Source organism: Schistocerca gregaria, chromosome 1, assembly GCF_023897955.1.
Source record: "Schistocerca gregaria isolate iqSchGreg1 chromosome 1, iqSchGreg1.2, whole genome shotgun sequence".
Classification (NCBI taxonomy): Eukaryota; Metazoa; Arthropoda; class Insecta; order Orthoptera; family Acrididae; genus Schistocerca; species Schistocerca gregaria.
In genome coordinates this window covers 140,748,773-140,979,423 of record NC_064920.1, presented here as the reverse complement: position 1 = coordinate 140,979,423, position 230,651 = coordinate 140,748,773, and the positions used below count along the sequence as shown (strand labels likewise).

Here is a 230,651-nt window from a genome sequence, read left to right as displayed (position 1 = left end):
GAACCTGCAAATTTAACAAAATATGATGTATTCAAAGAAAATAATGTGGGAGAAGAATCAAACTTAGAAATAAAATAATTCAAATAAGAACCTAAAATAACTACAGTAATTGTTAAAAGCACTGAATAACAAGGAAAAGCAATCACATAAAGAATACCGAAAATTAATTGAGATATAAGATTACCCCCAAAAAACACCAAAAATAATAAATTAATTACACCTAAAGAAATATATTGACCCTTATCACACACAAAAATTAATGAACTCCAAAAAAATATATATATAAACAAAAAACGTCCAGTTTGTATGTGCAGTATGAAAAAGAAATGGAGTACTTGACTGAAGGATTACCTTAAAAGGGTAAATAAAACAATCAAAATTACCATCTTATTTAGTATTGAAAACTAACAAGCATCATACACCTTGATCTAATATTACACAAAGGTAAACAAATGAAAGTAAAGGTTCATACCCCATTTGTTGTAGTATCAGTCCTCTCCTTTTAATGACTAACTACCATCCAAACTTGTCTTTTGCATTATACACTTTATCATATTATTAAATGGAAAGCTAATTAAGATAATGGGCCCATAACCCATTAGTGGAGTATCAGTCCTCTAATTCTTAATCAGCAAAAACTGTACAAAACATCTCATGTATCAACATTAATTATAGGAATGATCCTGTTCATTTCATCAAATTTCTAAGGAGTTTCCATAGGGCTTGAGATCATTTTACTCTCATCTACCTCATTATTAGCAAATAATGGAAACATAAAAACAAATGAACCATCTATTATACTTTTTGTCATTCAAGCAATAGCAGCAAAAATTTCATTATTTTCAATGTTTTTGATTCAGGTAAAACTTCCAACAGGATGAGAAAGAGAACTTATTCCACCATAATAATAAGATCTACATTATTGTAAAAATTGAAGTGGTTCCATTTCACTTTTGATTTCCAAAAGTTATAGAACTATCAAGGTGAACTAATCGCTTAATGTTGATAACATGAGATTACTCACTATATGACTGATGACATAAGCATTGAATACTTACATATGTGAGATAGAATTTATGTATAATAACTTAAAAAAACTGATAAAAGGTATATGAAAGTGAAGCACCATGTCTCCTACACATATCGACATTTGTAATCAGATGGGCAGTGATGACCCTTTGTTGGTATATCTATGAACACCTGTTTCCTGCAAACTGCACAGTGTTGAATCAAGCTAGGTAGGGCAACGTTCTGGTAAGTATAGCATGAGTATTTACTTTTATGTATACATGCCACTATAGCAGTAATATTATTTGAAAGCACTGATGAATATGGAATGTCGTTTGGACTTATGTTTACAATGACAGTGGTTATATATTAAAATGACAAATGTGATGGTTTGAGTTAAAAGTGTAGGAGTACATACTTGAAAATGACACAAGGCTGAAATCAGATGAATGTGTATAAATGCCACTTATTGTGTAAGAGCAAGAGTGGAAACTATAATTTTATTTCAATAAATTTGTAGATATTGGACCAAAAATTAAAAAAAACTTGTGGCAACTAATGTTGCAGAATTTTGTGCACTTAATTGGTGGGAGATAAGGTGGATAAGGTGAATAAGTTGCTCGTCAATGAAATATTTGAAAGAATCACACATTGGGTGTTGGGATCAGTTAGGTGACTTATAAAGTGGTGATGGATTACTTGAGAAACTATAGTTTCAAGGATTTTGCTGAAAATCAACGAAAGAGGCTTGCCATGGCCATTGAGACCTCTCATCAGCGGTGTTGGTTGTCCAACATGAAGAGTAGCCAGATATCTAACCAGGTTAATGGCTCCAATAGTTGCCCTGTGTGAACACTGTATTGAAAACTCTCAGACATTTAATGAACAAATCAAACTAATTAGATTTTGCCCAAATGATAATTTAGTCATGCTGCATGTAGTCACACTATTTATAGAAGTTTCTATGGAAGTATATTGAAACTGGTGACAGAAAATATAAAATTATATAGTTGTTCAGACATGCTGTTACGACCACCCACTCCTTGTAGAGTAGCAAATTTTATGAAATGAGCTACAGAATGACTATGGCTTCTACAATGTCTCCAGTAGCGACCAAATTATTTATGGAACATTTTGAAGAATGTACCTTAAATTTGGTTCCATTTACCCATATCCATATTATAACTGTGTTCACATCACGTTGATGGTCTGACCACATGGCGCTGAAACTCCTGAGCAGTTCCAGCACATGAGCAACATGCACCCAAACATCCAGTTTATCGTTGAGACAGGGAGGGAGATAAAGTTGCCATTTTAAAAAGTATTTTTTTTTTTACAGTGAAAGTCACAGGGGTGGTTCGAACAGTCTGGATACTGTAAGCCAACATACACTGATTTATATCTCATGATGGAGAGTTTTCACCATCCAGTCTAGAAAATGTGTTGTGTGGAAACGAGCTGTCGACGCTGAGAACTAACAGAGGAATTTACAGAATTGTTTACACTCTTAACCAAGCAGTGGTGCCATCATTGTTGATGTTTACACCACCTGTGACAGAATGACGACGTATGACGACCAGTCAGAAGCGGTCCATGAGCTACATAAGTCAACTGCAGAAGTCAACTACACCACCATGCTACTTACGTCACAATTAACCAAGCCCACTCCCCTGTATTTCACCTCGATGTTGGTGTGCCTCAAGACTGTGTTCAGTCCCCTTCCGTTGTATTCTGTACATTGCAGACATTCGCCTACCACCACTCCCTTAACTACTTCTTGGAAATGCTGATGACAGCACATACCTAAACCCAGCTCTCCGATGACTCTCTCCAAGCCACTTTTATCTCCTAGAGAAGTGGTGTAATACATGGAAACTCAACAGAAAAGCCAGTACTTGGTGTTTCTGTTGTCCAGACTTTCATCTATCCTTGTGCAAGCAACCCATCCTTTTGACTAATACGCTAATGTATTTAGGAGTAATTCTTGATGGAAGATTGAACTGGAATGTATACCTCTTTACTGTTCAATACATAGCCCAAAGCCGACAAACACTACTAATATGCCGCTCCTAGAGACTAAATTCTTCTACCATTATCCTAATCTATAAGTCCCTCACTTGCTCCATTCTAACTTAGGCCAAATGCCATATGTCCGTCGGAGGCTTCGAAAGGCATGCAATCTGCCTCGCCTTCCACAGACGCCTACCTTCCGCAACTCAAATCCTATATCGTCTTATCCACTTTCCAGGTCTTCTTCTCTGCTCAGAGCAACTTTGGATCTAAGATATTAATCGCAAAACCCAGTGCCAGCACCCAGTATCCTACTCACTAATCACCAGTCCAACTACTGTACTGGGCCACTATATATATATATTCCACTTTCCAGGCACCTTCATGCTTTATCTATCCTTTTTCGTCATAACATCAATCAGCTCCCACTATCAAACACCGAAATACTTCCGAAAATATACCTCAGCTCTAGTGACAATGATCAGCCACACACCATACCTGCACTTGCCTCCCTCTGCCTCTTCCTCCACTTCACTGACGTTTAGTCCTTACTTGCGGTTCCTCCGGGCACATTAGGCATACTCATCATTCCAGTCCATCAGACCATGATCATTTTCATGCGCCGGCAGCATCACCCATCTAACATAGCATCATTTACATTATTATCACTGACTATATAATAACTGAAATTTAAAACCGTCTAAGGGATTTTAAAAATTGTTGATCACAGTATTTTTTTAAAAAGAAACATCTTTTGTTGTCATTTCTCTTTCATTATACCGAAACTTGTTTTAAATATGTACAACCTTTGGCTGAAGAGCGCTTTTCCTCCATTCCCAGGCTGGTCTTTCACGAGTAGCTGAAAAAACAACAAAGAAAAAAATAGCTGCAACAGTCAGTGGCGCCTGAGAAAGCCGAAGGCGATAATCGTCAAAGGCTTGAAATTTAACCAGAACTGATGCACAAGAAGTCCGAGAATGTTTTATTCAAGAGTGTCATCGTGAGAAACTTCGTTCTCATAACTATTACTTTTTTACAAGCAAATCTCCATGTCTATCTTACAATGATAGGACTGAAATCTTTCAATTACTTTCTTCCTCTTAGAATCAGAAATGCCTGGTGGTATGCAGCAGAGTTTGTTCCGCCTGCGTCATGGCTGATCCTGGTGGTGTGTGTCTGTCGTGTTCCCGTATCAGGCTCCATTATAGACATTCTGCAGAATTCAGTAACTTTTTCAGTGAATCTTATTACCTGTTTTAATCTTTCGTTGGTCTAAAAATGAAGTCCTTAAATTTTCTTCGATAATTTGCTGTTTCTCCTGTCTCTTCCCTTGGCAATGAGAAATGCCGCCTGGGATGTGTACTTCTTCTTCTAATAATTTTCGGGTATGCAGCCGGATCCCGTCGACATTCTGCCACGATATTTCGGCCCAGAGACGTCCGGCCATCATCAGGTGAGTACACAACTACTGAAGAGCCCAGGTGCAGTCGCGGTATTTATACCGATTCTCGCGCACGTGTTGACATGCGCGGCATAGCCGAGTTGTACGTGCTGCCCTCGGTGGTGAAAGTAAAAGATCATCTAGTCATTGAGTATCGAATGACGCTGTCTATTCCGCTGTGAATGTATAATTTTAATAACAGGATTCCAAGTTTTATCCAGTTGAAAGCCGTTGTCACGATTTATAAGATTATCGGCAAGACGTATTTCTACTGATTCCTTGATTACGAAGTCACATCAAATACCTTAACGGGGAGGAGATGGTTCAGGATATCCACGTACTGGATAAATTACGTGAGAAAAGAGCCAGGTTGCTGTGTTCACTAAATTTTTTACTGATATGTAGAAACAATAACTTGATTCCAACTTTCGCCAGAGTTGTTCATTTTATTAATAGTGTGGCCGCCAACAATATAAAACGCAAGGCGAGTCTGGCTTTATTAAGAGAACGAATCCGTTATACGCGTCGTGAGTTAGACACTGTTGCCAGGAATTTATATTATTTACATCTGAAGATTGCAGCAAGATGTTATTCCCTTAGCTGGGACTGGTTTGACGGTGTATGTTGGGCCAAGGCAGACTGGGCTCACAGGAACAGTACGAACAGGCAAAGTGCGAAGTTTAGCCAACTCGTAACACGAAAGCCGCAAGAAGCTATCTCTGGACGATCCGTAGTGAACCTTACGGAGAAATCGTTTGACGATGCGACGATGTCAGTGCTTGCGAAAGGTTTAAACTTCGCCCCTACTCCTGTTTCACTGCCTTTAACGGATTTCATCAGTTCCATTGAGGAAGCTATTAGACGTCTCCCTGCGGATAATGCAGACGAAATTCGACGTGAATCTTGCCGAACGTTGTTGAAATGTGCGCCACAACGGAGTAACATCTCGCCAGCTGAAAGAGCTGCTCTCCGCAGCCTCAGAGAAGATACTAGCACAGTGGTACTGCCTGCGGATAAGGGTAACGCCACAGTTCTTCTGACAAGGAAAGCCTACACAATGCAGTATCACCAAGACTCTACGGTCTTCCCAAGATACACAAGGATGGTGCCCCGCTGCGATTAATAGTGAGTAATATTGGTGCTGCCACCTATTCTACAGTAAAATATCTGGCCTCAATACTAAAGCCGTATGTGGGTAAGTGTTGCCACCATATACGTAATTCCGAGGATTTTGTCAGTCGCTTGAAGGAAGTTAAGCTTAGCAGCTCGGATTTATTAGTCAACTTTGATGTGGTCTCACTATTTACCAAAGTGCCTTTAATGGAATCGTTACATCTTATTGGTAACTTATTCAGTGCAGAAATGACGGCCTTGTTTGAACATATACTCTCCTCAACGTACTTTCTATTCAATGACGAATTCTTTGAACAAACAGACGGCGTCGCCATGGGGAGCCCTTTGTCCCCTGTGGTAGCTAATCTCTTTATGGAGGACTTTGAGGAGAAAGCACTTGAGTCTGCTGTCTTGAAGCCTACGGTCTTCTGGCTGTACGTAGATGATACTTTTGTTGTATGGCCTCATGGCAGACAGGAACTGGAGAAATTCCTTCATCATTTAAACTCTTTACATGAGAACATCAAATTCACTATGGAGATTGAAAAAGATGGCACTTTACCATTTCTAGACGTGCTAGTATGCCGTAAAAATGATGGGTCATTAGGACATTCTGTGTACAGGAAACCGACTCACACAGATCTGTATCTCCAGGCGTCAAGCTGCCACCACGCAGCACAAACAGCTGGTGTTCTCAGTACCTTAATACATCGAGCGCATGTAATATCGGACGATGAAAACCTCCACGCAGAATTAGAACACTTAGAGAAGGTTTTTAGAGAGAATGGCTACACTTCACGCCAAATAAGAAAGGCCATGCGCAACTGTCATAACAAGAAGCAGCGCACTGAGGACGCTGATGACGACTTTAAATCAACTGCGTTTCTTCCATACGCCGGGAATGTGTCGTCGAAAATAGGCCGATTACTGAAGAAGAATAAAATCAAGGTTATCTTCCGTCCACCAGCAAAGAACCGGGCCCTGGTTGGATCCGTTAAAGACGATTTACAACTGAAGAAAGCAGGCGTCTACAAAATTCCCTGTGAATGTGGCTCTGCATATATTGGCCAGACGACAAAAATTGTCCATGAACGATGTACAGAACATGAAAGATACACCCGTCTGCGGCAACCGTCAAAATAGGCAGTAGCAGAGCACTGTATTTCATTGGGACATTCAATGGAATACAATGGAACAAAAATTTTAGCTTCGGTTTCCGGATTTTGGGATTCCGTAATCAAGGAATCAGTAGAAATACGTCTTGCCGATAATCTTATAAATCGTGACAACGGCTTTCAACTGGATAAAACTTGGAATCCTGTTATTAAAATTATACATTCACAGCGGAATAGACAGCGTCATTCGATACTCAATGACTAGACGATCTTTTACTTTCACCACCGAGGGCAGCACGTACAACTCGGCTATGCCGCGCATGTCAACACGTGCGCGAGAATCGGTATAAATACCGCGACTGCACCTGGGCTCTTCAGTAGTTGTGTACTCACCTGATGATGGCCGGACGTCTCTGGGCCGAAATATCGTGGCAGAATGTCGACGGGATCCGGCTGCATACCCGGAAATTATTAGAAGAACAAATACGCCGGGAAAATTTCAAATGTGTACTTCTTGTTTTCCAGTGTCTATGGTACCCAAGCTGTGGAGGATGTCTGCCACCAAAAGCTACTAGCAGCTTATCCTCTACCTGCTGCCACACCCTCACAGAGAATGTGTTCCACCGGACGCACTTAACGGTATTATTGTTTCATGACTCTGCGTCATACTGAATTCCAATTCTTCAATTACTGTCCTTTGCTGTTGCCAAAAATACACATACGTAGAGCTCTTATACAACTGTAAATCACTAAGAATCTTGTATTTACTTGGAGATTAGATGAAATTACCCACACTTTTCTTTCCATATACACGTGGTGAGGAGATTCTCAATGAAGCGAAAGATGTCAGAAATGTGAAGAAAACATGACACAAACTTACAAGGGAACCGGTATGCTAGTGTCCCTTTGGCAGCTCTTAAGTAAAGCCGTCGTCAAGGATGTGGAATACGTCAAAAGTTTTAAACATGTTCTTATTAAAAATTTATACAAACATGTAAATGTATGGGTAGTAGAGCGAGCCAGATAATTCTGAGGCTCTTGTAGCCAAGCATTAAAAAATAGAAACATAGTATGTTATTAACAGACGTTTCGTAAAGGGGTCACTGTGACTGTAGCTTATAGCTTAGGCTCTTGAAGTGAATGCCTGTAATGTTGATCATTGCACCTTTTGCATGGTAAATATTTTAGAGAGTATTAATATAATTCCCTGTATTTCTGATTTCGAGACCTTCATGCAATGTACAGCTTTCACACTAGAAAATATTGCTAACGTGAAAAAATACTGATGAACACATGCAGGAGTCATACACTACATAATATGTTATCGTATTGGCAGTAATATACTGTTTATTAACAGTGTAGGAAAAGATAGATTGATACTTACTGTAAAGGAGACATATGGAGTTGCAGACAGGCACGTTTAAAAGACACTAGCATGTAGCTTTCGGCCACAGCCTTCATCAGTAAAGTGAGGGACTTACGCAACATTTACACACAACATTCACACACTCAGACAAGACAGCACACCTCAAGCACACCGACCGCCAATTCCAGTACCTCGGGTCGGAATGCAGTATCACGTGGGATGCAAGAAGCAGTCTGGAAGGGACAGGGAAGGGGAAGGGATAGTGTACAGGCAGGGAGAGAGACGAACGCTGTCTGTCAGAGTGTGCAGGGACTAGACTCCAACATGTGCGGCATCAGAAGGTTGTGGGGCAGGGAGGTGGAGAAAAAGGGGAACAAAAAGAAAGGAGTAGGAAAGACTGGCGGATGCGTTGCCAGAGGGCTGCAAGTAAACAGGGTGGGAGGTGGGAATGGCGAAATGGTAGGAGAGAGGGGGTGGAAACTGTACGATGGAGGGTGTGGGGACAGTATGTTACTGTAGACTGAGGCAGGGATGATTATGGGAGCAGAGAATGTGTTGTAAGAATAACTCCAATCTGCACATTTCAGAAAAAGCTGGTGGGAGAGGGAAGGATACAGGTGGCTCAGGTAATGAAGCAGCCATTGAAATCAAGTGTGTTATGTCCAGCTGCATGTTGTGCCACAGAGTGGTGTACTTTGCTCTTGGCCACAGTCTGGTGATGGTCGTTCATCCTGGTGGACAGCTGTTTGGTAGTCACACCAATATAAAATGCTGTGTAATGATTTCAGCAGAGCTGGTAAATGACATAGCTGCTTTCACAATGGCCCAGCCCCCGGTGGGTTAGGATAAAACTGTGACAGGACTGGAATAGTAAGTGCTGGATGGATTTGGCAGGTTTTGCACCTGGGTATGCCACAGGGATATGATCCTCGTGGCAAGTGGTTGGGACTGGGAGTGGCATAGGGATGGACTAGTATGTTGTGGAGGTTCGGTGGGCGATGTAATACCATTTTAGAACGGGTGGGAAGTATCTCAGGTAGGATGTCCCTCATTTCAGGGCACAATGACAGGTAATCAAGGCCCTGACAAAGGACGTGGTTCAGTTGTTCCAGTCCAGGGTGGTACTGGGCAACGAAGGGGACACCCCTTTGTGGCTGGTTTTTGAGGATGGTGGCAGGATTGGAATTGTGAGGGGAAATGGCACAGGAGATCTGTTTGAAGGCTAGGTCTGTGGAAGAGTGCCTGTCTGTGAAGGCCTTGATGAGACCCGCAGCATATTGAGCAAAGGAGTTTCTGTCGCTGCAGACACGCCATCCATGGGTATCCAGGCTATATAGGAGGTATTTTGTGGTGAAAGGGATGACAGCTGTTAAAATGCAGGCACTGTTGGTGGTTGGTGAGTTTAATGTGGAGAGAGGTGCAGGTGGAGCCATTGGGGAGGATGATGGCATGCTGTGTCGAGGAGGACCACATGAAGCAGATGGGAGAGAAGGTGTTGAGGTTGTGATGGAATGAAGATAAGGTGTCTTGGCTCTGGGTCCACATCATGAAGATATCATCAATTGATCTTAAGTAGTCTAGGGGTATGACTTTTGGGTAATCAGCTGAAGAGCTGTTTCTGTCTGATGCTGGACCAGCCCTTCGTGGGGAACGGAAACAACAGCAAAGAAATAAAAACGCCCACGGTGGTCCGTTGGCCGTGACGAAGATGATGGTGGCAATCGTTGAAAATTAGAGGTCTTATACAGGGCTGATGCGCCAAGAAATTCGAGAATGTTTTGTTTAATTATAGTTATATTTGCTTAGTAATATTGCTTATACTAACATGTAAAAACCACCCTGGTTCTATCATTTTATATCTAACATTTGTATTCTCCAAGAATTAGCATTCATCATATACGATACACGACAGGAAAAATTTAAAAGTGGAATAAACAGAAGTTCTGGTCGTCTCCAAGAGTTATGTAATGTGAAGTGTGAACAAAACAAGCGTGAATAAAAATCAACTCGAGTTAGAGTAGTTGGGCAGTGGATGTGTGTCAGTACTCAGCTCATGTCTAAGAACCTAGATAAGAATTGTTGTGTTGACAGTAAACCGCTCTGCCAGTTTCATTTGTACATTGTATATTGCTGAGATGTGATAACTTATTTACAAATGAGCATTATGTGTTCGTATTTGGATCAGCGACTACAACGATTAATCACCTTAAACAACAAGAAGTATGGGAACGGTACCAGTGGACAATGAAAGCATGAGCGTTCAAATAATGCTCAGTACAGCTATCGACAGTGTTGACGTATATTGTGCGTCTTGTACCTGGTGGAGCAGTAGAGAAGACACAATGGACATCTGAACACAGCTCCTCCGATGTGTAAGCCCAGTGCCTTATCCACTGCATAGTTTGGCTCTCAGGGTTGATAAACACTTGGACCTGGACAGAACTTGAACCGTGCTCCTGATTCCAAGGTGCCGCCCCTCAGCCCACTACAGACATAGACAATAGGTGGTAGCAGAACGCTTACTCATTCCATATACAAAAGCAGGCCACAAAGAATTAAGACTATACTATTACAAATTAAGAACTTGAGGTGGAAACCCTTCAGGACTGTATGATGACACCAACACTACTTTAATGTAAATCAATAAATTCCTGCAGCATTAAACAGTGAACACCAAAATTCAGATTCAGAATGACAACAGAGTCATATCTCAAATAAAACTTAATTACTCTTATAGAATGTTAACGAAATACTAAAGGATATTTACAAACCAAAATATGTAGTTAACTAGGGAATAACTTGAAGGAAGATAATAGCACAAATGTAAATGTAAGAAACAAAATTAGCTCAATTGAATTAGATTCAAATAACAACTCCTCAACAGTGTGGAATGTGTACTGACTTTAAAATTAAAATATATAACCAACAAATACCCCATCAGCATCTAATATTGTTAAAATCCTAGTGTTAGATCTTAACATCTCATGTAACGTAGCTTGAAACTGCTATATAGACCCAAAAATTTGTTACAGAATCATATTTCCGCCATAAAAATAAAAAGTTAGGAAGCTATTTTGAAGCCACAAAAATAATAATAAGTAAAGTTATTTTATATACTAAGTGGAAATGCAGTATGTATTAAAAATATACTCAATATTTTACATCATTCCATTAATTAACAAGTGACAAACTATGCAGAAATTGCACAGGACTCAATTTCGTTTTTAGGAAAATTAAAAACAAACATTGAAGATAGGTTAAATGGATAAAAGAAACAAGCGTCGTCCTTTCAGTGTACCGCTTGACTAATAATCGTTAAACAGCTGAATTCTTTCTTAGTGAATCAGTAAAGAATGTATAAATACGAAGAGCTTAAAAGAGGATGAGTTCTGATCCAATTTCAAATGGCGTATTTAGCAGTTTCTATGGTCCCTGTGAGAACTGAATCCCTACACATTAGAAAATGTTTCTCTACCACTGCAATTACTAGTCGAAAGAAAACATGACGCCGTTAACATTGAATGATTTGATTTTCTTTTTTGTCACTATAGTCTTTCATCACTTAAGGAAATTTTGTTGTTATCTAGCGTCAAGTAACTCCCCTCTGCAGCCCAGGTCACTAACGCACACCCATGCTGTGGCTGTGCTCCGGCAACGAATTATACCCTGTCCCTGTACTTCATCAACAACCGCACAAACACAGCACTTTACTGTGTGAGCACTAACCAGAGCCATCCACAATATACATAGGCACACTTCAGACGTCATGACAGACCGGGGAAAGGCAATGAGTAAACCACCTCCATTAGGATCTTGTCCAAAACGGCAATGCAGGATTCCCATTTCTGTTCGCAATGCTCATTTCCTGACTTCCACTCTGACTTTGGCTTCTGAGGGCCAAGCCAGTAACTAGTGTGGGGTACCCAAGTACTTGGACGGCCGCTTCCCAAGTGGCAGCATCTGCCATATCTGAGTTAGTGATAGTAACAAAACGTCTTCCACGTCTCGCTGATTTCACAGTATCGCGGATTTGGCACAGTACCATCCTATGATTTATGAGAAACTTGGTCTGCCGAAAGTAAGACAATTTACTTCATATGTGAACCACGCTTGTATTTTTGGATCATTTTTTTAAGTCAGTTAGGAGGGCAGGTGAAAACTTCCCATGCGAACTGAACGCACTCTTGTCATCTCCCTGTAAAAATGTGTCCATTCTAGGACAGTCAGTTACACTATTCACGAGAAAGCACAAGTTGGGGCAAGTGGGGAAATACGATCTTTGTGATATTCTCAAAAAATTTTAGTAGTAATATCATCAGGAGTCACAGCTTTGGCACGATGGGAGACCACTCGAAGTAAGATGGGTTGGCGGAATGAACCTTGCAACGCTGTGAACATTAATAAGTTTCACAATAAAATGATAACTGAGTTAAAATGGTTAGGCTTTAGTAGTTGAGTTGTTTATTGTACTTTATTTGTGATTCGGTTTCAACTAAAACACAGTACTTCTATGACTAAGTTATTAAGCCGAACGTGGGAACACTTGAGTGGTAGTAGGCTCCTAACTATAAAGAAGGAATGTGAAAATCTCGGCTATACTTCATAGACATGTGATCTTCTACCTAAAGTAAAAATAATACCACGACAATACAAATGGTTCACATGCCTCTGAGCACTATGGGACTTAACATCTGTGGTCAAAAATGGCTCTGAGCATTATGGGACTTAACAACTGAGGTCATCAGTCCCCTAGAACTTAGAACTACTTAAACCTAACTAACCTAAGGATATCACACACATCCATGCCCGAGGCAGGATTCGCACCTGCGACCGTAGCGGCCACGCGGTTCCAGACTGAAGTGCCTAGAACCGCACGGCCACACCGCCCGGCGACAGTACAAATAATTGAGAAGAAACGATATTAGTGTCGAATCAATAGTTTTCGGAATCACAGGCTGTTTAGTGACAGTACTCAAAACGTTTAAGTCCACGTTTAGTAGGATAAAGGTTATAGAATTACGAAGAAGTTTCCGGAAATATTTGGAAAATAATAGAACTCTGTAGAACTTTCAGGGAGAAATTCATTTTATATTACAGATTGATTTGATGTCTTTTCGTGAATAGGAGATTAGGATGCATAAGGAACCGAACAATAAATTACTAACTAATAAAGAGTAAACCAGATTCAGTTATAAAAAGTTTGTTTACCGAGATTCTGAGATTGGCTAGAGGCTGGTCTCGCTGGATGATTCACGGACGCAGCACGATAGCTTACTGAGAGACTTTCTGTCACGTCGTTTGCGGTAACGTTCTCCGCAATGCAGGCCGGTTCCTGTAAGTTTAATGAATTTCTGTAACTTGTTTTGAAATATTGCGTTGTTGACAGGCGTTACCTGCCTGGGCTAGCGGAACTTTTTCGTTGTTTCATTTGTGAGACTGGCGAGGAGTCCAAACATGTTGCGAAATGTTCACTTATCGTGCCACGAACCCATATTCGGCCCTCCTGCATTGTTAAACGTACAACGTGTTGTGTTTACTTTAGAACTTGCTGTTTCGGAACTATTGACGAAATACTCGTACGTAAACACTCCATGAAACTGTATGTATGGTGGTACAGTTTACTCATTCGAGGAATGAGGGGAACACGGACTTGCGTGGTGCACACACTGTGGCATGGCTAAACTGCTGCAAAGTTGCAGGTTGCATACCTAACGCCTTCCAGGAGGGAAAAAAAAAATTGATTGCCTGCATTTCACTTAATTATTGCCCGAATTTAGAAATTTCAAATGGTGTCTTAATCTACTTGTTAAAATGGATAACTTCAGGTTAAAGGCTAAACTCAGTAAAACAAGTGTTACAGTTCGAACATCTGTGTATGTCTTGAGGTAGCGTAACTAATTACGAGGAAATTACCAGATTTTATTTATCCAGTATTTGAGTATGAGAGCACTTACCCACTTTCAACAAACAAAACGCCTAATGTGAAATCCTTACGAAGCTTTTTCTCGCTGACATCCCTCACAAAATGATGAAAGAATACTAAACTTTCGCTGTTCATGCAGTACAACTTCAGCAGCAGGCATGACGTTTTAGTTTGTTACTTCATTATTACTGACTTTATTTGAAGCACATTTTACGTACAGTATCCCAATATATTGCCGAACGTACCTCCGAAATTATATTATAATATGGTACTTAAGTCAGAAGATATGACGTCACATCAAGTGTGAGAGACTAGCTGTTTATTAAAACGGAGCGCAAATACTCAGACTATACTCATCCAGCGTTTGAAAATGAGACGACGTAGTGTCTTTCAACAAATGTTATACGTAATTTCTCACATGCAAGTATTTAACACGTTCACTCATTTATAAGATGATCAAACGTTTCTAGGTATTTTATACAAGAGAGTTCGAATCTTTTAAGACTTTCGGGATTGTTTGTTACTTCTTGTACTTCGGTAACATTGCCGGAAAGAAATTAGACTCCTGGGACATTGCAGTACACATTTATTTGAGTAGTACAAAAGTTGTAAGTACAATGTTATTGCTTTGGTATAAAAAGTTTGCTCGTAATCTAAAGCTTTCTGTCTTTCTGCCGATACAGAAAAGAATAATCCGAAATGAGACTTCGGTCACATAAGCAGTGTAAAAGCATTTACACTTACAGTCTCTGAAAGTAAGTAGTTCAAAATTTTCTTATACTCTTCTGTGTATATACATTTATGTGTGTGACAAGTTGGGTATTAACTTTTAAATTTATTTGTTTATCAGGTTCTGTGGGGCCATACACTTGGTCATAGAACGAATCAGTTCATAGTGTAGAGAATGGTAATTAGAAAAAATAGCAATAGATTAAATTAAAGAAGTAATAAAACATAAGAAAGTTATACGTATAGCAGCCGAAACGCTGCTATGTTCAAAGACGTTCTATTAAGATGTGAAACTTCTTTATTTAAATGAGTGTGGCTGTACTTAATTTGCTGTATGACTGAGACCCAAAATATTCTAGCTCAACGAAATCTGACTGCTTAAAAAATATAATCTGACGTCAAATTATTAATTCGAAAGAATGGCCCTGACTAAAAAGAAATCCTAGGAATAACCTATACATTTCATTAAGCACTTACCTCACAAAAATCTTCATTACGTGAACTACTGCAATACAGCGAGCGTCAATACTGCCAGCTAAATAAAAGCTACTAAAGCCATTAACTACTAATAGGCATGTGGTTAGCAAAGGAAAGATTTTGTTGCAGACTAAATAATGTATTTTTTACCTTAATAATGTGACATCCAATTCAAACACGAATATAAATCGTCATTGACATCTAGTACAAGGGCATATAATACGAATAATATTCAATTTCCAAGTCAAACATATACAGATCGTTAGCCTACGCTAACGCTTCAGACTTCAATATTCAATTTCCAAGTGAAACATTTACAGATCGTTAGCCTACGCTAACACTTCAGACCTCTACCCTCCATCAATGCTAAATTCTCACATCTAACATCCATCACTGCTCGCTGTTCACCTCCAACTGCCCAACAGTACTTCCATCACTGATAGCGACTAACTTCCAACTGCCCAACACTACTGGCGATTAACTTCCAACAACGAGTCCGACCAGCCACAGAGTCTTTTACAAGAAAGTGCAGTCAGAGATCCAATACAAAGCGCTACGCAGTGCTGACAACACAGAAGCAGCCCACTTACACAACCCCCCTGCTCACCACAAAAATTTTACTATTTTTTAGGCAGTGGCCAGGACCAATTTGTGTTTTTTTATATTTATTTGTGTTGTTTATATTAACAATATCAAGTAGATCAAATGCACACGATTATTAATAGGTCTGTACTGTTGGTCAAAAGCAAAAATTGTCCTCACAGTCCCTAAAGGTGTCCTAATCATTTATCAGAGCGGTAATCTATGTCAGTTTTATCCACAAAGTCAGAGCAGTAAAAGAAAATGGACATGCAAGTAGTGGATGTCCATTCAGTCTTGAAGAAGTGTTGTCCTCCCAACAGAAAGACAGTGTTGACTCTTGACATGAAATTTGCTAATGGGCCACAACAGAGCAAACCCACAGTAGAGTCAGTCGAAGTCTTGAAGAATATTGGTAGAATTAGACCCACAGTATTTCTTGTAGAGATTATGGTAGTAATGGTCCACCAAGGGTGCAGACCCACTGTAGTCCTTGAAGAGATGTCCAGCAGCCATCAATTGCAAATTTGCAGGTGCATAATCACAATTGAACAGTTTTGCAGATAATAAAGCAATTCCATAAACCGCCACTTGTGCACTCACAAATTCTTTTTTGCAATGTACATAGAACTACGAACTGTGTTAACCATCCCTTGCTGAATTATCACCACAGGTACAAACGCTAAAACAGTCATTTACCTCTGAAATTTTACACATACATTGCGACAAACAGAAATGTGTGCAGTAAAATGAAACCCTACTATTTACTAACTGTCTATACAATTGGTGTCTATACAATTTACAATTTTATGGCATAAGAATACAATTACAAAGGTACAGAAAACATCATTAAAGAACATAATAATACACATAACATTTGTAGTAATGCAGGCTTTACAAAGGAATAGAAATAAACATATACATGAGCATTGCAGGAATTGTAGCATAAGTAAATAAATGAAAAATGAGAATATCCATTGAAATATTAACTTGACACATGAGCATTAAAAGAAATCAGAACAGAATATAAAACAAAAATATATAATATATATAATATAAAACAAAGGTAAACATCTTTCCAAAGTAAAGAATATACTAGATTTGAGGATAACAGTATTCCTCAACATAGTGGATGCAGCTTAGTACTAGAAGAGAAAAATTCAATTAATCTCATCAGGTAACTACAAAAAGACAGGAAAAACACAGATATGCAAAGTACATATAAACATATATCGGAATAACACAAAAACAGAGGACAGGGTTTGTTTTCAGTGTAACATTTGGTACTACAATACTTGTGGTACTTCATTTCCAATCAAAACTTCCTTTTCCCACAGATCTTTTCTTCTTATTTCAACATTTGTTCCCACAAAGAAAAATCCTATCTAAGCATGCTTTCTGTATTTACTTTCACATATTTCTTACCTCATCATTTATTTTAGATGATCTTACCTCCTCATTTGTTTCCAATAAAATCCTACCTAAACCTGTTGTTCCTAAGCTTTACTTACCAGTTCATTTCCTTTTTCAAAAGAACTATTCCTCAATATACAATACTCTTTTGGCCAATTTTTTTTGTAGCTACTCAATACATTTTTTCGCAACTCATCACAATTCATTTTCTTATATAGCACAACCCCTCTTAAACTAACTTGAATCAGATACAGCTCAGATACATAAACTAGAGAATGAGGCAATGCAGCAGCACAAAGCAATTAACACAAACACCAATGACAAAAAATGCAAATTGGCAAAGCAAGTAGCAGTGTATCTAAATTAGCAAAGCAAATGCAACATTACAACTAATATAAGGCAGTATACAGCAAACAAGATAATAAATCAGTGGTAAAACTGACTTATAAGAGTAGTACCAAGTAAAATCATACTCCGTTAAGGAGACAAATGAAGTGGCAACTAAAATTAAGGACAAATATTCCTGCAGGTGCCAGGTTTGCCTCTTTTGATGTAACCAACCTATTTACAAATGAAACCACAGACATAATCTTTGAAACCTTAATAAAATATAAAAAAATTGTTAATTGCAGAAATATCTGAAGTCAAGGTCATGTTACAGCTAATATTTTCTCACAATTACTTTATATTTAATGGGAAAGTTTACCAACATAATAAGGGTCTTGCCATGGGCAGTAGCATTTCAAGTTTTCTGGCAGACATATTTCTCAATCATCTGGTAAGTAAGTTCCTTAATGAAGACAATAGACTCAAAAGCAAAATAGTATATTACTGGAGATATGTTGCTGACGCCTTGCTGCTATTTGATGGAACAAAAGATGAGTTCGAAGACCTACCAGCAGTATTCAACTGTTTCCGCAAAAACATAAAATTCAGAATAGAACATGAGAACAACAGATCTTAAAATCACCACCCACCAACCAAAACACAAGTTGAGCATACACAGAAAATGCACAGATATAACACTGGACAACTCATCATGCCATCCCACCATACAGAAACATGATGCATTTAGGTCCATGTTCAAAGTACATTCCCTTGATTTAGAAGAAAGCACTGTGAAGAATGAGATAGATACAATAAAGAGCATTGCCATAAGCAGTGGCTACAGATGCAAAACGATTGACAATTTAAGCTGACAAATACACAGAAGCAAGAGAACGAATGGACACATTGTGGAAGAAGAGAAAATATTCGCCAGTATCCCATACCTGGGCTTCATATCACAAACAATCGCCAACTCTTTCAGAGAAACAAATGTAACAGTTGCATTCTCAACCACTAATAAGTTTGGAAACCTACTCATCCTTAACGTAAAATCAAATACACAAACATACAACAATAGCACAGTGTACAGAGTATCATGCCCCAGTTGTATCGCCTACTGTGTAGGGAAAACAGGCAGAAACTTCATGACCCGTTTTTTTCAAGAACATGTAAATGCTTTTAGGATCAAGAATTTCGAAAAATCAGTTACTGCAAAACATATGTTGGAAACGAAGTATGACATCAACAGTCTAGAAAACAATTTGGTAATACTACATAATGAAGCCAATGGCAAGGCTCGAAGTCTGTTAGAACAACTGGAGATATACCTCCACAAAATAAAAAAATCAGAATCTATGTTAAATGAACAAACAGATTCCTTTTTACTCTGGTGACTAAACATATATCCAAAGAACTCTCATAAGCTGGTTCAGGTACTGTAGTATTGGTAGACAGCTAATCCTAGCTAACACCAATACTCCCTAAACTGATACGAAAGACAAGGCTTGAGATGTGGATACGTATATGGAGAGATATATTCGTGTCATGCTCGTAAAATAATATTACCCCCTACCAGCACAAGTTCGAAGTTTTCTTCTTTTCAGTTCATACAACCAGTTGTGTAATGATGGCACCCGAGCTGCCTGTTCATAAATTAATACCAGGTCTCTTTACTTAGTTTGTTAGCATATTGTAAAGGTTATAAATAAGTTATAGAAAACAGTCGTCATAGTTTCAAGAAATTAAAATTTAATACTATCCTCGTATGTTTGTAACCCCCTTGTGATAAATGCTGTACTAAAAGAGGAACTACTACTTCATTTGCTCAATAAAGCAATACGTATCTGTACCGCTTATATTTACCGATATACAGAATGATGTATCTGCTACGTATCAGTAAGTAGCGTTGTTCTCTCCAGACTTATTCGTCCATAACATTTACGCTTATTTCACGAAATGCAGCCGTAGCTAATTTATTTGGAATAATAATCTGTTAACAATTAATTTAATATTGATTTCAGAACCAAACTGTAAGTACATAGCGCTTCTTGATACGCAGTCCAAGCACAGTTACGTTGATGACTACTGCACGACGCAAATTACGTAGCAACTAACCTCCCTAAATAAAGACAGAATCCAGCGAGCACCTCTCAAACAAGATTAATTAATTTGGGGAAAACCTAACACTTAAGGAATTTATTTTACTTACAGTATTTTACAATACATTATTCTTAAATTACGAATTAATGTCAACCATTTAAATCAAGGGCTAAGTTAACACTGACTCTGCGATACAGTTTTAGTCGATTTATCTCTGTTTTGCTTTAGGATAAGGTAAACGTCTTTTTCCTCTCCCTTACTTTCTTTTCCAAATTATTTACTATGAAGGAATTTTGTAAATATTAACCAGATAGAATGATAATGTATTCTCTTCTTATTTACCTTGATGCAGAAACTTTTTACTCAAATAATATTATCAAGTTTGATGTATTACTAAATAATTACTTATCTGAACTTAGTTTCTTTCGTTCAAGTAACTGACAGTTGTCGGCCGCTTGTGGTCTCGCGGTAGCGTTCTCGCTTCCTGAGTACCGGCTCCTGCGTTCGATTCCCGGTGGGGTGAGGGATTTTCAACTGCAAGGAGATGACTGTGCCGTCTTCATCGCCATAATGCATCCCCCATTACGGTCGGAGGAAGGCAATGGCAAACCACCTGCATTAGGACCTTGATCAATACGGTGGCTCGGGTCTCCCGCATCGTTCCCCTACACTGTGTCAAGAAGCATGGGACTTCATCATCAACTGACAGTTAACTAAACGTATCTTGTCTTGTATATATTTCCTTTTACGGACATACCAAAGTTACTTGGGGGATATTCCATTAATGTTTTCTAAATAATATTCGGGAACTTCTTTATTACATGTTCATACACCGAACCTTTACTTGTCCTTTTACAGTACATCAGAAATGGATGGCAGTGAACGAGTGCAGAAACTATGTATCCCACTGCACAACGATTTAAAATTCATAGAAAAATGCAGGCATAAAAACCCAAGTGCCACCACCACTCTGCGGCCTGATGTTAAACATTCCAAACAAAAATTGTACGTCCGCAGGCGTTGGTCAATCGCGACCAACTATCTTTAGCTAACTGAATGGTCACTAGTCACTTCAAAGCTTAAGTGATTATTATACTATGATGTGTCTGCATAAGTGGTTCCATTGGGGTACTATTTATTGTTACGGAGATGATCTAGACAGTTTACGGGCATTCAACACAGTACGACCAATATATAGTTTCTTTCCGAAACTGTCTAGTGCCTTTTCTGTTGTGTCGGGTACTGTGGGACTCAGTACCGACACAAACAAGGAATGGCAGAAGCTGTTATGTCCGGTGGCAGGAATCCAAAATAATTCGTACAAATCACTTTCCAAATAATGCAAAAACTTTATTTCTAAAAAGGAAATAAACATCAAGTAACTTCTCATTATGAAGTAACCTGTGCTTCCTGTGCTTCTTGCGTCTCCTAATTGCAATTACTTTTCACAATATTACTACTCGCATAACGCAGGGTAAGTATCACCTTTCTATTACCCACAAGTAACACTAGCCGGGCACCAATCGCCGATTCCGCTACACTTTCTATACGTTGTAATCTGGGTCAAAACGCGAAGAGCTGTAAGCACTTGTGTACATAAAAAAACGAGACGTAAAGTGTTTTGTAATATACAAATAACATATATCAAAACAATACCGTATTAAGCCTGATCGCACCGAAGATGCGTTAAAGTGAAAAGGGCGAAACGCGTCGGGGAGAAATAAAATACAGTACAGCGGGAAAAGGCGGTTTATACTTAAAAAAGGATATTTTTGTGTTTACTGCGTTCGCTGCGGAGGAGTGTGACCACACAGACAAACTTGTTAATAGTTGTCCGACCTACCGATATCATCTCCAGCAGTGTTCAGTGGTACCGGACTTCAAAAGTTCCCGTTTTCTTTTTTTCTGAATGGTGTAGAGTCCACGTTTCATATTCGTAAGAAGTTTCATCCTTCCTAACATGAATTAAAACGCTGGCTTCAGAGCTCATCTTTATGTGATAATTATTCGTAAATTGAATCATTTGCCTTTTAACATACTGCTAGCATGAATCTGTTCAAATATCGCGTATTGTGATGCGCAATACATCTAAGCCAAAGAAATTAAGTACGACACGCTGAGAACCTGTTTAGACAGTGTAACCTTAATTCGTTTTGTATTCAGAAACGAACTGGTGTCAGAGTGGACTCTAAAAGTGGTTCCATTTTACGCTGGGTGTTTGTTTCTAAGTCCCCCCTATAAACTTCCCGGGGACGTTAAATGTCACCAGCAGATAGAGACTCACCTCCAGCGTTGTACCGTTAAGAATGACAAGAAAAAAAGAAAGAAGTACGGAAAGTAGTGCGTTCCATTCCACTACGCCTGTTGTCTGAAAAAGTTTGACTCGTAACTTTTACGCCTGTCCCCAGCTAACTCTTGTGATAACAAGGCCCAACGTTGACCGCTGTAGTGGCAGAGGGACGGGACGGAGACCATTTGAGTAAAAACGGGCACCACGTGTGTAACGCTACGCCGCAACGTTGCACGCTCCATTTGTTCTTCAGAACAGAGAGTTGTTGCATTGCTTAACTGGTTACATCTGTACTCATTAGTAGCGTCACGATACGATACTACCGATACTTCGCAGAGCAGACACTTGTGGGAGAAACGACCAATTCATTGTTTGTTTCTGTTGCATGCAAATTGTTCGTTCCCAGTCATGACTTCCTGTTCATCTTCGTCCGGTATCAACTACATCTCGCAGTAGTTTAACAGAGACGTTCAGGAACGTACCATACACCATTATGGATTGCGCAGTGCAGCACTTACTTTGTCTTCGATACACATTCTCGTGCAGTGACTATATGAAATCAGACTATATCTGCAATATTTTTCAAGTAACGGAGTTACTAAATTATTTGTATTGTGGTGAAACAAACTAATCCAATTTTGCAGCCGATGCAATCCGTGTCCCACAATGAGACTGGGTCAAGGTCTTTCCCTATTGTTAGCAGCACCTTTACACCCAACTGTCGAAGTACAGCTAAAGGGTGGATTGATAGTTTCCATAAGCCACAGTTACGTTTCTAAAATTCTAAACTGTACGGAAGAACTGCGAATGCCTCAGGGCTGCTTCTTCTGAGTGTAATGGTAGACGGGGATAGTCAAGTCCATGCAGCTCTCCCACGTGCTGTAGCAGAGAATGCACTGAAATAAACTTCTGAGAAAGAGCGCATTGATTAAAAATGTGTACCAATCATTCTATAAAGCGGATTTCTGGTTTTGATGTGCAGCGTTTCAAGAATCGATTAAGCTATAGTGTGAAAGACGTCAGTCATCTACAGTTACTCTCCTAAAGCCAGTAAACGTTCATCGTAACGTACGCTCCGGTCTGAAGTGGACGCATCATTCTGGAACCAAGCTCTTGGCTGTCAGTCTCTCACTGTTGCCATTTTAAGGAATATGAGGCTTGTAAGGTCGTTGTAATGCCTCTGCAAAATTTCAAATTGTAAGAGAGAGAGAGAGAGACAGACAGAGACAGCGAAACACCGGCAGATTGAAGCTTTCACTATATTTCTGACAATTTATCGGATTGCGGAACTGATATAACTGTATTGATAAGAAACTGAAGCACAATTTAAAGCCCTCGCACGACAGTGCTCAAAAATAAGACTGAAATCGATATCTTCCCCTTTCAAATGGCGTGCCTTAGTAATGATATGCAGCGTCATGTTTGGCGTATGGTTTCTTCAAAATGACAATAAATAGCAATAAGAATAACTAGTACTAGCATTGATATTAATCACATAAATATCGAATATTTTTGTAAGAAAGGGGGAAAAAGAAGATGCAATAACTATAGAGGAATACCTGCCACACATGTTGTCTAGTATTTTCAAAAATTATACTAAACGGAAGTGAATAACTCCCGACCAACGGCTAAACAAAGATCAAGGGCCCTTTAGAGGAGGGAGATCATGCTCAGAACAGACATTAAATTTGAAGTATATAATCCCCTACAGACTATTGAACACTAAAAGACAGTTATAATATTTGTCGATTTTAAGAAAGAATTTGACATCGTTGATGGGGAAACCCTAAATAAAGAATTCCGAGAATTTTCTCGTAAACGTAAATTGGAAAAACTAACATGTGAAGCACTGAGAGACGCACTCTCAAAAGTAAAGTTCATGGCTGAAATTTATAAGCTCTGTGAAATAAATGCATTTGTAAAACAAGGTGATGGCATTACTCCAGTTCTCTGGAACTGTGTTTTAGAAAAATTAGTATGAATATGAAATGAAAAATTAAAATAAAAGTCAATTATCATCAATAAAACTTGGATAAAAAAGGCGTGTTATGAAGTAAACTGCCTAAATTTTAAAAAAGGCATTTCTCTAAAAACAGGGAATCAGGCAAGTGAAGAAAACAAGTCAGTCTCTTAAAAAATAGCCAGTAGAGCAAGTTGAAGAATCTATGCAGATAGAATGAACTTTAGAACAAATATAAAAAGGCACCAACATTTTACATGAATAGAAAAGAACAAAAATTTAAAATACCTACAACATACAACTGAAGAAAATGGGCCAGAAAAATTTACCGTAATGGAGGTATTGATAAAATGGAATAGGCATAATGAATAACAAAAAATATTTGAAATTAGAAGTACATATCAAGCAATGGAAAAATAATGCTGACAACAGAGTGCAGAAATCAGAATGGCTCTATACAAGTAAATGCAGAGCGCTGAATTGTAAATTAGACAATCTATAAATATTGCAGAGTCGAAACGTGAGGAAAGTTTAGCGTCCAGTAAGAAGCACATAAGTCTGGAAATTAAGAAGCAATGGTGAAATGTATCAAAATACAGAAAAAATAAGGAATGAACGGCAGATGTTTTTTGCACATTTACGTAAAAGGAATCAAAAATGGCTGACGAAACCAATCTGCAGGTATCTCAGGAGAACGAAGTCAATAACGAGATGGATCAGAGAGGTTAAAAAAATAGAAGTGCATAACATTAAAGCTAGAAAAAGATTTCCGGAAGGAAAGCGGAAAATTTAGAAGGATCTTAGAGCAATACGAGCAAGAGAATATATGTATAGTGGTCTGAACAAATAAAAAGAACAGATATGACGAGAAAAGAAAAAAATGGAGGAAAGGGTGGGAGCAAATGAGCAGGAACATAAACTGTAGCAACGTCTGTCCGTGGCAAGCTAATTCGGAAGGCAAAAAAATACACTCCTGGAAATTGAAATAAGACCACCGTGAATTAATTGTCCCAGGAAGGGGAAACTTTATTGACACATTCCTGGGGTCAGATACATCACATGATCACACTGACAGAACCACAGGCACATAGACACAGGCAACAGAGCATGCACAATGTCGGCTCCAGTACAGTGTATATCCACCTTTCGCAGCAATGCAGGCTGCTATTCTCCCATGGAGACGATCGTAGAGATGCTGGATGTAGTCCTGTGGAACGGCTTGCCATTCCATTTCCACCTGGCGCCTCAGTTGGACCAGCGTTCGTGCTGGACGTGAAGACCGCGAGAGACGACGCTTCATCCAGTCCCAAACATGCTCAATGGCGGACAGATCCGGAGATCTTGCTGGCCAGGGTAGTTGACTTACACCTTCTAGAGCACGTTGGGTGGCAGTGGGTACATGCGGACGTGCATTGTCCTGTTGGAACAGCAAGTTCCCTTGCCGGTCTAGGAATGGTAGAACGATGGGTTCGATGACGGTTTGGATGTACCGTGCACTATTCAGTGTCCCCTCGACGATCACCAGAGGTGTACGGCCAGTGTAGGAGATCGCTCCCCACACCACGATGCCGGGTGTTGGCCCTGTGTGCCTCGGTCGTATGCAGTCCTGATTGTGGCGCTCACCTGCACGGCGCCAAACACGCATACGACCATCATTGGCACCAAGGCAGAAGCGACTCTCATCGCTGAAGACGACACGTCTCCATTCACGCCTGTCGCGACACCACTGGAGGCGGGCTGCACGATGTTGGGGCGTGAGCGGAAGACGGCCTAACGGTGTGCGGGACCGTAGCCCAGCTTCATGGAGACGGTTGCGAATGGTCCTCGCCGATACCCCAGGAGCAACAGTGTCCCTAATTTGCTGGGAAGTGGCGATGCGGTCCCCTACGGCACTGCGTAGGATCCTACGGTCCTGGCGTGCATCCGTGCGTCGCTGCGGTTCGGTCCCAGGTCGACGGGCACGTGCACCTTCCGCCGACCACTGGCGACAACATCGATGTACTGTGGAGACCTCACGCCCCACGTGTTGAGCAATTCGGCGGTACGTCCACCCGGCCTCCCGCATGCCCACTATACGCCTTCGCTCAAAGTCTCTCAACTGCACATACGGTTCACGTCCACGCTGTCGCGGCATGCTACCAGTGTTAAAGACTGCGATGGAGCTCCGTATGCCACGGCAAACTGGCTGACACTGACGGCGGCGGTGCACAAATGCTGCGCAGCTAGCGCCATTCGACGGCCAACACCGCGGTTCCTGGTGTGTCCGCTGTGCCGTGCGTGTGATCATTGCTTGTACAGCCCTCTCGCAGTGTCCGGAGCAAGTATGATGGGTCTGACACACCGGTGTCAATGTGTTCTTTTTTCCATTTCCAGGAGTGTATTAACGTAAACAGGCATTCCAGGTTTGACATGTTTGTGTACCTAGCGGCTGCCGGCATTTGGAATCTTATGTACTTTAAATGACGCTAGTCGAAAGATCCATATGGCAAAGGACCACAAAAGAAGTGTTCAAATGCCGATGTAGCGTTATCTACGTTACAGTCTTTGCGGTTCTACCACATGCCTGCAAACTGAGAATATTATTCTCTAACATAAATACGTTAAAAGTATATTGACTGCAGCCCATATAATTTCGATTTTGAATTACTTTTACGAAGTTTATAGTCTTCTGGTAACCATTTGAGATTTCATTAAGATATTTGATAATACACTAAAATTTGCATCACAGCGTTATTCCGTTGATTCAAAATATACTACCAGCAAATGCACAGACTTTTTGCAGTACAATTAAGAAAAAAATGTAGTGTAATCATGAATCCAGATAAATAAACTCTACTTTTATTTTACTAAGACGAAGACTGCTTAATTTTTTTCTGTTTCTGGCGTTACTTAACTGGTAGAAAGATACAATTACACTGATACACAACTCGCCAAAGTACAAAGATGTGTCACTAAGTGTATTACACAGACATTGTTTATAGAGTACGTATATCTATGGAGTGAATATAGTCTACTGCGCATGTTCTCAAAATCAAACCGGGCTAGTCACGCGATTTTGGGACGACGCTCCAAGTCTACAATTGCCGTAATACTGAACATGAATATTACACGTATTTGCCTTGTTTTATATACCTTTCTGCACATTTCAGTTGTAGTATCAACTATGGAGCGGTATTGTCGTTGGTATGGAAGTCAAGAGAAGTATGTGAAAGGAGGACCAGGTACTTTTTACATGTATGTGCAAAAAACACATAATTGTAAATGTCATGTTGACACGAGATACTTTATGTGTTGAAAAATATTAAGGCACATTATTATAAAGTATTGTACTGTACATATAATTTTTGTAGGCATAATAATAGCCATGTGTTTACGAGGCAAGTGCTAGATAAAATTGCAAGTGTGTTTGAGTAAACTGCCAGTCAGTGTATACTTATTATGCTATGTTCCTTTGCGGATAAAAATTATACACGAGAGTGTGATTAATTTCCTCCAATTTATGTAGGTTCTCAAACCTTTGGGTATTAAGTATTTCTGCACGGGGCAATTTCTTATACAGTTTCACTGTAACATAATTAATTAGAACAGATTCAACGTTATGAATCAGTGAAATTGAAAACCTAAAAAAATTTTGGCTGCCACTTATTTATTACTCCAAAATTCGAGCACTAATGTATTTTTTATATTTTGTGTGTAGTGTATATTTTTACTTTTATGATGAGAGGACGAAAAATGCTATAGATATTTTATTTACCTATAAAAAGCAGAAGGGCGAATACAGAAAAACTGAAAATAGTAATGGACAAGCAGGTGGTGCAAATAGCTTGTAGCATTTATGTAACAACATGGAACAATAATTCCAAATACGTTGTCTACACGTAACACTTCGGCGCCATTCACAGTGTCATTGTAAGACAGTTAATTAGAACAGATATTAGACAATGTGGGTAAGCACAGAAGAAAACGTAAAAAATACTGATGGCTGTCAGTTTTTACCCCGTTACCGAAAAAATCTAAATAAAGTGAAATCTAAGCTATGGCGCTGTGGAGAAAATGCACAACGCCATTGCTCTTCACTTCAGTGAGCCAACTTCAGTTTTTGCTGTCAGATTGTTAAGATGTCTGTAAAACGCGTACGTCAGGTTTACGGGACTTCCGATGGTGATCTATCTGTATCAGCGAAGTAATAACACTCAAAATACGCTAAGCCCCACACAGGCTTACATGCGCCGTACCAGAACACGTGACAGCTGCAGGAAATGTTGCAGACAGAATTCTCGATGTGTGCATCCGAATGTTACCTCCATAACTAACGAGGATGTATTGAATAGAACTGGAGAGAAGAGGAGTTTGTGGCACACCTTGACTAGAAGAAGGGATCGGTTGGTAGGGCATATTCTGAGGCATCAAGGGATCACCAATTTAGTACTGGAGGGCAGCGTGGAGAGTAAAAATCGCAGAGGGAGACCAAGAGGTGAATACACTAAACAGATTCAGAAGGATGTGGGTTGCAGTAGGTTCTGGGAGATGAAGAACCTCGAACGGGATAGAGTAGCATGGAGAGCTGCATCAAACCAGTCTCTGGGCTGAAGACCACAACAACAAGAGATATTTATACTCTATGACGCTGTCCCACGCGTCCACAGATATATAGTACTAAACTGATAATACTGTATCAGTATCACTGACGTCACTGAAGCCAACACTTTAGATTCTGAAGTTCAGAATCGCAGTACGGCGGCGAGCGCAAAGGATTTGTAAACAGCTGTTTATTAACTGATAAATAGTCCTAAGAAATGGGGAGATTCTGATATAAGTACGTTACCTTTAGAGTTGCGACATAATGGCCAATACGTCGATTGTATTTGGGTGTTACTTTTCGAACAGCAGACGGGACATAAAAGCAAAAGAACATGTCTCAATGCGAGCACAACTAGTAACAATTTACGTATTTTTGCTTTTGTTATGTACGCAAGCCTAAATAATTACACTACAGTTAGTCTTATTTGAAACACCAGCAGTGTTTAAATAGTTTATATATATATATATATATATATATATATATATATATATATATATATATATATATATATATTAAGCAGTTTAATAAATCTAGTATTAACAGACGTAGCTCATGAAATTGCTGCTATAAGTAGAACATGCTACTTGTCGTTGAGAACAAGTGTCATTATTCATTTGAATGTTCTTACAAAAACTACAGTTTGCTTTAAAGGTGTGCACATGTAACTTGATCTCCTCATAACAATGTATGTGTTCAACTCAACTAATACGCAAATATTTGCTCAACCGGAGGATTTGTTTCGATCACTTCTTAAAGCTTACAATATCATTTCGTTTCATAAAATCGTTCTAGTACCATACACAAACTTCCTGACGCCGCCTTCTTACCTCACCAAACATTAGGGTTAAGTGAAAGATGCACCTTTGCCAATAGAGTGATGTAGGTTGTAACCTCCCAACAGAAAAATAACTACAATATTCACATTTAGTGTAACCTCCCAACAGAAAAAACTCGTTTAAGTTCCCAATAGAAAAATTTCTTTCCAAAAATAAAATTTCAAGTTTTAATGTGAACTTCCATTAAAGACTGGTTTCATATCGAGATTAATAAATTATGACGTCAGCAGCGCTGCGTCATGGCCCTGTGAAATCATCCTAAATAAACTGAAAAATTCTTACCTCACAATGATGTCGCCGGATAACGCTATCTATATATCTGCTTCTACAAGAAATTTTTAGCTCAGCCCAGTGCAATGCTATCCACTAGATTTTCATTGTAGGATAGCAACTGATTTTCTTTTGCTTAATCAAAATGAGTATGCACCGGGAAAAATTCGTAAAATCTTTAAACTCAGATAAATGTCTGGCAAAAGTTTTCTTTAGAACAAAAGTTATTATTGAAACATTTCTGCAAGGAATTACATGGGACTTTAACATTACAATTGTGGTTAAATCAGTTGTGGCAATTAACATATGAGCGCAGCAACAAAGAACAATAACATTCTTTTCCCTTATACCACATCGCTCAGGCACCGCCATCGTTCTGCACGACCGGCCCAACACAAGTCAATTACTGAACTGCCCTGCCCGAACTCCATAAATCAAGTGCTCTGTGCGAGATACAAAACACGACAACTCTATGCGAGCTACTAAATTCGACTTACTGCCAACACTGCTCTGACCTGCGATTCTATTGTAGGATAGATATTCCATATCGCAGGCAGCACATGAGCAATCCATCGAAATTATATCTGCTCAAATGAGCTAGCGAATAGTAATGAACCCCTAATTAACCCCTTACAAGGTCTGTGCATGTAACATACAATCCCCGCATTCTTCACTTTATTGTTTTCAGGACGTATTATGTGATAGATGTGATTCCCGCAGTTACTTCAGTTAGTGCTCAAACTCTGGTATTTAACTCGTTCATTCAAATTCATATTTTTACAAACTGTTCACTATTACATATTCTTATCTTTGAATTACTCAATGGCACAGTCCAAAAACAGTTGTCGACTACATAAGTTCAATAATTATTTGCAACTTGATGTGAAAACTGTATTTACGTAAATAATTCATACAATCTTTTGTTGATCCCACAGCTTTAAAGGGAATTTCATACACAAAAAAAGTGGTCTTAATACCCAAGACGGCGGATTGATGGTTGTATCGGTGCATTTCAGTAAAGATAGTGTCGTATGGTATTCTGTTTCTTTATCTTTCCCACTATTAATGTACATATACATGTACATGGATACTCTGCAAATAACACTTCAGTGTTCATCAAACCATCTTCACAATAATTCTGTCATTCCACTCTCGAACAGCGAGCGGAAGAAGCAAACACCTACATCTTTCCGTGCGACCTCTGATTTCCCTTATTCTATTATGATGATCGTTTCTCCCTATGTAGGTCGATATTTTTGCATTCGGAGGAGAACGTTGGTGATTGAGATTTCGTGAGAAGAGTCTGCCACAACGAAAATCGCCTTTGATTTAATGGTGTCCATCCCAAATCCTGTAACATGCCCGTGACACTCTCTGCCGTATTTCGCGATAATACACTCCTGGAAATTGAAATAAGAACACCGTGAATTCATTATCCCAGGAAGGGGAAACTTTATTGACACATTCTTGGGGTCAGATACATCACATGATCACACTGACAGAACCACAGGCACATAGACACAGGCAACAGAGCATGCACAATGTCGGCACTAGTACAGTGTATATCCACCTTTCGCAGCAATGCAGGCTGCTATTCTCCCATGGAGACGATCGTAGAGATGCTGGATGTAGTCCTGTGGAATGGCTTGACATGCCATTTCCACTTGGCACCTCAGTTGGACCAGCGTTCGTGCTGGACGTGCAGACCGCGTGAGACGACGATTCATCCAGCCCAAACATGTTCAATGGGGGACAGATTCGGAGATCTTGCTGGCCAGGGTAGTTGACTTACACCTTCTAGAGCACGTTGGGTGGCACGGGATACATGCGGAGGTGCAATGTCCTGTTGGAACAGCAAGTTCCCTTGCCGGTCTAGGAATGGTAGAACGATGGGTTCGATGACGGTTTGGATGTACCGTGCACTATTCAGTGTCTCCTCGACGATCACCAGAGGTGTACGGCCAATGTAGGAGATCGCTCCCCACACCATGATGCCGGGTGTTGGCCCTGTGTGCCTCGGTCGTATGGAGTCCTGACTGTGGCGCTCACCTGCACGGCGCCAAACACGCATACGACCATCATTGGCACCAAGGCAGAAGCGACTCTCATCGCTGAAGACGACACGTCTCCATTCACGCCTGTCGCGACACCACTGGAGGCGGGCTGCACGATGTTGGGGCGTGAGCGGAAGACGGCCTAACGGTGTGCGGGACCGTAGCCCAGCTTCATGGAGACGGTTGCGAATGGTCCTCGCCGATACCCCAGGAGCAACAGTGTCCCTAATTTGCTGGGAAGTGGCGATGCGGTCCCCTACGGCACTGCGTAGGATCCTACGGTCTTGGCGTGCATCCGTGCGTCGCTGCGGTTCGGTCCCAGGTCGACGGGCACGTGCACCTTCCGCCGACCACTGGCGACAACATCGATGTACTGTGGAGACCTCACGCCCCACGTGTTGAGCAATTCGGCGGTACGTCCACCCGGCCTCCCGCATGCCCACTATACGCCTTCGCTCAAAGTCTCTCAACTGCACATACGGTTCACGTCCACGCTGTCGCGGCATGCTACCAGTGTTAAAGACTGCGATGGAGCTCCGTATGCCACGGCAAACTGGCTGACACTGACGGCGGCGGTGCACAAATGCTGCGCAGCTAGCGCCATTCGACGGCCAACACCGCGGTTCCTGGTGTGTCCGCTGTGCCGTGCGTGTGATCATTGCTTGTACAGCCCTCTCGCAGTGTCCGGAGCAAGTATGATGGGTCTGACACACCGGTGTCAATGTGTTCTTTTTTTCCATTTCCAGGAGTGTACAAAACGTGCTGCTCTTCTTTGAACTTCTTCTATGTACTCCGTTAATCCCATATAGTAAGGATCCGAGACCGCGGAGCAGTTCTCAAAAGAGGACGGACAAGTGTAGTGTAGGCAGTCTCTTTAGTAGATCTGTCACATTTCCTAAGTGTTCTGCCAATAAAACGCAGTCTCTGGTTTGCCTTCCCCACAACATTTTCTGTGTGTTCTTTCCAATTTTAAGTGTTCGTATTTGTAATTCCCAGGTATTCATCTGAATTTACACCCATTAGATTAGACAGATTTATCGCGTTGTCGAAGTTTAATGGATTCCTTTTAGAACCCGCGTGGATGATCTCACAATTTTCATTGTTTTGGGTCAACTGACAATTTTCGTATCATTCTGATATATTTCAAAATCGTTTTGGAATTTGTTTCGATCTTCTGATGAGTTTGTTATACGGTAAACGAGAGCATCATCTGCAAACAACCTGAAATGGCTGCTCATATTGTCTCCTAAATTGCTTATACAGGTAAGAAACAGCAGGGGGCCTATAACGGGGAACGCCTGAAATTTACTATGAAGAGTTCTATAAAATTGGTTCCGACAGACAAAGAAAGCATTTCCGGATCAATATCCGGATAATAAATTTCCTTTTTTACTCACGAGGAATGTGTCCATCGACTTTAGCCGCAATTTTTTGCTGTACCCTTTACATATTGTACGTCACATATGACACTTGCAAACACGTTAGACGCGCGGAAATTGTATGCTTCTGATAACAAAGTCGGATGGAAAAAAGATAAATGTGAACCATTCCAGCTAGGACGTTATTACGGGATCATATACGAGGGAATGTTCCAGGTCATTGGAAGTCCTGTGGCTTGAGAACTTCGTCAGGTGTTGGACAGATGACGCAACGTACACCGAAGCTGCCGGCTTGTACTGTGTTTTTTGGAAAGTGTTACGATTTGAAAAATTCACGTCCGCAGCACACCTCCTGTTGCGACACTGGCTGCAACAAAGGACAGGGGGAGAATGATCGTTAGCGAGGCACGGAGCTCGGTGTCGTCGGGTCCGGCCCACTGTAATCTCTCTTCGCAGACGGCCATTATGCAAGGCCAAGGATTTTTGCGTGAGGGAGTAGCTCTCGTGATAAAAAAAAGAATATGAGCCGAGGTTAAGATTCATGAATATTAAATGCGTCTCCCTTTTCAGAGACAATTTTCTATCCTCAACTACATACGTAACACTGGGGAGATAAAGATGCATTTGACGTCGTATCATTTAAAGAAATTAAGTGGTACAAAAAGAAATATATTTCGGCGTATCGGTTCTCAGGTGAAGGTCTGTCTGCTACCGCTGCAACGCCTGTTCCGCTAACCGAGCTTCCGAGTTTCCAAGTCAGCAGGACTAAACTCTACTGAGGTGGGAGTACAGCTTGCTTGTGTATGTTACTCACTTTACTGCTGAATCTGTTCAGTGTTCCAGTGAACGCTGTTAGCGTAAATGTCTCCAGACAGCCCACTGATGGTTCTCAAATGTGACGACAGCCAGTCTGTCCTACACGAGGTGCCAGCATGATAGACACATTTTATGTCAGACTCGTGGGACAGAACTGTATGGGTTTTAACAGGACATGTTGTAGGGGAATTTTAGTCTTGAAATTCACACAACCAGGAACCACACTGCTCGTAAAAACCTATCAGTAGGAGCCTGGCCAGCATTTTACTTCTTCCGCTCTACTTCTAACACAAATTCGTCTGAGAAAGAATAATATCCCCACACGAGTATTTTTACTGTGCTCCTTCTTCCGAAATACTTTTACTGAAATCAAAACTCACCGTGATTCTTCATTAACCACAGAAGTTAAAAGGAAGAAAAATGCAGAAGCATATGTTCCTTGCCTATACTGTGTATCCTACGGCGCGTAAGAACCTCCGCAATGTATTAAAAAATAAAAATAAAATCGACTTCCTTATGTCGTGGTAGATGAAACTGCATAAAAAGTTTCTTAAACCTACTGTAGTCGTCATCAAACAAAAAACATACAGACAAAACTTCATTGTCAATGCATAAAACATGTTACGCTTGAGTGAAATGCACTGTAACAAGTAGTTCCATGTCCAACGCGTTTCTCACTTTCACCTTAAAACTGTTAAAAATGGTGAAACGGAATCTCGTGGTGCAAAGAGAAATCCCCATTCTCTTGGCTTACCACGCCGATTTCCAATCGTCATAGTAACGTTATGTTAATTTTGCGTTAGATTGAACCTGCCTACAGCAGTCAATATTTGAGAAAGTCTTGGGTGCAATTGGCAAAGAAAAAAAACTGAATAAATAGGAATAAGGGCCTCAGTTTCTTCACATGTGTAATCATTACGTCCCTTTCGTCGGATATAACTACTTCGTTTAAACTCGGAAGGCTTAGTGAATAGTTCATTCATTAGTATGAAGTGCTGAGAACATCTTAATTTTCGTAAAATCAGGAAAGTCAGATCCACAAAAATCTCACCTTCTATGTTAGAACTCACAAAATGAAGCAAATGAATCTGATTCTTGTACCCACTTTCCCCCCAATAACATGTTTAAAGAAATAACCGAACTTCTGTCTTGCTAACCTAACATAAATGTTCGAGTTAGAATACTTGAAAATGCCCAGTTTTGAAAACGGCAGCTGTTTGTTCCAACAGAAATGAAGTAATAAAATCGGTCTGAAATCATAAAAAGAATTTTGTGAAAGAATGAGAAACACATTAAAAATTGAGTATACAATCAATAGCTCTTAACATTTATTAACTCTTTTCACAAACAGGACTAAGTGTCTCAAGGTCTGTCCGTCTAGTTTAAGTAAGCCAAAACAACGCATTTATATTTACAGTCACAAGAGAGCGCACAAAACTACTAATAAAATCTCTTCCATTCCATCATTGCGGCGGATACAGCGACCAGTGTAAGATTTGAGGTAAAAGTATAGTCTTGTATACGGAGTTTTTTATTTTAAAATTTCATTTAAATTTTAAATTAAAACCTCCGCAACCGTGACTGTATTTTTTATCACTAATCAAGTTGTTCTTCGCCTTATGCAAATGCTTGAGAACCCGGCAATGCTTCGCAATTGCTAATACCGTATGAGGACTGATCTATGTCCTAATCTGGGGTATTCCTGGGAATTGTACCAGGACGCAAATTTCGGCACCTCGTTGCGACTTCACCCACTTTGAAGGTATGAGGCTGGAATTTATAACAAATCGTGTAGAATATGACTCCCTGTTTTTGTCTTTCATTTTATTTTAACTTCGAATCAACCATCTTTGAGGTACGTCAGATCGATTACTTCTTAGATGCTTGTGCTCTCTTTTTCTCCCAATAGTTCTTCATTCTATCAATCTTTTATTGTTTATAAGTTACTTTAAAATTTTTTGCTACACAGTACAATTACAAAGCGTGAGAATGCACAACAGTTTCGTTTTAGGCACAGTGTGCGGTAAGAATTTGAAGTACTTTTACTGATCTACCCGTTCATGAAAGGGGAACATACTGCTGACGACGGCAAAAAACACTCTGATCGTAAGTCAGTTTCAACGTCTTTGAATGTCGTTTATTTTAATCACCTCGTTTATTGTTATCGCAAACCAAAGCTTGTTAGGAACCGAAGTCGCTTGAAATGAATGGGTAAATCGGCTGGGATCTTTGGTAAAGGGCAGGACTGCGCAACAATTTTAGCTCGTGGGTCACTTTGTGGGAGCGGAGCGCCGCACGTTTTAAAATAATCGCGTGCATTAGTTTACTTTGCAATTCTGAGAAGTTATAAGACGTAACATAAAAATTCTGTCCATCTTCGCGGATCGCACAAGGACCACTAGCGGGGAGCATGCGACCCGCTATTTGCCTAAGCCTGTTGTAGGGGTATGGAGAGACCTCTCCGACTGCTGAACACGTCAGGATAGTAGCTTCGACGAAATTACTTCTCATAGGTTTATTCTGCATGCGGGTGCCATTACAGACACTCGGAGGATTGAGACTGCATAATGGTATTACTCTACTAATGCATAGAATAGAAAATTTCAGACGATACATATCGCTTGGTGGTATTCTAATCGCAAGCCCATAGATTATGTCTACAACTTTAGTAATATGTAGGTTTTCTGTTTTAACCGACTGCGAGGAAGAAAACAAAACAGCACGGAGAAACATTACACAGGAGAACAAACTCGTCTCATGGTTTAAGCACTGCTATCGTAGTTTAAACCGTCTACGAGAAAGAAAAAGAAATACCGCATTTTCACAGCACAGCACAGCATTTTCTTTCTCGAAGACGGTTGTAACAGAAAACCAGTGCATTGTTGCTTAAAAAATATATACAGGCAATGTCCGTCCGTATGTCTATTAACGTATCGTGTAAACATTTAAAGTAAATTGGTCAAGAAATTTTCGAAACTTTTGTTAACAACTTTCTATCTCTCTTGGCTCCTAACAACTTTTGCTCTAAGTTCACTCGAACAACGAATGCATGAAATGGAGTTTGTAAGGGAACGAAGCAAGTACCTTTCATGAGCCACACAAGAGAAGAATTAGAATTTAGGACTTTTTATTTACACGTAATGTGGTATCTTTCTGTTAACAATACTGGTTGCTGTCATCTTTCTAAACAATGTCGTCAGTTTAGTAACTTATCCTTTCTTTATTCTTCGTAAGGACATATTTCAATTATTCTAATCTTCGTAATGCCACATTTACATTATGTGCTTACGATATAAAAATACCAACTTTCAGGCGACCCTCCCCTCCCTTAGGTACATAGCAGCACAGAACTCGTAACTAAAAGGATCACAGTATGTACCGAGAAAAAGAGAAAACAAAGTGATAGTATGGTCTTATCAGCGCTTGCACAGATGATAAACGTCATGATATTGCTTAAAATAATCCAAGAAAAATGTTCTGTGTCAATTCAAGTACACTCGCCAGCACTCGAAAAAAAGTGATATATAGATAACCATTAGAAAAAAATAAACACACAAAGCAATGATATGTATAAGAACATTACAAAACGTTACCAAAAGAGTTGACACCATCAGTTTGCAATACCGACTCGAATGCGTATGAATAAAATCAGTAACTGCAGCTGATGATGTTATGCTTACCATGTACAACATACAGTAACAGTTATTTCTCCAAAACCCGCCAGAAGATGGTTGTACAGAGAACCTCAGAAGTGGTTGCACTGAGGTGTGTAAGAAGCTCGAAAGTGTACTTCATTCAGTTTAAAAAAAAAAAAAAAAACGAAAAATTTAGAAGATTCTGCTTTACTTATCAACTTTTACCCATACAATAAAGTCATCACATGTATTGTACCCTTTGATCCACATAATTATATGTGCAGCATTTTCTTTGAATTTAGATAGAGAATATTTCCAGGAAACCAATCAATAATTCTTCAGACAAGATGTTTACCATACCTTTCACTGCTGTAGATTCTTACACACTATGATAATTGTAAGTACCTTGAGCCAGAAATCGGTAACAGACATTTCATGGTCCTCAATTAGGTTCAGCTACATTCAGTCTTCAAAGCTATTTAAGTAAATATTATATTGGTTAAGACTTTTGGAGGAGATGGTTTCAAATTCTCTAACCGCCTTTCTCTATTATCCACCAAACGCATATGTTAAACACATATAACAGCATTTTTAACTATCTTTGCGCAAAGGGAAGCTAACAGCAATTATATTAGAAACTATTTATCCTAAAGAGAATGTACTATTCTTGTAGTTGATGTCAAAAATATTTTGTTTAGACGCCTTGGTTCAATATATCTCTATGGAACGTTAATATTATGGGAGGAAGTTTTTGTCATTCATATGAAAATGCTGATTTCAGTTGCTTCCATTTATTCTGTTTTCATATTTGCTATATTCAGTTATTCATTTAAAACTTTTTGCTCACAAGTCCACAAGCTTAATCAAGACATTCAGTTATTCATTTCAAAGTTTTTGCTCACAAATCCACTAGCTTAATCAAGACTATGCAGTACATTAAACTGCCTCTAGATTGCTCTACTGATCGTATTTAAAAAAAACGCAGCATAACTTCATATTTAGTAATCACGCAAAGTACAGCACAAGAACAGTTTGCAATTTTTCTGTAATCGCAAATTTCAGCTAAAAGCAATCCATACATTTTTAAAATAGCAAATATACGAGGGTGGAAATTTTTGAAGCGAATTTTTTTGCACTCACTGTACTGGCAATCAGTGATAATTTTGGAGGCCCAAATCTTATAACTGAATTTTTCGTTAAACAATATATTTTTAAATGACGTTAGTCACTTCTACTGTCAGTAAAATCAGGGCTAGAAATATTCGAACTGGAGTTTTGATAGGTTATGAGCTAAGATCCGAATATTCTATATATTTTATGATAACAATTTGGGATTAAGTTGTTTCTTAAAACATAATTTTTATAAAGAGGGAAATGAAGACTTTGTGAAAAGAAATTAAATAGTAAAAGCAACTGATTATTAGTGGTCCCAAAAAATTAAAGTAATTTGATTTTTGTAACTCATAACTTTTGAGTATTTCTTTGAATACAATAGTTCTACACAAATTACTTATGTCATAAGTGTTACTGAAAACTTAGTTACATTCAGAATAATAAATAATGAAACTGTAATTTATAACACTATTTGTTAGTGCCACATAGAGTTGTACCTACTTTACATAAGAAATATTTGTTCATTTTACGGTTAGAATAGGAAAATTATTGTTTAATAAAGGTGACTTCGATCGTAGGTCTTATTTACGAGTCCTTTACTAGAATCATTAGAACATTATCACGTTTCAGTAACAAACACGATCTGGAGCATATCACCATCGCCATCTGGTCATTAGCAGTTAAGTTCCCTTGGATTCTCTAAATCACTTACGATGAATGCCAGGATGGCTCATTTAAAAAGACCATGGTCAAATCATTTTTCTGTCGTTACCCTGTACGAGCTCCTGCTTCTTCTATAATGCCCTCATTGTTGACCAGACGTCAAATGCAACTCTTCGTGCATCCTTCCTTTCTTTCTTTGCGAAAGTTTCATTTTGTACATCATTACTTTATGGCACAGTACACAAGTTTAGTATGTCAGGAAGTTTCACGGCAGCATACATTCCGATGGATTTACTGAGTGTTTAGTCTCCTATGAAATATACTTTGAGATTTAATTACGTTTATTTTCTGGTGTTTAATAGAGCCCGCACCAGTAGATACCCAAATTCACAACTCTGATGGATGTCCCTACCTTAGCTGGTGTCGTTTCGTTCAGGTTCCCACATCCACTGCTTCATTTAAGTTCCAAGTGAATCTCAGGTTCGAATAACAAACAAAAACTTCATGGAACATTTATTTATTGTTAATTTCCAGCATAAACAATAACATATCCATTTCGCTCCGGTATCACCGTCATTATCAACGTATCATTATCCAAAACGAAAATGTAGTGTCATCAAAAATTACTGATGGCATGTGTTAACCTTCAGCTACCTGTCACTGTCGATATTTTCGCGATACTCTACCACTTTAAGCTGAGATAACTTCTTTTGCAATGGCAACCATACAAAATTACGCATCTCATCCAAAACATGTCCTTTAATTCAAATAATCTGTTATAGGATTTCACAATTCGCTGAAAGCCAGTTTTAAGCGAACATTCGTGCATCAAAATAAAGAGTGGAGATACCTTACAGAATTATGGCTTTCTTCGCATGCATGTTTACAATACATTGATTGAACCGGTTTGGCATGGGTATTGAAAGGCTAAATGCATACAAAAACAAAAATCAGTACAAAAATACCAAAGTAGAAACTAACCAGAACTGTGTAGACCAAGTAATTGCACTAGATCAGTGAAAAGTATAAATTTGAAAACGAATTTTGTCAAGCCAAAGTGTTTTGAAAATTATCGATGTTTTTCTACCAATGTTTTAATTAATTCTGAGTGGTTTGATGTGGCTCACTGCGAAATCCTCTCATGTGCCAATCTCTTCTTCTGGACATAGCACTCGCACATGATGTCTTCAGTTATTTGTTTGGTTTATTGCAATATCTGTGTTCCCCTACAAATTTTCCTCTACAGCTTCTTCCAGTACCATGGAGAAACCTCTTCACTCTTATCTCATCGGTCAATGTAATTTTCAGCGTCCTTCTATAGCACCATATCTTATATTTCCCAACTAAATTGGACATGGCTCGATAATAACGATCGAACCTGAGCTAAAGGCTGAGCGTTCTGTTGCATTATCATCTATGCTATAAGAAGGACTGACACTGTACGTGACGGGCCTCTTGAATTTGAGGGCTCAGCCGTCTGGTTGGGTAACTTAAGTGTTAATTAACTCGAAAAGCCGAAACAAGTTTTTTTCATAACCATTATTTCTCAGCACAACCCACCCGGAAACACCCTTACAATCTTTTCAGGCTGCATCTGATCACATTATATACAACTTACTCCAATTTTTTTCGGAATTTCTACATACTGCACTATTTTATAATGTCTAAGGCGTTTTATTCGTCAACAAATCCTATGAACAAGTCTTGAATTTTCTTCAGTCTTGCTTCAATTATCGATTGCAATCAGAACTGTCTCCCTACGGCCTCTACATGTCGTAAAGCCAAACTCCTTGCCATCTTAAATTCCCATTTTTTTATTCCATACTTCTGTATATCATTCTTCTCAAAACTTCGCTGGATGACATGTGAAGTTGGTACTGCGATGGTTCTTCCATCGTGCTGTGTCGAATGGATTGGTTGTTTTCCTACCTCTAGAGGTTCACTTTAGCACACTGTCACGATGAAGAAGGTGGATGGCGTGGGCATGTGACTGCCACGAGCACCACTGAGGCCGAGTTGTAGAAATATTTTTTTTAAATTCTTTATTCGTCAAAAACAATTATTACACATGATCACCCACCAACTGAAACATTAGTGGGTCCTAATTACATACAATGAGTTTGTTAACAAGCAGCATTTACTTTTCTTTTATCTACTTAATCCTAACTACAGAATGGAAAGCTATCTACTCTATGGGCAAGCCTGCTATTCACCCTAATGTACTATCTACTCTACCAAGGTACATCCTGCAGCGTCACAGGCGTGCCAGCAAAATACAAACCTACCAACTCTTGGCCATGCCCCCGAGCTAATCCCAGTGGGCGTGCCCCTGGCACTGGGCTGGCCTTATAGTGGAAATCGCTGGAGGTCTTTCGAAGTTATCCAAAACTACATTCTACTAATAAATTCTAACTACTAGGTCATCATCAGCGTGCGTTGTCTAGTTTGGGTACCTACACGCCCTCCCCCTAATCCAGGACGTGGCGGATTCCAATAGTCACGGCGGTCGGCCAATCCAAGCCCCGGCGGAATGGGATAGACCAATCACTCAATCTCCCTTCGGTATTCACGCAGGACCTTGGCGGATACCTCGCTGGCAAGATTGTCAATGATGTTGAAGGTGACCGGAGTTGATAGAAAGCACGGACAGTGGTGTTGTGAATCAGCTGCAGCCAAGTGGCACCAGTAGCATCTATTGGAGGCCAGCGCCGTGGCCGTGATGGAGGCGGTGGAGAAGCCTTCCAAGCGCTGCCGGGGCCACGTTGAAGTGGTAGCCTAGGTGCCCACAATGGCGGGCTGTACCTGAAGGTGTTGGAGGAGTAGACAGTCGCTGCATGGGGGTGAACTAGCGAGTTCTGTACAGAGCCGTAAGCGAGGGCCTCAATAAACTAGTTTGCTGTGGTACTCTCAGTTCGACGTCACTACTATCTGCACGGAGCGTGGGCAGGGTTTCTGCTCAAACTGTCTGGTAGAGCAGTTGATGCCTTTTTTTTTTGCACCTGGGTGAACAGCAGTTACAGTGGCGGCGGAGAAAGAGAGCTCTGCATCTCAAGAGCAGCACTCGCTGAGTGCGTTTGCTGCTGACTGTTTCACGCTGGTAGCTTTATCGTTGGTATGGTGCGCTGTGTAGCACACGAGCAGAGCATTGGGTGTATCTGCTAGCGATAGTATTCTGCAGGGATGTCTGTGATTGTTGAGTGACAAGTTGTAGTTGTTCACTGATGGCACACGGGAGGGTGAGTGTGTGCAGTGTGAGCGAGAGGTGCTATAACTATTAACTACGGCCTTTGAGCATGATTGATTTATTAATACCGAAGTTTTCTGTTAGTGCCCTAAGGATGCATTATTCCTTGCCTGCTCGACCTGCACACGTAGTTCTGTAAGAGTTGTGGTTAACGAGTCGTACGAGTCATTTCGTCCCATCATATCCCAATTTTGCTCGAGCTCGAGCGTTATACGTGTAGAGGAACACATCACCTCTCTGCTGTAAGAACGGCACCGAGCGAGGTGGCGCAGTGGTTAGCACACTGGACTCGCATTCGGGAGGACGACGGTCCAATCCCGTCTCCAGCCATCCTGATTTAGGTTTTCCGTGATTTCCCTAAATCGTTTCAGGCAAATGCCCGGATGGTCCCTTTGAAAGGGCACTGCCGATTTCCTTCCCCATCCTTCCCTAACCCGAGCTTGCACTCCGTCTCTAATGACCTCGTTGTCGACGGGACGTTAAACACTAACCTCCTCCTCCTCCTGTAAGAACGACAATGGGTACCACAACATTCTGCACGTACGAAGCGCTGGTTAGTGTCCCTTCCAGAAACACTAAAGATTAACGAGAGCTTATCGAACCGCAGACCATAAGGCATGGGGTGGGGCCAGTTTGCCTTGGACAAATGCAACGCTCACCATCTACATCTACACAGATACTCCGCAAGACACAGTACGGTGCGTGGCGGAGGGTACCCTATACGACTACTTGTCATTTCCTTTCCTGTTCCACTCGCAAACTGAACGAAGGAAAACGACTGCCTTTATGTCTCCACATGAGCCCATAATTTCTCGTATCTTATCTTCGTGGACCTTGCGCGTAGTGTATGTTGGCGGCAGTAGAATACTTCGGCAGTCAGCTTCAAATGTCGGTTGTCTAAATATTCTCAATAGTGTCTCTCGAAAAAAACAACACTTACGTGTTGTTCAAATTTACCGGTAACAAATCTAGCAATCACCCTGTGAATTGCTTCGAAGTATTTCTTCAATCCGACGTGGTACAGTTCCCAAGCACTCAAGAAGTGCTCAAGAATAAGTCCCATCAGCGTCCTATATGCAGTTCACTTTACAGTTGAACCACTCTTTCCTAAAATTCTTCGAATAAACCAAAGTCGACCGTTCACCTTTTCTACCACAGTTGTCACATGCTCTTTCCATCTCAAATCGCTTTTCAGCGTTATGCCCAGATAAATGACTTGACAGTGTCAAGCAGGACACTAGTAAAACTGTATCCGAACATTACAGGTTTGATCTTCCTACTCATCCACATCTTTTTCCACATGTAGGGTTAGCTGCCATTGATCACATCAACTGTAAATTTTGTCTAAGTCGCCTGGCATCATCCTACACTCACTCAACTTGGACACCTTACCATACACCACTGCATCATCACAAAAAAACCGTAGATGGCTGATCACCCTGTCAGCCAAATAATTTACGTATACAGAGAACAAAAGTGGTCCTATCGCACTTCTCTGGGGCACTCCTGACAGTATCCTTGTCTCTGATCAACACTCCTCGTCGAGGACAATATACTGGGTTCTATCATTTACGAAACCTTCGAGCCACTGACGTATCCGTCAACTTATTCCATACGCTCGTACCTTCGTTAACAGCCTGCATTGGGGCACAGCATCAAATGCCTTCCGGAAATCTATAAATATGGGCCCTGCCTGTCTGCTTTCATTCATAGCTCTCAGTACATCATGTGAGAAAAGGGCAAGCTAAGCTTCGCACGAGCGATGATTTCTAAAACCATGCTGATTCGTGCACGTAAGCTTCTTACTCTCAAGAAAATTTATTACATTCGAACTGAGAATATGATGAAGGATTCTGTAGCAAACAGAAGTTAGGGATATTGGTCTGTAATTTTGCGGGTCCATTCTTTTACCTTTCTTACATATTGGACTCACGATGTCTGCATTCTAAGCGCAAACGACCGTCAGCTGCATGCAGGCAGAATCTCCTTTCATCGCTGAAGACCACAGCCACCATTCCATCTTCCAAGAGATCCTCTGAAGGCACTTGTCGAGCTGTGCACTCGATACTGTGGCGTGACTGGAAAACGGTTGTGACAGATCGTGCTAATGCAGTGGCGACTAAACCTAACGAAATTGTTTTTACTGTTTTCGATAAACTCAAAATAATAGACCAGCAGAAGGAAGGTGCTAGTGAACCACGCTGAGCTCAGGAATAAGGAGTTTAAAACGGAGTACAGTCGGGCATTAAAAAGAACAGTGATGCCACTACAATTTTTTAGAGTGTTGAGGCACTCTGTTTATCGTGAAGATGCTGCATCTTAATACTAGAATCATTTTGTTGTTGGTTGATAAAATAATTCATGTTTTATCTCCTGATTATTGTTTCACTGTCCAGTCTTCACACAGTCATAATGTCCTTCTGCTGCAGTGCAGTATCAATAGGGACTTTTCCGTGCCACCATTTCACGAGTGTGCCATGAATATCAGGAATCGGGTAAAACATCAGTCTCCGACATCGCTGGGGCCGGAAAAAGAGCCTGTAAGAAAGGGACCAACGGCGACTGAAGAGAATTCATCACCGTGATTGAAGTCCAGTCCTTCCACAAATTGCTGCAGATTTCAATGCTGTGCCATCAACAAGTGTCAGCGTACGAACCATTCAACAAAACATCGTCGATAAGGGCTTTCGGAGCCGAAGGCCCACTCGTGTACCCTTGATGACTGCACGACACAAAGCTTTAAGCCTCGCCTTGGCCCGTCAACATCGAAATTGGACTGTTGATGACTGGAAACATGTTGCCTGGGCGAACGAGTCTCGTTTCAAATTATATCGAGCGGATGGACGTGTACGGGTTAGGAGACAACCTCAAGAGTCCATGGACCCTGCTTGTCATCACGGGACTGTTCCAGCTGGTCAAGGCAATGTGGTGGTCCGGGGGGTGTGCAGTTGGAGTGATATGGGAGCGATTATACGTCTAGATACGACTCAGAGAGGTGACTTGTACATAAGCATCCTGTCTTATCACTTGTATCCATTCATGTGCAGTGTGCCTTCCGACGGATTTGGGCAATTCCAGCAGGACAATGCGACACCCCACACGTCCAGACTTGCTACCGAGTGGCTCCAGGAACACTCTTCTGAGTTTAAACACTCCCCAGACATTACATTATTGAGCATACCTGGGATGCCTTGCAATGTGCTGTCCACCCCCTCGTACTCTCGGATTTATGGGCAGCCCTGCTGCATTCATGGTATCAGTTCCCTCCAGCATTACTTCAGACATTAATTGAGTTCATGCCACTTCGTACTGTGGCTCTCCTGCGTGCTCTTGGGGACCCTACACGACACTAGGCAGGTGTACCCGTTTCTTTGGCTCTTCAGTGTATATGAGTCATAATCAGTACTAATTGCTTTTGTTACTAAGCATCCCTGGCACAGGATAGGAAGAATGGGTTGCAAAATTTGTTATAAGTTTAAAAATTTTGTGTAGTATGAAGCAAAGTTTCTAAATTCAATACAGTCCATTAAAAGCGATTTACAGCTTTTTGTTTGATAAGTTATCACTTTTTATTTTGGAAACAGCAGTTCCCCACCACTTTTAAAACATTCTATAGGTTTTTATATTGGTCTCATGTTATCAAACAAGATGTAAAAATGTTGCCTCTCGAAGAAAATCTACGGGTCTCATCAGTAGATTATCCGTTATGGAATGTGTATTTTTTCATTTCCTGGAAAATGTGACTAAGTGGAGAATTGTTGTTTCAAAGGTAAATGGTTCTGTTTATAAACAATAGTATTTAATATATCTTAATATCTTCCTCTTGCCATCGAGTTACCAATAGTTGAACTAATGGTAACAGGATGGGGAAAAAGAGTTATCAAGATATAGTAAATACTACTATTAACGACATACTAAGTACAGAATATGTAAGAACTTTGTGGTAGTACTGAAAGAATAATAGTTCGATGATTGTTTGACTCAAACTGCTAGTTTCAAATTTAAAAGTATATACTCGTGGCCAACTTGGATTTGCAAACGGAAATGGCAAAGTTATGCATCTGTAAAATTGTTTTTGACAAACCCTAGAGATCTTTTAATCTTCATGTTACGTGGGACTAGATGTCACATGTATGTTTAAATTATCAATCTGTAGATATCCGTTGATAATTATGAGGTTTGTATTAAAAAGTTGGAAATATTGATACTAACATCAATAGTGCTACTAACATTCTAATGTTACAGTTAATGTTTTTCAGAAAGTAAATGACTTCAAGAGCTTCATGTTTTCGTTAGCTTCGCATATTCACTTGAGCACCACTGCTGTAAGCTCTATATAGGGAAGTACGACCATCCTTTTCCCCACTTCTCTTGCCGTAGTCTGCAGTTTGCGATTGTGTGCAGCTGCATCATATGACACTTCTGGCTGTACTGGGCTCTATTATTGCGTGTGGAGTATAGAATGTTACGTATTTCCGGAAGTTTCCACTAAAATAATGCCATGATGTGTTTTCGGTTGCACTTTTCGAGATCAGTAGGAAGGTAAATGGTATAGGGTTTGTGCTGAAGGGAGAGATGCAGCAGGAAGAATGTTTATGTATTAACGTAAATCACCACATTAAATGTTATGTTTCACCGACGAGTATATCGCAAAGCAAAGTGCTGCAGTGTTTTTATGTGGATAATGATGTATGAGTAACTTCTTGCTCTATCGACTATTTTTATTTCTCTGAAGATGAATGAAACACACAAATATAACGTATAACTGAGACAACACATCTGTTTATTGTTTAATCTCGTTTCGTAGTTAACTCTAAATTGTTTAAGACTGTTGCATACTTTACCAGTTTGTTTAATAGCCTTTAGTGTAGGGTTACAGCAAACGAAAAATAAAAGAAGGAAAGCAAAAAAGAGATGTAATCGGAACAGTAAATTCGATTTTTTTGTTCTCATTATTTTAGAGATGTCTCCTTTTTAAACTGACGTAAGCAATTTCAAACTCAGGTACTATGTACTATATGTGTATAAACAATGTTTGTTGTGTAATTTTGCAGAAAATTGAGAATCTAAATATAGTGATATGTGCACGACGAATGTATCAGATATACTCGTCGAGATACTGGCTGTTAGCTATTAAGGAAGGAGATTGTGAACGCTCTGTGCTTGGGTAATACATCTGTACGGAGATATTGTCCGTTGGATACCCATTTTACATAAAGCATTTATATTTTTCATAGTGCTTTGCTTCTGTAAAAATTCCATGAGAAAAATAGAATATTCAACATCTACATCTACATATATACTCTGCAAACTACTGTGAACTACATGGCAGAGGGTACTTCCCATTGTACCAATAATTAGTCTTCTTCCACTCAGTTCATGTATGGACCTCGGGAAGAATCTATACATACAGAGTGATCCAAAAATCGGAAGCAGCTCTAATTAGATGACCGATTTCAGCCAGACTAGGCGCAAATATCCCTTGCTGTGTGGAAATCATCGCTGAGCGGATATGTATCATCTACCCTATCGTAGGAGTGGGGGTGAAAAGGTATTGCAGGCTATACCACGATGCTCCAACAGCCGTATTTTAGTCGTCCAGTAATTGAGAATGAGCACATTTCGTGACTTAGAACAGCTTCACACATAATTTCAAACCTCTGTGGAGACTTTTTCTCGCTGACAACCCACACAAAAGAATGAAAGTAAAGAAGGTATCCCTTGCGACATTTTCGCTGTTAATGCAGTAAAAGAACCGCATGGAGCATGAAGTTTTGATTTGTTACTTCTTTACTACAGACTCTATTCTCAAAAGATTTCGCAGACAGTATGCACATATACCGCTGAATGTACCTGGAACAGTATACCGCTGTACAAAGCATGGGTCAGCAGATACGACGTCATACACACTGAGAAGTGCGAAAAACTGCCGAGTCATGGATGACGTTTTAATTTATTACTTCGTTACTACAAATTCTATTCACAACACATTTCGCTGACAGTAGCTACATATACCAACGGATGTACTTGAAAAATTATGTCATTGTACAGAAAAAAAGATCAGGAGATACGACGTCATAAACGTTAAGTTACGTGAAATAAAGCAGCAGGGGGAACTTCGCTGGAGATACTGATGTAATATATGCACAATTACTTGTGGAATGTGTTAAATAAATATAAAATATATTTGACATGGGCGTACGTGGGCAAACGCGGGAGGAGGAAATGGACTGCGAAAGCAGGAGGGGGAAATGTACAAAGTGAGGGGCGGGTGGGAGATGGACAGAGAAAGAAAAGACTACCAGATGAACGGGAAGACGGGGCGAGGGGGGGAGGGCGGGAGGAGGAGGAGATAAACGTAGAGGGGTTGTAGGATGAGATGAACAGAGAGAGCCAGAAGACAGTCTAAAAGAACACTGGAGTAAATATTGGGCTGGTGCGTAAGTTCGTAGCGTAGTTCCATAAGTTTAAGTAAACAGAACAGATATTCATAACAGAGTGTGTAGGCATCAGTAATAATTATATTCTTCTTCATGATTTACAACAGTCTGCCCACGCTGGGTAACTTTTCGATTTCGCGACCGTAGAATTCAGCTGGTTGTGAGGCGAAGAACTCATCGAACCATGTTCGAAGAATATTTTATACGGAAATGAAGTTCTTTGAAGTTTGTTCGACAGAGAGCGGGAAAGGTGAGAACCTAAGGGCGCAAGATCAGGTGAATAAGGATGGTACGAAATTACTACCCAACCCATCTCCTGAACAGTAGTGTTTGTCAGTCTAGCAGAACACCGGCTGGCGTTTCTGTGGAATAGCATGACCTCACGTTGCCGTCCTGATTGCATCAGCAAGTTGTTCACAATGAGAGTCAGGCCAGGATCTAGGAGGGGGGGAGGGGGGGGGGGTTGATTTCGGGGAGCGCCAAATTCACATTCTTGAAGAAAATAACCTTGTTTCAGAAAGCGCCTAGCATTCAGCACACGTGCCTCTATCGATTATTCATATGACTTTGAAACGCATCCCGGTTGGTTTTAGAGTATTTTTGAGCACATTTTGAGTTTTGGATGAGTCATAAGTTGTTTTCGAATGAGTTCATCGTGTACATGATGTCTCCGCCAGAAGAAATAAAAAAGCTTCCCGCAGACAAAAGGGGACGGAACTATACGAGCTGAGCCGAATAAACCCAAACAGGTGAATACCAATCGCTGTTTGTTTATGTCATTGATTGGGTGTGCGAATGATAAGCGTTGTTATAATTATTAGCGAAATGCATGTATTCAGATTATCAGAGTGCAAATAAACGACTTACAGGAATAAATGTGAGAAAGACTGCACTTTATCTCCTCATGGTATCCAAGTAAATGAAATTCTGGTTGAGAATTTTTATCAGATCGCTGAACTGCAAAGGAGCAGTTGTACAGTCCCCGGCAGGGAGCCACTGAAGTTCTGTTTTCGGAATAGCGAGGAAAACGCGTTGTAAGAACACGTAATATAAAATGCGGAATAACTAAACTGGTGATTCTGGTAGGGTTAGTGAAGTTACAGAATTAGTAATGACAAGACTGTTTTTTAGAACGAGGAAGGAGAAGAAACGAGGACAGCACACAAATTATAAGGAAGACTATAATTCCAAATTTATATAAAAATTTCGTACTACTACTACTTTTGGATCTGACACTTGAAAAACTGGAGCATAAGAATTAAATGTGAACCTGTATCCCAACATAAAACTTTTTGTTTATAATAGGCTTAATAGGAATTTGACATTGGAACTTCGCGAATTATATTCTGACGTTTAGTTATGTAAATGAGGTAGATAAAAATGTGCATCTGTGCCGAAACAGTCTTTCTTATTTGGTGTGTGTTACAAGTACTGCAATATTAGAAAGGCCCCTTTCGTTTTATCTAGGAGACAGTGACAAAATATATGTAATGAGATCAAGAAACCACACCAGTCTCTGATACTATTAGTATTAACAGATGTAGCAAAACGTTTGACGAACTTTGATGAGATAACAGATTCTTTCGCAGAAAGGAAAGCACGCCGTGTAAAGCTATAGCAAGATTAGAGAGAAAAACATTCTGGGACTTGAGCATTGAAGAAATGTGTCCTGCCCTGCTTGTCTTTCGTCTTTACTGGTTTTATGTTTCTTATATTTAATTTTACTTTTTTTACAAAAGAGAAAGTTATTAGTTAACAGGCAATAATGACTGAAAATTTCCCGAAGAGTTCTTATTCTGCAGGTCACAAATAATCTCACCCAGTTCCATTTTTTTTTTTTTTTTTTTTTTACAGAAAAGTGGAGTAGGATGTCAAACCGGTCGACTGGGTGAAGGAGAGGCACCACATACCGTTTTAATTTTCACTGTCCTGAATATACACCTTGTGATCAAAAGTATCCGGATACCCGGCTGAAAATGACTTACAGGTTCGTGGCGCCCTCCATCGATAATGCTGGAATTCAATATGGTGTTGTCCCACCCTTAGCCTTGATGACAGCTTTCACTCTCTCAGGCATACGTTCAGTCAGGTGCTGGAAGGTTTCTCGGGGAATGGCAGTTCATTCTTCACGGAGTGCTGCAATGAGAGGTATCGATGGCGGTGGTGAGGACTGGCACGGAGTCGGCGTTCCAAAACATCCCAAAGGTGTTCTATAGGATTCAGGTCAGGAATCTGTGCAGGCCCGTCCATTACAGGGATGTTATTGTCGTGTAACCACTCCGCCACAGGCCGTGCATTATGAACAGGTGCTCGATCGTGTTGAAAGATGCAATCGCCATCCCCCAATTGCTCTTCAACTGTGGGAAGCACGAAGGTGCTTAAAACATCAATTAAGACCTGTGCTGTGATAGAGCCACGCAAAACAACAAGCGGTTCAAGCCCCCTCCATGAAAAACACGACCACACCATAACACCACTGCCTCAGGATTTTACTGTTGGAACTACACACGCTGGCAAATGACGTTCACCAGGCATTCGGCATACCGACACCCTGCCAAATTGTGTCCCCCGATTCGACACTCCACACTATGTTTTTCCACTGATGAATCGTCCAATGTTTACTCTCCTTACACCAAGCGAGGCATTGTTTGGCATTTACCGGCGTGATGTGTTGCTTATGAGCAGCCGCTCGACCATGAAATCCAAGTTTTCTCACCTTGCGCCTAACTGTCGTAGAAATTGCAGAGGATCCTGATGCAGTTTGGAATTGCTGTGTGATGGTCTGGACATACGAGTATGTCTACCTATTACACATTACGACCCTCTTCAACCGTTAGCGGAGCTGTCAGTCAACAGACGAGGTCGGCCTGTACACTTTTATGCTGTATGTGGCCCTTCGGAAGCAGTGGACCTAGGGATGTTTAGGAGTGTCGAAATTTCTCTCACAGACGTATGACAAAAGTGACATCCAATCACCTGACCACGTTCGAAGTCCTTGTTTTCCGCGGACCGCCCCATTCTGCTCTCTCACGATGTGACTGAGGTCGCTGATATGGTGCAGCTGGCTGTTGGTGGCAGTACAATGCACCTAATATGAAAAACGGATATTTTTGGGGGTGTCCAGATACTTTTGATCACATAGTGTATCTAGTGCTGTGAGGACTATATACGATCCATGTGCTTATCCTATAGTTTAGGTTTGATGGTTTTCAATCAAAATATAAGCGCTTGATTTCGACAGAGCGAAATACTGTACCGTTCGATAGAAGAATGCTGTGTGAAGAGACATGGCACTGTACTTTGGCACATGTAAGACCAAATACCATCAGAAAGAAAGATGTGTGCTACTAAATGAACATATGTTTTTAAATTTTTGACGTCCTGTCTCAGACGCTAGAGTGGGTCGGCCGGGCGGGAGGGGGGGGGGGGGGGTGTTTGTGACCGGGCCCAATATCTCACGAAATAAGCATCAAACGAAAAAACTACAAAGAACGAAATTCGCCTAGCTTGTAGGGGGAAACCAGGTGGCGCTAGATAGTGTTGTTATAAGTCAAACGGATATCAACTGTGTTTTTTGAAATAGGAAACCCCATTTCTATTGCATATTCAAGTTGTATGTAAAGAAATATGAGTGTTTTAGTTAGACCACTCTTTTCGCTATGTGATAGATGGCGCTGTAACATTCCGCCAGTGCGGGCGGTATTTGCTTCGTGATACATTACCCGCGTTAAAATGGACCGTTAACCAATTGCGGAAAAGGTCGATATCGTGTTGATGTATGGCTATTGTGATCGAAATGCCCAACCGGAGTGTGATATGTATGCTGCTCGGTATCCTGGACGACATCTTCCACATGTCCGGACCGTTCGCCGGATAGTTACGTTATTTAAGGAAACAGGAAGTGTTCAGCCACGTGTGAAACGTCAACCACGACCTGCAACAAATGATGATGCCCAAGTAGGCGTTTTAGCTGCTGTCGCGGCTAATCCGCACATCAGTAGCAGACAAATTGCGCGAGATTCGGGAATCTCAAAAATTTCGGTGTTGAGAATGCTATATTAACATCGATTGCACCCGTACCATGTTTCTATGCACCAGGAATTGCGTGGCGACGACTTTGAACGTCGTGTACAGTTCTGCCACTGGGCACAAGAGAAATTACGGGACGATGACAGATTTTTTGCACTCGTTCTATTTAGCGACGAAGCGTCATTCACCAACAGCGGTAATGTAAACCGGCATAATATGCACTACTGGGCAACGAAAAATCCACGATGGCTGCCACAAATAGAACATCAGCGACCTTCGCGTGTTAATGTATGGGAGGAAGGATAATTGGCCTCCATTTTATTGATGGAAATCTAAATGGTGAAATGAATGCTGATTTCCTACATAATGTTCCACCGATGTTACTACAAGATGTTCCACTGCATGACAGAATGGCGATGTACTTACAACATGATGGATGTCTGGCACATAGCTCGCGTGCAGTTGAAGCGGTACTGAATAGCATATTTCATGACAGGTGGATTGGTCGTCGAAGTAACATATCATAGCCCGCACGTTCACCGGATCTGACGTCCCCGGATTTCTTTCTGTGGGGAAAGTTGAAGAATATTTGCTATCGTGATCCACCGACAACGCCTGACAACATGCGTCAGCGCATTGTCAAAGCATGTGCGAACATTACGGAAGGCGAACTACTCGCTGTTGAGAGGAATGTCTTTACACGTATTGCCAAATGCATTGATGTTGACGGACATCATTTTGAGCATTTATTGCATTAATATGGAATTTACAGGTAATCACGCTGTAACAACATGCGTTCTCAGAAATGATAAGTTCACAGAGGTACATGTATCACATTGGAGCAACCGAAATAAAATGTTCAAACGTACCTACGTTCTGTATTTTGGTTTAAAAAACCCAGCCTGTTACCAACTGTTCGTCTAAAATTGTGAGCCATATGTTTGTGACTATTACAGCGGCACCTATCACAAAGCGAAAAATGTGGTACAACTAAAACATTCATATTTCTTTACGTACTACACGAATATGTAATAAAAATGGGGGTTTCTGTTTTAAAAAACGCAGTTGATATCCGTTTGACGCCATACGAAAAAACTACAAAGAACGAAATTTGTCTTGCTTGACGGGGCAAATCAGATGGCGCTATCGTTGGCCCGCCAGATGGCGCTGCCATAGGTCAAACGGATATATATATATATATATATATATATATATATATATATATATATATATACCTTCAGTGAAAATGTGTTATATCAGTTTAGGTTAGGTTCAAAGAGTCTGTTGCTAAATATAATCGAATTTGCTGCAATAGTAAATAACTGATTCTGAAATTATATAGTGAGATGTTAAAAATCACGGAAGAGCGATATGCATAAGTACAGATGGCCGCAGTATCGCGTACACAAGGTATAAATGCATTGGCTGAGCTATCAGTTGTACACAGATGCTTCATGGGAAAAGGCTTCCGACTTAGAACACGGAATGGTTGTTGAAGCTAGACACATCGGAGATTCCATTTCGAAATCATTAGAGAATATAATACTCTGAGATCCACAGTGTCAAGAGTGTCCCGAGAATACCAAATATCAGGCATTACATCCTACCATGGAGAACGCAAAAGCCGACGGCGTTTACTTAACGACTAAGAACAGCGACGCTTGAGTAGAGTTGTCAGTGCTAACAGACAGTACTACTCGAAATAACCGTAGAAACCAATGTGGGATGTATGATGAACCTTTTCGTTAGGACAGTGCGGCGAAATTTGGTATTAATTGGCGACTGCAACAGACGACCAACGCAAGTCCCTTTGCTAACAGCACGGCATCGCCTGTATCACCATTCTGAGCTCACGAGCACATCAGTTGGACTCCTTTTTTTTGGTCATCAGTCTACTGACTGGTTTGATGCGGCCCGCCACGAATTCCTTTCCTGTGCTAACCTCTTCATCTCAGAGTAGCACTTGCAACCTACGTCCTCAATTATTTGCTTGACGTATTCCAATCTCTGTCTTCCTCTACAGTTTTTGCCCTCTACAGCTCCCTCTAGTACCATGGAAGTCATTCCCTCATGTCTTAGCAGATGTCCTATCATCCTGTCCCTTCTCCTTATCAGTGTTTTCCACATATTCCTTTCCTCTCCGATTCTGCGTAGAACATCCACATTCCTTACCTTATCAGTCCACCTAATTTTCAACATTCGTCTATAGCACCACATCGCAAATGCTTCGATTCTCTTCTGTTCCGGTTTTCCCACAGTCCATGTTTCACTACCATACAATGCTGTACTCCAGACGTACATCCTCAGAAATTTCTTCCTCAAATTAAGGCCGGTATTTGATATTAGTAGGCTTCTCTTGGCCAGAAATGCCTTTTTTGCCATAGCGAGTCTGCTTTTGATGTCCTCCTTGCTCCGTCCGTCATTGGTTATTTTACTGCCTAGGTAGCAGAATTCCTTAACTTCATTGACTTCGTGACCATCAATCCTGATGTTAAGTTTCTCGCTGTTCTCATTTCTACTACTTCTCATTACCTTCGTCTTTCTCCGATTTATCAAATGGTTCAAATGGCTCTGAGCACTATGGGACTCAACTGCTGAGGTCATAAGTCCCCTAGAACTTAGAACTACTTAAACCTAACTAACCTAAGGACATCACACACATCCATGCCAGAAGCAGGATTCGAACCTGCGACCGTAGCAGTCGCGCGGCTCCGGACTGAGCGCCTAGAACCGCTAGACCACCGCGGCCGGCTCCGATTTATCCTCAAACCATACTGTGTACTCATTAGACTGTTCATTCCGTTCAGCAGATCATTTAATTCTTCTTCACTTTCACTCAGGATAGCAATGTCATCAGCGAATCGTATCATTGATATCCTTTCACCTTGTATTTTAATTCCACTCCTGAACCTTTCTTTTATTTCCATCATTGCTTTCTCGATGTACAGATTGAAGAGTAGGGGCGAAAGGCTACAGCCTTGTCTTACTCCCTTCTTAATACGAGCACTTCGTTCATGATTGTCCACTCTTAGTATTCCCTCTTGGTTGTTGTACATATTGTATATGACCCGTCTCTCCCTATAGCTTACTCCTACTTTTTTCAGAATCTTGAACAGCTTGCACCATTTTATATTGTCGGACGCTTTTTCCAGGGCGACAAATCCTATGAACGTGTCTTGATTTTTCTTTAGCCTTGCTTCCATTATTAGCCGTAACGTCAGAATTTCCTCTCTCGTGCCTTTACTTTTCGTAAAGCCAAACTGATCGTCACCTAGCGCATTCTCAATTTTCTTTTCCATTCTTCTGTATATTATTCTTGCAAGAAGCTTCGATGCATGAGCTGTTAAGCTGATTGTGCGATAATTCTTGCACTTGTCAGCTCTTGCCGTCTTCGGGATTGTGTGGATGATGCTTTTCCGAAAGTCACACGGTATGTCGCCAGACTCATACATTCTACACACCAACGTGAATAGTCGTTTTGTTGCCACTTCCCCTAATGATTTTAGAAATTCTGATGGAATGTTGTCTACCCTTCTGCCTTATTTGACCGTAAGTCCTCTAAAGCTCTTTTAAATTCCGATTCTAATACTGGATCCCCTATCTCTTCTAAATCGACTCCTGTTTCTTCTTCTATCACATCAGACAAATCTTCACCCTCATAGAGGCTTTCAATGTATTCTTTCCACCTATCTGCTCTCTCCTCTGCATTAAACAGTGGAACTCCCGTTGCACTCTTAATGTTACCATCGTTGCTTTTAATATCACCAAAGGTTGTTTTGACTTTCCTGTATGCTGAGTCTGTCCTTCCGACAATCATATCTTTTTCGATGTCTTCACATTTTTCCTGCAGCCATTTCGTCTTGGCTTCCCTGCACTTCCTATTTATTTCATTCCTCAGCGACTTGTATTCTGTATTCCTGATTTTCCCGTAACATGTTTGTACTTCCTCCTTTCATCAATCAACTGAAGTATTTCTTCTGTTACCCATGGTTTCTTCGCAGTTACCTTCTTTGTACCTATGTTTTCCTTCCCAACTTCTGTGATAGCCCTTTTTAGAGACGTCCATTCCTCTTCAACTGTGTTGCCTACTGCGCTATTCCTTATTGCTGTGTCTGTAGCGTTAGAGAACTTCAAACGTATCTCGTCATTCTTTAGAACTTCCGTATCCCACTTCTTAGCATATTGATTCTTCCTGACTAATGTCTTGAACTTCAGCCTACTCTTCATCACTACTATATTGTGATCTGAGTCTATATCTGCTCCTGCGTAGGGCTTACTCAAGACGACTGGAAAACCGTGTCCTGGTCAGATGAATCCCGATTTTAGTTGCTAAGAGCTGATGGTAGGGTTTGAATGTGGCGCACATCCCGAGAGACAAAAGCTGGTGGTGGCTCCATAATGGTGAGGGCTGTGTTTACGTGGAGTGGACCGGGTCGTCTGGACCGACTGCACCGATAATTGACTGTAAATTGATGTGTTCGGCTACCGGGAGACCATTTCATCCATTCATGGACTTCATGCTCCCAAACAACAAGGATTAACAGTGCGCCATGTCACCGGGCCAAAGTTGTCCACAGTTGGTTTGAAGAACATTCTGGATAGTTCATGCGAATGATTTGATTATCCATATCGCCCGATGCGAACTGGATCAAATATTTATGGAAAATAATCGAGAATGTCAGTTTTTGCCCAAAATCCGCACTGGCAAAACTTCCGCAATTATGGACGGTTGTAGAGGCAGCATAGCTGAATGGAAAGAGTTAAAGGCACTCGTAAAATGCGTTTTAGACAGGTACGTGCCGAGTGAAACTGCGAGGGACGGGAAAAACCCACCATGGGTCAACAACAAAGTTAGGAAACTGCTGCGAAAGCAAAGAGGGCTTCACTGCAAGTTTTAGCGCGGCCAAAACCTCTCAGACAAACAGAAGCTAAACGACGTCAAAGATAGCGTAAGGAGGGCTATGCGTGAAGCGTTCAGTGAATTCGAAAGGAAAATTCAATGTACCGACTTGACAGAAAATCCTAGGAAGTTCTGGTCTTACGTTAAATCAGTAAGTGGCTCGAAACAGCATATCCAGACACTCCGGGGTGATGATGGCATTGAGACAGAGGATGGAAACGCGTAAAGCTGAAATACTAACACCTTGTCCAAAGCTGTTTCACAGAGGAGGACCGCACTGCAGTTCCATTTCTAAATCCTCGTACAAACAAAAAAAAAAAAATGGCTAACATCGAAATAAGTGTCCAAGGAATAGAAAAGCAACTAGAATCACTCAACAGAGGAAAGTCCACTGGATCTGACGGGATACCAATTCGATTCTACACAGAGTGCGCGAAAGAACGTGTCCCCCTTCTAACAGCCGTGTACGGCAAGTCTCTAGAGGAACGGAAGGTTCCAAATGATTGGAAAAGAGCACAGGTAGTCCCAGTCTTCAAGAAGGGTCGTCGAGCTGATGCGCAAAACTATAGATCTATATCTCTGACGTCGATCTGTTGCAGAATTTTTGAACATGTTTTTTTACTGGCGTATCTTGTCATTTCTGGAAACCCAGAATCTACTGTGTAGGAATCAACATGGATCCGGAAACAGCGATCGTGTGAGACCCAACTCGCTTTATTTGTTCATGAGACCCAGAAAATATTGGATACAGGCTCCCAGGTAGATGCTATTTTCCTTGACTTCCGGAAGACGTTCTATACAGTTCCCCACTGTCGCCTGATAAACAAAGTAAGAGCTTACCGAATATCACACCAGCTCTGTGGCTGGATTGAAGACTTCTTAGCAAACAGAACACAGCATGTTGTTATCAATGGAGAGACGTCTACAGACGTTAACGTAACCTCTGGCTTGCGACAGGGGAGTGTTATGGGACCATTGCTTTTCACAATATATATAAATGACCTAGTAGATAGTGTCGGAAGTTCCATGCAGCTTTTCGCGGATGATGCTGTAATATACAGAGAAGTTGCAGCATTAGAAAATTGTATCGAAATGCTGGAAGATCTGCAGCAGATACGCACTTGGTGCAGGGAATGGAAACTGACCTTTAGTACAGACAAATGTAAGGTATTGCGAATACATAGACATTTGGATCCTTTATTGTATGATAATATGATAGCGGAACAACCACTGGTAGCAGTTACTTCTGTAAAATATCTGGGAGTATGCGTGCGGAACGATTAGAAGTGGAATGATCATATAAAATTAACTGTTGATAAGGTGGGTACAAGGTTGAGATTCATTGGGAGAGTCCTTAGAAAATGTAGACCATCTGGAAAGGAGGTGGCTTGCAGAACGCTTGTACGACCTATACTTGAATATTGCTCATCAGTGTGGGATCCGTACCAGGTCGGGTTGACGGAGGAGATAGAGAAGATCCAAAGAAGAGAGGCGCGTTTCGTCACAGTGTTATTTGGTTAGCATGATAGCGTTATGGAGATGTTTAGCAAACTCAAGTGGCAGACTCTGCAAGAGAGGCGCTTTGCATTGCGGTATAGCTTGCTGTCCAGGTTTCGAGAGGGTGCGTTTCTGGATGAGGTATCGAATATATTGCTTCCCCCTACTTATTCCTCCCGAGGAGATCACGAATGTAAAATTAGAGAGATTCGAGCGCGCACGGAGGCTTTCCGGCAGTCGTTCTTCCCGCGAACCATACGCGACTGGAACAGGGAAGGGAGTTAATGACAGTGGGACGTAAAGTGCCCTCCCCCACACACCGTTGGGTGCCCTCCGGGGTATAAATGTAGACGTAGATGTAGATTTTTCCAGGGTCTTCCAACTACTCGTTGAGTGGCTGCGCTATGCTGGGCAAAAGGAGGTTCGAGACGATATTACGAGGTATCCCACGTCTTTTGTCACCTCAGTGTATGTACTGTAGCCGTCAGTGTATGAGGAGCAGCACAGTGGGCCCAAAATGGTGGTCACTGGGAAGCTGGCTGTGCATTAGCACTTCTGTGCACAGTATAGGCTGTGTGCCGATGCAGCCCATCACTACACAAGTGTGCGTCGGCATTTGGGCCGCAGATGCAGAGCAAGGCGCTGGCGGTGGGCGCTGGCCTGTGCCCCAGCTTCGCGGGCCTCCACAGGCTGGGGCTGTGGACCTCTGAGCCGGCCGGCCCTCCAGCTGGTGGTGACGTGTGGCGCGGGGCGGCGGCGTGGCTGCACGCCGGGCTGCTCACCGTGGCGCACCTCGTGCTGCCCGTCACTCTCGCCGGCAACTTTCTCAACTGCCACTTCGACAGTCTCGATCTGTTCGCCACCAATGTCTTTCTCTTCTCTGGCATGGGAGGTGTGTCGTTAAAGGTACGTCATCTATATTGTCGTCGTAGCGGCACTGTTTTTTTCCGTTATTGATTTCGATTCCCCCTGAAGGGGGTGAGCTGGCAGCAGCTTAGTACGCCGCTCTTCAGCCTACAGAATTTTTAAACCATAAGAAGAAGATGATAAAGAATAAAAGCAGGCGATAAAAGGGTGACCTAAATTGTGAAATGGTGAAAAATTGTGGAAAGTTTAAACATAAAACAAAAGGTTGGCAATGGTAATGAAATACACAGGAAGCAGACAGGTAAAATAGTAGAAAGACAATTAAAAAAACACTGCGACAGTCTGGTTTCTGTTCACAAGAGGCATAAAAATCACACCCAGCGACAGTGTGACTTCCATTCGCAACACTTCGGAAAAGACGCACAACACTTAACACTCACTGGAAACACTGCACTTTTTAGTGCACGAAGATGACACACCACAGCCAAGTGGCAGACTGCGGGAGGGGGGACCTGGACAGATGAGGGGAATAAAAGGGGGAAGGGTGCGGGAAAAGAAGTGACAGCGAATAATACCTTTTTAGGTTTCCTATTGCACTTATTCATGTGATCGAATCCCCGTTCTAATTAATGACAACACAATGACACTGTATGGGCGCCGATGCATCACATGAAAGGGGGGGGGGGGGACGCATTTTATCTGCAGATGACCATAGCACGAGTACGTAAACACTGACTGGCAGCTTAAATGCACTTGCAAATTTATGTTGCATTTCTCTCGTAAACACATGGGAAAAAACCCGCAGAAATTGGCTTTACAATACAAGACATTATAACACCGCGCCTCGATATTGTTAGACATATAAAGCGCTTCACATCAATATGATATTATCTATTAGAGATTTGTTGTACGTACCTATGAAAAGTAACTGGTCCTCCTTTCACGTACTTCTTTACATCCGAAGTAACAAGAACACTGCACCATGACTGTTATTACTAGTTAAACGTGTAAAAACGTATGTAAAAACAAAAAAATGGTTCAAATGGCTCTGAGCACTATGGTACTTAACATCTATGGACATCAGTCCCCTAGAACTTAGAACTACTTAAACCTAACTAACCTAAGGACATCACACACATCCATGCCCGAGGCAGGACTCGAACCTGCGACCGTAGCGGCCACGCGGTTCCACACTGAAGCGCCTAGAACCGCACGGTCACTCCGGCGGGCATGTAAAAACAGGTGAATACGTATAATATTAAAGTTTCGCTTTTACCACAAATTGCAGACAAGCAGCGACGTCCAGTTAGCACATGACTATCCCGGTTTGATGTTGAGAACATGCTCAGTAGACTATGTTCACTCCATAGATATTTTCACCCTATGGCCAGAATACGCACTACACGTCCGGCATGGTAATGGTTTAATGTTTTCTGTAGGCCTGATCCCTTTTGGTTTGCATTGGACTGCGCAACATGCCGTAATAATACAATACGCAACCTCCTTCGTATTTCTGTTGGCGGTCGTCGGTTTGGTGACAAAGTGGGTTACATACTTTTTTAAAATACCTTTCTGTCATCTACTGTTTTATTATATTTTATAGAACACCGTGCAGTAGCTTTAAAGCTTTGACAAGACACATTTACATGCTGGGATATTTTATACGCGGTATCCCATGTACTCATCGCTACCAAATATCAGTAAGTTCTTTTATATTTTCTTGGTAATTCAATCTCACTGAATGGAGTCACGCCACTATTATGAAATTTTCTATTCCTGCCGTAGGTCAGTGCGAAAGTGCGTAAATAAAGGTGAAATGCGTCATTGGGAAATGACAAAATATTGACATCCCCGTCATTTGCTGCCTCTGGATCACAGGATCCCAGGCTCGATGCCTGGTCGGGTTGGGGATTTTCTCTGCTCAGGACTGGGTGTCTGTGTTGTCCTCATCATTTTATCACTATCATCATTCGTGACGGGGCCTAGATCGGACTGTGTAAAAGTTGGACTGTGTCAAAATTGGGACTTTGTACGGACGCTGACGAACGCGCAGTTGAGCGCCCCACAAACCAAACATCATCGTCAACCCCGCCATGAACTGAAAAATGTTTTAGAATTAATGTAATCTACTTGAAAGACCAGTAAATTTTCAGTCACTCATCCAAGAAGTCTGTTTTACCTATTTCTCATTTTTTTTTAAAAAATTACGTGCTATGTGACTGTTTTCAAATATAAGGCAGCTAATTCAGAAAAAATAATTGACTTTCTTTATAGTTGCAATGTAAAAGAATTTCTTCTTCACTATTACATTCTATACAACAGAGCTGATGACCATCACATCACTTTTTTCAAACATTTCACATGAAAACGAAACCGAACAACACAGTTAACAAAAGATATTGTTACGAAACACAGAACAGCAGGTGCGTGGCGCCCTATAGTTCGTCTTCTTAGGACCTTTGGTCAGCACAGCAGACATAATAGTGGCCAGATCACGAGCTGTAGCGGAAGAACTCTCTCAGCCACAGCACTCTCTCGCTCCACTTGAAAATAAGGAACACAACGCTCCGCATTCAACCCAAATGAAAATAGAAATTACATATATTAATAGTGTAGTGCATTAAAATACGAAATATTCTAATCTCATAGTCACATACTGAATTGCAAAAAGTAACAACCTTTGGCATTACCTGTGAGAGTGTAAGCAGTAGGAGTATTAGTGCCAGCGTTAACAGTCTGTGACATTCACATATGAAGTAATGAAGTCTGTTTAACATCAACATATTTAGTGTCTGATGACATATTTACGTAATATTTTGATATATTACTGGAGAGACGTCTCATCTGAACTTGCAACACATTTTTACGGTGTAGTTAAATATCTGCCTACTAACATTTTCTGTCTTTTTCCGGCAAACGACGTTTCAGAAGAGCTACATACTGATTTATCATTATTAATTACATTAGTAACAACATTGTATTATATTAATATCTACATTAGATTAATATCTATACGTCGGACCCGCGTGTCACCATTATCAGTGATTGCAGACCGAGCGCCGCCACACGGCAGGTCTAGAGAGACTTCCTAGCACTCGCCCCAGTTGGGCAGCCGATTTTGCTAGCGATGATTCACTGCTTACTTACGTTCTCATTTGCCGAGAAGATAGTTTAGCAGAGCCTTCAGCTACGTCATTTGCTACAACCTAGCAAGGCACCATTATCAGTTACTATTGATATTGTGAACTATGTACCGTCAAGAGCGACGATCGTCATTAATGGATTAAAGTTAATTATTCCACCACCTACGCCCGTTGTTTCTAAATTCTGATTTCCTTTTCCTGTTCCAGACCTCACGCCAGCCTGGGTGTGCTAAATCGCGTGCTTTTCGGCCTCCTCTAGTAACACGGTGTTGGCTCTCCTGCCAACCACAAAATTGGCGACGAGGCACAACCGCGTTCTTATCGATATTGCACTGATTTATTTGTGTAATGGCTTCGCCACAATCTCCAGGTGTACTGTCCGAATTTTATCGCTTACAGAATCAGCAGACGCAGGCCTTACTGGATGCCCTTGGACAGCTCGTCCAGGGTCAACGTGCGATGCAAAACGATGCGGCAGCAGCCGCTTCACCGCTGACGCAGCCACAACACGCTGTTGCACCAACTTTTCGACCTTTTGATGCTGCACTGGAAAGCTGGACGGAGTGGTCACGCCAATTTGGATTCCATCTCGCCGTCTACAGAATTCAGGGTAACGAGCGGCAGCCTTTTTTGTTATCGTCGGTAGGGGTGAACACGTACCGTGTGATAGTCAAATTATTTCCCCGACGCGACGAAGCAACTTTGTCCTACGAAGAAATTTTGTCTGCATTAGATGCATATTTCAAATAATCAGTCAATGTAGTTACGAAACGGTATACCTTCTTTCGTACAAAACGTACGGCAGGTCAGACTAATCGGGAGTGGGTTGCAACCTTGCAAGGCCTTACTAGGGATTGTGCTTTTGAGTGTCAATGTGGACTCCCTTATTCAGATACTATGGTACGTGATCCAACTGCACAGAACGTTTTTGATGTTCGTATAAGGGAACAGATTTTGAAACTGGTAAATCCCTCCCTTCAACAAGTGATGGACATATTGGATCGGCAGGACACACTTGACTTTGCTCAGGAATCATTTGAAACTTCGCCAGCAGTGTGTCAGGTAAACCGGCCCGCCGAGCGAGCTGCACGGAGCAGTAAACAGCCCTCGCGCCCGGCCGCGCCGCTGCCGCCAGGCTCTCAGCCACGTGTGCCGCGCCGGCAAGCAAATGCAGTGATCAAATCATGACCGCGGTGTGCTACTAAACATTCGCGTCAGAATTGCCCGTCACGCCAAGCTATTTGCTTTTATTGTAATAAAAAAGGACATGTTCAGAGTGTTTTCAGAAAAAGCTCAGATCGGAAGCTCAAACCTGTTCCAGGCCCTTTGCTTCACGCCAGAATCGGAATCGAACCAAAGGATACTCAGGCTTGCGAAACTTCGCCCATTGAGTTTCATGTAGTTCATTCCACTCCGCACAGTGCCACTCTCTCTAACAGTGACTGTGTTCGTCCCAAAAATAGTGTGCGTCTACATCGCCAGAACTCCCGTCAAGTCGCAAGTGATTATGTACCAGTGTCAGTTCACGTTGCACGAGACAGTCGCTCTTGTCGTCAGCAGGACAATAAACTTTTTGTAGACTTGGCCATTAACGGCAAAATGGTACCTTCCCAGCTCGATACCGGAGCTGCAGTTTCACTGATCAATCAAGACACTTACAAACTGCAGGGCACACCTCCGTTGCGTGCCGCAAATGTTAAGTTAACCAGCTATTCAGGTCAAGAGATCCCTGTGTTAGGACAGTGCAGCCTTCTTGCAACATACAAAGGACAAACAAAACTTGTGTCATTTTACGTCCTTCGTTCTTCTTCTGCAGTGAACTTGTTTGGTTTCGATTTATTTCAGTTGTTAAACTTGTCTATATTAAATAAGGTCCTATCAGTGAACCAGACTGTGCCTTCAGACAGTGTTTCTCGTCTATGTGAAATATTTGCACACATTTTTGCACCGGGCCTCGGTTGCGCTAAGAACTATAAAGCACATTTGGAACTGAAAGTAAACGCGCAACCGAAATTTTACAGAGCGCGCAATGTTCCCCACGCATTGCGTGATGAGGTCGCAAAAACATTACACTATTTGTAATCACAAGGTGTAATTGAACGTGTGCAGGCTTTTCTCTGGGCATCACCCTTCGTAAAAGGGCAAAGGCAATAGGGCGATCGTGCGATCCATCTTTGTGCGCAAGCACAGCACCAATCCCGAAATCCGATGCATCCACCATCAACAAAATGGTCTTCTGGGGATCGAACGGCGTAAGGCAAGTATTGGAAAGCAACACCGATTTCAACTGGCGAAAGGCGCGTTCGCATTCCGTCGTCCAGACGAACGGAACACCCTTACGGCGTAAGCGATGAAGCGGAGCTGAAATTGAACCTTCCGGAAATTTGAGACTTTGTGTGGACTTCAAGGCAACAGTGAATCCACAACTAGTGATGGCAACTTTTCCTTTACCCCGCCCGGAAGATCTTTTTGACAAACTGTGCCCGGGTAAATATTTTTCGAAGTTGGACCTCGCAGATGCGTACTTGCAAATACCGGTGGACGAAGAATCCCAGCGCGTTTTGGTGGTTAACACGCATGTTGGTTATTATCGATTCAAATGACTGCCATTCGGGTGTGCATTCGCCCCTGCGTTGTTTCAGCAATATTTACAAACAGTTTGTGCGTCGGTCCCTACTGTAGCAAATTATCTGGACGATATTGTGATCTCTGGAAAGACGGAAGAAGAACATTTGGCCAATCTCAGAACATTATTTCAGGTCTTGCGACAAAATGGTCTTCGCTTGCGGAAGGACAAATGTGTGTTTTTTGCTCGTGACTTGCCATACTTAGGACATGTACTCAATGCCCAAGGCATACATCCCAGTTCAACGGACCTCTGTGCCGTACAAGACTTGCCGTCGTCGCAGAATTTGAAGCAGCTACAGAGCGTGCTGGGAAAAATTACATATTATAACCGTTATATACCACACGCCTCTTCAATTTCAGCTCCGCTTCATCGCTTACGCCGTAAGGGTGTTCCGTTCGTCTGGACGACGGAATGCGAACGCGCCTTTCGCCAGTTGAAATCGGTGTTGCTTTCCAATACTTGCCTTACGCCGTTCGATCCCCAGAAGACCATTTTGTTGATGGTGGATGCATCGGATTTCGGGATTGGTGCTGTGCTTGCGCACAAAGATGGATCGCACGATCGCCCTATTGCCTTTGCGTCCAAATTGCTCTCGTCTGCTCAAAGAAATTATTCACAGATCGAGAACGAAGCATTGGCTCTCGTATTTGGTTTCACGATTTCTTGTATGGTCGTCACTTTACCATAATCACAGACCACAAACCTTTGACATCGCTTTTTCATCCGACCAAGCCTGTACCTCCACGTACAGCGCAGAAATTCAGTCGCTGGTCTATTTTCCTCTCGCAGTACTGCTACGATATCTTGTATCGGTCCACTGCTAAGCACGAAACGCCGATGCGTTGTCCCGCTTGCCTGTTGCTGAGGATAGGGCATTCGATTCCTCCGAACTTGCTTGCATGTTCATTGATGCGGAAACCGATGACGTGGTCGAATCGTTTCCGATTGATTTACGTCGTGTAGCTACAGCCACAGCTGCCGACGCTGTCCTTGCTCCCGTTCTGAGTTCTGTTACTACGCAATGGCCCTTGTCAAAGTCACGGATCGGGGACCCGTTAGTTCGCCAAATTTTGCTCACAAGGAGAGACTATTTGCACGACGTGGTGTTTTGCTGTTGCGTTCTGATAATGATCAGTCCAGGGTCGTGGTACCACGTTCGTTACAGTCCTCTGTCTTGCAGCTTCTCCACCAAGGACATTGGGGTATAGTGAGAACGAAACAACTTGCTCGTCAGCACTGTACTTGGTTCGGAATCGATGCCGCGATTACGAATATGTGCTCTTCTTGCATGCTGTGTGCCGAACACCAATGGGCACCACCGCGGAAATTCTTTGCATGGCCAAAAGCCACTTCCCCTTGGCAACGCTTACACATCGATTTTGCTGGTCCATTCTGGAATGCTCGATGGTTGGTTGTGGTAGATTCATTCAGTAATTTTCCTTTTGTTGTCCAGATGTCTTCCACGACGTCATCTACAACCATCCAAGCGTTATTCGCTATCTTTTGCATTGAAGGTCTTCTACAGACTATTGTTTCCGTCAATGGCCCACAATTCATGTCTGCAGAATTTCAGTCATTCTGCAAGGCCAATGGTATTCACCATCTGACGCCGCGCCGTTTTCGCCACAGCCCAGCGGTGCCGCTGAACGATTGGTTAGGACTTTCAATTCACAGATGTTGAAGTTGAAGGAGTCGCATTTTCGGGAGGACGCGTTATTGCTCTTTATGTCCTCGTATCGCTCTCAGCCCCGAGATGGTCGCTCACCGGCTGAGTTGCTCCACGGTCGTCATCATCGAACCTTGATGTCTTTGCTACTTCCGCCGCATCAGGTTTCTGTGCAGCGGCGGACACCTGCTTTTGCTCCAGGCGACGTTGTCTACTATCGCCACTATCGAGGTTCACGGCGTTGGCTCGAAGGGCGCATTCTTCGCTGTCTCGGCAGCGCTATGTATATGGTTTTGGAGGCCTCTGGTGAGGTGCGTCGGCATCTCAATCAGCTGCGCCTCTGTCGTCGCACGGGATCTGCCGCTCGCCGTCTGCTTTCGTCCGGTCAGCGCCCCGGGGACCCATCTACTGGCTCGCCTCAGCCCCAGGTGTTACCGACGCTGCCTTCCATTTTGCCCCATGGCGACGCGCCGCCGCCACCGCCGCCGCCGCCTGTTCTCCCGCCGGCGACACCCGCAGTGGACGCGTCGCTGCAACCGCCGGGCGCCTCCCTGGGTCACGCGCCGCCGATCGCTTCCAGTGACCAGTTGTCCTCCGACATGGAATTCTTGCCCGCTCCGGACCATATGTCGTCTTCGCTCGTCGGGTGCCCCGGCCCGATGGAGGTCGACCCTTCGCCCCCCCCCCCCCCCCTGTCTCTCTACGGGCGCATACACCGCATGTTGGCGTGCATCCTGGAGCAGGTTTTGAGGCGTTTCCTAGCTCCCCGCGGTCCGAATGGCAGGGTGCGGGTGGCACAGCCTCGCCTGTTATTAGGCTCCCCATCTCGTCGCATATGTCAACATGGGGTTCTCCCGACGGCGGGCGGAAGCCTTATGCCACAACCGTACGCCGATTTGCGGGGTAGGAATGTGGTGTCACCGCCAGACACCACACTTGCTAGGTGGTAGCCTTTAAATCGGCCGCAGTCGCGTGTCGCCACTATCAGTGATTGCAGACCGAGCGCCGCCACACGGTAGGTCTAGAGAGACTTCCTAGCACTAGCCCCAGTAGGACAGCCGACTTTGCTAGCGATGGTTCACTGCCTACTTACGCTCTCATTTGGCGAGAAGATAGTTTAGCATAGCGGTCAGCTACGTCATTTGCTACGAGCAAGCAAGGCGCCATTATCAGTTACTATTGATATTGTGAACTATGTACCGTCAAGAGCGACGTTCATCATTAATGGATTAAAGTTAAGTATTCCACCAGCTAAGCCCGTTGTTTCTAAATTCTAATTTCCTTGTCCTGTTCCAGACCTCACTCCAGCTTGCGTGAGCTAAATCGCGTGCCTTTCGGTCTCCTCTAGTAACACGGTGTTGGCTCTCCTGCCAACCTCAAAAGTACGTGCTCATATTTTTTCTGAGATACAGAGATCGGAAAAAGCGTTCGCTTATCAAATAAAAGTGCATGTGTAATAGAGAAACATGACGTAATGTTCCTTTGTTAACCTCTTCGGCCATACGAGTGCGAATCATGACCACACCTTAACTGAGGAGGAGGAGGAGATTAGAGTTTAACTTACCGTCGATAACGAGGTCATTAGAGACGGAACATAAGCTTGGATTAGGGAAGAATGGAGAGGAAAATCGGCAGTTCCTTTCAATGGAACCATCCCGACTTTCGCTTGGGGCGATTTAGGGAAGACGCGAGACCTGAACTTCCATATGCACGTGCGTGTATGTCCGCAGGAACACTTGACCACACTTGTTATTAATGCATCCACTGCTATTTCGTATTTATTCTCCAATACCGAGCTCTCAACTCTCACTGGATATGTCCTTCCTTGACAGAGTATACATAACGTACGAGTGCAGGTTGTGACATATAGGCGACGACATATGGAAGTTTTGGTGTGGCCGTGATTCATGCGCGGGTAGTCGAAGCAGTTAAGGCGACCGTTCACATAAAGCGCGAAATCCCGTTTCGAGTCCCTGTCCAACACAAATTTTTATTGTTGTTATTCCAATAGGTAGCCGATGGTGATTCACACTCGCAATTTCGAATACGTTTACCGGAGTTCACTTAGCGAGTCTAGTTTGAATATGGGAGCAGTGCCATAATTAGGATTCATCTACTGGTAACACGGCTGAAGCGATTGCCGGAGTGCTGATAACACGTCCCACGCTCATAGATGGCTCCTCGTACCGCCTTAGAGGTGGCAGGTAACCAATCGGAACAGGACTAAGGCCTAATCCCTCCATGGTCTAATAAATAAATACCTACATTTATACGTTATCTTACCAGGTACAGACATGTCATATACTAATACAGATGTATTCATATTTAACAGAGCTTTTTACTCAATTTTATGATTATATTCAATACGAAACTTTGTAAACATTGAGTGTTTGCTTCCTGCTCACAGTACACATGTCTGGGTTTGTATCCCTCCAAAGGATCGTTAGGTTGTGGGGTGGCGGGTAAAATCGGTAGTTTGATCTAGTTGAAATGTTTAGAAGCGTTGTACGATTTTTAGACACAATAGCCTTTTACGAAGTTCCGAAAACTATTTCTAGGGAAAGGCAGAAAGCGACTGGGAACGTATCGTTCATAGCCTTCATTCTACAGGTCCACTTCTCTGCTCGCCTACAGTGAAATAAAATGTTCTAGATCCCTGAGAATAATGCAAAGGAGTCAGGAACCACGACAATAAATAAAAGTATACTATCATTTAGCGAAACAGTATACTACGATCAATGATCACACCCGCAAGAATAAGTCTGAAAATCATTTAACCTTGTCCTGTTGTTCTCAGCACCCGAAACAGTTCAAAGATTTTTTCTTTGTTTCCGTTTAGGAAAAATCAATTGCTCGCCTTAAAAGTGGAGAAAGATCTCGGAAACTTATCACATAGTTTTCTGTAACATAATGTGCGGCGCACAAAACGCACCACGGACAGCGAAATATGCGTTTCGAGATAAATTCGTAACCCAAGTATGTTAACTTTTACGCAATTTCAACAGTTGTACACGGTGTATCATTCGACCGAAAGACAATAACGTCAGTCATTATGAACTCCACCTGAGACTCAAGCGGACGCCAACAGAATGAGAGTGGAGCGTAGCATATTCCTGTATGACTGAGAACAATCGAATAACGTCCCAGCTGCAGACACCTTCTGACTTACACCGATGGGCCAAAACATTATGAATACCCATTTAATACTGAGTTGTTGCACTTTTCAAACACAGTACAAAAATGATTCTCCTTGGCGCTGATTCTACAAGTTCTTGACAGAAGTATGTGGGTCTAGATGTCTTTGCACAGGTCAACTCTCTCCCCTCCCGAACAGACCATGAAGGCCCAACGGTTCCGACCGTCCTCCATGTCATCCTCAGCCCATAGGCGTCACTGGACGCGGATATGGAGGGGCGTGTGGTCAGCACATCTCTCTCTCTCTCAGCCGTGTGTCAGTTTTCGAGAACCTGCGACCATAGCAGCCGCGCGGTTCCGGACTGAAGCGGCTAGAACCGCTCGGCCACCACGGCCAGCTCTCCGATACTAACGATCACTTTATACAGGACTGATTTGACAATAGTATAATTTCTGAACCGTGACTGGATGTGAACAGTCTACGCTAAAATCTCTGGAAAGCTACATTGTGCACGTATCACACAGAATCGATATTTTAAGGAAGTAGTTTTTTCATTTTTACAGTTTGTTACCATTGTTTATCGTAGAAACGCCTGTAGGAAGGATGTATGTCATGCGCTGGAAATATGTTTCTCACATTGGAATGTTAACATCGCTGCATTCCACATGACTGGTACGTCGGAAACTGAAGCGATATAACACTATTGCCTGTTTCAAATGCAGAACTGTGTAGCCTTAGGAGTGCGTGTGTTTATGTTCCCTCTTACCAGTACCCTCTTGGTACTGATCCCAGACTCTAGAACAATACTTTAAAATTGATGGCGAGGTTGATTTACGTAAAATACCTTGAACTCCATCTAGTTTTATTTAAAAAAGCGGATAAAGTGCCACTAGAAGCCTTCCTAAAAGACAACTTCCATTCCTTCCGAACTGACTATGCGAATGTAGACGAGATGTGGCTCAAATTCAAAGATATAGTAGCAACAGCAATTGAGATATTCACACCTCATAAACTGGTAAGAGATGGAACGGATCCCCCGTGGTACACAAAAAAGGTCCGAACGCTGTTGCAGAGGCAACGGAAAAAGCATGCGAAGTTCAGAAGAACGCGAAATCCCGAAGATGGGCTAAAATTTACAGACGCGAGAAATTTGGCACGTACCTCGATGCGAGATGCCTTTAATAGGTTGCACAACGAAACATTGTCTCGAAATTTGGTAGAAAATCCGAAGAAATTCTGGTCGTATGTAAAGTACACAAGCGGCAAGACGCAGTCAATACCTTCGCTGCGCAGTGCCGATGGTACTGTTATCGACGACTGTGCCGCTAAAGCGGAGTTATTGAACGCAGTTTTCCGAAATTCCTTCACCAGGGAAGACGAATGGAATATTCCAGAATTTGAAACACGAACATCTGCTAGCATGAGTTTCTTAGAAGAAGATACGTTAGGGGTTGCGAAGCAACTCAAATCGCTTGATACGGGCAAGTCTTCAGGTCCAGATTGTATACCGATTAGGTTCCTTTCAGATTACGCTGATACTATAGCTCCCTACTTAGCAATCATATACAACCGCTCGCTCACCGATAGATCTGTACCTACAGATTGGAAAATTGCGCAGGTCGCACCAGTGTTCAAGAAGGGTAGTAGGAGTAATCCATTTAACTACAGACCTATATCATTGACGTCGGTTTGCAGTAGGGGTTTGGAGCATATAATGTATTCAAACATTATGAATCACCTTGAAGGGAACGATCTATTGACACGTAATCAGCATGGCTTCAGAAAACATCGCTCTTGTGCAACGCACGAAGTAATGGCCGCTATCGACAGGGGATCTCAAGTTGATTCCGTATTTCTAGATTTCCGAAAAGCTTTTGACACCGTTCCTCATAAGCGACTTCTAATCAAGCTGCGGAGCTATGGGGTATCGTCTCAGTTGTGCGACTGGATACGTGATTTCCTGTCATTAAGGTCGCAGTTCGTAGTATTAGACGGCAAATCATCGAGTAAAACTGAAGTGATATCAGGTGTTCCCCAGGGAAGCGTCCTAGGACCTCTACTGTTCCTGATCTATATAAATGACCTGGGTGACAATCTGAGCAGTTCTCTTAGACTGTTCGCAAATGATGCTGTAATTTACCGTCTAGTAAGGTCATCCGAAGACCAGTATCAGTTGCAAAGCGATTTAGAAAAGATTGCTGTATGGTGTGTCAGGTGGCAGTTGACGCTAAATAACGAAAAGTGTGAGATGATGCACATGAGTTCCAAAATAAATCCGTTGGAATTCGATTACTTCGTAAATAGTACAATTCTCAAGGCTGTCAATTCAACTAAGTACCTGGGTGTTAAAATTACGAACAACTTCAGTTGGAAGGACCACATAGATAATATTGTCGGGAAGGCGAGCCAAAGGTTGCGTTTCATTGGCAGGACACTTAGAAGATGCAACAAGTCCACTAAAGAGACAGCTTACACTACACTCGTTCGTCCTCTGTTAGAATATTGCTGCGCGGTGTGGGATCCTTACCAGGTGGGATTGACGGAGGGCATCGAAAGGGTGCAAAAAAGGCAGCTCGTTTTGTATTATCACGTTATAGGGGAGAGAGTGTGGCAGATATGATACATGAGTTGGGATGGAAGTCATTACAGCATAGACGTTTTTCGTCGCGGCGAGACCTTTTTACGAAATTTCAGACATTAACTTTCTCTTCCGAATGCGAAAATATTTTGTTGAGCCCAACCTACATAGGTAGGAATGATCATCAAAATAAAATAAGAGAAATCAGAGCTCGAACAGAAAGGTTTAGGTGTTCGTTTTTCCCGCTCGCTGTTCGGGAGTGGAATAGTAGAGAGATAGTATGATTGTGGTTCGATGAACCCTCTGCCAAGCACTTAAATGTGATTTGCAGAGTAGTCGTGTAGATGTAGATGTAGATGTAGATGTCTGGAGCTCCATCATACATAAAAACCACCTGTTTCTTGTTCTTCTTAACCGTTTTCTATTACATCAGAGCACTTTCAAATCTATTACTACACACCGATAAGGCGTGCTAACCTCCTCGACATGGGCAGGTCTGGAGAAATCTTGTGCACATGGATGGGCAAGGACTCGTCAAGCTTCATTCATTCATAAGGCACGGCATGTAGCGGTCTACTTCTGGTCAGCTGAAGATTGAATTGGTAATGGTGCTGCAGAGCGGGTTGGTCAAAGACAGTGCGAGGGCGTCTTTCAATTTCTAATTTTATCCTAAGATTGTGAGAATGCTCTATGACTCTCATCCGCATACATATAGACTGTAAATTATGCACTATGCTCGAGGTGCTAAAAATATGTAGAGCACTGTCTGGTGTACTTGCCGATGTATATGTTCGTGAATTACCAAGAATGGACATACTGCACAGTCATCTGTCCACATTCGCAAGATTTAGTGCTCATACGGAAATTGGGTAACATCTGTTGCATCATTGGGCGGTGTTGAAATTACTGAAAAATGATAAAATTGCTTACGCTATCAACTGCGATGCTTATCATTACAGTACTTCGGTGGTGTCTTTTCCACCCAATCTGCCCACTGGTACGCTGTAGGTTACCACATAATGATTGACTGACATCGCTTGTTTGAGATGGAGAAGAGTTTTGGTGGAGGGGCAACACCTTCTGGGGATGGCTAGCGCCGAAACAGTGATCACGTACATGATTGCAATATGAGGAATCAGTCGAAATGAAATGCAGAGCCATAGGCTATTCTGTGACTGTGACAGGTGAGTTTAAATGTAGAGGACGTCAATCACCTTAGGACAGCAGTTTGGAAACGCTCCACAATGTGGCCAAACTCTTCCAGTTTCCTTATGTTGTAACTGTCTTTTATTTAAAATCATCCAGGGTGTGTGATGTGTTGTGGTAGCAGCAGTAACAACATGATCTACACTGTGCTACGTCTTTCTGTGAGAAGCAATGGGTCAGAACGTGTTAATGTCAGTTTAGAACCTGACACGAACCTCGAAGTCGTGGTGGAAAACCACAATGTATGGCAGTGTACAAAGCGTGTTACAGCAGAAAAAAATCAATGTTTCAAACAAAGACACAGGGTCACAGGAAGCGTCTCCTGCGACTTATTGCGTAGTTTGTGGGATAAGGTCATCCTCCTACAGCACAGGAGATGTAACTTTACACTGGTCTGTGCAGTGGAATGATGCCTTATATTTAATTGGATCGTCACATGTGCTCTATGCCGGCACGCAGACGATATTTGTTTTCGATATATGGGAGGAGAGAGATGCAGTAAAATCCTTGCGGAGTTCTCTATCTGATGAAGTTAGTGTAGTTTTTATAGTTCGTAATTTTTCTCTGTTGGGTGGTACAGAATAACGATGATAGCATGTTGTGGTGATAGATGTGAATGGGACTTGAGGGACATGAATCTGCTTTGGACTGCAGTATCTGTATGAAGTTTGGGTACGCATCACAACGCAGTAGCAAAATCTTCGTCCTTCTCCCAGTTCCCATACTGTCTTTTAAACTACCTCGTGTAGCAGTAGCAGGCTACATTTGTCACTGACCTTACACATCGTACACTGTTGGTGGTGCTACTGCAGCTTGTTCCCATTTCCACTAAATGGTCATGACACGGTATAGCTTCTAACATGGATACTTGTACGCACCTTTAGAACCAAGACCGCTTGTGACAGTAATATAAAGTAGTTGTTGCGATCGTGTTTTTTAATATCTGGCGGTTTGTAAGACGATTACACCTCTCTTTCTAAGACACAGTGGTACCACTGTCAAGAAAAACTTATGAGACATATCCACCCATCGCTGATTTCTGGTCAGCGTTACTCTGTATCGCAGGCAATCAGTTAATGGCCAAGTATTATATTTAGTAGTAGAGGATGCCTGATAGGTTTGCCTTAAGCATCAGTCTTATAAAGTATATGTTTGTAGCCCAATGTGACCTATTTCCCGCCAAAATTTGAACTTCTCACCATGACATCATTGCGATGTTGCCGTATCTATCGCCGCCATCTTGGCTCCACCATCTTGAATACATTTTGTCAACAATAGCGAGTGGGCCATATGAACTTTTTTCTACTACTTACATATGAACAAATGATGTAGTTATTAAATATAAACTGATATTAATATGTGGATTGCCACCTATATATCATTCAAAAGGGACACCTCAGATACAGTCCGCACGTTTGTGCTTAAATTCCATTTATCTTATTTGAGTGAGTGAGATGGATGTACACTCCTGGAAATGGAAAAAAGAACACATTGACACCGGTGTGTCAGACCCACCATACACCGTTAGGCCGTCTTCCGCTCACGCCCCAACATCGTGCAGCCCGCCTCCAGTGGTGTCGCGACAGGCGTGAATGGAGGGACGAATGGAGACGTGTAGTCTTCAGCGATGAGAGTCGCTTCTGCCTTGGTGCCAATGATGGTCGTATGCGTGTTTGGCGCCGTGCAGGTGAGCGCCACAATCAGGACTGCATACGACCGAGGCACACAGGGCCAACACCCGGCATCATGGTGTGGGGAGCGATCTCCTACACTGGCCGTACACCTCTGGTGATCGTCGAGGGGACACTGAATAGTGCACGGTACATCCAAACCGTCATCGAACCCATCGTTCTACCATTCCTAGACCGGCAAGGGAACTTGCTGTTCCAACAGGACAATGCACGTCCGCATGTATCCCGTGCCACCCAACGTGCTCTAGAAGGTGTAAGTCAACTACCCTGGCCAGCAAGATCTCCGGATCTGTCCCCCATTGAGCATGTTTGGGACTGGATGAAGTGTCGTCTCACGCGGTCTGCACGTCCAGCACGAACGCTGGTCCAACTGAGGCACCAGGTGGAAATGGCATGGCAAGCCGTTCCACAGGACTACATCCAGCATATCTACGATCGTCTCCATGGGAGAATAGCAGCCTGCATTGCTGCGAAAGGTGGATATACACTGTACTAGTGCCGACATTGTGCATGCTCTGTTGCCTGTGTCTATGTGCCTGTGGTTCTGTCAGTGTGATCATGTGATGTATCTGACCCCAGGAATGTGTCAATAAAGTTTCCCCTTCCTGGGACAATGAATTCACGGTGTTCTTATTTCAATTTCCAGGAGTGTATAAAGTTCGTAGCGTAGATCAGAGCATGGTTATGCATGTAGCTTCTAACGAATTGTTTCAATATTCTGCTGATCTGACAATTACCTCCTTCGGCTACTGTTACAGTCCATGACATAAGGCGTATATTCTGAAACAGTAAATAATCCTTATTCACGTACAAAGCAATTGAAACTTTTTAGCGTTGTGGTCGATGCAAAGCACAGTATGCAGATGTTCTATGCTCAGAGACCAGAGTTCTGCATCCAGGAGATATAGGTGTCACCAGCGCTGCTGCAGTATCCTAATTCTGTTGCGTACGAGTGTAAGGTAATAAATGAAATCAACGATTTAGTAAAGGAACTCAATAGTCGATCTACATGGGCGCTGTGCCATCAAGATAAGTAGGACGAATTGAGACTACTTTTGTGGACAGGCGCTGCTGTTCGCGCTGGACAAGAGGCGCTTCGACCGCCTGCTGGTGCGGCTGCAGCAGACCCAGATGCTGTTCGTGGACAACGCGGGCGCGAGGGAGCGCTGCCGCAAGATCGCCACCAGGCTGTACAACACGCACCATGTGAGTCCACCTTCCGGCCTCCCTCCTCCGGCTGTGCCACAGTGTCTCAACAGGGCGCTGCCATTACTGCTTTCCGTGGTCGGTCTTTTGACTGGTTTCACGCTGTCTTCCATTTTTACTATCTTGTGCAAATATTTTTATCCCTATAATCAGTTTTATACATCTACATCTACATCCATACTCAGTAAGCCACCTGACGGTGTGTGGCGGAGGGTACCTTGAGTACCTCTATCGGGTCTCCCTTCTATTCCAGTCTCGTATTGTTCGTGGAAAGAAGGATTGTCGGTGTGCCTCTGTGTGGGCTCCAATGTCTCTGATTTTATCCTTATGGTCTCTTCGTGAGATATATGTAGAAGGGAGCAATATACTGCTTGACTCTGCGGTGAAGGTATGTTCTCGAAACTTTAAACAAAAGCCCGTACCGAGCTACTGAGCGTCTCTCCTGCAGAGTCTTCCACTGGAGTTTATCTATCATCTCCGTAACGCTTTCACGATTACTAAATGATCCTTTAACGAAGCGCCCTGCTCTCCGTTGGATCTTCTCTATCTCTTCTATAAACCCTATCTGGTACGGATCCCACACTGTTGAGCAGTATTCAAGCAGTGGGCGAACAAGTGTACTGTAACCTACTTCCTTTTTTTTCGGATTGCATTTCCTTAGGATTCTTCCAATGAATCTCAGTCTGGCATCTCCTTTACCGACGATCAACTTCATTTGATCATTCCATTTTAAATAACTCCTAATGCGTACTCCCTGATAGTTTATGGAATTAACTGCTTCCAGTTGCTGACCTGCTATTTTGTAGCTAAATGATAAGGGATCTATCTTTCTGTGTATTCGCAGCACATTACACTTGTCTACATTGAGATTCAATTGCCATTCCCTGCACCATGCGTCAATTCGCTGCAGATCCTCCTGCATTTCAGTACAATTTTCCATTGTTAAAACCTCTCGATACACCACAGCATCATCCACTAAAAGCCTCCGATGTTATCCACAAGGTCATTTATGTATATTGTGAATAGCAACGGTCCTATGACACTCCCCTGCGGCACACCTGAAATCACTCTTACTTCGGAAGACTTCTCTCCATTGAGAATGACATGCTGCGTTCTGTTGTCTAGGAACTCTTCAATCCAATCACACAATTGGTCTGATAGTCCATATGCTCTTACTTTGTTCATTAAACGACTGTGGGGAACTGTATCGAGCGCCTTGCGGAAGTCAAGAAACACGGCATCTACCTGTGAACCCGCGTCTATGGCCCTCTGAGTCTCGTTGACGAATAGCGCGCTCATTTGCGTGGCCACTAAGGTTCCTTTCTAGCGTTTCGTCCCTCGCCAGTTTAGTTATTCCCGGATTCCATAGCAAATGCCCCAGTATTAAGCTCCTCTTTCAAGTGAGAAATCCTGCATTGACTTTTCTCCTCACCTACTACTTTTAAAGCTTCCTCGTTGTTTTTCTCTATCTTTTCACTTGATTTTCAACACTATGCGATAACATTAGATTTCAAATACTTCCAGTTTTTTCTTCTCTGGAATTCCTATGGTCCACATTCCGCTTCCATACAGTTCTGGGTACACTTTCAAGAACTTCATCTTTGGCCCTATATCAATATCTCATACCGTAAGAGATCTTTCATTGAAGGAAGGTTTCTTAACTTGTGCAAAACCCCTTTCTGATCTACATTTACGTCTACATGGATACTCTGAAAATCACATTTAAGAGCCTGGCGAGGGTTCATCGAACCACCTTCACAATTCTCTATTATTCCAATCTCGAGTAGCGGACGGAAAGAATGAACACCTATATCTTCCTGTACGAGCTCTGATTTCCCTTATATTATCGTGGTGATCGTTTCTCCCTATGTAGGTCGGTGTCAACAAAATATTTTCCCATTCGGAGGACGAAGTTGGTGATCGGAATTTCGTGAGAAGATTCCGTCGCAACGAAAAACGCCTTTCTTTTAATGATGTCCAGCCCAAATCATTTCCGTGACACTCTCTCCTATATTTCGCGATAATACAAAACGTGCTGCCTTTCTTTGAACTTTTTCGATGACCTATCTGGTAAGGTTCCCACACCGCGCTGCAGTATTCTAAAAGATGACGGACAAGCGTAGTGTAGGCAGTCTCCTTAGTAGGTCTGTTACGTTTTCTAAGTGTCATGCCAATAACACTTGCCTTTGGTTACACTTCCCCACAACATTTTCTATGTGTTCTTTCCAATTTAAGTTGTTCATAATTGGAATACCTAGGTATTTAATTGAATTTACGGCTTTTAGATTAGACTGATTTATCGTGTAACCGAAGATTAACGAATTCCTTTTAGCACTCACCTGGATGACCTCGTACTTTTCTTTATTTAGGGCCAACTGTCACTTTTCGCACTATTAAGATATTTTTTCTAAATTGTTTTGCAATTTGTTTTGATCTTCTGATGACTTTATTAGTCGATAAACGACGGCGCCATCTGCAAACAACCTAAAACGGCTGGTCAGATTGTCTCCCAAATCGTTTATATAGGAACAAAAGGACCTATAACACGACCGTGAGGAACGCCAGAAATCGCTTCTCTTTTACTTGATTACTTTCCACCAATTACTACGAATTGTGACCTCTCTGACTGGAAATCACAAATTCAGTCACACAACTGAGACGATATCCCATAAGCACGCAATTTCATTGCGAGCCGCTTGTGTGGTACAGCGTCAAAAGCCTTTCGGAAATCCAGAAATACGGAATCGATCTAAAATCCCTTGTCAGTAGCGCTCAACACTTGAAGTGAATAAAGAGATAGTTGTGTTTCACAGGAACGACGTTTCCTAAACCCATGTTGACTGTGTCTCAATAGACAGTTTCCTTCGAGGTAATTCATAATGTTTGAACACAATATATGTTCCAAAATCCTGCTGAATATCGACGTTAACGATATGGGCCTGTAATTTAGTCGTTTACACCTAATACCTTTCTTGAATATTGGTGTGACCTTGTAACTTGTCAGTCTTTGGGTACGGATCTTTCGTCGAGCGGACTGTTGTATATGAGTGTTAAGTATGGAGCTAATGCATCAGCGTACTCCGAAAGGAACCTTGTTGGTATACTGTCTGCACCAGAAGATTTTCTATTAGTAAGTGATTTAAGTTGTTTCATTACGCAAGGATATTTATTTTTACGTTACTCATGTTGGGAGCAGTTCTCGATTCTAATTCTGGAATATTTACTTCGTCTTCTTTTGTGAAGGCATTTCGGAAGGCTGTGTTTAGTAACTCTGCTTTGGCAGCACTGTCTTCGATAGTATATCCATCGTTATCGCGCAGAGAAGGCATTGATTGTTTATTGCCGCTAACATACTTCACATACGACCAGAATCTCTTTGGATTTTCTGCCAGGTTTCGAAACAAAGTTTCGTCGTGGAAACTGTTATAAACATCTCGCATTTAAGTCCGCGCTAAATTTCGAGCTTCTGTAAAAGATCGCCAAACTTGGGGATTTGCGTGTGTTTAAATTTGGCATGTTTGTTTCGTTTTTCTGCAACATTGTTCTAACCCGTTTTGGGTACCTTGGAGGATTAGCTCTGTCGTTGGTTAATTTATTTGGTATAAATCTCTCAATTGCTGCTGATACTATTTATTTGAAATCAAGCCACATATGTTCTACATTTATATTATTAGTTTGGAATGAGTGGAGATTGTCTCTCAGGAAGGTGTCAAGCGAACTTTTATCTGCTTTTTTGTATAGGTGTATTTTTCGCTTATTTTTGGAGGATTTGGGGATTACAATATTAAGCTTCGCTACTACAACCCTGTGTTCACTATTCCCTGAATAGATTTTGATGCTCGTTATCAACTCAGGATTATTTGTTGCTAAGAGGTCAAGTGTGTTTTTACAACCGTTTACTATTCGCCTGGGCTCATGAACTAACTGCTCGAAATAATTTTCAGAGAATGAGTTTAGCACAATTTCGCTCATTCTACATCACCTGGTCAAAATACCTTGACACTTCTTTGTAATCCGGAATGATTATTAGATGTCACACCAGTATAAAAGAAGGCAGGATGTTTGACCAGTAGAGAACATCTACATCTACATTTATACACCGCAAGCCACCCAACGGTGTGTGCCGGAGGGCACTTTACGTGCCACTGCATTACCTCCCTATCCTGTTCCTGTAGCGTATGGTTGGCGGGAAGAACGACTGCCGGAAAGCCTCCGTGCACGCTCGAATCTCTCTAATTTTACATTCGTGATCTCCCCGGGAGGTATAAGTAGGGGGAAGCAATATATTCGATACCTCATCCAGAAACGCACCCTTCGAAACCTGGACAGCAAGCTCCACCGCGCTGCAGAGCGCCTCTCTTGCAGAGTCTGCCACTTGAGTTTGCTCAACATCTCCGTAACGCTATCACGCTTACCAAAAAACCCTGTGTTAGACTAGCCACAGCATATTCTTTGCGTAACAGAGTCCTGAGGACGGCTCTGCGTTGATACGGTGGGTGGCAATTCTTTTGCATACAGCTATAGATTGGCGTGTATCGGTTTTCGGTTAACACTGTGTCACAGAGTACCATAACGTTTTTTGTAAGCCATTACATAAAACAATGGAAGTTTCCCACCACTTTCAACCTCCATGGTAAATTTCATGTTAGGATAAAGAAAACTGAAGTCGCCCAAAAATCAGTTAATAGTACATGTTTATGGTGCCAGACAAAAGAGCCATCGACGACGTGTCGCCATAAGCAAGTTGGTTGAAAAACTGAAGTCCTCAGTGCCTTGTCTCCCTTGTCGTGAAAGTTCTCCATGAATAAATGGGCAGCTATGGGCACAAAAGGGCTGCCTAACGTGACTTCACAAATCAGTTCTAAAATATTGCTATTAAATGGAAAATACGTGGTCAATGTATGACGAAAAAGATTTATTAAATCCTGATTCAGTTTTTCACTAATCAAACTCAAGGAATCCCTCAGAGGCTCCTGTCTGAATAGTGATATCATATCAGAACCCTCAAGTACACTCCTGGAAATGGAAAAAAGAACACATTGACACCGGTGTGTCAGACCCACCATACTTGCTCCGGACACTGCGAGAGGGCTGTACAAGCAATGATCACACGCGCGGCACAGCGGACACACCAGGAACCGCGGTGTTGGCCGTCGAATGGCGCTAGCTGCGCAGCATTTGTGCACCGCCGCCGTCATTGTAAGCCAGTTTGCCGTGGCATACGGAGCTCCATCGCAGTCTTTAACACTGGTAGCATGCCGCGACAGCGTGGACGTGAACCGTATGTGCAGTTGACGGACTTTGAGCGAGGGCGTATAGTGGGTATGCGGGAGGCCGGGTGGACGTACCGCCGAATTGCTCAACACGTGGGGCGTGAGGTCTCCACAGTACATCGATGTTGTCGCCAGTGGTCGGCGGAAGGTGCACGTGCCCGTCGACCTGGGACCGGACCGCAGCGACGCACGGATGCACGCCAAGAGCGTAGGATCGTACGCAGTGCCGTAGGGGACCGCACCGCCACTTCCCAGCAAATTAGGGACACTGTTGCTCCTGGGGTATCGGCGAGGACCATTCGCAACCGTCTCCATGAAGTTGGGCTACTGTCCCGCATACCGTTAGGCCATCTTCCGCTCACGCCCCAACATCGTGCAGCCCGCCTCCAGTGGTGTCGCGACAGGCGTGAATGGAGGGACGAATGGAGACGTGCCGTCTTCAGCGATGAGAGTCGCTTCTGCCTTGGTGCCAATGATGGTCGTATGCGTGTTTGGCGCCGTGCAGGTGAGCGCCACAATCAGGACTGCATACGACCGAGGCACACAGGGCCAACACCCGACATCATGGTGTATGGAGCGATCTCCTACACTGGCCGTACACCTCTGGTGATCGTCGAGGGGACACTGAATAGCGCACGGTACATCCAAACCGTCATCGAACCCATCGTTCTACCATTCCTAGACCGGCAAGGGAACTTGCTGTTTCAACAGGTCAATGCATGTCCGCATGTATCCCGTGCCACCCAACGTGCTCTAGAAGGTGTAAGTCAACTACCCTGGCCAGCAAGATCTCCGGATCTGTCCCCCATTGAGCATGTTTGGGACTGGATGAAGCGTCGTCTCACGCGGTCTGCACGTCCAGCACGAACGCTGGTCCAACTGAGGCACCAGGTGGAAATGGCATGGCAAGCCGTTCCACAGGACTACATCCAGCATCTCTACGATCGTCTCCATGGGAGAATAGCAGCCTGCATTGCTGCGAAAGGTGGATATACACTGTACTAGTGCCGACATTGTGCATGCTCTGTTGCCTGTGTCTATGTGCCTGTGGTTCTGTCAGTGTGATCATGTGATGTATCTGACCCCAGGAATGTGTTAATAAAGTTTCCCCTTCCTGGGACAATGAATTTACGGTGTTCTTATTTCAATTTCCAGGAGTGTATATTCAAAGGATCCAGCCACAGAGATTTCAATCGTCGAATGACATCGACCGAACCGAACGAGGCGGCGCAATGGTTAATACTCTGGACTCACTTTCGGGAAGACGACGGCTCAAACCCGCGTCCGGCCACTCTCATTTAAGTTTCCGTGCTTTCCCTAAATCGCTTTGGTTAAATGCAGGGATGGTTCCTTTGAAAGCACACGGTCGATTTCTTTCCCCAACGTTACCTAATACGATGGGATCGATGACCTCACTGTTTGGTCCCCTTCCCCAAATCTATCAACCAACCAAATCGACCGACTTGGAGATATGATGTTCACATTTGACAAGAAATGAGAGAAGAACAGGTTGTAAGTAGACACACCTAAATTACTAATTATATGGGGACCATACAATCTTGGCTGAACGGTAGGTGACGCTTTTAACAGATTTTTGGACCACTTCAGCTTTCTTCATGCAAGCATTAAACTCTACTATGTAGGCTGAAAGTGATAAGAAGCTTCCATTGTAGAAGATAATGGTTTGTAAAAATCATGATGGCTCTCTGAGCCATTTTGTCCATTGAAAGCCAACACGTACCTATCGATACCTGCATGCAAAGTGTTGCCAACGACGTGCCACCGCAGTGTCGCCCTTGAGACTCTTACGCGGAGCATACGCTATTTACAAACGCGGGTTGTCTAACACAGGAACTTGCACACATGGAGCCTGAGTTTAAGACAATGGGTACTCGGAGAAGCAGGCTCGTCGGGCTATGGAGTTTGGATCATCCCTGGGGGTGCGTAAAGAGAAGCATAGCTCTGTGGCCTTTATACCTTATGCTAGGGGCATACCGTTTGAGACTGGAAGAATGTTAAGGAGATTTGACAGAGTGTGTAGCGTCCACTTGTTAACATTAGGATTCTATTCGACTCTATCAAACATAATTTGTGACTTAGGAAGCCTGACATTTATCTGTGTCAATATGGGAAGGCTTATACCTGCCGATCGATTCACACAGTTCGCCGTCGCACGAAGCTATAAAAGCATGAAAAATTGACCATAGCAGTACATTGTTTAAACGAAAAAACAAGGGATGGAAGATTAGAATTTAACGTCCTGTCGACAGCGCAATCATTAGAGAGGGAGTAGAAGCGCGGATTATGAAAGGGTGGGGAAAAAGTCGACTATGCCATTTCAAAGACAGGAAGGATTAAGAGAAACCTAAATCTGGAAGGGCCCAGTGTACTAACTACTACACCACCTCACTCGCTTTGTTTAAAGAAGAGGAATTTGATGAGACCCTGATAGTCGTCGATACATTCGGTATTTGTAAGTTTTGATAAGGAGGCAATTGGAATTATGTTTGTTGAGAATTCTTTTTTTGTTTATTTATTTTAGTCCCGTGCTGCTTTTAGTCTACTGGGGCCCGCCATGTATTAAGTTCATTAATAGAGACAAGGGTTTTCTTCTTAGCAGGACGTGGTATCGAGTATTAGCTAGCGCTGAAACACTATGTTCTTTAGTGTAGCAGGCCCGAGTGTTTGGGGATAGTCTTCGAGTGCGATGTATCTTTGCTGCCGATTTCTACTAGGGGGGGGGGGGGGGGGCGTCACAGGCCTGTCTAGGGGGGGGGGGATGGGGCGGGGAGGGGGGGGGGGGGGGTGACTCGTGTGTCGTGAACGGTACGGGGAAACGATGCCAAAACCCGACCACTTCAAACCAACACCGGTGTTTTAGTTCTGAATAGTCGGTAGTTTCTGGTATTTCTTTGGTTATAACACTTTTTTCCATTTTTTAATAACAACTGGACAAAAACCAGCAATAGATTTGCCTTACAGCAGTTCTAACATTTTTGGTTGTAATTAAAACATTTTTAATTTCAGTTGTGTTTATTCGTAAAATTTTCATTGCTTTGAAATAATGGATTATTACAGAAATGTAGGTAAAGCGATTAGCACTGTTTTAATAACAACACATACAACTAAATCCAGCAATAAATACCTGACAAAGAATCGATATATCATTGCAGACACAGTAATGTATCTGTTGCCGTGTCACGTGATCTATTAGAAAGTACGAGTGTAATAGAGTTTGCAGGACTTGACCACACCTGGTCTATACGGCAGTTTCTCGCTGTCGTCTTCGGACATCAGTTCTTTTGTAAAATGGTCACCAATTTGTGACTTTTCACTCTCGCTGTCGGGGCACTCGTCTTCTTTACCTTCGCAATGTCAGCTGTAGACAACGAGGCCGATTGCTGTCGCAGACACAACTCTATATCGATTGTGCGTCCTAGTCCTTCACCTTCGTTAGAAATTTTCAGTGTTTGTTGGAAGTGAACGTTTATTACTGGAAGTAATAGCAATAAGAAAACATAAAATCGATTATTTCAGAAACCAGTTATTTTGAGGGGTTTTAACAGTCAGGTTAGACTGGAGACGAAAAGGATCGGTGTGACCGATACAGGGGTCCCATATAGGGCGACGACTTCTTCCTTAACATCGGCTTTCACAGGACTCAACAGCAGCAGCAGCGGCATCTTTCCTAAGGATTGTGGAGATGTGGATCGTCGAAATGTCGAGTCAAGTTGGTTTTATAATTCAACAATGTAGGAAAAGACAGAGTGCTACTTACTGCACAGATGACACGTTAAGTTGCACACAGGCACAACTAAAAGACACTAATATAAAGCTTTCGGGCACAGCCTTCACCAGCAAAAGAGAAACACACTCCATTCACTAACACAAGCAAGTACACGGAATTGCCAACATGAGATGCTGGAGTTGGCGGTTATGTGTGGGCATGAGGTGTGCTTGTTTGTGTGTACGAATGGTGTGTTTTTCTCTTTTGCTGGTGAAAGCTGTGGCAGAAACCTTTATGTAAGAGTCCTAATTGTGCCTGACTGCAAGTTAACGTGTCGCCTTTGCGGTAACTAGCAATATGCCTTTTCCTACATCGTTCAAACACTATGTGACCAAAAGTATGCGGACACCCCTAAAAACATACGTTTCTCATATTAGGCCTATTATGCTGTCACCTACTGCCAGGTACTCCATATCGGAGGCCTGAGTAGCCATTAGACATCATTAGAGAGCAGAATGGAGCGTTCTACGGAACTCACGGATTTCGAACGTGGTCAGGTGATTGGATGTGACTGTACGCGAGATTTCCGCACTCCTAAACATCCATAGGTGCATTGTTTCCGATGTTGTAGTGAAGTGGAAACGTACAGCACAAAAGCGTACAGGCCGACCTTCTCTGTTGACTGACAGAGACCGCCAACAGTTGAACAGGGTCGTAATGTGTAATAGGTAGACATATGCAGACCACCACACAGGAATTCCAAACTGAATCAGGATCCACCGCAAGTACTATGACAGTCAGGCAGGAGGTGAGAAAACTTGGGTTTCATGCTCGAGCGGCTGCGCATAAGCCACACATCATTCCGATGAATGCCAAACGGCACCTCGCTTGGTGTAAGGAGCGCAAACATTGGATGATTGAACAGCGGAGAAACGTTGTGTGGAGTGACGAATCACGCTGCACAATGTGGCTATCCGGTGGCAGGGTGTGGTTATGGCGAATGCCCGGTGAACGTTATTTGCCAGCGCGTGTAGTGCCAACAGTAAAATTGGAAGGCGGTAGTGTTATGGTGTCGTCGTCGTGTTTTTCATGGAGGAGGCTTGCACCCCTTGCTGTTTTGCGTGGCACAATCACAACACAGGCCTATATTGATGTTTTATGCACCTTCTTGCTTCCCACTGTTGAAGAGTAATTCGGGGATGGCGACTGCATCATTCAACACGTTCGAGCACCTGTTCATAATGCACGCCCTGTGGCGGAGTGGTTACACGACAGTAACATTCTTGTAATGGACTGGCCGGCACAGAGTCCTGACCTGAATCTATAGACCTATGCGATGTTTTGGAACACCGACCTCGTGCCAGGCCTCACCGACCGACATCGATACCTCTCAGTGCAGCATTCCTTGAAGAATGGGCTGCCATTCACGGAGGAAACCTTCTAGCAGCTGACTGAACGTACAGTAGAACCCCTCTAATTCGTCACCTTCGGGACCGGGACCATGGTCGGAGAAAGGTCGGATTATCCGAAAAATCTAATATTTATTGCAAAAAATATAAAAAGACAAGTAGTACAAAAAATTAAACGATTTAAAAACTAAAAGGTGTCTACAGTAATATAAAAAAGATGTTTTTTATACAGTGTTAAACAGTATTAGTTAACACGTCTACACACACTATAATATGTATTGGTTTTAAAAGGAAAAACGACAAACAAATTACAGTACTGTACTGTAGATAATAACGTATCAACGATATATACTGTAAACTAAAAACTGTATATAAAAAAGAAATTTTTACAAAGAAATAAACTACTGTATATATAAACTAAGAAATGATTATACTGTATGCATTGTTTTTACGGTACAAACGAAAACAAATTACTTGGAAAAAAAGTCAGGGATACATTTTTGACGAGTTTTCCAAGGATCAATCTAGCCTTCACTGGCAGCAAATGTACTTTCGGCTTCCAGTTTTTTGTGTAAAACTATCCTTTTTTCTTTGAGAATTGGCTCGGATATTGGAGTTCCTTTCCTTCTTTCTCGACAAAACCACATCCACAATGCGTTATCAAGCAGTTCAAGTTTAGGCTTTTTTAATATTTTGCGATTCTTCAGAGTGTTTTCACCACCAATCGTAACTGTATAGGAGGCAATGTCTTTCCGATTCTTCCTCCAATCCTTAATTGTTGTAACGCCTACATTCAGTTTCTTTGCAATTTTTTGGAGCGAATCTCCTTGGTCCAGTCTTTGTAGCACTGCTAATTTTTCATTTAGTGAAAGAGTTACGTGTTTACGTTCGAATCCAGACTTGTTGAAAAACCGACAACAGTACACACAGTGAATCTACAGTAAAAAGTACGGTTGAGAACACGGAATAAAGCAAACAACGAAGTTTTTTAATCCCAACAAAGGATAAAACTGCACAATAACGTACAGTATAACAATATGCACAGCGACAGACACCGCAACAATGACCCGACAGGCGTCCAGTCAGTGACAAGTCGGCAGAGGCTCGCGAGCCTCAGCATGGTCGGACTAACCGGAGTGACAAACCATCCAAGGTTGGATTAGGGAGGTTCTACAGTATGCCTACGAGAGTGGGGGCTGTCGTCAAGGCTGAGGGTGGGACAACACCATATTGAATTCCAGCATTACCGAACTTGTAAGTCATTTTCAGCTAGGTGTCCGCATTCCTTTGATCACATAGTGTATTCCTACCTGGAGTTTGCATAGTTTGATTTTGTGATTCGATAGCAAACCCGAGAAGACTACCAAGAATTAGTACGCCGGATTGTATACCGATTAGGTTCGTTTATGATTACGCTGATACAATAGCTCCATACTTAGCAATCATATACAACCGCTCGCTCACCGATAGATCTGTACCTACAGATTGGAAAATTGCGCAGGTCGCACCAGTGTTTAAGAAGGGTATTAGGAGTAATCCATTTAACTACAGAACTATATCATTGTCGTCGGTTTGCAGTAGGGTTTTGGAGCATATATTTTATTCAAATATTACGAATCACCTCGAAGAGAACGATCTATTGATACGTAATCAGCATGGTTTCAGAAAACATCGTTCTTGTGCAAAGCACCTAGCTCTTTATTCGCACGAAGTAATGGCCGCTATAGACAGGGGATCTCAAGTTCATTCCGTATTTCTAGATTTCCGGAAAGCTTTTGACACCGTTCCTACCAAGCGACTTGTAATCAAGCTGTGGGCCTATGCGGTATCGTCTCAGTTGTGCGACTGGATTCGTGATTTCCTGCCAGGAAGGTAGCAGTTCGTAGTAATACACCGCAAATCATCGAGTAAAACTGAAGTGATATCAGGTGTTCCCCAGGGAAGCGTCCTGGGACCTCTGCTGTTTCAGATCTACATAAATGACCTGGGTGACAATCTGAGTAGTTCTCTTAGGTTGTTCGCAGATGATGCTGTAATTTACCGTCTAGTAAGGTCATCCGAAGACCAGCATCAGTTGCAAAGCGATTTAGAAAAGATTGCTGTATGGTGTGGCAGGTGGCAGTTGATGCTAAATAACGAAAAGTGTGAGGTGATCCACATGAGTTCCAAAAGAAATCCGTCGGAATTCGATTACTCGATAAACAGTACATTGCTCAAGGCTGTCAATTCAACTAAGTACCTGGGTGTTAAAATTACGAACAACTTCAGTTGGAAAGACCACATAGATAATATTGTGGGGAAGGCGAGCCAAATGTTGCGTTTCATTGGCAGGACACTTAGAAGATGCAACAAGTCCACGAAAGAGACAACTTACACTACACTCGTTCGTCCTCTGTTAGAATATTGCTGCGCGGTGTGGGATCCTTACCAGGTGGGATTGACGGAGGGCATCGAAAGGGTGCAAAAAAGGCAGCTCGTTTTGTATTATCACGTAATAGGGAAGAGAGTGTGGCAGATATGATACGCGAGTTGGGATGGAAGTCATTAAAGCAAAGACGTTTTTTGTGGCGGCGAGGTCTATTTAATTTCAGTCACCAACTTTCTCTTCCGAATGCGAAAATATTTTGTTGAGCCCAACCTACATAGGTAGGAATGATGATGAAAATAAAATAAGAGAAATCAGAGCTCGAACAGAAAGGTTTAGGTGTTCGTTTTCACGCTGTTCGGGAGTGGAATGGTAGGGAGATAGCATGATTGTGGTTCGATGAACCCTCTGCCAAGCACTTAAATGTGAATCGCAGAGTAATCATGTAGATGTAGAACGCACACGGCCAGCACCGTACACCTGGAGCCGGTGCTACCTGAGGCCCGTCTGGTTTGCAGAGCGTGTCGCGGTTCGCGGTGCTGGTGTGGGTGACGGTGCCGGCAGCGTCGGGGCTGCTGAGCGGCGACGCGGCCGCCGCCTGGGAGCTGCCGATGCCGCTGTGCGTGCCCGGCGCCGACGTCTCGCTGTCCCCGCACTACGAGCTGCTCTACGTCGTGCAGGCCTCGTGCCTGTTCGTCGCGGCTGAGGGGATGGTCCTGCTGGACGCCTCGCTCCTGACGCTCATGCTCAACATCGCTGCCGAGCTGGAGGTTCTCAACGACAACCTCGTCTCCATAAAACGCACCGAACGGCCGAAGGACGAAAAATGCTATCAGTCAAATGATCGCCATCCGTACTCGAATGACAAACGTCTCAACAGTAATTCCAGTTCCGCGGACGACACGTACGTTCAGTTAGTGGATAACATAAAACACCACCAGCATATCATAAGGTACGTGTATTGCACGAAAATCTCTGTGTAATCCAGAGGTTGTACAGAGTTTCAGGGAGAACATAAGGGAACAATTGACAGGAATGGGGGAAAGAAATACAGTAGAAGAAGAATGGGTAGCTCTGAGGGAGGAAGTAGTGAAGGCAGCAGAGGATCAAGTAGGTAAAAAGTCGAGGGGTAGTAGAAATCCTTGGGTAACAGAAGAAATATTGAATTTAATTGATGAAAGGAGAAAATATAAAATGCAGTAAATGAAGCAGGCAAAAACTGAATACAAACGTCTCAAAAATGAGATCGACAAGAAGTGGAAAATGGCTAAGCAGGGATGGCTAGAGGACAAGTGTAAGGGTGTAGAGGCTTGTCTTACTAGGGGTAAGATAGATACTGCCTACATGAAAATTAAAGACATCTTTGGAGAAAGGAGAACCACGTGTATGAATATCAAGAGCTTTGATGGAAACCCAGTTCTAAGCAAAGAAGGGAAAGCAGAAAGGAGGAATGAGTATATAGAGGGTCTGTACAAGGGCGATGTATTTGAGAGCAATATTATGGAAGTGGAAGAAGGTGTAGATGAAGATGAAATGGGAGATACGATACTGCGTGAAGAGTTTGGCAGAGCACTGAAAGACCTGAGTCGAAAACCGAGCGAGGTCCCGCAGTGGTTAGACACTGGACTCGCATTCGGGAGGACGACGGTTCAATCCCGTGTCCGGCCATCCTGATTTAGGTTTCCCGTGATTTCCCTAAATCGCTCCAGTCAATTGTCGGGATGGTTCCTTTCAAAGGGCATGGCCGACTTCCTTCCCCATCTTTCCCTAATCCGATGAGACCGATGACCTCCCTGTCTGGTCTCCTTCCCCAAACAACCCAACCGTGATTTCCCTAAATCGCTCCAGTCAATTGCCGGGATGGTTCCTTTCAATGGGCATGGCCGACTTCCTTCCCCATCTTTCCCTAATCCGATGAGACCGGTGACCTCGCTGTCTGGTCTCCTTCCCCAAACAACCCAACCCCAACCCCAACCAGAGTCGAAACAAGGGCCTGGGAGTTGACAACATTCCATTAGAACTACTGACAGCCTTGCGAGAGCAAAACTCTACCATCTGGTGAGCAAGATGTATGAGACAGGCGAAATACCCTCAGACTTCAAGAAGAATATAATAATTCCAATCCCAAAGAAAGCAGGTGTTGAGAGATGTGAAAACTACCGAACTATCATTTTAATAAGTCACAGCTGCAAAATACTAACGCGAATTCTTTACAGACGAATGGAAAAACTGATAGAAGCCGACCTCGGGGAAGATCAGTTTGGATTCCGTAGAAATATTGGAACACGTGAGGTAATATTGACCTTACGACTCATCTTAGAAGAAAGATTAAGGAAAGACAAACCTACGTTTCTAGCAGTTAAAGACTTAGAGAGAAAGCTTTTGACAATGTTGACTGGAATACTCTCTTTCAAATTCTAAAGGTGGCAGGAGTAAAATACAGGGAGAGAAAGGCTATTTACAATTTGTACAGAAACCAGATGGCAGTTATAAGAGTGGAGGGGCATGAAAGGGAAGCAGTGGTTGGGAAGGAAGTGAGACAGGGTTGTAACCTATCCCGTATGTTATTCAATCTGTATATTGAGCAAGCAGTAAAGGAAACAAAAGAAAAATTCGGAGTAGGTATTAAAATCCATGGAGAAGAAATAAAAACTTTGAGGTTCGTCGATGACATTTTAATTCTGTCAGAGACAGAAAAGGACTTGGAAGAGCATTTGAACGAATTGACAGTGTCTTGGAAGGAGGGTATAAGATGAGCATCAACGAAAGCAAAACGAGGATAATGGAATATATTCGAATTAAGTCGGGTGATGCTGAGGGAATTAGATTAGGAAATGAGACACTTAAAGCAGTAGAGGAGTTTTGCTATTTTGGGAGAAAAATAACTGATGATGGTAGAAGTAGAGAGGATTTGAAATGTAGACTGTCAATGGCAAGCAAAGCGTTTCTGAAGAAGAAAAATTTATTAACATCGAGTATAGATTTAAGTGTCAGGAAGTCGTTTCTGAAAGTATTTGTATGGAGTGTAGCTAAGTATGGATGTGAAACACAGACGATAAATAGTTTGGACAAGAAGCTTTCGAAATGTGGTGCTACAGAAGAATGCTGAAGATTAAATGGGTAGACACACAAGTAATGAGGAGGTATTGAACAGAACTGGGGAGGAGTTTGTGGCACAACTTGACAAAAAGAAGGGATCGGTTGGTAGGACATGTTCTGAGGCATCAAGTGATCACCAAGTTAGTACTGGAGGGCAGTGTGGGGGGTAAAAATCGTAGAGGGAGACCAAGAGATGAATAAACTTAGCAGATTCAGAAGGATGTAGGTAGCAATAAGTACTGGGAGATGAAGAAGCTTGCACAGGGTAGAGTAGAATGGAGAGCTGCATCAAACCAGTCTCAGGACTGAAGACCACAACAACAACAATATTCTTTGTCCGTCCCTTCTAGTATTATTTCTCAACAATCACCTATCACAGGAATAACTAAATTAGCATATCATTCTACATCTGTTTGGCTCTCTCCGTAGCTCACAGATGGTACATTGTCTAGTCACATTATAGTAGCCACGTGTCAAAAGACTCGCTGACCATTGGATCGCGGACTGCCGCGAGACGTGCAGGATGAGAGTGAGCTTCTGGAAGGTACCATAAGGGATGTGGAGACAGGCAGACCCCATTCCCGTCACCCTTCCCCACATACAAGGCACGAACAGCCGGAGCAGTACGTCGTCCTGAACGGGGTGACTTCAACAGAAGCAAGTGTAACTTCAGGTGTGCCCCAGGGCAGCGTAATCGGTCCACTGCTTTTTATCATTTACATAAACGATCTGGTTGATGGTATTGACAGCGGCATTAGACTGTTTGCCGATGATGCTGTAGTCTACAGGAAAGTAGTGTCACACGAAAATTGTGAACAAATGAGTGAGGATTTGCAGAAAATAAATGCGTGGTGTAACGACTGGCAGTTATAAAAAAAATGGTTCAAATGGCTCTGAGCACTATGGGACTCAACTGTTGTGGTTAGAACTACTTAAACCTAACTAACCTAAGGACATCACACACATTCATGCCCGAGGCAGGATTCGAACCTGCGACCGTAGCAGTCGCACGGTTCCGGACTGTGCGCCTAGAACCGCGAGACCACCGCGGCCGGCACTGGCAGTTATATCTCAGTATTAGTAAGTGTAACGTACTGCGTACAACAAGGCGAAAATCCCCATTAATGTACGAGTACAAAATAAATGCCCAGTCTTTGGAAGTGGTAACATCCTTCAAGTATCTGGGTGTGACTATTCGAAATGATCTAAAATGGAATGATCAGATTACACAAGTAACGGGTAAGGCAAACTCTGGATTGCGGTTCATTGGTAGAATCCCGAATCGATGCAGTCCTTCAACAAAGGAAATAACTTACAGTACGTTAGTTCGTCCAGTCTTTTGTTCGTCTGCATGGGGCCCTTACCAGTTGGGTCTGATTCAAGAGATTGAGAAGGTCCAAAGAAGAGTGGCAAGATTCGTGACTGTTACATGTAGCCACCACGAGAGCACTACAAATATCATAGAAAGTTTGAAGCGGGACACACTTGCAGATAGACAGCACACTAAACGGAAGGGGCTGCTCACTAAATTCTGAAATTAGATCTTCACCGAGGATGTAGAGCATATATTATTGCCACCAAGTTTCAAATCACCCAATGATGACCATTCAAAGATAAGGGAAATTAGAGTTCGTACTGAGGCGTTCAGACAGTTGATTTTCCCTCACGCGACCCGCGAGTGGAACAGAGGGGGGAAATTATGACATTGGCGCGAATTCTACCCTCTGCCACACACTGCTTGGTGGCTAGCAGAGCATATATGTAAATGTAGATGTAGTTGATCGAAGTGGTCCCTCAGATTCTCGACTGGATTTAAATCCGACGGATTTTGTGGCCAGAGGAGAATGGTGAATTGCTCTTCGAACTACCCACGTACACTGCAAGCTGTGTGACACTTGCATTGTCCTGCTGGGAGACGCCATCGTCCCGAAAAAAAACTCCGTGCAGGGTGGACATGGTCCCCAAGGATAGATGCGGACTTGTGTTGATCCACTCCGCCTTCCAGAATGACCTTCCAGAATGACGTGTTCACCCAGAACATAACGCTCCTCCTGGTTGCAGGGTGTTTGCTTTCAGCCGTTTCGCGCCATACACGCCAGCGGCCGTCTGTCTGATGCAGCATAAAACACGATTCATCTGAAAAGGACACCTGTCACCACTGAGTGGACGTATTGACGTGCAAATTCCAGCCCTCGTCAACGATGAACGGAAGTCGGCAAGGGGGCACGAACCGGACGCCTACCGCCCAGAACCGTACGCAGCAATGTTCGCCGCACAGTGGTTGAGGAGACAGTTGGTAGCCCCTTGCTTCATCTGGGCGGTCAGTCGCTCAACAGTTGCACCTCTACTCGCGTGTACAAATCTCAGAATACCTGTCATTTATGGCCTGTGGTGTACCGCAGTTACCTCGGCGTTGGTTTTGAACAGCGCCATTTACTCCTGCGCCACGTACATTAACCACGGCGGCATTACAGACTTAGCCATTTCGGAAGTGCTTCCATCCCTGGCCGAAAAAGCTAATGATCGTTCCCTTTTGGAGTAAGAAAAATCGCTCTGTCTCCACATTACGATAATAACTGTGCCGTTTTCCGCCTTCCCCCGACACCCTCTACATCCCCCCCCCCCCCCCCCCCGCGCAGCCAGTGCTGCCACCTGCCCTCTGTGAGTGGTTACTGCAGGTTCACTTCGAATATAGGCGGTGGTCACTTTGAAGTGACTGGACGGTGTATATTGCAGTCGGCAGTCCCACATTACTTTCTAAACACCGTGAGACAAAGGCTATTAACGTAGGAAACTTACTGTGGCTTATTTATTGGACCGGATAAATACAGGGATACGATTAACAGGCAAGTTCGGTCACAAAAAAGCGCATAAGGGAACCATAGGTTAGAGAAGGAAACACATGAATAGTGACTCAACTACAAAATAACCTTTCTTTTCTTTAGCATCTGATTCCCATCCACTAGCACAATCAAGTTTCGGCCACTCATAAGCCGCCTCAATCGTAAGGCATCCTAGTTCAGTCTCCGATCAAAAACTCTGTTACTGAATTATCTATTGCTACACCCCACATTACGCTAGAGTACCTCAGTATTGCCCACTCAGTCAACCCGTCTAATACAGGTTACCTTTCTGTCGGTCAGATGACTGTTCTCTGCCCAAGCCTGAATTCATCCACCGCTTCTCCAGGATCCTCATTTTCTCTCTACCCGCGCCCACACTTAACCACTGTCACCTTTCGCCCCTAGTCCAACTCCTACTCTCCTCCACCGTCACTTTTTCAGCCTCTTTGAGTGACCACCTACTTCCCACTCTTTAGCATGAAACCATTCGATTCACTGTCTGAGATTTGTTAGTAACTGATGGCTCTCGATCTTCCACCATAATCGGGTCCATCAACATGAGGTGGCAAATATGAGGTAGCCAAGGAGGTGGAAACAGGGGTTGTACTATGCCAAGACTGCTTGGTAGCTACAACAGGAAAACACAATTAATTAGCAAGAGTACAAAATAAGAAAGTTCAAATGGCTCTGAGCACTATGCGACTTAACTTCTGAGGTCATCAGTCACCTAGAACTTAGAACTAATTAAACCTAACGAACCTAAGGGCATCACACACATCCATGCCCGAGGCAGGATTCGAACCTGCGACCATAGCGGTCACTCGGTTCCAGACTGTAGCGCCTAGAACCGCACGGCCACTTCGGCCAGCGAAAGTACTTATTACTTAACTTTGCTGTAGTCCATGATCAGTTGACAATTATAGAAGACGCAACTAGACTAAGCGTCTGTAGAACGATATAATTTCCAAGTCACAAATCTTGCAGTGACGAATTAATCTCTTGTAATCTTGAATTTAGAATAGGGTGAATTTGAAGACTAACTTGGAACTCAGCTACAAAGACTTGATGGCAGCAATGACTGAGCTGCGGACGATGACTGACATCTGTGCTGGCTGACCATTGAGCGCGGCTACGACCTGTAGGCTGGCACAGGTGCACTACTCTCCTGCTACACATGAAGTGGCCTAGCGGCGACTCGTTTCGATCCTAAGTACTGCGACTGGCTGTATACTCTTTGGCCAGCACAGCCGTTCTTCTGTTCCGTTTATCGAGAGAATCGCATCCGGTGGGTGGATCTCTCAGGTGGCGGTGTGGTCGTATGACTCACATCACAGTAACAATCTTCTTGGATTAGTGAACAAGCTCTCCCTTTCTTATAGCCAAAAAAACAGGAACATAAGTAACTGTGAAACAGATATGTAATGTTATCGACTGCCAACAAGGCGTAAATACTACGTTCTCAGTTTAGGAAGCATTTTATTAATGTAATAGATCCAGATTCATGGTAAACAGAAGATGGAACTCACGAGTGATTCCTCCCGCTCATTTCGTTCCATGTAATACTCGATGGTCTCCCGCCCGTCAGAAAATGATGTCTGCCTGGTCTCGGTTTAGTTGTGATGACTCCTTCACGTCTTCACTTCACAGTCACATCACTAACAGTCAACATGGATAGGCAGCTTTAAACAGCCTGAAATGGATTTTTCTTCTCAGGTGGCATCCAATGACTAGTCCACGTTAGAAGGCACCGAGCACTCCAGGCCGATCCATTGTGCTGATATTGCTTCGCTACTGATAACAAAATATGCACTTGCTTCTTTTATACGGGCGGACCGTCCTCTCGTGACATCTAGTGGGAAATTCCGCATTACATATGGGTGTATGGATAGTTTTGATCAAGTAGGGTGTATTTGTCTATCCAAATTCTGCCATTGCTCTTTTTAGAGATGTTCACTTCTCTTCGACTGAACTGCCTGTTGTGGTATGCATTATCGCAGTATCTACAGCCTTACAGAACTTCAGTCTCAACCCATCATTCATCAGTACTTTTGTGGCTTAGTTATTTCAACACTGATTCTTCCAGATGATCCACTTAAGCATCAATCTACTCTTCATCATTACTCTCTTCTGCGTAAGAATTACAAATCAATAACTGATTTCGGAATCTCTAAGTGTGATGCTTTTCCGCGCCTCTCTCAAATATAATTCTTCCAATTTTGTGTCTTGATCGTGTATTTGCTGTTACCAACTTAAATTTGTTGCAAAACTCAAGGTCTTCGTCTTGTCCCATTGCTATTACGGAGCCCATATTGTTTTGTAACTCTGTCTTTTGTCATTTTCCCTACCACTTTGCCATGTCCCCCATGATTATTAGCTTTTCATCTCCCATTCCATATTAAGTTATTTTTCCCATGTCCTTATACACTCTCTGTTTCTCTTCATTCACTGCTTGTGACATCGACATGTTGTGAACTGTAGTTGTTGATTTGGTTTGCCAGCAATTCTAATGGGAATAATCTTATCACTGAACTGTTGAGAGCAACTCATTGCTTGTCCTAGCTTCCTATTCACAACGAAACGTACTTTCGTTATCTTATATTGCTACCTACATTACCCTACATTCATCTGACCAGAAATCGTTATCTTCTTTCCATTTCACTTCACTGACCTCACCACATATAAACTGAAACTTTATATTTCCTTTTTTTAATGTTCAAGCCTAACTACCAGATTCAGATTTCTGACATTCAATGCTTCAGCTCGTACCATTTCGTTGGTCATTCAATTTTTTCACGTTGTTATCTCCGACTTCGCAGTCCACCCCCGAAGATCCAAATGCAGGACTCTGCAAATAGAGAGATAATGACACTTTTTTTTCAACTGCAGGTCCCATGTTCTGTGGTAACTTCTTTTTTTTACAGTGATTCTTATTGCCTTCCGCACACCCAAGCCGTTGATCATTGCTGATTTTTGCGCCTTTAGGAGCAGTTTCCAACTCTAAGTGCAAGAGCGTGTCCTAGATCTTTGTGCGCTACTGCACACTCTTTGACAAGGCCATTGACAGATGCAGGGTGATTCCTTATATGGAAAGTCTTCGGCCTGCATTGCTGACGATTTTAATTTAAATTTAGCAGGGGCTGGGATCGAACCAGGAACCCAGGGCTCTAGCCCCAGACCATGGCGATCAGCTCATAGCGCACCCTATTCTACAGCTTGTTCTGTTCCTCGTTATTGGGAGCTAGGGATTCCTGTTCTGCGTGAATGCTATTGGACTTCGGGGGAACTGATTAAAGTTTTACCTCTTGTCTCGCTGCATCCATACAGACTTAGCTTGTCCCTTGTTTACGTAAATGCTTTGAGGTAGATACGGACTGGGACCGTTGTAAATGCCACAGCCTGCTCCCTTAACCATTTTTGTTCCGTCTGCTCCCGTGCTGCATTTCCACTAGCCTACGTCTGACCAGTCTAAAACCAGGTCTTTCTTCAAGTAGAAAATTACCGTTGAATTTACACACGTGCGCTGTACCATTTGGTGTCCCGCTCCTTTCCTCCTCCGTCATCTTCCCCCCTCCCCTCCTCTGTACACATACACTTATCATCAAGCCTTCACTCAGAAACAACTAGACCTATTGTATTAGTTTACCTACAATAACAATGTGCTTTCTATTGAACTGACAAGGACAATGGAAGTGCCATAACCCGATTTCCCAGAAACTTCGCTCAGTGGGAGAGGGGACAAAATAAGCGAACACTTGGTTCGGCTTTTCTGTAGATATACGACTGTTTCTGAAAACGATCTTCAAGGTTTCTGACACAATTTAGATTCCTTTTGTGGTGGAGAGCTGCATCAAACCAGTTTCAGGACCACAACAACAACAGGTACTGGGAGATGAAGAAGCTTGCACAGGATAGAGTAACATGGAGAGCTGCATCAAACCAGTTTCAGGACCACAACAACAACAGCTACAGCAACAGCTGCCGACCCTGTCCTTTCTCCCGTTCTGCGTTTTGTTGCTACGCAATGGCCCTTGTCAAAGTCACGCATCGGGGAACCGTTGGTTCGCCGATTTTTTGCTCACAAGAAGAGACTTTTTGTTCGACGTGGTGTTTTGCTGTTGCGTTCTGATAATGATCAGTCCAGGGTAGTGGTCCCACGTTCATTACAGTCCTATGTCCTACAGCTTCTCCGCCAAGGACATTGGGGTATAGTGAGAACGAAACAACTTGCTCGTCGGCACTGTACTTGGTTCGGAATCGATGCCGCGATTACGAATATGTGCTCTTCTTGCATGGTGTGTGCCGAACAACAATCAGCACCACCGCGGAAATTCTTTGCATGGCGAAAAGCCACTTTCCCTTGGCAACGCTTAGACATCGATTTTGCTGGTCCATTCTGGAATGCTTGATGGTTGGTTGTGGTAGATTCATTCAGTAATTTTCCTTTTGTTGTCCGGATGTCTTCCACGACGTCATCTGCCACCATCCAAGCGTTATCTGCTATCTTTTTGCATTGAAGGTCTTCCACAGACTATTGTTTCCGACAATGGCCCACAATTCATGTCCGCAGAATTTCAGTCATTCTGCAACGCCAATGGTATTCAACATCTGACTTCCGCGCCGTTTTCGCCACAGTCAAACGGTGCCGCTGAATGATTGGTCAGGACTTTCAAGTCACAGATGTTGAAGTTGAAAGAGTCGCATTCTCGGGAGGACGCGTTATTGCTCTTTTTGTCGTCGTATCGCTCTCAGCCCCGAGACGCTCGCTCGCTGGCTGAGTTGCTCCACGGTCGTCATCGTCTAACCTTGATGTCTTTGCTACATCCTCCGCATCAGGTTCCTTTGCAGCGGCAGACACCTGCTTTTGCTCCAGGCGACGTTGTCTACTATCGCCACTGTCGAGGTTCACGGAGTTGGCTCGAAGGGCGCATTATTCGCTGCCTGGGCAGCGCTATGTGTCTGGTTTTGGGGGCCTCTGGTGAGGTGCGTCGGCATCTCAATCAGCTGCGCCTCTGTCCTCGCACGGGATCTGCCGCTCGCAGCCTGCTTTCAACGACGGTGCCGTCCGGTCAGCGCCCCGGGCCCCATCTACTGGCTCGCCTCAGCCCCAGGTGTTACCGATGCTGCCTTCCATTTTGCCCCATGGCGACGCGCCGCTGCCGCCTGTTCTCCCGCCTGCGACGCCCGCAGCGGACGCGTCGCTGCAACCGCCGGGCGCCTCTCTGGGTCACGCGCCGCCGATCGCTTCCCGTGACCAGCTGTCCTCCGACATGGAACTCTTGCCCGCTCCGGATCACATGTCGTCTTCGCCCATCGGATGCCCCGGCCCGATGGAGGTCGACCTCCTGTCTCTCTACGGGCGCGTACACCGCATGTTGGCGTGCACCCTGGAGCAGATTTTCAGGCGTTTCCTAGCTCCCCGCGGTCCGAATTTAAGGGTGCGGGTGGCACAGCCTCGCCTGTTGTTAGGCTCCCTACCTCGTCGCATACGTCAACATGCGGTCCTCCTCACGGCGGGCGGAAGTCTTATGCCACAACCGTACGCCGATTTGCGGGGAAGGAATGTGGTGTCACCGCCAGACACCACACTTGCTAGGTGGTAGCCTCTAAATCGGCCGCGGTCCGTTAGTATACGTCGGACCCGCGTGTCGCCACTATCAGTGATTGCAGACCGAGCGCCGCCACACGGCAGGTCTAGAGAGACTTCCTAGCACTCGCCCCAGTTGTACAGCCGACTTTGCTGGCGATGGTTCACTGCCTACTTACGTTCTCATTTTACGAGAAGATAGTTTAGCATAGCCTTCAGCTACGTCATTTGCTACGACCTAGCAAGGCGCCATTATCAGTTACTATTGATATTGTGAACTATGTACCGTCAAGAGCGACGTTCGTCATTAATGGATTAAAGTTAAGTATTCCACCAGCTACGTCCGTTTTTTTCTAAATTCTAATTTCCTTGTCTTGTTCCAGACCTCACGCCAGCCTGCGTGAGCTAAATCGCGTGCCTTTCGGCCTCCTCTAGTAACACGGTGTTGGCTCTCCTGCCAACCACAAAACCTTTTATTACGCTTGAAGTTCAATTTAAGCGCCAACACCGTTGATGGCGTCGCAGCTTCGCACTTTTGCGCTCCGGGTTCGAAATTCGATCACAGTTTTCATTTTATTTTTTTCTGTCTCATTGGTCTACCCATGTCCCTGAAAGATAGTTACACGAATGTTTCCTATTAAGTTATACGATTAAAAGCCGTTATATTAACTGTATGATTACAAGTGAGTTTCACAATAAGTGTCATACGTTTATTTTGTAACATAGATGTGTTTTGTCCATCGCTGTCTATTCACTTTAAGGGCTAATTCTAGAATGATGTGTTTCCTTCACTAATTCCCTTATAAGTAGGAAACTAGCTAAATACAAGACCCTCCTTGCGGTATTCGGCAATAAACGGGTAGACTTGTTGGCAGATCGAAACCCACTTGTTGGCAACAAGTACGCAACAACACCAATATTATTGACAATCCACACAACAGAAATTTAAACAGTTTGAAATATTTCTTATTCATTTATTGTTTAACACATTCATGTAATAATCTTATGCAGACATGGGTAGATAGATTAAAGGGAAAAAAATAAAATAAGAGCAATAATGGAGTTTCGAACAAGAAGCGCAGAAATGAGGGTCCGCAATGCTAGCCACTTTGCCAACGCTTCGACTGAAGTACAGTAGTTACATGTTGAGCAGAACATAAAGGACCTCAACAAATATGACTATAGTTTTCGTAGAAACGGTCGAGTATATACGGATAAGCTGGGAGTCGTGTTCGCTTATTTCGACCCCTCTTCCACTCAGCAAAGATATGAAATCGGAATGTGGCACTTGGCGTGTTCTCCTCATGACAGGAAAGAAAGGAATATATAGAAGTTTTGTTACTTGTTTTAGATAAATAATGGAACATTTAAATTTATAATTTGCAAGTTTTTCCACAGAAACAGAAAACAGAAGCATCTAATCTTATGTTGACACATTAAAAATAAGGCACTGTGTAGCTGCACAAGTAGTACGTTACATGTGAATAAACCTTGCTAGCAAATAGATAAACTTTAGAAAATTTGCCATGAAAATGACTGAAAATTTATAACTATAATTAATCCTTTTACGTTCTCAAATAAAAAGGAAATTTATGTGTGATTCGAAATAGAAATATTCTACTCGTGACTACATGCTCTATTCTTAATAGTTTCTCGGTATACGTACTGACAAATGGCTCTGAGCATTATGCGAATTAACTTTGAGGTCATCAGTCGCCTAGAACTAAGAACTAATTAAACCTAACTAACCTAAGAACATCACACACATCCATGCCCGAGGCAGGATTCTAACCTGCGACCGTAGCGGACTTTCGGCTCTAGACTGTAGCGCCTAGAACCGCACGGCCACTCTGGCCGGCAATGCGTACTGACAATTTTACCCTTGGGTAAAACATTACGTAGAAGTTTTTCCAGCCCTTAAAATAGAATCCGAGTCTACTGACTTCAAGATCTCGCTACAGTTGACAGTGTACGCGATAGTTCTGGAGAAAGTATTGACCCAAGGTATGCCCATATCGTCTTGTTTTGAAAATTCCTTTCACAAATTGTAGCATGCTGAGGTACTAATGTGTTTCTTGTTTCGCGAAATTTGACCTCATTTAGATGGAGAGTTAATCAAAAAGTTACCATTTCAAATATCTCTATACTAATTTGAACGATGTTTCACACTGAAATCACTGGCGGTTCTCGACGTTCGTAACTATTCGGAAATGATTCGTTTGCAGACTTACGTTTTCTGAAACATTTTTTCTGTCAGACTCTTAAACCTTCACCCGTGTTCATTTTCGCTACTGATTATGATACACGACGTACACAAGTTTTCCTGTGGCACCCCTCTCAGCTTACCCGGTGTCGCTTCGGCATTAAATTGGCCCTGCCTGCACGTATGTTCATTCAGCGTGGCTGGATGAACCTTTGTGATTTACTGGCTGAACGTTACACAGCTCGCAGTCTGATATAAGCCTTTGTATTTGGCGACTATTGGTTATTTATTGAAGCTTCTTCTCACTTGACATTACGACACCGAGTGGACCCCGTTTTAGATCTCTCCATCATACCGGCACTTCTGCACCAGCAGCCATCAACACTACAGCCAGACTAAATATGAAACACGTGGTTAATTAAATGATGAACCCACTTATAAAACGCTACGATTATCTCGTACTGAAAACAGCGCTTACAAATCAAGATTTTTTTTAAAAAAAATTTACTGTCAATAACTGCACTAACACACTACATCGTCAGGCCACGAGTGTCCTACCGTACCATCCGACCGCCGTGTCATCCTCAGTGGAGGATGCAGATAGGAGGGGCGTGGGGTCATCACACCGCTCTCCCGGTCGTTCTGATGGTAGGCGCACTAACACACTGAAGGAGGAAATCGCAACACCAAGAAGGAGTTGTGCGATGTAATCGAAAGTTGGTACCAGTGTTTGTACAACTGAAAGATGGCGTCTATTCCAGTTTGGTGGCAGTCGCATAAGAGTGGCGCTAGTAGAGCCACTATGAGGTTACAAATCATGTTTACAGTATATACACGTTGCATGGATACCTTGAAAGCGACGAAAACGCCATTGTAAATACTCCACTGAGTTTCGTCGAGGTCGTGTAACAGTGCTACGAGAAGCTGGTTGTTCCTTCTACGATACTGCAGAAAGACCTGTCAGGAATGTAGCCACTGTACATGACTGCTGGCAGCGGTGGTCACGAGAATGTACAGTCGACGCCCCCCCCCCCCCCCCCCACCTCTCCTCTTCACCCAGGGCTCCTGACAGCCACCTGGCACTACCGAGAGGGAAGACGTACTGCTCTAGCGCATCACACTGCATCTGCAGAAGCAATTTGAGCAGCAGTTGACAACCTGTAGCGTACATTCCACCGATCCCAAACCACCAACATTTGTGACTTCTGTGGTGTCGAGTGAGAGCTCGCTGGAGAGCAGGGTGGAAGTCTGTTGTGTTTCCTGATCAAATCTGGTCCTGCCTCGGTGCCAGTGATGGCGGTGTTTTGTTTAGAAAGAGTCAGTTGAGGGCCTGCAACCAACCTTTGTGCGTGCTCCACACACTGGACATACTGGACTGGAACTACGGGCTGGGGTACGATTTCCTATGTCAGCAGAAGCACTCTCGTAGTCATCCCATGTAACTGCAGAACAGTGCGCCAGTCTGGTGATTCGACCTGTTGTGCTGCCATTAATGAATAGCCCTCGAGGGGATGTTTTCCAACAGGATAACGGTCGCCCACATACCGTTCATACCGCTGTTGTAAACCAACATGCTCTACCGAATGTCGAGATATTACCTCGGTCTGCACTATCACAATATCTGCCTCCAATAGACCACATATGGGAGACATCCTTGAACGAGAGCTCCAGCGTCATCCATACACAGCATGAACAATGCTTGTACTGAGCAACCAAGTGCAACAGGCATGGAACTCCACCACACAAACACATTCGGCACCTCTGCAACACAGTGTACGCTTGTATTCAACAGTCTGGCGACTACAGTGGTTATAAATGTACCAGTATTTCACATTTTCAATGGCTTGTCTCGCGCTTACATTGACCTGTGATCTTGCGATGTCAATCAGTTAAATATGATACCTAGATAAATGTATTCTGAAGATTTCATTGCTCTACATTAATTATTTTTTGGTGTTGCAATTTTTTTCCGTCGGTGTAAGCATCTCACGTGTTGTAGCCTCTTTTTCAATAGTCATACAATGTGTTACTTTTTTTGCATTTCTATCAACATGAGCAGGAGTGCCGATACAGAAATTTTCGTTCAAATCGGAGAGAACTGACGTCCGGTAACTGGTCTCATTTGGGACTGTGTTAATTTATAACTCAGAAGCTTTCTTAAAAAAAAAAAACAACAACAGAAACCTTCCGTAAACCTCGGTCAGAACCAAGATACTACAGCTATTTGGTTTATTGCTGGGGTATTAACGATCTGGTCACGATAGATTATGCTAGTACACGTATTTGCGTATGTAAAAAAAAAGTAAAATTTGCTTAACAAGTACTGTGACCTACATGCGACGTTGTTAATAACTGAATACATAACATGCAAGCGTTTGTAGCCTGTATATATGTTTGTATGAATTTTATTTTACAGTCTCTGTGATCACTACCACGTTCTCGCAAAATCACCAAGGTCTGCATTAGAAACTTTAAAAAAATGCAGCTGTAATAATATGACAGAAAGGCAGTAAAACTCATTTCTCTTATTTGAAGCTCAACCATATATGGTCGAACTTGTTACTTCCGCTCTGTATGGTTCCGTTGCAGCCGAGCGAGGGAGCTGGAGTCACTGATGAGCGGACCCACGCTTGTACACCTGTTCTACAACCTCGTCTGCATCTCTCTCAGCATCGTATCTGTCGCTGTGGTGAGTGTACATACTAAGGAAAAAAAAAGTATGCTACTTTGAGTATTCTGGTGATAAAAGTCATTCATCAGCTTCGTCGCCTCGTCATAAGAAGGAAAGATTTCTTGCTCAAACATTTATGAAGGCAGCTTGAAAGACAATCAATTATCATGCCTTTACGCTCAACAGATTTGATCCGAATATAATTTCTTGTGTGATCACACGTAACTTGTGACTATGTGCCATTTTTCCCTGATACCGAAAGTATCCTTGGCCATACTTTCTCACCTGACCTTCCCCCATCCAGCAGACGTATTAATTTATTATTATTATTGTTACTATTACTACCGTTATTATTGAAAATTGGTGATGCAGTGAAAAAGTGTGGGAATTTCAGCTGCCAGATACAAATAACACTGATGGGGGTACAACATTCCAATTTTTCCGGTGTATTGATACTTCATTCAGGCTGTGAATGAAACCTTAAAAATCCATTGTGGATATACACAAATAAGTACCTATAGATCACATCACGGGTGGAGCTAGAACTCACACACCAAACATTAGAATTTATGCTTCGAAAACGATAAGAGAAAAATAAAATGAAGTTGACTCCTAATGGAGAGCTTGTTTGAACCTAAAAAGGTAGAGGTGGAGATAAAAAATGATTCACATGCTATCACACGCTCCATAAGTAAAAATTATCAATTACCGTAATGACTCACATCTGTTTATAGTGACTGATGCTTTAAGTACACGAATACTGTCACATAGTTACATTTTTCCCCACAAAATTTGAATGTCCTGCCATTATTACATACAGCTAGTGATTTCAGCTCGTAACGTCGTATTTGAAATTTTCTCACGGTTTTCACTTAGGTCCCCTACCATGATAATTCGATGAATTTTCTAATCAAATTTGAATTTCTCCCCACTTTTGCACAGCGCAAGTGATCCATTTCAATCAGTTTGGCTGTTTATTTCATAGCACAAGTGGGCTATTTCCACAGTCTGGTACCTTTTGCATGTCTTAATCTAACAGTTCTGTAGGGTTGAGGGGAAAATCTGGCGACAGTGCAGCCTAGGGCCATTACGACCTTTACCAACAGTAACAATAATTTCACTTAGCAGACAGCGAACACTACGAGTGGCGTTTGAAAAGTCCGTGCAAAGTCAGAGAGATGACACCACTGGCGCGTATCGAGGTCATGTTTAGTTAGTAGCATTTTTGGAAAGAACGCACACCACGTTTCAGCCATAATGGTTTATTTCTTTTTGTTGGCCATTCTAGTGATTGTCAAACAATGCACGCAGAATAATTTCGTCTGGTGATTAAACATTACTTTATGAAAGGCAAAACGTCTCAGGAGACTAAAGAGAAGCATGATAAACATTACGGTGACTCTGCACCTTCGATTATAACAGTTTATAAGTGGTTCCAAAATTTTCGGAGTGGCCATATGGGCACAAGTGATGCTGAATGTTCTGGACGCTCTGTGGAGGAGGTCTCCAGAAAACATTGATAAAATCTGTGATATGGTGACGGATGACAGAAGAGTTAATGTCGTGAGACTGCTAGTACTGTGGTCATCTCGAATGAACGGGTACATAATATTTTGCATAAACATTTGAACATGGAAAAGCTACCCACAAGATGGGTTCCGCAATTGCTCACACTTGACCAAAAACGGAATCGTGTGAAGTGTTGCAAGAATAGTTTGCAACTGTTCAAGAAGAATACGCTGGACTTTGAGTGTCGTTTCGTTACTTTCGATACATTACTACACTCCTGAGATCAAACAACAATCTAAACAGTGCGTTACCATGCGAGAATCTGCACCAGGCGAAGACCAGTCCTTCGGCCGGAAAGGTTATGGCGACTGGCTTTTGGGATTAGGAAGGGATAATCCTCATAGACTATCTGGAAAAGGATAAAACTATTACAAGTACATATTATTCATCGTTATTGGACCGATTGAAAACTGAGCTGCAAGAGAAACGCCGGCTATTATACTGCAAAAAAGTTATTTTCCATCACGACAATGCACCAGCATTAATGGAAATAGGATTCCTACTACACTCCTGGAAATGGAAAAAAGAACACATTGACACCGGTGTGTCAGACCCACCATACTTGCTCCGGACACTGCGAGAGGGCTGTACAAGCAATGATCACACGCACGGCACAGCGGACACACCAGGAACCGCGGTGTTGGCCTTCGAATGGCGCTAGCTGCGCAGCATTTGTGCACCGCCGCCGTCAGTGTCAGCCAGTTTGCCGTGGCATACGGAGCTCCACCGCAGTCTTTAACACTGGTAGCATGCCGTGACAGCGTGGACGTGAACCGTATGTGCAGTTGACGGACTTTGAGCGAGGGCGTATAGTGGGCATGCGGGAGGCCGGGTGGACCGTATGTGAACCGTATGTGCAGTTGACGGACTTTGAGCGAGGGCGTATAGTGGGCATGCGGGAGGCCGGGTGAACGTACCGCCGAATTGCTCAACACGTGGGGCGTGAGGTCTCCACAGTACATCGATGTTGTCGCCAGTGGTCGGCAGAAGGTGCACGTGCCCGTCGACCTGGGACCGGACCGCAGCGACGCACGGATGCACGCCAAGACCGTAGGATCCTACGCAGTGCCGTAGGGGACCGCACCGCCACTTCCCAGCACATTAGGGACACTGTTGCTCCTTGGGTATCGGCGAGGACCATTCGCAAACGTCTCCATGAAGCTGGGCTACGGTCCCGCAAAACCATTAGGCCGTCTTCCGCTCACGCCCCAACATCGTGCATCACGCCTCCAGTGGTGTCGCGACAGGCGTGAATGGAGGGACGAATGGAGACGTGTCGTCTTCAGCGATGAGAGTCGCTTCTGCCTTGGTGCCAATGATGGTCGTATGCGTGTTTGGCGCCGTGCAGATGAGCGCCACAATCAGGACTGCATACGACCGAGGCACACAGGGCCAACAACCGGCATCATGGTGTGGGGAGCGATCTCCTACACTGGCCGTACACCTCTGATGATCGTCGAGGGGACACTGAATAGTGCACGGTCCATCCAAACCGTCATCGAACCCATCGTTCTACCATTCCTAGACCGGCAAGGGAACTTGCTGTTCCAACAGGACAATGCACGTCCGCATGTATCCCGTGCCACCCAACGTGCTCTAGAAGTGTAAGTCAACTACCCTGACCAGCAAGATCTCCGGATCTGTCTCCCATTGAGCATGTTAGGGACTGGATGAAGCGTCGTCTCACGCGATCTGCACGTCCAGCACGAACGCTGGTCCAACTGAGGCGCCAGGTGGAAATGGCATGGCAAGCCGTTCCACAGGACTACATCCAGCATCTCTACGATCGTTTCCATGGGAGAATAGCAGCCTGCATTGCTGCGAAAGGTGGATATACACTGTACTAGTGCCGACATTGTGCATGCTCTGTTGCCTGTGTCTATGTGCGTGTGGTTCTGTCAGTGTGATCATGTGATGTATCTGACCCCAGGAATGTGTCAATAAAGTTTCCCCTTCCTGGGACAATGAATTCACGGTGTTCTTATTTCAATTTCCAGTAGTGTAGTTACACATCGTCCCATTCTCCAGACTTGGCTCCCTCGGTCTACTATTTGTTCCCCAATTTGAAGAAATGGCTGGCAGGACAAAACGTTTATTCACACAAGGAGGTGATAGCAGCAACTAATAGCTATTTTGCAGACTTGGACAATTCCTATTATTCCGAAGGGATCAACAAATTAGAACAGCGTTACACGAAGTGTATAAGTCTAAAAGGAGACTAAAAATGGAAATGAAGTCCCATGCATCTTTACAGAGCGTAGGGGACCGATGTGGGAGACCCGCACCGCTTTACAAGGCAAGGTCCTAGTGGAGGTGGTTTGCCATTGCCTTCGTCCGACCGTGATGGGGAAGAATGATGATGATGAAGACGAAACAACAACAGCCAGTCATATCGAGGCAGGAGAAATCCCTGACCTCGCAGGGAATCGAATCCGGGACCCCGTGCTCGGGAAGCGAGAACGCTCCCGCGAGACCGCGAGCAGCGGACATATGTCGAAAAATAAAAAAGGTTTACCCCAAACACGTAAGTAATTTTTATTTTTGCACGGTCTTTTCAAATGCCCATTGCGCACAGACAGCAAAACAGTAGCTGAGAGTGCACCTTCATCGAATCAGTCATCAAGGCTTTCCCTGCATGCAGCCCGTAACAAATTTGAGTAAGTGGATAAATTAAGCTCTAGGAGGCACGTGCCCGAAATGCTGCAAACGTTCTCAATTGGGGTTAGATTCGATGACCTTATTGGCCAAGGTAGAGTTTGACAAGCACGAAGACAAACAGTAGAAACTCTCACTGTGTGCGGATGGGCATTATCTTACTGAAATGTAAGCCCATGATGATGCAACGAAGCGGAGCATTGAATATCGTGGACGTACCGCTGTGCTGTAAGGGCGCAGCAGATGACTACGAAAGGGGTCCTCCTATGAAAGAAAATGGCTCCCTGGCCATTACTCCTGGTGGTCGGGCCGCTCTCAACTGGTATCCCACTGGGGCGTCTTCAGGTACGTCTTCCCTGGGCATTGGGGCTCAGTTCCAAGTAGGGCTCATCACTGAGGATCACTTCACGTCTGTCAATGAGATGCCTGGCAGAAAACGTACTCAAAAGTATTTATCCAAAAAATTACGTAAAGAGTGTAATCTGCAGTATTTCAAAGTACTTTAAGTGTGCTCAAAAGTATCCGAATGATCTGAATTTTCTCGCCATATTTGAAAGCATTTATCCAGAAAAATGGCATAAAGGGTGTAACTTGCAGTATATCAAAGTATTTTAAATAGTGAGTAAAAGTATGTTCTTAAGTATTCATTCCAAAAATTACGTAATAAGAGTAAATTGCGGTATTTCAAAGAATCCGGCTTACTAGACGAGGGATTTAAGGAGCTACGATAGATATCATCAGTTCCACATAGATTTATCGAACTACCGAAAGTTCACAAAGATGAAGTGCGTTTATGCTCCATTGATAGCAATATTTGTGTCCTCATGTACTCCCATGCTAAATACCTGAAGGATTTGCTTAACCCTAACGGGAAATGTTCACATCAGATATTCAACTCTGTTGATTTGTGCAATACTTAAACAATTTTAAATTAAAGATACCTTCTGAGTTACATCGCAAAGGTGTTCGGGCTCACATGCGGTTCGTCTTCGTCGAAATGACTTGGCTCAAACTCGTCTAGGGTTTGTACTGCACGTGTCGCACTCCAAGCCCTAAATTAGACACTTGTGACCCTTTGGTTACATTGTCTGGCTGATGGCAAGTTAGCGAAATTGTATGAAACATACAAAGTTAGTATAACATATAAAAAACGTAATAATCATATCGGAAGCTAAAGTAACGTCCCATAAATGACGTAGCTCACACAGTTGCGATTTGGTTAGAATAATATTTATTCGGAAAACAAACTAATAGCGAAAGTGGTCGTACTAGAGTTACTGTTACACTCGGGCGCGTATCCATTTGACACAGTTCGATCATTCACAGTCTCGTCGTGAAATACAAGTCCAATACTCCACCTCGTTAACTATGCCAAAAGTTATAGTTCACACAAGGCTCGCGGCTGCTCACCGCTCAGAGACTGAGTCCCGCGATACCAAAAACGCGAAATTTCCTAACTCGTTTCGCATTCTAGCTGCCCACGAGACCGACTGCCCGCTGTTGCGTCTGCACCAGCGCTGTCTCTCTCCGCCGCCTCAGGCCGCGCCTCCCGCGTGCCGAACGTCGCGCTCAATTGACTTCCCTGCAGCCGTCCATCTGACTGGCTACAGTTTATTCTACACTATTTTACGTTTTAACATATTTAAATAATAAAAGCTGGACCACTTTCATGTTCTAAATAGAGTAACAATAATATCCATTACATGATAAACGTTGGATTCTTTTCATTATAACCAGTACAAATTTCTTAACTTTGAATGTCACGGCCAGTAGCCTTGCACCAATGTGCTTTCTGATAAATAAATAAACAACAAAAGTAACTATTACGCACTAAACTTTACAACAAATATTTTATTACCTAATGATTCAATAGGGTATCACGCTGTAATCGTTCAATGCGTTTTGTGTGGAGCAAATGATGATCTGTTGCTTAACTGAAAATACTGATAATTTAAATTGACTATATATTTTAAACAAATAAAGTTACAGAGTTGATATTTACAACACTTGTCATTTCAATCATGGGCTTATATATGAAATGTCGACCGTTAAGATCGACCATAGCGTCCAGATTTTACATTCAGGTTTTTGTTAAAAACCCGTTAACTTCCTTTTAACAGTAAATCCTAAACTACTATAGATACGATCAGTATTCAAGTTTTATTGGGATCACCATGAAAATTTAAGAAAGATGATAGATTAAAATTACTGTGGCTTCATTCCCTGAATTACTACATAATTAAATAGTTTTCATAAATGTTTCCCTTTAAGGCCGATCTTAGGTCCGCCTTATATAAAACTGCTACGCCTCCCTGGGCACAAGCAGCTCCTACGGGGTTTCCCCATGACATGGGTTCTCATCTGTCTCACTCGTACATTACAGCGCTTAGGCCTGATCAGCCTGACCTCACCGAGCACAATAGACGCCAGTGAATCTCTCCATCTCGTGGAAAATCTGAGCTCTTTGTGCCACACGGTCCTGGACGACACGATTCTGTTCACAACTCCTGGAAGGCTGTCTCTTTCAGACATATACTTAAATGAGAGCAGCGTAATGCTCGTTAACTCACAACCTACACCCTTGTGAGCTTCGGTGTTTTCTCTCTTGTTACCAGAGGTCCTTTAGAAGAATCCTTAGAGCCTATTGGTCAGAAATTTGACCTAGAAACGATTAATCTTTTCAAGTATGCCTTGATAGCGACATAATTTCTATTCTACTGTGGCTACTATGAGCAGATGAAGGAGTAGCCATGAGGATTCCACTTGTACCAGCTGTCGCCAATTTGTATATGGAGAATTTCGAGCAGGAAACACCAGTATCAGCCGAATGGAAACCAACCTCTTTGTTCTAGTTATACGTTGACGACAACTTCCTCATATGGTCACATGGAAGAGACAAGCTGAATGACTTCCTCATACGTCTCAGTTTTTATACACCAGAACATCAGTTTTACCATGTAAGTCGAAGTGATTGGAGTGCTTCCATTTCTCGATGTCCTGGTGAAAAGAAAAGACGATGGTACGTGGGGCCACAGTGTGTCCCAGAAGTAGACGCATACCGACCTATACCTGCACTCGGACAGCTCCCACTGTACGGTGCAGAGGAATGGCGTGCTCAAAAGATCGGTACAGAGGGCTCTCTGATAATGAAGGTCTCAGTCAAGAACTTGAAGATCTGATAACGGTGTTCCGGAAGAATAGCTACGAGGAGTGGCAAATTACTTACTGTACAACTGGCAGAAACAGAAGGGGAACAACAGTGAGCCGTGCTGCGGCTTGCGTTGGTGCTGTTTGTAGGTTTCCGCTCTCTGCTGGAGGCAAGACGGTATCGTTTGGATGGCATAGTTGTGGTTGTTTATCTTCTTCTCGCATTGACCGTCGCCACTCGGTTTCGCAAGCGTTGCCTGTCCACTAGTGGCGGTATTTAGTAAATGTAGCCCTATCTTTGGGAGGACATCGTTGTTTTTAGAGGTCCTGTGACTGTGAAAGTTCGGCTGGGGACTCTGGGGAAGCGAAGCCCGTGCAGTGCATGCATGGACTGCTGGATGGAAGGGCTGTGGTCACGAGGGTGCACGACCTCGTCGTAAACCGGATGCAGGAAGCTTAAAGATGAGTGCATTTCAATCCAAGTAGAGAAACCTCCACCATCGAGATATCCCGCGATTCGCCAGTGACTTGGATTCTTGTTGCTGCTCGTAGTGTCGCCGAGGCGAAGAGCAGCGAGTGGAGTGCTGTGGGAAGGCGGATCTGATTAGCTTTCCTCGACTTCTATTTACTGCGTTCAACTTGTTACAATTTGTTAAGATCAACCAGCGGTAAATTTTCTTGGCTGGTGGCCGCTAACACCCCAGTTACCTGCCCTGGGGGATAGTGCATGTAACGGCAGTCTACGTTTCCTCGCCTTGCCGCTGCAATCCGGTAACGCGTGTAGTTTTCACAGCTTTCTTGATTGTAGGCCGGTTGGTGATTCTTCTACTTTGGTGATCGGGTAGACGTTCGCCTTTTGAAAGTCTTCCGAGTTGAACCCACTTCGGCGACTTGCGTGTCGATCGGGATGAAATGATGATATAAGGACAACACAACACCCAGTCCCTGAGCGGAGAAAATCTCCGACCCAGCCAGGAATCGCACCCAGGCCGTTACGTATGATAATCCGTCGCGATGACCACGCAGCTACTAGGAGCGGACTGCTCTGGTGATAGTGGTTACTGTCTCGTTCCGGGCGCTCTAAGCACAGTATTCTGGGGACATAGTGCAGACAGCCGTTTCCTGCTTTGGCGTATTGTTCTATCCTAGCATTTGGTTTCTTGGACGTCAGGTAGTTTCAGCAAGATTATCATTAGTTATTCGTTAGACTGCCACTAGTATGAGTTACCTCCTTGAGAAGTGAATGCAACTCTTGGCTGCCTATCTCATCGCTCGTGAAACTGTTTGTTGCCGGACCTTCTCAGAGGTGGGTTCATGGAGCACCTTCTGGATCTGCTTGTTTTTTTATAAATTTTTGCTATTGCCTCTGGGCACTATGGGACTTAACATCTGAGGCCATCAGTCCCCTAGAACTTAGAACTACTTAAACCTAACTAACCTAAGGACATCACACACATCCATGCCCCAGGCAGGATTCGAACCTTAGACCGTAGCGGTCGCGCGGTTCCAGACTGAGGCGCCTAGAACCGCTCGGACACACCGGCAGGCTTTTGCTATTGTATTTGCTGTTTTACAGCAGGTTTCATCATTTTTTCATATTATTCCCATTCCTGGCGTGTAAGGTCTTCAGCCGTGATTGTGGTCATTTGCCTTACAATTCAAATTTGGTATTTTTATTTTAGCAGTAAGTTTTAACACCTTATTTACTGCCATTCCTGTCGTCTGATGCCGTCTGCTATGTTTGTGGCGACTTGCTTTTAATATTTCGATATCTATAAATTGTAAGTTGCAGAGAGTATAAGACAATTCTTACTTTATTGCAATTCCTGGCGTGTAAGGCCTTCTGCTCAGATCACAGTGGCTTGCTTTTAAAACATTACGTGTAGTACCCGTATTTAATGGCGATTTGTTAAATTGTAACTCACTGAAAATACTATTATTTACACAGTTGCTTATTCCTTCATTTATAACAAGTGGTATTTTTATTTATTGTTGAGTCTGGAATTACCGGTTTAAAATAAATTGTGTGTAACTGTGAAAGGCAACCAATCGTAACCGAATCCTGCCTTCCCTTGACTACGACCAGGTTTCAATCAGAAGTATGTCATCATAGCATTTATTGCTTTTTATGGGTGCATTATCCAGAAGATAGGTCGAACTCTCCGGAAATGTCTCGTGCAGAATATCTTCCGTCGACTAGCTAAAACATGACAATGCCTGGTGGTGACAAAGACGACCTCGGATAATGGATATCCAGGATCTCTCAGATACCCTGCCAATGTGGTAAAACGCTGCGTACTGCCGAAGATCGTTATCGAGAACACCAACGGCACACGAAATTGGAGCAGCTAAATAAGTCAGCAGTCGCAGAGCATTGCCTATCGGAATTACATGGAACTGATTAGTACCATACTAAACTTCTGACACGGATGTCTAAGTTCTAAAACTGCGAAATCATAGAATCTTATAAGATCCGAGAAAGTGAACCACTGATCGATCGTAATAGTGGCTAAACCGCTATTAATCTGATTGAGAAGAGGATGGAAATACCCCACAAGGAACTGACTCTGGGGGCAGGCGGAGGAACAACAAAGATGCCGCCGTACGTGGGCGCCGCCTAGGACGGATCTGTCTGTCGGCGGATGGATTGTAGCTGGAGACACAGGGAGCTGACGGCGGATAGAACGGCAGATCGGAGTGAGGGGAGAAGAGATGAAAAGGCGCCATGCCCGCCCCCAAGCGGTCAGTTTATCAGCGCACCTGACAATGTGTACGTTTTCGCTTGCCGAAATCATACCCACGTTGGACACTGACATCCGGTAGTTCACCCGTGACCTGTTTCGTCAAGAAGTACACGGCGAGAATCTGAAGAATCTTAAATTAAAACTTTTTCATTAGGTAAGCCAAAAAGTTGGTAGCCCTACTACTCACAAGTGAAGGTATATTGAAGGACCTGAAACGTCGCAGAAAGAATATTTATGCCAAGCTGCAGAATGTATGGCTCAGTGTCACCATACTTGTGATAGCGCATATCCTGAGAACGGGGCATCAGAAAGTGGCCTCAAGTCCAATGCCAACGTCGATGATGAAGCTGCGACGAAAGTCGTCCAGAAGAGAGCCGCATGCAGTAAGGAAGCAGAAGGACCGGCAGCCGAATGCAGAAAGACGAAAGCAGAACGCAGAATGCTTTTTCCACCATTCAGCGACACCCACAAGCATGCGACACGGCCCGTGCAGACCTGTGAATGATTCATATCTGCTTCCTCCAAATTGTAGGTCAGCAGGCATGCTTTCACTTGACCAGTGAAAGAGCCTAACACATTAAGCAAACTTCCTGGCAGATTAAAACTGTGTGCCCGACCGAGACTCGAAATCAGGACCTTTGCCTTTCGCGGGCAAGTGCTCTACCATCTGAGCTACCGAAACACGACTCACGCCCGGTACTCACAGCTTTACTTCTGCCAGTACCTCGTCTCCTACCTTCCTAGCACTTGCCCGCGAAAGGCAAAGGTCCCGAGTTCGAGTCTCGGTCGGGCACACAGTTTTAATCTGCCAGGAAGTTTCATATCAGCGCACACTCCGCTGCTGAGTGAAAATCTCACATTAAGCAAAGATTGATTTAGATTTAGAATTTAACAGACTTCCGATTCAGGATTCGCGTAAGAATGAACAGCTTCGAAATTGACGTTCAAACGAACGACTTTGAGTATGTACCTCACAAAAGGAGCACGTCGGTAAATTATTGAAACTCGACGACGCCATTTACGAATCGAACATGAATCGGGAGAAGAAGAAGTTGACATTTGTGGTACACTACGTAATTTCTGTCACACATGGTTTGTGGAATTTGACTTACTTGTTAGCATTGTATTGCAGGAGATATTACTTTGTCCCTCTGACTTGCAGACTACGTCACATGACTAATCATGGCGATAAAATTTTAAGTCCTGTGCAAAAATCCCGCGCAAAACCTGCTGCTGAATGGAGTTGGTTTAGCATTGCATTTTTGCGACATGTTTGTCAAATGTGCACCTGAAACGATGCGGACGATAGTGTATTGCTTCAGTAGCGTCACTGAGTGTCTGGAATTAGGAAAGCCTACGCAGCTATGGACAGACAAAGTTGTTCATTTAGAAACACATCCATTCACTCGTATAGGATGTTGTTAACGGACTGTAAGTTCACTGAGAGCAATGGCGCCTAATTTGGTGCCTGGAAAGTGTAACTACCTTTTGTCGTCCATTTCACGGTGGAGGAAATTTCTCCAGACTCTCGAATTTGAATCATCTACATCCATCTGCCCCATTCATATTTCTGCCGGGCGGTGTGCCCGTGCGGTTGTAGGCGCTTCAGTCTGGAACCGTGTGACCGCTACGGTCGCAGGTTGGAATCCTGCCTCGGGCATGGATGTGTGTGATGTCCTTAGGTTAGTTAGGTTTAAGTAGTTCTAAGTTCTAAGGGGCCTGATCACCACAGATGTTAAGTCCCATAGTGCTCAGAGCCATTTGAACCATTTTTTAACTCATATTTCTGCCGGAACATTGATTCCGAATCACATGATCAGTGATTATTATTATGAATGTTATAACCAAATTACCGTAAACTAAGTTGTGGAAATTTAATTTGAAGCAGCACTGAGAAAATTCAGACCAACGAAAGCCCATGTTCGAGACGAACGTCAAGCTCAGCTGCAGCAAATTTGCAGAGGAAAACGGAATATGAACTTTTCAAAAGACTAAGCGTCTTCTATAAGATTTTGTAGAAAGTAGAACAATACACTTTTCACTAAAAAAACAGACGCAACTCCTGCTCCTAGTATGGAAGAATAAGCCTAATTTCGCATACAGCAACAATACTCAAAGTGGCAATAAATGTAGAATAAAACGCAAACTAAAAGTAAAACTAGAAGTGTAAGACTGTAGTGAAATACAGGGAGATACGCGCAGCATCGTTGATTTTTGGAAGGACTCGGAGTTGGTCTTGAATGTAAGTGAATGTAATGTACATAAGTAGGTGAAGAGATCCATACCTGTTCCGTTATCCTACTGGTGAAAAATACTTGGTAACAGCAACAACTACGAAGCATCTATGCTTAATTACTTGCAGTGGAATGTCCATCTAAAATGGGGGAGGTCAGATTTCGGCTTAAGGTCCATGCACAGGCCCGAGTGCCAAAGCGCTCAGCCTCGTTGCACGTTTTCACCACTGCCGCGCCCCACTTTCTGAGCTGTTGGAGGGGGAACAGGAGTAAATTTCGAACGCACCGCATTTCAATAGTAGTGCAGTCGCACTGCATACGTAGTGGTTTTATATCTCATATTTATCAACAACACAGATCACAAATAAACAGGTAAGACTGACAGTGCCTTCAAAACCTTAATAAAACCATCGTTGTAATTCTTACAAGGCTAGAATGAAGTCTTGAAACTTGGCGCTTTCTTTAATGTCAGCGAGCTTAGGGAACTGGATTGCCTTTGTCAGATATTTTTTTTAATTGCATGCCCATCAAATTTGAAAGACGTTACCTTGCAATGTCTTACTGTGCGCAGTGTGCAGTCAAGTCCATTTCAAATGCAAAGTCTGCAGTTATTCCAGGTGTTTAAATTTTAGTTCCTGCACTCCTTTTTCCATCATAAATTCAGCAACAGTGATATTTAAGTCGATAAATCGTTCCAGGCCTGCCCCTTGACTTTGCCAACGTACTTTGCAGTAATATATGAAGTCTCCATACTCTTCTTTCACGTCCACTGAAAACTGTTGCAATTGTAAATTGGAATGTTACTATCTGTATCTTCAATTTCTTCAAGCGCTCCGTGCCACAGATTTAGCACAAAGTGCTTCTTGATGTACAGAACAATGGATGCCGTCTGTCGATCATTGTAATTTTTTGCTCTTTTATCGTCATCTAAAAGTTTAATTCTTTCTGCATGGTTCTATAAGGTCGTCTCGTAGCAAATAAGCGGTTCCTGTCGCTAATGCAAATTGAGAATTGTCAACCTTCTCTTCTGTCATTTCCATTCATTTTTAAACGACTGTGAGATAGATCGCTGGACTGCCTCTTTTTGCACAAAAAGCCACTGGATCTTGCAGCGGTGCGGTTCCTTCCCTCCCTTTACGACGAACCTGCACCTACCTGTGAACATTGTCTCGGCAGATCATCAGTAGGAAAGCCGAGCGAAATCTACTGCACTTCGACGTGAACCAGGCTGCAATTGAAGTCACTAATCTACGTTTCGGAAGAAAGTTTTCACACGAAATGGAAGGTTGGAAAGTTTGTCCTCAATTAATATATTCAGAAACGTAGGTGAACAAGTGTCACTGCGAGGCCTGTGCTAGCCTAACACAGCCACTCACAACCCATTTCACTCACGTTAGCAAGTTTATGGTGTTCCATTTCCCGAAAACGTAATAGCTACAAAAATACTGATTATTTTGATTGAGAATGCTCGCCAAATATTAAGTCTGTCGGTACCAAATGCAGTCACAGCTTTTAGCAACCGACCTGCTCAATACGCCACGCTGAATATATCTCTTTTTCTCGGCACAAAATTCACTTAAAAATTCCGGAATTTCTACACGCCCATCGGAATAATTATGCCGTCACTTTACCACGCTTTTGATGTATGAAACACTGCTAGATCGGGCAACTTATCGTTTCCATCGGAACTACTACTACACACGTCCAAACTGTTTCATAGCTAGGCTCCGACTCATCTCTAGAATACTCTAAGTCTTCTCTACCAGTAGAGAAAGGCGCGCGAAGAATATTGCTTTACCATTGGTCAGTTTACTCAACAGCCAACAGCAAAACAACACTCTCCCGCGTCAGTCCGCGCTTTTCATCAATAACCAATGGCAAAATATTAAACCTAACGACTGCACTTTTTACCGACGCAATTATCTAATATGCTGAAGTTTTGCTTATGCATAAAGTTATTTACTATTGTTATTTATACCTGAATTAACTTTCCCTTTACCATAAACTTACTTTACAAATCTATTCTACAAAAATCCCCTTTGTCCACATCCATACATCTTCGAGATGTTCCCACACTAAATCCCACTACATAACTCGTTAAACAATTATCTTCGTATTAACCTTAAACCACACTCACGCATCATCCATACTGCTAAAACACCTTTATAACAGTTTATGAAAAACATTCTAATACTTTAGTGCTATCTAGTGGGCACAATCGAAACTAAAATCACAGTCCCCCTATCCAATATTGTCCTCTATCGGCTGATACATAAGTTACGTGATCGTCCAGTCTCGCGTCACCATCTGTCACTATCCAGCTCTGAGAGACATCTCCCACTTAACCGCCTCCAAGGCAGGATCGTTATACGGCGCTTAACCTCAATCTGTGAATGTCCTTAATGTTAGACTCTGAAATGGCTACAGTGAAAAGGAATGAAAGCAGTGCTCCCTCAAACATCCTCTTCAGTTACAATTTTCAATTAAGCCATTGTGTTTGGAACAAAATACAGAAACTGGGGTTTACGGAGGAATAGAAGAATATAGAAACCCTATCGTTTTGACGCTTATTTGTTGCAGTGACACGTCTTCCACCAAACAGTGTCGATGAAGTGTAGATGGTAATATTGGAGGAATTCGGCAGTGAGAAAAGGTCGCGATAAAAGACTAAATGACCAATAAGTTGATGGAAAATCCTAGTATACCACCTAAAATGTGGAACGATTTTAACCAGAGGCACAGAACCACATCGAGGTTTGCCATAGGAATTTTAAACTCCTCGATAAATGTAAAACATTCCAGTGTACACTTTCTCATAAGTAATCTGAAGGGGAACTATATTTTAAATAAAAAGGGTTCCATTATACTGACACGTAACAAAAATACTATTGACTAAAAGTTAAAAGTCATTTTAAAAATGTATCAAGACTCAGATTTTCGACCAAAAAATTAAGTGAGACATTATAATTCATAAAATAATACAAAAATCTTAATAATTTGCTGCAATAATGTTGTAGAAAGAAAATAGCTAAAAAGAAACAATGAAAATAACTTTTTTTCTTTGGAGCTTACAGCATAATATATGTCTGATAACGACATGATTATTAGAGTAGATGCACCAAATAGCTGCTTATATTAAGTAATCTTTATTTACGACAAACTGTTTCGGCTTTATCGCCATTTTTAAGGAACTCCAATTAAAATTTTCGTGAACATGTGTGAATGTGAGTATCATTTATATTATAGTAGCTGTATTGTACTCACGCCTAGATTGGTGTGACGTCCATATTACGTCGTTAGTGCACTGTCTTATGTTTTAATAAGATGGTAAATGATGCAAATATGTTGAAAATAAAAAGCGAATTACGATGTGGCGGTAGTTTGACAGTTCCACCCTTCCGAAGCAGTACGTTTGCAAAGATTGTGCAGATGAGCAGCGATATTATTTTACTAACTAAAATTGGTTACGATTGTCTTTGGTTGTTGCATATGTCACTTCAGATTTACCCATTTTCGTGTTCTAAAAGTTCAATAAAGTTTTTGTGGTAGTACTTGTTCTGAATTCTGTATCTTCGTTTGATATTTCTTGTGGATATTTTTTCGTGCACATATAGATTCCTAATTCTTCAAGAATCTTTTGGTATTCTGTGCAGAATCTGGCGTGCATTTTCTATCGTTTCAGCTGTGTGATTTTGATTTTTTTAAGCGTAGAAAGAAGACCGACTTATTATATTTGCTGTCTCTAATGTGTTCTTTATATCTGACATTAAAATTTCTTCCCGTTTGGCCAATGTAAAAGCTATTAAAACTGCCACATCTGATGTTATATACGCCTGGGTTACCATATTTCGATGTCCTAGTCTGAGGTGTGGGGTTGATCTGTTACTCTGTTATTAACGCAACGAATTAATCTGAGATGTACCCTTTACCCTGTGGCTCCTTCAAGATGCAATTTCCACCCCACACTACTACAGAAGTCAGACAGATGCTCCTACGTTCTAAAGAAAAATGCCTGAAAAACTTTCAGCAATAAATGTCTTCTGGAGTCGTCAGCTGTAAGGAAATGCCACAAAAATTCACAAAATTTCTTACGTAACTAGTGGGATACTTGGATACTGGAGTAGTGCTAGTTAGTGTAAGAAAACATGAAACTAACGAAAGTTATTATTTTTTTGCAAAAATTCTGAGAAATCACAATGGCTCTTTTAGTTATGAATTGAACAAATTATATCCTGGTTATTTTCGGAATGTGAAGTTACCTCTCAAGGATAGGATTCGCTAATGAAATTTCTATACAAAGTTGAAGATGGTTGTTGACTTGGCAGAATGGCTGAGAGGCGCGCCTACTCAACTTGAATAATTATCCTTTAGAATGTTGCTAGGTACGGTCGAGGCTGTTGCATGTGAAATGCAGTGAAGTGTACTGTTGTGGAGGAAATATGGGGCTCGCAATAGCTGTAGCGCACAATACCGTAAGCTGCAGTGACTGCTGTCTGCGCTGCTCGCTGCTGACAAATAAGATAACTCCGGTTCTATCTGGATTGACCTTCGCCAATCAAACTCTCCCTATGCCTTGATGAAGTCAAGGATTCCTATTCGCCCCTAGTATAACTATTGGCGTGATGCACTGGTCAGATAACCAGTCCACCGCGATGCCACTCAAAACTTGCTCGCAGGCGTTTAACTATAACTCTGTCCAACACTGAACAATAAGTGTGTCGGCCAACACAGTGAATGCCGGCTGGAGTGGCCGTGCGGTTCTAGGCGTTGCAGTCTGAAACCGAGCAACCGCTATGGTCGCAGGTTCGAATCTTGCCTCGGGCATGGATGTGTGTGATGTCCTTAGATTATGGCTCTGAGTACTATGGGACTTAACATCTATGGTCATCAGTCCTGTCCTTAGATTAGTTAGGTTTAATTAGTTCTAAGTTCTAGGCGACTGATGACCTCAGAAGTTAAGTCGCATAGTGCTCAGAGCCATTTTGAACCAACACAGTGAACAACACTTAATCGTAAGGACTCAATACAGAGTAGCACTTCGATTCGCTCTCGACAGAGGTGCTCTCCCAGTGAAGTACTGAGGAGAGACTTGTTCCCCGCTCCAAGAGCGACAACGGAATTGCGCCTCTCCACGCCAGACGGTCCCCTCCATTATTCCTTCAGCCCCATGCGTCAGAAATATCGTCTGCCAATCAGCGTTGCTCTTCTAAAACGGGAGAATGACGTTTCGTTTAAGGCGACCAATCCGGAAACCTGTAACATTCGCGTTTGGAGTTTGCTGTCTCCCTATGAAAATCTCTGAAACTGCATGCTATGTGTAAAGAATGCGTAGTCTGGCTGCTCCCACACAATGTAGCGGAATTTGCTTTTAAGCCGAACACAGAGTTGTTCCCCCCTTTCACTCGGGCCCACGCTGTCCGCTACACGGGCGGTCACCGGCCGACATAGGCTGGGTCGTCCTCTGAGGGGACCAGTGTCCCGTTGTGCGACTTCTCTCCCGAACTAAAAGCTTCTGTGACCGTTGTGTCTGGAATGTATGTGTGTACGCCAGCCTCGAGTATTTCAACCATGGTACGCTTACTTGTTAATTGCATATCGTTTACATGCATTCATACAACATTGACTTTGTCTTATCGAGTTTGGGTTCGAATGAAGCGTCTTGATGTGCGGAATATGATTGTGAGGGCGGAATATGTAAGCAATGGTCAGGAGACTACGATGTTTTACACTAGTGGCGGCGGAAAGTAATTGTTATTGGTTTGAAATGGTAGTTGAATAGTTGTGGCTTTAAAAATTAAATTAATTCTGGTCGAGATTCTGTCAAGGCAGACTGCTGGAATGTATCTTACTTTCTGTGTTGGTGTGTTGCTCGAGGTAGGCGTATCTGGCTATCTGGCTATGTATTGTGTTCTGCTTTGGTGTTTTATATTTGTAGTATAATTTTGTGATTATGTTGGGGTCAAATTTGTATAGGCTATATAACGAAGTGTGTTAAGTTCTTTTTGGATTCCTGGTTTTTCTAATGGTAGGTTATTTGATCTATTAATCGCTCAAACGGAAAAAAATGCAAGTTTAAGAGCCATTGGATGACAGGAATTGGCAAGAATAAGTAGCTATTTGGTGCATCTACTCTAATAATCACGTCTTTACAAAAAAAATCTATCAAAAAAGCTTTGGAGGATTCCTATCTACTATGTGCATGGCCAGTCCCAAGGCTGGATAAAATCCGAACGGATGTTCTTATTACAAAACGATCAGAAAAACTACAACCAAAATATATACGGTCCGTAACACAGTGCTGACGTCACAGGTCACAAAGTCGACGAAAGTCCGTCCTCTCTGCCTGGGCCGGCCGCTGTGGCCGAGTGGTTTTAGGCGCTTCAGTCTGGAACCCCGCGACCGCTACGGTCGCAGGTTCAAATCCTGCCTCGTGCGTGGATGTGTGCGATGTCCTTAGGTTAGTTAGGTTTAAGTAGCTCTAGGGGACTGATGACCTCAGATATAAAAAGTCCCATAGTGCTCAGAGCCATTTGAACCATCTCTGCCTGGTTGGAATGTGCTCTGCAGGCGATGTACACTATGTGATCAAAAGTATCCGGACACCTGGCTGAAAATGACTTACAAATTCGAGGCGCCCTCCATCGATAATGCTGTAATTCAGTATGGTGTTGGTCCACACTTAGTCTTGATGACAGCTTCCACTCTCTCAGGCATACTTTCAATTAGGTGCTGGAAAGTTTCTTGGGGAATGGCAGCCCATTCTTCACGGAATGCTGCACCGAGGAGAGGTGTCGGCGTCGGTCGGTGAGGCCTTCACGGCATTCCAAAACGTCCCAAAAGTGTTCTATAGGATTCAGGTCAGGACTCTGTGCAGGCCAGTCCATTACAGGGATATTACTGTCCCGTAACCACTCGGCCACAGGCCGCGCATTATGAACAGGTGGTCGATCGTGTTGACAGATGGAATCGCCATCCCCGAATTGCTCTTCAACAGTGGAAAGCAAGAAGGTGCTTAAAACATCAATGTAGTCCTGTGCTGTGATAGTACCACGCAAAACAACAACGGTTGCAAGCCCCCTCCATGTAAAACACTACCATACCATAACATCACCGCCTCCGAATTTTACTGTTGGCACTACACACGTTGGCAGATGATGTTCAACGGGCATTCGCCATACCCATACCCTGCCATCGGATGGTCACATTGTGTACCGTGATTCGTCAATCCATCCACCGTTTTTCCACTATTCAATCGTCGTTTGGCATTTACCGGTGTGATGTGTGGCTTATGAGCAGCCGCTCGACCCTGAAATCCAAGTTTTAACACCTCCCACATGTCATAGTACATGCAATGGATCCTGTTGCAGTTTGGAATTCCTGTGTGATGGTCTGAATAGATGTCTGCCTATTACACATTACGACCCTCTTCAACTGTCGGCGGTCTCTGTCAGTCAACAGACGAGGTCGGCCTGTAGGCTTTTATGCTGTGTGTGTCCCTTCACGCTTCCACTTTACTATCACATCGGAAACAGTGGACTTATGGATGGTTAGGTGTGTGGAAATCTCGCTTACAGACGTATGAACCAAGTGGCACCCCATCACCTGACCACGTTCGAAGTCCGTGAGTTCTGCGGAGCGTCCCACTCTCCTCTCTCATGTCTAACGACTATTGAGGTCGCTGATATGGAGTGCCTGGCAGTAGGTGGCAGCACAATGCATCTAGTATCAAAAAATTATGTTTTGTGGGATGTGCGGATACTTTTGATCACATAGTGTACCTACCGGACCATCGGCGTGGGCAGGCCCTCGCTCAAGCAACTGAAAAATGTCCTCTGTTCAACGTAGCTCGCAATTTCTAGGATTCCTTGCCATTTTCGAGATTCTTAGTCTTCATGATACTTTATTCATCGATAGTAGGCTATGAAATTTGGAAACTGATGTAAGTAGAATATAAACGCTTCTATTCATTCCTATGTTTATTTGGCGGGGAGGGGGGGGGGGAGGGGGAGGGTGCGCAGGGAAGCACATGACCTCTATCACCATTCCACTCCCCTGCTACGGAATGAAGAGAGCTTATTAGAGTATGTGCAATATACAGGGTGAATTACCTAAAACGTACACTGCAAATATTACGGGTTTAATTAATAGGGAAAGACTATAAATGCAATAATTTTAGTAGCTGTGTGACAGGTTACAAAGTCTGGTAACAGGTTGGCCCTGACTAGTACTAGCACGCAATGTGACTGCATAAAATAAAAACAAAGAATGACAAGGAATTTCCGTTAACACAATTGATCAATTAAGTCCCCTGCAACTATAAAAGCTACGAAACAACAAAGCACAAGTGTAACTGTTCTGTGTGTAGTAGTGTGACTCAACGTACATGTATCTGGCTCGGTTCTTTCGCAATACAACAAAATATTTTAAACACCATTTACAATGAACGAATTGAAAAATCAGAAATACTATAATTGCACATAGAAACCAGAATTACAAGTCTAATAAATGAACACGAGACAGTTGCTTTGTTGACTGTATCTGTGAGCTAGAGGCATTGTCATTAAAGAAAACTGTAATTCCTTTTTACCTCATTATATATTGGCAAAAATTTTCCATTACACTAGCATCATAAATCAAAAGCCAATCTCCTCAAATACACTCTGACAATTGCAACTTCTTCCATCTATACTTTACACCAACCGAACAGCATCTACTCTCTCGCCCAACAGAACAACAACTGCCCTCGACATCCTCTGAACTACTGGTGAGCCAGTGGAGGCGGCGGAATAATAATCTTTGGCGCAGTCTATGGCGCTGTGACTCAGTGTAGCCACCTTTCAAGTTCTACAGCATGCCTTCACAAATTGTTTCCAAAACGTTGGACTGAACGCAGAGGACCTATACCTTGACCGGTCCGGTCCCTAGATTTTACGAGTGTAGACTTTTTTCTGTGGGAAAAGCTGAAAGACGCTGTCTGCAAGGACATACCAATTACATCCGATGATATGCTACGGCGTATTGCTGAAGCCTGCTCGGAGATCTCCGCTGAATGCTACCGCGTGTGCAGCAGTCTTTCCATACAAGGCATAAAGCGCGTATTTCTGCTGTCAGTGGTCATTTCGAATATAACCTGTGATGGTGAATCGTCTCATTACTGGTCAGAATCCATATAACTGGTGTATGCACTTGTGTTGCTCTTTAGTGTGTGCTACCACAGGTACTGCACAATTGTCCGTGTGGGAAATTTCAGAACCATATCTCGTACATGATTCACACAACAGACCTGCAAGAAACAACACTGACATTCTGCTTCACCTACTTTTGCCTGTTAGTGTCAGTGGGTATTGTCCCATTCAAAAAAGTGTATGTTTGCACAAAAATACACTTTCTAAGTCTTATTACAATCTGTTGCTTGGCTGACTACCAATCCATTCTTTGAAAACAGTACAGCAATGTGTATGTTTGCACAAAAATACACTTTCTAAGTCTTATTACAATCTGTTGCTTGGCTGACTACCAATCCATTCTTTGAAAACAGTACAGCAATAGCATTTTCCATTTCCACAATATTTTCGGTGCATGTTTTGGATGATTATCCCTATATGTTATTAAACAACGTAAACTTTTAAGGATATAATTTACAAAAAGCATAAGAATAAAAAGTAGATTCTTAAACCGCTGGAAAACTGATTGAAGAATGCTTGTTTCAGCTTTTGCAGACTGGCGGCTACAAACCGATGATTCTCAAGATTATGTTCGTCATAGCGGTCTTTGTTTCTCAGTTGGGTTTTTTCTGTATACTTGGCAACAACGTCGTTGAACAGGTAAGTGGTAAAGTGTTTCGACAGATTTAGTAGTCAGGGACGTAGATAATTTCTTTTTCTGGAGGAAAGTGGGGATCAATAGTGTTCAAATTCGACAGGGGCCGGCAAAAATTCGTCTCGTGTGCCTTAGCGCTCAGCCTGGATTTACACTCTCCCCCACCAGTCCAAGCTGTCTGAGCGGAAGGAGGGGAAAACTAGGTATGAACGAGCCGCCTTTAGATGACAAAGCTGTCGCACTTAGCCATATTTTTCAGTATCACTCATCAGAACGGAACAAATTTTTGGTATTATTTAATTATTTATGGCACGCTGAAGACAATTTTTATCTGGTAGAAATTATCGGCCTACGGACAGATGCATACAATTTCACTACTCTTTGCACTCATGTCGCCACATATTTTACCTTCATAATGGATAAAGGTATGTTGATCGAAGTACTGCAGTACTTTTGCAACCTCTTTATGGAATCGTGGAAACTACACTGAGAAAAACAATGTATATGTCCTAGACAGTTTAACGTAAAAGAATTTGTCTTTAAAACAGGGATTACACTGCAGAATAATCAGTTACACTGCACTTGCACTTGAGCACTTTTAACTGAAATGGCGAACAGCCTCGAAAACATATGTAAGACTGACAGTGTCCTCAAGACGTTTAGAAAACTACCCTTGTAATTCTTTCAAGAACACAATGAATTCTTCACACCTCAAGTTTTCTTTGACGTCAGTGAACTTAGAGAACTCAATTGTGTTTGTGAGAATTTCTCCCTTCTTTTTAAACTCCCGTCAAATCAGAAGTAAGTTGTTTCTGAACTTACTGTGGGCATTGTGCAGCTAAGTCTCTCCGAAAGTCTGATGATATACGTTCTGCACACCAGAGTAAATAGTAATTTTGTTCCACTTCCACCAACGATTTTAGACGTTCCAATGGAATGTTATCTATACCTTATGCCTTATTTGATTTTAAGTCTTCCAAAGCTGTTCTAAGTTATGATTCTAATGCTGGGTCCCTATCTCTTCCCGCTCTGTTCCTTCTTCTATCACGTCATCAACCAAGTCCTCCCCACCACAGAGACCCTCAATGTACTCTTTCCACCTGTCCACTCTCTCGTCTGCATTTAACAGTGGAATTCCCATTGCCCCCATGATGTTACCGCCCTTGCTTTTAATTTCACGAAGATTGTTTTAACTTTTCTATATGCTGAGTCTGTCTTTCCGACAATCATCTCCTTTTCGATTTCTTCACATTTTTCATGTAGCCATTTTCCAGTCACTAGATACTCTTCGTTGCTTCAGAGAGTTATGATAAACTATTGCTACAAGGGAAGCAAGTTCTTTCACATAATAGCTGTAGAATCTAACAGGTATTTCGTCTGATCTTGATGCCTTTCCACAACAAAGCGATTGTAGTTATTTTTCTATTCCGCTTTCAGCTACTCAATATGTGTTGTTTCGAAGTTTGTGCCATTACTGTAAGGAGGAACCGTATTACGATCTTATGCGGTGAAACAATTTCGGAAGACCAAATTCAATAATTCGGCCATGTCTCTGTCATTTCCCGTTTCGATGCCAGTGTGGTCATTCAGTAACTGAACAGGCAAATATGAACCGCTTACTGAACTTGTGAAACATCATATTATGGTAGGGTTTTTAGTCAGATCAATGACAAAATTTTGCCTTCAAAGTCATTGAACGCTTCTCTCATTGCTCTTCCTACACTCATTTTCACTTCGTACAGCTTTTGTCAGCTAGGTCTTGATTTTTCTTTAACATCGTCCTCAGCGCTCAGTATATTAAGCGACAATTCAGATACTCTGCAATTTGTATCCTGTCACTCTTGCTAAGCAAAAATATTATCCTACGGTTCTTAACATTTCTTGTAATATCCGCACTCACAGATGCTATTACAGTCATTTATGACTGATATCTTCCCTCTACGCTGATTCGAGAAGTTCGGGTCTGTTTGTTGCTAGGGTTGTTAAACATTGGTTTCAAGAGTTGGTTCTCTAACAAGCTGCTCGAAGTAATTTTCGGACAAGACATTAAGAAAAATGTCTTACGAATCCCTGTCTCTAATACCAGTGTTGATAGCATCACTCTCTCAATCTACCAGGTGATCAAAAAGTCAGTATAAATTTGAAAACTGAATAAATCACAGAATAATGTAGATAGAGAGGTGCAAATTGACGCACATACTTGGAATGACATGGGATTTTGTTAGAACCAAAAAAATACAAAAGTTCAAAAAATGTCCGACAGATGGCGCTTCATCTGCTCGGAACTGTAATAACTAGCACAACAAAGTAAGACATAGCAAAAGATGATGTTCTTTACAGGAAATGCTCAATATGTTCACCATCATTCCTCAACAATAGCTGTAGTCAAGGAATAATGTTGTGATCAGCACTGTAAATCATGTCGGGAGTTATGGTGAGGCATTAGCGTTGGATGTTGTCTTTCAGCATCCCTAGAGATGTCGGTCGATCACGATTCACTTGCGACTTCAGGTAACTCCAAAGCCAATAATCGCACGGACTGTGGTCTGGGAACCTGGAAGGCTAAGCATGACGAAAGGGGCGGCTGAGCACACGATCATCACCAAACGACGCACGCAAGAGATTTTCAGGGTCTAGCAATATGGGGTGGAGCGCCATCCTGCATAAACATCGTACGTTACAGCAGGTGTTTGTCAGCCAGGCTGGGGATGATGCGATTCTGTAACATATCGGCGTCCCTCTCACCCGTCACGGTAGCAGTTACAAAACCAGAATCACGCATTTCCTCGAAGAAAAAAGGCCCGATAACGGTAGATGTGGTAAATCCAACCCATACCGTGACTTTCTCGCAGTGCAATGGAGTTTCCACGACAGTTCTAGGATTTTCGGTAGCCCAAATTTTGCAGTTGTGGACGTTGACAGACCCTCTGAGCGTGAAATGAGCTTCGTCGGTCCCCAACATTTTACTCAACCAATCGTCATCTTCCTCCATCTTTTGAAACGCCCACACCGCAAATACCCTCCGTTTCATTAAATCACCAGGTAACATTTCATGATACCGATGCATTTTGTACGGATAGCATCGGAGGGTACGCCTAGGTGCCGACCAAACAGTAGTGTACGGAATGTCGGTGCGACGTGTGACTGCACGAGCGCTGACTTTCCCGTGCATAGACGAACCCGCTACAGTCTCCATTCCTTCCTGAACTGTCTCAGCAGCATTACGCCTTGTGCTCGGTCAGCCACTACGGGGTCTATCGTCTATACAACTTGTGGCTTCGAACTTCGAAATCACTCTCGCCGCAGCTGCATTTGTCAACGGACCTTTACCCGTTCGAATCCCCTTCCTATGGCGATAGGATCGTAACGCTGAACTAACACGTTCCCCATTCTGATAATACAGCTTTACTAAAAGCGCCTTTTCAGGTAACGTCAACATGCTGCGACTGCTGGCGCATCTGATTCTCTCTCTCATCACGGCTCCTTTAATACACGATTGTCATGCCCAGTCACTGACGTTCTGTTGTCCAGCGCCATGTGTCGGACATTTTATGAACGTTGTTTTTTTGGTTCTAGTAAAACCCCATGTCATTCCAAGCATGTGTGTCAATTTTTACCTCTCTATCTACATTATTCCGTGGTTTATTAAGTTTTCAAATTTATACTGACTTTTTGATCACCCGGTATATATAGCAAATTGGAGTCAACGTGCATATAACGGCATGATCGGGAAACGTATTCATGAAATTCTGAACTATTTGAAGCGCCGTACCACTACAGCCCCTAACTTAGATGGTCTGTAAAAGAATCCAATTACCATTTTTGGGCCATCTTTGATGCTTATTTTCATCCATATTAATTCACATTCGGAATCCGTGATAGCCCCGCCAGATATTATCGAATTCTTTTCTGCAATAATTACGGTGCCCACTTTTCCCTGCGATATTCGAATTTGTCCAGTTTCGGCCAATTTCCTGTTCCTATTAATATCTAGGCATTACAATCGTCAATAAGCGATGCTGATTCTGTGACCTTTTTCTGGATGCCCCTTCTGTTTACTAATACACTACTGGCCATTAAAATTGATACACCAAGAAGAAATGCAGATGATAAACGGGTATTCACTGGACAAATATATTATACTAGAACTAACATGTGATTACATTTTCACGCAATCTGGGTGCATAGATCCTGAGAAATCAGTACCCAGAACAACCACCTCTGGCCGTAATAACGGCCTTGATACGCCTGGGCATTGAATCAAACAGAGCTTGGATGGCGTGTATAGGTACAGCTGCCCATGTAGCTTCAACAAGGTACCACAGTTCATAAACAGTAGTGACTGGCATATTGTGACTAGCCAGTTGCTCGGCCACCATTGACTAGACGTTTTCAGTTGGTGATAGATCTGGAGAATGTACTGACCAGGGCAGCAGTCGAACATTTCCTGTATCGAGAAAGGCCCGTACAGGACCTGCAACATGCGGTCGTGATTTATCCTGCTGAAATGTTGGGTTTCGCAGAGATCGAATGAAGGGTAGAGCCACGGGTCGTAACACATCTGAAATGTAACGTCCACTGTTCAAAGTGCCGTCAATGCGAACAAGAGGTGACCGAGACGTGTAACCAATGGCACCCCATACTATCACGCTGAGTGATACGCCAGTATGGCGATGACGAATACACGCTTCCAATGTGCGTTCACCACGATGTCCGCAAACACAGGTGCGACCATCATGATGCTGTAAACAGAACCTGGATTCATCCGTAAACATGGCGTTTTGCCATTCGTGCACCCAGGTTCGTAGTTGAGTACACCTTCGCAGGCGCTCCTGCCTGTGATGCAGCGTCAAGGGTAACCGCAGCCATGGTCTCCGAGCTGATAGTCCATGTTGCTACAAACGTCGTCGAACTGTTTGTGCAGATGCTTGTTGTCTTGAAAACGTAACCATCTGTTGACTCAGGGATCGAGACGTGGGTGCACGATCCGTTACAGCCATGCGGATAAGATGCCTGACATCTCGACTGCTAGTGTTACGAGGCCGTTGGTATCCAGCACGGCGTTCCATATTACCCTCCCGAGCCCACAATTCCATATTCCGCTAACAGTCATTGGATCTCGACCGACACGAGCAGTAATGTCGCGATACGATAAACCGCAATCGCGATAGGCTACAATCCGACCTTTATCAAAGTCGGAAATGTGACGGTACGCATTTCTCCTCCTTACACGAAGCATCACAACAACGTTTCACCAGGCAACGCCGGCCTACTGTTGTTTGTATATGAGAAATCGGTTGGAAACTTTCCTCATGTCAGCACGTTGTAGGTGTCGCCAGCGGCACCAAACTTGTGTGAATGCTCTGAAAAGCTAGTCATTTACATATGACAGCATCTTCTTCCTCGCGATTAAATTTCGCGTCTGTAGCATGTCTTCTTCGTGGTGTAGCGCTTTTAATGGCCAGTAGTGTATAATGTGAACCTCTCAGATTTCCTTCTCAGTAAATATAATTCATCAGAAATATCTTCAACTCTATATTCCATATCTTTAATGTAGAATTCAATTAAGGCCTAGAACTCTGCTCATTCTTCACTATTTAATGGTACTTAACTGGCTCAATTCAAAAACAGTGAAGAAAATCCAGACAAAACTCTCGTATGATCTGTAAATTTTGTTATAAAGCTATTAAAGAATTATATAAAGACCGACCGTCTGTTGTACTCTTCGGGATTACGAATCAGGTAGTTTGGTCTGTTCTTTTGGATTTTAATGCCCTGGGAAACTAAGACTGTAGTTTCCAGCTATTGACAAATTTTAGTTGCTCTCCAAAACAGTGCTACTAGTAGCATCAGACCTTACAGGTCTTCTCTAGTGCCTTCAGTTAGTACCATAGCTTCTCTCAAAAATACTGTTGCTTTCTGAAGCTGAAAAAAATGGTTCAAATGGCTCTGACCACTATGGGACTCAACTGCTGTGGTCATTAGTCCCCTAGAACTTAGAACTACTTAAACCTAACTAACCTAAGGACATCACACACATCCATGCCCGAGGCAGGATTCGAACCTGCGACCATAGCAGTCGCACGGTTCTGAAGTTGAATTTCCAATCTTAAAGAGCTGTATTCACCAAGGGGTCTTTCTTTTGGTGCGTTATCCTTATGTTAATACATTTAAAAGACCACAAGAAACAAACTATTTATGATTTATCTGAATGATAACGTCCTAATCTTAATATTGAATGGATTATACAGAATTTACATTTCTTGTCATGTAAGGCTAATATAAAGATTAACGTAACTACTTAATAACAGTCCACGCTTCCAAAATGAAGTAAAAACGTTACCGTGAAATATCATTTCAGGTCAACTGGACAAACAGCACAATCTCAATCACGCTAAGTACTACAAGTTCCTTCTTGCTATCAGCGTCACGAAACGTCTGAAAATGATGCAACTTTAGGCTAGCATGCGCGCAGTAACCACCAGCTATCGTATAAATCACACACGGAAGTAACAAATTTATGTGAAAGCATAACGTAAAGTGTTCATGTTCGAACACACTCGTTAAGCTATTTATTTTTCAGTTGACCCACCACACAAGTTCGTCTCGGTACTGAAGTACTACACCTGTTAGGTCACTGAAGTTGGCAGCAGTCGGGAAAATAAGACAGTCGACACGAAGTGTGCCGACACATGCCGATAACAGATTGGGAACCGAAGCCAAGCTTTAGAGTCGTGAACTTACAGAAATCGTTCCACTTCTCGCTGCTGCCAAATTCTGCAATATAACAGTGACTGTAAGTGTTCAAACGTGAGCGACTTTGTACACACTTTAAAAAAAAAGGAAAAATAATGGCCGCGAGAGGGGTTGGGTGGATCCGCCTCGTCCTCTCCTCTCCCCAGTTTCTACTCCCCTGGATATGGTTCTAGGATTATTTCGCCTTTGTTCGCTGTTTGATTCTACACTCCTGGAAATGGAAAAAAGAACACATTGACACCGGTGTGTCAGACCCACCACACTTGCTCCAGACACTGCGAGAGGGCTGTACAAGCAATGATCACACGCACGGCACAGCGGACACACCAGGAACCGCGGTGTTGGCCGTCGAATGGCGCCAGCTGCGCAGCATTTGTGCACCGCCGCCGTCAGTGTCAGCCAGTTTTCCGTGGCATACGGAGCTCCATCGCAGTCTTTAACACTGGTAGCATGCCGCGACAGCGTGGACGTGAACCGTATGTGCAGTTGACGGACTTTGAGCGAGGGCGTATAGTGGACATGCGGGAGGCCGGGTGGACGTACCACCGAATTGCTCAACACGTGGGGCGTGAGTTCTCCACAGTACATCGATGTTGTCGCCAGTGGTCGGCGGAAGGTGCACGTGCCCGTCGACCTGGGACCGGACCGCAGCGACGCATAGATGCACGCCAAGACCGTAGGATCCTACGCAGTGCCGTAGGGGACCGCACCGCCACTTCCCAGCAAATTAGGGACACTGTTGCTCCTGGGGTATCGGCGAGGACTATTCGCAACCGTCTCCATGAAGCTGGGCTACGGTCCCGCACACCGTTAGGCCGTCTTCCGCTCACGCCCCAACATCGTGCAGCACGCCTCCAGTGGTGTCGCGACAGGCGTGAATGGAGGGACGAATGGAGACGTGTCGTCTTTAGCGATGAGAATCGCTTCTGCCTTGGTGCCAATGATGGTCGTATGCGTGTTTGGCGCCGTGCAGGTGAGCGCCACAATCAGGACTGCATACGACCGAGGCACACAGGGCCAACACCCTTCGTCATGGTGTGGGGAGCGATCTCCTACACTGGCCGTACACCTCTGGTGATCGTCGAGGGGACACTGAATAGTGCACGGTACATCCAAACCGTCATCGAACCCATCGTTCTACCATTTCTAGACCGGCAAGGGAACTTGCTGTTCCAACAGGACAATGCACGTCCACATGTATCCCGTGCCACCCAACGTGGTCTAGAAGGTGTAAGTCAACTACCCTGGCCAGCAAGATCTCCGGATCTGTCCCCCATTGAGCATGTTTGGGACTGGATGAAGCGTCGTCTCACGCGGTCTGCACGTCCAGCACGAACGCTGGTCCAACTGAGGCGCCAGGTGGAAATGGCATGGCAAGCCGTTCCACAGGACTACATCCAGCATCTCTACGATCGTCTCCATGGGGGAATAGCAGCCTGCATTGCTGCGAAAGGTGGATATACACTGTACTAGTGCCGACATTGTGCATGCTCTGTTGCCTGTGTCTATGTGCCTGTGGTTCTGTCAGTGTGATCATGTGATGTATCTGACCCCAGGAATGTGTCAATAAAGTTTCCCCTTCCTGGGACAATGAATTCACGGTGTTCTTATTTCAATTTCCAGGAGTGTATTATCAACGTTGATATTATGAAGTGTTAAAAATTCTAGCTAGTGCCGTCTTCTGTAATTGCTCTTAAAGCTAGAGTTATTTTCTGATTGCGTGCTTGGTGGTAAACATTTGAGCCTTTCACATGCATCAAATATTAAGAGATAATTGGAGCCCAAGTTTTTATTTAAGGTCAACAAGTAAAATACATACAATTTATGTAATGAAAATGGATAAAATATGCAAGGTCATTAAAATATTTTTAGTGCTTGACATAAAAGAATAATTTCAACTCGTAAGGTATTGCTGTTCCTCAAGTGATCCAGTTTTGTGTCAGTTTATTGAATAACCTGTGTGTGTAAGTGTGGGCGGGTTTTCGATCAGTTTTCCGAATTAGATGCTTTTGTGTGAATGTGGGAATGCCTTGAACTTTGTTTCTGGTTCAACAATGGGTCTGTTCTGGCACGCGCCAGCATACGCAAATGTTGTGATGTATGTTCGCGTTGGTGAGCATTTGTGCGGACTCATCTGTAGCAGCTCCAACTGGTCTGACGCGTTTACTGTGTGGCGTTAAGGGCTGTACGTGAAATAGTAGCATATGCTCATTGAAGTAAAGAGGTTATTAAGTGTCTTGATGAAATTTTTATGGAAACTAAAAAAATAAACGTAGTTTTTGTTCCGTATTTGGTGACATAAGTATTAATCTCCGATCGTTACAGACATTTCTGAACCTGCCAGCAACAAAGTTTGTGAGTTCGCTCTCTGTCCAGTCAGCATGTCAGGACAAGGAGAAAACTACGTTCGAAGAAGAAAAAAAGAATCGCACCCTGAAAGAATTATTTGAATGGTACGGAAATCGTGGATGTGATGTACCATATACACAGAAACAAATGATTAATATTTCAGAAAAATAGGATTATTTATTAAAGAGAAAGAGCTTCACAAACTGAGGAAGTCAATTACGCGTTGGTCCAACTGGGTCAAATGGCTCTGAGCACTATGGGACTTAACTTCTGAGGTCATCAGTCCCCTAGAACTTAGAACTACTTAAACCTAACTAACATACGGACATCACACACATCGATGCCCGAGGCAGGATTCGAACCTGCGACCGTAGCGGCCGCGCGGTTCCAGACGGAAGCGCCTAGACCCGCTCGGCCTTACCGGCCGGCATCGTTGGTCCAATTATGGCCTTTATCCAAGCAGTTACTTGCGTTGGCCTTGACTGACAGAGTTGTCGGACGCTTTCTTGCAGGACACCGTGCTAAATTCTGTCTAACTGGGACGTTAGATCGTTAAATCCCGAGATGGTGAGGTGGTTGGAGGGTTGTGCTCACAATGCTCCAAACGCCCTCAAACGGGGGGAGATCCGGCGACCTTGGTAACCAAGGTAGAGTTTGGCAAACACGAAAACAACCAGTAGAAACTCTCACATTTATGCTAGTGAGTGTTATCGTTCTAAAATGTAAGCCCAGGATGGTTGGCCATCTACATCTACATCTACATTTATACTCTGCAAGCCACCCAACGGTGTGTGGCGGAGGGCACTTTATGTGCCACTGTCATTACCACCCTTTCCTGTTCCAGTCGCGTAAGGTTCGCGGGAAGAAAGACTGCCGGAAAGCCTCCGTGCGCGCTCGAATCTCTAACTTTACATTCGTGATCTCCTCGGGAGGTATAAGTAGGGGGAAGCAATATATTCGATACCTCATCCAGAAACGCACCCTCTCGAAACCTGACGAGCAAGCTACACCGCGATGCAGAGCGCCTCTCTTGCAGAGTCTGCCACTTGAGTTTGTTAAACATCTCCGTAACGCTATCAAGCTTACCAAATAACCATGTGACGAAACGCGCCGCTCTTCTTTGGATCTTCTCTATCTCCTCCGTCAACCCGATCTGGTACAGATCCCACACTGATAAGCAATACTGAAGTATAGATCGAACGAGTGTTTTGTAAGCCACCTCCTTTGTTGATGGACTACATTTTCTAAGGACTCTCCCAATGAATCTCAACCTGGTACCCGCCTTACCAACAATTAATTTTATATGATCATTCCACTTCAAATCGTTCCGCACGCATACTACCAGACATTTTACAGAAGTAACTGCTACCAGTGTTTGTTCCACTATCATATAATCATACAATAAAGGATCCTTCTTTCTATGTATTCGCAATACATTATATTTGTCTATGTTAAGGGTCAGTTGCCACTCCCTGAACCAAGTGCCTAACCGCTGCACATCTACCTGCATTTCGCTACAGTTTTCTAATGCTGCAACTTCTCTGTATATTACAGCATCATCCGCGAAAAGCCGCATGGAACTTCCGACACTATCTACTAGGTCATTTATATATATTGTGAAAAGCAGTGGTCCCATAACACTCCCCTGTGGCACGCCAGAGGTTACTTTAACGTCTGTAGACGTCTCTCCATTGATAACAACATGCTGTGTTCTGTTTGCTAAAAACTCTTCAATCCAGCCACACAGCTGGTGTGATATTCGGTAGGCTCTTACTTTGTTTATCAGGCGACAGTGCGGAACTGTATCTAACGCTTTCCGAAAATCAAGAAAAATAGCATCTACCTGGGAGCCTATATCTAATATTTTCTGGGTCTAATGAACAAATAAAGCAATCTGGGTCTCACACGATCGCTGCTTCCGGAATCCATGTTGATTCCGACAGAGTAGATTCTGGGTTTCCAAAAATGACATGATACTCGAGCAAAAAACATGTTCTAAAATTCTACAACAGATCGACGTTAGAGATATAGGTCCATAGTATTGCGCATCTGGTCGACGACCCTTCCCTTCTTGAAGACTGGGACTACCTGTGCTCTTTTCCAATCATTTGGAACCTTCCGTTCCTCTAGAGACTTGCGGTACACGGCTGATAGAAGGGAGGGGGGAGTTCTTTCTCGTACTCTGTGTAGAATCGAACTGGTATCCCGTCAAGTCCAGTGGACTTTCCTCTGTTGAGTGATTCCAGTTGCTTTTCTATTCCTTGGGCACTTATTTCGATGTCAGCCATTTTTTCGTTTGTGCGAGGATTTAGAGAAGGAACTGCAGTGCGGTCTTCCTCTGTGAAACAGCATTGGAAAAAGGTGTTTAGTATTTCAGCTTTACGCGTGTCATCGTCTGTTTCAATGCCATTATCATCCCGGAGCCACTTACTGATTTAACGTAAGACCAGAACTTCCTAGGATTTTCTGCCAAGTCGGTACATAGAATTTAACTTTCGAATTCACTGAACGCTTCACGCATAGCCCTCCTTACGCTAACTTTGACATCGTTTAGCTTCTGTTTGTCTGAGAGGTTTTGGCTGCGTTTAAACTTGGAGTGAAGCTCTCTTTGCTTTCGCAGTAGTTTCCTAACTTTGTTGTTGTACCACGGTGGGTTTTTCTCGTCCGTCACAGTTTCACTCGGTACGTACCTGTCCAAAACGCATTTTACGATTGCATTGAACTTTTTCCATTAACACTCAACATTGTCAGTGTCGGAACAGAAATTTTAGTTTTGATCTATTAGGTAGTCTGAAATCTGCCTTCTATTACTCTTGCTAAACAGATAAACCTTCCTCCCTTTTTTAATATTCGTATTAACTTCCATATTCAGGGATGCTGCAACGGCCTTATGATCACTGATTCCCTGTTCTGCACATACAGAGTCGAAAAGTTCGGGTCTGTTTGTTATCAGTAGGTCCAAGATGTTATCTCCACGAGTCGGTTCTCTGTTTAATTGCTCGAGGTAATTTTAGGATAGTGCACTCAGTGTAATGTCACTCGATGCTCTGTCCCTACCACCCGTCCTAAACATCTGAGTGTCCCAGTCTATATCTGGAAAATTGAAATCTCCACCTAAGACTATAATATGCTGAGAAAATTTATGTGAAATGTATTCCAAATTTTCTCTCAGTTGTTCCGCCGCTAATGCTGCTGAGTCGGGAGGTCGGTAAAGGGAGCCAATTATTAACCTAGCTCGGTTGTAGAGTGTAACCTCCACCCATAATAATTCACAGGAACTATCCACTTCTACTTCACTACAGGATAAACTACTACTAACAGCGACAAACACTCCACCACCGGTGGCATGCAATCTATCCTTTCACCGTCTGTCCCTTCGTAAAAATTTCGGCAGAATTTATCTCTGGCTTCAGCCAGCTTTCTGTAGCTATAACGATTTCAGTTTCGGTGCTTTCTATCAGCGCTTGAAGTTCCGGTACTTTACGAACGCAGCTTCGACAGTTTACAATTACAATACCGATTTCTGATTTGTCCCCACATTTCCTGTCTTTGCCCCGCACCTGTTGAGGCTGTTGCCCTTTCTGTACTTGCCCAAGGCCATCTAACCTAAAAAAACCGCCCAGCCCACGCCACACAACCCCTGCTACCCGTGTAGCCGCTTGTTGCGTGTAGTGGACTCCTGACCTATCCAGCAGAACCCGTAACCCCACCACCCTAAGGCGCAAGTGAGGAAACCGCAGCCCACACGGTCGCAGAACCGTCTCAGCCTCTGATTCAGACCCTCCACTCGGCTCTGTACCAAAGGTCCGCAGTCAGTCCTGCCGACGATGCTGCAGATGGTGAGCTCTGCTTTCATCTCGCTAGCGAGACTGGCAGTCTTCACCAAATCAGATAGCCGCCGGAAGCCAGAGAGGATTTCCTCCGATCCATAGCGACACACATCATTGGTGCCGACATGAGCGGCCACCTGCAGATGAGTGCACCCTGTACCCTTCATGGCATCCGGAAGGACCCTTTACACATCTGGAATGACTCCCCCCGGTATGCACACGGAGTGCACGTTGGTTTTCTTCCCCTCTCTTGCTGCCATATCCCTAAGGGGCCCCATTACGCGCCTGACGTTGGAGCTCCCAACTACCAGTAAGCCCACCCTCTGCGACCGCCCGGATCTTGCAGACTGAGGGGCAACTTCTGAAACAGGACAAGCGGCCATGTCAGCCGAAGATCAGTATCGGCCTGAGACAGATCCTGAAACCGGTTTGTCAACAAACTGGAGAGGCCTTCCGTTCAGCCGTCCAGAATGCCTTTCGCCCCCTGCCACACCTTGAGAAGACCTCCCACTCTACCACAGGTGAGGGATCAGCCTCAATGCGGGCAGTATCCCGGGCAACCTCAGTCGTAGTCCGATCAGGGGATGCGTGGGACGAGCTGGCCGTCCCCGACAAACCCCCATCCGGACCCCCACAGTGATGCCCATTGGCAACAGCCTCAAGGTGTGTGACCGAAGCCAACACTGCATGAAACTGGGAAGCCACGAAGGGCAACAAAACGGGGTGTAGAACATTGTCGGCTTAATGATGTGCTGCAAGCGTACAGCGGATCAAAACGGAAGGCGTCTAACTATGAAAAGAAATGGAGCATTATGGGCAGAGCCCTCGAACCACTTCGCCACCTCGGGACTTTAATGATATAGCGCGCCATTTGGACAGAATTTGACAGGAGATCGCTCAGGAGAACATCTGATAACTCTATCATTCAATGCCAAGCCGAATAACTGCTTACACAAGGACCAGACTTGAACCAATGGGTTATTGGATTCCTTAGTTTGCAACACTCTTGCTCTTTAATAAATCGTCCAGTTTGTCTGAAACTGTAACCATTTCGTTATCTGTAGACGTACATCACATCTACTGATTTCCTTCCGATCTGGATAATTTCAACGTGATGCGATTTTTTTTGTCTTGAACAGTAGTACAGAGCGAGAGGATATTAGGGAAGGCATGCACCAGCCAGGTCCATTGTTCAGACCAGAAACAAAGAGCAATTCGCTATGGTATCCACACAACACCACGCAAATAATTTGAAAAACTGGTCGAAATCCCACACAGACAGATACATCATTCAACAAATTGCCACAAAATTGGGACACCCGAAGAACACGTAACTATATCTTACATACTGATATGAGTTTCCAAATTGCATTATAGTCTACCTTCATATGCGTTTAAAGGTACACGCAGAGAACATTAGAAACGTACATTTTACTTTACTTAATTTTCATTTTGAAAGTGCCTGCAGGCTTACATAAAAAACAAAGAGTTCGCCTGTATTTCTGTCTATTAACAACCAGGCATACAACAGACTAGACAATTATAGCCAAAGAAATGTCAAAGAAAACCTTAAAAGAAAATTTATTTCGAACCTGATTTGGGAGTTGAGGCTAATGTGGAATCACGACGTATTTATCTCCAAGAATACAGCGGAGTTGATGATTTTTCAATTTTTGCCAAAAACAGGTTGCAATTTGAATGTCTTATATCGCTGTCCTCAAACAGAGACAATTTAAGGAAGTGTAACACACAGATATCCTCTTTGAAGATGCAGAACGTTTTTTTTTTCTTTAGTGTGTCACAGTGGCAAATATTCCAAAGTGAAATAAACTTCATCACTAGATGATTGATATGAAATATAATTTAAAAGCAACAAAATGTACATTTATTTAATAAATGACAAAAGACTGGAGCAACGAATGTTACTGGATTTCAAATTTATCTATTATTCTTGACGCTTTTCATTCACAGATGACGAATAAATATTTCTATTCTTGTAAACGAATAATATTTCGAGTAATAGTTTTATTTGTTATTCACGAATAATGAATAGCAATTTTTATCTGTACTCCTGTTCGTCATTGAAATAAATTTTGCCTAACTCAGGTTTTTGTTTAATTGGTGAAGGAAGCGTGGAAACATTGGATTCTACAATGCTGCAATCATATTGTCTTACATATGCTTTCCTTTTGAGAAGAGAAATTTCGAATCTTAGAAAGTTAAGCAGAAGCATTGTTTCATAATTCAGTTCAAACTGCAATTAAATACATTTTGTTGCACTAGAATAATATTTTTAGTGAGAGTGTACTTCCCGTCCTTAACTTTTCTGGTAGATAGATAGGGAGCGGCCTATTGATGGTGAAAAGAGAAGCAATATTAGGCAGTTTTTTGTAGCATTAAGTTAACATGCGTAATTATAGTGAAATATGAAACGGGTAAAATGAAACTAATCAACACTGGCAATATAGTGCGTAGGAAAGAAGGTAAAGGATATGTAACTGCATAAAAATCCGGATTCTTGTAAGAAGAGATAATATATGGGACGAAAAGGGGAAAATCACCGTGGGGGAAGGCGAACTAAACATTTCGATTCCTTATCAACGTTCTCGGAAGTTTCTGTACTTAAATGAGTCATATAACGCACCTGGCAAACCAGTTTTAGTGTTCCAGTGTTTGGGGCCATTATCAAGCAGACAGGACAGCAGACACTAAACGAATTCGAAGACGAACTACTAGGACCGCACCACATCACCATAGTCCATAAGAAAGTGTATCAGAGGTGCACGAGGAACTTAAATCGGCGTTTTTGGACGAAACATAACCCTGTTCTCAAGAAATCTATTTGGGTAAATATAGACAAACTCTATTAAAGGACAACTGCAAAAATTCTGCAGTGTGTGTATAGATTTCGCAGATAACATTGGAATAACAGTGAGCAGAGCACGTATTGTGGCAAGCAGTCACTGATTTTTCACCTCGATCCATACACGAAGTCAATGGGATGGTAAATAGTTAATATTTTTGTACCCTCCGCCGTACACTATACAGTCGCTTCCATAGTTTGTACGTAAATCGAAAAGCACATCTCTTCTTCATTATTGCTTCATCAGGGTAATGATGTGTGGTAGTAGATAGCTCAAAATTAATTTTTCATTCATCCACACTTGTCTGCCTGTCAGGCTGACGACATGTAAGGGTTTGGAATTTCTTCCATGCAGTCTCATTACAACTGAGAATGCTTTCCAGCTGATTCACGCGGTAGGTGATGCCCTTATTACTTCAGTATTCCTTGGAGATGTTGACTGTTTACTTACTGTAGCAGTCGATCGTTAATGTCACGATTGTAGAAGCAAAAAGAAAACACCGTGTCAGCATATGATTTGGCAGAATTCATATCTACGTCGGTCAGCTGCTGACCCTGCACGCACCTCACTGTTGCAGAGCGAGCAGTTGATGATGTCCGCGTACAGCAGCTACTGGCCGGACGCTAACCCTCGCTTCAAGAAGACGCTGCTCATCTTCATGACGCGAGCGCTGCAACCCCTCCAGTTAAGGGTCGGAAAACTCTACCCGCTCTCAAAGGAAACATACCTTCAGGTGAGGTCTATTGCGTTATTACGATACATTCATTTCTAAGCATCTAATCGATATTAATATTGATACTTCTCAAGTTCCTGTACAGGATGTGGCACTACGTATCGAACTTTCAGTTTCTTCCATCCACATGCACGAGTCCTCTAATGATTTGCTCAGTCCATTCTGGTTTGTCTCTCCTGCAGAGCCAACCACGCCGGATTCCCCATGCCCTTCAACCCCGAAAGTTCCCCAATGGTTCCTGCAGACCCATATCAGTAACTTCACATCCCAGTTAACATGCAGCACCAGAAAATAAATCCTGATGAAACCCAGGCAATAAGAATAGGCCGCAAGGCCCGTCCTTTACCTCATCATAATTTCCATCTCACCATCCATTACCAGCCATTCCAACTTACTAATACACAAAAATATTTTGGAATAACTCCTTAATCCCAAACTAACTTGACCCTCCTTTCAACTAACCATCCAACAAGAAGCTCATAATAGATAACTGTCCATACATGAGGCTCAAGTCCTTCTACCATCCTCTACGACTGCAAATCTTTATTCGAACCATCTTTACTTTCGCCAACATAATTTGGGTCTCTGTCCAACCGATATACACTCCTGGAAATGGAAAAAAGAACACATTGACACCGGTGTGTCAGACCCACCATACTTGCTCCGGACACTGCGAGAGGGCTGTACAAGCAATGATCGCACGCACGGCACAGCGGACACACCAGGAACCGCGGTGTTGGCCGTCGAATGGCGCTAGCTGCGCAGCATTTGTGCACCGCCGCCGTCAGTGTCAGCCAGTTTGCCGTGGCATACGGAGCTCCATCGCAGTCTTTAACACTGGTAGCATGCCGCGACAGCGTGGACGTGAACCGTATGTGCAGTTGACGGACTTTGAGCGAGGGCGTATAGTGGGCATGCGAGAGGCTGGGTGGACGTACCGCCGAATTGCTCAACACGTGGGGCGTGAGGTCTCCACAGTACATCGATGTTGTCGCCAGTGGTCGGCGGAGGTGCGCCCGTCGACCTGGGACCGGACCGCAGCGACTCACGGATGCACGCCAAGACCGTAGGATCCTACGCAGTGCCGTAGGGCACCACACCGCCACTTCCCATCAAATTAGGGACACTGTTGCTCCTGGGGTATCGGCGAGGACCATTCGCAACCGTCTCCATGAAGCTGGGCTACGGTCCCGCACACCGTTAGGCCTTCTTCCGCTCACGCCCCAACATCGTGCAGCCCGCCTCCAGTGGTGTCGCGACAGGCGTGAATGGAGGGACGAATGGAGACGTGTCGTCTTCAGCGATGAGAGTCGCTTCTGCCTTGGTGCCAATGATGGTCGTATGCGTGTTTGGCGCCGCGCAGGTGAGCGCCACAATCAGGACTGCATACGACCGAGGCACACAGGGCCAACACCCGGCATCATGGTGTGGGGAGCGATCTCCTACACTGGCCGTACACCTCTGGTAATCGTCGAGAGGACACTGAATAGTGCACGGTACATCCAAACCGTCATCGAACCCATCGTTCTACCATTCCTAGACCGGCAAGGGAACTTGCTGTTCCAACAAGACAATGCACGTCCGCATGTATCCCGTGCCACTCAACGTGCTCTAGAAGGTGTAAGTCAACTACCCTGGCCAGCAAGATCTCCGGATCTGTCCCCCATTGAGCATGTTTGGGACTGGATGAAGCGTCGTCTCACGCGGTCTGCACGTCCAGCACGAACGCTGGTCCAACTGAGGCGCCAGGTGGAAATGGCATGGCAAGCCGTTCCACAGGACTACATCCAGCATTTCTACGATCGTCTCCATGGGAGAATAGCAGCCTGCATTGCTGCGAAAGGTGGATATACACTGTACTAGTGCCGACATTGTGCATGCTCTGTTGCCTGTGTCTATGTGCCTGTGGTTCTGTAAGTGTGATCATGTGATGTATCTGACCCCAGGAATGTGTCAATAAAGTTTCCCCTTCCTGGGACAATGAATTCACGGTGTTCTTATTTCAATTTCCAGGAGTGTATTACTAGTCATTGCAAGTTTTGCAATCACCTACCCTCCCATATACATCTTCTTTCTCCCACGTGCATCCTCTACCAGCTGATTAAATCTGTCCCTCTCTCAAATATAAATACAGAAAACAGCAACAGAAAGCAGTAACTTTTCTGAAATGCTTGTTTATTCCATAAATCGGTTTTTGATTCTTTTCAGGCTCATGTTCAGATGGTGCACACGAGGTTACAAGACTATTTCATAGCACAATGCTTAGTACTGGCTCTGTGACAAGAAGATGGAACACGCTTTAATGTAACGCCATGAGTATTGTTTGCATGGCGATTTGGCTCCAGAAATGAAATCGGTACTTACTGCGACAGTATGGGCGACTTTTTTATTAGTACTCATCTATCAGCTTCCATTGTGATTGTGTTGCCTCGCATCACTCACTATTCCCGAAAGTTTGCCATCATTCAGCATGTGATGTCGAACAGGTGCATGTTACAAATATCGTCACATGAAGACGTAACATACTTTGATCAGAGACATTTTTTCTGCGTGTAGCACCGTCGATGTATAGGCATAAGCTTTAGTCGAAACAGGGGCTAACATGAATTCTCAAAAATAAAATAAAATTGAAGCTAATGTGTATGCATATGAACTTTTCATTTAGAAACAACAAGAACAAAACTTCAAATAGAAGAATAATAAGACAGCAGTTGATTTGGAGTTTTGTTCTTGCTGTTTTTAAATTTAAAGTTCACGTGCAAATACATTAGGGTGTAATTCACTGCAATTATTATAAATTTGCAGCCCTGAAGCACCGACTGTACACCGACCAGCGCAGCGCCGGAACACAGGGTTCTGTGCCCCCTGTAATCACTGATTTAATCAGCCGCCCATCGCTGGTTGGCTCCATTTCGGTCGCAGACTTCGAGAGCATCAATACTGTGTAATAGGAAGACGATGGTTAGCCTGCATTCTGCGAGTAGTTGTAGGTTGTCAGTGTACTTGCATGAAGGAGGCACAACAAGTTAAGCAATGGTTCTCTTCTTTGTAGAACCTTAATGTACATATCATTCCTGCTACCAGCCCTCGCTGCTTATCTCCTTCATTGTGTCAGTGCTGTTTTCCACAGTAGCTTTATTTTATTTTATTTTTGGGGTATCACGTTAGCGCCAGTTTTGATTAAAGTATTTGCCCATACATCTACTGCACTATATACAAACAAAGGCAGCTAATGTCTCTATCAAAGTATGTTACATCTTCGTGTGGAAAGGTTGCAACACGCACCTGATGGACAGCACATCCTAGATGCTTGCAAAGTTTATCGCAATTAAAGTTGACAGGTGAATACCAATACCAAAGCCACCCATATTGTCACAGTAAGTACAGAATTCATTTTTGGACCCAAATCGCTATATAAATAATACTCACGGCGAGGCGCTAAAACATGTACCATTTTCTTGTTACGGAGTCAGCACCCGGCATTACGCAATGAAACAGTCATGTACCTTCCTGTGCACCATCTGACGATGAGACTGAAAAGGGTCGAAAACCGGTTTATGGACTAAACAAGCATTTTAGAAAAGTTTCTGTAATTGTACTGAATAAACACTGGTTCTTAAGCATTCGTAACACATATGTTAAATCTCAAATTCCTGAAATTTTTTTGAGATCTTATATTTCCTATACTTGTAAACACCAAAACCTTATTTTCTCCTCTGTCTCCTACACCATAAGACTGTTAATGTCCCTATATAATGGATCCTTGTGTCCTTCCGTCTTCACACCGTATGTACCCTAACCTAAAGAAACAGGCTCTCCCTTCCTAAACCTGAGCTCCAAGGTGACGTTTATTAATCGTATCAGCTATGGGCTTATATAGTCCAGTAGAATTAGCATTCAAATCGGAAATAATTGTTACAAAAGCTTTTATTGTTTTAATGGCTTTGTTTGTGTCCCAGTATGACTATCCTAGGTTTTCCCACTCGGCAGAGTTGTGGATAAGTGGTGGGGGGGCAAAAACGTACCCGAAAAAGGGGTATTTTTTCGGTTTTGTGATTATATCTCGTAAATGACTCACAATATCGAAAACAGTGGAATTAAACATTAAGGGGCATGAAATTATGCATTGAATGAGACCATCCGCATATTTTTTGGACCAACCATTTCTATACCTATCCCTTTGATATAAAAAGGAAGACACGTCGTTTTCAAACGATTTCTCAGAAACACATGTCAACTTTTTATGCCATTGGGAATGTCATCCACATTCGTCCATCACGTTCGATTCTTGCAAAAAGTTACAGTTTATGAGTTCTACTAAATCAAGGACAGATACTAAATATTACAGCGAAAAGTAGAAAGTAAAAGAAAGCGTTGAAAAACCGTTATAGCGGATCAAATAATATAACATTATTTGCCTCATTCGACTAGTTTTAAAACTGAGGACCAAAATAAATGGCAAATATCTGCACTGATCAATACAGCTTAACATTATTTTGCTACTAACATCTACAGTTACATACACCACTCTTTGCTATTAAATTAAAACTCTACAGCTAACACACTCATAGCAGCAGCCCCTATTCAAGAAGACCGTCATGGTATTTCTTAAATACCTTCATGTAAACTTCAGGTAAATGTACTTTCATCTTAAATTTCGCTATTGATGCCCATGACACATCTTGAGTTTTCGTTTCTCCAAATTGTGAATTTCTCTTTTTTCCCTTAGATGTTACAAAGATAAAAATTTGTTGCAACATCCTCTGAATTTGGTTTTTATCCGACACCAAAGGCTTCACGAGTGAAACATCCATACCGAAATTATTTTTCTACTTAGCCTTTTAGGGTTGATGCTTTTCCTTTCAAGACAAGGGCCGAAACATTGCTTCTTACATTGTTTTATTAGTGGAAAATATGGCACCCGCATAGTAAATTATGCAAGGAGGAGTTACAGACTTCATATAGTGGACTGAAAAACGAAGGCCAATGTAATTAACGTCTGATAAATTTCCACACACTTAAGAAACTGTTATACAGGGTGAGTCACTAACTATTGCCAACAAAGGTAACTCCGAAAGTATGATAGGTCCTGAAAAGTTTGTGGGACAAGTGTAGCTTAGGACAACGGGGGAATACCACTCAAAATTGAAGTTCTTCGTTGATACCAATTGTCATCACTTCGAACACCTTCTGTAAATGGACGTTTGTGCCATCTTTTTATCTTCGTGACCTTCAAAGACCTTACTGTTACACATGATTGGATTCGTCTGAATAGCAGCTATCAGAAAATAAGTAACAAATATAGCATCCCATAAAAAACAAAGTTGACCTTCATATCTCTGACGCGACCCTACCTAGCAACAAAAAACGAACGTCATATTACGGCCCTTGTTGTCCCATGCAACATTTATCCCACGAACTTTTCAGCTACTATCATACTTTTGGAGTTATTCTAGGTGGCAATAGTTAATCACTCACTCTGTGTACAAAGACATTACCAAAATTTTGTTACTTTAAAATAACTTAAGACGTGGAACGTATTATCACTTCCCCTCAAATACTTCTGCGTGAAATCAGTCACTGAGGAGACTTCATTACTGAAATTTAAAAAATCATAAAATACTATTAGAAAGAAAAGTTAAGATTTACTCCGTAAGTCGCCTGCAACCGGTATCCACGAATCAGGTGATGGAAATGTGATTTTAAATATGACGACATCACGCGCTATCTGTCTTATCTGTCACATATGGCCAAACATAAGGATCGCTGACTGGCATGTGAGATCTCCTGTTTTGTCACAACTGCTAACACTTGGATGGCTTCTATCACCAATGGTAGACATCAACGCCTGGAGATGAGGAGCAGGTGTTCTATTCAAATATCGCGAAGTCTTAGCAACACCATTTCACAAAATGGCCAAGAGTTTCAGCAATAAATCTTTCACTTCTTGTATCGTAGCCTGTCTAGTATCTGCCGTTGTCTCTTTATTTTCTTCCAACTAACAGCTAAGCCAGTTATAAACAGAACGGTGCTCACCTGCCGTAAGGTGGAGGATTCGAAAAAAATCCTGAAATTATGTGACTGCATCGAGGAACGAAACCTGCCGATTACGGTACGACTTAAGCGTTTTAGTCCTTAGACTTCCCATGTAGTACTAGTAAAGGCAGTATCAGCAGCAGAATCATAACCCTTATTTTTATCACAACACAACTCTTATTGATTAAATCTAATCTGCAATAGATAATTGCAAAAGGGCGACTTAATAATGCCATATAAGATTTGGAGGCCAATACTGAAAAACAGGAATACAATTGAATCAAAGAAAGTAGTGCTACTTTCATCACCACCCCTAAATATGTGAAATATTTCGTTTGTCACCTCATAGAAAAACACAATATATTTTCTTAATAAACAATTTTCTAGAAGCTTTCTTGAGTCTTTTTCATTGCGAGGACGATAAACTGTATAACCGGATCTCTGAATGCAATATCTGATATTCAGCACCTTGTTAAGTGTGCCACTAGTTCTGCGACATTTATATTGTAACCTCTGCGAAAGCTGTTCAGTTTCGATTGGATGTTCTGAAAATGTTAAGGAACAGCAGAATCTAATAGGGATAAGTACGTTGAACACTTTGAATGACCACTAATGTCTACTTCATTTTTACAGATACTGAATGCGTCCTACTCTCTTTTCAACTTGGTGTTCCAAACGAACGGAAGAAATTAATGGGATGAATCATCAACGTAATTTACCAGCATACTTTTTCATATACTTGAAGGTTGAGATTTAATGTGATAAGGAGATAAGAGAAAACCATTATAAGCAAAGCAGTTACTTAGAGCTTTTATGTTTCCATAAAAAATGTTTCAATGCCATTACTTTACTTTTTCAATGAAGTGTCTTTGTTTAAAGAGAATTTTGTAGCCAATTCATTCGCTTATGGACTTTTTCAGAGCAATTCTACAATTATAGTTTAGATTTCTCCTCGACGTGAAAACAGTGTTACAATAAATATTTTTGTTATAAAAATAAAGATCAATTTTAAACTTTATGCAACATAATTAATCGAAATTTTATTTTGGAAAAATGTTTCCAAAGTGAACTAAACTTTTTCTTATTAATGAGAAAAAAGAACGAAAGTAGCCATACATCAGTGCACACGAGAAGATAGATAGCAAATAATCTCTCTCGTATTTTGAGTTTATTTCTGTTTGTACATTGCTCATAATTTTAGAATGAAGCCACTGGAACATATGTTGGTTTAGTACACCACCATATTTGTGAATCTTGAGTTACATCTAGCTGTCATTGAAAATTCTCCAAGCCACTTTTAACCGGTGTTAGAAACTCAAACGCAAAGTGATTTTCTTCCGAGCTAGTAGATCTTCTTCTACCTGTCCCATACTGCCACGGAACGGCAATACAAAAATTAAAATGTTGTGACCGATATGAAATTCAACTTCCAGTTAGTAGCATTTATTCATATGTACGCCATTTTTAAAGATTTCTGTGTAAATAGCAAGGAGAATCACAACATGTATGAAAATGTCACTAAACGTGTTACCTGCTTTGCACACCATATTGGCTGTAAGATGGCACTGACTTTAGCTTTACTATGAATATCATACGCTGTAACTTTTCTCTATTTATGGTAGCAGAAAATGAATCACATTATTTCTGAATATGTGAGTCTACTTGTTTTTAAATTATCATACCCTCTCCCAAAGCTGACTAATTTATTGTGAATATATCTGATCCATTTTAGCATTGTCTTTCAAATTCAATCTTACACAGTTTTTTTTACTATCTATAACATGTGCACACTTTCTGGGTGTTTTATTAATCACTGTCATATAGTTGAATTATTGAGTAGTTTTAATACATATTGCACATAATTCACACACTCCCTCACTCTCGTCTCTCTCTCTCGCTCTCTCTCTCTCTCTCTCTCTTTCTCTCTCTGAACACACACACACACACACACACACACACACACACACACACACACACACACACACACACACTACCTTTTCTGTTTCTGTCGTAGTACAGAACAGTGCAGCACCTCAAATACTGGGACCTTTTTTAAAAATATTTCTATAATTTCGTTAGTAAAAATAAAAGGAAAGTGTAATTTAAACTCTGAGAGGTTAATTAGCTTAGATTCAATGACACTTTAAGGTCGAATTTGAAGTCATTAATTTTATAAGCATAAGCAAGTAGTACTATTTGTAAACGTCCATATACAGGTGTAACTGTACCAAACATTTCGGTTCCATAACATTAGTCAGTACATTTACGTCAACATGGGTACTCTACAGATCATTCTTAAGTGCCTGGATGAGGGTATATCGAACCACTTTTACACTGATTCTCTATTATTCCACTTTCAAACAACGTGCACGAAAAAAGAAAACCCATATCTTTCCGTGCGAGCTCTGATTACCTTTACTTATTCCACTGTCAAACAACGTGCAAGAAAAAAGAAAATCCATATCTTCCCGCGCGAGCTCAGAGCTCTGATTTCCTTTATTTTATCATGATGATCTTTTCTCGCTGTGTAGGTCAGCGTCAACAAAAGATTTTCGCATTCGGAGGAGAAAGATGGTGACTGAAGTTTCGCGACTAGATCCCGCCGAGACGAAAAACGACTTTGTCTTACTGATTTCCATCCCAAATTCTTGTATCATGTCCGTGACACCTTCTCCCCTGTTTCTCGATAATACAAAACGTGGCGCCATTCTTTGAACTTTGTCAATGTACTCCGTTAATCAAATCTGGTAAGGATCCAATATCGCGCACCAGTACTCTAACAGAGGTCGGGCAAGCGTAGTGTAAGGTAGTCTCTTTCGTAGATGTGGTACATCTTCTAAATGTTCTGTTAATAAAACTCAGTCTTTGCTTCTCCTTCTCCAAAACATTTTATATGCGTTCTTTCCAGTTTAAGTTGTTTGTAACTGTAATTCCTAGGAATTCAGTTGAATTTAAGGCCTTCAGATTTAATTGACTGCAACCGAAGTTTAAGAGATTAACTCATGTGGATAACCTCACACGCTACACTATTTACGGTCAATTGCCAATTTTCGCGTCATCAGAAGATCTAAACCGTTCTGCAATTTGTTTTGACCTTCTGATGAGTTTAACAGGCGGTAAACGACAGCGTTATCTCGAAACAACCCAAGACTGCTGATCAAATTGCCTCCTGAATCGCTTATAAAGATAAGGAACAGCAGAGGGCCTGTACCACTACCCTGGGGAGCGCCAGAAATAATTTCTGTTTTACTCGATGACTTTCCGTTAATTTCTACGGAGTGTGACTTCTCTGACAGGAAATCACGAATCCAGCTGCGTAACTGAGACGATATTCCACAAGCTCGCAATTTGATGATAAGCGACCTGTGAGAAACGCTGTCAAAAGCCTTCTCGAAATCTAGAAACGCGGAAGCAACTTGAAATCCTTTGTCTGTAGCACTCAATCCTTCGTGTGGATGAAGAGCTAGCTGTGTTTCACAAGAACGATCTTTTCTAAATTGGTATTGACTATGTATCAATAGACCGTTCTCTCCGAGGAAATTCATAATGTGCGATCACAATATATGTTAAAAAATCCTTTTGCATATCGACGTTAATGATACGGGCCTGTAATTTAGTGAATTACTCCTATTGCATTTCTTGAATGTTGGTGTGACCTGTGGAACTTTCCAGTCTTTGGGTGCAGATCTTTTGTCGAGCGAGCGGTTGTACATGATTTTTAAGTATGGAGCTAATCCATCAGAATGCTGTGAAAGGAACCTAACTGGTATGCAGTCTTAACCGGAAGACTTGCTTCTGTAGTTGTGTGATGTAAGTTGCTTCACTATTGCGAGGGTATCTACTTCTAAGTTATTCATGTTGTCAGCCGTTTTCGAATCGAATTCTGGCAGACTTGCTTTGATTGTGCGATGTAAGTTGCTTCACTATTCCGAGGATATCTACTTCTAAGTTATTCATGTAGGCAGCTGTTCTTGAATCGAATTCTGGAATTTCCTTCGTAACTTTGATGAAGGAATGTCAGAAGGCTGTGTTTAGCAACTCTGATTTGGCAGCACTGTCATCGGTATTATTTCCATTGCTTTGGTGCGGAGAAGGCATTGACTGTATCCTGCAGCTAATATACTTTAAACATGACCAGAATCTCTTTCGATTTTCTGCATTGAAATCCGAACTGAATTCCGAGCTTCTGTAAAAGGTTGGCAACCTCGCGGGTTTCAGGTTCGTTTAGATTTGGCATGCGTTTCTCGTTGTTTCTACGACAGTGTTCTGACGTCTATTGAATACCATGTTGGATCAGCTCCATCATTTGTTAATTTATTTGGCATAGATCTCTCAATTGCTGTCGATACTATTTCTTTGTTTTCAAGCCACATCTGGTTTACACTTACACTGTTAATTTGGAAAGAGTAGAGATGCTCTTAGGAAGGCGTCCAGCGAATTTTTATCTGATTCTTTGAATAGAGATTTTTTGGTTTATTTTTTGTGGGTTTGGGAGTTACGGTATTCAGTCTCGCTACGATAATTCCGTATTCACTAATCCCTGCATCCGTTTCCATGCTCGTTCTTTGCTCGGGATTATTTATTGCTAAGAGATCAAGTGTGTTTTCATAACCATTTACTATTTGAGGACGCATGCGCTAACTGCTCGAAAAAAAAAAATATTTCTAACTGGTGTACCATATCTCACGATCCCTCCTCCACCCCTCTCCTCAGTCGGATTTAAGGTTCCTTATTTCGGTAGTCGCACCACACCCCATTCCTTTTTCCCACAGTTCAACGCAGCCTCCTCTCGGCACTTATCAAGTCTGCATGTTTCATTACTGCAATCGTTGCCTCAGATTTGGAGGACCCTATATCATGCAGCCTAATTAATTGCAAGTATCTTCAAGGTCCATTAAACAGCGTGTGACGTTTTCTCGAACGTATTTATTATCTTCACATTCACATTCAAAATTCATAGGAAAAACAGAATGACTGACACCACAATCCCTACAACCTCATGTTACCCAAATATCCATGAACAGGCAGCATACAGGTCAATGCTACATAGGACAACTAAAACACCATTGAACCAAGAAAACATGCAACAAGAAATAAACACAGTGAAAAAGATTGCAGTTGACAATGGGTACAATGCTTCCATGGTTGACACAATCCTACACAAAGCGAAGGAGGAGCCAGATATAAACTGCACCACAGAAGAAAAACAGAAAAGCAGATATATATCTAGTATGCCATACGTTGGCAATATCTCACAGAAGGTTGCAAATATTTTAAAAAATCACAAAGTAAACATTGCGTTTTCTGCATCTAATAAACTACCACAAAAACTAATACAAAATTTAAAGTGTAAGGATGATGCATACTCAGACTCTGGAATATACAACGTCACATGCCAAGAATGCTCCATGTTCTTCCTAGGACAATCAATCCGAAATTTCAACACCAGGTACACAGAGCACATTAAAGCCTACACACACAGAACAGACACACTACATCAGCCATAGAAACACATGTACATAATACAGCCATTTGGAAAAATAGAGCAAAGTGTCAAAGTACTCCACCGACTAAATAAAAGACATAAAATGGGTTTGCTAGAAGAAATGGGGATATGTTCACATTACAGAAAATATGAGGATAAAATATTAAACGAGAAACTTGATAGTGAATCAGTGAATTTCTTCAGCTGTTTCGGCAGTGTACTTAAATAAAAACAGTAACACATAGAAATAAACACAATTATAAAACAGACATAAGTAAATTATGACCGAAATCGTTAAGGTAAATAACCTCTGTACAAAAGCATATCATACTTTGTGGAAGACCTATAATTTGATCTCTGTTGACTGCTTGTAAGAATATCTGTGTCACTGTTTTGCTTATGTAAAATGTTTTCGATGTTTAAAAGTGTGCGACAAGTTTTGTGTGATGTTTGGTGTGTGTGAGACTCTGCACAAATGGACCATAAGGAAACTGTAAGTACAAATTCTTCTAAATTTGGCCACTAACTTCTCAAAAAGACCGACAACCAACTAAAAATCGCGTGTCTTCTTATACATTGCAGTAAAGTCAACGAAATGAAGCAGAATCTTATACGTCGGCAACATAACATAAGAATACATAACAAACACAAAAAACACCCTTGAAAATGGGAATCATTTCCCGAAAAGCGTTGTGCGAAAAAATAAAATAAATAAAATCGTTACTGGTAGCAGATGAGTTATTTATAAACAAACCTATTGTTTTCACAGTCGCAGGCTTTCAGAGCATTTATAATGGATCGAATTAGAATATCTTTGTTATCGTGATGTGGTGACAACTATTGCAACAACTTGGGCATTTTGGATTCATTTAAATTTGCTATATTTTTTAAAATGTTTCGACAACAGTGTTGTGACCTGTTTTGCGTACCCTGCTCCGTCATTGGTTAATTTCTCTGGTATAAATCTCTCAATTGCTGTCGATATTATTGCTTTGAGTTCAAGCCACATCTGCTCTACACTTACATTGCTAATTTGGAAGAAGACGAGATTGTCTCTCAGGAAGGGGACAAGCGAATGTTTATTTATTTTTTTGAACAGATATATTTTCCGAAACTTCCTGTCAGATTAGAAGTGTGTGCCGGATCGAGACTCGAACTCGGGTCTCGGTATGGCACACAGTTTTAATCTGCCAGGAAGTTTCATATCAGCGCACTCTCCTCTACAAAGTGAAAATCTCATTCTGGATATATTTTCCGTTTATCTTTGGTGGTTTTGGGAGATACGGTATTCAGTCTCGCTACGATAACACTGTGTTCACTAATTCCTGCATAACTATTTATGCTTGTTATTAGCTCAGTATTATTTGTTGCTATGAGGTCAAGTGCGTTTTCATAACCGTTTACTATTCGAGTGGCCTCACGAACTAAGTGCTCGAAATAGTTTTCAGTGACTCCGTTTAGCACAATTTAGTATGATGTTTTATGTCTACCTCCGGATTTTAACATGTGTTTACGCCAACATATCGAGGGTAAATTGAACTCACCACCAATTATAATTGTATGGTTTAAAATTAGACTCAAGTTTTCTTTGAACCTTTCAGCAATTGTATCATCTCAGTTGTGAGGTCAGTAAAAGGATCAAGTTATTATTTTTTTCCTGTTGCCAGGAATGACCTCTACCCATACTAACTTACAGGAACTATGTACTTCAATTTCGCTTCAAGTTAAACTAATTGTAACAGCAACTAATACGCCACTGCCAACTGGCCTTTCTGGACACCGTAAGATCCTTCACAAAAATTTCGGCTGAATTTATCTCCGGCTGTAGCCAGCTTCCAGTACCTATGGCGATTTGAGCATTAGTGGTTTGTGTTTGTGCTTGGAGTTCTGATACTTTCCCAATACAGCTACTGTAATGTGGACCTGTGATACTGATGGTTCCTAGATCTACGTTCTTCCCGTGTTCGACATGCACCTTTTGATACTGACGCCCTTTTCGTGTTTCCCCGAGACCCTCTAATCTATAAAAAATCGTCCAGTCCACGTCACACAGCCCCTGCTACCCGTAAAGCCGCATCCTCCGTCTAATGGATTCCTGACCTATTTAGCAGAACCCAAAACCTCAACACCCTATGGTACAATTCATTAAGTAGAATCCGCAATATAGTAATTCCTTTAGGCTTTCGTCCCACATGCATAGTAGGTGCCAACGAGTTGCAGCTGCAACAGTCGCTCCCTGGTCTGATGGGTGGCTGGAGACACTGGCACGATCAGCGATAGCAGGCTGGTAGTATACAGCCTAGCTCAGTCTGCTGCTTTTGGAAATAGAGCTAGTACTACATCTATAGTGAGTCTGGTGCATAGTTCAAGTTTCCACCAATAGATGGTGCTTCTATTGCGGCATCGTGGTCGGTGACGAGAAATTAAAATATCCAAGATGATGGCAGCCTCGCATCCCTGTATCTATAATGTTACAAGATGCGCTCTCCCCATTTTCTATCATGTGATGAGTCATATCCTCCTTGTCTATCATGTGTCCCGGTCGATCTCAGCACAGTATTCATATGAGGGAGTTAGTTACTTGAATTGCTTAAAAATGGAACGAACTTCGAAAATCGTTATGGAAGCTTCCCTTGAATTGGCCTCATGTTCAAGGACATCTACGTAAAATAGCATCGTTTTCGAAGATCTCTCTCTCTCTCTCTCTCTCTCTCTCTCTCTCTCTCTCTCTCTCTCTCTCTCACACACACACACACACACACACACAGACACACACACACACACACACACACACACACACACACACACACACATACGCACATGCTCCTGTGTCTTTCATACATCAAATATTGTACTCCTTGCATATCTTTTCACTTCAAAACATTGTTTATGTCAAATACTGTACTGTCTCATCAGTAAATTTGATCTCACAACTGTACATTTTATTAGAAAGTGTGCAATATATGAACAAGTATGAAACATAATCTCCACAAACAGTGAAAAATCAAAATTCCCTTACGGAATGTTATTAAGAAATATCTAGCTGCAAAACTTCGAAATAAAAAATACATTCAACAATGTTCTTTCCGAATCTAAAATACTTGCAGAAATAGGCCAGCAATACAAAATCTCTTAATTGTTATGTCAAGTCTCTCTCTCTCTCTCTCTCTCTCTCTCTCTCTCTCTGTCTCTGTCTCTCTCTCTCTCTCTCTCTCTCTCACACACACACACACACACACACACACACATGTTTCTGTCAAAGTGATGTTTAAAACTTGATTATTAACTCTGACACAAGTGCCTCAATGCTATTTCTATGCCTAAATAGTTACAAATACCAAGTTAAACACCAAGTTATCATTTAAAGTTCGGCCTAAATCGTGCGAAACTAACCTGACCAAACTCATAAGTGCAGTATATCCATGTTAACTAACTTCTACAGCAAGCCAGCAAGCATACTGACAAGTAGGTAGTGTGAATTTAATGCTTCCTAGCGGAAGAATGTAGTTAATTCCATTGTTTAGACCTTCTCTTGGTGTAAGACAAAACATACCCTGAAATTAAATATGTCCACGCCTCAGTTGTTCTATGCTGCTTGTAAAGTGTTTCAGTGTTATCTCCACGCTCAAAATATGTGAAGAGTGTTGACATTTCAAATTGATGCTGTGCAATTGGTGGTTCAGAGAATGTACGGACATATCTATCACTCTTTAAGATTTTCGGTAAGGTTCCACCCTAGCAAGCCCAATTTTCAGGTGGAACTAGATATAGTTTGTTGTACACTACAAAAATATAACTGATGACACTGATTTGCATTTATTTCATTTTATTACAAATTTTTAGACTTGGTTAGTGTTAAGTGCAATAACAACTTTTGATTAATGCTGTGTATTTACCAATTAGAGCTATAGTACCTACTCTCTAAAATCATAGCGCCCTTAAAAAACTACTATATAACATCAACAACTAAAACGAAATACACAATATAAAACAAACTACAATCAGACACAAGATATTCAAATGACAAACAAGCTGGTGAAGCACGATTTTAAGAAGGAAAGAAAAAAAACTGTTTTGATGGGATTTTATTTAGTTTCAGTGTAGCACTAAAGCTGGATATTTTCTTAATACACAACGAAAACTTCAGCCGTGTTTACACGTAACATGATCAAAGACAGTGCTGGGCAAGAGAAAAATGAAACAAACGATGATGCAACAATACAAGAATGAATAGTTGTTGTTGTTGTTGTCGTTGTTGTGGTCTTCAGTCCCGAGACTGGTTTGATGCAGCTCTCTCTCCATGCCACTCTATCCTGTGCAAGCTTCTTCATCTCCAAGTACTTACAGAAACCTACATCCTTCTGAATCTCTTGGGCTCCCTCTACGATTTTTACCCTCCACGCTGCCCTCCATTGCTAAGTTTGTGATCCCTTGATGCCGCAAAACATATCCTACCAACCGGTCCCTTCTTCTTGTCAAGATGTGCCACAAACTCCTCCCCAATTCTATTCAAAACCTCCTCATTAGTTATGTGATCTACCCATTTAATCTTCAGCATTCTTCTGTAGCACCACATTTCGAAAGCTTCTATTTTCTTCTTGTCTAAACTATTTATCGTCCATGTTTAGTCACTCTAAAATATAAGAGGCATTCAAGTGAAACCCGGTCACTAATGTAAAGTAACGGTAACAATTTTGTTCACTCAAAAATGGAGTTATACGTAGTACACATACTCAAAAATAGTCACCAAAACAGTTGGCACATTTATCCCATTGCGACACTAGCCGGTCGATTCCGTCCTTGAAGAAGCTAGTAGGCTGCTGTCGGATCCAGGCCTGGACCCAGTCACACACTTCGTCGCAGTTGCGAATCGATATCCGCAGATAGCTTGTTTCAGATATCCTGACACCGACGGATCTCGTCCACGGTGATTCTGCGGTTGTCCAAGACTAAAGCATTTCACTTCCGCAACCAGTTCCGTTGTTATGACATGATGAGCCTGTCTAGGACGAGCATCGTCTTCCAGTGACTCGCGCCCCTCGTGGAATCGTTTGCGCCATTCCACAACACTTGAACGACTCCGACAGTACTCACCGTACACAGCCTTCATCCGTCGATACGTTTCACGGCCTCCAACTCCCTCCACAGCCAAAAACACTCCTCGTTGTTCTTGCTTACTCATCTGCATGTTCGGTAGTGGACGGTGGCGTATGTGACCACCTTCTCTTCGGCGTGAAACCACACTGGCGCTATGCAACATCAGACGGTGCGCACGCGTCAGTCTCTCTGCCAATAGGTGACGCCACCATACCCGCAGTTACGTGGTGCCACCTTACAAGTAAGCAAAGGGAGAAGCACTGACCAGGTTTCATTTGAATGAAACTCATACATTTTTTTCTGCTGTAATAATATTATTTATCATTTATCAAGTACAAAATATGTGCCGGTTACTTATCATAAAATGCAAGTATTTTTATAGATGTATGATTGCAAAAGACATTTACTGTGACTAAAAAACATTCAGCGACCATCATTCGATCTTAGAACCAAGCATTCAGTTCACACAAAATACATAAAACTGTATATATTCAGACCGAAACAGTGAAAGAAAATTTATACCAAGGCTGGTGTCCGAAGCTGTGTAAGTAGGCTGTTTAGGTTTTTTAATTGGTAACGCCACATAGCGCTCTGTATAAAAATCACTGGCTGTGCTGTGCGCAGTCTGTGTTTAGTTTGCATTGTTGTCTGCCATTGTAGTGTCGGGCAGCGGCAGCTGGATGCTAACAGCGCGTAGCGTTGCGCAGTTGGAGGCGAGCCGCCAGCAGTGGTGGACGTGGGGAGAGTGATGGCGGAGTTTTGAAATTTGTAAGAATTGGTGTCACGAACTGATTTATATATTATGACTATTAAGGTAAATACATTGTCTGTTCTGTATTAAAATCTTTCATTCGCTAACTATGCCTATCAGTAGTTAGTGCCTTCAGTAGTTTGAATCTTTTATTTAGCTAGCAGTAGTGGTGCTCGCTGTATTGCAGTAGTTCGAGTAACGAAGAGTTTTTGTGAGGTAAGTGATTTGTGAAAGGTATAGGTTAATGTTAGTCAGGGCCATTCTTTTGTAGGGATTATTGAAAGTCAGATTGCGTTGCGCTAAAAACTATTGTGTGTCAGTTTAAGCAGTCACGTATAATTTTTCTAAGGGGACGTTTCAGCTGGGTCTGCTGATCACTAGACAGAAACAGTGACCATTTGATTAAAAACATCTATGCCAGCATTTCAGGCAGGATTCCCCATTTCGTTAGGTGCTGAGGTACTATTGCAATATAGTTGAAGAGCTTCCGCAATGCTCTTCGAGTTTATGGGGAATACCTAGTGGGTTGATAAGTGAAAGGGAATTTGGAGTGAGGAGGGATGCGTGCTGTGATAGTCCATACAGTCTTCCAAAGCCACTGTGCTGGCGTGGCGTAATCGACCCGGGTTTGAATTCCGGCCTTGGTCATATTTTCATTCGTCGCTCCAGCCTGCATATAAACACCATAGATGTTTGAGACTTGAAAAGGCCTCTGGAAACATATAGTTTCTCACATAACATTACAAACTATTACAAAATATACAAGAGCACTACTGCTGATGTAACTTACAGCCTAAAGCACGCTTGTCGATGAGAATTAGCAACATAAACCGGGTTATTCTAACTCTGATAAAAAAATTTTCGTATAAAAGTCATGCTATGGTATTACCTCCATTTTGCAGTTCAAAACGTTATCATCTTCTGCTGCTACACAGTGGAAACTTGAGGGAAGGAAGGGAAACTATTTGTTTCATTCCTTCTGTAACATACTATAATGTTGGTGTCTGGAAGTTTATTGTGGTGTATAATTCAGAGAAATTACATCAGAATTTCTTTCATTGCCTGGTTATACTTTATAATGTCGTTGCCTGCGAATTTGCAGATGAGTACAAATAAGACAGATGATGTCCGGTACGTGCGGAAAACATTGTTCCTTTCATTCCCTCTGTAATGTATTATAATGTTGTTGCCTCTGTAAAGCCAGCATTACAAATAAAAAGATCATTTACTGATACTGATGATGATGAGGCAGATATGGAAATACTGTATGTAATTTTTGGGTGTAGTGTGCACACATGTCAGATGAAATTTTATCTTGAAACACTATAACAGATGGAACAGACGCGAAAATACCTGACCGCTGGGCATACTATTTTCTAGAATACTGATGATCAACTTTCAGGGTGTGGAATGATCGTCAGTTTGCAGAGTGGAAAATGACATTCAGTTTACAGCGTGTAGCATAATAGTGAGTCGACAGGGTGGTGGATGTTGCCAGTTTAAAGGGTGGGAAATGATGGATATTTTATAGGATGGAGAATGATGGTCCATTCACAGGTTGGAGAATCATGGAGTTAAAAACTTATGAACAATAGTTCTGCCTCTGCCTCATTACCACCGTTATCATCATCATCATAATCACTAAATTTAATCTGTCTGATGTATACACCATAGTAAATTTCTTCTCTCTCTACAGTACAGTGCTTAATTTAATAAAGTAACAACATTGTAAAATGTTACAGAGAGAATGAAAGTATATGGTTCACCGTAATATTTGACTGATTTTGAAATCTGTTGAGTTTTTGACAAATTTAAATTTGGGATAACATTGCTCAATTTCCTAATTCTCCTCAACATGTGCAGATTTTGCTGTAAGGATAGTTAGATCAGCAGTAGTGTTCGTGGGTGTCTTGTGATATGAACTAAGTTCTATGAATTTTGACAAATTTAATGGGTGATACTAAGGTCGCATTACACACATCGACTAACCTATAATTTATTTTAAAACATCGACTAACCTATAATTTATTTTAGTGGTGCTAATAAACGAGCTGCGTGAATTTTAATAAATTATACAGATAGTTGATATGTGGAAATCTTTAATCTGATGGTTCATTATGTTTCCAAAATGTGGTGTAGCAATCGAACTTCGATCTTTAACGAATGCTTCTCAACCTAAAAGTTTCATCAATAGTGCCAATATGCAAGCTGTGTGGAATTATTTTGTATCTTATAGAACTACCAAATTACGACAGTAGTGCCACATGAATATAGTGCTCGATATCTTACATCGTTTAAGAAATAATACAGTCTAATTTAGTTTCGAAGTTCGGATTCTCGTCTGTGATCAGAGATCTGTAATTAAACTTGCGTATTATTATAAGTACTTGCCTTTGTTTTTTTTGATAAACTGTAAATAATTTTATTTTGGCGATAAATATCTTATTTTCGCAATTTCAGCAACCATCTTTGTCTTGCTGCACATTGTCTTTAGCAATGTTTAATCTTTGTCTTCTCCAGCACCGCCTTTGGTCGTGTTTTGATGTATGTAAAAATAAAAACGTTCTCCTTGTGTATAGCAACAGTATGCAGTAACATAAAATCTCTTCAAGTCATCTGCTTCTTTCCTCCCGAAAATCATGTTTGGCAATTGGCTTATCTTTTAGCCATGTTTTGTGTGACTGTCGCAGTGTCACAGTGTGCTGCCTGAAGAAAAATCCTAATCATTGTTTTGGTGATTTCTTCTGCAGAACACACCTACCCTCAATCTATGAATAGTTTTTCAACTACAAAACCTGTAAGGGAGAACAGACGCGGTAAGCCTGTTAAGAAGGTGCATAAATTGTCGCCAATTTCCAGATCGGGCTAAGTACCAAATAAGAGAAAGTCGTAAAATGAAAATCTGGTATGCTGTCAATTTTAATAATAAATTTTCTGCGACGCGTCCGTGCTGTATACTGTTTGAAATGTGTCTTTCACGCGTACAAGGCAGTCACCCTTTGTGCCAGTTTAAGGCATCCACGCGACCTATTACCGAAAAGACACTTGAATTGTCTGTTTATTGAATGCTCGCTCAGTACTTTGCGAATGTTCACTTTCAATTGTCAGTCCTCGGTTACGACTGCGCAGTACCCACGCGGAATTTAAGTTACTCGAAATAAAGACGCAGGACGCACAAAAAGCAGGAATTTCCATTACGTTCTTTATGCAACTCCTTCAGATAATCTGCAATCTTTAACTCTAACGGGTGCTCAAAAGTAAAACATTTTTACAATGGTCGGTGCAAACGCGACTGCTCGTCACGGTATTTGAGCAAAAAGTCCTCCCGACTGCCAATCGCATTCGCCAAATGTAGCCAGTCATCTTTCGACTTCGATATATACCATCCTGCGTTTTTCGTTCTGAACCAGTCACTTTATTAAAGCAGAAGAGACCAATTTCATTAAATAATACGTTATGGAAAACCAAATAAACTCACGTTAGCCGGCCGCTATGACCGAGCGGTTCTAGGCGCTTCAGTCCGGAACTACGCTGCTGCTATGGTCACAGGCTCGAATCCTGCCTCGGGCATGGATTTGTGTGATGTCCTGATGACCTCAGATGTTAAGTCCCATAGTGCTTAGAGCCATTTGAACCATTCTGAAACTGAAGTTAATCCCCTCTTTGAATTATTAGTATTGAAATACGTTTCTACTTTTCCCAATACCGTGAACTGGAGTCTTAGAAATCATAAATTTCCACGATGTAGGTAATGCATTCACACGATTCGGGTGTATATTCCCACGCTTCCGTACTGTCCGTTACTTCCAGTTGCAAATATATACAAGTCACACAAATACTACACTTAGTCCTTCTTTCATTCAAGTAAGAAAACAAATAGAACTGACATTATGTTACGTAGAGTGTAACGTCAGCACAAATGAAAATTTGCTGAAAAGCTAACTATTTATTTCATTATAATCCGTCATTGATTTTTAGCTATTACTTAAGAACTTATCAGGACGTTACTGATTTATGGACGTTCTCAATACAGTGATTTCTTTGATTTTGTAGATCTCTTAAAGTACAACAGATCCAAGACCACTTTTGGCTATTGACTTAATAAGCTGTTGTAGACTATATAGTTCTGTCCTCCCTGATGCAAGGCAAAGGTCAAATTTAATTTTTTATAATGTACATAATATTTCGTGGCTTGTAAGACGACTCAGGACTTGAGCTGCCGGTTGACTAACGCAGATAACATGCCACAGTGAAGCTATGAGCCAATGCACATATGCAGCTATCTTAAGACTGTGTCTATATTTCTGTGTACATGACTACACCACAGTGCGGTGTTTCTGCATCGCGCATTTTTATTCGACGTTAGTGGTATTTAGTGGTTAATTATGGAAAATACAGTTTTAGAGAGAATCGGCGCCATTGTTTCAACTGATAAATGTTGCAGCCTTCATCGAAATTATTGTACATAACCATGAGTAGGCGAAAATATTTTGTAATAATAAACAATAATGTCAAAAAAATCTCATATTATATTTTTTAGTGAAGTAAATGATACATTATCTTCTTACCCCATAAACTGTTGCTTGCTCAGATAAAACGTTACTGAAAAACTTATAAAACATCAGATGACGATACTGGTTGTATGAACCGCCACTAACACAGCATCAGATTGAAATGTTAATATATTTTGCGCGTTTCAGATGTAGTGGTACCACTGTAAAGCTTGACAAGCATCATGAGCAGTCTTAATGTGAAAATAATTTAAAGTTTTGAAGTTTCATTATGTGTGACACCAAATGCAGGCCTGAAAAATGGAATTAATTTCATTCTTCCATAAGCTGGCTGTAACGTAGACTGCATATTTCTTTGTGTGCTTGCCTGTTTAGCATAGTTTTTTATCGGACATGTAATTTGTGCAGTTACTCGCTCGATGACGTTAGTTGTTCTACATCTGATTTAGCCAAACTTGAGCAGTCAACTGTACAAACATCCCTAACATGTGTTTCATTACTATTTAGGCATGGAAATGGCATTGGGGCACTGTCTTTAGAGTTCAGAGTCATGTTTTAGACTCTAATCTCATGTGTGTGTGTGTGTGTGTGTGTGTGTGTGTGTGTGTGTGTGTGTGTGTGTGTGTGTATGTGTGTGTGTGCGTTTGTGCGTGCGGGCGTGCGTGCGTGCGTGTGTGTGTGTGTATGTATTGAAAACACATAGTGGAACTTGACATAAAAATTGTATTATTTGTAATGCTGACATTTTTTGTGACTTTTAGACATGGTATAATATGTGACACTTGATAAACACTGTAGAATAGTTTAGATGTGGAAAATATTTAATTAATGGGTTTCTTGTGTTATACACCATACTCAGTTCTCGAACTATGAACAATGTCATTGAGTGTTCATGTCAAGCAACAGGACCATAGAGCAGCAGTTGATTTTATTTCCCATTTTGAAGTTCTTCTGTACCTATAGTAGTTGAAGTAAAACTAATCTTCGGCAACTACATGTTTTTATTTCGTTAGTTACATTGTATTTAGACTGTTAGTTTGTAGCTCTATATAGAGTATGTTTTATACTCAACCTCATATTCGATAGAGAGTGATATATAGTTTGGAATGAAATTTAAAGATATGAGATGGAATTTTACTGATAAGACTGTACAGTATTTGACATGCCATTTATTTAATGAATAAGGAAAACGTAGTGGGCAACAATTTTTTTCACTTGGGGGCCATTATACGCAATTGATGTAAAGGATACGTACTTTTTTAGTGTGTTTATGTACGTATGCATGTGCTTGTGTGTGTGTGTGTGTGTGTGTGTGTGTGTGTGTGTGTGTGTGTGTGTGTGTGAACACACGTTAGATGTGGAAATAGGGCAAGTTACATCCATTAAGTTGGATAAATACATTTGGACATAGTGGAAAAGAATTCAGATAATTTGGTTGTTCTGCCGCTGCATTGTGAGTGCCTGTTTCATTTAAATGGATTGTAAGACATTGAGATGTGACTGGAGCAGAGGGCTGAGGAATGGTTAGGGAGTCAGGGGAAGGGGGGTTACAAACCATAACTTGTCCAGTTCCGCTATATTGGTGAAACCTGATAGTCAAAAGAAGCCACGATTTGGTTACGATTGTGGACGGGGCCGTAATCAGTTACTGTTGGTTGCCTCTTGCAGTTACACGAGATTTATTTTAAACCAGTAATTCCAAACTCAACATTAAAAGTACCACATGTTATCAATGGAGGAATAAACAATTGCGAAAATAATAGTGTTTTCAGTGAGTTACAATTTAACACATCACCATTAAATACAGATACAGCAAATAACGTTTTAAAAGCAAGCCTCTGTGATCTGAGCAGAACGCCTTACAACTCAGGAATGACAATAAATTAAGAATTGTTTAAAACTCGCTGCAACTTATAACTTACAGGCACTGAAATATTGAAGTTAAGTCGCCACAAACACAGCAGAAGGCATCGCACGCCAGGAATGGCAGTAAATAAGGTTTTAAAGCTTACTACTAAAATCCAAATACCAAATTAGAATTTTAAGGCAAATGACTACAATCACGGCTGAAGGCCTTACACGCCAGGAACGGCAATAATATAAACAAATTAGAAACCTGCTGTAAAACATCAAATACAATAGCAAAGGTTAATTTAAAAAACAAGCTACTGATCACAAAACGGGTGAAATATGATGATGGTAAACTTTGTAACGCAGCCCTTAACATCCACTGAACACTACACTGCTAAACTTATTCCAGAAGGAGACCAGAACAATTAACTAGTCATCTAAACATTCATGGCGGTGTCTGATTGTTCTATATCGTGTCTCCCTACCACTTTCGCGCAATGACGCTCTGCGTGAGTTTTTTAGGGAATTAACTAGTTTGAACCTGGGACCTGTTTCTGGTAAGGAGACGCCAGACCACACATGACATGTAGAATTCAGAAGAGTTCAGTGAGACTAGCGATGATATAACCAAATACTAAATGATCTCAGCGTCAGCTCCACTGCACTCCCTGTAAAAGAATCTTAATACTAACTAAATTTAGTGGAAAGGGTTCAAGGCTTTCCTATTTTTAGTTAGCTGGTAAAATAACGTCGAAAATGCAGTTACGTTTACCACTGGAGATTTTATTCTATTCACAAAACATCGTTTATAAATTGCACTATTGATAAAAGGAAATGTTTTAATACAGGATGGTAAAAACCAACTGCGTTCAACAAAAATGTGAACGAATATTCCCTAAATGGATTTCCAAGTTCTACAATCGATCGAAGGATGACCTATGCCATATCACATCTATAATCTAGGTTTAAATTAAGTTTCACAAAAGAGAAAACTATCAAAATGGTCTACAGTGACCCTCAATTATCTTTAATTACTTATCTAACCTGTCGTAAATTACAGTGGCTGATGTGGCTTCTCAATAACTATAAAATAGAAAAATCATCTCGTTTCAGATCTTTACTTCAAGTGGCAAATGTGAACACCATGAGTTTTAATTAACGATCGACACTAGTATTACGCAAAAAAGGGGTGTAACAGATGAGACTTCTGCAGTTCTAAGTGAAGCCTTATGCGCTCAAAAATGCGGCATCGCGTGCGCGCATTACCTTGTCGGTGTTTAGGCAGCGTCAGGACGACAGCGGCCGGCGCACCAGCCATCCAGCTCGCCGTCTCGGAACTAACTCTCTCCTAACTTCTCCTTACTACAATTTACCGAAGTTGGTTTAAAAAACTATCTGGCTGTGTTTTCATCTGACCAGTCAGGGTCTCAATGATAACCTTAAGCTCCGCCTACAAAAATTCTGTCTATCCAATGAGAAACGTTATACTTTTCGTGGTGGGGCAATGTTTTTAAAGTAACGTAACAGAGACGCTAAAAAGTCTCACACTATAACCTGCAGCTAGTGTGGTCCTTTTAGCGTTATCGTAAGATCTATACTGTTCTTCTGGAGGGCTCTATCTTTTAACATGGGCTGGGGGGTGGTCCTTGACGTACCTGAGACACAAAAAAGTCTCACGCTAAAACTTGCGGGTGGTAGTGGCCCTTTCTGTGTTATCGTAAGATCTATACTGTTTTTCTGGAGGGCTCTAGCTTTTAACATGGGCTGGGGGGTGGTCCTTGACGTAACAGGGACGCGAAAAAGTCTCACGTTAAAACGTACGGGTGGTAGTCGTACAGATAGGCTGGCCCGTCCGTGCCTTATCGTAGGACCTTCTAGCTTAACACGGTTCTGCTCTCGGCTTCTGTCCTCGTTTCTCCCCTCGGAACTGCATCTGCCTCACAGTGGGAAGTTACGAGATGCATTTTGGCATTCTTGTGTTAGTCTGTGGCACTCCATTTGCTCACTCGTTACTTGTATTACTTTGGTTAATTTAATGTCACGATTTATTTGGAGCTATGTGACATACTAGTAGATTTGCTTATTATGTCAGGGTTTTCATGGAAGGTGTTGGATTTACCTGACACCTTACAGTCATATACAACCTTTAATGTAGGCGTTACAAGGTATTGTAATCAATAATACAATAATAAAACACAAGAACCAGTATAAAAGTCCCTTAAGGGGTACTGAGGCAGATTATAGCCGCAGAAGGCGTGTAATGAAGGAGCGTTACACTGCACTTACAAGAACCAAGGGGACACAGACGGTGCTCCACGAAAAGGCCTCTGAGAAGGTCCAGCAACAAACACGTTCGCGAACGATGAGATAGGCAGCCAATAGTTGCATTCACTTCACAAGATGGTGACTCAGACTAGTGGCAGTCTAACGAATCTTGCTGAAGATACCTGACGTCCGATAAATGAAATGCAGCGATGGAACAATACACCAAAGCCGGCACCGGCGGTCTGCACTATGTCCCCAGAATTATGTGTTTAGAGCGCCCGGAACTACCACCAGAGGATCACCAACCGGCCTACAATCAAGAAAGCTGTCAAAGCTACACGCCTTACCGGACAGCAGCGGCAAGGCGAGAAACGTACACTGCCGTTACATACACTAACCCCAGGGCAGGTAACTGGGGCGTTACCGGCCACGAGGCAAGAAAAATTTCCGCTGGTTGAACTTAACAAATTGTAGCAAGTTGAACGCAGTAAATAGTAAAAAGTAGTTCAGGAAAGCTAATCAGATCCGCCTTCTCCAAGCACTCCACTCGCTGCTCTTCGCCTCGGCGACACTGCGAGCAGCAACACGAACCCAAGTCACTGGAGAATAGCGGGATATCACAGTGGTGGAGGTTTCTCTACTAGGATTGAAATGCATTCATCTTAAAACTTGATGGATCCGGTTTACGACGAGGTCGCACACCCTCGTGACCACAGCCCTTCCATCTGGCAGTCAATGTGTGCTGCAGCGGTCCCGGCGTGTTCCCGCACTGCGCGGATCTTTCTCCTCCTCAGTCCCCAACAGAGCTGCCCACTGACATTACCCCCCCCCCACCCCAAAAAAAAAAAACAATGACGTCGCCCCAAAGATGGGGCAACAGTTACTACATATCGATAACCGCAACTGCTGCCACTAGCGGACAGGCAACGCTTGCGAAAACAGAGTGGCGCCAATCAACTCGAGAAGAAGACAAACAACTGCAACCATGCCAACTGAACGATACCGTCTGGCTTCCAGCAGAGGGCGGAAACCTACAAACAGCACCAACGCGAGCTACAGCACAGCTCAACTGGATTCTTTGAAAAAAATTTTTTGAACTGATTTTCGGACTACGTCGCATTTGTGAATTTCCCGCCATCTTTAAATTTTCCCCCATACGCCATCTTGGACTCTGGATTGCCTGTCATCTGCCACCCTGTATATTTGAATTTCCCGCAATAGGTGTGATGACTAATGACAGATACTTTACTTATGCACCAAAGGTGTTACAGATATACTACTAGAGCTACTAAAATTGCGAACACACCTCATCTCGTTTTCTGTTTGTGCCTGTGCGTTGATGTAGACCTATCGTCCTTTATGGGTTGTTAGAAGAATAGCCGCTAACTAGTCTGTTTTCTGATACTGAGAGATGCGCATATTTAACAAGTATCGGCAGGCAGAGGAATTCAGGCAATTCTCTGCACAGTATACCATAATTTTCGGTCTATTAATTTTAATAACCTCTTCTCCATATTGTAAGTGATTCACCGATTATATTTGTGATTTTGTTAGTGTTTATTAGATACATTATTACTGATTAGTGGTAGCTGCTACAACGTGAGATGCTACAATCTGCACAACAGACTTTGTGGTCAAGATAGGTAAAGTATCTTTGTAGAGAGTTTCGTTTTTTATGCGTATTCTCATTGTCTGTACATCGGCCAGTAGTTTTTCCATCGGCTTATAAGAGCTTCTGCCTTCATGTATTAGACTTTCAATGTGCTGAAGGCTGTAGAGCTAAGGAGCTCGTTTGCAATAGGGGCAGAGTGGCCGAGCGGTTCTAGGCGCTACAGTCTGGAATCGCGCGACCGCTACGGACGCAGTTTCAAATCCTGCCTCGGGCATGGATGTGTGTGATGTCCTTAGGTTAGTGAGGTTTAAGTAGGTCTAAGTTCTAGGGGGCTGATGACCTCACTTGTTAAGTCCCATAGTGCTCAGAGCCATTTGAACCATTTCTGAGACCCTATCCTCCACTTGTACGCAGTACCTGTTTTGAAACAGCAAAGTAACAGGCGAGGGTATCTTTTAGAATGCTAGTTGGAGTAATGTTGCTTAAAAATCAGTTTATTAAAGTTCATTCATAACGATCTGATTCAGTACGTGTGGGTTGACTGAATTCTGGACTGTCATTTGTAAGTTACTGACTTCTAGATGATCTCGATGTCGGCAAGTATTCCAGTCGGCAACACGCACAATCCCTACCTTACACATATTGTACGTAGTTGAATGAAGTGTAGACATTTGTCTGGAAACGGAGAAACAGTTCGGATATTCCCAGAGGACGTGGGATTAATGTTTCTTACCAGTAGAGAATGAACCTTTCATAACTGGGATTCACAGTCTTGTAAAATTTCTTGAAAGAGATCATGTTTACGCCAGTGACTGTTAAACTATTCATTTCCACTATTGCAATTTCGGCCTTAGAAATTATCAAGGGCAGATGATTAGGCTTTAAGCCGTGTCAACTTGTACACGCTGACACATTTATATGCCGTTGTCATTTGCTGTTATATACAGCTGTTCTACTTAGCAGCACTTCGAATGTATATAACAGTAAATGACAATGACATATAAATGTGTCAGCGTGTATAAAGTTGACATGGCTAAAGCCAAAACATCTGCACTTGATAATGGCCTAAGGCTGAAATTGCAATAGCGGAAATAAAAATTTTCACAGTCATTGACGTAAACATGATGTCTTCCAAAAACGTAAAGAATGAGTTCAAAGTCTTGAATTAAGCATACTGCTTCACTCGCACGGAAAAGATGTCTTCAGGGTGTCCCTCCTAAGAGTCGTCAGGAGCATTTCCTCTTGTGTTTCGGCAGATATATGCAGTTTCGTTCTTGCAACATGTAGCTGGTGTCAGCCCAAAGAAATTCTACTCGTCACCTCTTTCATGCGACGTCCAGCATCGACGGAAGGCGTCCGTTTGCTCCCATTACAAACAAAATGATATTTAAATTAGAATTTTACACCTTTTTTCGATAGAGCGATCCCGAATTAGTGCCGTCCGTTATTCGTTTTACCGACATGTACTGACAGGGACAGTAAAACACAAGGACTAAACAGTGCTTCAGCAGTGGCAGCGTCGCCCTGGCCCGTGCTGACTGCTAAACGCGCTAGACTAATCTGGGACCTCTCTATCGAAAGAAAACATCAAGTCCCAATTTAAATATCATTTAGTTTGTAATGGGAAACAAACCGACGCCTTCCGCCGACGCTGGACGTCGCATGGAAGACTTGACGAGCGGGATTTGTTTAGGCTTACTCGAGCTCCATGTTCCAAAATCAAAATTGTTGATACTTGTCGAAATATCACAGAAAAAGCGCCTGCCGCTGTGGCCGAGCAGTTCTGGGCGCTTCAGTCTGGAACTACGCGACCGTTAGTGTCGCAGGTTCGAATGCTGCCTCGGGCATGCATGTGCGTGATGTCCTTAGGTTAGTTAGGTTTAAGTTATTCTAAGTTCTAGGGACTGATGACCCCAGAAGTTAAGTCCCATAGTGTTCAGAGCTATTTTGAACCTAGGAGAGACACCCGGCATGGAGCGATGTGACTAAGCAACACGCACGTTGTTTTCATCAAAAGCCTTCGCGTAACTTTCGGTCACATAATTCTAACACTGTAGTAATTACTCAACCACTGTTCTTGCTAGAAGCGTTTCGTCAACATACAATAATTACATTAAGAAAAAAAGGGAGTAAACAAAGTTTTTATGTGGTGATACATTTGCAAATTCTGCACCCACTGTTCATCCAGTGGAAACGGTAGAGGAACCGCAAGAGGATACGGCCATTGCGTTTATTCCTTTTTGTGCCACACTGTGTGAAAAAATAGGATGAATTCTCTGGAAAAGCCAACTGAAGAAGGTCTTCTGTGTGCCAGCTAAAGTATGGACACTGTTTCCTACTTTGAAACACATCTCGGAGTATAGAAATCAGGGATCTATCAGATACTCTGCCGTGCATAAATCAGACGGTGCATACTGTCGAAGATCCGTTGTAGAGAACGCCAACGGCACAGCAGATTGCAGCAGCCTAACATGTTAGCAGCCCCATAACTTAGCCTGTCGGAACTACACGAATTGGATTATGACCGTACTAATGTTCAGACGTAGATGTCTAACTGCTGGGACTGTTTCATTAAAGAATCTATAGACACAGAGTAAGGACACAAAAGATCAACCATGATAGTTTCTACGTCCTTAGTAGGGCCTGATAACCCGCAGTTAGAGGGAGCCCACAATCAGTTGACTTCGGGGGCTGGCTGACGATCAGCAGTGAAGCCACCACCGTGTGTAGGTGCGCGCGAACCTAGGACGGAGCAATGCGTCAGCGGGAGGAGTGGTGGAAACGATGCTGAGCGTCAATGGAGGGTAGAACGACAAAGGGAAGGATGGGGGAAGAGGGAAAAGCGCCCTAAGAGGCCAGTTCATCAGCACACCTAGAATCTCATGACCACTGGAATACCGTAGTTTGCTGTAGTGTTGTAGTCACAGTTTGGAGCTGATCTTTCGTCGTCGTAGATGGGACAGCATTAGAGGAGACCATTCATTTGGATATTCACATGCTCATGCACAAAAGAAAAGTAAGACACAGCCATGAAGTTATTCTGAGGAGGCGTAAGCCAAGAAGAAAGGAAAAGTAAGGGCTGTCCATAAAACCCAGCCTGGCTACACATGCGTAATGGGCCACTCTGGTGGTCGGCCGGAAGCGAACGTACTGACAGAGCCTGCGGGGTCGAATAATAGTGCAAAATAGAATAAACGTAAGACTACAAACAAATTACTGGGCTATACTGTTCTCATCGATGTCCATGTAGACCACAGCGCGTTGCACAGCAGATTACGCAGTCTGACAGGAAATACTCTGAAGCGCCAAAGAAACTGGTATAGGCATGCGTATTCAAACACAGAGAATTTTAAACCGACAGAAGATGGCGCTGCGGTCAGCAACAAGTGTCTGGTTCACTTGTTAGCTCGGTTACTGCTGCTATAATGGCACGTTATCAAGATTTAAGTGCGTTTGAACATGGTATCATAATCGGCGCACGAACGATGAGACACAGCATCTCCGAGGTAGCGATGAAGTGGGGATTTTCCCTTACGACCATGTCCCGATTGTAGCGTGAATACCAGGAATCTGGCAAAACATCACATCTCCGACATCGCTGCGGGCGGAAAATGACCTTGCAAAGACGGGACCAACGACGACTGAAGAAAATCGTTCAGCATGACAGAAGTGCAACCCTCTCTCAGATTGCTGCAGATTTCAATGCTCGGCCATCAACAAGCGTCAGCGAGCGAACCATTCAGCGAAACATCATCGATATGGGTTTTCGGAGCCGAAGGCTCACTAGTGTACTCTTGATGACTAAGCGACATAAAGTTTTAAGCCTCGCCTGGGCCTGTCAACGCCGACATTGGACTGTTGATGCCTGGAAACATGTTGCCTGGTCGGATGAATCTCGTTTCAAATTGTATAGAGCGGATGGACTTGTACGGGTATGGAGACAACCTCATGAATCCACTAAAAATGCATGTCAGCGGGGGACTGTTGAATCTGGTGGAGGCTATGTAACGGTCTGGGGCGTTTGCAGTTGGAGTGATATGGGACTCATGATACGTCCGTATACGACGCTGATACGTGACACGAACGTAAGCATCCTGTCTGAACACCTGCACCCATTCGTGTCCATTGTGCATTCCGACAGACTTTGTCCAGCTGGACAAGTTCAGAATTGCTACTAAGTTGCTCCAGGAACACTTTTCAGAGTTTAAACATCTCCGCTGGCATACGAACTCCCCAGACATGAACATTATTGAGGATATGTGGAACGCCTTGCAACGTGCCGTTCAGAAGAGATCTCCACCCCATCGCACTCTTACGGATTTTTGGATAGCCCTGTAGGATTCATAGTGACAATTCTATCGACCACTACTGCAGACATTAGTCGAGTGCATGCTACGTCGTATTGCGGCACTTCAGCGTGCTCGCTGGAGCCCTACACGATGTTAGGCAGGTGTACCAGTTTCTTTGGCTCGTCAGTGTAGTTTTGGACTAGGCTGAGAATAATTTATAGTAAATTAAGTCCGGTTAACTGAAAGACATTACAAACCTAACAAAACGACCGCAGAACCACAGCTAACAGCGTCAGAAATAAATTATTTCAGTTTTTAAGGTAATATTTGTAAAAGTTTAACAACAAACCAAAAGGCGTCGTTGAATGTGATAACAGCAGTTAACTGTAGAAATGGATGAGCAAAGAGAGTTGCAAGGAATGGGAACGCACATGTAATGCAAACAATTTTTGCTGTCAGTTTGAATATCTATATTTGGTCCATGACAAAATAAGTTTTATATTAATACACAGTGCAGCCACGTTAGTGTGAGCACCCGTCGAAAGCCTGAATAGCCATCAAGACGTTGAGGAAGACAGTGAGCTCCTGGAAGCTACCGACAGTGATGCAGAGCTATGCAGACTCCAGAGCGGTGGCCAGCTGCGCTAAGGTTCTCTGTTGAGGATGCATGGCGTGAAGAGAACGATGGAGGTAGTATCACAAAATCTCGATTGGCTTAAATCCGGAGGCTTTAGTGCTCTTCGAACTACGTACGTACACTGCGAGCTGCATAACAAGTTGCATTGTCCTGCTGGTAGATTCCATCGTCCTGAGGAAAAAGAAAGTGCATGTAGGTGTGCACGTGGTCCCTAGGGATAGATGGATCATCGCCCAGGTAACGCCACGAAGACATCCCCCAGACCAAACGGTCCCTCCTCAGGCCTGAACCATTCCGACGGTCGCTGCAGGGCCGTAGACACCAACGGTCATGAGTCCCAGTGAGCATAAATCGTGTTTCATGCTGTGGCCACTCAGCTGGCGTTCAGTTGCTGTAATGTCGCGTAAATTTCAGCCTTTGTCACGGATGAAGAGCAGTCAACATGAGTGCATGACCCAGCTGCATGATGCGGAGGACCATACGCTATTTGTTGAGGAGACACTGTGGCAGCCCCTTCGTTGATCTTGGTTGTCAGTTTCCTAACAGTTACACGTCTTTTCGCCCACACACATCTTCGCAGCTGCCGTTTACTCCTGGCATCTATGGATCTATGTCCCCTGGTGCAACACAGTTGTTTTAGCGCCAGTTTGATTAGCGCTATTTCGTCATGTGCAGTATATTTTAACCACAGGGCCCTGCGGACAGTTTACAAACTTTGCCGTTTCGGAAATGCCGCACTCTTGGCTTGAAAGGCAATGATCATGCCCTTTTGAATGTCAGATAAATCGCTCCGTTTTCGTATTACGACAACGACTGCACAGTTGTCCACGTCCCCCGACATGCTTCATGTATCCTCCACTGTTAGTGCCGCTACATTCTGTCTGTGAGCCGTTATTGGTCGTTGACTCTGAACACATGCAGTCATTATATTAATGTGACTGGACCGTGTAGTATGGTTACCTTTGCACGTCATTTACAGGTACACTGCATTGAAAACTACCCAAGAAAGATTCGTGATAGGTTAAATTGCCCACACACCTTGTACTAAAAATTCTAGAGCTCGTTTTGCGTTCATATTTTCGCTCTAGCTTAGAAATACACTTACAGAGCTGTCCAGTAAAAAGACTTATGAGGCCGTGGAGGCAGCGCTCACGTGCGTCTGGGGAGAGCGGAAATGTTGACTGGCTCCAGAAAAATTGCAGTGGCTGAAGGTCGAACAATTTCTCCATTAGATGCATCAGGAACACCATCAGTAGCCACGTGTTCACTACATAGTTGTTCACATCCACAGCCTCAGACTGTCATATATGGCGCTGGAATGGCAGTCATGAAAAGAGTATTGTCAGAGCTGACGTTTCCCAAAGAGTGCTTTATCTCCCACCAGCACCCAGAAAATCTCTTTGTGGAGTATCTTTCTTCGATTTGGTCGCTTGTTCGTTTAATTCTGCGAATCGAAATGTCAGCTACAAACTACCTTGCCGGTGGCTTGCATTCTCAACTGAAAAATGTGCCTTAAAAGATTACCTAGGATGAGTCTTTCTGGGACATTCCATCTTTTGTTGTACAGGGTGTTCCAAAACTTTTCTTTCTAACTAATGCAGCGCCGGCGGCGGTGGTCTCGCGGTTCTAGGCGCGCAGTCCGGAACCGTGTGATTGCTACGGTCGCAGGTTCGAATCCTGCCTCGGGCATGAATGTGTGTGATGTCCTTAGGTTAGTTAGGTTTAAGTAGTTCTAAGTTCTAGGGGACTGATGACCACAGCTGTTAAGTCCCATAGTGCTCAGAGCCATTTGAACCATTTGAACTAATGCAGCACATAGAGAATGTCAAAACAAGACTATTTCGATTAGAAAGATAAAATCTCTAAAGTCAACTTATAATGGTATGGAACATTTTGCTGAGGTGCTGACTAAAGCTGTTGTGTCGAAGTCGCTGACGAGAAATTTGTGTGGGTATCTACAATTCGCATGTGAATCCACAAGGTACTAGACCTCACGCTAATCAACAGCGATACGGTGTTAATACGTGGGCTGACATTCTGGGTGACAGGTTGGTTGGACCATACATTTTTCCATCCACCTCAACGGACAGATATATCGCATCTCCGTGGAACATCTGTTGTCAAAACTATTGGAGAATGTACTTCTGAATTTTAGACGTACTTCCAGCACGTTGGGGCGCCAGCGCATTTTGTCCCTGCTGTGAGAAATCATCTGAAGGCGATCTTCGGGAACCGAAGGATCGACTGAGGTGACTCTGTGGCCTTGCCACTCTGGTCGCCTGGGGATCCCATTTGTCTGGATTTCCCCCTCTGTGGTCATATGAAACAAATGGTGTGTGAAAGCGTTGAGGACGAAACAGAAGAAGATCTCGTCGCTGGAATTGCCGTTGCTGCTGGTACAATTGCAGACATGCCAGGAATCTTCGAACGGACACGGCAGTCAATGGTGCGAACATGCACTGTATGCACACAGGCCAATGGTCGCGCATTCGAGCAGTTCCTTAGAGTGCCACTGGTGTAATCAGCGTGCTAAACTACCTTCTGCGTAGGCAGTCCCTAACAACAGAAATAGCCGTCAGGGACCATGTGTACCATAACTGAATACATTTTTTGATGTTTTCTACCTCGTATATTAATTTGAACCAATAGTTCAGAAACAGCGTGTATGATTACATCTGATATTTCTACTCTGTCGCCGGCCGCTGGGGCCGAGTGGTTGTAGCTGCTTCGCTCCGGAACTGCACTGCTGCTGCGATCGCAGGTTCGAATCCTGCCTCGGGCATGAATGTGTGTAATGTCCTTAGGTTAATTAGGCTTAAGTAGCTCTAAGTCTAGGGGACTGATGACCTCAGTCTCATAGTGCTTAAAGCCATTTGAACCATTTTTTGGCAGGGAAGAGATAGGACCTTCGGTATTAGAATTTAGAAGAGCTCTGAAAGAATTAAAATCAAATAAGGCACAAGGGATGGATAACATCCTATCAGAATTACTAAAATCATTGAGGAAGTGGCAACAAAATGACTATTCACGTTGGTAAGCTGAATATATAAGACTGACACTATATCGCCATCCACACAATTCCAAAGATTCCAAGAGACAACTAGTTCGAGAATTATCGGACAATCAGATTAACAGCTCATGCGTTCAAGAATAACATACAAAAAACTGGAAAAGCAACTTGAGGGTCTGTCAGATGACGATCGGTTTGCCTTTAAAAAAGGTGAAGACACAAGAGAGGCAGTTCTGACGTTGCAGTTGCTAATGAAAGCAACACTAAATAAAAATCGAGACACGTTCTTAGGATTTGTCGACCTGGAAAAAGAGTTCGATAGTGTAAAATGGTGCAAGATGTTCAAATTTCTGATGAAAATAGGGATAAGCTATAGGGAAAGACAGGTAATATGCGATATGTACGAGAACCAAGAGGGAACAATAATAGTGGAAGACGAACGAAGTGAACTGATTAAAAAAGTGTAAGAGAAGAATGTAGCCTTTCACCCCTGCTGTTCAATCTATACATCGAAGAAGCAGTGACGGAAATAAAAGAATGGTATAAGAGTGGGATTGAAATTCAAGTGAAAAGATATCAATCTCAAGATTCGTTGATGACGTTGCTAGCCTCAGTGGAAGTGAAGAAGAGTTACAGGATCTGCTGAATGGAATGAACCGTCTAATTCTTCGATTTAAACAGCAGAAATGAGAAAAGTGAGAGAGGTAGCATCATAATTGGTGTTCCCGAAGTAGACGAAGTTAAAAAATCCTGCTACCTACGCAGCAAAATAACCCCTTGACGGACGGAGCAAGGGGGGCATGAAAACCAGACTAGCGCTGGCAAAAAGGGCATTTCTGTTCAAGAGCAGTCTACTAGTATCAAACATAAATCTTAATCTGAGGAAGAAATTTCTAAGAATGTACATTTGAAGCACAGCATTGTATGGTAGTGAGGCATGGACTAAGGGAAAATCAGAACAGAAGAGAACAGAAGCATTTCGGAATGCTGAAAATGAGATGGACTCATAAGGAATGAAGCAGATTTCTGCAAAATCAGAACAGAAGAGAACAGAAGCATTTCGGAATGCTGAAAATGAGATGGACTCATAAGGAATGAAGCAGATTTCTGCAAAATCAGCGAGGAAAGGAATACACAAAATACACTGACAAGAAGAAGGGACAGTAGGATAGGACATCTGTTAAGGTATCAGGGAATAACTTGCACAGCACTAGAGGAAGCTGTAGAGGGTAAAATCCCACTGTAGAGGAAGACAGAGATTTGAATAAATTCAGCAAATAGTTAAAGACGTAGGTTGTAAGTGCTACTCTAAGATGAAGAGGCTGGCACAGGAAAGGAATTCATGGCAGGCTTATAGACAGTCGTTTCTCCTGTATCTGATGGATGTCTTGATATTATAAGACACTGAACGTCCGCCGACATGTGATATAGCCACCCGTATACTATGACCCTGATAGTTGCTCACTCTAGGCCAGATATGACTGGTAGCATCAGGTCTGACAACGGGGGTGTTATTTTCCTGAAAACACGGATCTCTCCTGCATCAATGAGTTCTGCAGTTTCAATGCTTGTTGCCTTCTGCTCGTGAACAAACACTTAAGGGATCTTCCACGTGGGCAGGTATTTGTGAATATGGCGTTAACTGTCTTCTTGAAAGTCCCCAATTTTTCCAATACCAATCTCACTAAGATCGCTGATTTTATGTAAGCATTGCACTTCTTCAGACCTGTTTATGTATCTCGACGCATAGCGTGATATTTTAGGAAGAGAATCTAGAGCCTGCTGTCAGATTAAAAATCCTGATCTGGTTCACCAGCCACTCCCAAGTGTGCTTTATACGCTTCTTTAGACAAATGCAAATTATGCTCAAACAGTTAAAAACGGTAAGAAAGAGAATGGAGTGTACACGACTTACTGATGACGTAGACACCTTTCCTTCCTTAGGCTGGCTAGCCACTGTGGCTCTCATACTGTTGAAATAAATATCTTGGCGATCGTGCAGTAGCGGACTTCGTCATAAATAAATTTTTCTTCTCATGGACAACTTGTAGCAGGAGAAAGAAGAAGATGCACGATGTTTCACTTGATTCGAACGCTGTGCATCATCAGCAGTTGCCTCAACATACTAAGAAGGTATAAACCAATGTTGAGCTATTTTATGCACCATGATTCTTTTCACAATTACGCTTAGGATCAAGCTTTCATTAACCTTTCACAAACGTTCAGAGTGCCTTCCACCGGACACACGACAAACGTCCACATGACGATCTAATACTTCCCATACATTTTCGAGCAAGACTACAGTTACTGCATGCACTAGTGTTCAAGTGTTATTAAGTCACCCTTTACCTGTAATTGTTTCATTATATCTATTTTGAGGGAAGTCCTGTATGGGAGTTTGATGTTCTAAAGTCTATCTGTAACCCCCTTTTCTTAATTTGGAATTGTTTGTTAGAGTACTGAGTACGTTTGGTTTCTAATTGTATTTCCAAAGTTTTATCTAGTGGCTAGTCCACAATTTGTAATTGTCAATTTTGTGTTAAAAAAGACTTCTTTGGAGTACTGTGTACGATGTGTTTCTAATTCTTCAAAAATGGTTCAAATGGCTCTGAGCACTGTGGGACTTAACTTCTGAGGCCATCAGTCCCCTAGATCTTAGAACTACTTAAACCTAACTAACCTAAGGACATCAAACACATCCATGCCCGAGGCAGGATTCGAACCTGCGACCGTCGCGCGGTTCCAGACTGCAGCGCCTAGAACCGCTCGGCCACTTCGGCCGGCTTTCTAATTGTATTTGCATTGTTTTATCTAGTGGCTCGTCCACAATTTGCAATTCTCAAATTATTGTTTTAAAGACGTAATGCCAATAAAGTGTCGTAATTATAATGTGTAACTACCTACCAACCACGATTCTGTGGTGTCACCGCCAGACACCACACTTGCTAGGTGGTAGCCTATAAATCAGCCGCGGTCCGTTAGCATACGTCGGACCCGCGTGTCGCCACTATCAGTGATTGCAGACCGAACGCCGCCACACGGCAGGTCTAGTCTAGAGAGACTTCCTAGCACTCGCCCCAGTTGTCCAGCCGACTTTGCTAGTGATGGTTCACTGTCTACATACGCTCTCATTTGCAGAGAATACAGTTTAGCATAGCCTTCAGCTACGTCATTTGCTAAGACCTAGCAAGGCGCCATATTCAGTTACTATATGTCTTTTGAACAGATAATATTGTGAATCATGTACCGTCAAGAGCGACGTTCGTCATTGATGGATTAAAGTTAAGTATCAAACTAGTTACGTCCTCTTTCTGAATTCTAATTCCTTGTCATGTTCCAGACCTCACGTCAGTATAGTTCTTCCCTCCTCACGCCAGCCTGCGTGAGCTAAAACCCGTGCATTTCGGCCTCCTCTAGTAACACGGTGTTGGCTCTTCTGCCAACACAATAGATTCCATCCCGGTTCCTCCTTTATGGTATTTAAGATATACTGTGCAAGTTTGGTACGACTATGGAATCACGTATCAAATGTAAACTGTTCCTATGCCGCCTTGATTGAAGTATGCTGTTCATGGCAAAATGGCTCTATCCAAATTCGGCCCCAAGGCAACCGTAGTGCACCTCGAGGCATAGATGACAGAGGTGAACAACTTCTTTGGAGATGTGTACGGGCCAATAGACGTGCAGTTGTTTGGTACTCAACGTCCCAGATGAACCGAAAATGTATCAACAGCGTCTCGTCCACGATTGTTCAGAGAACTTTGCTGCTTACGGTACTCCGCAACAGGTGCGTGGTTCATGCACCCATGCTGACTGCTGTTCATTGGCAATGAAGGCTGGAATTTGCACGCCAATACCGCAACCGGACGTCCAATGAGGGGGGCAGTTGACCCTGTCATAATGTGAATTACGTTCCATGCTCCATCGCACAGACGGCCGTTGGCGTGTAGGCCTGCAACGTGAGCCGTCTGTCAGCAAACACATTGCAGCAGTCGTCGGAAGGGGGACGGCGAAGTCTATATGCAGTTTGTCTTTTCCTTAGTGTGATGTCTTCTACCAGCAAGACAATGCAACGTGTCACCCAGCTCGCAAAGAGTGTGCAGGACTCAAAGAGTACCAAGATGCCTTCAACGCACTCCCCCCTCGCCACCAAACACGCAGGAATTAAAGCCAATCGAGAATGTGTGGAAATGCTTCGATCGGGCTGTTCCCACCATGGATATTTAACCGAGATACCTAGTGGCCACGACAATAGAGTCGGCATGGTTCCACATCCCTGTCGGTAGTTTCCAGAACCTCACTGACTGCACGTCTAGCAGCGGACTGTGCTGCAAAAGGTGGTTTTTCAGTCTTTTGGCAGGTGGTCACATTAATTTGATTGGATAGCGTATAAAGGGATACACATTGGAGTCCTCGCGAATACACATAAACAAACGGCATGCCGTAAGATCAGGCCGACGTTGGAAGCCAACGGTTCAATGCAAGACCGTGCGCCCCTTACGGTCTATCCGTTGCTTAGGCAGCTTATGATTAGAAATTCTCGTACCTGCTTGTGGGTGCATATGTCGAAATGGAAAACGTAAAACTCCTTCCGCTGCTGTATTAATCGCCACTTCCACATGTCACGCATTGGGTAATGAACGAGCGAGACAACGGTCTCGCTATACACATGAACCGGAAAATAGCAACTGGCATCAACATAAACTTTTTCAACTTCGATGCATTCGCCCGAAATTCCCGTCTACATTCGTGTAAAAGGTCATGTGAAATCGGATTAATCTTGTTGAAACAGACTATACACCGAACCTGTAATAAGGGGCATCCAGAAAGAAGGAGTATTAAGCCTAGTTTACACGAGGACGTTAGGTTGCGCCACTCGTTGCGTGGAATGAGTTGCACGCAAATAATTTCATATTTGACTGTAGACACGGCGAAACCAGTGTATACTTCACTTTGGTCGTTTTGTGGGTTCCTGAGTCGTGTCTGAAGCGAAAGTTTTGGCAGCTGCACGTCGCATCAGTTCTCATGGAGTTAAAGCTTGTTGCGTGGAATCGCTGCATAAGAAAAAAAAAAAAAGGAACGTGTTTCGATTCGTGTCTGGTTTAGGAAAAGACGTCAGCTCGGTTGCTCAGCATCCTTTCTGAAATAATTTGTAATGGACCCCAGGAAGTTCTTTTAATTGTCTTAGACTGTCACTAGAACTGTTAACGAATCTTTTAAATAGCGTTAATTATGCGATAAGGACTAAATATATTGTAATACATGAAGCACTGTTGCCAGAACTGAAATTACATATCACACTGCATGCATTACAATCGAGAATACTCGGCATGCTATAAGATGCGGTTTTAGTTGGTGATGACGCTTTTTCATTAACACCAATAATTATTAACATTAGTAGCAGTAATTATTGGAAGCAGGCCGCATTAAGAAGAGAATGGTTTACAAACTACTCTCTTGAAGATAGATCTGTACGCTGGCAATATTTCAAAATTCAAACATACCAATGGGGAGCACTGCTGCGACGTTTCAAATAGATGAATGTTGAATAAAGAATGCAGCTTCTTGATTTGTGTAGCCTTCCTTCCTGTCAACAGTACACCTTAAAAAAAAAGAGTCGGCCAATTCGAACGACTTGATTTTAGTCTTGTAGACAAGAGCATTTCTACAGCTAGAATTACATTTGTTTGTATTTTTCTTAATTCACTTGTGTATGTGCTCCTAATCCAATAAATTTTGCCCTGCCGCTCAGATATTGTCAAACTATCTATGTTCTGATCGCACATGACGATCTTAGGAGCAGCAGTATGTTGCTTATTTTTCTAATCAGCATCACTGAAATCCCACAGACACCTACACAAAGCATAGATACCCAAAAAGCGAACATTATTCTCCGTTCCCCACTTCATATTTCAGTTTGTCTACGCTCTACGAACACCAATAATCTCAAAACCCATGCAACTAGTGTCGCCAAAGTTGGAACACGCCGAAACTGTTTGGTTTCAGCAACTAGTTGCGCAAACGCGCGGTCAGCATGCGCAGTGGCCGGTGGCGCAATTGCCTCCAACCTAGTGTCGCCGTGTAGACTAGGCCTTATGCGTCATGAAGTACCTCAGCTATGTGACCAGGTACACGACGGTGCTGCTCACACTTGGGAGGCAGGAGCTCAGAGCAAGTGGAGGGGCACATGTGGCAGAGCGGGGTGAGGGGACAAAGCGCGGTAATGGCGCTTTTTGTCACCTGTGTCCTATCGTCTATCGCATATTGTTAGAACTACACTCCTGGAAATTGAAATAAGAACACCGTGAATTCATTGTCCCAGGAAGGGAAAACTTTATTGACACGTTCCTGGGGTCAGATACATCACATGATCACACTGACAGAACCACAGGCACATAGACACAGGCAACAGAGCATGCACAATGTCGGCACTAGTACAGTGTATAACCACCTTTCGCAGCAATGCAGGCTGCTATTCTCCCATGGAGACGATCGTAGAGATGCTGGATGTAGTCCTGTGGAACGGCATGCCATGCCATTTCCACCTGGCGCCTCAGTTGGACCAGCGTTCGTGCTGGACGTGCAGACCGCGTGGGACGACGCTTCATCCAGTCCCAAACATGCTCAATGGGGGACAGATCCGGAGATCTTGCTGGCCAGGGTAGTTGACTTACACCTTCTAGAGCACGTTGGGTGGCACGAGATACATGCGGTCTAGGAATGGTAGAACGATGGGTTCGATGACGGTTTGGATGTCCCGTGCACTATTCAGTGTGCCCTCGACGATCACCAGAGGTGTACGGCCAGTGTAGGAGATCGCTCCCCTCACCATGATGCCGGGTGTTGGCCCTGTGTGCCTCGTTCGTATGCAGTCCTGATTGTGGCGCTCACCTGCACGGCGCGAAACACGCATACGACCATCAGTGGCACCAAGGCAGAAGCGACTCTCATCGCTGAAGACGACACGTCTCCATTCGTCCCTCCATTCACGCCTGTCGCGACACCACTGGAGGCGGGCTACACGATGTTGGGGCATGAGTGGAAGACGGCCTAACGGTGTGCGGGACCGTAGCCCAGCTTCATGGAGACGGTTGCGAATGGTCCTCGCCGATACCCCAGGAGCAACAGTGTCCCTAATTTGCTGGGAAGTGGCGGTGCGGTCCCCTACGGCACTGCGTAGGATCCTACGGTCTTGGCGTGCATCCGTGCGTCGCTGCGGTCCGGTCCCAGGTCGACGGGCAAATGCACCTTCCGCCGACCACTGGCGACAACATCGATGTACTGTGGAGACCTCACGCCCCACGTGTTGAGCAATTCGGCGGTACGTCCACCCGGCCTCCCGCATGCCCACTATACGCCCTCGCTCAAAGTCCGCAACTGCACATACGGTTCACGTCCACGCTGTCGCGGCGTGCTACCAGTGTTAAAGACTGCGATGGAGCTCCGTATGCCACGGCAAACTGGCTGACACTGACGGCGGCGGTGCACAAATGCTGCGCAGCTAGCGCCATTCGACGGCCAACACCGCGGTTCCTGGTGTGTCCGCTGTGCCGTGCGTGGGATCATTGCTTGTACAGCCCTCTCGCAGTGTCCGGAGCAAGTATGGTGGGTCTGACACACCGGTGTCAATGTGTTCTTTTTTCCATTTCCAGGAGTGTATGTGGAGGGGTGGAGGCGAATTACCTAACAGGGAATCGACGCCATTGCTCACTGTGTTGCTCCTTGTTCTGTGTAGATGCGTTTTTCCTACACGTTTCTGCAATAATCAGGTCTTAATATCTCTCATGTAAGCAAACATACGTTTATTCCAATAGTCTTCAGCTTCACCTTTATGTACCTTAAATATTAATTCTGTCTCATAGGGGTCGCTGAATGTTATATAATCTGCAAGTGTGGTCTTGCGGCAAAATGAGGTAGGGGAGACTATGGTAATTGTTTTTGCGTTTTTTATATTTCGTACACAGAAGATTATTTGGGTTCTGGACAGAATGGTTCGAGTCTACAAAAGAAAAACCGACTGGCAAAGCTGGTCTACTATACCCAATGCAAGAGGCTGTAGAAACTGTGGGAATGGGCCATAAGAAATCAGAAATTCATTTCAACGTCCTTCAAACCACATTAGAGGACCATATGGGTACGAAACGTAAAAATAAAGACCAAGCAATAAGTTGTTTTAATGGGTCTCTACTTTACTACAAGAAGCTGAACTAGACGGGTATTTGACTATAATGTAAACTCAGCTACTTGGAAATTGGAAATTTGTGGTAAGACCCTATGGGAGTGTTGTGTACATAGTTCCGCGTAGTCAGAGCATACACAACTTTCCCAATAGAGCGCGCCCCGCTAAGCACTATAGTGCAGGCGCAGCGCTCGTCCGTCTCCGCACTACGAGATTGCGCTGTCTTAGAGACGGACCAAATTCCGCTTCCGCCGATCCGTGTATTATTATGTAACGCAGTCAGTGAGATTGCTGCTAACGTAGAACTTTTTCTCCTTGCGGATCACACTCGCACAGTGATACATGAACGTACGAGGTATTATGATGAGTGTACAGACCTCCGATTAGTCAGTCTGCATTAGTCTGCATTAGTCTACAGTCAAGTTTCAGTCTGCGCCTAATAAGATTATCATATTCCTGTACATAGCCATGAAGATAAATGAACAGACACTTCGTCAAGTATCAGAGATATGTGAGAATAAGATTAATTTACCACGACCAAAGGAACTTCAGATTGTCCATTGTAAACAGCATCGAGAATCAAGTTACGTAATATCTATGATTTTTATTATTTTAATAAATGTTTGTGAAAATTAATCAAGTTTTGTTTATACACTCCTGGAAATAGAAAAAAGAACACATTGACACCGGTGTGTCAGACTCACCATACTTGCTCCGGACACTGCGAGAGGGCTGTACAAGCAATGACCACACGCACGGCACAGCGGACACACCAGGGACCGCGGTGTTGGCCGTCGAATGGCGCTAGCTGCGCAGCATTTGTGCACCGTCGCCGTCAGTGTCAGCCAGTTTGCCGTGGCATACGGAGCTCCATCGCAGTCTTTAACACTGGTAGCATGCCGCGACAGCGTGGACGTGAACTGTATGTGCAGTTGACGGACTTTGAGCGAGGGCGTATAGTGGGCATGCGGGAGGCCGGGTGGACGTACCGCCGAATTGCTCAACACGTGGGGCGTGAGGTCTCCACAGTACATCGATGTTGTCGCCAGTGGTCGGCGGAAGGCGCACGTGCCCGTCGACCTGGGACCGGACCGCAGCGACGCACGGATGCACGCCAAGACCGTAGGATCCTACGCAGTGCCGTAGGGGACCGCACCGCCACTTCCCAGCAAATTAGGGACACTGTTGCTCCTGGGGTATCGGCGAGGACCATTCGCAACCGTCTCCATGAAGCTGGGCTACGGTCCCGCACACCGTTAGGCCGTCTTCCGCTCACGCCCCAACATCGTGCAGCCTGCCTCCAGTGGTGTCGCGACAGGCGTGAATGGAGGGACGAATGGAGACGTGTCGTCTTCAGCGATGAGAGTCGCTTCTGCCTTGGTGCCAATGATGGTCGTATGCGTGTTTGGCGCCGTGCAGGTGAGCGCCACAATCAGGACTGCATACGACTGAGGCACACAGGGCCAACACCCGGCATCATGGTGTGGGGAGCGATCTCCTACACTGGCCGTGCACCTCTGGTGATCGTCGAGGGCACACTGAATAGTGCACGGTACATCCAAATCGTCATCGAACCCATCGTTCTACCATTCCTAGACCGGCAAGGGAACTTGCTGTTCCAACAGGACAATGCACGTCCGAATGTATCCCGTGCCACCCAACGTGCTCTATATGGTGTAAGTCAACTACCCTGGCCAGCAAGATCTCCGGATCTTTCCCCCATTGAGCATGTTTGGGACTGGATGAAGCGTCGTCTCACGCGGTCTGCACGTCCAGCACGAACGCTGGTCCAACTGAGGCGCCAGGTGGAAATGGCATGGCAAGCCGTTCCACAGGACTACATCCAGCATCTCTACGATCGTCTCCATGGGAGAATAGCAGCCTGCATTGCTGCGAAAGGTGGATATACACTGTACTAGTGCCGACATTGTGCATGCTCTGTTGCCTGTGTCTATGTGCCTGTGGTTCTGTCAGTGTGATCATGTGATGTATCTGACCCCAGGATTGTGTCAATAAAGTTTCCCCTTCCTGGGACAATGAATTCACGGTGTTCTTATTTCAATTTCCAGGAGTGTAGTTGGTCACTGTCAATCTGCTAGTCTAAGCGTGCAAGTGGCATTCCTATCGTCTGAGCTAACGGCAGAAGATAAACTCGCCACGATAAGACCACGAGACATATTGCTGGCACTCGCCTACTTCGCTAGAGCGACAAGGCAAATAATCTGATAGTGTGTGTACCGAAGGTCTTACAGCAATCACACCACAGGGAGCAAACAGCTGAGGTCACAGGTTGCTAAGCTTACACACTACTAAATCTAACTTAAACTCACTTACGCTAAGGACAATACACACACCTAAGTCCGAGTGAGGGCTCGAACCTCCGAGGGGGGGGAGCCGCGCGAACCGCGGCAAGGCGTCTTCGACCGTGCGGCTACCTCGCACGCCGAAGAAATTACCTTCACCCGCCGAAGAAGAAATTACCTCCACCCGGCGCTGCTATAAGAGGAAAGCATCTTGTATAGCGACAGCAGCACGACAGTCTCTCTGCCACAGGAAGCCGATTAAATGGTCGTGTTAAAAGGTAGAACTCGGCATTTGTCTACACATTTTGTCGCAACTGTTTGATGCATGAGAAAAACGCTAAATTGAAGCCTGATACTTCAGTCGTAAAGAAAGCATACAGTTTAATTTCTGTAGCAGGCATTCAAGTGCAGCACTGCCATCAGAGTAGTTAAGAAATCTAAAGTGTAAAATCCAAACACTTACTCAGAAATGGCTGGCACTAGTGTTCTATGCGCCGTCTTCTTCACAGACGTGCCACACCTGCCCAAAATTCTCCCAAAACACGAAGCAGATCATTCGCCTTTTCTACTACCACCTGATCTTTCTATTTCATATAGCTTTGCAACGATACCCTTAGATATTTAAACGATGTGAGTGTGTTAAGCAGCACAATACTAATGCTGTATTCGAGCGGTATAGGATTGTTTTCCTACTCATTCGCATTAACTTACATTTTTGTACATCAACAGCAACCTGCCATTCATCACACATAGTGTTCGCCCCGATAGCTGACTGGTGCCGGCACGGTAGCTCAGCGTGTTCGGTCAGAGAGCTTGTTGGCATCTGTAATAAAAAACTGAGTGGAACGATCAACCACCGAACTTGAACAGGATGTCTTGCGACGTCCGCAACGACCAAATACAACGATCAATAACGAAAAAAAAAAGTGGTAAGCGTGACAGATTGCCATCCAACGGGCCCTAGTTCGATTTCCGGCTGGGTCGGGGAATTTCTCTGCTCAGGGACTGGGTGTTGTGTTGTCTTTATCATCATTTCATCCCGCCCGCCCTCGGTAGCTGAGTGGCTTGGTACCTCAGCGTGTTCGGTCTGTAATAAAAAGACTGAGTGGAAGAATTAACAAACGATCTTTCACGGAGGTCATGTGACGTCCGCAAGGACCAAAACGCAACGAAAAAAAAAAAAAAAAAAACGGATTCCCGGCTGCGTGGAAGATGAAGATTTTATCCGCTCTGGGATTGGGTGTTGTGTTGTCCTAATCATTAATAATCATCATTTCATCCCCATCGAGGCTCAAGTCGCCGCAGTGGCGTCAAATCTAAAGACTTGCACCTGGCGAACGGTCTACCCGAAGGGAGGCCCTACTCACACGACATTTACATTACATTTCATCCCATCCGGCGCGCAGCTCGCTAAATGTGGCGGCGAATGTAATAAGATCTGCACAAAGGCGGCCGGATCTGCCCCGTAAGGGGCCTCCCGGCCAATGACGCCAAATGCTCATTTCCATCACACCTAGTAGAAATTGTTCCTAACTCACCTTGTATTATCCAACAGTCACTCATCGAAGACACCTTCACGTACACCACAATGTCATCAGAATCACACGTAAATTGCTGTTCACTCAGTCAGATCGTTTACGTGCACAGACGATACAAGCGGTCCCAACACGCTTCCCTGGGACCCTCCTGACAACACCCTAGTCTCTGATGAACACCTGCCGTCGAGGACAACATTCTGGATTCTGTCACTTAAAAACTCTTCGTGCCGTTCACATATCTGGGAACTAAACCACATACTCGGACCTTCATCAATAGTCGGCAGTGGGGCGCTGTATTAAACTCTTTCTGGAAATCTAGAATAATGCAATCTGCATGTTGCCACAAATCCATGGATTGTATGCAATCATCTGTGTCTCACGAGCGATGCTTTCCAAACCCCTGCTGATTTGTGGACAGAAGCTTTTCTGTTTCAAGGAAATTTATTACATTCGAACTCAGAATGTGTTCAATAATTCTGCAGAAAACCGATGATAAGGATATTGGTTTGAACTGGAGCTTTAAGATACTTGAGACTTTCAACACGTAGATCGCATTTTCCTTGTAACAGTTGCTCTATGTACTCGTATTTACAAGGTGACTGTTAGTCAGATACTAGTTTCAGGTGCAACTACGGTTCCAGCAGCCCTCGTCAACGAGATGGGGCAAGTTGAGCAATCACTGAGATACAAACTTTGTAGGCACGACTAAGATTAAATTACTCTGAGTTCAGTCTCTAACGACCTCTTGATCGACGAGATGCTAACCAAGGGCCCCCTTCTTTCGTTGTACTGAATTGATTAGACAGGATCTAAATGCATATAACGTTAACGTAAGCTGAAAATGTATTTAACTCGTAGAGAGTAGCGCAGAACTGGTGTGGTTCATCACTAATTACTAACAAACGACGACCTAAATAACCGAATCAAAGTCAGGATTAAATGTCTCATGAGAGACGGAGCAGAAGCTGGTAAGGGGGGAAGAATATTGGGCGGGTCATTTTCAAAGGAACTATTGCCTCGAGTTATTTAGGAAAAACATTTCTTCTCCTTAAGACGCCATCTTCCAGTGACGCATGGGGATTCAAATAGCTATCTCAGATCTGGAAGGTTTTTGTTCTGACTGTTGCAGTTAGGAATGCCTTCCAGCCACGAGATCCACCGTCACCCAATGGATCTTTATGCTTGCAGCTTCAATTATAAGTTGTAATAGGTAAAACGTCTCACTCCTCGTACGAAGGGCGTCCAATAAGTAATGCAATACACTTTTTTCTCGGCCAGTTTCATGTGAAAGGATCGCCAGGTTAGTCGTGCGGTCTAACACACAGATTTCTGGGCGGGGAGGCGTGTCGCTCCCCATTAAGAATCCGGCCGGCGCATTAGTGTCGAGGTTCCGTGTGCCGGTCAGTCTGTGGATGGTTTTTAAGGCAGTTTTCCACTTGCCTCGGCGAATGCGGGCTGGTTCCCCTTATTCCGCCTCAGTTACACTATCTCCACGTATGCATACACCACAATTACTCTAACACGCAAACACTGCGGTTACTCTGGTCTGGTGTGAGGCGTTCCGGGGGGGGGGGGGGGGGCAGCAGGGGGGGGGGGGGGGGTCCACAGTGGGAAACCGCACAACCACACAGTAACCCTGGGTTTGGAGTGGGGTGGTGCAGGGGTGAGTGAACTGCTGTAGCCTGTTGTGGGCCCATGCACCAATGAGGGCTAGGGCGGGGAAAAAGTCTCTCCATCGTTTCTAGGTCCCCAGTTCCATACAATACAATGCAATCATGTGAAAAATGCAGAGTTTGCTGGGTGATATTGTGGAATATTCCCGCTTAAGAACCTGTAGTTTCATTAAGTTCAAATTGATGGTGACGCTATATGTGGCCTTCAAAATGGCGTCTGTAATGGAGGTGCATACCAAGAGGGCACCTGTCATTGAGTTTCGTTTGGCCGAAAAACAGAGAATCGCAGATATTCATAGGTGCTTGAAGAACAACTGTGAAGACCTGGCAGTGACAGCCAGGATCTGGCACCTTCTGACTTCCATCTGTTTGGCCCAACGAATTATGCACTCCATAGAAGGCAGTACCAGGTGGAATCCAAAATTTTCGGGACTGGTGCTGCCACCAGGAAAGTACGAGTAGTAGGTCTTTGCGCCGGCCGGTGTGGCCGAGTGGTTCTAGGCGCTACAGTCTGGAACCGCGCGACCGCTACGGTCGCAGGTTCGAATCCTGCCTCGGGCATGGATGTGTGTGGTGTCCTTAGGTTAGTTAGGTTTAAGTAGTTCTAAGTTCTAGGGGACTGATGACCTTAGAAGTTAAGTCCCATAGTGCTCAGAGCCATTTGAACCAGTAGGTCTTTGCATGCTTAGGTGACGAGAGCTGCATATCTGATGAGTCAGTGTGCGGAGTGGCACTCAGCTGGGAGGACGTGTTGCGTGTCCACAGTGATTTCCGTAATACTCTGTGTTTGGTGTGTGGCGATTATACGATGGATTCACGAACAGAACGTGTATCAAATTGTGTGCGAATCTCAGGAAAAGTGCTATGGAGACCCTTGCAGTGATTCAAAAAGTGTTTGTGGAACAGAGCATGAGCCGTACGCGTGTGTCTGAGTCTCATACTCGGTTCAGGGCGTCGAATATGATGCTCACACTGGAAGGGCCGTTGCCAAACTTTAACAATTGGATCGTGCGGATCGACGTCGAACCGTTCGAGACCTTGCGGATGAAGTGAGTATTGGCTATGGGGCATGTCAACGAATGTTGACTGAGGAATTGGGTAAGCATCGTGTAGCCGCAGAATTTGTACCAAGTATCTTGACTGCCGATCAGCAGGCACAGCTTTTTGAAGTGTGCACGGACCTTCGTCAGACAGCATCTGATGATCCAACGTTCTTGTCACGGGTTATCACCGGTGACGAGAGATGGATTTACTGTTATGACCCAGGGTCAAAGCAAGATTCGTCCCAGTGGAAGAGCCCGGGCTCTCCAAGACCCAAATTAGCGACACAGGTGAAGAGCAAAAGCAAGAGCATGATCATCGTTTTCTTTGGTACCAAGGGAACTGTGCACAAAGAATTCGTCCCACCCAACCAAACAGTGATTTCCGCGTACTACTATGACGTTTTGCGACGGATCTGTGAAAACGTGCGGCGACGACGGGCCGAACTTTGGCGCCAAGAGAACTGGCTGCTGCATCACGACAACGCGCCCCGTCACACGTCCTTGCTCACCACGACCTTTTTGGCAAAAATGGCGGATGTACCCTACCCACTGTACTCGCCTTATTTGGCACCTTGCTACTTGGCGCTATTCCCAAAACTGAAACTCAAGTTGAAAGGCTGTCGGTTCGACTCCCTAGAGAGGATTCAAGAAGCATCGCTGGTGCTGACAAACACACTCAAAGAAGAGGACATCCATAAAACGTTTGACCAGTGGCTGAAGCCTGGGACCAATGGGTACATATGGATGGGAACCACTTTGACGGTGATGGTGACCATCAGTCCAAAGGTAAGATTTTCAACTGACGGCAGCACCAGTCCCGAAAATTTTGTGTAGCACCTCGTACGTGGATGATGCGGAGGTTATTGATGCAGCAAGACATTGACTGCGACGACGACCACTAAAGTAGAACCGCTTGGGCATACAGGCCTCCCAGTAAGGTGAGTAAAGTCGTCGCATTCAACGGAGATTATGATGGAAAATAGAGGTTTGTAGTGAAAAGTATGGTGTATTACAACCCCGAATAAAACCAGCCAGCTTTGAGAAAGAAAAAAGAATTTGTGTTGCATTACTTACTGGGCACCCCTTGTAATATACCACAAGTATTGAGTCCCACTTTGTCATGTAGCAGTCCTTTTCGCGATTTCTTATAATGAAGAATTTTGAGATCTGATTTTTTCAGTGTCCAAAGCATATTCAACAGTTGATGACACATATATTTCACAGGCTTCAGTTCATTTTTCAGTACTTTCACATGTGTATTAACACGGTTCTTTATTCAACGCAGCTGCTACTTTACTTGTAGTAACCTAGTAGATAGTGTAGGAAGTTCCATGCGGCTTTTCGTGGATGATGCTGTAGTATACAGAGAAGTTGCAGCATTAGAAAATTGCAGCGAAATGCAGGAAGATCTGCAGCGGATAGGCACTTGGTGCAGGAAGTGGCAACTGACCCTTAACATAGACAAATGCAATGTATTGCGAAATCATAGAAATAAGGATCCTTTATTGTATGATTATATGGTAGCGTAACAAACACTGGTAGCAGTTACTACTGTAAAATATCTGGGAGTATGCGTACAGAACAATTTGAAGTGGAATGATCATATAAAATTAATTGTTGGTAAGGCGGGTGGCAGGTTGAGATTCATTGGGAGAGTGCTTAGAAAATGTAGTCCATCAACAAAGGAGGTGGCTTACAAAACACTCGTTCGACCTATACTTGAGTATTGCTCATCAGTGTGGGATCCATACCAGGTCGGGTTGACAGAGGAGATAGAGAAGATCCAAAGAAGAGCAGCACATTTCGTCACAGGGTTATTCGGTAAGCATGATAGCGTTACGGAGATGTTTAGCAAACTCAAGTGGCAGACTCTGCAAGAGAGGTGCTCTGCATCGCGGTGTAGCTTGCTCGCCAGGTTTAGAGAGGGTGCGTTTCTGGATGAGGTATCTAATATATTGTTTCCCCCTACTTCTACCTCCTGAGGAGATCACGAACGTAAAATTAGAGAGATTCGAGCGGGCACAGAGGCTTTCCGGCAGTCGTTCTTCCCGCAAACCATATGCGACTGGAACAGGAAAGGGAGGTAATGACAGTGGCACATAAAGTGCCCTCCGCCACACACCGTTGGGTGGTTTGCGGAGTATAAATGTAGATGTAGATGTAGTCCACGTTTGTGGTACAAGGACAATATCGGTAATTTTACTATTACAAACTTCAGTCTCACTGCTGGTCCCCCTATGGTTACTAATCTGGTCGCTATGTACTTTCATAACCTATGATCAATTATACCTGCTCCGCAAGTGAACTGAGAGACGCCAAATTGGCTTCAGTTAGTGAGCCTCCGGTCGGCGGCGCAGCCTAAATACTTATTGTCGAGAGGGTGTTGGCGGATTGTTGCTTGTCGGTGTGTCTCTGGCCTCTGTCGTGATAGGCGCGCTCGATCCAGCGCCTACAATCGATATTTGTGCTACGTCTTTGCCGACCGGTGTGCTGGCGACAGCTTACGCAAGCACAACTTGCTGCCTTAAAGAAACGAACAGACGCAATAGACCATATAATGGGGAGAAGATGCTGGTCGGCTGAAAAGTACTCGTAAACTAAGGATGGACGTACGTTATAAACCGCAAGGGTGGCCTTCAGTAACACGTATCTTCTGTCTGCTCCTCCGCTGCGGCAGTTCGAGAAACAATGACTGTTTGCACTGTGCGCCACTGGCACTTCGGCAAGCCTCCAGTCGAGAGACGTCGCCTGACAAAAAGCACTCGTGTGCTGTCTGGCTGGAGTGAGTGCGGCTTGTTTAGAGTGACTTTTGTCCCCGCACACAATGTGACGAGAGCCAGGTAGTCGGCCGGCGGCGGCGATCCTCATTAGCTTTATCAACAAGCGGCCGGGCCGGCCAAAAGAACAACGGCGAGCGCACAAAGCGCGGACGTGACGCAGCAGGCGCGGCCGCAGCCCCGTCCACCTGCCTCCTGCCTCCCGCTCAGGGGCTCCAGCTCCAGCTCGGCGCCTGCGCGCGTCCGAGGAAGGCCACCATACGCCCTGCAAGCCAAGTACGGGATGATTCAAAACTGAAAGATCAGATTTCAAACATTTATTACAAACAAAGTATGAAAAACAGAAACACAGTGCTCGTGTCACTGGACAGAGGGAGTTTCAAAGTTCCATGTGTGCACAGACACTATACTATGCTTTCATGCACTCAACGTGAGCATCATCCGTTGTTGGAAAAACGTCGAAAAGGATCAATAGGTTTCTGTTTTTTGCATCGACGGCTTCAATCTGCTTGTGCAGAGGCCCCTTCTTGCAGAGTCAACGGCACAATGTGGATTGACATCGCACAGATTCCGACACACAAAATGATTTCTCCTTGTGGTGAAGTCGCTGTGTTGTTACAAACAACTGCATTCCTCTGTCCAGTGACATGCGCAGTTTGTTTCTGCCTTTTATAGTTTGTCTGAAATAAACAACTGAAACCTGTTCTTTCTTTTTGAATCACTCGGTACTGTGAAGCACGAAATGCAGTGGTAACTTTTAATTAGGAATGTAACATTTGTTCACGTGTGACCTATCGTCAGAGTTCAAGAGCAACCAGCTGAAGGTCATCACGAAGGAAGGGTTTACAACGGCAACGTTTACCCTCTTAAAATTGCAAACCGCAATTATTTACTTCATGCGGCAGCCTTCTCATCTTAAGTACAGCTGTTACCTGCTCTCTATTTTCCGTTTCTTCATTGTCAGCAAGTCGTCTTTTTTACCACTGCTTCCTTTGTAAAATCTAAGGTCTCAGCTCTCCTTCTATAGAGGATATCCAGGTACTAGTTCTTTGTTTTCGTACATCGGCAGTTGAGTCTCTACTTTATTTATATCAGTCAAATTATTTCTTGTCTTCATTCAGTTGGACTACAGAAAAGTTATCGGACTAAGGTAGTAACAAATTCGTAATGTTGATTCTATTACTGATTATTTACTTAAAATATGATCTATTTGATCCAATACTATAATGGTTGCGGAGTTCTTTGGAAATTATAATGAGTCGGTCACTGACAGTTCTCTGGATCTTTTCAGTCTAGTCGAATACTGATGTACTTTCAGTTTTGGAAGAGAAAATAATCCTGAGGTGACAATATGGTGAATAAGATAAATTCTGCAGCTCTGAAATATGCTTTTCAACGAGAGGCATTATTCACATTTCTAGCTGAATATCTGAAAGCTGCAGAAATCTTGTATTGAAGAAAGCTTTTTTTGCGTCAGTCTGTTTCTGACATCTTCGATAGTCTCGATGATGGTTAGGTCGTTATTAGCGACTTAGTAAAAGTTAATAATTTTAAAACTTTGTGTTTACAGTACGAAATCTGTTAAAATTTGACTCAATTTCTGTGTTCCTCTGAGTCATATACTACCAAAGAAATTAAAGCAACGTCTACTAATTCCAGGTACTAAAGCCAGTTACAAAAAACTCGCTGTGACTGAAATATGAGGCTAGAAAAATGTGGCTGGAGGAGCCAGCCACTCGGAGAATCCATATACTTTTCATGACACAGCACACATTGCAGCTGCTGCTGCCGCTATTCCTATTACTCGGAACTTACGACTTTTCGAGCAACCCAATTTTTCCTTTTGTTAGTGTAGTAGATTATTTGTTAGGTACAAGTACAAGGTTTCAAGAAAGGACGTCACAATTTCAGAAATTCATATACGTTTATTGACAAAAGATGTAGAGCTGGGTTTGGTGTTATTTTTTAGGGAAACACATCAAGTTTTTTTTTTTTTTACCTCAAACTAAGGATGTTCTATGCGGCTTCCGTTGGTTATCCTGCACATATAACCATCGGTAGTCTATTTCTTCCCAACCTCCATGTAGCATTGCAGATGTAATTTGCTCAGTGGCGATGTAAATTTTTGATCTGAGTTTAGGTAGAGAAGCTGGCTCAGGAAGTACAAACACGATATCCTTGATGAACCCAATTTTAAAAAACAATCGAGTGGTGTCAATTCTGGGGAACGTGGGAGCCATGCAATTAGCGCATCACGGCCAAGCCGTTGCCCTGGATAGCGGTCACTGAGAAAATACAGGACGTCAGCCTAGTAGTGGTGTGGTGCACCATCTTGCATGATGGAAACATTTCCTTCTTTGTTATCCTCATCGATCTGTGGAATCAAAAATTTTTCTCACATATCCAAGTACACTATTCCGTTGGTGGTTCTCTCACGGAAAGAAAAGGGGCCGTACACTTCGTTCATGGTGAGTGCTATCACGAACATATTGTAATGTTTCATGTGGATTTTCCTGCCCCAAATCCTACACTTATCTGTGTTAACCTTGCCACTTAAGTTAAAAGTCGGCTCGTCAGAAAATATGATTTTGTACCAGATATGTTCATCCTCGTGTAATCGATTTAACATATCCGCACAGACGTTCTTGTGAGCAATGTTATCAATGTCTTTTATTGCCTGTACGATGGTCAATCTGTACGGTTTCCAATGGAAACGGTTTCTCAACACACGCTAAACAGTTGTATGTGGGATTTGCAGTTCGCGAGATGCACGCCGGGTCGATCGTATGGCTCTTGACAAAACGTTGTCTCGCCCACTCAACGAGGCCGTCAGATGTGTTTGGACGACATGATGATTTCCCACGTCTTACCAAGCACCCTGTTTCTAAAAAAGATTCATGCCACTCATGAATTGTAGGCCTACTAGGAGTATCTTTAGGGTACATGGTATTGAAATTATGCTGAGCTGTTGTCGCCGACTTCGATTCTTCAAACCAAAACACAGTTAGCTCGCTCGGGTCCAGTGTAGGCAGCCATCTTTAACGCAATTGCCGCTAGCTCTCCGTACGGTGCTATTCGCCACTAGCGAACTACGCGAGTCAAAACTTGATGTATTTCCCTAGAAATTGACACTACAATCGCATCTGTAGGTATTATGAATTAATTTATATGAGTTTTCAGAGTCGTAAAGTCGTTTTTGTACCACCTGTATTCCAAAACATTGTTGTCGTACCTTTTTTTAACACTGCGTTGTGCACGTTTTTCGTAACTACGACTACGCACTAACAAAGGCGAATGAGAAACTCCCAGCCAGACACTGAAACAAGTTTTTTAGTCTAAAAACTGCTCTAAATATTCGATATACTATCGGTTTAGGTCAAAGCATTTTGTTCATGTTTCCATCAGTCAGATTCCATCTGTGTAGCGTAATTCTGAATGGTATGTAAAGTACTCATAATAGTTTCACAGAATTGAAAAATTTATCCATCCTCTAATGTTTTTAGATGTGGCAATAGGCTGAAGTGGTGGGGTGCCAAATCTCATGAACAAGGGAGATGAAGAAACTATCCGAATTTCAATAAACACCTCGTCCCCAGGATACATATTCGACTACGAGGAAATTAGCCTTTGAGTGCAACTTCGAATACTGCAAGATGGAACCTTGGAACTGCCATGTCCATACTCTGAAGCAAGAACGGCGTAAAGATATGTTCAAAGTTACAAAAACGTGAAACAGAGAGGAATATTTATTTAATTCTGTTGTTATAAGAGATGGATAAATTTTAATAGTATTTTAACAATATATGAGGAACAAAAATTGCATGGCTAGTTGAAGTATGGGGAAAATGTAGCTATGACTATTCAATAAAAATTGATTCCACATAAAAATAGTTGCTTACCTAACCATTTTTTCCCTTTATGAGCCACTTCTTAGTCCACGAATAAACGAACTATTTCTTCCACCGACTTTTTACCACTTGTCAATTTGAATCAATACATATTATAAAGATGTATGTATGTGCGTGTGCGTTTTGCACATCTCCTCCTAAACCACTGGACCGTTTTAAGCCAGACTTGGTACTCACATACATTACTGTCAGGCGACTGTAGCTATTGGGGATGGGGCAAATTCCGAGGTTTTATTCACCCAGTGTTTGAAAAGGAGAAAACTTACCGACTTGTAGAAAACTTTATACATAATTTGAAACTTTTACGAAATATTTTCTCTCTGACGACCCCTACAAAATAATGAAAGGGGAAATGTTTATCGTTTACTACTTTTCCGCTTTTCATTCGGTAAAGGTACTGGATGAGGCATGACGTTATAAGTTTTTTACTACCACCTCTATTCAATACACATTTTACAGATAATACGCAATTATACCACTGAACGTAACTGCAAAATTATATAATTGTACGATACCTGGTTTAGGAAATATGACGTCATAAACAATGGGATGCGTGAAAGACTGCCGCATAATGCATGAAGTTTAAATTTATCACTTAATTGGTACTAACTCCATGCGGAACATATTTTCCAGGCAGTATACGCATATGGCACTGATTGTAACTACAAAATGACATCACTGTACGACCCATAGTTCAGAAGATATGACGTCATTAACGTAAAGGCGAGACACTGTGTAGTACGGCAGTGGATGCATAGCTACAAATAAATACCTAGGCAAAACCGGGTATCTCTGTTAGTAAATAACATATGTCCCATTTCGCCCTAAGTCGTTCGGTGGTAAACTGCTCTTTGATGTGAAGGTCGATACCAACATGTCATGACCTCACACAAACGCAGGATGCTTTTCGATCGGTACCCCTGGGATTTACAGTGGGATGATAGAGGCTAGCACGAGTGGGGTGGTTGTAAGAATCTGGAACATTCTATAATAATTAGTACTGGAATACTTTAGTAAATTATTTTTACTTAACTTTGCACTGCTACTGCACTCCACGAACAAAACTAATAACAATTGTCTTTCTTGAATACAAATGACTCATTAACAAGCATTAACTGAATTATAAAGAAATCCAAGGTAACACAATTCTGGTATTGCGTGCGTAATACATGCGCGAACTAGAGGGTGTGAACTTAGCGAGCTTAAGGCTATTCCAATTTGTCTTCGCTCACGACCTGTGGCTGACTCGGCTGGTGAGATCTGCCAGTCTCTGTCCGTGCCATAGGGCCGCGCTGCAAGTGCCAGCGAGTCCGGAGAGGTTGCAAGTGCTGGACCGCTAACGGTTATCGCAACCTCTAGCGTGGTGTCTAACGTTGACACCACACTCTTAACGTAATTTTCTGAAAACAACTCACAACAGCCTGGCCACTCTCCCGTTGCTAAAAGGAGAACCCACACATAGTTGGTTTCGAACCACCAAATTGGTTGTCCCATGATGTGTCACCGCAGCTGGTTGTTCCTGCATGCCTGGTTTCCGGCGTCTCGTAGCGAAGCTGCTCGTACTTTCTCTAACGTCTCCTGGTTGCTGTGGTAGTCAGTTGTCCGTGCACTAAGAGGTCTGAGAACACCTGTCAACTGCTGCTGAAACAGCAAGACGAATGTCATGAGAAACAACTGGTGCTGCGACAACAGCAGCAGCATCAGCATCAGCAGTCGTTATTGGTCTCAGGTGTATCATGTCTCGCCCCCAGCTCAAGCATCATGCGATGAGGCTAAGCAAGAATGGGGCTCATACTTCCCTTGGCTCTGGCTTCATCTCGAAGTATTCGAGGTAGCTGACCGGCAAATATGGAAAGCGTTTGTCATTTCTTGTACAGACACTGAGATATTCCGCACATATAGCACCTATATGAATGTCTGAAGGAACGGACACCACGCATTCATATAAATGATTCGCCTAGATGGGCAATGATCCTCCTCCTTCAGAGCGGATGCACAAGTACGTTCGACCTCCTGGGGGAATCTCAGAGTAGTGGTCATGGAGGAAATGGGCAGGGATTGAGGATATCTGGCGCTCGGTGGGTTGGCCTTGAGGGGTGTCGAGATACTCTGCGCAGCTGCCACTGACACTGTGTCTCGGGTGGCGCAGTGGATAACGCACCTACCTAGTAAGCAGGAGATTCCGGTTTGAATCCCAATCCGGCACACGTGTTCACTCTTCGACGCTGTTGCCGCACAAACTCATGATGTAGCTGCTATCACTAATCTCTTCTGGAACGCCGTCACTTAACAGCTGTTTTGTTTAACCTTTAAATCTAAAGGGGTGGAAGGGCTGACCCAATAAAGTGAACATTTCAATTCTAGTGGATTTATTAACTACCCAAAACAATCTCAGATACAATTTGACAGGTGCCACTCGGACGAGATTATTTAAGAGACATTTATTACATAAATCATAAGCAAGTTAATAAATAACTTTAACAAATAATTTTAGTTAAGACACATTATTTAAGACCCTTTCAATTAACATTACTTGTAGCCCGCGATTTCCCACCAAAACTGGCAGAAGTCACTGAGATTGAATTTAACCATTACTTTAACCAACAACTCTAGTTAAGAGACATTATTTAAAACCCTTTCAATTAACATCACATGTTACTCACGATTATCCACCAAAACTTACAGAAGCCACTGAGGCTCAATTTAACCATAGCTTTAACAAACAATTGTAGTTAAACCACATGATTTAAGACTCTTTCAATTAAAACCTTACATTACATGTAAAATATCATTTGACGCACAGCCTCAACTTCAACACGAATACTTAAAACACATTTATAACTTGGTTAATGTTACAGAGCGACCCCGAAATTATTCAAATGCCCGTTGACTTGTAAGATGGACTTTAAGGGCATTGAAAGTTACTGCCTTGTAAAATGATAAGTGTTTAATAACAGAAGTAAGGCCCAAGGCTGTAAGGCCGAAGTTTAACCACAAATGGTGGAACAGACTGAGAGAAGTAATACTTAACTTCAAACCAACACGTGGCTCCGTTTGCAACCCCACGTCAAGTAGGCCACCAAAATGTGAACCAAGCAAACACTACCGATGAGGGACTCCCGAACTCAGGCGAAGTCCACCGCCTGTAAGCCAAACTTGTTATCTAAAGGGAACCCCTGTGCTTCAGTTGCCTGCTGCCTCAGCTCACTGAAACACAGACCACACCCGACAACAATAGGCAGAAAACCTTTCTTAACCTTAACATTTAAGATTGATCAGAAAATTAACTCTATATAACCAAGGCTAAACAACAACTATTTTTTTAAGGAAGTACTTCCTTTAAGTGAAACACTACTGGATAAACAATCACTAAGAGAGGGAAATGATCTGGCTCACGGGAACCGGCACTCACTAGAACTTAGTGACACACTTCTGCAAATACATCAATATTACGCGGAAGCAGAGCACACGCTTAGCAGGAGGCATGAAATGAAATCGAAGAAGCATAACATCATACGTTGTACAACGTCTTACAGTACGAGCGATCACAATCACAGTTAACTAAGCGCTCTTAATAATTAGCGCACTTAAGTGGGTGTCTAGTTGCTGGGGCGACTTTGCGAAGATGCAAAGGAGATAATATGGTGAACATAGATCTAAAAAAGGGGTGACTGTAAAATGGAGATGAAAAACTGTTTAAAAGTAGCACACACAAAAAGCCACATACTGCAACAATTAAAAGAACACAAGGCACACTATGACTGGGGCATAAAAAGTATCGACAGATGGCGTAGTACATAACAAACACTGATGGCGAACCTCAAGGAAGTACACAATTAAAAGCACACCTCTTGACGCACAGGAGAAACAGCACTAAACACAACACTTACGTGGCACAATGACGATGATGAAAACGGAGGGTCTGCCAGGTGCAAGGAGATGAGGGAGACCGGAAGAAGGGAGAGAAGGAGGGAGGGAGGGGAAGAGAGGGGGGAGATAGGCAGGGGGCGCACTGGAGAGGGCCAGGTAGGGAGGGATGTGGGAAGGAAAGAGGCAAGTATGGGGTGCAGGGTCTCAGGGGGGAGGAGGGGAAGGAGGAAAATCCGCTCTGGGAGAAGGAGTGGAGAGGAAAAAGGGGGCCCTGGGGTGGGAGTGGGGAACAAGGCCAGGTTATAGTTGGAAGGAAGGGTAGATGTCACTGCAAAGTTCCTCATTCGGGAGGGGGAAGCGCTGGAATTGTGTCCTCTCCCCTACTCGCGGTAGGCACTCTCTTATATCTCGAGCCAGCCAAAGCCCAAAGCCAAACCTCTGCACTACGAAATCGATCGTACTCATGTCAGAGATACTACTGGCGCCAGTTCCGCCACGGCTCACCTTCCCTTTCTGATCCTTTCTCATCCCTACTCTTCCAATTAAATTGTATAGGACCTCCTACACAATGCTCGTTACCCACTTCCTCTTCATCAGAATCGTATCAAGCAAAAAGTTACTATCCACACCAGGCATCGTGCCACCAGATGCCGCAGCGGTGAATGCCCGTGAAGACAAAGACACCACCTCGTTTTCCTACGTATACATCGTGCTTACAGTGTTTTCAGACCCTACCAAATCACTAACACATTTCTACCATACGACGTGCACAATTCCCAAACATTAGGGTATACAGGCCGTTTTCGTGACTACTGTACACACAGACATGCTGGAGAATGGCAAATGTAACAAATGTAAATAGGGTACGATACATAGAAAAGAACATGAATTACATCGAACTGGCAAGCCTTAATTTACACTTAGTTTTTGAGTTGTAGATGGTAATAAAAACACGAACTTGGTTGGAGAATTGTTACTGGGACTAACTGAGTTAAAGGAATTACGGACCTTGGCTGCAAGTGGGAAGTGAGAGAATTCAATGGAGAAAACTAAAAATCTGAGCCTGTCTCTCCTGCTTACTACGCAGTTGCGCTGACCATTGAGCCATCCGGATACAGTGGTCAAAACTACACAGACTACCCTTGTACGTCTACTGCCGGACCCAAATTATCAACTTATCCACACAGTACTGATACAGTGCCCCTTGCCGAATACCCAAATTACTCACGACTTTTCGTCGATTCCCGTAAGAGTTTGGGCCTGGTGTGCATTTGCACTGAACACATCATTGGCCATATCACCTTAATTATTTATATATGTGGTGTCTGATTGAGCAGTGGTAAAAATTGCGCACCGCAGCGCGTAGTGTGAAGCTTTCGCCCTCCGTTTCTGGCGGTGTCGCCGCTGTGGCAATCGCAGCTTTGGTGTCTTCCTCTGGTGGGAAAGGGGAAAGGTTGCCTGTTCACGTGCATTTAAGGGGCGCTATGAGTTCGCCAGTTAGTCAGTATGGGTCAGTCTCTCGTCCCCAGCTTACTAGTCTGTCTCTCGTCCGCATTTGTTAGGCAGTTAGTTTCTGTCTGTCGTTCGGAGTGCTAGTATGTCTGTCGTTCGGATCGACCCTTTAAAGCCGGCGGCAAAATGAGAGTCTTCCCACTTCGCCAGTAAGAGAACTCAGAGAGTGGTCTCCCGGTCGGGGCTTATTTCCTGCATCTGAGTCTGCGCGTTAGGCCGCCAGTCTGCTCGACTTTGCTCAGGCAATGGTCATTGGCGGTTGGATCGATCAGTTGGTCGGTCGCGGACTGAAACACGGGATGACGTGTCTGCCTTGAGCGCCGGCGCATGTGAGGTCACCACGTGAGTTCAGTGGGCAGCGCCGTATAGAAAGGGGTAGTGGCTTCGCGGTTCACACGAGAGCAACAGGAGCGAAACCACGGCATCGAGCTGGCCGAGGCGAGCTGCGACGCCTTGAGAGGGAGATCGGCGCGCCTTCCTGCATCTGTTGAAGCGGCTGGCAGCGGACGGTTCGGGAGAGCGATTTGGGAGTGCTGCGCCAGGTCTTCTCGAGAAATGGCAGTTTACTAGAAGTTAAGTTACTGGTGATATGTTGTCTGATTTACTCTTGTTATATTCTACTTGTTTTCTTCGTGAGGTCACCAGCCGTTTTGCTTTGGGGTCGTCCCACCATTCTTCTCCGTTTGCCCACCCGCGGGTTGGTGGTTGTTTATAAATTTGGTGGTCCGTTTTTCCCTTGTGGAGTAGGGGCGAGTCAGAGCAACGTGCGGTTCGGGTTGTTCGGTAATCTCCCTATCAATATACCGTACGTTAGTTGCTGCCTCTGTCATGTTTGTCGGATTTGGTGTGTTAACGAATTTATTGTTTGGAATGTAACGGCCTAATTCCTGATACATATTTCGATCTTGCCTATCGTCATGAGAGGCAGTATCTGTGTACTGTAGAGCATCTCAACTTGTTTGGCCATCCCTGTAGAATTTTATATAAGATTGCATTTCATGGGCTTTTGTTTAAATGATCGTTTTAGTATATAAAGTTGCCACCGTTTCACCGTAAGACTAAGTTGCACCTTCGGTGGCAAGGTTAATCTTTTAATTGTTAGTGTTTTGTACCATTTCCATCCCTCATACGGGGTTACATAGTTAGTGTGCTTGTGTAAATTATTAAAACTCTTAGCGCGTGTTGCAGATTTGCACCAGTGTAGTCTTTCAGAGGCTGTTGTGAGCGGTCGTAACTACGGCCGTATCAAAAGGGAGCGGCAAGGTTCTCTGCCCGAAAGCTCATACAGTCAAAACTTGTTTCTTTCTGCCTCTGAAAAAATTGTAACTTTGATGTTTGGAGGGTGCTTTCTGATTATAATTTTAAATCTGTTTCTTTTAAAAAATGCTTTTATACACTATTAAAGTGAATAAAATTCCCATTTGTTAAAAGGAATTTCGTTATGATTTCATCAGTTACTCCCTGGAAACTACTTCCATGTTTACATAGATTGATTAAATGTGTTAATGTTCTTGATGAATCGCTAGTGAATAAAATAAATTCTTAAGAATATTGTTTGAAAATAAATCACGGTTCACTGATCTTTCGCACATATCCAAAGAACCACACAGCACTTATACACTGAGGAGTCAAAGAAACTGGTACACCTGTCTAATATCGTGTATGGCCCCCGCGAACACACAGAAATGCCGCAACACTTCGTGGAATGGACTTGTCTGAGATTGTGCTGGAGTGAATTGACACTATGAATTATGCAGGGCTGTCCATAAATCCGTAAGGGTACGAGGGTGTGGAGATCTCTTCTGAACAGCACGTTGCAAGGCATCTCTCAATAATGTCCAAGTCTGGGGAGTTTGGAGGAGAGCTGAAATGTTTAAACTGAGAAGACTGTTCCTGGAGCCACTCTGTAGCAATTCTGAACGGGTGGTGTGTTGCGTTCTCCTGCTGGAATTTCCCAAGTCCGTCGGAATGCACAATGGATATGAATGGATGCAGGTGATCAGACAGGATGCTTACGTATGTGTCACCTGTGAGAGTCATATCAAGAGCTATCAGGGGTCCCATATCACTTGAACTGTACACGTCCCACACCATTACAGAGCCTTGACCAGCTTGAACAGCCCCCTGCTGACAAGCAAGTTCCAACGATTCATGAGGTTGTCTCCATACCCGTACATGTCCATCCGCTCCACACAATCTGCAACGTGGTTCTTCAGACCAGGCAACATGTTTCCGGCCATTAACAGCCCAATGTCGGTGTTGACGAGCCCAGGCGAGGCGTAAAACTTTATGTCGTGCAGTCATCAAGGCCTATATCGATGATGTTCCGTTGAATGTTTCACATGCTGGCACTTGTTGATGGCCGGCCTTGAAACCTACAGCATTTTGCCGAAGCGTTGCACTTCTGTCAGGGAGAACGATTCTCTTCATTCGTCCTTGGCCACGTTCTTGCAGGATCTTTTTCCAGGCGCAGCGATATCGGAGATCTGTTGTTTTACCGGATTTATGATATTCACGGTACATGCGTGGAATGGTCTTACTAGAAAATCTTCACTTCATCGCTACCTCGGAGATGCTACGTCCCATCGATCGTCCGCCGACTGTAACATCACATTCAAACTCACTTACAACTTGATAACCTGCCACTGCAGCAGCAGAAAGCGATGTAACAACTGTGTCAGACACTTGTTGTCTTATATAGACGTCGCAGATGTCAGCGCCATATCATGCCTGTTTACATATCTCTGTATTTGAATACGCATGCCTATACCAGTTTCTCTGGCGCTTTAGTGTATTTCGGCCATATCGCATCTCCTGTCCAGCGTTCGTTACCCGCTTCCTCCTCCGCAGAGTCGTATCAAGCAAAACATTATTTTCGACAGCAGGCATCGTGCCATCAGGTATTGCCACCTACGGATTGTTTCCACAACAGCGTTCAAAAATTTAGCAGGAAATAGAGGATGCTCTACTGAACAATTTGAGGTAGGGAACGTGGGATTGTAGAAGTCAAATTAAGGAGATAATAGGAATAAAGTCATATTACTGTGTATTTTTTATTTACGTTAGTTAGAGTTAACTGCAAATACCATCATTCACACGATGAACATACCAATTGTGTTGTATCTTACAAAATGTGCTGAAGCTGACGGCCATCAAGTTCACTGCAAACATGACATCGGCGAACGAGTTTCTGACGCACTCTGACGCGACCATGAAAGTATACTGTACCGGTACTGCTCCACCGTATTGTACTGTACGTCCGTGAGTAGCAATGAGTAATGAATGGGTCTGTCGTTAATTCTTAGCACGTTCTGTCTTAGGAAAATTAAATACGATACAACACAGCCACCTTATGGACAAGCAAAGCGAACAAAATAAAGTAAACAAAACCTCCATCATGACTACCTGGTAATCAGGCCTTGTCCTCCTTGTTTCCTTTCAGGAAATAGAGAATGTACGAGGGTTATTCGGAAAGTAAGGAACGATCGGTAGCGAAATGGAAAATACAGTGAAAATCTGATGAAGCTTTTCACAGATGCGTTTGGCACTGTGTCTAGTACGCCCATCGGTAGCATCATGTCGCTCTTTTCAGTTCTCAGCTCACAGTGAGAACGTAATGATGGCTCGAAATTAGCGTCTCCCGCCAAATATGAGGGCCTAGCGAAGGATTTCGCCTGAAGCTATGCAATCCACATAGTATAACTGTCATGCAGTTCGTTCTATACGACGATACTCGGCCGACTCTGCAGGGGCAATGAAGATGCTCCTCCAGTGATTTCGATGGGAAGTGTTTTATCACCCACAATTGAGCCCGTAACTGGCTACCCCAAAGGTTCATCTGTGCTCAAATGAACCGCTGGCTATGAAGCCAATATTTTGACATAGACAATGAGCTGCAGTCCAGAGCAGACAATTGTCGAAAAGCACTGGCGGCTGTCTCCTATAACGAGGGAATCGAAAAGTTGGTACAACGCTACGACAGATGTCTAAGTCTGAGCAGCGATTTTGAAGAGAAGTAGCTGGAAGGTGTAGCTAACCGTTGCAAATAAAACACTTTTGATTTTCACTATAGTTTCCATTTCGCGACCTATCGTTCCTTACTTTCCGAATAGCCCTCTTACATGCAAATTAACAGCACAGTACGTGTAAACGTGTACACACGTTAGTTATAAATGAGCTGGAAACAGTAATGCTAGACAATGCGGTAGACAAGTTTATTTCCGATCTCCTTAAGCTGGCTTCTCCGATCCTAGGTTCCCTACCTTAAATTGTTGAGTGGAGTATTCTCTACGTCCTGTCACATCTTTTCACGCTGTTATGGAAACATCGTATTTATCCCGAGCCACGGCAGCCATGTAGCAGCGGCGAAAGCCGTGAAAACAAAGACTCCACCTTCTCTTCCTACCGTGCCTGCATCGAGCTGAGACCCATACCAAATCAACAAGTCCTTTCTATCACACTACGTGTAACAATTGTCAAACATTAGGGTATGCAGGCCGTTTTCGTGACGGCGCTGCACACAGAAATGCTGGAGAAGTGCAAATGTAATAAATCTAAATAGAATAAGATGTGTGGAAAAGAACATGAATTACATCGAATTGCGAAGTCTTAATTTATATTTGATTCTTGATTTTTAGGTGGTAGTAAAAGCCAGATTTTGCTCGTCATTTGGTACTTGGACTAACTGAGTGTAAGACACAATGGAGTTACAGACCTTGGCTGCGAGCTGGCATTGATTGAAATCAATGGGCAAAGTTGAAAATTTGAACCCATGTCTCCTGCTTGCTAGGCAGATGCGCTGACCACTGAACCATCCTGACACACTGGTCATTGCAGCTGCATGGACTACCCTAGCATGCCTCCCGTCGGACCCAAACTCTTAACTTATTCGCACACTACCAATGTATTGCCCCTTGCCCATTATCCTCATTACTCATGGCCATAAGAACTCGAGACTGCCGTGAATTTGCACTGAAAATATCATTGACCATCTCATCTCAGTTATTTATGTGTATGGTGTCTGTTCTTTCGGACATTCCTGAAGGAACTGACACCACATATGTAAATAAGTGAGCTTATTCTGATGTTGAAACGTGGAAGTTGACTAATGAAGAACAAACACAGTAAACATGCCATAAAGGAAAAACACACATGCCAAAATAATTTAGGAAAGGGGGTGTCATTTTGAGATGAGGATTGTGCAACAGTAGTAAGAGGACAGGTTTAAGAATAGAAGTAAAATTGGTTGTTGGGGTTGGGAGCTGTGACTGCTGTGTTAAGGTTTTAGAAGCAGACTAAAATTACCTGTGGAACTAGCATTTGAGGGGAGAAGGAAGTGGAGATATAACAACTGTGTAATAACTTCAGTACACCTCTCTCAGCCCTCTACCTTGAAGATAGTAATTCTCTCTCTCTCTCTCTCTCTCTCTCTCTTTCTCTCTCTCTCTCTCTCTCTCTCTCTCTCTCTCTCTCTGTGTGTGTGTGTGTGTGTGTGTGTTTGTGGACCAGATCACATGCATGTGAATAACACTTGCTCGCTAGGAGCAGACATGTACACTGGAGAGTACTGACAATGGTATGAAAGGTAGCCTCATTGGACCAACCAGCGCTTGCCAGCAGTTATCGAAAGGTGCATCAAGTATCGTTGCTGGAAATTCGTGCAGTGAGTCAAATAAGAACATCACCGAGAAAAAAGTTTTAATGACAAATTCCTCTGAAAAATTCCAGTTGCTTTTAATATACATGTCATTCCCCTGTCATAGTGATTTACTCTTAAAGCCCCAGTCTAAAAACTGTTATGATGGAAGCAAATGTCACTACAGCGATATGGGCAAAAGCGAACTTTCATTAAACCAACTTGAAGTTGTTGCGAACGTGAGTACTAGTATATGTCGGAAAATAAATGTTGCGTTTCAATGTGCGTTTCGTAATGGAAATCCAGTTTTTACTACGTAGGTATCTCTGACAGAACATGTGTAAATTTAAGAAGCGTGGATGTTTTATAGCAAGTTGCTTTCCATTAGAACATTCTAAATGGGGTACTAGCACTAACGGGCAGCCCGGGTGGCTGACTAGTGGGATAAGGATATCATGTAGAACAAAATGGGAATTATGTCAAAATGTTAGAATTAGTCACAATCAACCTACAGTAGCCCCAGTAGCAGTATTGTAAGGTAATTAAAAATGTTATCAGGAAGGCAAAGAGTATGTGGTATACAAATAGAATAGTTAACTCACAGGATAAAATTAAAACCATTTGGTCTGTTGTGAAGGAAGTGTCAGGTCAGCAGCACAAGGTCGACAATATAAAGTCAGTGCGCAGAAAATATATTTCTGTTACTGATAAATCAGATACATGTACAGCATTTTTTGAGCATTGCCGGTGAATTAAATAAAAATTTAGTTTCTACAGGAAATCAAATAACTTTCTTGGAAAATGCCTTTCCGAGATTGATGTCTGAAATACTCCTCTGTGATACAGACAAGAGGGAGATCGAGTCCATAATTAAATCACTGAAGACCAAGCACTCCCATGGTTATGATGGAGTGTCTAGCAGAATATTAAAGTACTGTGCTGCACATGTTAGCCCTGTATTTAGCCATATTTGTAATTTACCTTAAGGAATGGTTAGTTTCCTGAACAATTAAAGTACTCAGTAGTAAAGTCGCTTTATGAAAAGGGAGAAAGGGATAATGTAGATAATTTTAGACCTATTTCTATGCCATCAGTGTTTGTAAAAGTTATTGAAAAGGCTATGTATGTAAGAATAAGTGATCCTTTTATATCACACGATTTGCTATCAAATGTAGAGTTCGGCTTTACAAGTCGTTTAACAACTGAAAATGCTATATTCTCTTTTCTCTGTGAGGCACTGGATGGGTTAAACAAAAGGTTTCAAACGCTTAGCATATTTTTTGATTTAACTAAAACTAATGTTTTGATCACAAAATATTGCTCCAGAAGTTGGACCATAACGGAATACGGGGAGTAGTTCACAATTGGTTCACCTATTACTTTAGCAACAGGCAGCAAAAGGTCATTATTCACAATGTTGATAACGGCTGTGGTGTGGGGTCTGTGTGGGGCACTGCGAAGCGGGGGGTGCCCCAGAGATCAGTGTTGGAGCCACTCCTGTTCCTTATTTATATAAATTATATGCTCTCTAGTATTACGGGTAACTCTTAAAATATTTCTGTTTGCTGATGACAGTAGCTTGGCAGTAAAGGACGTTGTGTGGAACATTGGCTCGGTTTCAAATAGTGCAGTGCATGACCTCAGTTGATGGCTTGTAGAAAATAAACTAATGCTAAATCACAGTAAGACTCAGTTTTTACAGTTTCTAACACACAATTCAACGAAACTTGACATTTTAATTTCACAGAACGGGCATATGATTAGTGAAACTGAACAGTTCAAATTTCTAGGTGTTCAGATAGATAGTAAGCTGTCGTGGAAAGCCCATGTTCAGGATATTGTTGAAAGACTTAATACTAACATTTTTGCTATTCGAACCGTATCTGAAGTGAGTGATCGTTCGACACGAAAATTAGTCTACTTTGCTTATTTTCATCAGCTACTGTCGTATGGTATTATATTTTGGGGTAACTCTTCCCATTCCAAAAGGATATTTTTGGTTCGGGCAATATGTGGTGCTAGTTCACGAACCTCTTGTCGACCTCTGTTCACGAGTCTGGGTGTTTTGAAATTGGCCTCTCAATACGTATATTCCTTATTGTCGTTTCTTGTTACCAATATTAGTTTATTCCCAAGAATAAGCAACTTTCAATCGGTTAATACTTGGCAGAAATCAAACCTGCATTGGATCGGGCGTCCTTAACTCTTGTGTAAAAATGTGTGCAGTTTACTGCTGCATCCATTTTCAATAACCTGCAACTTTAATTAAAAAATCTTAGCAGTAATCCATGCGCTTTCAAATCGAAACTGAAGAGTTCCCTCATGGACCACTCCTTCTATTCTGTCGAGGAGTTCCTTGAAAAATTAAACTGATTTTTATTGTTTTGCTGATAGAGTTCATGGTTGTTCATGTTCATGTGGTTCATGGTGTGGGTTCCTGTAGCCATGTCCTAGTTCATGAACCACGGGCAAAGTATGAGTGGCCAAGTAAGTGGTCCCAGCAGTCGGGATACCAGTTACTTTGGAATAAGGCTGAGCATCTTAGACATATTCTGAGTCGTGGTCACCTTTGTGCTCATACGGCAAAGACTACCAAATCCACCGGTTAGTCCCTCAACCGTTAGGGGTAAAACTCAATGGGACTCAGGGCAAGTAAGGCTAGCAACCTGCTTCCCTGGTACTTTAAATATGATGCTGGCAACAATCAGAGCAAAATGCCTCGGACCTTTGGAGGTGACGAAGTCCCACTTCTAACTGACAAACCAGGGACTCCTAAGATACGACTTGGCAAACAAAGGGTAATGAGATGGGGAGCTATTAATATCAATGGGGGCTATTCTGGGAAGAAGGTAGAGCTGGCAGAGGCTGCAAGTAAGATGGGGCTGGACGTTTTAGCTGTTAGTGACATTCTGGTAAGGGGTGAGAAAGAAAAGGAAATGGGAGAATACAAGGTTTACCTGTCAGGAGTCAAAGCAGGAATAGCACAATGGAGTGTAGGAAAGAAATGGAATCCAGCGTAGTTGCAGTAAGATACGTAAACGAACGACTGATGTGGATAGATTTGACAGTGTCTAACAAGAAAAGTAGGATTGTGTCAGTATATTCGCATTGTGATGGGATAGATCAAGATAAGATGGATAGTTTTTATGACGCACCCAGTGTCATAGTTGTTAGAATAAAGGACAAGGACAGTGTTCTGCTCATGGGTGATTTTAATGCTAGGACTGGAAATCGAACAGAAGGGTACGAAAAGGTTATGGGTAAATTTGGAGAGGATATGGAGGCCAACAGGAACGGGAAAAACTCTTGGGTTTCTGTGCCAGTATTTGCTTAGTAATCACAAACTAATTTTTTAAACATAAGAAGATTCACCGGTATACTTGGGAAGGCAGGAGAACCAGATCTGTCATTGACTACATAATAACAGATCAGGAATTCAGGAAGGCTGTGAGGGACACACGTGTATTCAGAGGATTCTTTGATGACACTGATCATTATTTAATCTGCAGTGAAATTGGTATTGTGAGGCCGAAAGTGCAGCAGGCCAGGTCCATATGTAGGAGGATAAGAGTGGAGAAACTTCAGGATAAGGAAATCAGGCACAAGTACATAACAGTGATCTCAGAAAGGTACCAGTTAGTTGAATGTAGGCAATTACAGTCATTGGAAAAGGAATGGACAAGGTACAGGGACACAGTACTAGAAGTGGCTAAAGAATTTCTTGGAAAAGTAGTGTGTAAAGGTAGGATGAAGCAAACAACTTGGTGGAATGACAGAGTCAAGGCAGTGTGTAAAAGGAAACAGATGGCGTATCAAAAATGGCTACATACTAGAACTCAGGTAGACAGATAAAGGTACGTTGAAAAAAGAAACAAAGCCAAACAGATAATTGCAGCACCCAAGAATGAATCTTGGGAAGACTTTGGAAACAGCTTGGAAACTTTGGGTCAAGCTGCTGGAAAACCATTATGGAGTGTAATTAACAGTCTTCGAAAGGGAGGTAAGAAGGAAATGACAAGTATTATGGACAGGCCAGGAAAATTTCTGGTGAATCCTGTTGATGCCTTGGGCAGATGGAGGGAATATTTTGAAGAGTTGCTCAATGTAGGTGAAAATGCGATGAGTAATGTTTCAGATTTCGATGTACAATGGGATAGGAATGATGATGGAAATAAGATCACATTTGAGGAAGTGGAGAAAATGGTCAATAGATTGCAGTGCAATAAAGCGGCTGGGGTGGATGAAATTCAGTCGGAACTCATGAAATACAGGGTAATGTCAGGTCTTAAATGGCTACACAGGGTAACTGAAATGGCCTGGGAGTCGGGACAGGTTCCATCAGACTGGACAAAAGCAGTAATCACACCAATCTTTAAACATGGAAACAGAAAAAATTGTAACAACTACAGAGGTATATCTTTAATCAGCGTTGTGGGTGAAATCTTCTCCGGTATTGTTGAAAGGAAAGTGCGAGTATTAGTTGAGGACAAATTGGATGAAAATCAGTGTGGGTTTAGGCCTCTTAGAGGTTGTCAGGACCAGATCTTTAGCTTACGGCAAATAATGGAGAAGTTTTATGAGTGGAACAGGGAATTGTATCTATGCTTTATAGATCTATAAAGGTATATGACCGGGTTCCTAGGAGGAAGTTATTGTCTGTTCTACGAGATTATGGAATAGGGGGCAAAATTTTGCAAGCAATTAAAGGTCTTTACATGGATAGTCAGGCAGCAGCTAGAGTTGACGGTAAATTGAGTTCATGGTTCAGAGTAGTTTCGGGGGTAAGACAAGGCTGCAACCTGTCTTCACTGTTGTTCATATTATTTATGGATCATATGTTGAAAACAATAAACTGGCTGGGTGAGATTAAGACAAGTGAACACAAAATAAGCAGTGTCTCATATGCAGATGACTTAGTTGTGATGGCAGATTCGATTGCAAAGTAATATTTCAGAGCTAGATCAGAAATGTAAAGACTATGGTATGAAGATTAACATCTCCAAAACGAAAGTAATGGCAGTGGGAAAGAGATATAAACGGACTGAGTGCCAAATAAGAGGAACAAAGTTAGAACAGGTGGACGGTTTCAAGTACTTAGCATGCATATTCTCACAGGATGGCAACATAGTGAAAGAACTGGAAGCGAGGTGTAGCAAAGCTAATGCAGTGGGTGCTAGGCTATGATCTACTCTCTTCTGCAAGAAGGAAGTCAGTACCAAGACTAAGTTATCTGTGCACCGTTCAATCTTTCGACCAACTTTGTTGTGTGGGAGCGAAAGCTGGGTGGATTCAGGTTACTTTATCAATAAGGTTGAGGTTACGGATATGTGAAGTAGCTAGGATGATTTCAGGTACTAGTAGATGGGAACAATGGCAGGAGGGTGTCCACAATGAGGAAATCAAAGAAAAACTGGGAATGAACTCTATAGATGTAGCAGTCAGGGCGAACAGGCTTAGATGGTGGGGTCATGTTACACGCATGGGAGAAGCAAGGTTACCCAAGAGACTCATGAGTTCAGCAGTAGAGGGTAGGAGGAGTCGGGGTAGACCAAGGAGAAGGTACCTGGATTCGGTTAAGAATGATTTTGAAGTAATAGGCTTAACATCAGAAGAGGCACAAATGTTAGCACTGAATAGGGGATCATGGAGGAATTTTATAAGGGGGACTATGCTCCAGACTGAACGCTGTCTTAAATGATGATGATAATAGAGTTTACTTAAACTTATGGACTGTCTTTTTTAAGGTTCATGAACATTTATTTTTAAATGTTATTCTGTTTATGATGTAATTTCATGTACTGACATGTTCCATGACCTTGGAGATTTGCTCTTCCCAATTTGGTCCTACGGAACTTGACGAGTAAACACATATATAAATAAATAAAAAGATACACCTATTGCTACACCTTAGTTCATCTTTAGACGACTATGCAGGATACTTTACTATTGGCGTCTGGGTTTTCCTAGACGGCACTAGTTATTTTCTTCCCAGCCGGCACATGAGAGGCATTCAGAAGCAAAATAAAGAAAACTGAACGGCGACGTTTTGCTCGCAACTGTATAATTATGACGAAGCAGTTTCTCGTGATGACACTTGTGAGGACAATCTGCGGGACACAATCGGAAATCCATTAAGAGGCCCACAATGGACCACGCGGCCGCCTGCCGCCGCACGCCCTCATTGCTCGTCTGGCAGGGTGGGATGAGGCTGCTGGGCGATTAAACACTGAGAAGGGAACGTGTTTTGTGGCGGGAGGTATCAGAAAGCGAAGTTTTCGCCCGTTTAATGCACCTACAAACGCAGTGGGCTCCAGCGCACAACTCAAAGCGTGTCTCGAACAGTTTTTAATGAGTTTTTCAGTCTACTACACAGCAAAGTATGTTGGTTAAGAGCTGGACTTGAAGTCTGGAGGAACCGGGTACAAAGCGACTTCCAGCGACCCAGATTCAGCTGCCACGTGCTCACTTGATGCGAATGCCAGGATGCTAGAAGCATTCAACAGTGAAAATCGCGTAAAATATTTCTGTATATAAGACATCCGATTTCTACGGACTTCTGCTGTCATCTTCAGGTCTTAAAAATCTTTTAGTTGTGAAACTTATTCATTTTACCTTGGACCTAACGCCAAATTGTCTTTTGGATAAACGTAAAATGAATACCTTTCACAACAAAAAGAATTTTGAGATCTGAAGATGACAGCAAAGTCTGTCGAAGCCGGTTGTCTTAAATAAAGAAATATTTTATACGATCTAAGTTTTTGAATGCTTTTAGCAGGTAAAACAGATCTTTCCTTCTCAAAATGAGGAAGTTCAATGTCAGGATGATTTCCTCGAAAAGGCCATAGCCAACTCGGTTCCTGTTTCTTGGCCGACTGCACCATTTCATATTTTGTCACTGGGTGAACACCTTCTCAGTGTGTGAACAGCCCACCTACTGTTTGATCAGAGCAATTCTTATTGCCTCCGTAACGGTTTAGTTATGATTGATTAAGAGAAAATTCTATATATGTTGTGTTTTTATTTTAGTTTCGGGCAGCATGTAAGGTACCCCTTCCGTTCAAGCCACATTTTATTTCCTTATCTTCCAGTTTTACAAATATGCATCGCGTCTGCATATATGAAGAGTTCAGTGAGTACAGTCGTACTGCAGAACGCACAGTCGGGAGTAAGATTTTTCTTCCCACGCTGGCTGAAGGAGCCGACGGACCATGTGGCGTTATCAGTGGATGATGAAGTGAGGCGCTGTGGCTAAACGCCAGTTACGTCAGCAGCGAGATACTAGGAAAAGAACAATTATTCTAGCGCGACGTAAGTAATCTTGCTAACAAAAGTCGCATTTTCCGATACAGAGATTAGGAGAAGGCTACAGGTCGTAAGTACGTTGTTTCAACAATATTACAACGGCAGAAATAGAACATATTAATAAATAAACGAATAAGGTTTAAACTAAAGAAAATACTCGACCGGTTACGAACTATCACGAGCGTAAGTACTAGCTGTAGGATGCCCGCTATAGTCGCCGGTCGCCAATAGGATGCCTTCTGATCTAATTCTATCACAACACCATGCTCTGAGGAAATTGTTAGTTTTCATTTAATCATTAATAATTGTGTCGATATTATCAGTTTATCGTGTTTAGTAAATAAGTACTTCATAATGGCATTCTTTTCGAATGTTAATCCGGATAATAAAGCTTCCCGCGTTGTCACTAACAGTCACAAGAGATGGAATTGTACTTTGCAAAGAACTCGACGGCTCTGGTACTGCTTCTGAGAGGGGCATAAACTTTGAAAGCCTCTCGGCAAAACGGGTAGAATAAATTCTACAATCGTACACGACGGCTCGCTAAGACAGAAAAGCACGGCCAGTCATAAAGGGAGCCCCTTACGCCACCCTCTGCGGGCTCACTGGCTAAACTAAGACATTTCTGGAGATTTGCTACAAGTGAGGGATTTTTGTGAGCACCCTCTCCCACGACGCCCAAGGAAGTAACTGTGAAGACGGAATTGTGATAGTTAAGTATACCTTTCGTAATTTTTATCTCGTCTCTTTACATTAAATGAGTCTGAAAGGTATTTATTTATTTACAAACAATCCAATAGGGAAGTTTACAAATACCATTTTGTTTAAATAATTGTACAAAGGTACATTACGTGTCACAAAACAAGTCACTATAAATGAATGTAGGTGAAAACTACAATTGGGAACTTGGTAGAAGACTTTGCGTCCATGAACGAAGCGTTGTAAAACGTTGTGTTACTATGTTCAGTCGTCACCAAGTCAGGAAAACAAAGAAAATAAATACGTTCCAGAGCACGCCACACGCTGTTTAAAGAACCTCGAACACCCTTGAATTTCATTAGGCTCTATCATGTATTGTTCTCAAAAACTGACGCTACAATTGCAGGAACGAAACACGCAAATTTGGTAAGCGCCAAGAGGAGACTGCATTGAACTGTGGGTGAAGGGGATGAGGTGGGGTGTGACTACCGAAATAAGGAATGTTAGATCCGACTGGGGAGGGGGTTGGAGAATCCTGAGCTAATAACGAGCATGAAAACGGATGCAGGGATGGGTGAATACGGGATTCTCGTAGCGAGACTGCATACCGAAACTACCAAATTCACCAGAAATAAACGAATAATATATCTATTCAGAGAAGCAGATAAAAATTCGCTTTAGGCTTTCCTGAGAGAATCTCCACTCCTTTCAAATTAACAATGTAAGTGTAAAAACGATGTGTCTTGAAATCAAAGAAATAGTATTGACAGCATGTGAAAGATCTATACCAAATAAATTAACAAAAGATGGAGCTGATCCCTCATGGTACTCAAAACAGGTAGGAATACTCCTGCAGAAACAACGAGAAATGCATGCCAAACCCAAACGAACGCAAAACCCGCAAGATTGGCGACCTTTTACAGAAGCTCGAAATTTAGAGCGGACCTCAAAGTGAAATGCTTATAACAATTTCCACAACGAACCTTTGTCTCGCAACCTGGCAGAAAATCCAAAGAGTTTCTAGTCGTATGTAAATTATATTAGCTGTAGGACACAATCAGTGCCTTCTATCCGTGGTAGCAATGAAAATACTATCTACGACATTACTACCAAAGCATCGTTACTAAACACAGCCTTCTCGTAACCCTTTACCAAGGAAGACGAAGTAAATATTCGAGGTTTCTAATTAAGAACAGCTTCCAATATGAGTTACTTAGAAATAGATATCCTGGGAGTAGTGAAGAAACTTAAAACACTTGATAAAAGCAAGTCTTCCGGTCCAGATAATATACCAGTTAGGTTCCTTTCAGATTATGCTGACGCAATAGCTCTATACTTAACGATCATATACAACCGCTCGCTGGACAAAGATCCGTACTCTAAGAATGGGAAGTTGCTTAAGTCACACCAATATACAAGAAATATGAGTAATCCACTGAATTACAGACTCATATTATTAACGTTGATTTGCTGTATGATTTTTGAACATATATTGTGTTCGAACGTTGTAAATTACTTCGAAGAAAACAGTCTAGCGGCACTCAGTCAACATGAATTTAGAAAACATCGTTCTTGTGCAACACAACTAGCTGTTTACTTACATGAAGTGTTGAGTGCTATCGACAATGGATTTCAAATTGATTCCGTATTTCTGCATTTCCGGAAGGCCTTTGACACCGTGCCTCACAAGCGGCTTGTAAACATATTTTGTGCTGATGAAATATCGTCTGTTTTGCGATTGGATTCGCGATTTCCTGACAGAGAGGTCACACTCTGTAGAAACTGACGGAATGTCATTGAGTAAAACAAAAGTGATTTATGGCGTTCGCTAAGGCTGTGTTATAGGCCTCTGCTGAAACTTCCTGGCATATTAAAACTGCGTGCCGGACCGAGACTCGAACTCGGGACCTCTGCCTTTCGCGGGCAAGTGCTCTACCAACTGAGCTACCCAAGCACGACTCACGACTCCTCCTCACAGCTTCAATTCTACCAGTACTTCGTCTCCTACCTTCCAAACTTCACAGAAGCTCTTCTGCGCGAAGTTTAATATCAGCGCACACTCCGCTGCAGAGTGAAAATTTCATTCAAGCCTCTGTTGTTCCTTATTTATATAAACGATTTAGGATACAACCTAAGCAGCCGTTTTACGTTCTTTATCGTCTAGTAAAGTATTTAGAAATAACTACAATGATTTAGAAAAGATATTTGTATGGAGCGATAATTGGCATTGACCATAAATAATGAAAATTGTGAAGTCATTCAGATAAGCGCTAAAAGGAACCCGTTAAACTTCGGTTCCACGGTAGATCAGTCAAATCTAAAGCTCGTTAATTCAACTAAAAACCTTGGACTTACAATTACGTACAACTTACTTTCGAGAAAAACGCATGGAAAATATGGTGGGAAAGGCGAACCAAAGAGTGGGTTTTATTGGGAGAACACTTAGGAGATGCAACAGATCTACTTTAGAGACTGCCTTACACTATGCCTATTCGTCCTCTTTTGGAGTATTGTAAATAAAAAATATAGATGTTTCATTTGCACGTAAAGTTCGAATGATTCAACCGTTATTTACTTCCCGGTAGATGTGAACTACACTACTGGGATATATGGAGCAAGTTCAAAGAAGGGAACCACGTTTTGTACTATCGAGAAATAGGGGAGACAGTGTCAAGGACATGATACAGGATTTGGACTTGAAATCACTACGATTAAGGCGTTTTTCTTTGCGGTGGGATCTTGTTTCGAAATTTCGATCAGAAAGATTGCGAAAATATTTTGTTGATGCCGACCTATAAGGGCAGAAACTATCATCATAGTAAAATAAGGGAAATTAGACATCACACAGAAAGATATAGGTGTTCGTTTCTTCCATGAGCTGTTCGAGAGTGGGATAATAGAGAATTGGTGTGAAAGTGTTTGGATGAGCCTTCTGCACAGGGACTTATGTGTGATTTGCAGAGTAGCCATGTAGAAGTAGATGTAGATATTAATGATTACCTGAAAAGCCCCAATGGTCACTTTGGAGAGCTAGAGGTGGTGTAGAAGTAGCACCAGATGGTCATGTGGCCCTTTACAGCAAGATTAAGTCTTTGCAATAAAAATTGAGTGGATGTGCCAGTCGGCTGCATAGAATCAGTGATGTAATGTGGGTCCTCATGGAGTTGTGACAGAATGGTAGAAAAGGAACTATCGTTGCACAGCGGCAAGATTTTGCATCTTACACTGCACGCAAGATCATGGAATTAGATTTGGATTTGATATCGTTTGATAGGAGCAGGGTAGTTTTATTACGAATACAGGATATGACTGACATAGAGAAGCACACCTTGGTGCAACTAATTGCTTCTCACTTGCTGCTGGGTGATCGGTCTTACATGTAGCGATACCGTGAAAAGCTCACTGGAGAAACAAACAGGACAAAGGCACTTCGGCCGCAGTGCATCCACAAGCGTTCGAACAGGGAAGACCAAGGGCAGTCAACCGACGGCTGGGCGCACAAAGGCTCTTTCTGTGGCGGCACGCCACACCAGAGATTGTCTGGAGATGCAGCAGTGGCGAGGCTGTTGTTAGCGAGTGGTCGCCGGCGCGGAGACGCCGATGGCACCGGATTTCACCAAGATGCGGGAGAACGGAATCTGAAGGCAGGCGGTTTACAATGATGGCCGGCAAATTTTTTAGGGAGTGCAAAAACCTCCTGGAATGTGTCGGGCAGCTGTCCGGCGCCACAAACCGTTAGCACGGAGCCACGTCCACCAGCCTCTTTCCCGCGATTTTTAATGTGGACGTTTCCAAATGCGTATGGAGCGAGGGGAAAGGAAATTTGTTCTAGAAGATCTTGAGAGTGCCATTGACAGGAGAAAGTACTTGGTCCGTGTCAGCAGGACACGAGACTCAATATTTGATTAACCTCACATTGATTGGAAGTATCCACTGGATAAGTTCGTGGTGCAGGGTGTTCTTATTGGGGCAACAGTTAATTTTTTTTTAATACTTTGTACTCTAAACATCTCCTCCAGGGTGGCACTTATTAGTGACGAAGCCACCTTCTAAGATACTGTTTTAAGAATTCCATTGTGTAATTAATCTAAATAGCCTTCGTTCACATGCATCGAAACTCACAGGAGAGAGATATAAAATCAGTACACACGGATAACTAAATAGGTGGACGATTGGAGGAGTGTTAGCATGTTTGTCCTCACCACAGCATGAATGTAGTTAGCCACAGAGCCGTGCTGCAGCTCGGGTTGGTGCTGTTTGTAGGTTTCCGCCCTCTGTTGGAGGCCAGACCGTATCCTTTAGTTGACATGGTTGCGGTTGTTTGTCCTCTCGTCTTGACTGGAGCCACTCGTTTCCCAAGCGTTTCCTGTCCACATAGTGGCAGCAGCGGAGGTTATCGATATGTAGTAACTGTTGCCCTATGTTTGAGGCCACGTCGTTGTTTTTCCCTGTCGTGTGAGTGGCGGAGTACGGCTGGGGACTCAGGAGGAGCCAGGTCCACAAAGTGCGAGAACACACCGGGACCGCCGGCAGCGCGCATGGACTGCCGGATGGCAGGGCTGTGGTCTCGAGGGAGCAAGACCTCGTCGTAAGCTGGATCCTGCAGGCTCTAAGATGAGTGCATTTCAATTCTAGTAGAGAAACCTCCACCATTGTGACATCTCGTGATTCTCCAGTGACTTGGGTTTGTGTTGTTGCTCGTAGTGTCACCGAGGCGAAGAGCAGCGAGTGGAGTGTTTGGGGAAAGTGGATCTGATTATCTTTCCTCGACTTCTTATTACTATTTACTGCATTCAGCTTGTTACCTTTTGTTAAGTTCAACAAGAGGTATTTTTCCTGCCTGGTGGCTGCTAGCACCCCAGTTACCTTCCCTGGAGGTAGATTATGTAACGGCAGTGCCCGGTAAAGCATGTAGTTTTGATAGATATATTGATTGTAGGCCGTTCGCGATTCTTCTACTGTGATGGTAGTGATTCCTTTCTCATTCTGGGCCCCCTAAGCACAGTAGGAAGCATAGTGCTTTCCACCAGTTCCGTCTTTGGCGTGTTGTTCAAGTCTTGCATTTGGTTTAGTGGACACCAGGTAGCTTCAGCAAGACTATCATTAGTCATTCGTTAGACCGCCGAAAGTCTTAGTTACCGTCTTGTGAAGTGAATGCAACTCTTGGCTGCCTATCTCATCGCCCGCGAAAGTGTTTGTTGCTGGCCCTTCTCAGAGGTCGATTCCTGGAGCACCATATGTGACTGGTCCTTGTCTTTTATTATTGTATTATTTATTACCATACCTTATAACACTGAGATTAGAGGTTATGTATGTCTAGGTAATAATTCTGGTCGCCTTCTAGAATAAATCTAGCAGTGTAAGGGTTGTGTTACAAGGTTACAGTCATCTTATTTCACCCATTTGGTGATCAGTTGCTGGTTTCTTTTAATTTACCTTTGCTTGTATTTACTGTTTTACAGCAGGTTTGTAAATTTTCTTATAGAATTGCCTTTCCTGGCGTGTAAGGCGTTCAGCCATGATTGTAGTCATTTGCTTTGAAAAAAAATCGATATATGTATTTTAGCAGTAGGCCTTAAAACCTTGACATGTTGAATAATCGGGTCTACTGCCGAATGTTTGTGTCTCTCTGGCAAAATATTTAGGCCACGTAACTCGTTGCCTTCTTCAGGTGACACCTGAGACTGCCATGTTGGAGGATCTTGTCCAGTATTTATGCCCAGTGCGCGCTGGGTGCTCTCTTTGCAGTCCGCGCCCGCCGCGAACAGAGCCCGCGACGCGGGACGGGCCTCAGATAGCTGCCACAACTGCAGATGGAGGACTAGGCGGGCGCGGACGTCCGGCGGAGCACCAGGAAGTGACAACACCTCAGGAGTAGCGCCAAGCGGGCGCGGACCACGAACAGAACGCCACAAGCGGGTCCGGCCCCAGACAACTGGCACGACCACAGATGGTGGACGAGCTGGGTGCGGACGTCCGTGGGAGCACCAGGGAGGGGTAAAAAACTCAGTAGCAGCACATGGCGGGCGCGGTTGTGACACAGTACGCACACAGTCGCTGAGATGTGCAGCCGCGAGAAGGACGTACCTGCGCTTGCTAACGACGCGAAGGGTGTGGCAAATCGACGTCCGGCCGCACTTGCGCCGTCGGCGGCTCCATCTGGCCCCCCAGTTATGACGACCAGTGCTATGGCTATGGATTTGATGGACACAGCTCTGGAAACTTTGAAGACAACGCTGTCTGTTCCGCTCCCCGATTCTGAAGATGAGAGCTCCACCGCACCTCAGCCACGCGGACGAAGTGGGAAACAGAAGAGGAGGGCAACAGCCGTGACGTCCGCTGTTCGCAGCTCGCCGATCGAGAAGAGGGCCAAGTAAGATTTCGCCCCTGACGCTGATGGTTTTGTCCCAGCCCGGCGCACTGCAAGACGCATGCAGTTATCGACGACACTTCCAACTGCCGTCGCCAGCTCATTCGATGCGCTCGCTGACGCGCCGGACCAGCTGCCACGCGATCCTGCGCCGAAGAAAGACTCCCATCTTCCGCCGGTGGTCCTCCAGTTTCGGCCGCCCTATGGGGAACTGCAGAAGTTGTTGCGCAGCTGGACAACGGCCGTGTATACCGTCAAGCCTGCCGGACGAGACCTGTACAGGGTCACACTCCGAACTGCTGACGACTATCGCCAGGTCACTCAGGAGGCGTCTGAGCGTGGAATCCCGTTCTATACCCACGCTTCCGCACCTGACAAAGTCTTGAAGATTGTCATCCGGGACCTCCCATTCAACATGGAAGCCAATCACCTGCATCGAGAACTCGCTGACCTGGGCTTCTACATACGGGCAGTCGTGAAGATGAAGTCGCCTAAATCGCGCGAAGATATGCCGCTCTTCCTGGTCGTCTGCCCCGACACCGTGGAGAACCGCAAACTCAACCAATTGACGCGGGTCGCCGACGTTCCGGTTCAGACCGAAGATCTTCGCTCCAGGAGAGGCCCTGTGCAGTGCTTTCGCTGCCAGGGAATCAATCACGTCGCGCGACACTGCTTTATGCCGGATAGATGTGTTAAATGCGCCGGCCCCCACGCAGGAAGTGCGTGCCCCCGTCCGCCCACCGAGAAGCCGACATGTGCACTCTGTGGCGGTGCTCACGTAGCCAGCTATCGTGGGTGTGAGGTGTGTAAGCGTGCCATCGCTCGCCAACGTGGCCAAACACCAGCGCCGCGTCTGAAGAAGCCAGCAGTGAGACGGCCTGGCGTCTCTTTCGCGGCGGCAACGTCAGGGGCGCCCTCCGCCGTCCCGGCTGCGTCGGCTGCTCCTGCTCCTGCCGCGTCCGATGCCGTGCCGATACCCGAGGCTCCTGCGCCTCCACCACAGCTGCTAGTGGCGGACCCGGGTACTGCCTCTCCCGGGACGTCGGCCGGACCGCGCCCCGCCAATCGCCTGCGCGGGGGTCAGCGCCCCGTGGGTACCCAGCGCTCAGCACCGTCAATCGAGGAGCCCCAGGTGGACTCTCCAAGCGAGTCAGCCACGCCTCCCCCTTCCAGCGACAGGGCCGCACCGGCTGCCTCCACCGCTGATCGGGCCAACCTCGTCGCACAGCTCACTGCCTTGGTGACCAGTGCTACGAAATTGATTGAAGTCCTGTCGCAGCAACTCACCGCTGCAGTGCCGATGTCCTCTCCTGCCCCGACCGCTGTCAACACTCACCAGCTGCACCATGGGCAGCGTTAGAGAGCTCACGGTCGTCGCGTGGAATGCCAACGGCGTCCGCACTCAAGCTGGTGAACTTCACCAATTTCTTCGAGATGAAGCCGTCGATGTCTGCCTTATCAATGAAACCCACCTGAAGCCTGGGGTCGACTTCAGGACGGCCAACTACTCCAGCTATCGCACCGATCGACTGACGGCGGGTGGTGGGACAGCCGTTTACGTCCGCAATGGCATTCGTCATCATGTGATACAACTTCCACCACTGGCAACCCTGGAGGCCACTGGTGTCGAGGTCCACACCTCGGCCTTGCTGCCTATCGGTCGCCGTCTCGTCCACTGGACCCTGCTGACATCGATGCTCTGCTCTCCTTGAGGGTTCAGGTGTTCGTCGCCGGGGACTCCAATAGTAAACATGTCTCCTGGAACTCCAGGATCACCAATGCCGCTGGCCGCTGCCTGCTCTGGGTAGCAGAACGCCACCATGCGCTTTTTGGTGGAGCCGTACAGTCCGACAATCTTCCCTGCCCGTGTCCGAGTGGTTTTCGATATAGACTTAGACGCCCCGCAACAGCCCAGGCGAGGCATCTCACTTGATGGCATCGACTGGGGCAGGTTTCAAGTAGCCGTGACGGACTCACTCGCCGCCGCGCCACCCCCTGCGGAAGCTGGAACGGACGCAGCACTTCTGCACTTTGCGGCAACCACGATCGACTCTGCCAACATAGCAACGCCGCCCCACCCTCGAACTCCGCCTGAGTACTCCCGCCAGCTGCCGCCGGACATCCTAGCGGCCATCACTGAGAAGAACCGGGTCTACCGGGAGTGGCAGCGGACAAGAAATGCCGACACCAAGCGGCTCCTCAACAGGATGCGGTGGGATATCGGGGTCGCCATCGACAACCATCGCAATCGCGACTGGAATAACAAGGTCGCCACCCTCTGTCTTGACGACGGCACGGCCTGGCAGACGACGAAGCGTTTTCTACGCCGCACGCAACGTATCCCTCGACTGCTGGTCAATGGTCAGGCTGTCTGCGAACCAGCTGCAAAGACTGATGCCCTCGCAGACGTCTTTGAGGCTGCGTTTACGCCGATCGAAGACCCGACCGACGCTGTCCACGACGACCTGGTTGCTGACCGGCTCCCACGCTACTTGGAGGCACGCGACGACGATGACGTCATTGAAGAGACGACGGCGGAGGAGGTGTCGTCCATCCTGCGTGCCCTGAACCCCAGGAAAGCTGCAGGCCCAAACGAGGTTTCCAACGCCCTCCTCGAGAAGTTGCCACCGGTGGCTGTCACTCATCTTGCCGCCGTCATTAATGTAATCCTCCGGTCCTGTAGTTTTCCTCAGTCCTGGAAGCATGCAGAGATCGTGGCGATTCCGAAGATGGGGAAGGATCTGCGTCAGCCCACGAACTACAGACTTATTAGTTTACTGCCGGCCGTCTCCAAGGTCTTTGAAAGGGTGTACATCAGGCGGCTGCAGCGCCACGTTGACGAGGAAGGCCTCCTGCCTGAAGAGCAGTTCGGCTTTCGCAGGGGCCACTCGGCAGTTCACCAACTCCTACGGCTAGTGGAAGATGCGTTCGTCGCCCTCGAGCAGCGCGAGTTCTTCGGCGCGGTGTTCCTGGACGTGTCGCATGCTTACGAC

At 43.3% G+C, this 230,651-nt stretch overlaps 1 protein-coding gene and 1 non-coding gene across 2 annotated transcripts; one reads left to right on the top strand and one right to left on the bottom strand.

Annotated features, from left to right (window-relative positions):
• Window positions 1–59,936: 59,936 nt before the first annotated feature.
• Window positions 59,937–227,166, top strand: LOC126334848 (uncharacterized). The gene is made up of 4 exons (XM_049997559.1): window positions 59,937–60,215; window positions 77,291–77,431; window positions 90,724–91,157; window positions 227,037–227,166. The coding sequence occupies exons 1-4, from the start codon at window positions 59,937–59,939 to the stop codon at window positions 227,164–227,166; spliced, it is 984 nt and encodes a 327-aa protein (XP_049853516.1).
• Window positions 223,166–223,242, bottom strand: Trnas-cga (transfer RNA serine (anticodon CGA)). The gene has a single exon. It is a non-coding gene; the product is annotated as a tRNA-Ser (tRNA).
• Window positions 227,167–230,651: the final 3,485 nt, after the last annotated feature.

Excerpts from the sequence above, each read along its gene's own strand:
- LOC126334848 (XM_049997559.1), top strand. The coding sequence starts at position 59,937 with ATGCAGAGCAAGGCGCTGGCGGTGGGCGCTGGCCTGTGCCCCAGCTTC. Across the intron at positions 77,432-90,723 it reads GGCTGTACAACACGCACCAT|AGCGTGTCGCGGTTCGCGGT; the intron begins GTGAGTCCACCT and ends TCTGGTTTGCAG. Across the intron at positions 91,158-227,036 it reads CACCACCAGCATATCATAAG|TCCGCGCCCGCCGCGAACAG; the intron begins GTACGTGTATTG and ends CTCTCTTTGCAG.